General features: G+C 43.7%; 1 protein-coding gene and 2 pseudogenes across 2 annotated transcripts; 1 reads left to right on the top strand and 2 right to left on the bottom strand.

The window, feature by feature from the left end:
• The first annotated feature begins 71,370 nt into the window (after positions 1-71,370).
• On the top strand, positions 71,371-263,816 carry ME3 (malic enzyme 3). Of its 2 annotated transcripts, XM_055320721.1 has the most exons (15): positions 71,371-71,545; positions 71,865-72,062; positions 157,990-158,123; positions 161,068-161,217; positions 197,687-197,762; positions 204,290-204,451; positions 212,866-212,969; positions 238,020-238,129; positions 255,108-255,205; positions 255,461-255,574; positions 257,156-257,261; positions 257,866-258,008; positions 258,556-258,729; positions 262,144-262,242; positions 263,579-263,816. In XM_055320721.1, the coding sequence occupies exons 2-15, from the start codon at positions 71,880-71,882 to the stop codon at positions 263,738-263,740; spliced, it is 1,815 nt and encodes a 604-aa protein (XP_055176696.1). In that variant the 5' UTR covers positions 71,371-71,545; positions 71,865-71,879; the 3' UTR covers positions 263,741-263,816. The 2 variants fall into 2 exon arrangements, with proteins under 2 accessions (XP_055176696.1, XP_055176697.1); XM_055320722.1 differs by lacking the exons at positions 71,371-71,545; positions 71,865-72,062 and adding an exon at positions 141,904-141,922.
• LOC129506567 (60S acidic ribosomal protein P1-like) lies at positions 125,568-130,751 on the bottom strand (annotated as a pseudogene).
• A 7,271-nt stretch (positions 263,817-271,087) lies between the features above and the next one.
• LOC129506796 (protein tyrosine phosphatase type IVA 1-like) lies at positions 271,088-271,611 on the bottom strand (annotated as a pseudogene).
• Positions 271,612-288,358: the final 16,747 nt, after the last annotated feature.

The following is a 288,358-nucleotide window of genomic DNA, read 5'->3' as shown; positions in this document are numbered from 1 at the left end:
TTAAGATTCTACTACCTTCTAAGTGCTTGTTGGAGTCTAGGATTAGAAACTCACAATCTATTGGAATAGAAAAGCATGTGAGTAAACATTTACACAAGTGTTTTGGAAGGCTATGCTCCGAAGAAATATGGAGTGAAGAGTGGTCAGTTCAAGTGGTGGGGTGGAGTGGTCATGTAGGCTTCTTACAGGTAGTGATGCAGCAGGGCACAGTAACAAGGAGGAATGCTGGGAGAGAGGGCAATGGAGAGTTGACAAGGCCAGATTTTAACAGGTTTTGTATGTCAGCCCTGGGGTCTGAAAATTGCACCATTTAATTGATTTACACTTCCCACCCCCACCCCCACCCCCACCTTTGCTCTCCTCTAATTATTTCGTTGTTTTGAAAGTTCCAGCCTGAGGTAAAGAACTTGTGGAAGAGATCTGTTGACGTTTTAGGAGAAAAATGGAGGGATATCTGAAGAAAGATAGAAAAGTATTTGGAGGAACAGCCTCTCTTCCACCAAGGAGTATGGACCTTAGACAATGGGGAGCCAGTGAAGGATTATAATGCTAATTTATCATACTGTAGCTCTGAAGTCAACTAGAGCCTCCTTGACGCACAAGATCCAACTAAACCGGCCTCACAGCTCCAATTTCACAGCCTGGGGAAGCTCTATGTCTCCCCCCAGTACTTGTTTCCTAAGGACTTATTCTCTCACGGCTCATTCGTCTGTAGATTTTGTCTTCCTTCAGCGTGGCCTTTGGGTTGCACCAAGGATGACCCCAACCAGACTTGAAAGTCAACATCCAAAAGAATTCACTTACATAAAAGCACAAATGAGCATTGTAGATTTTACCAAAGATTTCTTAGAGGCATCAGAAGATTTTTTAGCAGTCACATGAAGCTCACTTTTAGACATTTCTATTTCTCTTCCAACTGGTCTTTCATGCAGTACCCAGTGCAAAGCACCTTTCCTCATTTCCTGGATTATCTGTTGGAACGTCAAATTCTTCTATTACTGAAAAATTCATCCATTTCCTAGACCCAGGAACACATCTAGACTGGGGCCAAAGGATTAAGATCCACTTCAATCCTCAAGCATTTATAAAAGCTTTTCCAACTCCTTCTCCCACAACTCTGAGGCCAAAATACAACGTTCTTCATAACATGAATCCTAATGTATAATTTCATGGATCCTGCCTGATATGGGAAGAGGGGAAATCCTGAGAACAATTCAGTTCAGGCAGAATCAGAGCCTATGCTTTGGAAGTAGGTAGGTATCTTTGAATCCCTCACCTCATGAATCTGGAGATGGTATATGAATGAACTTTTTTGAAATATCCATCAGTGGTAAGACTAGAAGCCCTGGAAAAGGTGATGAGAGGTCTCTCTGGGTTGTGGGGACTTTGGGTACAGATTCTATGTCTAAGTGACCTCAAAGATCTCAGAAGAGGATTTTGCATTTTACTGGTTTATTTTGACTAGTTTACAAAGTGGTCTGATGAGGTACCTTTGTTGTATCCCCAAGTCCATGGGTAAGACTGAGTGAGGGAAATGGCTTTGCTCTTTCTCTTCATTAGAAAGCAGAATCTATTAGAGAATCTTCCCTGCTCTTCTTTTGTTCTTTCTCCTTGTCAGGCTTTCTGTAGACATTCTCTATGTGGTACAAGGCACAGTTACCTTCTCTGATTAGCTAAGATCCTTTTTATACCCTAGTTATCTGGTATGTCTTTTCTTTCAAATACAGTACGGTGTGAGGTGGTTGAAGGGAAAAGAAGAGGGGAGGCTCTCTTGTGCCTCTGTGAGTCCTGAATGACATAGGTCTTGCTCTAGCTTCAGATCAGATGTGCTGGATCCATGGGAGTCAGAGGCAATTACACCAGCTCACCAGAGTTTTGCTGCCCTCAGGAAGAATCCTTGGTACTGAGAACAGGAGCACAGCTTAAAGAGCTGATGGCTGGTCAGAATCTCACTGGCAGGAATTTTGTATTTAAACTTGGCCTGCAACCAGCTGTATTCCCATTTCTTACCTGCCCCAGATCTCTCAGACAAGAGAATGGGAGTGGAGGGTGGGAATTACATTGCAAATGACACTGTGAGCTTCTAGAAAATTATCCAAAATTATTGTACAGAAGAAGGAAATGGATGGGTTTAAAGATATAAGAAGAAACCCGAAGACTTCACTCTGAGGTAAATTGGTCTCATACACAGCAAAAAAGCCACGAGCAGCTAGACCTGTCCCAAATTCTTATTTCATTTCCACATTCCGTGAAAAACATTACAGCTGTACAGCCTTGTTTCACTTTTCTGTTTCCAAGCCAGAAAACTGATATGACAGGTCAAGTTGTCAGTAAGGGTGAAGGCCAGGGCTGGCCACTCATCACCGGCCCATGGCCCATGGGAGCTGTAGCCAGTGGGACTCTGACAACCCAACCACACAGTGGCAATAGCAGTGGCAGTGGACATGTAGTTCCAGCAGTAAATTTCTTTCCCTAGTGCATAGCAGCATGAGGAGCTGGAGGCTGTCAGTAGAATCTGAAGCCCAGACAATTCTGTTTTCACTCTGTCCACTTACTGCATCACTTACATCTCCTGGCCTTGATCACTGTACAATTTGTGTTCATGTGGAATTTTGCTTGTGCTATATCTGAAAGGTAGCAACCTATATATTTATAACAGGTTAACAAATCTGCAAAATAACTTTCTTTTAACTGTACATGATTTCCATTTTGAGCTGTTATTCTGTCTGGTGGTAGAAAGTTAATCTCAGTCTCTTTGAGCATGTCTGTCCATTTCCTCCCTAGAGATGCTTCTAAGTGGTAGGTGAAGGTACAAAGTGCATTGGATCTGTGAGGTTATGTGCCTGTGCTGGCATCTGCTAAGATGTCCAACAGCCTTTTGGGTCTTCAATCATCTATCCACATGGATTGCTTTTGAATTAGTCTTCACTCAGACCTGAAAGCCTCTTTGGGGTTTGTGGCAGTCTTGGCCTCTCAGGAATGATTCTGTAGCACCACACAGGGACACAGGGAATTCTCAGATTCTCTAAAGCTCTATCTGCCTACACAAAGGCAATTATTTCTTCTTGAACAACTTTCCAGCTTCCCAAACACAAGTTTTCTTTACACCTCAAGCCTACAAACATCCTATTGGTCTGCTTTGGGCAGAACACCCAACAGAAAGTGACATACAGCATAAAGTCACATATTATCTGGCAAGAAGTCTAGAAGTCAGGGGTAATAACAACACTGACTTTCAGTCTTTCATAACATTTCAACAACATATGAATGTCATCAAGGACCCATGTACTTCTGACATCTCCCTGTGCCATTCTTAGCATGTGGACATTTATCCTGAGGCTTGTTCCACATGGTTGGAGACGGCTGTCACTGTCTCAGACATCTCCTCATACAGCCATTTCAAAGGCAGGAAAAAAGCCTCCCATATCTTTATTTATTTTTAATTTTTTTTCATATCTTTATTTTTTACACTGAAGAATGTGAAAGACAAAACAGACTGTCAAAAAAGAAGATGATTTTATTCAAGTTATTGCATGAAATAGGAAGAGTGTTCATGAATGAGAAAGTTCTCCAAGAAAAGGAAGGGGGCCTGGGATTTTAATAGATGCAGATCAATAAAGGAGTCGTCCACAGTCTTATAAGGTCATGGAGAAGGATGGAGATGGATCTTACTGCAGTATATGGAAAAGCTTTGCTGTGGATGTTTCTTGGGATGCAAGAATGAAGGGATCTCAGAGAACAAAAGGGTGGGAAAATTTCTTAACCATCTCTGTTTTCTGAGAGCACAGGGCGGAGGTGGAGTTCAACATTGTCCGTCTGCCCTTTTGTTCAAAATGAATGAATATTGCTTGTCACTGAACAACTCAAAGGTGATTCAGAAACCTCTGAGTGGAGTAAAGCAGGATCTAAGAAGTAATATTTCTAGGACTTTTAGTTGCCTCCATTCCTGCAAAGTCAGTTGAACCATCTGCAAAGAGATGGTAGCAAAGGTTGGTTATTTTACAGTCCTGGAAATCAGGCATCTTAAAAGAAGGATGCTTAAAGTTAAAAGGGAAAATATAAATTAAGTTTGTATTAAAGTAAAGAACCAAGAGTTGAACACTGAGAGTAATCAATTCAGTGGATTCCAACAATCCAGGGGAAGTGAATGATCTGATTATGCAGGATCACTCACTGAGTGTCTCACAACTCTTGAGCTAGGATGTTGATGCTCTTGGTGATGTCCACAGTCTAGGTTAGCTCTCATATAAAGGCATGAGTGACCCAAGCATTTTGTCAGACTTCCTTAGTGGTCCAAACTTGTCTAGGGAAAATTCTGGCACACCTAAGATCTGTTGCAATGGTGAGTCCTTTGAGACTTAAATGCACATTGTTGCAAGATCTGTATCAGCTTGTAGGGCTTTTTTTTTTTTTTTTTTCCAGATCTTGGGAAGAATAGCCAGCTGCAAGGCAACCTAGAGTCCCAGTAGAGATATGGACAGTCAATTTATGGTTCTCAGTAGTGCCATTAGGCAGGCGGGATATAGATTGGATATTGAAGGAATCTGGAATAATAAAAAAATTTGGGAAGTACTGACAATTTGGGTAAGGTAACAGGATCCAGTCCAATTTGCAGGTAAGTATCAAAACTGGTGTTTCCATAGGGAGGAAAGAAGTCAATTAATCTTTCCTACCCATACAAGACTGAGGTTGCATATCAGTCACCTACAATTTACAAAGAGGCATAAAATACTGAAAGACAATAAAAATCTCATAAATAAACTCATCAAATGTAGCCAGCTCTGACCACAGTTAAACCCCTTTTCAGGAGCCTTCTGATACTTTCAGTATTCATTGCACATCTCTTATAGCACAACTTCTCACACTGGCAAAACAGAACACACTCATTAATAGTCCAAATATATATAACCTCTCCATAGCATATACAAATAAGAAGCTAAAGTATATAAATTAAATTATACTTAGTAATACTGTTTCAGTATTCCATCTTTTTAGAAATGATCTTGGTATCTAATGAATATGTATTAATTAACTCAATTTAGTATCAGTCCACAGTTATTGCAATACCTAAAGATATTGGAAATTATCTTCAAGCTGATGTCCACAAAACATAATTACTGCTGAAATCAAATTTGTTGGAATAATGATTTGATTTGGTCGAACAAAAATTTACATTTTTTGTAATATGTATTTTGTAGAAGCAATGCTAGGTTGTTCTATCAGTAAATCTGGGTAAGTTTAGGGAGGAAATATTCAAGTAGACTAAAAGTGTTTTAGTCAAATCTAACTAAGAGAAAACAGACCTGTTAAACTGAAATTACTGAACTACTTTTTTTGCCAAAGATTTACCTACATCCTGAGAACTTGAATTTTATTTTATTTTTAAAAGATTTTATTTATTTGACAAAGAGAGAGAGAGGGAGAGAGAAAGCACTAGCAGGAAGAGGGGCACAGGGAGAGGGAGAAGCAGACTCCCCACTAAGCAGGGAACCCCATATGCAAAGCTGGATCACAGGACCCTGGGATCATGACCTGAGTCGAAGGCAGATTTATAACCAACTGAGCCACCCAGAGGTCCCATGAGAACTTGAATTTTAAAAAATTTCTGAGTGTCTATAAAAATGCCTCTTTTTTTCCACATTGACACTAATTCAGACGAGATCGGGTGCATTCAGGGTTGTGTGGCCATAGACTCGCATTGACAGTATTTCAATCTCCATTCCCTTTATTTCTGGGAATTTTAGGAATATTCAATGTATATATGAGCTTTTTTTTTTTTTTTAAGCCAACAAGAAAACAATGAGCTTCTTTAAGAGACTGTATAGTTTAATTTGGGAATACCACCCAGAGATAGGAAAATATCACAGTCCCGTAATGAGAGGGTTTCTGAGGCCTTTTTGAATGACAGACATATATACATACAGACATAGACAGAGATGCACACAACTCCAATTCTAAAATTTCAGCCATGCGTTAAACTTGGTCCTCCTCTTTGTTCTCAGTCTTTCCTAGATTGCATTTTGGAATCCTCCTCTTTCCTCGAAGCTGGTTCTAAACAAACCTCTCTTTGAAGCCTTGCATCCACCCACAGTGGTGTCATTTCTTCTACAACCCTTGTTCCTTTCTGGTCGGTTGACCTGGTCTATGCAGAATTACAGTTACTTGTATAGATTCCTCATCTTCTCCTTAAATCCAGATTTAGTGAGGGCAGAGATTAGATTATTATCTAATGTATGTGTTTTTATTATCTAGTATTATCTAGTATCTGTTATTATTATCTAGTATGGTGTTTCAGGCACCATAGTAGATCACTTGAACAGTGAGTAGCAAAAGTGCAAGGAGCTGCCAGTTTGGAAGGTGATATGCCTTAGTCATTCTCTGTAGGATTGACAGTGGTTTGTTGCATAAATTAATAAACGAATGAATAACTTCAGGCTTACATTTACCCTGACACTAAAAGAGAGGTGACTTTTTTTCTTTTTTTGGAGGACTTTTTACAAACCCTGAGCCCTTAAGCACTTTGTACAAATTTAATTTGTACAACGTCCAGACTCTTTGCTGGGTGCTTTATATACCTATTTCTAACCTTTACAGCAATCTCATAAGGTAGATCATATTGTCACCATTTTACAAAGGAAACAACTAATAAGTTTATCCCATTTGCCCTAAATTATGATGCTTGTAGATGCCAGTATATGGATTTGAACCCATGTCTGTCTGCCTCCAAAGCCCAGAGCCACACACTGAGTATGGTTGAACTGCCTTGGAGAAAGCTTAGGTCATATATTCCAGAGAACAAATCATAGGTAAGTCATAGGTGAGTGTTGACATAGGGAGTCTGTGCCCCTCAGGCACTTAACAACAGGTTAGACCACACAGGTGACCTAAGGGCCCCTCCAGGCTTCAGTTAGATGAGTCCAGGTGGGAGCTAAGACCAGCAAGTGGTGACATGCTATTGCAGGTGGTTCCCAGGGGGCAGAGGGCTGCTCTCACCTGGAACCACGTTCAGCCAGGCAGTCAGGAGCCCCCAGCTGCCAGGGAACAATAAGAGCCATTCATGCCAGAAGCACACTCCTCCCACTGAGGCCATAAGTCACATTCCTTGTTTTAAAATCAGTGCCCAGAGGTGGGCCTTTTGTGGAAGAGATGCTGTGTATGCAAATGAGAACCAATCCCAAATGAATTTTAGCCCTTCAGCTTTGCAGCAAGTGGCTGCAGTCAGTCTGATGGTAATGTTGGGATGGAGGAGGATAAGCGTTGCTGTCTTTGCTTGAGGGATGACACAGCTGCCTTGGCTTCTATAGGGAATGAGGGCCAATAGTAAAAGCAGGGAGTTTTTAGGACACGTTTACTCTATTGAGGCTTTGCAGATGTGATCACATTTATTTATCACAGTCACCCTGTGAGGTGAGCACTATTATTATCTTCCTCAAATTACCAATTAGGAAACAGGCACAGAGCGAGCTAAGCCCCTTGTCCCATATCACAAGTAAATAGCAGCAGCAGGGTTAGAAACCAGACTGAATCCAAAGACTGTGCTCTTAACCACTACATTATATGGCATCTCCAGGCAAAAATAACCCAGATCATTATAATAATGGCCACCCCTGAAGCATAACTTCTTGTGTCCACACCACTTTGCAACTGGTCAGTGCTGCCTCGTCATCAAGAGGTGGAGTCTATGGCTCTACTGTCTTGTGTTTGTTGTTGTTTTGAATCAGGAATAATCCTGTGACTTGCTTGGACTAATAGAATATGGTTGAAGAGACATTGTGGGAGTTCCAGAGCCTAGACCTCAGGAAGCTTTGCCTCTTTGCCCACTCTTACCTTCTTAGAATTCTGAGACTGCCACGTTAGGAGGAAGGCCAGGCTATCCTCTTGGAGATGAGAGGTCATGTGGAGCAGAACCAAGGCCCTCCAGCCCACAGCCAGCACTGACTGCCAGTTGAGGAAGGCCGTCATGGATGTTCCAGCTTCAGCTGAGCTCCCTGTGCCTGCAACTGTACCTGGGAGCCCTGGCAAAAGCAGCATCAGAACCTCCAGGCAATCCACAGAATCAGAAAAAAATCCAATTGTTTTAAGTCACTAAGTTTTGAGGTAATTTGTCATGTAAGCAATAGGTAACTGAAATAGGAAGATATTTTTTCTTAAGATTTTTATTTATTTATTCACGAGAGACACAGAGAAAGGCAGAGACATAAGCAGAAGGAGAAGCAGCCTCCCTGCAAGAAGCCTGTTGTGGGACTTGATCCCAGGACCCCAGGATCACGCTATAAGCTGAAGGCAGACACTCAACCACTGAACCACCCAGGTGTCCCTGAAATAGGTAAATTTTAAATTCATTATCTATCTTGGACTGCCTGGGTTTTTGTTTTGTTTTGTTTTGTTTTGTTTTTTTAAAACAATCTAAGGCTGCATAATGGAGAATCACAGGAAAGTTGAGTTGGAGAGACCATAAGACAGCATCTAATTAAACCCTTTTATTTTATAGAGGAAGAAACTGAGACCCACAAAGAAGTGACTTGTCCCAAGCCACAGTTTCTTACTGAGTCAGGGCTAGCCTCTCCAGATTCCCATGTCTAGAGCTCCTTGCTATACGATACTGCCTAACTACTCATGCAGTAAGAGGATGAAAAAGTTATTTCCAACTAATTTCAAGGATGAACACTAAAAGCCATTTGTCATTCATATTCTTAAATTTTCATGATATCCATGCAAATATACTGATATGCCAAGGACTCATAAAATGTCAGGAAGCAATTACTGGAAGAAAGGCAGTGAACTGTCATAATTGGGTATACATTGTCTCTCATGGGATCTGCACATTTATGTGTGTGCCAGCTCCTGGGTAGATCAGATGTTCTCATATTGGTTGTGCACTGGAATCATCTGAGGAGTTTTAAAGAATATCTGAGGTATGGCTCAGGAATTAAGAGTTTTAAAACCAGTTCAGGGTGAGTCTAATGAGCAGCTGGGGCTGAGAGCCTCTGCCCTGGACGGTGAGTTCCCAGGGGGCAAGATTTTCTCTTTCATATCCCCAGGAGTACCATACTGCAGAGCAGTTGATGATTGAAACCAAGGGCACAATGCTGAAAGTACTTAGAGCAGCTATGCACAGTGGAAAGCACGTGGGCCTTGACATCAGGAATATCTGTCTCTGTCTCTCAATGTTGCTGCTTAGTAGTTGTGTAATCCTGTGTGCAATAGTCTTTCTGAGCCACCTGTAAAGTGGATATAAAGATGATCCTGACTTCCCAGGGGTATTAAGAAGCTCAACTGGTTATTTAGCTTTGAAAAAGTTCCTTGATAACAGTAAAGATGTTGTCAAAAATTGTTATTTCCACTCAAAATAGAAACAGAGAAGCTTTTGAGGCACCTTGGTGGCCCAGTTGGTTAAGCAGTCGACTCTTAATCTCAGTTCAGGTCTTCATCTCAGGGTCGTGAGTTCAGTCCCTGTGTTGGGCTCCACAACAGGTGTGGGGCCTACTTTTTAAAAAAATTTTAAAAAGAAATAGAGAAGCTTAAAAAAAGAAAAAGCAATGAAAGGCGACTATAAGGATTTAAGTTATAGAGAGTTATAAAAAAAATTACAATTCCTCCATAAGCATGTTTAAGCATTTTGTTTTTTCTCCTTCCAGATTTTTTCCTTATTGTCTGTATGTGTGCCCACACAAAACGCAATAAAAAAGCATACATAGAATTGTATTATGTTCATTTTCCATGTTAATAACTATGGCTTTTCATAAACATGAGTTGTAACTGTAGTGATGTTTTTCTAACCGAGTGATTTGGTTGGTAACATTTGAAGGAGGTAAGATCACCAGGATGAAATGGGAATGAGAGCAAAGCCAATGTAAATTTGCAAAAAGTTACATTTCGAGTGCCTAATGTTTGCTAAAAATTATTTGCAAGTTTCCATGGAAGCTTATTTCCTCCTCTGAAAAGATTGATGCTTCCCACAAAAGCTTGGAGATCGACACAGATGAGTTGAGGGTCCATCTGTCCTTACCAGAGAGATTTCCCTCTCTAAAGTGGCTTTGGTCGCAGCTCTAAAATCCTTTTGCCCAGCAGTGTTTATTTGCACATGGTTTCAAAGGTAGTAAGGAAGGGGGCGGAAGGAAAACCAGAAAGTTTATTCAAGTTGACCATTTATTTGGGGAAAGCAAGTTTCATACCCAAGTCAACCTAGAGTTGATCCCAAAGTCAACAGTTAAAAGAGCCAGAGCAAACACGCAGACCAAATCTACAAGGGTGCTATCGTCTGGCACAGAATTTAGCTTTGGGAAGGACATGAAGAATCCTTTCTGACTCAAGCCTTTCCTTTTATTGGACTTAATTTCTCGCAACACCAGAGCCTCCACGTGTCTGTTGCCTGGAGGCCTTACCCATAAGGAGACTGTGTTTACAGATTCCAGGAGAGGAAGAGCAACTGACAATCTGAAGCAAGAGGCCCCTTTTAAGGGCATTCCCAGCATGCGCGTGCTGAGTGAGTGTGGCTCCAACAAAATAAGGCCTATGCCAGAGTACTCTCTTGTTCTGCTCGACATCACTACTCAGAACAACCTTGGAATTCTTTGCAAATTTTCTTTAGAGGCCTACAAGAAAAATCCAACTCATTTTTAACAGCACCCCTCTGAAATATATAGATAGATGGATATTGCCATGAGGACCTGTTTAGAATAAAAAAACTAGGCTTGGAGTTGGAGAAACCTGTGAATTCCAATGTATCTACTTGGGCCAAGTCACACACTCTCCAAATTTCTTAATTTTCTTATCTGTAGAGGATCATGGTTCTTACTTATTTCCATCATTTACCATGTAGGAAATTACCTTGATGCCAGGGTAGCCTCCAAGGTCACTACTAGGCAAGCTGGTACTTCCTACCAGGGGCCATGGAACAGAATCACTCACTAACCAAATTAAGACACTCAAATCACATGCATTAAAAAATCAATTTAAAACACACAGAAGCAAGGGGAAAGATTAGCACTCTGAGACAGGGTATGAATAGGGTGGAAGGACCACACTATACAGATCCTGGGGTAGGCTGTGTTCATCTGTCCTGTCTCTCTCTCTCTCTGCCATATCTGCCTTCACCATTGATGGTTTGGTTACAGGACCAGAGCTGAAGTGCAGGCGAAGGGCCTGCAGTTGGACAGGGCCTCAGCTGAGAACACACACTTGGTCTATTTGCAGAGATGCAGGGACAAGTACACCAGGCCACTAGCTGTAGCTTGCCAATTCACCTACTGAATAGCTATGAGTTGTGGCCAGGAGCTAGCAGAGGACACATGGAGTGAAAATGGGTGTCATTAATGTGTGGCTGAATTAAGGCCTCATGGATATTGTTTGCCTGTGTATATTTTGTGTACCAGGAACATTTAGTGTCTGAGGTCGCATGCATACTTTTATATCACTGATATTTATTTATATGCACTGATAGAGCATAGGTGTTTCATGAATATTTAGTGCCTCATGAATATGAGATATCTCTTGGCCCTTTCGATCTATGTGAACAACCACATGCCATAGTTTCTACATATTTTATGAATTTTATTTATCTGATTTCTGTTTTGCAGAACTGGATATTTTCAAACAAAACAACAAATACACATGATAGTATTCTATTGGAAAGCTCGTGATAAAGCACTTTGTAGACTGTAAAGTCCTATACAATTTTAAGGGATTATTATTATCCCTGTTATCACGATTATGACCATTTAAAAAAATTAAAACTATCTTCCAAGGGTAAAGAGGAGGCAGTTTAGCTTAGGGACCAAGAGCTGTCAACTCTGCCAATAACCGGCTTTGCTAATCTTTGTTAGGGTTTGGTGTATCACCTCCCTAAGGCTGTTTCCTCATCTGTATAAGGGAGATAACAATAGCTACTTCATGACACTATCATGAAGATCAAATGAGATAATGTATGGAAAACACTTGGGAAATTGCTTGGCCCATAAGAATGGTGATACCTAACCTTTATCAAATGCTGACTCTGTGCCTAGCACTCTCTGATTATACAGATTATGTAAGTATGATTATTGTGCCCATTTTACAGATGAGGATTTTAAGACAGAACCAGAATTCAAGCCCAGACAATCTTACTACGAGCCCATGTTAACCATTTTGCAGCATTAATGCTTACACAATAAGTATTCAATACATTTTGCATTAACATATTGATTAGATCGTCCACAACAGCAGATATTCAATATCACATGCTAAGTATATGCCACTGGTATTGATATTCTGAATTGACCCTCTCAACTACAATTCCACCTTTTATTTAGGTAGAGAGGTTGGAAAACTATACATGACATTTTTCCAGAATCCTTTGCAGCTTGGGTTACAGATGTAAATTCTGCTTTGCAATTAGATACATTTGTGAATAACACGGAAGGCAGAAATGATGAAAGCCATCCTCCTGCTGCTAAGGCTGCTGGCAAATAAGGTGTAGGGGGGCAGACTTTCAGGTGGTGATGTGATTTCTTTGAAAAGCCACAAAATTGGGATCCCTGGGTGGCGCAGCGGTTTAGCGCCTGCCTTTGGCCCGGGGCGCGATCCTGGAGACCCGGGATCGAATCCCACGTCGGGCTCCCGGTGCATGGAGCCTGCTTCTCCCTCTGCCTGTGTCTCTGCCTCTCTGTCTCTCTCTGTGACTATCATAAAAAAATAAAAAAAATTAAAAAAAAAAGAAAAGCCACAAAATTCTTTAAGGAAGACAATATGGATTCCACTTTATAGCAGAGAAAACTTAAATTCGGACCCCAAGTGATTATCCAAGATTGCACATTTTGTGACCAGCACACCTAAGATGTAATTCTAGGTCTAATGGACACCTGACTGCGCATTCTTTCCACTGAACCATGCTGTTAAGAATTTCCTGGGTTCCAATGGATAAAGAAGATGTGGTTTATGTATACAATGGAATATTACTCAGCCATTAGAAACAACAAATACCCACCATTTGCTTCAACGTGGATGGAACTGGAGGGTATTATGCTGAGTGAAGTAAGTCAATCGGAGAAGGACAAACAGTGTATGTTCTCACTTATTTGGGGAATATGAATAATAGTGAAGGGGAATATAAGGGAAGGGAGAATAAATGTGTGGGAGATATCAGAAAGGGACACAGAACATAAAGACTTCTAACTCTGGGAAATGAACTAGGGGTGGTGGAAGGGGAGGAGGGCGGGGGGTGGGGGTGAATGGGTGACGGGCACGGAGGGGGACACTTGACGGGATGAGCACTGGGTGTTATTCTGTATGTTGGTAAATTGAACACCAATAAAAATTAATTTATAAAAAAAAAAAAAAAAAAAAAAGAATTTCCTGGGTTCCCATATGTCCTTACATTCACTCATTCCTCAAAATTCAATTGCATAACTACCATGTATTCAGTGTTATTCTAAGGACAGGGCCCATTCAGGGCTTTGATCCATGAGGGCAAATGAATGAGAAAACATAAACGTTACAAAGCAGTACATCAAGTCCTATGATGGAGGCTGGCATAGGATACGGAAGGGACATTGAAGAGGAGCATCAAATAACTCAACTTGGGCGTCAGAGAAGGCTTCCAGGAGAAAGGGGTTTGTGGTGGCATGAAATAGCCTTCTTTGCAGGTTCCCTCATGGATCACTGACATAGCAGTGGGAGTTCTGGAGCAATGTTCCAGGCAAGAACACTTACAGAAATGCTCATGTGACTCAGGGAGACCTCTAGCCACCTTGATGGGAAACAAAGCTGACCCTCCCTGAAGGCCCCACATTTGTTCTCCAAGGCTGACTGGCTGTCAAGCTCCAGCAGGCCATAGCTTTGTTTTATTTAGTTGTTTGCTCTTTGGAATGAATGTGTTTCTCATTAATTGTGGTTTTCAAAAAATTAAATTAAATCTTTTGATTTAGCCTAAAGATAGATCTAGTTTTCATTAAGCTTACCCAGCTGTCCCAACAAGATTTGAGAGTTTAATTCTCAGGTGGAACTTTGAGTAGGTTGGATGACAAAAAATATCAGTTTTAAAGGGCAATTTTTTTGAGCCCTTCTCAACCTCAATTTCCTCGTCAGAAAAATGAGTTACCAATAATTCCTACTTGGGAGTGTGGCTATTTAGGTGGGGACAAAACAATATAACATGAATCCTTCTGCCCCTGGTGTACTTACCCTTGACAATGTTCCATACTTGTTCCCTGCTTGACTCTGCAAGGCTTGGGCTGCAGCCTGTATTCCGCTTCTATAATCAGCTGGCTTCCCTCTGGGTGTGATCAAGGGGACATACTGATAGAAGATTGTCGAGTAGGAGGGATGGAGAGGCAGGGGTATTTCTCCTCCCTCCCTCTTTGGATGAATCTCTAGAGCAGCTGCTTCTCCTCCTTGGCACCAGCCTCCTGCCTGCACATCCACCATAGCCTGGTTTCAGTGAGTGAATTCAGCACCCTGGCCCCAGCAATACCCCTCCTCCCATTAGCCAAGGATTCCAGCAGTTTCCTGCTGAGGAGAACCTCTGGGGTGCCTCATCCCCCCCCCCCCCACCGTTTGATTTCTTCCATCTTCCAGCTTCTCCATAGACATTATCTAGTATTTAGATTCTCTCTGTTTTGAATACTTGGAGAAGATCTATATTCTGGTTGGACCCTGACTACTGTGGTGAGTGAAACGCACTTGCCCAACGGGATCTATTTTCTTAGTGAATGACTAAGCAAGGTATCAGGGGAAAGGAGGGGAGTAGAGCCTCCCACAGAGGAGACTGGTTATAGACATTGGGGTTTCTTAGCCCAATGTCTAGAATATGTGCTCAATAAGTGTGACTATGACAGGAGAATTGTCCCCTTTGTGTTTATGGAGAGTATAATGGGAAACGTGCCTTTCACTGGAGTAGAAGGGTAGAGAAATCGAATGCTTTCCGCTGACAGTTGGCAGGCAGCTGCCTCCAGCACCCAGCCTCTCAGCGCCCAGGCTATAACCACTGGGTGGCCTGGGGGAGCTAGTCCCTCTGCACACAGAGCCCCCCTAATGAAGAGACTTTTCCAAGCCTGCAATCTGGGGTGAGAGCTCCTCCTCCTCCCCCGAAGAACAGAGGAAGAGTGTCTCAAGAATTCTTGTCACAGCTACTCAACCAAGAGCTCGTTGTCACGTTCCTGCTGACGGCCTTGCAGCCCCACCAATCTGCTGCCTGTGTCGCGTGGCCAGCTTTCATTCCCAGCAACACCCACGTCCGGGGCATCTCGAATGGGTCCCACCCAGAGGCAGAAGGGGTTCAACGCGGTCTGTGCTACTGAGATGAGCTCCTGGCACAAGGGAGCGGGGACAAGAGGGGAGGTTCGTGCATCTTGGTCTTCACGTGTCCGGACCGCGCCCCGTACATCGGGAATAAGGGGAGCGAAGGAAGCCCCGTGACGCAGGCTCCCAAAGAAGCCTCGGTCTCGGCTCCCGCAAGACCCCGGCGGCGGGAGCCCTGCCCGAGCCAGGCACGCGGCGCCCTGCGCCCCCAGGACCCGGCTCCGAGAGGCTAAGGGGTCCGCGCCGCCGAGGCCTCTGAGGGCGCAGGGCTGGGGTGCCAGGCCTCAGCTCAGTTTCACAGTCCGCTGACGGCAGCCCCTCCTTGCCCGTGGTTTCGCTCCTTGGGGCTTCAGCTACCGAGGCCACCGAGCCCCCGAGGCCCGGCGGGCGGCGGGTCAGGGGGTCCAGGACCTCAGCTCGCACCGCAGGAGGCTGAGCAGCATCACAAGGTATTTGGGGGGGGGGAGCACATTCACCTAACCTTAATCGCCCTATGTTATTAGTAGGTGTTGTTAATCTCCTACTGGGCCCACTTTGTACATTGGTGGCAAAAGCTTAAGAATATTCAGTGCAGCGCCGCCACACATTCTGCAGAGCAGGAGGGAGGATGCCTCTGAGCCCGGTGCAGTCTGCTGCAGACTATCCTCGAGGTCCCTGCTGCCGCTCCGAAGCTACACACCAGCCGTTACCAAGGGGACTAGAGGCCATCTGCAAAGGGCAGCGACACCGACACCGTGGACGGAAGGTTCACTCGGGTACAGCTCCCGTCACCCCGAGATTGAGTGACATAAAAAGCCAGGACAGCTGTGAGTGCCTTAATGTCTGGCATGAGAGCCAGACTTGTTTTTGAGACCACCTACTACTACAGTCAATGACCATAAACCAAAAGAAACCTAAAGAAATAAAAGCAACAGCTGAACACCTATTTGATGAGCATTGCTTCTGACCTTATATTTCTATGATCTGAACATTCCGGATCTCACGGAGGCAATCACATTGCATGTGTATCCAAGACTCCAGGGCACCAAGCCTTTACCTACTTGGGTGTAAGAAGACCAGTCTTTGGGATCCCTGGGTGGCTCAGCGGTTTGGTGCCTGCCTTTGGCCCAGGGCGCGATCCTGGAGTCCGGGGATCGAGTCCCACCTCGGGCTCCCTGCATGGAGCCTGCTTCTCCCTCTGCCTGTGTCTCTGCCTCTCTCTCTCTCTCTCTCTCTCTCTCTCTCTCCCCCCATGTCTATCATAAATAAATAAATCTTAAAAAAAAAAGTCTTAAAAAAAGAAAAAAAAAAGAAGACCAGAAACTTCTCTGAAATATGTCTGCGAAGCTCCAGGGAAGTTTACCTGTGTCCGAGGATCCGTGCTGCTGGTTGCTTGCCAAACATGGCAGTTGCTGCCCAAGGCTGGGTGCTGCCATGAAAGAAGAGGAAGCTTCTCATTCATCACCTTCAGCCAGGGGTTCTACAGCGTCAGCCACATGCAATTGGTGGTGAGTTTAGTAAAAGTTCATACACATATTCCCCTTCCAGCTGTGCACTGTGATGGGGTAGCCAAGGTCAAGTATCAGCTAATAAGGAAGATCCGGAAAAAAATGCTTCCCCTCTAACCCTGGGTGTGTTGGAACCCCTCTTTCTCTGATGGATGATTCAGTTCAGGAGAATCCCTAGCTCCTCTTGGCAATTCTGGCTCTGAGCTGACAGTTCACATGCATTACATTCAAGCGTCACTGGCAAATAGAATTCAAGTCCCCCGTTCCTCTTTTAGTAAACTCTCCAGCCCTCTTACAAATCAGTGGATAAAGACGGATATATGTGAAAAAGAGCAGTGTCACTTTTTTTTTTTTCTTTTGCGAGGTTTCCACTCTTCACCCTCAGCTCTCAAAGACCCCATCAGGCTGGCCAGGCCCCTGCCCACCAGGCCTTCTGTTCATGCCCAGGATTTGCAGCCACAAGGCCTTTTCCAGTGCTTTTCCTGCTTCCTGGTGCCCTACCTCATCCTGCTGTTGGTAGATGTCACCAATTCTCTCAAGTCCCAGCTTCGAGTTTTGCCTCAGAAATGTTTTTTCAGGCTCATCCTAACATTACTGGTCACTTTGTGGCTTGAATCCTCCACACCTGTGTGTGTGTGTGTGTGTGTGTGTGTGTGTGTGTGTGTGTTTTGATGTTGTTTTTATGTTTGCATTTCGCATAATATCTGGTGCAGGGCTGTGCATGCGGGTGCTTGCTTAAATGAATGTGTCCAAATATGCATGACACAAACTCCTAAAATGTTTAGTGTGGATGTATACCCCATTCAGCCTTTTGTTTATTTATAGCCATACTCCCCAAGCACTTTTTGCCAGGCCCTGCAGATACAAAGTGAACTAAATGTAGCCCTTCTATCAAGAAGTTTGCAGCCAGGAGTGGTTTAGACCCCCTCCTAGTCTTTGAATCTTTTTATATATTGCCACAAATTTATTTCTCTGTGCCCAAATAAGTGGTAAATAATTATCTAACTTTGTAAGCAAATAGCAAAATTATGAAGAAGAACCATCATCAATGGAAACAAATCCTTAGTGAGTAGTATAATATTTATCTAATTTTAGAGCACTTGCTACATTCTGGACCATTTGTAAACAGCATCTTACTAACTCCTCAATGCAGATCTTCAGGAGCACTCTTATTTCTGGTTTAATGAGGGAAAAAATGTAGCAAGTAACTTGCCTAAGGTCCCACCAAATGTGATGCCAGGTTTGTGTAATAAGTGAGGCTGTGTCCTTAACTGCTGCTCTGTATCACTGCCCCGTCCCTGACAGCCCTTCTGCATCTTGGGTTGCATAAATGCTGAAGCACGAGCAGTTGCCAGATAATGAAACAAGCAGCGATGAGTCACAGAGGGCAGGCAGCAGACCTGAAGTGATTGATGAATTTGTTATCAGTAGTGGGGTCAGAGATTACAAAACAGGACTATAATCTATTGCACAGAACTCCGAGCTCTCCGTGAGCCATGCAAAAAGCCAAGGCACATCACGTCACTGTTCTCTGATGTAGTTTGGTGTCTTAACCTGCCTTCCCACCCATTTGCCCTGGAGCCTTGTCTCCTTCAGGGATGGTTCTTTAGAGGCAGTCCGGAGAATTCAGATTTTATTTTTTTTTATTTTATTTTTATTTTATTTTTTTTTTTTTATGATAGTCACACAGAGAGGGAGAGAGAGAGGCAGAGACACAGGCAGAGGGAGAAGCAGGCTCCATGCACCGGGAGCCCGACGTGGGATTCAATCCTGGGTCTCCAGGATCGCGCCCTGGGCCAAAGGCAGGCGCCAAACCGCTGCGCCACCCAGGGATCCCTGGAGAATTCAGATTTTAAAACCTTGTCCCCAGGCTTCCTCTGCCTGACTCATTGTGTGGTCTCTCACCAGTGAGTCATCAATCTGTGACTCAGTTTTCACATCCTACGCCGGGCTCAGAGCTTGGCTGTTGGGATCCTGGGGACGGATTTATATGGAGGTAACATAAGGTTAGTGATGTACTAGTGAACCAGGGATCCTAGGCTTTGTTTATCTCCTTTGGCTTGTGGGAGCAGCTGTTAATCTGTCAGAGGTGCTCATGGGTTGGCCAAGACTAGAAACTCAGGTGGCCTCGCCAGTGAAGTCAGCCTCCATTTCTGATGATGCTGTGTGTCAGAGGAAAGGGTTCACGTAACCTTCTCTCTGGACCCTCATCCAAATCAAAGACAGGGAAAGATCAGAGAGAGGGGAGCAGCAGGGGTTTAGAGAAGAGATTCCTTTAGAAAAAAACTGTTCCTGATCTCACCCTTCAGGGGAGGGGTAGAGGTGCTTCAGGAGAACATTGAAAGCTACTCTTTGCAGTAGGGAGATGCAAAGAATCGTGCCTGAGTCATGCTTGGTAACTGGCACTTGGCTTCTGCCCCCATAAGGTAGAGGATGAGGGAGGGGTGACTTGCTCTCTAGGTGCAGGGTAGGTTTGGACACACTCCCAGAGTTCTTCAGAGTAAGGAATGCAGTAGTTTCCTGTGCATGAGATGTGGGCCACACCAGAGAGAGAACAGCCATATGGTTTGGGTCATCTAAGATTTTGTGTGAAGGTGCCCACTAGAGGAGTGAAAGGATTTTGGCAGGAAGACAAGATGTGCTACTCCTCATTGACTCAGGCAGCATCAGGAATGGAGTCACATCTGTCAGATTCAAGGGAAGTGTGGGACAGAGATCCCAGAAGGGGACCTTGGAAGAACCCGTGGCACAACCCCATGAGAAGAGTCCTGCTCTGGCCCACCAGGGATGCTTTCTGTGGCCAAAGGCCAAGCTCAAATCCGAGCTGCCTCATCCCTTACTCTTCTCCTGCCCATGGCTTTGATTTGAAATATCAGAGAGTAAGAGTGGGATGGGGAAGAACCAGGGCAGGAGGAGTCAACTATAAAGTTGCATTTCTATTATGCCATGAGTCATGCTAGTTCAACATAGTAGCTACAGAAACCAGAAAGGTATTGCCTATTTTTTTTGTCTGTTTATTTTCTTAATTACTGATATATGCCTTCACCCTTCCCTTAGAGCCTGACCACATCCCTTCTTTTCCATTCCTTCTCTCTGTATCTCATAATATTCTATATAGGCTTCTATGGTAGTATGCCACCTTGCATCCTAACCGTTTACCAGCATTCACCATATTAAGAGTTCCTTGTGGGGAAATAACTATATCTTGTTCATGATAATATTCTCCATAACCAGCATGGTGATGGGGTATGGTTGGTATGCAGCCAACTGCTATTAAATGAATGATGTAATGTATGCATGTTGATAGGAAAGACATATCAAAAGGGAGGTATACTTCTCTAGATCTTTTGGACCTTCTCATGTCTTACCAGCTGGGTTCCGCCCATTGTTTTTCCATGTAGCTCCAGTCATGTTCCCTGAAGACCTGGGTAGCTCTTTGTCCTTGTGGATTGTTGAGGGAAATACCAGTTATACCCATGAGACACGTACCCCTGAGGAGGGATGGAGACATTGAAGAGAACAAACTCTCCATCAGGATAAATAAAAAATGGGAGCTGAGCCATGCCTGCCTGGTTTCAATAGAACCCACTATTGTGCAGGGAACAGTGGAGAAATTGTTCATCCACATCTCATTGCTCATGGAAATATTCCGACTGCAGAGTCAGTGTCAGCTTTGATTTCCTGCCCTTGGGAGGAGGTTTGGTCAAAAGGCACAAAGTGGGCCTCTGCAGAGTCAGAGGGTCTGTGAGGTTGGGCAAGAGGAGACCCTCACACTCCATCTTTGTTCTGTGGTGGAACTTCTAGTGCTGGGGTGGTCAACCCAGCCCAGCCCAGCGCTAGCCTTAGGCTCTTCTGAGAACTCCATCCCCTCTTGCAACCACAACAAGATCACAGGCAGAAGAGGTCAGAGCAGGCCTCAGGGTCAGTGCTTCAGTCCTTGCTTGCTTCCTTCAAAGGAGCAAAAGCATTGGGAATCCAAGAGGCTGAGGGCTGGGGAACAGAGAGGGGGAATTCACCTACCCGTTCTGGGTCCCCTTAAGAAGACACCAATCAAAATAACCTGGAAAAGGCACTGAGAGAGAAAAGCATAGCCAGTTGCTGCCTCAAAGCTAATTTTAAGAATGTCCTTTTCTCTTGAAATTTCATCACCATGACTCATCTCACTGCAGGCCAAGATTCTGAAGCTCTGAGTCAGACTGGGCCCTGGGAGCTGAGGCTCAATGGGAGTTTTACCTAAATAAAGCCTGCAAGCCGGGCCTGCTGTGAGAGATGTGTTTGGAATTTGCTACTTCAGCAATGCACACGCCCTTCCACCTCTGCCGTACAGTTGCCCACTTTTTCTGGGGCCGCTGGCACGAAGTCTTCTCTACAACACGAGATCCCCCTTCCTTTTGCTTGACCTTTCAGTTAGTATGTTTCCATATCTTCCCTGCTAATTTAGTTCTTTTTCCACAATACAGTCAGCACTGCCGTAGGTGTTTTTTGGATACCTGCGGCTGAAACAGGTGTGATGATAAAGACCAAATTCCAGAAAGGATGCAGGGTCCCTTTCTCTAAATGCCAATCAAAGGGAATGGCATTTATAAACTTGCATCCTAAAAAGTCAGAGCTGGAAGGGGCCTTGGCTCATGTCATTTACCCTCCCTGTCATTTTATAGGAAAGTAATCCATACCTCATAGGTGTCAATCAATTCGGCCAACATAACACAGCCAGGTAAGAAAGGAATCTAGACAAGAAGCCAGGGTCTGCTCACATCTAATCTCTTGACTAAACGTCCCCTGCTTTTATTTATTCTATGTCCAGATTGATCACTGGATTCTACAAAACCTACATCTGGATATGGGGGGAGAAGAGGGCCTATAGGAATGAGAGAGGAGGCAATGTTCAATGCAGACTGCCCACTCCTTGGAATCCCTGGAACTCCAGGCCCCGTGACCTGAGAAGATGGCTGCTTAACCATGGTGGCAGGTTATGGCTGCTCCTGTCATCATGGAGGCTTAGAGATGGGCCCTGGAAGGGAAGGTTGGGTTAGTAGCAAGTGGTTTGAAAACAGAGACCCAATTTTTACTCAGGAATGGTGGCAGTGGAAGGTTAACCAAAGCCACCAAGACAGAAACCCTGGTATCTCAGCTGTCCTTGGGGCACATTGTGGGATGTGAGTGAATGAGAGAATGAGGGGATGCATGGCCAGGTATAGGAAGAATGGCTTTGGCATCAGACTGTTGAAGTTACAATTTTGGAGGATTGCAACAGAGGCCCACCCACATAAGCTCAGGTAGAAAGGATTGCTGTGAAGATTCAGTGTTGGTGCAGCCAGGTATCCTCAGATCCAAAATCAGGGCTCTGTCATGAAACCCTTCAGTTCCATGGAAGATGGTTCTAGGCTCCATTCTCTTTGGCTCTGTGTCCCTACCCCTGATCTCTCCCTCCTTCTCTTTCTCTCTGATTTCACACTCACTTTCTCTTAACATCTCTGCTTCTCTCTGTGCATCTACTGTCTTCCTCTCTCTACTGCCTGCAATTCTCCTCACTTTACTTCACACTTGACCCAGAATGGCTGCCCCTCTGTTAAGTGCAACTCACCAAACTTCAGCTCAGTTTCCAGAACTAAGTGGCTGTGATTTGTCCAGATTCTAATATCATAAAGGAGGAGCCAGATGGCTCACACAAGTCCTAGGCTGCTGGCCACCCCATGGATTAGCTGCCCCTGTGTCAGATTTCTCAGCTGTGTCCAATCAGCTATGGCCATAGGGGCAGGGTCTCCACAGACACTCAGCAGGGAGTGAGTATCCTATGGAAGACTCTTGACATGGAGAGTATCTAACTATATTCCAGCTTTGCCACTTTCATGACTTGTGACTTTGGGCAAGTTTCCTTACTTCTCTGAACCTCAGTTTCCTTATCTGTAAAATGAGGGAAATAATACTGACTTCACAAGGTTGTAGAGAAGATCGGATAAGTATAATATGTCATAAGCCCATGCCATCCATATGGGGAATACTCAATAAATAGTTGCTATTATCGACTAGTATTGCTTTAAGAGAATTGGAGTCTTGGGCAAACATGGCACACTCTGGATTGCAGCCTTTTGAACTTCTCCTTCTTTTGTCTTTCCCCATTTGGAATTTTTTTTCTTTCCCCTCTTGATGTTTCTTAATTTTTCCTTTGTTGTCAGTGCTGTAACCCAACGCTTGAGGATTTCACAACAGGATGCGTTGAAGCCAATGTTTTCCATTTGGATATGACTTACATGCTCTGCCTTGCTGTTGTCAGTAACACTGAAGGGGTGGAGGGTGTGGTTTACTGTACTGAATAATGCTGTGATCTGTTTTTTTTTGAAAACTGCTCCAACAAAGGAAGGAAGTTGTCTGAGATGGCACTGCTGGCTTTTATAACATAAATATGAGGGTCTGTGTGGTTGTTTGGCAAAAATCCCAAAGTTTCCCTCAAGAAGCTCAGGCCAAGTTAAGAGCTACAGAATGCAGAGATATATTTAATAAAAAAAGCAAAACTTACTCCAGCTGCCAGAAATTGTTATAAATAAATATTTTGCCAAACATACACAGCCTTCTCTCTCTCCCTATCAGGGCCCTAATTATACACATTTCAAAGTCCTTGCTTGGAAAACTGCATGGATAAGCTGTGTACATTGAGAATGTCAGGGTGTGAGCACTGGTTTGGGGGGAGGTAGGTTACTAGGGCCTTGGGAAATTAGGGACAGAGTTACAAATAGGAGAAAGAGTTGACAGAGACAAAGCCCTAACAGCCAAGGCGAAGGCAGGCCTGTTCCAGGTTAAAGCAAGAAGATATGATGCAAAAGCAGAAAGAGAATCTATGGTAAAATTCTAGGTGATTGCAAAAGTTTCAGTAAAAACTTCCAGGGCCTGGGCTGACTTCATGGGCATGTGACCTGTGTAGCTGTACAGGTTCCCACACTCACAAGGGTCCCATGCTTGCTTTAACATTCTGTTGTTGATGTACTGAGATTCTTAAACATTTTTTGAACAAAAGACCCTACATGTTAATTTCCCACTGGGACTCGAAAATTATGTTGCTGGTCCTGGCCTAGGAAAATTGAATCAAAGACTCATTTCCAGAAATACAGCTGATAGGGAGAACAAGGGAAGGATGAAGGAGGGACCCTTCCTGGTTTTGGAGACAAGGCCTAGGGGCAGCCATCAAGTGATTTTAGAACCTAGTAGAACGAGGCAGAGGTCAGTGATCCAGCTTGAACAGGGAAGGTCCTGGTAGCAACTGAATCTCTAGTAGGGTTGTACCTTGAAGTGTGCCTCAGGGTGATAGGACACACAGAGCTCTGGTCTTAAGCAAGAAACCTTATGGCATCAGGTGTCAATCTTTATCCAATCACAGCAGAGCCTCATGGCCACAGCCAATCAACAGGGAGGGAGAGAAATACAGGCAAAGTACAGGTACAGGGCAGTTCTTCATAGACAGACATAGATACAGATGCCAACTTTGCTCCTTACAGGTGTTGTGCCTTCAGGCAATGCTTCTTACTTATCTGAGACTTAGTTTCTTCATCTGTAAAGTGAGGGAAACAATACCCATTCACAAAATTGATCAGAAGATTAGATGAGATGCAGTATATACAATTCCTGTCATGTTGTGTGGTACATGCAAACAATTAACGGTTCCTGTTATATCCTACGATTGATTTGGGAGAACCAGATTTTTTTTTAAGGTTTTATTTATTTATTCAAGAAATACACAGAGAGACAGAGAGGCAGAGACACAGGCAGAGGGAGAAGCAGGCTCCATGCAGGGAGCCCGATGTGGGACTTGATCCCCAGTCTCCAGGATCACACCCTGGGCCCAAGGCAGCGCTAAACCGCTGAGCCACGCAGGCTGCCCAGGAGAACCAGATTTAAGAAAAGTAAGTTCTAATACCACTGACATAATCTTGGGCAAACCGTTTTACCTGTCAGTTTCCTCATAAGTAAAGAGAAATAAAAACAAAACAAAACAAAACAAAAAACCAACCCATGCCTAAGTGCCTTGCACATAGTAGGTGCTTATTAAATATATACTGTTAAGTGAATGAAGGTCTGTGTCCCACCTCACTGTGATAAGGAATATGAGAGCTATTTTCAAAGGTAAAAAAAGGCCTTGTTAACTATATATTTTTTTCTTCTTTTTCTTTTTTTTCTTTTTTTTTTTTTTTACTTCAGAGAATCAGATTTATTACTCTTGGGGAGAAGAGATCAAATCTATTTAGGATCACCTCACTCTGAAAATAAAATAACTTTCTGAGTGCTTGCCTAGTTGGGGATTTGGGTCAAACTCTTGCTACTGGCATCAGCACATAGCTAACTAATCCAAATGTAACCAAACTGAGCTGGGAGTCTTTGCATTGCTTTTTTCTCCTAAGTTTTTCTTTCCAGAATAAAAGGGAAATGCTATTATCACATGGCTTACCACAAATCAAAAAGTATAATTAATGACAAGACATTCAATCTGCATGAGCCTACATCAAATGGATTTAGAGCATGTCATTTCTTTTCATCATAGCTCATGAAGCATGAAGAGTACTTAAAGAGGAAAAAAAAATGTTTCATTCATTAGCCTCAAAGATGCCAAAAGGGGAAATGACTTATGTACAAATGACATAAAGCACATATTTTTCTTGCTCTGAGTTTATATATCCCATATAGGATAAAAGGAAACCCAATGTTACCACCATAACAAGCACCTTGTATGAGAAGAGTTCTGGGCTTTAAGGATAAAATAACAATCTGCACAATGAGAGGTCAAAGGTGAGCCTCACCAAACTGGAGTGACCTTGAGATTGAATGGATTCTTAAGGTCTTACATACATTCTGCCTTGAATGACGGAATCGGGATATGGTTAACAATTGCTAGAAGACCAAGCTGGCTAAATATCTACCAAAAATCTGTGCTCCTCCTTCCATTGTCTAATGTTGTGGGTTCTCAACCAAGTGGTAAATTTCCTAGGCTTTTAGCATTAAGTGTAACTGTATAGATAAATTCTCAACAACGGAATGTTAGTAGAAGTGATATGCTCATGTCTTCTTTGGAGAAATATGAATACAAATCCTCGGCCTGTGATTATTTGGATTTTTGTCTTTGTCTTTCTTTCTTTTTCTTTTTTAAGATTTTATTTATTTATTCATGAGAGACACAGAGAGGGAGGCAGAGATATAGACAGAGGGAGAACAGGCTCCATGCAGAGAGTCCGATGTGGGACTCGATCCCAGGACTCCAGGATCATGCCCTGGACTGAAGGCGGATGATCAACCACTGAGCGACCCAGGCTTTTTGTCTTTTTCTTATTGAGTTGTACTATATGTCTTTATATATTCTGGTTACTAGCCCTCTAGCACACGTATGATTTGCAAATATTTTCTCCCATTTTGTAGATTTCGCACTTTCTTGATAGTATCCTATGAAGCACAAAGTTTTTAACTGATGAAGCCCAGTTTTTCCTTTTGCTGCCTGTGCTTTTGATATAATAGCTAAGAAACCATTGCTTCATCCAAGGTCATGTACATTTTCTTCTAAGATTTTTATAGCTTTAACTTTTGCGTTTTGAAATTTGAACCATTTGAGTTCTTTTTTATATATGATATAAGGCAGGAGTTTATTTTACCTGTGGCTATGCAGCTGTACCGTTTGTTGGAAAGATTATTATTTTCCTTATTGAATATTTGGGCACCTTTATCAAAGTCAATTGATCAGGGTTTATTCCTGGACTTTCAACTCTATTCTGTTGATCTCTATGTCTACCTGCTGCCAGTACCATGCTGTCTTGATTGCTATAGCTTTGTTGTAAGTTCTGAAATCAGGAAGTATGAGTTCTTTAACTTTGTTCTTTTTCAAGACTGCTTCACCTTTTTTGGATCCTTGCATTTCTATTTGAATATTAAGATCAGCTTGTTAATATCTGTCAAAAAAAAAGGCAGCTAGCATTTTATTAGTATTGTGTTGACTGTGTAGATCAATTTGGAAAGTATTGCCATTTTATCAATATTAAGCCTTCACTTACATAAACATGGGATGTCTTTCGATTTACTTAGATATTCTTTAAATTCTTTCAACAATATTTGATAGTTTTTAGTGTGTATTTCTTGCACTTTTTAAATTAAGTTTATTCCTCAGTATTTTATTCTTTTTGATGCTATCATAAATGGAATTGTTTTTACAATTTAACTTTCAGATCATTCACTGCTAGTATATAGAAATAAAATTGGTCTTGTTTGTTGATCTTATAACCTGCAACCTTACAGTACTTGTTTATTGATTCTAATGTGTTTTTTTGTAGATTCCTTAGAATGCTCTCTACATAAGGTCATTTAATCTGTGAATGAAGATACTTTTACTTTTTCCTCTCAAATTTGGATGCCTTTCGTTTTGCTTGCTTAATTCTCATGGCTAGAACCTCTAGTACAATATTAAATAAATGTGAACATCCTTACCTTGTTCCTATTCTTAGAGAGAAAGATTTCAGTCTTTTACTATTATGTATGATGGCAGCTGTGGGTTTTTCATAGATTTCTTTCTTTCTTTCTTTCTTTCTTTCTTTCTTTCTTTTTTTTATTCATTTATGATAGTCACACACAGAGAGAGAGAGGCAGAGACACAGGCAGAGGGAGAAGCAGGCTCCATGCATCGGGAGCCCGAAGTGGGACTTGATCCCGGGTCTCCAGGATCGCACCCTGGGCCAAAGGCAGGCGCCAAACCGCTGCGCCACCCAGGGATCCCCCATAGATAACTTTCATCAGTTTGGGGAAGTTCCCTTCTATTTTCAGTTTGTTGAATATTTTTTCATCAAATGGCATTGGGTTTTGTCAAATGCTCTTTCTGCATCTGTACAATGACTGTGAGGTTTTGATCTTTATTAATGGTATATTACATTGTTTAATTTTTATATGTTGAACCAAACTGTCATTCTTGGGATAAATTCCAATTGGTCGTGGTTTATGATCCTCTTTATACATTGTTGGATTCATTTTGCTAGTATTTTGTGAGGATTCTTGCAACTATATTCACAAGAGATATTGTGAATGGTAAATGTCTTCTTGTGACATCTTGGTTTTGATTTCAAGGCAATATTGGTGTTATAAAATGAGTCAAGAGGTGTTTCCTCTTCTATTTTTTGGGAAAGCTTGTGAAACATTTGTGTGAATTCTTCTTTAAAGTTTGCCACTAATGAATCAATCCTGTTTTGGGCTTTTCTTTGAGGGAAGATTTTAATTACTAATTCAATCTCTTTATTTGATATGGACCTGCTCAGATTTTTTGTGTCATTTTTATTCAGTTTTGGAAATTGATTGCATTCTAAGAATGTATTCATTTCATCTAGGTTGCCTAATTTGTTAGTGTACAATTGTTCATAGTGATTCCTTATACTCCTTTGTATTTCTGTAAGGTTGGTAGTGATATCCTCTTTCATTCTTGATTTTAGTAATTTAGATCTTTCTCTGTTTTCTTAGTCAGTCTAGCCAAAGTCTTGTCAATTTTGTTAATCGTTTTAAAGAAACAACTTCTGGTTTGGCTGGTTTTCTCTGTTGATTTCTATTCTCTAATTTTTTCCAATCTGACCTTTATTATTTCCTTCCTCTACTTGTTTTAGGTTTAACTTACTCTTCTTTTTCTAGGTCCTTAAGGTGGAAGTTTAGACTACTGATGTGAGGTCCTTTCTTCCTTTTATCATGTATGTATTCACAGCCTTCACAAGTTCTAGCAGCAGCTTTATGGGGGTGTAGGATTACCTGCATTTACAACATGGAACTTGAAAATTAAAGAGGCTAAATGACTTATTTAAGGTTATATAGCCAGTCAGTGGCAAAGTTGGAATTAAAATTTCAATCCTCTAGGTGAGAAATGAGGGATTAAACTCAAAGCCACCGTACTTTCTTCTCTGCCACATTGTTTCTAGAAGCATTAAAATATTCCCAGAGAAGTCTAGCCCACATTTTGTGTCACAATGTCTTATGTGATTCTGTAATCATTGTAACCATTGTTCATGCGTGTGTTTTGACAGCTTATGTAATCTGTGTGTGTGTGTGTTTTGGAAGCTCAAGAAAAACACATTTTTTGAGGTCAGAAAGCATTTTATGAACTTCTGTATCTGTAGCACGCAGAATGATAAATAGTTTAATGTTTGTATAGTGTAAGAGACTCTACTTGATGCCTTTTCTCATCTATTGTGTTATTTTAATTTCAGCAAAATCCTGTAGGTGGGCGACACTCCTGGACCCAGAAGTTCAGACATGCTAATATGTGGCCACATCACAGAAGAAATAATAGATGGATTATAGGCATAAAACTAGGTGCCTGATTCCACATTTTGTGCTCTTTCTGTTCCATATATGGTGCTATGATAACATAAAGCAGGTGAAATGGAGTGCTTTAAAAATAATGTTTTGTTCATTCATCCATTAACTTATTTCAAAAATATTTATTGAGCCTATGTTATGGTTCAGGCATTGTACAAAATACTTATGAGAAGTGGTGAGCATGGGGTGCCTGGGTGGCTCTGCGGTTGAGTGTCTGCTTTCAGCTCAGGGCATGATCCTGGGGTCCTGGGATCAAGTCATCAGGCTCCCTGCATGGAGCCTACTTCTCCCTCTGCCTGTGTCTCTGCCTCTCTCTGTGTGTCTCTCATGAATAATGTTTCATCTGTCACATTTCCTTGATTATTTCACTTGGTCATTCCTTTATGTAGTCAAAATTGACCAAGTGCCTATAAAAATAGTGGGTGCTAACAATACAAAGTTGAACAAAAGCTACTTCTTTCCTTCCAAAGCACAGAAGCTGGTTCTTAGAGGATGAATGGTAGGAATTTCATACACATGGGAATTCTAGGCAGAGTGAAAATTATGTACAGAGTTCTTCTCTCTTCATGGTTCTATTCTAATATGTCTGGGATGACTTTGGATACTTTGGGACAACAAGCAGAGCCCAGGAAAGCCTCTTTACTATGAAAATTATAGGAAATTCCTCCTGTCACATGACCTTTCAGTGAAAGAGCCCTTCTGTTTGGGATTCATTTCCACCTTCGAGGACACTGGTAGATGCTACCTGAAATCAGTGTCGGCAGATCCAAGTTCTGTGGGGCCTAGTGATATAAATGGGGAAGGGAGGAGAGTGGATCTTTATGAAGATGACTACAAAACTACAAATTTGAAAGTAGATGCTGAGGCTTGGAAGAGACCCATGCAAGTGAGAGGCCCTGAAGCTTGTCTCTCATTAGATTCCTGGCAAATCTACCTCTGACCAGAGCTTCATCCATGGGCAGGAGGGAAACATTTGGGTTCTTTAGGCATGTCTGGGCCATGAAGTCACTAGGACTTGTTTTGCAGCATGTTTAATAGTATGTAGCTCACCCAGGTATCTTCATGACATATCCTTGAGTATCAATTTTATTTAACCCTATGGGGCACCAAAATTTTTGGAACCTTAAATCCATATAATTAATCAAGAAGAGTGTGTTTGTTGAGTATGACAGAAACCTTGGGATGCTAGTCTTTTCTCTGAGATGGCTGTTAGTCCTCAGAGGAACAAACATCATCATTCCTTTCGGGGGCTGTGAGGGCTATGAACTAGGAGCCTTGTGAGAGCCACCAGGGCAGTCCCTGAGGCATAGTAGGAAGCTGCTGTGCTCTGAGGTGTCAGGCATGTTCTTTCATGTATCCCCATGTTAATCAACTTGAGTTTTGGATTAAAGGCAGTGAATCATATTGAGGATGGACTGTGCTGTTGGTGCTTGCAGGAGTTTAAATGGCCAACTTGAAATCCAACACTGTTGAATTTGGAGGGCAAAAAAAAAAAAAAAATTACATGTAAGAAGAATGTTTCTCGGGCAGCCTGGGTGGCTCAGTGGTTTAGCACTGCCTTCAGGCCAGGGCATGATCCTGGAGACCCGAGATCAAGTCCTGCGTTGGGCTCCCTGCATAGAGCCTGCTTCTCTCTCTGCCTATGTCTCTGCCTCTGTGTGTGTGTGTGTGTGTCTCATGAATAAATAAGTAAAATCTTTAAAAAACAAAACAAAACAAAAAAAACAAAAGGATGTTTTTCTCTCCAACCAAACAAAATAGAATTAATTCTTATTAAGAAGGGGAGACCTACAGTGACTGGCAGGGAAGGAATGTCTGGGGGAAATAGTGATTTGCTCATTTACTTAGTATCCTCATTTCTATTTGACTTCTTCCTTGTCTAGGAGTTTTGTTTGGCATTGTATGTGCTTAGTCATTTTGTCATACATCAGTCAGACACCACAGATCCAAGTAAGGACAGGAGCTGAGGCTCCACAGAAACCTAAGAAACAGGTCTTGCCTTATAAGGAGTGGCCAGTGAAGAATCTGACCCCAAGAGGTGCTTCATAAACATCTATTGAAATGGATAGAAATGAATTAAATTAAATGTGTTCATAGTTTATGAGAAAGTAGAGAGTAAAAAAAGTAATTATCCTACAATGTAGCAACTTTTCCCCCCTTAGAAATGTAGGGTTATATAGACATCTAGATATATTTAGAGAGGTTGCTATGAAATCCAGGCTTAAATTCTGGCTCTGTCAATTAGCACCAGTGTGACCTTGAGCAAACTGCTTAATATCTATGTGCCAGTTCCCTAGCTGTCCAAGAAATAAAGGCTACTACTTACCTCAAATTGTTGTAAAATTACAAAATACAGGTAAATCACTTAGTAAGATGCCTGAGCCCAATAACACTTTGAGTTGCAAAGGATTTACAAGGGCTTTAAGGAGCACAGTGAAATGGAAGAGAAGAAGGTTTTGCATTTGGATGGTTGGGAACCATGAGGGTGGATATGAGGTTTTATGAGAGGACTGATGGGAGGATGTATGGATGGATCAGTGGGTGGATGGATGGATGGATGGATGGATGGATGGATTGGTGATAGGGTAACTGTTGTGTAGAAGAGGGTTATCCCAGGATCTTTTGTTCTATCTGGCCTCAGCAGAAGCTGTTCTCTTGTCCTAGTAGCTCTCATGTCCTTCATAAGATGGGCAGGTTGTGACAAAGTGTTGATGTGAGAGTCTCTCTTTCTTTACATTTCTGCAACAACCTGCAATGCATGATTCTGGCACAGTGAGTTATCAACACACCAGGGCTTTGGAGTTTAAGGAGGGAGAACAAGGGAGGGAAATAGGATAATCAAGGAAAGCATTAACAGTGGTGGAAATATTCAGGTGCTGTGGCACAGTGAACACCATCAAAGAGGTTGAGGCAGTAGGACAAGTTTGGACTTATTCCTAAGTTCCAGTGAGATCTAGGGACTCCATCAAATATTGATGGCATCTTGAGGAAGAGTTGAGATCCTGCAGGTGGGGCTGTGAGCTTGCAAAACTTGGGTACTAATGAGAGAATTCATTCTCTCAGATTGGTGGGACTTGAAGACATTTGGGTTATATAAAGTTTTAAGTATTCACAATACCATTTCTTCCTTTAGAGGTTCTGCTGTGAATTTTAATCATCTTGTTCACCTCTTTCAGTGATAATTCATAAGGAAGAAAAATGAAATGTAGGTGTTAGAAGGACAAACTTTACCTCTTCCAATCTGGGTCTGGTGGTTGGGGTCTGCAAATTAATTGACAACAGGAAGATTAAGAGAAGAAAAGACAAAGTTTATTTACATGAGGATAATGGCAGCTGTATTTCTCTGCCATATTTTATAGTTTTCAGGACATCATATTGTATAGTTTCCATTAAATTCCAATAAATTTCAATTCATTCCCAAGTTTTTGTATCTTTTGATACTATTATAAATTATAAAATGTTTCTTTCAATTTTATCTTCCAATTGGTTGTTGCTAGTAAATAGAAATTTATTGATTTTTGTATATTGACTCTATGACCTTGCTAAATTCACTTCTTACTTCTCGTAGGTTTTTGTAGATCTCTTACTTTTTGTTTTTTTTTTCTTTTATTTTAGAACTAAATGCACTTTGCTGTATAGTTCACTTAGAAATCCTTAAATACACAACTTAAGATGGCATATATTGAGTTTTGAAAGACAATTCTACCCCCATCACTTAAGAACTAATGAAAACCAATGCATTACCAGCTAGTTTGAGTTCTGATGTGTTCACATTTCTCTTCTAGAGTTTGCCCAAGCTTTGGCTGCATCCCCTCTGTTGTGGGGGGAGCACCTGTACTCATTGCCAGTCTGAGATGTTGCTTCACCCCCCAGTACTCTGCACCATGATGGTTGCTAGCTGGATTTTCACCTCTAGTTTGGGAATTGGCTTCTCCCACACCCTCTCTCAGCTTCTGGAGCTAACCAGGTTATACTCTCTGGTCCAACCACTTTTCAGCACCATGCTTCATCCTCCATTAGAGATGGAAAGGAAGAGTGTCATGGTGAGAATGATTTCAGTGGCTGGGAATGGAGATAAACAAAGGATCTGGGCTTGGCAGAAACAGATTCCTGGGACTTACTGTGCAAACTATTAAACTTTCAGGCTATAGAAGTCTAGTGACATAGTTTCCAACTTGGATCTTTGACATGAATCATGTAGGTGGGATAAGGATGAAAGTCTAAAAGCTGTTACATAGAAAATCACAATAGAAGGTGATCACAATAGTAAAGCAGTCATTTTTATTTGATCCCACAGCTTTTCAATTCTCTTCATTGCTTAGTAATAGGAAAATAAAGTAATCTAAATGCTATATAGATGTATTCACAACATTGTTTATTTTAAGATATGAAAGCATGTCAGGACTTTCATGAATTTTAATTGTTGTTCACCTGCATAAAAAAGCTGATCTTTACGCCTTGCATGGTTTTTGATCCTTCACTATTTACTTTCCTTTCTACAGCATCTGTTGTTGTTGTTATTGTTGTGTATTCATGAGAGACACACAGAGAGAGGCAGAGACATAGGCAGAGGGAGAACCAGGCTCCCTGTGGGGAGCCTGATGTAGGACTCGATCCCAGGACCCCAGGATCATGACCTGAGCCAAAGGCAGACACTCAACCACTGAGCCATCCAAGTGCCCCAGCATCTATTATTCTCTGTCGTAATTCCCCATCTACTGCACCTTATGTCTGGTATGGTCATTAGTTATCCCTGTATCCAGCACAGAGCCAGACACAATAGAAGGGGATGATTCCTTAGCATTTTCTATGTAAATAGTCATGTTGCCTGTGAATAAAGACAGTCTTACTTTGTTCTTTCCAATCTTTATGCATTGTATTTATTTTTCTTGCCCTGTGGCAGTGGCTGAAACCTTCTGAATAGTGCAGAATAGAAGTGGTAAGAACAGACATCCTTATTTTGTCTTTCATTGTAGGGAAAAAGCATTCACGTTTCACCATTAAGGACATGTTAGGTGTAGGGTTTTTTTCATGGGTGCCTCTTATCAGATTGAGATATTTCGTTTTCTTCCTATTTTGCTAAGGATTTTAGAAATAAATGGGAATTTTTTTCAGCTGTTTTTTGCATATATATCAGGGCCCATGGTTTTCCTCCTTTATATTTCTACTATAGATAATTATATTGACTGATATTTGAATATTGAACTATCCTTACACTTCTGCAGTAAGTCTTATTTGGCTGTAATATATTATTTTTATATAATATATATTATATATTGCTGCATTTTATTTGGAAATATTTTGTTAGAAATTTTTTATTGATGATCATAAGGAGTACTGCTTTTTAGATTTTTTAATGTAATTTTTTGATATCAGAGCTGATATTAATATTAGGAAAAAATAAATAACTAATTTTAACATAGCCTTTAACCATTTCATGGTGCTATATTAGAACAGTTTAGTTGCAAGTAACACAAAATAAGTGGAGCTAGCTTAGGCAGCTGGCACTGATCCCAAGATCAGACATGAGACACCTATCCCAGCCTCTAGAAGGAATTGGAACCACAAACTAGCAAGCCCTCCACCTCCCTATGTCACTCTCCTTATTCATCAGTTTCATTCTTCTCTCCCTCTTTTTTTTATTGTAAAGATTTTATTTATTTACTCGTGAGAGACACAGAGAGAGGAAGAAGCAGACTCCATGGAGTCCCGATGCGGGACTCAATCTCGGGTCTCCAGGATCAGGCCCCTGGGCTGAAGGCGGCACTAAACCGCTGAGCCACCCGGACTGCTCAGTTACACTCTTCTCACTTTGGGGACTTTCTCTCTTTGCTACTCTGATTCACATGGCATTTCCTAAGTTTATTACTAATATGCAAATAATTAAATATACGAGCAATGCTGAGAAAGGTTCAGAAACTTTTCTCAGGCGTCACTAGTCAAATACATGCACAATTATAAAGTAATGAACTAGTCTTAGTCTGAGAAAAAGGAAAAGTGAATTTTATCAGTTGATCAAAGCAGAGGTTTCATTAGTAATGATTATACCTAATACTCACTGAGTGCTTATTATATGCTAGACCCTTGGTAAGCCCTTTATTTGCTTTATCTTATAAGATCTTAGGGCAGCCCGGGAGGCTCAGCGGTTTAGCGCCACCTTCAGCCCAGGACGTGATCCTGGAAACCCGGGATCACGTCCCATGTCGGGCTCCCTACGTGGAGCCTGCTTCTCCCTCTGCCTGTGTCTCTGCCTCTCTCTCTTTCTCTGTGTCTCTCATGAATAAATAAATAAAATCTTAAAAAAAAAAAATCAAACCCACCCATGGTTAAAAACTCATATTATCTCCATTTCACAGATGATGAAATTGAGGCTTAATGAGGTGAGATAACTTTATATACTCCTCTCTGAATTGTAAACTTCAGACTCAGTACTGTTGCATTTAAATGCAATGTGAGCCTCTGGGTAGAGCCAAATTTTTTTACACAAAAAGGAAGAAAGCAGAATGTTAAAACTATTAACCTTCATATTGTGTCTGAGGTTGTATCTACTATCTATGGCAATATAAAGACAATTGCCAGCAATATCCTTCAGAAAGACTTTTGTTTAACAGTGCTGCTACATAGTCAAAATTATAAGATCAAAATCTTTTTATATTACAGAGAAGAAGCTTTTGTATACTCAATAGCCAACTGAGCACTGCTGTAGCAGAAGCATATCAGAAAGAAAAAGGAACAGAACTTTGGTACTAAGGAAGAATTTTAAATTAGAAAAAATAGCCATAACAACATAGCAATGATTGTACTTTGTTAAGTATTTACTGAGTACTAGATGCTCTGCTAGATGCTTTGCCTTTACTTGTTTACTTGCCAGTCACACAACCCCAAAAGTAGGTGTTATTAACCCCATTTTGGAGACAGAAAAACTGAAATGCAGAGAGGTTCAGGAAGTCTCTCAAGAATCACAGCAAGTAAGCATCAGAGCTAGGAGTCTAGCTTGCATGGCAGCAAAAGTTATATGAACATAGATTGGCTCTTTGCCTTTGGATTTATGTGGCCCATTCATTACATTATTTGAGAAAAAGAACCTTTACACCAATTTTCAGGATTGCTTGCTGCCCTTTAGAATAAGACAATATTGTGAATCCAGGAATTCTGAGATGTTCTGATTCTGGCTATCAACCTAGAAATTACTGCATTTCCTTGACCACAGAAAACACTGGCTTCTACAGTACAGAGGCCAGGACTCATAATCATTTCCAGTTCCCCAAAAGTGCTGAAGACTAGAATGTAAATAGTCCAGCATGAAACAGAGCAAGGCAAATACATCCTCAGGCACATACAGGCTGAAAGGTTTGCTCACTACACAGAACTCTATGGCAAACACAGCAAAGCAAACATGGTACTGGGACAAGAAAAGGGGCACAGGCCTGGGGAAGGTCAGCTGATCATGTCCAGACAGGAACATCTGGTTCCCTGAGAGGTGGAGGGAAGGACCTGAGAAGCTCTGCTTTGCCTCCTTCAAACACTTGCTGCCCTGACTTTGGCCTAACCTACAATCTGAACAACAAAAGCCATTTGGAAAGGCCTTTGTTTGGCCATATCACAATTTGGCATCTGACATGAAAACATCTTGAATATTGACATTCATCCCAGATGGATTAAAAAAAAAAAAAAGGACAGATATCAAATCAAGGTGCTCCCAACTGCTGAAGTTCATAGGCTTGCTCTAGACTAATGAAAACTCACACTAATGAAACCGGGGCAAATGGAAATTTGGGGACCTTTTCCAGGGGAACTCTGTGGTACCTCCTTAGGTAAAGACTGCCTCCAGTATGGACTCTATGAGTTAGGAGAAGGAAATCCTTCCCCACCATTCACCAACACACTATTCCCATGATCTTCACACCAATCCAAACAAATAAATCTTTTAATATGCTTCTTCAGTGATTATTGATTGATTGGCACTAAAATCTTGAGCATAGCCAGTTGATTACTAAGAGATAGAACCCTCAATCATTATGGTTTTCCATTCACCAAAATAGAAAATGACATCACCCATGGATTGGTCAAATACATTTGTTGCAAGTCTGGAAAATACCCTTCAGGTGAAGGGCGAGTCCTACAGGAGGCTAACTCCATAGGTTATGAAGAGACAAGATGAAGATCAATCCACAAAGCACTTTCTTGATTCTGTCTGTTTGCCTGCCTTGGGAAGTAATGAGTTTTTCAGGAAGGGGAGCATCATATTGTAGAAGTAGCCAAGCATATGATGGGGTTTTAGGTACCCTGCCAGGCCAGAAAAACTGAGATTCAGTGTCTCTAAATTGTTCTGAAACATTTCTTGAGCTTTCTCTATATTCTAGGCACAGTGCTGGATGCTGGTAGCATAAAGACAAAGACAGTCTCATCAGAAGCACTCAGGATAGCTGGGGACAGAGACATATAGACAGACTATCTCCATCAGGCATGTAGGTGCTAGGTCAGAGTTCTGTTCAGGGCACTATGTGCGTACAATGCAGGGAACCACTTAGCCTAGGCTTGGGTGCAGGCAAGGGGAGAGGCTGAAAAGCATTTCCTGGGAATGATGTCTGAGCTGAGTCTTAAAGAGTGAGTTACAAGAGGACCAAATAGAGACAGAGAGGTGAGGGCACCATAGTGCAGTCTTGCCAGATCCTGAACTGGGAGCTGGGAAAAATGTGGAAATGAAGCCAGAAAGGCAGAGGTCTGGTAACAGAGAAGTGTGTGTGAAAGAGATGCCCTGTTCACCTGTCCACAGAGCACAGAAGTAAGGCTTCAAGAAGTTAGATCGAATGCCTGTGATTTGAAGCCAGCCAGTCCTAAATTCAAGTGTCAGTTCTGTGATCACTCATCAGGTGAACATCTAGCAAGTTGTTTGACTTCTGGGTCCCGGTTTCTTCATCTGTAAGCTGGAAATAATGACAATACCCACCTATTAGCGTTGTTGCGAGGATTGAATGAGGCAGTATGTGTAAAGTCCTTCATGTGGTCTCAGCACAATGTAAGCACTCGGTAATGATAGAAAGTAACTTTTAAAAAATATATTAATTTGCTCAGAATCTCACAGAAAAAGGCAGAGTGTGAGTCTGAAGCCATCTGCAGTGAACACCCAGGAAGACAGTGAGAGTGACCTGCCCTGAGTGCCAGCAAGAAGGGGGAAGAAGCTCAGTAGAGAATTTGAAACTGTAATAAAACTGAGCAAACGTTGGTCTGCTTTCTATTATTGTCAAGCATAGAAAATTCCAAACATTGTTAGTGTTAAAATACTCTTCTCCCTCCCAAATGTTTTGTCGGTTTAAGAATTTCTAAACAATTGCTGCGTGATTACTGTTGAGTCTAATGATATATAGGAAAGCCTCAGTGGCCTCTAACATACACTGTAAACTTGACAGCTTCCCCCGGAACACATTCAGTGGAGCATAATTTTCAAATGATCACTCCAGCTGCTTTGTTGCCCCCTTTTACATTTTAGACAGATAAACATTCCAAGTAATCACACAGGGTGACAGAATTGAAGTGACTCAAATTCTCTTTCTTCATTTTGCAAGAACTGGGCTATCATTCATATACTCTGAATACATTGTTTCAACAGGGGAATATGTACTTCCCTAAGATTAGAAACCTCACGTGCATCCAGAGTATGCTCACATGACTGAACTATTAGGAAACTATAAGGAGTTCTTGGAATTAATTTCCATGTAGATAAAATGTTTATTAAAGAATAAGGAATAAAAATGGGCTAATCTAAAGCCAGTTACTATTAATTTTTCATATAGAGGAGGATGTTGAAAAGTTATCTGCTCCATGTTTCCAATATGCTAGGGTACCCACACTTGCTGGTCTGTCAGGTGCTGCCCCACATCTCTCCTAATGCCTGCAGGGCTCCGACTGTTCCTATGTCTCTTCTTCTCCATGCTGGAACCCCAAAACTCCTATTAGCAGAGTCAGTTACTCAGCTGAAACTGTGTCCGTCTGAACTCTTCCTGAAGTGCAAACTCATCACTCAAGATGACAACATAGCAGGGATGGTGCCCTCTAAAGTAGAGAGTGCTAGATGAAGCATTAAAATAGAGGATGAGGTGCAGCCCTGGTGGCTCAGTGGTTTAGTGCCGCCTTCAGCTCAGGGCTTGATACTGGAGACCCAGGATCGAGTCCCACCTCAGGCTCCCTGCATGGGGCCTGCTTCTCCCTCTGCCTGTGTCTCTGCCTCTCTCTTATTCTCTCTGTGTGTTTCTCTCATGAATAAATAAATAAAAATAAAATCATTTTTAAAAAAAGAAGAAAAAACAAAATAGAGGATGAGGGGATCCCTGGGTAGCTCAGCAGTTTGGTGCTTGCCTTTGGCCCAGGGCATGATCGTGGGGTCCCGGGATCAAGTCCCACATTGGGCTCCCTGCATGGAGCCTGCTTCTCCCTCTGCCTGTGTCTCTGTCTCTCTGTGTCTCTCATGAATAAATAAATAAAATCTTTAAAAATAAATAAATAAAATAAAGGATGAGAAGAGAGGAGAGAGGTGGGGTTCAGAGTGGGGGCTCCAGTCACCAGGGTGACAGTGGAGAAGAAGACCCAAGTGAGAAGAGAGCCCAGAAAAGAGAGGTGGCTTACAGGGTGGGGTCAGGAGGCAGCATCAGTGCTGAAGTTTTTCGAAGTGGAAAACACTTCACAGTCTTGCCCAAGGCAGAGGAGTATAAATTTGCTCTTTGTGTTCTGTTGGTTTGGAGGAATTCCAAAAAAATCCCCAAAGCCTTGGAACTAATTACAGCAGATGATGGGCACTCTTGTAAATACATGAGGAAAAGACAGGAACAGCTTTCTTTTCAAAAGAGAATTTGAGTGAAGTAGCCAAAAACCTGACAGGGACAAGATTGTGGTATCTAGGCACAGAGACCCTATGAGCCCTTCTTGTGGGAAGCCTGTGTATGTGCCGAGTCTTCCAAGTAGCTGGATTTTAGGAAGACTTTTATTAATGAAAGATCACTGTGGAGTTTACAAAAGCGATCTACAGAATGACAATGTACTCTTGAGATGGCCAGTGCCACCAGCTCTTTTCACTGTCTTGAGACATTCATCCTGTATTTGTTGGGCATTTACTTTGTCTCAGCACTTTGCTTGACCCTGGAGATGCAATTGTGAATGAGAAAAACACAATCTCTATCCTTACTGGGATTAGAGTCTACCAGTGGTGACAGTAATTAGTAATACAATAAGTAAGCAAATTATTACCCATACAGTAACAAATTCAATGATTTCAAGTGGGCAAAGTGCTGTGAAGGTGAAGTATAGGGAGGGGGCTATGGAAGTAATGCGCTGGAGGAATTCAACCATGGCAGTTCTTAGTAGGAAATCAAGAGTCATATGAGGCTAGGAATTACATGGTGGCATCATATACTCACATCTGAGATCCCTGACATTTGCTAAGGGTAGCTATAGGAAGTTCTTTGGCACATAGACTGAGATATATTAGGAATGACTTATATACTCACATAACTTTATCTTGGGAAAATCAACATGTCCTGACAGAAAATACCCTTCCAGATTGCACACACAATGACAATTAACAGACAACGTCAGCAATGTGTATGGTGGAAGAGCCCACTATGGCCTAAGAACTTTCAGTGAGGACGAAGTAAAATTGGTGCCAGCCTGGGGGCCCTAGGACAGGCCAAATGCACTGATAGTGAAGAAAGACACAATGAAGAAAAAGACTTACAAAAGGGATGTCTTTCCAGGAGGAAGGGAAGCATGAAGCAACAATTTAACATTTGAAAAATGGACACAACAAACTCAAATAATTAAACGATATGCTAGAGGATAGAGATGGGCAAGAGTTTGTACCAGAGTCCAAGAAGTCTCATTTAAATGCAAACAGAGGGATCCCTGGGTGGTGCAGCGGTTTAGCGCCTGCCTTTGGCCCAGGGTGCGATCCTTGAGACCCGGGATCGAATCCCACGTCGGGCTCCCGGTGCATGGAGCCTGCTTCTCCATCTGCCTGTGTCTCTGCCCCTCTCTATCTCTCTCTCTGTCTCTCTGTGACTATCATAAATAAATAAAAATTAAAAAAAAATTTTAAATGCAAACAGAGGTACCTGAACAAAATTGGCCAGGATTTTGGCAACAGAAACAGGGAATAAATCTACAGGGAGCCTATGGTTTCCCTAATCTGTGGCAAATCACAAATAGTGAAGGTACTTTACAAAGGTGTTCTCTTACTATTCTCACTTAGACTCCTCATCTAAATAAAAGTAAGAGATATTCAACTGTACATTTGGAAGGGGGTATAGGAAATTTATTAAATTTAATGGAATATTGCCCCTAGATGGAAGATGGACCTTACTCAGAGAAGAGAATAGTTGTTTTGTTAGAGGGGCCAGTTAGTTAAGTTCTAACAGGATGCCTGGAGGCCAGCAAAGAGGAAGTCATGGCCAGCTATTGGGGAAGTCAGAGGACTGCCCTGGAAGCACTCCACAAGAAGTGGGATCAAATCAGGTAGGCCCAAGATGCAGATGCCATGACAGGAAACCCCAGAACAAATAAGGAAGAAAAAGCACAAAACCCTGCTTCGAAGAAATCTCCATCCCACATAATGAATATTCCATCCCCTAGTTAACAACTGTCAATGAAATATGGAAACCCAGGGACGCCTGGGTGGCTCAGTGGTTGAGCGGCTGCCTTTGGCTCAGGGTGTGATCTCAGGGTCCTGGGATAGAGTCCCCCATCAGAAACACCAGAATCCATTGTACTGACCATTTCTTCTTACTGCTTTTCATGGTCTGGAATGATTTTATTTACTTCTACTTTTAATTGTAGAAGTCTCCCTACTCTAGTGTATCTAGTTTATGAGGACCAGAACTTTGCTTGTTTAGTTCACAGATACAGTCCAGCTTCTCACAGTCCTTGGAGCAGAGTAGGCACTGAAATAAGTGTTCAAAGAATGAGTGGATGATATTATATCAAGACTAGGACATAAAGAATGAGCCAGATTTGGCCAAGAAATGAAGGAAGTACATTCCAGATAAGTGATACACAGGGGAGACCAGGACACACTGCTCCAAGTGGAGGAAACTCATATTGAATAAACCCCACATAGCAATTCTAAGGTTGAACAGAAAACGAATAAAACATGACAGATGTTCCATTCTTCCAGAACATAAATTGAGCCTCACAGAAAACTGAAGAAAAATCAGGAGTTTTACTTTTGACATCAAGAATTTGAGATCACCTATTCTCCATCCAGGTGGTATTAAAGTAGGCAGGTGGATATATAAGTCTGAAGTTCAGGAGAAAGATAGAGGCTGGATTTGAGATGATAGTGTTAAAAACAAAATTCAACTGAGTAAATTTGAAGATGTAATTGGCTTTCTTAAAAGACTCATCAAAGGGCAGCATCCCATCTAGCAAGGAGAGAGGTGCTCTGCAGAGCTGTACAAAACAGAAGGTTTTTGTAGGAAGGAGGATGGGGCAAGAAAGTTATAAGCAAAAGAAAAGAAAGCATTGTTCAGGCTAGATCACCTTCCATTAGGGGGAAGGGCAGGGAGTCTTACCAGGCAGATTACCTCATCTTCCTTTGGCGCAAGGAGAGGGCCGCTGTGACAGATTACCTCACTGGTGCTTATCAGAAAATTCCTTATTAATAGGTTAACACTGTCATTTCTAGGGGAGGTTGAAATTTCCATTAGGTTAACTATTAAGCCCTGATTCAGTGACTTGGCCTGATCCAAGTAACACCATTTTGGACCTTTTAATAACACATATTTTATTTAGGTAAACTGTAAAGTGTGAAGACAGCAGCAGTGGAAGATAGGGCTGAAAAGGCAGGTTGGAGATAACATGCTAAAGGATTTTGAAAAGAAAGATCCATTCTACGCCTTCATGAGGATGAGGATGAAGATGATAACTAACTTATCTGCTGGACCAGGGAAAATATGAGTGTTAGCACTTAGTGTTGGGAATAAGTGCTGGGCCTGTGGGCCTTCAGCGATGGCATGCTCACACAAGAGACCTCCTGGATGCCTATGTATTCCCAACTCCCCTCCACTGAGCCCCCTGAAGGGTAAAGGAAAGGGGCAAGAGGTAAAAATGATGCAGTGACCAGACAGACTCTTTCCACAGTCTATTTTCTGCTTGGAAGGAACCGAGTGTGGAATTAGTCATGTAAAAACACATAATAGGTGATCTTAACGGGAGTATTGTGACATTGTGATATATTGAGAAATATGTATTTGGTCTTCTTCCTTGGTTCCCTGTATAAAGCTCCTAAAATGGTTGAAAAGTGTTGGGGGTGAGAAGAGCATCTTTTGTCATTTATTGTTAAGCCCCTTTCAACCTTACCTGAATTTATGCTAATGAATGACTCTAGAGGATGGGGGCTGGTTGCCAGAGAAACTTTCAGCTCTAATCCTTCATCTCCTCTCCTGGCCTCACCAAAGGCCAATAATTTAATCAACCCTGTCTAGGTAATGGAACTTCCATAAAAACTCTGAAAGAAGAGGTTTGGAGATTGTGGGAGGGCTGCCCACCCAGAGAGAGAATGAAAGCTCTGTAACCCTTTCCACATTCTTTGCCCTATGCATCTCTTTCATTTGGCAGTTCCTAAATTATCTTTTATAATAAACTGGTGATAGTAAGTAAATAGTTTCTCTGAATTCTGTGAGGTCATTCTAGGAAATAATTGAAGCTGAGGAAGGTGTCATGGGAACCCCCAATTTATAGCCAGTTGGTCAGAAGTATGGTAGGCCCAGACTCATGATTGGCATGTAGAGTGGGAAACAGTTCCATGAGACTGAGTCCTTAATCTGTGGGATCTGTACTAACTTCTGGTAAGTAGTGTCAAAATAAATGGAATCATTGGACACTTAGTGTTCGTGTCCATAGAGTTGGAGAATTGGTTGCTGACATGGGAATAACCCACACATTTGGTGTCAGAAATGTGTGTGAGTAGAGAAATAGTTTTCCCTTTACATACATAAACCTGTTCTTTTGACTAGGTGTGAGTAGCTGCCCTGCTGCCATTTTGTGTATTTCCTACTATAACCAGACACCAAGAAGTATGAATAAATCAAGCACTGGCATTTAAGGATTCATTTGCTTTAGCCATGGTTCAGAGACTGTTGTGGGCAGCCAGGTCACCAAAAATCCTCTGCAGTAGTAGCCACACCTATATAAGCAGCAGCAATAAAGGATCCTGCTGCCTTAGAGGAGCTTGCTAACATGGCTCTATTTTAAGCCCTTCTGCATGCCAAAGCCTTGCTGAAAGCTTTATATACAGTATCCCATTTAAATCTGTAGGGATGGAGAGGTTTTCCCTTCTTTTCCTTTTAGGTTCTTTGGCTGATCTAATAATTGAGTTAATATAAGACAGATTAACAGGAGAAAAACAAGCAGAAATGTATAATATGTATGCCTCCTTGTATACATGGGAGAGACCCAGGAACCTGAAGTAATGTCTGAAATGTACAAATCCATCACCTTAAACACCATCTTCAGCCAAAATAAGGGTTAGGGGTGGGGAGTGAGTTAGGGGAAGTTAACAGGAAAGGCGGGGTGAACAACAGTAGGATTGTTAGGCAGATTGAAGTTCTTGCCTTCTCTACCAAACAGGTTTCTAGAGATCTGATCATCCTTCTCTTTAGGTAACACCTTTACAAATGGGGATTTCCCTTATATATATAAATGTCTCTTACAAAAGGATGGGTAACTTAGTTTTCAGAGCTTCACCTGTTTGTTTCTCAAAACAACCAGTATAAAATCATATGTCAAAGAGGCTAATTTTGGCCTAGCAAAATCTACTTTCCTTCAAATCTATAACAAACATTTTCTGGTGGCCCAGACAATAGATACATGTCAAATTATTGTTAGGACTCCATGATAGAAGCCAATGGGTACATTTTAAATGGAGGACTGAAAATTTTAACTTTTTGAAGACAAAATATTCCCATTTTAAAAACTTCTGTTTAAATTCAGTTGGCAAAATCTAATCCTCCTGCTGATTTGCAGCCTGATCCATAGCCTTAGAATTTGTTTAAATGGTCCCAAACACTATGGAACAAAGAAATAGGCATTTGAAAGCTTCAGTGAAATAATTAGTTGCAACCCCAAAGAAGCACAAATGTTATTTCATGATTCTTGGCCAGCTTCCTCTTCGTGTGTGGGGTAGGGAAGGACAGCATGTTTTCCTTTTTTCAATTACTTAGGAGTGATAATGAGTCTTTCTTTGACTCAATCTGTCATACCACTGAAAAACTGGTTCCTATTTTGGTTAACATTTGGGAGAAGTGGGTAAGCGGTATTTCTGCCAAAGAACTTTCTCCTCTCTGTCTTGCATATGACAGCATTATGTTAAGGAAAGAAGAGTCCCATTGCTTTGCCAGTTTAAGTTTCATGACAAGACAAGGGCATCTCAGTTGCAGGCTTTTGATATTCTAGAAAAATGTAGGAGTTTTAAGCTAGCCTCCATGAACCCCTAAAGTGGCAAGTGATATGTATTTGTCAGGTGCATGCATTTTTTTCTAGGATGGGACCATATCTTTCATCTGAGTCTCAGAGATGTTCTTGAGCTTACCAAATATTAAGATCAGTGCTGTATGACATTTCAGAGGCATAACTGACTAAATACATGGAATAATAGAGACTCTTTATAGCTGGATGTATCATAGTAATTTTATGTAAATGCAGTGTTGCAATGGAGTATGAAAGAGTTACATGGTTCACATTCATGATCCCCATGTTTTCCTCTCTCTGAGGTCCTCTAGGTCCAGCCCTTTGTTATCAGTATTCTATCTATGCCCTTGATATTGTATAAGAATGGTGTCTTCTGTTGCTGAGATATGGTGTAGAGGTGGAATTTTGATTTCTTCTAGTAGAGAGCATGGTATTGCTCCAACACACTCTCTCACCTGTGAGTTCCCCTGGAATATCAGAAGACATTTATTAACTAGTTGATTAGGCTAAATAATGTGTGTGTGCATGAAAGCATATCTGTGTATACACAATAGCTAATGTGGAAAATATGACTGCTCTTTAACATTTAATGTGTAACCCATGTAAGTTTCAACAGCCGAGTGACTCCATCTTTGTGTGGTTTCATGTTGAAAGAAATTTGGCCCTGCTTCCCAAATAATGGAGCAGAAGTTTAATTTTTTATCAGTTTCTCAGCAAATAATGCAAAATAAAAAATATATATATCTTCTTTTCCTGTTTCTTTTTTTTTAAGATTTTATTTATTTATTCATGAGAGACAGAGAGAGAGAGAAAGGCAGAGGGAGAGAAGCAGGCTCCATGCAGAGAGCCCGATGCGGGACTCGATCCCGGGTCTCCAGGATCAGGCCCCGGGCTAAAGGCGGTGCTAAACCGCTGAGCCACCGGGGCGCCCCGATATCTTCTTTTCCTATCTCATGTTCTCTTATCATTTCTTGTGCATGGGATCTGCTCTAAGTATTTCTTCTCCTCCACTGCATGCTCTCCAAAATCTCCCCAATTCAGTACATTTAAATTTGAACATCATTTCTCCCTTCACCGTCTTAATTCAGTGTTCTGTAGATCAGCTTAATCTCTTTGGTTTCTTTCTTTTGCCTGTTTCTCATAACCCTAATTCTTCCCTCTTGCTCCCTCCCCCAAAAAGCTGGTCCAGCAAGCAAGGTCTTTTCTAGAGGACAGCAGAAGGAAGGAGGGAAGATGAATTGCAGCTGCAACTTCAATCATTTATCTCTGACACCCATGTGAAAAAAAACCCACCACACTCATTTGAGACCAAAACATAACTTCAATTTGGGATCTCATCTATCTTAATTAACTTGTCTAATTAAACTGTTCACACCTGATTAATTTGATAAGAGAAACTGTTTATAGACATTAGTCCATACATAGCTGCTCTGTATCCTCAGTGATTTCATTCTGCATATGTAACACAGGCACACGCACGCGCACACCGCCCCCCCCCCATCGCCCTTTTCTTGTTTAGCTTTTCATTTAATTGAGCCAATCTTTCACTCTAAGGGCACTGGTCCAGGAAGGAAGAGCTTTAAGCTCCAAGCAAATGGAAAACTAATTTGCATAAAAGCGGCTTTGCACCAGTGAAAGTCTGGCACATTCTAAATGCTGTAAGGACTTAGCCTCTCATTGCTTTAACCATTAAAATCTGCAAAATAAACCTCCAGGGAAAACATCATGATGGGACTTGTAGAGTAAGACACACCGGTAACTGTAAGTATAAGGAGTCTTCCATCTTTGTTCTCATGGCAAAGGAGCCCTATATACCGCCTGATGTGAGGCTGTGCCCACACATGGATTTCAGAATGTGCCAGGCCTGAATCCCAGAAGCCAGTAATCCCAGGAATGATTGCTGCCGAAACCTGCCCGGGTTTCAAAAGCAAGAATAGCACTGGCGCATCAAACCTGAAAATATCCGTCAGAAAACTTCCATGAGTAGTAAAAACAACATGAACTCAAGAAGTCAACAAGTGGCCTTGGGGTGGCTGTGTTACAAATTTCCCATTAGGGGCAGCCGGGGTGGCTCAGCGGTTTAGTGCCACCTTCAGCCCAGAGCCTGATCCTGGAGACTGAGTCCCATGTCAGGCTCCCTGCATGGAGCCTGCTTCTCCCTCTGCCTGTGTCTCTGCCTCTCTCTCTCTCTCTCTCTCTCTCTCTCTCTCTCTCTCTGTATCTCTCATGAATAAATAAATAAAAATCTTAAAAAAAAAAAACAAATTTCCCAGTAGGAGCAAGAAGTTTCACCTGAAACAACACTTGTCACCCATCATAAAGAAATCCATAATCAATCAGTCAACTTGACATTGAACACCCACACAAAGAGCCTGGAGTTATGAAGGAAGCATCAGACTGGAGTTGGGAGACAGCTCCTTTCCTGGCTCTGTCACCAATTACTTGTGTTATTTGGGCCTTGAGAAGGCCTTCCAGGTCTAATATTCTCTGATATGAGCACCTTCATAATTCATGATTTGAAATCAATGTACATGTGAAACCACATAAGACGGTGAACAATAAAGACACTTTGGCTCTGGGCCTTGGGCTTATCATTTGTAAAATGAGTGGGGACAGAGCAGGGAAAGTAAACTTATCTCCTAAGAGGTAGTCCTGCTTAAATGCGTGTGCCTGTTTTTACAAAGTAAACACTGACAGAAGCTCTGTAAAGAAATGTAAACAAAAGAAAGCAAAACAAAAACCACCTCTGCCCACATAAGAGTTCCCATCTAGTTAATGTGAAAATATATCTTGTTAGCTAGATGGAAATTCTCCGTGTGTGTGTGTGTGTGTGTGTGTGTGTGTGGTGTGGTGTGGTGTGGTGTGTGTGTGTGTGTGTGTAAAACAATACCAAACAATTTATGAACAAGAATTTGAACATCTATGTCAATATTAGCAAGTATTTGTTGGGAACAGGCTGTTAGAAGTAATAGCAGTGTATTATCAGAAAGTGCTAATTGTGTCACATAGAAAGTAGTATGAAAGACGGTAATCCTGCATTCTTTGCCTGGCTCCCAGCTCCACTGTTCATTCAGCCCTGACTTTTACAGGTGAATCCCATACCCCTTGAACCCTTGCTTGCATGTAGCTCCAAGCAACACCATCAGTAGCCCTGGTTTGGAGAAATGTTAAGATGCCATGGCAGGGGCTCTAAGTCTCAGTAATGTGTCACTCCTGCTACTTGTCTTGAAGTTACCTTGGTCTTCTTGCCTGGACCCTCATCCATTCATTCATCAGAGAAGCTAAGCACTTTATTAGGCACTTTGGGTGCAAAAGAAAGTCTCAGCTTAAACACCACTCTCAGGAAAGCCAGACTAGCCAATCCCTCAGTGCAGGTACCCACAACCCCTATATCCCTCCAGAAGTCTGTCCAAGTTGTCACATATATCAGGAATTTGTTCTTTTTTGTTGCTGGGTAGTATTGCATGTATGAGAGTCCCAGGAAGTGTTAACTGTTCATTCTGAAAGACATTCAGGTTGTTTTCAGTTTTTTTATTATGAATAAAGCTGCTATGAACATTTGTGCACAGGCTTTTGTGTCAGTTTAAGTTTCTATTTCTCTAGGATTAAATGCCCGAGTATGATCACTAGGTTGTATGGCGAGTGCATGTTTACTTTTGTGAAAAAGTATCAAACTGTTTTCCCCAGACGCTGTACCATTTTACATTCCTACCACCAATGTATGAGAGATCCTGTTTCTCTGCATCCTTTCCAGCATTTGGTAGTATCACCACTTTTTATTTTAGCTGTCCTCATAGGTTTGTAGTAATATCTCCTAGTGGTTTAATTTGCATTTCATCAATGGCTAATGATGTTGAAAAATCTCTTCATGTGCTTCTTTTGCTATGTGTATCTCCTCTGTAATGAAATACCTGTTTATGTCTTTTCCCACTGTATAATTGGATTGTTTTTCTACTGTTGAGTTTTGAGTTTTTTGTATCTTGCAAATGTAAGACCTCTGTTAAGTTAGTGTTTTGCAAATATTCTTTTCCAGTTTTTAGCTTATCTTTTTTTTAAAAGATTTTATTTATTTATTCATGAAAGATACACACACACACACAGAGGCAGAGACACAGGCAGAGGGAGAAGCAGGCTCCATGAGGGAACCTGATATGGGACTCGATCCCGGGACTCCAGGTTCACGCCCTGAGCCAAAGGCAGGCGCTCAACTACTGAGCCACCCAGGCGTCCCTTTAGCTTATCTTTTTATCTTCTATTGAGAAGTTCTTTCACAGAATGAGTTTTTAATTTTGATGAAGTCTGATTTAGTAGCATTTTCCTTCATGGATTATGCTTTTGGTGTCATGTCTTATAACTTGTCACCTAATTCAAGATCTTGAATATGTTCTTCTAAATTTTTTTCTTAAAGTTTTACGGTTTTATATTTTACATTTAAATCCATGATCCAGGGGTGTCTGGTTGGCTCAGTTGGTTAAGCATCTGCATTCTGCCTCAGGGCTCCCTGCTCAGCAGGGAGTCTGCTTCTCCCTCTGCCTGCTATTTCTCCTGCCTGTACACACACTCTCTCTCTGTCAAATAAATAAAATCTTTAAAAAAAAAAATCCATGATCTACTTTTGAATGGTTATGTACGATGTAAATTTTAGTCGTTTCTTTTTTCGCTTCCTTCTGTCTTTTGCCTAGGGATAACAAGTTGTTTCTAAACAGTTAATGGAAAAGACTAGTCTTCCTCCAATGAGTTGTTTTGCACCAGTAGCAGATGTCTTCTTTAAATTGACTTTCACGAAAGCTGCCCGTGTCCTCATGGAGGTGACAATGTCCAGAGGGAAACAGCACCTTAAGAGAATCACAGCACCTTAAGAGAAAAGCTGGAATGGGTGCACACAGGATTCTGGGGAAGTAAGGAGCTGTGCCTGAGTGCCTGGCTTCCTCTCCATCTCTCTGCATCCACACTCTTCTGTAGCTGAGTGCCTGGGGCCTTGCCATCTGCAAGGTCTTATAGGTCTTATAGACCTTCCTAGATAAGAATAGTGAGGTCTAATCAGCTGCATTGGAACAATAGCCCCTGAACTATTCTCTAGGCGTTTCATCCTAGATCTCTGCTTGTTCCCTGAGCAAGTTGACTTGACTCATTCTAGGTCTACTTCAGTGTTGGCCATCATATATCACCTGAGATGCTGTATTCCCAAGTATGAAACCTACTGTATCTCCCTAGTCTTGTTTGAGGTTGCCCACCCAGACCAAGGATATCAGTATAGAGTAAAGCAGATTGCTGTGCATTCTCTGTGAATGAATCCTGCAGTGATGACCAGTCAGGTACACTCTGACTCCAGGTTAAGGAGATGGTGGACAGAGAGAAGAAAGAGGCATTTCTTGCTAGACTGACAACCTCCTCTGAGTTCATTGGCCCACAATGTGTAAAAAATAAGTTAATATCTATAATAACAGCAATAACAATAACTCACTGTGTGGCCCAAACTTTCTGGAGTATTGATGCCTGTGGTGAAAGAGATTTAGCTACAGAATTGCTCCACTCCATCCCTTTAGAGGATTTATTTGGCACTTACCACATTTAGTTATCTCCACTTAACAATTTATGGCCTAAACTGTGAATCAAAATTTTTGAAGAAAACTCATCCTTGCAAAAACAACTAGAAGGGATCCTAGCATGGGGGAATTTTCTCCCATGGCCACAGTGACTGCTAAACTTTAGGGTTATTTTTTTACTTGCTGGAAATGGGATTAATCAATTAAAGGCTGGAAACACTGGACTTTTTCATCACTTAAATGCCCAGGATGCTGATCAACCAGAGTCATCCTATTTCTGTAGAAGATTTGGTATGTAGTCAAATCTTAAAAGGAAAAATTCTAAACATGACCTGTTAGTAGTGAAAAACTTTCCTTTTTTATAAGATCTATTCATTCACGAAGTTCTCCTGCCTTAGGGTATGTGCTTAACCAAAGAGATAATCCTTTTTTCAGTAATGCTAACAGCTATAACACATAAACTCCAAATATTAGTAGCTTAATGAAATAGAAATATGCATCCTGCTCATTTAAAGTTCAAATGGATTTTCTTACTTAGCAGTGGGTTCTATTCCAAATAATAATTAAGGAACCCATGCTCCTTTCACCTTAAGGCTCCTTCATTCTCAATATGTGAGTTCTAAGATCATTGACTTGAGAGAAGGAGCACAGAGGATGGCCATTAGGTGATTTTAGGGGCCAAGCCTGCAAGTTGCTCAGATCATTTCTGTTCATATTTCATTGCCTAGAACCTGGTCTTATGGCCATACTAACTTCAAGGGTGCCTGGGAAATGTAATAAAACTGTGTCCAGGAGGAAGAAGAAACAGGTTTGGTGAACCTGCCATAGCATCTGCCATAGTCCCTAAAGTCACTGCACATCAGTGATCTAGAGCCAAGTAATTTGCAATAATTTGGAGATTTTCCAGGGCATATGGTCCCATACAGGCTAGCTTGCTGAATGTGATGATGATGATAGCAGTTAGGGTTGTTGATGCATCAAAGTTCCTGACAAGCCAGTTAGCTCACCACCAAAACTTGTTCAGTTGTCTTGATTATTTATTTTTTTAAAAGATTTTTCATTTATTTATTCATGAGAGACATAGAGAGGGAGAGAGAGAGAGAGAGAGGCAGAGACATAGGCAGAGGGAGAAGCAGACTCTCTGTGGGGCACCTGATGTGGGACTCAATTCCGGGACCCTGAGCCAAAAGCAAACTCTCAACCACTGAGTCGTCCAGGCATCCCTTTCTTGATTCTTTAAATCTGTGTATGAGTGGGTATGTAAATCAGTGAAATCCTTCCTTTGCCACTGAAATAAATTAACGTTAAAAAGTCGCTAGCATGATGCTCAGATCTTTACCCAGAATCAATACACTGCCCATGAATTAAGCAAGTCTTTGCATGGAGAAGCAATATCATGTAGTGGCTGTAAATGCAGACTGGAATTATGCCTGGGTTCAAAATCTGTTTTAGGCTAGCTGTACTAATCGATTCCTTAGTTACAAGTAACAGAGACAAATGAGCTATTTTATGTTGATAAGGGGAATTTGTCATAAGGATATAGGGGTATCTTCTGGAAATCAAGAGTAAGACTATAGCTAGAGCTCAAGAAGGGATGAAAGAAGGCTATCATGACTCTGTTTCTCATCTCTGCCTCACCCTTTGCAGCAGCTTTATCCTCATTTTCTCTGCTATCAATGCTTCTTTCACCATATTATTGCAATCTGCCTTCCCAAGGCTGTCTAGTCTATGTGTTCCATCCACAAGCAGGGACTTGAAGTCTCTGAATTCCAGTTTCAAAATTCTAGGAAAAATAATCTGATTGGTTCAGCCTAGATCACGTGTTTATGGGTGATCCCAATTAAAAATGACAAAGGAGGCAAGGTTCTGGCAAAAATAGCTTCCAGAGGCCAGGTCCTGATGTAGGCTCTGTTTCTTGGGGGTGTAAAAGAGGGAGAGAGAAAGAGGTTCTGTTCACAAATGTCTTATTTCTGAGACTCAGATTCCTCATCTGTAAAATGGAGATAATACCAGCCAACTCAAAGGGTTATTCTGAGGATTAAATGAGACACTATATACAAAGTCTTGAGTAGTACCTTGGATAACAAAGGTATTCAATAAATAATGAATGGATTGATGGATGCAAAGTAACAATATATCATTCCTTTCATCAGAGGCTGCAAGTATAAGGGACAAATTCCATCAAGTAGGTAAAAGTCTGATATAAAGGCCGGGTTTCAGTTTTATGCAACTACATTTTTCACACTGCAATTCTGAAAACCTGAAGTTGTTATGCATAAACAATGAAAATAAGAAGGATCTTGAACCCTAATGTAGGTATGCAGGCTTGCCAAATTCTACATCTGAGCTTTGAAAGAATTTATGGAAGAGCAAATAAGCCTATTACAATAGGAAATTGTTATTGCTAACTCATATGATTTAATGTGCAATGGGTTGAGCAGATGGAGGTTTTATAAAAACAATTCATTCCCTGGCTTCCAAACTGTCATTGAGCCTGCCCAGAGGCAGCTCTTACCAACATGTTTATTATTCCTACCTTCCACGCCAGCAAAACAGAGTGAGAGGCAAAACGCCTCCAAACCCTATGCTGAATCCTATTTGGCTAACGTGGTACAGGGCATAACATAGGTGTCAATCCCACTGCTGCTGTCACACACGGGTCTTCACCGTATTCCTCCCATAGGTCAGAGAAATGCTCCCATGCTTATCCTCTTCTCGCCCCACAGGCCCCACTGCTGCAGACCTTCCCAGGCTTGCCCCCCCACAGAACAAATAAACCTCAGACTCAGCTTGGCATTCTGACCCTTTAAGACCTCATCCCAGAATGTTTTCTAATGTTATTTCTCATTATTCTTCAGTCAATTCTAATGGCCTCCTTTCTGTCTTCTAAACACTCTTCAGTGTTCGCACTTGATTGCTCTGCTCATGCTTTTATCTCTAACTGGAATATTCTATCTCCTTCTCTGTTTACTGAGGTCTTGCCCCTATCAACTCAAACCTCAACCTCTCCACAAAGCTTTCTATAATCTCGTTAGGTAGCAATTGCTCTCCTCTCCTGTCCAGACACTCATTACCTACTATGGCATGTTAGTTGTTTGCATCAGTTAACAATAGCAATAAATAATTTATCTTTTAAAAATGTATAATCAATTCTAAGTAAGTCTGGTAAACTCTGGGAGCTGAGAGGAGGATCCTTGACACACACAAAAAAGCATCTCTAAGGAAAACTTTATTTGTAACCTTGAAACAAATTGTAATTTATTTCAAGAAAATTTAACTCTTGTGGGATAGAGAGCTTATGAGATGGGGAAATAAAATGCATAGTCCGGGTTTCATTTTAGTTAAGGAAAGGGGAGTGACAGTAGAGAAGCTAATGCATAGAAACAGTCTACTTTTGGTTGGGATTGTATTTTTATATCAGTAAAGAAATATGGGTTTAATATGACTCTATTATCAGCAAAAAACAGTGTAACTCCAAATAACAGAAGAAAGGGAAATTTTTAAATCTTGATCAAAAGAGCAAAAAAAAAAAAAAGAAAACAAAGAATGGACAGTAGAATGTGATAAATAATACTTGTAAAATATGTTGAAAGGAATAAAATGAAGCATATCAATAATAATAATAATAATAAGTGTAATAAATTAAATTATCCCATCGAATGACAAAGGGTCACAAATTGGGAGAAAAGTAAAAATAAAGAAAACAAAAATGCCCCCAAAATTATTTTCAAAATAGTTAACTAATAATGGCATAGGAGCTAACCAGTCAGAACAAATGTTGGTTAGAAACAACTGACACTGGCGTGTCAGTGAATACCAGCTCCCTGTTAGCCCTGTCAGAGACACCTCAAAAAGTATAAAAGACAGAAACACCTACTGATTAACAGGAGATCTTTGTATACTAGTCAGTGATGAGGATGTAAACTGCTATAACTGAGAAAAGGAATTGGCCAATATCTGTTAAAATTTTAAATGTGGACATATTTTAAATTGACACCTCTACTTCTAGGACTTTTGTCTTTCATCAATAAAAGCATGAGAACACGGTGGTTTGGTTTATAGTAGAAACAATGAAAACTCTCTTACTCACTCATTGATGGTAGAATGGAGAAATAAATTACATCCAACTTTACTCGAGAATACTGTGCAACTATGAGAGGAAAGAGATAGGTCTATATGTATCGTCTGGAGAATTTCATATGGTATATTGCTAAGCAAGTCAGAGAGCAATATTGATGATATGATCCTGTTGGCAGGAATGACCTTCATGGGCTACAAACTCAGATGTGCAAAATATATATAATAATTGTCTTTATTTTTCTATTGGTGAACTTAAGTTCTATCTTGAGTCCCCATTCTGCCTCATGATGTAAACTGAGTCCCAGCCAATGTGAGATTTCTATCTCCCTCTCTTCTCTCTTTCCCTGGGAATAAAGGTCATCATCTGTCACTGTGTCCTTCCCTCTAGATGATCAGGTCCCTTGGGTCTGCCAGCAACTGGTGTCACCCAGTTGATCACAGATCACAGCACAAGGGAAAACATTCTGCTGCTCACTGAGGAACGCTGAGGGCCATAAAGACTCTGTGTACGTGCCATAGTCCTTTTCACACTGATTTTCCTTTGAGATATTTACTCATTCAAAAGCAATGAAGTGTGATAAAGGGTAAACAGAAAACAAGCAGAAAGCAGCAGCTGAGCAGACCCTGGGCAGTCTTACAGAGAGAGGATGCAAAAAGAGTCTAAGGTTATCAGATGCTAGGGACTGCACGATTGTATTCCCCAAAACCCACAGGTTGAAACTAATCTCCAATGTGATGATATTTGGAGTTGGGGCTTTGGGGATGTAATCAGTTCAGATGGGAAGAGCCCTCATGATGGGATTAATACCCTAATAGGAAGAGACTGAGAGGGTGTGTTCCTTTTCCTCCCTTCCATGAAGGGATACAACAAGAAGATGGCTATCTGTAAATGGAGAAAATGGCCTTCACCAAGAACCCAACCATGCCAGCTTCAAGCCTCCAGAGCTGTAAGAAGCAAATGTTTGTTATTTAAACCCACCCAGTCTATGGGATATTTGTTATAGCAGCCTGAACAAAAACACCAAGGCATGCAGGATTTGAGGGGCCGAGAACCTTGAGGGAAGGAGAGCGCAGAGAGTGAGTCCGAGATGCATTTATTTGCAAGGTTCTAAGCAGCCTCAAACAAAAGCAGCTAATAGGAGGCTGAGAAGCCTAGTTGAGCTTGCCCTACTGTCTTATGCGAGAAGAGACAATAATGGATATTCCAGGTCCTCAACTGGAACCCCAAAGGGCTATCCTCTAGACACAGGGATGAACCAGAACTAGCAAAGGTCTTTTTGAAAAGGATGAAACTAGGAATTCGTTGTCATTGTGACCCTCTTCAAAGACCCTCAACCCAAAAAGTTTGTATCTTTCTGCTACAGCCAAAATTCACCTTGAAAATGTTCTTCCAAGTCTGTTGTTTAGACTCCTTAGACAAGTATTCTTTTGGTTCTCTCTTCATTTCCTGTAAAATAACTTGTGGATAACCAGTGACTTGGAACAAAGGAAGGCACCAGTTTTAAAGAGGAAAAAAATAATTGCACAAAAATATAAATTCATATGTATTAGATGGAGACAATAAAACCTACTGTGTAGGGATCCCTGGGTGGCACAGCGGTTTGGCGCCTGCCTTTGGCCCAGGGCGCGGTCTGGAGACTCCGGATCGAATCCCACGTCGGGCTCCCGGTGTATGGAGCCTGCTTCTCCCTCTGCCTGTGTCTCTGCCTCTCTCTCTCTCTGTGTGTGTGTGACTATCATAAAATAAATAAAAATTAAAAAAAAATAAAATAAAACCTACTGTGTAAAGCTTTTTGTGGGATAGAAATAATGACAGTGTGCTGTCTAAATCAGTGTCTAGCACATAGTAGGACTGCAATAAATTATAACTCTTATCATTCATTCTTTAAAAATGGTCTCATTGAGACTGAAGAGAAGAAATGTTTATTGCAAGCTCAGCTAAGTATGTGTTTGGAAAGGCAGGACACTATAGTTGACTCTCACAGTTTACCTTTAATAGCTACTATCTGACATTTTGGACAGTTGTCTATGATCAGTGTTTTTCTGGAAGCAGACCTTTGAGGTTACAGCAGTGTTGAGTACAGCTGTGGTTTGGTGAAAGAATCAGAGAGGATTAAAATAAAGCCTCCTCATTCTCAGTTCTGCTTCCCCAGAACCTCAGGGGCTTTAGAAAGTCAAATGAGGGGCACCTCAGTGGCTTAGTCAGTTAAGCATCTGTCTTAGGTGCAAGTCATGATCTCAGTCAGGGTCCTGAGATTGAGCCTGGTGTCAGGCTCCCTGCTCAGCAGGGAGTCTGCTTCTTCCTATCTCTCTGCCCACCCCCCTTTGCTTGTTCTCTCTCTCAGATAAATAAATAAAATTTTAAAAAAGAAAAGGAACTAAGGCTGAAGGTTCAAAAGTTATTTTCAGCATTAAATAAAGCCTTGCAGAAACCAAAAGTTTGTCACACCAGCTAAAATAAAAGGTCAACTTTCTTCAGGCCGAAATACACCAACTCTGTGTTAACACTGCTTAGCTTGTGCTCATCAGTAACTTTGATGGCTTGTTGATGACGTTGGAACTTCTAGGATGCAATCAGTGGGTGACATGTTTTTATAGACACACATTTGGAACATGTCTGGAGCAAGCATGGCATTGGACACAAGTATAATAGCACAACAGCTGATGTTAGGCCACTAACTGTTGACTTAACTTTTCCCTCATTATTATGATTAGTACCACAACCATGACGATGACTCATGTGATTATGCAATTCATCATACTAAGTAAAAATGACATTATTGATAGTTACACAATAACTGCCCAAGCAAAACCACTAATTGAATGGCTACACTTTTTCTTAATAAATTCTGTTTACCTGGGAGTTGCACCTTTGAAGACATGGAATTCATAGAAGAGAGAATAATAGGTCTCGGGGATCAAGATTTGGGAAACGACCTGCTTGAAGCATAAACCAAGACCTTGAATGGTGGTAGTTCCAAGAGGAAAGATGTGCTAAGCAAAGCTGAAAGGGTGGGGTAACTACTACAGAAGTAAAGAGGAGCAAGGTGAGAGCACTTGCAGGAAAACGTAGAGCAGCATGCTTAGTTACTGAGTGGAGGAAGCCAGCATCAATGCATTCCTGGTCTTCCTGTCTCAGAGAAGAAAGTCCATGAAATATATTTTCAATATACCCTTTCCTGATGAATGAAATTGCAGACATCTTGAAAGATAACTATGAGATTGTTAAGGTCAAGGCAAGTAAAGGAGTATATTTCTTATTCTGCACTTGATACTTATTTCTAAGGCACCTTTTACCTTGGGCTGTTAATAACAGAACCCATAAAGCTATAATAAAATCAGTAAAAAGGTAATAGAAATAATATATAATGTGTTGATATGTCATTTATTAGTAGACATATTACATACACCCTCCTACACACACACTTAATTAAAACTTGTTGATTAAAACTCTGTCATCAACACTAATGTTTATATTTACTCTAAGAAATACACAGAATGTAATCCCTATGCAATTCCATAAATTTGGGTCAAATACATTCAATGGTAATATTTGGTTTCAGTCTTTCTTCCTAAGCGTTTAAAATATCCCAAGAACAAAGTAGCTGTTTTAATCTTATAAAAAAGATCACTGTTGTCCACAGTTTTTAAGTATAGAACATACACTGTGTTCCATTGTGGCAACCAAAGAGTTTAGGGTTGAGAGTCATTATGGGCTCATCTTTTCTGCTTTACCAATTTTGGTATTTGGGTGGTTTTGCTTGTTGGGACTCACCATGTACTGTCCCTATGAGTCAGAGAGGGTTATGAGCAAATCTACTTTGGGATCCCCAAGGAATCAAGACTGTCTGGAAAAAGCTATGTGGTATAGGATCCCAGGCACTGCCAGGACATCCAGGGCAGAGACACCCAGAGGTTTTTATGTGTCTGCATGACATTTCACTAATAACAATAGTGAGTCAAGAGGATCCACGCCTGGCACAGATTATTGAATCAGATTCAAATATGAGTCATATTTGCTTAATGCAAATCTATGTTTCCTATACTCAGTAATCCTTAATGTATCATGATGTAGTCTTAATATAATTAAGCCCAAACACCTCAAAATTTGATAATAGCATTCATTCACTTTCTTCCTAATGATTAATAAATTGACCCAAGTCCTCTGGGTAACACCTCTACCTCTACACAATGGGAGTCAGACACGTAGTTATAGAACTAGGGCTTTCTAGTTTTTTTATTTTTTTATTTTTTTTTGGCTAAAGTTCTTCATCACAGTGATGGTATCTGCTCCATGAGCTACAACCTAAATGCTGGTGCCGCCAGCAAATCACTTCATCTCTGAACTTCATGCATCACTCATGTCTCTTGTCAGTTCTTCTTATTAAATTCTCCCTCTAACCCCTTTTTCATTATAACCCTAACCATCATTTAAGGTAAAGAAAAGGAGAATAGTTTACTTAGAACAAAAATCAGAGAACAGTAGTAACTAGACAACTGATTTTTCCAGTTAACTCAGAATTAAATGGGTTTTGTTTTTTTTGTTTTGTTTTGTTTTCACACCTTGTTGAAAGTGAATTAATCCAATTTTTTTGTTGTTTTTGCCTTGAAATTATGGAAAGTTTTTAAGCGGAACATGAATTCTCACTTTGCAGGCTTGTAACTATAGGGATAGAAGGGAAAGGCTATTGGGCAAAGTGAGGCTGACTCTAGCCTTACCATGCAATTTTTTAATTTTACTGACTTTGATATTATTTCGTTTTGCTGGTGTTTCTCTAAAAACTCCAATCCTGCAAAATATAACTAAGAGCTTCTGAATGTTGACTTCTTTAACTGACCAAATACAAGATCAGTGGCCTCTGCTGGCTCAGAGCTCAGTTCCATCCCAAAGTTCCTGTTAATGCAGTCTCAGAATGCCAACTTACCAAATGTGTGGATGACGCAAAACTCTAAGCAAGAGCTAACACATTGGAAAGAAAAGTCAACACTATGAAGATGGTGACAAGCAGAAATATCTGAACATGAACAAACATGAACAAAATTACAATTAAAAAGCATGAACGAACAAAGGTCTGAAATTTTCTGTAATCTCAAAAAAATCAATTGTTCAAGTAGATAGTTGTCTCTTCAGCAGTTCATTTGACTTTGGGACTTCCATTAATAAAAACTCAATCTATCCTGTAGGTGACAGAACTCTTGCACATTTCAAGTGATCTGAGGCTCCATTATTGGAATTTTGATAGATTGGGATTACTAATGGTCCCACTGGACTTTCCTTATCAGTCCATATCTGGAGCTGGGGGTAAGGGAGATGGTTGAGAAATCTGCTATTCAGAGAACTGCTTGTTTTCACCCTCCCTGCTTTAGTGATTGACATTTAATACAATTTTGTAGTTTAGATTTCCAATGGTTATTTATCCCAAACAGCTAGTCCTTTCTTCATATGATGGTCCCTGAAAATATATAATATCATGCTTTACCTCAAAATTGTACTTTTCTTCTTAGAAAAAAATCCAACTCTTATGTTAGAAAAGCATAAACTATTAACTATTATCAGTATAATTAATTTATTGAATGTACTTAACCCAGGACAATACAGCAGAAATGCCTATTTTATCCCTTTCCATCATGGCCTTTGGTTATGCTTGGTCCAATCTCCCCTTCATGACTCCAGAAAATTATCAGGCAGATCTCAAAACTTCAGAGTTACTTGAGGTGTTATAAGTTTAGTGAGGTACAATTTAAAATTTTAATCCTGCATTCATTTCAAAGATTCTTCTCTAAGCTAGGCCTGTTTCACATGCAATGGGATCTCTCTTGGGGAGAGAAGGGTGTGTTTACTCTGTTGCTTCCCTCCTCTTCCTCTTTATCCTATATGGTCCCTTGGAAGTTCCTTTCTTTGTCTACTAACAACAAAAGAGCCCTGGGCTCCAGTCTTCTGCCCTTAAGGGTGAAAGTAACCCTAGAAGCCATGCCTGATGGCTCCTTCCTTCCTTTATAGAATGTGGGGTACCATTTATTGTCTCAGCTTGGGGATATAGCTGAAATCCTGAGATAATAAGAAAAATCCCATTCAATATAGTACATAGGTCAGTAAACAAGATTTAAGAAATGCAAACGTATTGTTCTAATTTGATAGCGTCTCTACTGATTCTAATCTATTATCAATCACTTCTTATTCTGTCCAGGATTTTCATCTTGGCTTGGTAAGAGCCAATAACTTAGAGTTCATTAACTCTATGCTAGCTCCAGTGCTCTCAAGATCATTTATCTAGTCTCTCACTTTTTTTTTTTAAGATTTTTATTTATTTACTTGAGAGAGTGTGTATAGGTATATAGGAGCAGGAGTGGGGGAGGGGTAGAAGGAGAGGGAGAAGCAGACTCCCTGCTGAGCAGGGAGCCCAACTCAATTCAGGGCTTACACCAGGACCCTGGAATCATGACCTGAGCCAAAGGCAGACGCCTGATTCAGCCACCCAAATGCTCCTCTCACTTTTTTCTTATAAAGGAAAAAATGTCTTTCTGCAGCATAAGGCTTGATGAAAGCTGAAAAATAGGGGGAAAAATAAGGCAGCTGAGTGTGATCATTCTTTTTTAATCACAAGGAATGGTTTTCTTCCTCAAAGGAGAGGATTTCCATCATTTCATTAGAAACTCCACTGCTGTGTGGATGCTAAGTGTCTTCCTGCTTAGAAAGTTCTTTCCAGGGAGCAAAGTTTCTGTTCTTGGCACCATCACTGATTTGTTATAAAACCTGGATGAGGGGATCCCTGGGTGGCGCAGCGGTTTGGCGCCTGCCTTTGGCCCAGGGCGCAATCCTGGAGACCTGGGATCAAATCCCACGTCGGGCTCCCGGTGCATGGAGCCTGCTTCTCCCTCTGCCTGTGTCTCTGCCTCTCTCTCTCTCTGTGTGTGTGACTATCATGAATAAATAAATAAAATCTTAAAAAAAAAACCTGGATGATCTCTAAGGTCCTTTCCAACATTAGAATTATGTAATTTTGTATACTCTGTAATTGCTGGAAGTTTTAGAAAGTCCCCAACTCAACTTCAATATTTCTCCTGGTTTATAAAGAAACTCTATTTCTCTCTTCATTTCTGTCACACTCATCTTGTTAAAACAAAGGTTTTTAAAGATAGGTGTCAGGGCATCTCAATATTGAGTAAGAGCTGAGGTTTGGATACTGTTCTGTAGAGTTACACAGCTTCTATTGGAGGTCTTCTGGTGCTCTAGGTACAGATGTCTTCAATGTGACAGGGTGCTTAGGCATTTAAGTCCCTGTCTGGGCACATCTCTGATTCATATAAGGCCTTGGAGACTCATGAAGAGAAACTTGAGCCTCTTTATAATTGACTGATATATTTATCTATTGAATCTAGTAGGCCAGCCGAAGGTTGAATTTAGACAGGGAAAATACCTCTCCTTCAGAGAAACCATATTGGACAGAGAATGTTGGAAGGGTAGGCAAAACTAAAAGCTGTGACAGGAGGAAGTAGAGATTCAGAGTGTGGCATAAGGTTGTCCTGGAATCCACCGTGGCCCCATCTTTTCCCCCAGGAATATTTGTGTGCTCTGAGAAGCGGAGATCTGTAATAAATGATTCCCTAGAGGCCCATGCCAGTCTGCCAGGTGAATCTGAAAGAATCATGTTGGGAGGAATCCTAGACCTCATCTCTACCTTCCTGTGCCACCACCGAGAGAACTAAACTCTTTGAGAGTCTGGCAAGAGAGAAAAAGTGGGGAACCACAGAAATTCAGAGACAGGAAGAAATAGCAAAGATGTTCAGGCTTCCCTGCCTAAGAAGGCAGTGACCCTGAGGACTTCAGAAGCTGCGGTGGCCAGTGCCGCTAAGTGGGAATCTGAGCAGTTTTACCAGTGCTGGGGACTGGAACAGGGGCCACAGGCCCAGGGAACAGAGGGAGGCAGAAGAGTCGTGAGTGTAGTTCAGATGACAAAACCTGCCTCTCAGGATGCCTGGGTGGCTCAGCGGTTGAGTGTCTGTCTGCCTTTGGCTCAGGGGATGATCCTAGGGTCCTGGGATCAAGGTCCACATCAGGATCCCCATGGGGAGCCTGCTTCTCCCTCTGCCTGTGTCTCTGCCTCTCTCTGTGTCTCTCATGAATAAAATCTAAAAACAAAACATCTGCCTCCCTTCTGGGCAGACTCCTAGATACAAAGTTTGTGTGAGCTTAGATCCTGGCATTTGACAGGTGGAAGGAAATAGATTTTGCCAACTAAAGACCAGTGGTGCAAGTGAACTTCCCTGCAACACCAGACGGGTGGGGTCTGGGGGACAGTCACATGGCTCCCATTTTAATAGTACCTGACAGTATCTAAAAGGTTTACACTTGTGTGTCCATATGTATGTGTGTGTTCGTTCTATGATAATTAAAATATAGCTAAAACTGACTGAATGTTCAGTTTCTATGGTTATCTGCCTTAGAGCTATGCCAATATTCAATACTGAACCTTTGAAAACTGAACCTTTGAAAATTCAGTTAAATGCAATTTAACCAATGTCTATTCAGTAATTATTATATGCCTAGGATTGTTCTGTGGGAATACAGAGGAAGTATTGAAAGAGTAATAGTTAATATTTATTAACTGGTACCAGATGTACCAGATACATCATGAGGTACCAGATACCATGTACCAGATACCTCATCCTCACAACCGCCTTATGAATTAAGTACTGTTATTATCATCCTAATTTTATAGAGATGAAAACTGAGATTCAGGAAGATCAAGCAAATCCCCCAGGATCACACAGCTAATTACTGGCAGAACAGGAATCCAAACCTGGATGTATCTGACTGCAAAGAGAAAGCTCCCAGCTACTTTACAAAGAACTTGAAATTTATATTGGCAAAACTCTGAGATGAAGACCCCAAATGGTGACCTTGGTTTATATCCCTTATTTTATTGTGCAAAGTAAGGTTTTAATAACATGTTAGTGGAGCTCAATCTGAAAACCTGCCTTGAACATCAGGATCAAGCCTGTAAAAAAAATAAAAAGGTGTGTAGCTAATTCTGATGCCTAAAGAGCAAAAAGGCATCTTTCCAGTCCCTATCACCTGAATGCTGCTTGATCAGTCTCCACCTTTATTTATCCTTTGTAAGCCAGTCTTATAGATTTGAAACCAAGCCTCAAATTCAAGCTAAGGAGAATTAAATGCACCTGCTCTGAGAAGCACAAATTCCTGAAAAATAGCAGCCTCCATGAAACAATTGGTGGGACCTGGGATGAGAAACACTGGCCTTTTGGTCAGAATCCACATTCAGTTTCACAGCCCAGTGAATGCTTGCTCTGTGGGCTGCCTGATGACACAGATAAGTCCAGTGCAGTAATAAACTATGCAAGCTGAAGCACTAATGGTGAATCCACAGAGGAAACAAATTACTTCTCTTTGGGGCAAGGCTCAGTGAATCAGTCAGGGTGTATCTGAGGCTGAATTTGAGCTAAGGGGAGGGGTCGAGTGGTTAAATTTCATGAGAAGGGAAAACAAAAACCACTAGAAGTGATAAGGAGCTGAATAGAACCCAAGTTCACTGGTCATGGCCTGTCAATCTCACCAGTTACACTTCATAGAAAATGTACTTTAATCTGAAAACAAAAAATAACCCAAACTCTAGTGCAGTCCTCAAGATTCCTCCAGAAAACTAATGAATTTGGTCCCATAGAAGAATAATACTGTCAAGAGAGAAGAATACCACCCCCCCCCCCCGCCCCTTATGGAAGTGGGTTGGGACTGTTGCAAAGTCAATGAGGAAGCGGCAGGACATGCTCATTATAGTCTAACAAGCTTGGAGCCGAAGAAGCGCAGGAGCCGGAGAAGCAGGGGTCAGCGGGTGCAGGGGATGCTGAATGGGCCAGATGGGTGAATCACACCCCAACAAAGAGCCCTTCCCTTACCCTGCTGGGCCACTGCCCTGACCTCCAAACAAACACCCAGAGCACAAATTTGTTCCCCCTTATCAGCTGCTTAGCTCAGCAGCTGCTGCCACGAATTTCTGTTTCCGCATCTTGCCTTTTTCGAACAGTTGCCTTTTTGTCTAACTTTTGTGCAAGGAGGGAGGAGGCCCAAGGGCTGGGAGCAGAATGGAGGAATGGTGTGGTGGCTGTCAGAGGACGGCGTGCTTGAATAGAGTGTTTCAAGAGGAACGGAAAATAGATTTTTTTTAAACAACCTCTGGGAAATCCGGAGGCCTAGAGAATATATATGAAGTGCTGGTTATTCATTCTTTACCCGGTCATTCTGGTCAAGGGCATTTTCTTCTGGGGCTTTCTGTTGTAGGGCAGAAGCGCTACAGGCATGTATGAAATGGATTAGATTGTGCCTAAAACAGCCATGAAAATAAGAGCTGGCCCATAGGCCAGGCCAGAAAGGGGAGCGAACCTGTGAAGGACTCATGCAGAAGGAAATACGAATCAGGCAGGGAGTCTGATGAGAAAGAAATGCAATATTCTCTACCCTTCTATCTGGAAGCAATTACATGTGATACCACAACAATTTGAGTAGAAGCCTGAACGGGTTCATAAACAAGGTTTTCAAAGTGATTTTGTGATAACAACATGCAGGGTAAGCAGTCTGGTGGCCACCTCTATTAGAAATGTGGTTACTTCAAAGATACCTTTCCTCATTAAAATTAGGTATTAAACATTATGGTGATGCAACAGAAGAATAGGGAAACAGCATGCAGTGAAATAGAAAAATAGGAAACATGTTTTCTTCTGTTACTCAGCAAAATTACTGTTTCATTTCCCCTTGTAGCATTTTCAGAACATCAGAGAACTGTTTATTCACATTTGATCGGAGGGTGGCAGGGTGGTGGAGAGAGGGAAAAGAAGAGAGGGAGAATCGGTTACCCTGGAAATAATTCCAAAGGAGGGATCGGAGGCTCCAGGGGCCCCTTTTCACTCCTCCATGTCCATTTCTAACCCATGCCCTCTATGCCACTTTGCCCTCCCCTATTCAGGTGAATCAAATTCAGTCCAGTGGGCATTTATTGCAAACAACCCTGTTCTGGGTGTGGTGTAAGATACAAGGCTGATGAGTTAACAATGATAACTGGGGATCAGATGAGCACGGTGCATTTAGAGCTCACCCATACCAGGCCTCCCTAAGTACTTCCCGAACATAAGCCCTTAGTGTCCTGGTGAGCGCCACAGCCTCTGGAGCCTGGGCTAAATCCTGGTCCACATCAGTGAGTTATCTGACTTCTCCAGGTTTCATTTCATCAGCTGTGAAATGGAGATGATAATTGTACTAGTATCAGGCAGGGTCCAGTCAGGAGGACCAGACTCCAGTAAGTGTAGCTCAACAGAAAGAATTTAACAGAAAGAACTGACTTCACAGGTGCTAGAGGTTGAATGAGAAGGAATGGAGATTTGAGGCAACCACAGAGTGTAACCCACCTCTAAGGCTGGAGGAACAAAGCTAAGAGGCCAGGACCACCAAGAAGCTGGATCCATGGAGGAAAAGACTCGCTAGTTTATGGGGGCCTGTGAGGCTTGTTCCTGTGAGGATCAGCCGCTGATGCTGGGTGGTTGAGGAGGGGTGGGGAATACTGAAAGGGCAAAAAAAGGCAAGTACAGGGAAAGGAGGAAATCCCCCTCTCTGGCCTCCTAGCTCCCTTGAGTGCCCCCTATTGGCAGAAATTAACAGGAAACCTGCCAAAGAGGAACTGGTTTGCAGAGTCTGTCCAAGCACCAGCCGTAAACCAGAATATTAAAGGGTAGATCTGGAACTGAGAGAAATAAGTAACAAACTCAGCATTTCATAAAAATATGATGACAAAAAATATGATGACATTATATGAGTTTATATTTATAAACCACAGAAGAATGCCTGGCATGTGGGAAGTGCATTTATAATATGCTTTTAAAAAACAAATAAATAGGGGATCCCTGGGTGACTCAGCGGTTTGGCACCGGCCTTTGGCCCAGGGCATGATCCTGGAGTCCCGGGATCGAGTCCTGGGATTGAGTCCCAGGATCGAGTCCTGTGTCGGGCTCCCTGTATGGAGCCTGCTTCTCCCTCTGCCTGTGTCTCTGCCCAGCACCCCCTCTGTGTCTATCATGAATAAATAAATAAAATCTTTAAAAATAATAGTAAATAAATAAAAAACAAATAAATATATTAATCCACCAAAAATCAATGTAGGAAGTAATATTAGAATCACTCTTTTATTCACGAAGATGATGGAGCTGTAGGGAGAGGTCACATAAAATGCCCAAGGTGATACAAGCTCGTCAGTGGTGAAGGTCAAGACTGTCTGAATCCAAAGCTGTTGTTTTTCCTTCTGTGAGCCCCTGTGAGGCCCAGAGAAGACAGGCATATAAGTAAATTATTTCACAGAGAGACAGACTATAAAAGTGCAATAGGACAGACAGACGCAAATAACAGAGTTTGGGGAATACGCAGGAGATGGGGCAAGCTGCTGCAGCCTGGGTAATCTGGGTAATCTGACTGACCTGCTGGAGGATGTGGTGTTTGAGTAGAGCTGGGGAGGAAGATTTAGCTGGCAAGTGCTAGAAGCAGAGGAAACTACTTGAGCGAAGTCCCAAAGTGCAGGGCGTGTGTGCAAAGTCTGAGCACAAGGACATAAATGTTCCTCACCACTCTCCTTTGGCATAAACAGTAGAGTTGAAGTATCTCCAAATATTACTAGCAGCAATGTGAATTAAAGAGTGCTTCTAGGGCAATCAGGAATGTGAAATGTGTAGAATATTACGCATTTATGAAGCAATAGGATTAGCCAAAAATTAATGAATTTTTAATGTCCCTCCATTTTTTAAAACCCATATGTGGAGACATTAAAATCTGTTTACAAAAGACAAATGATCTCATTTCAAGATAGCTGACTGAACTAAAACTCTAACTTGAAGCTATTATGATGCCCTTTTAACAATGTACCAAGTTCGATTTCAATCATGTCCACTCCTTGGAAGGTTATGCACAAATTTGATTCGCATCAATTTTATTTAATTCAACAATCCGAGTGCATTCTCGGTGCCAGGCACTGTGTCAGGTATTGGACATGCAAAGAGTTGCAAATGGTGGTTCCAGTCTTCAAGGAACTCAGTCTAGCAGGGGAACGGATAGCTATGCACATCTCTGTAATCAAAATGGAAAAGTAAAGGTACTAAGTGCACTGGGAATATGGAAACTGGCCAGGAAGGATGGGAATGGGATTCCTTTCCAGCCACCCCAGGAAGCAGCATCACATCCATGACAGAAGTCAGTAAATGGGCTGTAGAGGGAGAGGGGCCAAGACAAATTATGGAGATTCATTAGTTCTCTCTAGTGCTGGACCAGATCACAAGGCTGGCCAGCTAAGGAAGTCAGAGTTGTAGGAGTTTGGAAGAAGTTCTGGAAAGTTCCTATGGCTCTGAACCTGGTGTCCATAATCCCGTGTTCAGCTGTAAAAGTAAAGATGTTTTCATGAAACCAGAGATGGAAACCATGCATGCCAATTATAGGAGCTAACAGTTTCTGAGTATCCACTCCACGCCAAACACTTTAATATAAAATGAGTACTATATCTAGACTTGGGGTTTTTGGTCCCCAGGAAACCATTTTTCCCTTCTTCCTTATAGTTAGAGATGTGCCTTTCCCACTACAGACAATTTTCCAAGCTTCCCTGTAGCTTACTGTGACCGCGACTTAGTTTTCGTCAATAGAATGTGAGTAGGGCAGCCCTGATGGCTCAGCCGTATAGCGCCGCCTTCGGCTCAGGGTGTGAGACCCAGGATCGAGTCCGAGTCCCATGTGGGGCTCCCTGCGTGGAGCCTCCTTCGATCAGGAGACCCAGGATCGAGTCCGAGTCCCATGTGGGGCTCCCTGCGTGGAGCCTGCTTCTCCCTCTGCCTGTGTCTCTGCCTCTCTCTCTCTGAATTTCTCATGAATAAATAAATAAAATCTTTAAAAAAAAAAAAAAGAATGTGAGTAGAATGTGAGCAACTTCCACATCATTTCCCTAGAGGGCCCTTCACTTCCTCTCCCCCCACCCCTTGTCACTGCCTGGGAAGCCCATGTACCGTCAGTGCTCCTGGGCAGAGTAGGACAACACCTGGAGAAAGACCCTGGGCCCCCAGACAGTTCTGTAGAGCAGAGCCCGCATCCCCTCTTGCTACGACCTCCTGCTGCTAGCACCTCTCCTTTCCTGTGACCAAAGATCAAACACACAAGAAAAACAATATTGCTAGAATGATGTCTGAGTTAAGAAAAGAGAGGCCACAGGTGGGGACATGTGAGAGACGCCCATATGTAACTGCACACACTTTAGTGAATAGATGATATAAAAATAATATTGGCTTGTTTGGAAACCTTTGTTGTTTCTGTCCTGGCTTCCAGGATAGTTTCAAATAACTGAGGTTTACCTATTAAATGTCCTCAGGTGAGAGAAAGGTCATTGTGTCAAGCAAGGGCGGACTCTTTCAACAAACCGGTTTTGATGATTCAGTCCGTGTCAGGAACCAAAGACAGACAAACAGTCACACAATCTCCCCCCTCGAGATGTTTATTGACTGGTAGGAAGATATGCAGATATAAAAAAACAGTTTTGAAACATTAACATCAGTTAAAAAAACATTAACATCAGTTAATGTTCTTTATCACAAGCAACCAAAAATCTGACTCAAATGTTTTTTTTTTTTAATCATTTTTCGGCTTATGTAAATGTCCAGTTCAAGAGTTTATGGTGTTTGGTGTTGCCTCTGCTGAGAAGAGAGGATCCTCTCCTGCAGGAATAATCTCCTTCTGGGATGCCTGGGTGGCTCAGTGGTTGAGCATCTGCCTTTGGCTCAGGGCGTGATCCCAGAGTCCTGGGATTGAGTCCCACATCCGGCTCCCTGTGTAGAGCCTGCTTCTCCCTTTGTCTATGTCTCTGCCCCACCCCCCCTGCGTCTCTGTCTCTTTCTCATGGATAAACAGCAAAACCTTTTCTAAGAAAGGAATAATCTCCTCATTCAATCTCCTTTCCAGTCCAATCTTTTTTTTTTTTTTTAAATTTTATTTATGACAGGCACACAGTGAGAGAGAGAGAGAGGCAGAGGGAGAAGCAGGCTCCATGCACCGGGAGCCCGATGTGGGATTCGATCCCGGGTCTCCAGGATCGCGCCCTGGGCCAAAGGCAGGCGCCAAACCGCTGCGCCACCCAGGGATCCCTCCAGTCCAATCTTTATGAAAGTATCTGTCTCTTTCCTTCATTTACCTATTTATTGTGCGATTATATATCACATCCTGAGCTGGGCAGTAAAGATACAGGGGTTTACAGGCAAAGAGCCTTTCCACATGAAGCTTACATTCTAGGTGGAGATGGATAATAAACAATTAGAGAAACGAGCTAATTACTGACTGTGGCAAGTTCTGTGAAGGGAAAAATCCTTCACTATGTGGTCCTTCGTGGAGGCTGACATTGCATGAAGTAAGTGGAAGGCAGGCCTTAAGTGGCTAATTTTGTGGACATGAGAGAAAATGAACACTGTAAGTAGAAGTGATAGCGAGTACAAAGGCCCTGAGGTGGAAGGAATTGGATGGGGCAGAAGCACAAGGCAGGAGCAAAGTGTGGCTACCGCGCAGTGAGAGATGAGAGAGTGGGAATAGGATGAGCCAGAAGAAGTTGGCAGGAGCCAGGCTGTGGGATAACCCATAGGCATCAAAAAGACTTTGGATTTTATTCTACACACGACGAAATGTTTGCTTTAAAAGAAATCTACCATGTGGATCAAATGTAAAGTCAGGTTCAGGTCTAGACGGACCCCAAGGTCCCTGTCTGTCCACAGCAATCTGTGAGCTGCTCCACCGGGTACCCCGGAGCGCGGTGAGCCCTGCACCAGTGACGTCCCATAGAACTACCTGCCAAGATGCAGATGCCCCATACCTGTGCTATCCAATCCCACAGCTGCTATGTGCCAGTGGCTCTTGGGCACATGAAACGAGGCCAGTGCGACTGAGGAACTGGATTTTTTATTTTGTTCCATTTAAATCAATTCATTTAAATGCACAGAGCCACACGCGGCCAATGGCTACGGAGCTGCACAGGGCAGAGCAACACCGAGCCCCGGATGTCCGAGCACCTCTACTTTGACCCCAAAGCCGGGGCCTTCCCGTCCGGGTGAGTAGAGCCAGTGCTACCCCGCGTGCGTGCGCTCGGCTTGTCACGATGGGGCCGCTCGGGGGCTCCGAGCCTCACTCGGGCGGCGGCGAGGCGCGCGCGCACGGGTCCGGGGCGCTCCGCACGCGTCCCCGGGGCAAGTCCCGCGCTGCGGACCGGGGCGCGGGGACCCCTCTTTCCAGAAGGCTCCCGCGGGCGCCGGTGCGGGGCAGCCATTGGCGGAGGGGAACTCCGCACCGCGGCGGCTCGGGGCGCAGCACAGGTGGGCTGGGGGAGGATCCGGGCGAGCCACCGGGCGAGGTGGGAGGTGCGGGGGCGGGGGCGGGGCGGGGGCGGGGGGGTGGCGCGGGCGGTCGCCGCCGCGGATCGGCTTCCTGGGCCCGCTTTCGCTTTGCCGGGGCTTGGCCAGGCCTGCGCGCCGCCAGCCAGCCGGGAGCCGCGCAGGTGCCGCCGCGGACGGGCGGGGGGCGGGGCGGGGGCCTCGCGCCCTCAGGACCCCCGTCCTCTCCCTGAAGACGCGCCCCGGCTCGGGCTCGGTGCCCTGCGGCGCGCCCCTGACCTTGGTCTCTCCCCGGTGCCAGGTCTGCGCAAGGACCATGGGCGCCGCGCTGGGCAGGGGCGCGCGGCCGGGGCTCCTGCGGGGCCAGGCCTGCGGCGCCGTCCCCCGCTGGACGCCCTCGGCGCCGGGCCGCGGCTGCCACTCCAGGGCCGGCCCGGCCCGCCCCGTGCCCCTGAAGAAGCGCGGGTACGATGTCACCAGGAACCCGCATCTCAACAAGGTAACGGGCCCGGGCCCGCGGCGGGGCGGGGGGGGGGGGCGCCCCGCCCCCTGGGCCGGGCGGGATCCTCCCAGGCGCCCTAACAGCGGTTTTCCGTTTTTGCCTGGCAGAGGCTTGGTGTAAGCCGGTTTGGCTTTTTTTTTTTTTCCTCCCCCCACCCCTGTTCTGCGTGGAAAGAGGTGCCTGGTGATGCAGGAGCCTTCTTTCTCCCACGGGGGCAGTGATGCCGGGGTTCAGGCCCTCGTGGCCAGCCCGCCGCGCGGTCAGGGCTCCCCGTGAAGCTCACTAAGTCGGGGTAGTTCATGTGACCTCTGTCAAGTCCATGCTTTCTTATCTGTAAATGAGAGACAGGTGTATCCAGCGTGTTGTGAGATTTAAAGAGAAAATGGGGGCTCCCTGGGTGGCGCAGCGGTTTGGCGCCTGCCTTTGGCCCAGGGCGCGATCCTGGAGACCCGGGATCGAATCCCACATCGGGCTCCCGGTGCATGGGGCCTGCTTCTCCCTCTGCCTGTGTCTCTGCCTCTCTCTCTCTCTCTCTCTCTCTCTCTCTCTCTCTCTCTCTCTCTCTGTGACTATCATAAATAAATAAAAATTTAAAAAAAAATAAAGAGAAAATGGAGGCGCAGTCCTTAGCACAGTACCTGACACCCGGGAGGACGGATGTCAGCTAAGGTCATACTTTTAGTATTCCCAAGAAAAGATTATTTTGAGAGGGGGAGGAAAGGCTGGCGTTAGATGACTTTTGGACCTGGATGGGGGCATCAGAGATCCTAATTCTCTTTTTACAGATGAGAATACAAAACAAAGGGAACTCGCTCAAGGTCACCAGCTAGTTAGCTCTGGCCCTGCCGCTGGAATCCAGATCCCGGTGCTTAAGAGCACACACGTTCGAGCCCGGGAGTAGAGTTTAGTATTACTGGTGTTAAAACCCTGGAAGCAAGGGACCTGGATTTAAGGCCTGTCTCCCAACATCTCCTCAGATTAACTTAGGCATCTCATTTAATGCCTCCTTTCAGGTAGATATTCAGGTTCAACTCTCTCCCGCCTAAAATGGAATTTATGACAGAACTACTATTCCTACCTTAGTTGGTTATTGTGACGATCAACTGAATGACTGAGTTTGGAACAGTATTTTAAACTATACAGAGTGCTTGATAATTACTTGGCAATTACTACAAAATAAAAAATTTTTTTTCAAAATAAAAATTTTTATTGATCCCTTTGACTCAGGGTTGTGAAATTCAAGTGAGGAAATACATGTGGAGGACGTGTTTTTTACAAATAGGAACGATTATACAGATGCTAAGTATTTGGATTATTTGCTACAGAATTAATAGAAGAAACTAAGAAAAAAAATCTTTCAACCTCTGCCTATCACACTACTTACTCCTTGCTCCCTCAAAAGAGACTCTAAGTCCTTTGTATATTACTACTTTGGGAAATTTAAGGTGTTTTATGAATTTTAATTGCTTTGGTAGCAAATGTTAGAAAACTCAAACTGGCTTAGGCAAACAAAACCTTTCTTTAACTAAATATCTAGAGGAAGGGTTGCAGGCAAGGCTTGACCCAGCAGTCCAGATGGCACGTCCAAGGATGCCAAGGATTCTCTCTGGCTGTCTGTTCTGCTTTTGAAATGTTAGCTTCGTCCTCAGGCTCCAGCCCGTGGAGTCTTTCATCTCAATGCTGGCATAATCTCCTATTTCCTTTTCTCACACCACAACTGTGCAAGAATAGAAAGACACTTGCTTTGGGTAGAGAAGGATACTTTCCCTGAAGCCTCAGAAAGAGATTCCTTCCATCTCATCAACTCTGATTGAATTCTCTTCCTATTCTCAAACCAATTATAACTTAAGCCAGCCAGGGCTCACCCCTGGAATTCAAGATAAAGTTTAAAGTAGGGCCACTCCAAATGGTTTAGAGTAAGGGGATGTGGCTTCTCCCCAGCAAATCTATACACTGTCATCAGACAAAGAAGGAACCGGCACTGGAAAGCAGAACAATAAATTCCCAGTACAGACTCCAGTCTTTTTGACAATATTTGCCTTAGCAGTACTGGCATATTATCAATCAGCACCTACTGCTTTGTAAATAGCTAAAAATAAATAAACAAACAAACAAACAAACAAATAAATAAATAAAAAGTGCTTGAATGTCTTCTTTTTTAGTCCTAGGTTTATGGCTCCCTAAAAATACTCTTCCCTTGTGCCCGATATGCTTTTTTACACCTAAATAATATCAATAGGCTGTTGTCCATAAATCTAGGTAACCTGACCCTTTCATAATGTTCAAAGTTTTTTGCTTATCCCTGAAGTCAGTTGATGCTGGTGTGGGGTGAGGAGGGCATCTGGGGTGATGCAGAGAGGGAGCCTGCTGACATTCTCCTCCCCTTGGGGAGGGCAGGAGGAGGAGCAGTGGGGAGAGCAGCAGTGCAGGAAGGCTGCCAACAACCTTCACTTCCCTCTGGAGTGTCCCTCTCTTCCTGTCCCGCTGACCCCCAGCACTCTGAGAGTCTCCAGGGAGGGCTTGAAGCTTGGCACTTTCCATTGGCCAGATGGGGAGACTTGCTGAGTTAAACAGAACAACTGGGGTTATCACTGAGAAAATAAGAGAAAGGCAACTTGGAAGGGAACTGCACTTAGTGTGCAGATCTGTGGGTGGGCTTTTTTCTGCTAGACTGTGAGCTTCTCCAGGGCAAGAGCTGAGTTTCTTGCATTGGTGGTTGGCATAGGATAGTTCCTGAAGGATCTAGCAAGGCCATGAATGTGAAAATTAACATTACATTCTTGGAATGTGTTTACTAGATTCTTTTTAATTTTAATTTTTAACTTTATTTTTTTTTAACTGGCATATAGTTGACGTACAGTATATTAGTTTCAGGTGTGGTTGCTGCCAGAGGCGTGGGAGGTAGGAAAGTGGGTGAAATAGGTGAGGGAAATAAAGAAGTGCAAACTTCCAGTTATGAAATAAATAAGACACGGGGAGGTAAAGTATAGCATAGGGAATGTGTTCACTAGACTTGTATTCCACTTTGAGTATTCTTTCATGATGTTTTTGAAAATTTTTAATTTAAATTCAATTTATTTAACATATACTGTATTATTAGTCAGAGGTAGAATTTAGTGATTCATTAATTGTATATAACACCCAGTGCTCATTACATCATGTGCCCTCCTTAATGCCCATTACCCAGTAACCCCTCCCCCAACCCCTCCCTTCCTGCAACCCTCAGTTTGTTCCCTAGAGTTAAGAGTCTCCTATGGTTTGCATCCCTCTCTGTTTTCATCTTATTTTATTTTTTCCCTTCCCCTGTGTTCATCTATTTTGTTTCTTAAATTCCAAATGAGTGAAATCATATGGTATTTGTCTCTGACTTATTTCACTTCATAATACTCTCTAGTTCCATCCATGTCATTGCAAATGGCAAGATTTCATTCTTTTTGATGGATGAGTAATATTCCATTATAGTGTGTGTATGTGCACACACACGCACCTCTTCTTTATCCATTCATCTGTCAATGGACATCTGGGCATCCCACTTTAGATAGGTCAGGAGAGGTGTTTAAGGAGCTAGAAGGCAGAGTGTTAAAAGGTGGAATTCTCCTGGAGTAGAGGAGCTGCTGAACAAGCCAAGCATCACTGCTGTTCTATAATGACTGGGTCTGGTTCTGACTCTGTCATAATCTTGCCATGTGATCTGTGATGAGCACAGCAGCCCCTCTGTCCATGTCACACCACTGCTGTGAGGATCTTAGGAGATGCCTGTGAAATCATTTTGAAAACTGCATCATGTGGACACTTCCCGGAGTTGGGGCTGGAGCGGCCCTTAGAGAAGATTATAGGTCACAAATTGTGGGACATGAGGTTAGCTTAAAGGGTCTAATCAGTTTTTTAATTTAAAAAATGGGTTAGGATAGAATTTAAAAACTGCAAAAGTAGTATGTCACCATGTGAAATACCAATTTTCACTGTGGATTTGTGTAAAAAGAAAAAGCTTTTGAAAATCATTGTTCTCATTCAACACCTCAGTTTCAGATGAAGGGACAGGCTGAGAAAGTCAAGTAACCCCACAGAGACTGTCAATGCTTGCAGAATTGGGCAGAAGCAGCCTGCCTCCTGATCTTCAGGCCAGCAAACAGCCTCCTGATCTTCAGGCCAGCAAACAGCGACGATGTTTCCCATTTACATCTGCTGTGGCTGACGTAGAACATCCTCATAATAATGACGAGATTGGGATGAGAGGATTCTGAGTTCCCTGCAGGAGTCTGTATTTTCTAAGTGATGAGAATGCACCAGCACATCAATTTCTGTTTCCTTTTTCTCTAACGTTATACCTTTCTTCTCAGATTTACATAGGACCTTTTCTATTATCCATGTTGACTGTGGCAACAGAGCAGATCTTTGATTACATATTATAAGGTACCAGCCATATTTTACTGACATTACGTAGGCAACTTCAACCCCATTTTTGGGGGGGCTATCTTCATAGGCAGGTATCATCCCCATTCTATTCAGGTAGCAAGTGGGCCTTCAAAACATTTCTGGCCTCAACTTACCTATAGCCTTTTTTGGGAAAGGCTGTCCTATTCCCAGCTTCCAAAACAAGGTTTGAGTCCCCCCCCACACCCTAATTTGTCTTATCGCTCTGTTTGTTTCCTTTTGGCCCTGAGCACCCTGTTCTGAGGGCTGGTTGCTGTATCTTCCACACTAGACTCTGAGCACCTGCAGACAGACTCTGTTTCGACATCTGATATTCCTTCTGTCTGACTTGAGATGTTCAATGAATATTTGCTTTTTAAATGACCTCAATCGAGTCATGACCTCTTTGCTCTCAATTTTATCAAACTTAGTGCCACTCCTTTACAGTTAGCCTGATGCTCTCATTGTCTAGAGAAATGCCCAGCAATGGCCTGTTTGGAGGAAATATACCTCCCCAGACTTAAGGGCATTTTACTGAAGAAGTAAAAGGATTATCTTTTCAAAATACAGCAACGTCCTCCTTTGACCCACATGCCAACAATCATCTTTGCCATAAACTTCCACCACCGTTCCACCACCTGCTTTTCTGCAATTTTTTCTCTTGAGCTTGGTAGTCAGGGAAAGAATGAATGAGAAGCGTGCTTAGTGATTGTGCATGATTATGCATCAGTGCTTTTCATGCAGTGGGGCCTCAGAGCTGCAGGGCCCTGTGAATGACCACCTTCCTGTGTGGACTTAGGGCATGTAAGTTACTGAGCGCACAAAGGTCCAGTGGCCAGTGCTGCCACATTGGCCGCACACCTGAGGTGGCACAGGTTTCAGTTCCATCTCTTCTGTAATTCAATGGTTAGTCATTAGATTGTCACACAGCGGGGATTTGCTTTTGGTTAAAGTATATGTTTTTATTTGGTGCCGGCTTTGAACTTGATCCTGCCTCCTTTGCATGAGGGGAGACTATCCCATGCTTGGCTCATCCATCAAGCAGGAGATGGTGGCTGAGTGGTACAGAGATTTAGAAGTTTGTTGGGGATGCTACTTTCTGCCCCCAAAGCAGACAGCATAATATGTCTTCGTGAGACCTCTGCTTCAGACAGGATGTTGAATTAGGCCCCCCGACTGACAGAGAAGCAGTGGGTTACTAAGTCAATACTATTTCCATAAGCAGCGGTTCACTCTCTGCTGAAGCCTCTTGTACAATGACTTAGGGCATTGAAGCTCAAATATTGTTGCAATATTTTAAGAACAAACAAACAGAGGCAGGTTAAAATTAAATCCTACCTTGTTGAATACTATTCTGGTTTCATGAGATGGATAGCACTTGGTGTTAGGGCTACGTGCTTGGAATGGCTAATAACTTGTATTAGTTTAGGCAGCTGTAATGAAGCAAACCAATGCAGAGGCTTAAACAAGATGAAGCGTGTTTCTTTCTTATCAACAGTTCTGGGTAGACAATTGCAGGTCGATGTGTGGCTTTATTTTATTGCTTTCCATCCTCAGTATGCATCTTACATTTCATGGCCCAAGATGACTGCTCTAGCTTCTCTCTCTTTTTTTTTTTTTTTTTTGACTGCTCTAGCTTCTGCCATCAATTCCTCACAGAAGCCAGAGGGAAGGGTAAATGCCTTGTAAGAGCACAGTTTGAACATTGCAGATATTATTTCCACTCATGGTCAACTGGCCAGCACTTGGTCACAGGCTACAGCTAGCTGCAAGAGAACCTGGGCAATGTAATCTCTAGCCAGTGATCCATATGTGCAGCTAAAATTTCTTTACCATTAAGGAAAGAGATAGTGGATATTGGGGAAACTTCCACAAAATGCTTATCTGAAACTTTAACCTTTTTACTGTCAATTTTACCCCAAACTGTAAGACCCATCCATTTCTGTACATCCATGCTACCACCAGCCCTGTTCACTCCATCATCTATCTCATGTGTAGATTTTGCAGGAGCCTCATTGGTCTACCCCCCTTCCAGTTGTCTTCCTTCTGATTCTCCTAACCACATCGTGGGAGGCTAAAACCTTGCACACATCCTCAGCCACTCTGTTCCTTCAGATCCCATACCCAGTCCACCAAATAGTTCTGTCACTATTTTTGGACTAGGTCTGGCATCCAGCCTCTGCTCACCATGGGTCCCACCCAGACCTAAGCCACCAACAGTCCTTGGCTGGATACCTGCTGCTGCCTCCTAGCTGCTGTCCTTGCATCCACCTGAGCTCCTTTTGTTTATTCTGCATACAACAGCCAGTGTGATTCTTTTTTAAACTCTTTGATCATCTCACTCTTCTGCTCACACCCCGCAAAGTCAAAGTCCTTAGAATGCCTTGCCTGGTTTGACCTTCTCCAACCTCGTCTTTGCTACACCTCAGCCTCACTTGCTGCCCTCACCTGGCCTCCTCCCTGTTCCTTACACATTTGAAACATGCGCCTACCTCAAGTCTTCACACTGGCTGTTTCCCCTTCCCTGAGCACAGGTACCTCAATAGCCACATGGTTAACTCCCTCACCTTCTTCAAGGCTTCACCCTTTCTCATCGAGACCCACCAGATGCATTTATGAATGTCTTTCAATTTTCTTGGTCCTCCTTTGTGTGGTATAATTTCCCCCCAGAGTATGTGATTCTTCCTAATGTACTATCTAATTACCTTACTAAATGTATCTCCTGTTTATTGTTTGTGTTTCCCCACTGTAAAGTAGGCTTCATTTGGGCTGGCGTTTTTGTCTTATTTGTTCATTGACGTATCCAAGGTATGCAGAACAGTGCCTGGCCCATGTTTGGTGCTCAGTAAACAGTTATGGAATGAGCGAGTCATTCAGAGACATGTCTGCTAGGCTCCTTCCTCTCATTCCTTTACCTCCCTTTTCACCAAAGCCCCCCATCTTTCATCCTGATGCCTCTCCTCCCCTCAGGGCCCCCCTCAGTAGTGTTGATATGCCCACGATCACCTCTACCTGGATTGTAGATTACTAGGGCCAAGTAAATAACATTCAGACCAACTTTTGGAAGTTGACCCATCTCTGCCACAGGGGTGGCATTCTTATTCTGTGGAAACCCAGTAAAACAGTCTTCTTTCAAGGTTTTCCTGCATGTCATTAGTTATCTTCTAGAGGCAATATGTTGAGTTTCATGTAATAAAATGTTAACACAGGAATGCTGCCACCTGTTCTAAAAATGATTGTAAACAGTAATATCTAGATCATGGAAATAGTGACACTGGAGGGCACATCCCATACAGAAATACATGTTGTCTGGCTCAGACTTGGGCCAGCTGGCGTCTAAGGCAGTCTCACTCTGAGCTGTCAATATGGAGTGTCTGTGGATCCTTTTTTGGGCTCATCCCCATTTCCAGTTTCTCTTGATCCTCTTGGACCTTTGTAGGCTCTGGGGTTCTGGCTTTATTTTACTTTGCGTTTTTGTCATTTCCACCAAAGGTTTCTTTTACCATCCACTCTCTTCTTTCCGAATGCCAGTTCTGTAGTGAGAAGGGAGAAAAAGGCCTTTCATTCGTATGGCCATCACAAAGGGATCAGTAATGTGCTGTACCTTTGTTTGCAAAGACATGGACTTATAGTCCACTTCCAAACCTTCACTTTGATGTGTACAAAGTACATTGGGAAATCCTTTGGGGTGGTGTCTGACTACCTCTCTGATGCAGAGCACAAAAGATGCTCTATGACGGTGTGATGAAAATCTGAGGAATATCCTACTGTTGGGGTGCTGAGGTCAGCGGTTAAAAGCACGCATTCATTCTGTACCCAAATGGTTGCCTGGCAGCCTGATTACAGCACAGTTCTGACCAAAAGGACACAGTAAATACCCAGTCATTTGAGGAGAGAGATTTTTTTGATGGAAAGATCCTCAGCTTTGAGGAACTTGAATAAGAGAAAATCAAAGCTCCATTTGCTTTTAAAGGTTTTATTGAAAGCTAGAGGGACTATAGAATTGAATTGAATGATTAGCAACTTGAGAATATTTTTTTTTTTTAAGCATTTTGTCTGGATTCCGCACTGTTGTTGGGTAGTAGATCTACATGAAGCCCGTGGCACAATTGGTCCTGAAACATACTCCCCCAAGGTGTGGAACTCTGGAGGGGGCAGGCTCAGCTAGTTCCTTTGTTTTGTTTTGCCCTTTCAGAAAACAGAAGGAGGGAGTCACCCTTGAGTTACTGAGGTGTTCCATGACTTTCCCAACAGGAGAAAGGAAGCCAAGTGCCTTCGTGTCTAAAGTGGAACTTGGTCTCCACTCACAGTAGACTGTCTCTGTTCCCTCTTTCTCTGGTTTCTGAAGGGGGTGTTGAGTTTTCCAAGGCAGATACCTACGATACCAAATCTCCTTCCCTAGTGGAATGCCTTGTGGGGGGAATTCAAGTAATATGAGCTAGCACTTTTTTTTTTAAGACATACAATGTGCCCAGAATTGTTTCAAGCAATTTCTATGCATTAACTCATTTCATATCATACCACAGCGTTCTGAATTACACTGCTATATTACAGATGAGGAAACTGAGGCACAAGGAGGTTAGTTAGGTTAGCTAACTTGCCCAAGGTAATGCAGGTTACAGTGGCAGAGCTGGATCTTGAACCCAGGCCATCTGGTCATAGGTCCACATCTTCCCCTACTATGACGCACAGACACTTCCAGGCTGCAAGTGCCCTCTCACTTGACACTGGTGCATGGAATCTGATGCTCCTGTTGTGGGCTTTTGATGGACTGCTATCACTTCCATTGGCTCTGTTAGGTCAGACCCAGAGAGTTGGAGAGAACTTTAAGGATCACTAGATGCCTTCTCTTCACCCTTTAAATGTGTGCAATTCTCTCAAGACTCATTTGTTCATCAAATTTATTCGATTGACATTTGCTCATGATTTATTATTTTTTAGGCAGTGGAAACCCAGTGGTCAATACAACACTTCTTTTGCCTTCAAGGAGCCTATGGTGTCAGAGGGGTGCTGGTGGAACCAGTTAGTAAGCAGGTGGATCCATTCAGTAGGTCAGTGTAATGAGAGGCACATAGGGACTAGTGCTCCCCAGGGCCGCCTCTGTCATACTGCTTTCCTTAAAATGCCACATAGAAGTGGCTCATTCATTCTTTACACCCCTTTGGCACTTAGCTTATGTAGTCACGGCTCTTTTCCACATTTGGTCTCAGTATACATTTATAGTATTCATGAGTGTCTCCATCTTGATGTCATCTTCAGAGCCAGGACCACGTTTGAGGCATTGCATGGCCGGCTGCTACGATGGCTTCTTCGTAGTGTACCCTCTGGAGCACTTGGTTCCATGTATCACTTTCACCTTTCCTCTTGGACAGATCAGAAACCACTATGGTGAAGACTGATAATATATAACTCCATCTCTTCTAAAAAGATGGTGACAATAGAAATTATATTCTGATTCTCCTTGGGAGTTGGAAGATTTTGAAAGCTATGAGAAATCTTTTATTCTGGTCATAAAATTCTCAGGAATCCATTGCTTTAAGAGAGTCTTCTATGATTCTCTGTCAGATGCACTTCATCTAAAGAACAGCACCTTTGTGGTGAGATTATTTATTCTTGTCCTTGAGACTGCTTTTATGACATTAGGTTTAGGCCTGCTGTAACTAACAACAGCTTAAAGGGTTTTGGAGGTTGAAGGAAAGTAGTCAGTTCAAATCAATTGTGTGTGGCCTCCTAGGGGCATGGCTTGTGACCAGGTTGTACACAGCAGAGCACACCGGCTATGATCTAGGGATTCGGAGTCAGAAAAACCCAAGGTTCCAGTGCCAGCTCTGTCACTCACTAGATTTGGGACCTTGGAAGGCTACTTAATTTCTTGAAGCCTCAGTTTTTCATCGGGGAATAGACATGATAATAAAATATACCTACTTCAGAAGGTGCTCTGATGATGAAATGAAATAATGTATGTCAAGCACATTGTAAGTACTTGATTAATTCTCAGTCAGTCCATGTCTCTGAAGCCTCTGCTCCATTCCTAACACAAGGTATCACACTGGAGGGTGTGGACCTGCCCTTTTAGAGCATCCAGTCCCAAGGAGAAGGGATGATCGAGAGATCCAAACCATTTTCCATTGGCATGGATGCATCCAGTTTTGGCAGAGGTTTGATAAGAGGGGAATGAGTCAGGGAGGAGGCACGTTGGGTGGAGACTTTATGATAATTTCCCTTTACTTGATGGAACTTAGGCTGGACGATCTAGATGTTTGTTCAAAAGAAACTTGAATAAAAATGTCTGTAGCAGCAGAAAACTCAAGGGTCCATTTTAAGAGCTGGTACTTACGGAAGTTGAAACTAGAGTCAAAGGGAGTGGCCACCGTCATCCCATGCAGGAATCTCAAGATTTTGTCCCAACATTTTGGCACATTCTAACCAAGGATTCAAAAACTGACTTTCAAAAACAAATCCAAATTTAGCTGATCTGTTTATCTGCCAGTCTGTGTATCATGTCTCTGTCTATCAGTATAGCACTCCCAGTCTCATGAGATTATGGTACCAAGACAGCAAGACAAGAGAATGTTGGCTAGGGGAGTTGAATATAAAAGTTAAAATGTTCCTTCAAATCTGGCTAAATTGGGCATGGTGCAGTTCACCGAGCTGGCAGCCAGACTGGGCAGGCAATGTCAGAGAGTCCTATAGTCCACATACACTCTGCTGTGGGTGATTAAGAAATACTTGCATAAAAAATATTTTAAATGAGCATCCTCCTTCTGTTAGACTCAGGATGAGCATTTCTCAAAAGATTATTAATAGGTCATCTTGTCCAGCCTTCCCTCTTTGAGCAGATAAGATCCTAACACGTTACCATAATTTTACAGGTAAGTCTTCAGAGGCCCAGATGCCCTGCCCACAAAGTGATTGGGAGGGTGACTCTGGCCCTTGTTGGATGGTGTCCATCCCTTAGGCTTGCTGCCTTTGAAAGGTAGCACTTTGCCTGCCCTCCTAAAATAGTGCCTAAATCAGCCTCTTCAACTTACGTGGTGTGCCTTCGAGTCTCTCCATGGAAAGGAGATGCTTTAATATTAAACATTGTCATATGTTGCAAATCTAACCATCTGTTTACACAGCTCCTGCTGTCATTCCTCTGGTGTCCATTTCTGAAGGCTAGACTTGCTCTTGACTCCCACCTTCATTTCAGATTTTGTGTTTTTCACTGCAGGAACATGATTGTGAAGACAAAGCATTTGACAGAAAGCTTACCCTCACATTGTGCTCTCCCTTCTTATCTCTTTTATTTTTGGTCTTTGCCACCCTGTGATTATTTGTTTTGACTAGTAAAATCTCTTCAGGCCTCAGGACAGTGAATAGCAATGTTGTTGCCACCTGATAAGGCAGGCACAGATATAGATGGTGTGGAAAAAAACCTATTAACAGCCATTTTTAGAAACAGGCTTTGAAATCCGCCCATCAGAGCTGAAAGATTTCCACTGTTGCCACACTCCAGAAGCTGGCAGCAGCTTCTCCTCCCATATCAGGAGCCTCGGGAGCTGCCTGGCTATGCCTGTGGGAGATGATGGCATGGGTGCAGGCTGGGCTGCCTGCCAGGGGGCGATGGGAGGGAGGGCCTGCCGAGCAGAGGGACAGTCTTGCCTCCAGGAACCAGCCTGGCCTGGAGGGCTTAAGCATCCTCAGCTGTTCCTTTGCTGACCTTCTAACAAACAGTCCACTGGACACTGAGTCAGCTGCCTCCTCTGGGACTCATAATTGTTAGAATATCAATATTAGAAATAAGAACAATAAACACTTACATAATGCCTACTCTGCCAGGAACTCCTTTAGATGCTTTGCATATATTATTGCCAAGCAGGGAAGAAATTGTGAAGAAGGTAAACTTTTCGTGTAGCTCTCTAATGAGAAAGATCACAAGGAAACAAAAGTATACAGGTGGTTATTAGTGGTAGAGATGAAATGAACAGGGTACAGTATGAGGAAACAACAGAGGGTTGACTTAAGTGAAGGGATAATATTTGAGAAGGTATCCAAGAGAGAGGAGGCAGTCGGAGGGGAAACCAGGGTAAGAGTGTTTTGGCAGAGGGCACAGCACTTGCAGAGTCTAGAGTCCGCAAGCAGCTTGGCCTGGCAGGTTCTGAGCGCTGACAACATGCACTCCAGTGGGAGTGTGATGAGTAAGAGCAGAGATCGGGGGGAGGTTGCCTAAAATCAGGGTGAAGAGGCCTTGGGGGCCAGAGCATGCAGGGCCATGAAGTCTGTGTGCCAAGTTTCGTTCCCTGTACAGCAGGACACTCTTCAATGGTTCTAAGCAAGGAAGTGATATGATTGGATTTATGTTAATGAAAGCTTTCTCTGTGGAGAACAGGTTGGAGGGCCAGAGTAGAAGCAGGAAGACCAGTCGGGGCTATCGAAGCAATGGGAGCTGGGAAGGATGGGGCTGGCACATGGGGGGTGGCAGGGCACAGGAGAGAAGTGGCTGGATTGGAAATTGAGTTTGTAGGTGCAATGGATGGGACATGACCCTGTCTGTGTTCTTCTCCGTCAGCTTCTCCAGGACTCGATCCTGCCCTTTTCCCTGGCTTGCCACCTACCCTCCATGTAGCTACTACCACTGTTTACTGCATTACCTCCTATCCTTCCTCAGCATGCCTCGTGGTAATAAGGAAATAGAAGGTTGATATTTTACCTTTGGAGCTTATGAGGTGCTTCCTGGTGGGTCATCTCTTTGTATTCCCACAAAAACCTTCTAAGGCAGGCATTTGTTTTATAGCGGGGAGACCAGGGCACAGAGAACCCAAGTGAGTTGCCCATGGCCTCTTAGACAATGAAGGGCAGCAATGAAGGGATCAGTCTAGATCCTTTGAGACTGTTCACCGGTTTATTAAAAACAAACAAACAAACAAACAAACAACACCTATTGAGCACCTTTTGTGTTCCAGGTACTGTGTTGGGTTTGAAAAATAATGAGCTGACTCAGTCGTGATCCTTGCACTCAAGGAACTGAGAGTTCAGAGGAAGAAACAGACTTGTAGACTCATAAATGTAATGCAGTATAGTAGGTTTTATTAAAATATGTTATTAGTAATGTCCAAGTAATTTTTACCTTGGTAGGGAGAAAGAAGGGTGAAGTTTCTTAAAATGGATGACTTTTCATCCTTATATTAGATTACATAAATAATGTGTTACATGAAGTAAAAAGGGAAATCTGCTCTGACCTCTCTCCTGAGGTAACTACTTAATTTTTCCTGGTGTCTCAGTGCGAATATCTAAAAGATATTCTAATCTAAAAGCATATCTAAAAGATAATGCCTATAAATAGGGATGCCTGGTGGACATAGTGAGGGAACAGTGTCCCAAGAAAATATGGCAAAATGGCAGCGTGGCATGTGAAGAAGTGCAGGTGATTCTGAAAGACAGAGTGTGTGGGGTGTTGAGGCTGGAGAGCAAGGCAGAGGTCAGCCATGGATGGAGGTCTGAGGCTGCTCCTTGCCTGTCTGAAGAGTTTGACCTTAGTTCTGAAGGGAAGGGGACACTGGAATGTGACACTGTGGGATTCGAGCCGTAGGCAGATCACTGGTGACATGGAGGGCACAAGAGCAGAGTTAGGGAGACTAGTTAAGAAGGAATTCATTCCCAGATGGGAGAATAGGAGAGTCTGATAGGGTGATGGTGAGGTGGCCACAGATGTGAGATATGCCAAGGAAGCAGAAGACTGGATCCGTTCCAGAATTCCTTGAGTTCCATAATAGCAGTAGGAGTCCAAGATTTATTGTTGGTATCCCAGAAAAACAAATGGAAACTTAATATTTATCCATCATGAATTTACATAGCTTAATCAGAATATTATAGTCCTTTGTCTTTGCCTAGAATTAAACAGAGTAAAATTATTAATACTAGTTATCTTATACCAGGATCAGAAATTCTGCTTGGCTTAAACGTTGTATGTCTTAAGAGTTGGAAAATTATTCTAAGTACGAGATTTCTCAAAACATGAAATTCTTTAAGGAGTACTTTGGCACCGGGGAAAACGTGAGGAATTACTGACTTGAGCTTGCTTTATTTTAAGTGTTGTGTTCTGAATATTGGTGTGACTGACCTTTATCTAACTAACCGTCCTTGCTCTGATTCTGTTCTCACAAAGCAATATTTTGGTTATAATCTTATCTCCCAAAGTGGAGAGAAGATACTGACTTGCTGAGAACATTGTCACCTTAGCTGGCATTTTTATCATTACAGTTAATCCCATGCAGTAACTGGCATCGCTGTCCTCCCCCCACAACAAAGACTAGGCGAGACTCTATTTTAATACCTACAGAAGTTTTTAATAGGCATTTAATACCTACAGGAGGGCCTTCTTTTTTCTTCCATGTTTTCCTTCAGTCCCCTGGAAAAACAACAACTCCTTACATTGAAAGTGGAAAGAATATTCATAGTTTGGAAAGTGTATTTTCTAGATGAGAATTTCCTTCCTCTGTTTTGTTTTTGTTTTTGTTTGTTTTTGAGAAGACTTAGGTGGAATAGAAATAAGGATTTGAGGTCATGCAATATGAACCTTTCATAAGTTTGGCCCTCCCTGGGGAAAATGTTGTCACATTTTCCATTGGAATGAATTTTAGCTTGTCTTTCCCTTTGCTGAGTCCTGGTTTGTCTTTATGGACCATGATTCCTGGAGAAGGAAAATAGAAAGTCAGAAGTTTATAGGAATGATTTTTTGTTTTTTTGGTCTAATTCCACCCTGTATCAGTCACTTGTCTAGGTAGAAAGCTATTTAAAGATTTTTAAGGAGGTGAAGTGTTAGAAGAATCAGCAGCACGGATACCACAGCGAACCAACTCTTGTTTTTCCTACATTCTTTGGTGTCATCTGGGCAAAGCCATCTGTCACATGCTATGACTGTAAGCTCGAAACTAATGAACATCATAGAAAGCCCAATGATGAAAACAGGCTTTCCAGAATGAAAATTCCTGGGAGGCTAATGGTCTGACAGTTCTCGCAAAATTGTAAAAGATCTTTGGTTTTACACCATGGGTTCCCCAGACTTTGATCTTGAGCAACTCACTGGGTAGTATCACTGCAGTGGCTGTCTTTAATTCACTTCCTCTTCAAAGGGGTGAATTTTTATAATGGGGCCTAACACTGTAAACATTTCATAATATTGTAGCTTCAAAGAAGGAAGGCTGTAAACACATTTGCATCCACTTAGCTGATGGTTTATAGATCTGAGGGACTCTTGGTTCTCTGCGTTCCACAGGGGAAGCATTCATCTCATTGGTTTTGCCTCTGAAGTGGAGTTCCCATCAACCCACTCAGAGAGGAAGTGCTACATTAGCATCTTTGGTAGAACAATGCCTTCTGATGTACTTTTCTTGGGTGTTTGTGTTATAATTCTATTTCTGCCTTAAACCGTTTTGTTAATTTTACTGTTGCTTTCTTGTTTTCCATACAAAGTAAGACTTTTCTCTTTCTTTCCTTGGTGTCAGGACATGGTATTCAGCTCATTAGAGTTGCCTAAGGGTTACTAAAAATTATACTTAATTTAGATACATATTTGTTCATTCTCTTGAGATGTACTAACATGCCTTTCATTAACCTCGGTGAAACAGAGATCAGGTTATGTGTGCCTGATTGACTCCCCGAATGTTGAGCATGATGGTGTTAGCCTCTGGGAGTCAGAAATCCTCTCTTCTCGGTTTCTTCCCTTCAGAACTAAGTGCTCAAGTGGGGAGGCCCTTATTTTGGAGGTGAGATCCTAGGGCTGAGGTGAAAGGGAGGGATGTATCCCCAAGTATCAGCAGGAGAGACATCAAACCAGGAAGGAGAGAAAAGAACCCCAGTGAGGAGGTTGGCCAGTGGTGGAGGCCAAGGAGAATTGAGTCGTGGGTCTTGTTGAAGACCATAATTGAAGGAAGAATATGACAGACAGGAAGAGAAGTGAAGAGAGAAAAATGAGGATCGAGGTCCCCGATAGATGAGGTGGGATAGTTCAAGGTTGGAATGAGTGACTGCTGGCTGCCTCTGAAGCATTACCATTTTGGTGAGTCTGGAAACCTCTGAAGAGATGAGGCAGCTTCTTAAGAAAGCCAGATGGGACTGGATGGCTGCAGAGGGCCCAGTGAGTGGGTGCAGGAAGCCTGAGGTCCCAGGAGGTGTCCTTTGAGCACATGGTAGTCACAGGCTAACACTGTTGCCCCAGTACTGGGCTCACAGCCACTTACCCCTGCATACCATGGCAGTTGCCCTGCACAGCTGCAGCTTGAAGGATGTCAGCCCTCCCCACCCCCCAAGGTTCAAGAAATAAGACCCAGAGGCCCTCTAGTTTTGGGAAATCCCATACTCTGCTCTCTTTGGTTTCCATACCATGGTTGCCTTTAGTACCAGAAGCTAATATGCTCTGTGGAGCTCTGCCAAGCCTGAATTCCCCAGTTGCAGGAGCCAGTGTACCAGAGCTGTCCTTGCAAGAGTCTTGTCTAAGCACCAGAAGGCTGTCCCTCAGTTTTGTTTTTGTTGTCTCTTCTTCCATTAGCAAGGACCTCTCAAATTGTTATCATTTCACTGTACCCCCTTCTTACTAGTAAGGGAATGGTAGAAACTAGGGCAGAAAGCTATAGGGGGCTGTGCTTTGACCTTGAGGCCAAAGGTCAGTTCTGGCCTCACATCCACTCTCTCTGCCCAGTGGTAGATGTTCAGATCACACACCCAGAGGTGGGGTCTGACTCCATCAGGTCCACTTACCTGCTTCTCCACCTCCACTAACCCACCTGCCTCCTGTCACCCACCAGCACCCAGTGTGATCAAAGGACTATATTGCCACTCTCTGCCTATCGTGGAGACTTTGAATCACATGACTCTTAGAGCAAAGCTGTGTTTATAGCTTAATTTGAAAGAATGTTCACATTTCTTTCACCTTGGGGTTCATGCTTTAATGTGGAACTTCGTTCTCGTGCTCTTGAGTGTTTTAGGCAGTAGAAAATAGAGGGGATTTCTGTGCAAGACATCATTGAGATCAGCATGACAGAGTTTACAAGTTCTTTTTTTCCTTTGAGGAAAGATCAGCTTTGAGTCCAGACACAATGGAAAGCTCAAGTCTAGGATTCTAGGATTTGAACACCACACAAGGGTGTCCTGTGTGTCCTTCTTATGGAAGTCACCATTTACATCCAGGATACGGGAGCTTAGATGTATGCTTGTGTCCCAGCAGGGTTTGATTATGGCAACATGTGGAGAAGATGTTTATCCTTGGGACAAATATTTGGGTGGGAGGTTTGTGTTTCAAGACACTGAGCGATGATTGTAAATTAAACCATTTTGCTGTGATTTAATCATTTCTTACTCATTCTCTTGTAGGCTCTTGTGGAAGGAGATTATGTACTTGGGGAAGACTCAGGTCATGCCTTCCCATTGAGTAGATCTTCTAGAGGAAAAGGCATTGTTCCCTCCCCAGCTCCTTTTTAGACTTAAATGAGAATAGAAATCTCATTATTAAAAAAACAAATACAAGAATAACAAACGTTTGTGGGAAAGCACTGACTCCTGAGACAGGAAACCTCAGGCCGAAACAGCAAGGTGAATGCTGGTTAGGGGGAGAAGTGCCTCAAGCTGTGAACCCCAAAGTACCTGAGCAGCTGTGGGGCCTGGGGACATGATCCACACCCAGCTCCAGCTTCTGTTTCTGGAGGTCAGGAACTGATTGCTTCCAAGGCTCCTTCCAAGCTGACATTCTGTAGAGATAGGAAAGGGCACCATGAGGGTGACTTCCTCAGGAGCTTTCCAGCCAGCTGGGGAGGCAGAGCCATTCACATCTCCGTGAGGAGGTAAGCAGCGGAGAGAGCAATAGGAGGAACTCAGGCTTTAGAGTTTGCAGAGGGACATAGGCTTGTATCCTGCCCTCGCCTTGTGTGATCTTAGATAGGCTACTTGATCTCTCTCTCCCCAAATTTCCTTTCTGCAAGCCAAAGCTAACAATTCCAACCTTCTAAGATCATTTTCAGCATTAAAAAAGAGGTAACATAAATCTAAAGTGCAAGCTTGCTTACCCAGCATCTGATGCATGGTAGGTACCCAGTGTATGCTAGTTAGCTCCTTTACCCTTTTACTAATGTTGACATCATATTACATGTAAGAGTTCGAGAAATTTGAAAAATAATGTATCATCCACCCACACCCTGCACTCCACAGGAGCTTCCACCTTCTTTCCAACAGGAGCTTTTCATTTTAACAAAGTGGATACTGCCTATTACCTTCAGTGCATGCTGTGGGTTGTGATTTTTTTCCCTGCATTTGTTTATAAAAATCAGTAGTAAATGCTGATTTCTCTTAACCTTGGAAGCTGTAATTGCCGTGTTCCCTGAAAGGTCTGATTGCAGAAACGAGTGCAGCTGTGGTGTTCTCCATCTGCACTGCCCAGCTGTGCTGTGTGTGTGTGTGTGTGTGTGTGTGTGTGTGTGTCCAGCCCCACACACGCTTCTGGTACTTGCATCATTCGGAAGGAGGTTTCCAGTACCACAGCCTCACAGGCAGGACTGAATCACCTCAGACCTTGGGCTTGAGATTAGTCTGGAAGTGAAAAGCCATTTGGGCTGACCACTGAGGGGAAGTAAGAGGATGTGAGGGGTCTAGCAAGTAATCCCTGGGGAGGCAGAGCCAGGCCTACGGGGGACGACTCTGTGGGAACAAGAAGCCAGGTGCGATTCATGCCAAAGTGTGTCAGTGAAAGCAGAACCTGCTGTGTGTGTGTGTGCACCCACACACACACATAGTTCAGGATCTCATCTTTTCTCACCTCTGTGTGTCTGTGGCTTCCTTCATTGCCTCATCTCCAGTTTCTCCTGCCTTCAGTCCAGATTCTACTTTGGCTTCCACCAGATGAGATTTTTGAAACATGGACACTCCCCTTCTTAAAACTTCCTGTGGCTTCTCCTGCTCCCCAATACTGCAGAGTTCCAACTCCGAGGCACAGTGTCCAAGGAGGGGCCTCACAGTCTCCCCTCCTCACCTCCCCTCCTCAGTGTGCGCCCTGTGCCTGCCCACACCAGCCTCGCTGATGTTCTCACATGCACACCAGGCCACCAGGCTGTCTGTCCTTCAGGTCTTGGTGCCTGCCGGTCCCTTGCCCCTCTTTGTTCTGACAGCCCCAGTGTTACGTCCTCTGGAAATCCTGCCTGCCCACTCCAGACCAAACACAGGCTTTACCCTGAGTGGCTGTGTGGCAGTTACCACACTCCTGTGATGATTTAGTTACTCTCTTACCCACGGGGATGGGGGTCCCCCCAGATAGTGACTGTTCCATTGGTGTTAGTGGCCCCAGGAGCCTGCCTTGGTGCATCACACACGTAGCTGATACTTTTCCAGTATTTGTTAGCTGATGAGCTCATGAGTCTATGTGCTAAATGTGTATGTGGAGACATTAGCTGTGGGGGAGACCCAGTCAGTGTTGGTCTTGAAACCCTTTGGGGATTCTGGATACAGACCTCTCTAATGCTTTGCTTATCTCAGATTGCATTTTATACTTCTTTTATTCCTTGTGAAGATGCAAGAATAGTGGTGGGCAAATGGCAAATTCTTGCCACACACATCGTTAGCTTCTCATTTCCTTCATGGATCCACTCCCATGGCCTCATGGCATCTGAAAACCTAAATGTTAGACCTCATGCTGCTGCTTGCCAGCTGCTCTGTAACTATAAGCAAGGCACTTAAGATGAAACAGTCACTACATTTTTAGGGGACACTGCAGCATGCCTTTCTCTTTCAAACCCCACAACACCCTTTGAGGCAGTTTTTTATTAAGTCATTTTGGGGTTTTTTTTTTGGATCAAGAGAGTGAGAATTGGAAAAGTTAAGTCACTTGCCAAAGACTACATACAAAGCAAACAAAAGTACATGCTGTTCTGATTCCCAAAGTTGTGCATGTTCTGCACGACTGCTTTATCCCTCTCCAAATCTCAGTTTCCCCATCTGTTGCCACACTGGCTGTTGGGGGAGTGAGGAAGGATTGGTGGCTGTGCATGTGCTCTGCAGGTGGCACATGTCTGCTGGTGTGGGGGGTGTTGTCACCGTGGCCTCTCGTCCACACAGTGGTCCTCCTGAACCAGTGCTGGCTGCGGTGCTCAAGCACTGCTCAGCCACCACTCTCCAATCCAGACCATGATCTTGATCCCTCCTCTTTCTGAGTGTTTACTAAAAGAGATAAATACCATAATACCAGAATCAGGCCCATTTTATAGGTGAGAAAAACTGAGGCACAGAGAGTATAATAGGTGTCACTAAGGCCTCACAGGGAATTAAACCTAGAAAATCTGAGGCCAGACCTCCCAACACATAACCACGCCACAGAACGGCCTCCTGTTCTCTCATCCTTCAGAAGCATCAGGCTTCTGCAAGGGCCCATTGAGGCTTCCCCTCTGTGACCCTAATGGCTGGTAAATGGTCTCTGCCCCCTCTGCCTGACATGGTGGGAACTTTAGCCCTGAGCCTTCCTGAGACATGGGGACTTGGTTAAACAAAGGTGCCCCAGAAGAGCCTGGAAGGGAAGTAAGCAAGTCAAAAGATTAGAGTTCCAGGGCACCTGAGTGGCTCAGTGGTTGAGCGTCTGCCTTCGGATCAGGGCGTGATCCCAGGGTCCTGGGATCGAGCCCCACATCGGGCTCCCTGCATGGAGCCTGCTTCTCCCTCTGCCTGTGTCTCTGCCTCTCTCTCTTTGTTTCTCATGAGTAAATAAATAGCATTTTTAAAAGAAAAAAAGAAGATCAGAGTTCCAATCCTGCCTCTGCTCTTTAACTAGCTTGCACTGCTCCCTTGACTTCTGTAAGTCTGTTTCTTTATCTATGAAATGAGGTTAACATCACTGAGTTGTTCTAGGAAATGGCATAGGTTCTCTGAAATTTATAAAGCTCTTGTCTTAGCTTGGGCTGCCCTAACAAAACACCATAGACTTAGTGGCTTAACCAACAAACATTTTATTTTTTGTAGTCCTGGAGGCCAAAAGTCTGAGATCAGGAGCATGGCCAGGCTCTGGTGAGGGCTATCTTCCTGGCTTGCAGATAGTAGCCTGCTCACTGTGTGCTCACACCGCCTTTCCTATGCGCATGCACCTGTGAAGAGGAGAGCTCTGTGGAGTCTCTTCCTCCCAGCATGAGAGCCCCACCCTCACCACTTTATCTTAACCTCTTTACCTGCCAAAGGCCCACCCCCAGTGGCACTAGGGACTAGGTTTCAACATATGGATTCGAGGAGGGGAGCACAAATATTCAGCAACCCTCAACCCTCAATGTTTATCATTGTGATGTTAATAAGGAGAAGGAAAGGGACCCTACAACTGAGTCACCAAGACCTTCTAGTTTGGGGAACATACTGAGGGCACCTGCAAAGCTTTCATGCCTCAAGTCCATGGCAGTTCCTACATTTTTAATAGTGCCTGGTGACATCCACAATGGGGCAAAGATAGTCTCACCCTTGAGGAACTGCCATGGAGAGGTCTGTCTCCATTAATTCGCATTGTTCCTTAGCATTGGTTAGAGTTTCAGTTTGTCCCTGGGGAACCAGCCAAGGCTAGTGTTCAAAGGGACCTGCCAAAAAGTTACCCAGAAAGACAACAAGGGACGCACACACTGCTATCTTTGACTTTTTTTTTAAACCGAGAAAACAAACACGCAAAACGCACAACCATTTTCCCAGCCCGTAGGTGCGACTCTCTCTTACCTGAGCCTTCGTGCATAGTAAACAGCCTCAGGTATGGAACTAAAATGCTGCCAGCACCCTTTGTTGCTTGGACAATTTTCTTTAGGATACACAGGTCATCTATTTCAAGCCAAAAGCTACAGCTTTCCTGAGACAGGTGAGCAGTGGATCCGATTGTGAGCGAGAACACTGAGAAGCCTGGTGTTTAAGGTGCCCTTCCGGAGGTCACACCACCTGCCGGTTAGCCCCACGCTACCAGCTGACCAGATGTCCCCAGCAGAATGCAGGTGCAGAACCTCGTGGCTGCTCAGGCTGCTGGGGGCTTAAGAGTAAGCTCAGCAGGGGTGAACGTGGCTCACACACACACAGAGGCTGTGGTCCCCACACCCCCTGGTTCTTTGGGGAGAAGGATTTTTTTTGGGGGGGGATATAAATCAGGGCCTCCACCTCTGCCTGACCAGGTAGAGATGTCCCTGAACACTTGTCTCAAGTCTCCCACCTTCTTCCTCTCTCTTCCTCCTCCTTTCCTTTCTCATGCCCCAAATGGCTGTGTGTTGGAATGGAAGAAGAGAGGTATATTTTGGGTAGGAATTGGGGACTGAATTAATGGAACATATCAGGGTCAATGGAGAATAAGTGCAAGAAGGAAATTCTGGCTCCTTGTCCTTGCTCCCATCTGGACTCCAAAGGCAGCGTGGTAGCAGAGTGGGCACAGTGCTATGAGCTGGTGGCCCTGCGCTCATGTCAGCTCACCTGCTAAAGGTGGGCCAGTCATTTAACTGCTCTGAGTCCCGAGGGTCTCCATCTAGATGGTGAGATGTAACCTTACAGCATCACCATGATGACCCAGTGAGATAGCAAATGTAAAATGTCTTAGGAAAGGCATAGAGTACTATTTATGTTAACACTTGCATTAACTGTAACATTAACTACCTGTCATAGCACTTTCTGTGTGCCAAGTACTGAACTAAGTACTATATATTAACTTTTTAAAAATATATTTTGTATCTCCTAATAACTTTCGGAAGTAGGTGCTATTACTATGCCCATTTTACAGAATTTGTAACTGAGGTACAGAATCAAGAAACTTGCTCAGGATCACAGAGCAAGTGAGTGGCGAAGCTGGGATTCAAATCAGAGCATACTAGCTCCAAACTCTGTGCTCTTAACCTTCTGTAAACATTAGCTCCAGTCTTGCAAGGAGAAAGATGCGTGGGTCCCGATAGAGTAGATGTTGTCTGCACTGTTCCATGGCTTCCCCTCGTCCAGGGGCTTCAGTCCCCTCTACTGGGAGCCACCATCCTCTGTGCGGCCCACCTTGCCTGCCACCTCTCTGGGTCTGCTCCATCTCCAAGATTCTAAAACTGTCTCAGATGAATCCACCTTCCCACCTATTCCACCAGATACTCAGGGCAGGTGCCTCTAGGCTGTTGAATTCTTCTATGCCTTCTCCTCACCCTCATACAACTCCTGTCCTGAAGTCCTATTGATTCTTCCTTCCCAGAGTGTCTCTCACTTTTGGATTCCTGGTGCCAAGTCTCACTGCATGCTGCCTTTCTGTCACAGCATCCTTTTAACTGCTTGCTGCTCTCCTCTGGCTTCAGTTGACCACACGTCTTGCCTCAAGACAGCTTCCAAGGGCTTTGCTCTGCCCTGTACTGACTTGTTTGGAAAGACTCAGCTACTGCTGCCTGACAACTAGAACCCAACCTGCTTCGCCTGTTGCTTAAGATCTCCTATGTTGAGACCTCTCCAAACTGGCTCTCCCCATTACTTCCCTTCACACATACTGCTGTCCAGGAAAACTCTTCCTTCTTCCTGAAAGTGCCTTGATTTTCCTGTCTCTTTGCCTTTGCTCCAGCCATTCCACCACTGGAAAGGACCTCCCCCGACCACAACCGCCCCACCTTCATTTGTGCCAAAGAAACCCTAATGCCCATAGCAGATACGTCTTTTTTAAAATTAATTAATTAATTAATTAATTTGAGAGAGAGAGTGAGAGAGAGAGAGCAGGGGAGGGCCAGAGGAGCAGAGGGAGAGAATCTAAACCCGACACCCCACTGAGCATGGAGTATGATGCAGGGCTCAATTTCATGACCCTGAGATCATAACCTCAGCCAAAATCAAAAGTTGGTTGCTTAACCAACTGAGCCACCCAGGGTGCCCCCATGCAGATACTTGTTTATGAACATTTTCATGATGTTCTTGACCTCCTCAGAGTCCTTCTCGCACTGTTCTGTTGCCCTCTGGCCTGGGGAGAACAAACATTTGGATTTCAGATCAACCTGGATTTATATCCCAGGTATCTGGACAGACACATTCTTCTCCCTCACTTCCACCTCTCCCATAGCAGTGGAGTCCCAATGTCCTGTCTGGTTCCCTTTTACTTCTCTTATTCTGTTTCTCCTCTCTACCCTTATTTTCTAGTTACTTAATGTAGACGGTAGAACATAACATTTAACAAGAAGGGCTCTAGAACCAGCATAACATGAGTTTGAATTCTGACTTTGCCTCCCTTAACTATGTGACTCTGGACAAATCATCTAAGTGTGTTTTGTTCAGGCTCATAATCTATAAAATGGGGCTAGCAGGAGTACCCCTCATGTCATCGTTAATGGAAACGAAGTGGGCTAATGCCATAAAGCTTTCGGCACTGTATCTGGTTCACAGTAAGTAACCAAATGTCCATCTGTCCTTGGTCACATCTCTCCTGTGTGTCAACAAGTTGACTGGAAACCATAAAGCCACTTTATACTTTGCAAAGAGGAGTTGCTGTAGCCAAAGATTAAGAAACCAAACCCCCAGCCAGGCCACACAGTGCTCAGTGGTGACTCAGTGGTCACTACTGGAATGCATATTGGAGACCCACAGCATTTTTCTGTGGGAACCCTCAACATCCTGACTCCACGTCCCTGGGTGCTGTGGCTCGTGTGGTGCTGGGGAGGAGTGTGACTAAGAGAGCCATTTGGCTGTGGTGACTGACTCATGAATGAGGGGGTTGAGCAGTGGGGATTCGGAAAGCCCACACCCCTCTGTGTGTTTCCTGTCAATACAAGCCCTGTGCCATGGCCTGGGGCTCCCATGGAGGGGTAGGTGTAAGTACACCACACCACGGGTCTCCCTGAAGGAAACCACCTGCCTGGACCACCACTCACACCTCCTATGGCCACCCAAGGCCCTGGGAGGGCAGTTCTGTCCATGGTCTCCTCAACAACCCTCTTCCCAGTGGGTTAGCAGGTTGTCACAGAGAATCGAAGCCTACAGGGCTGGGAAGAGCCTTGGGAATGGGGCACAGGGCAGCTCCCTATTTTGCAATTATGAAGACTGATGTCCCACAGGAAGCAGGATAGTTAGCAGTGCAGTCAGGATTGGAACCTGAGAACTGGTCCCCAAGCCTGTGCTCTTTCTGGGAAACCCTGTTCAAGTGGAAGAATGAATCCACGTGGCGGTGGAGCGAATGAATGAATACACTTGTGAAGTGTAGGCAGAATCACGTCCTGGTGAGCAAGCCCCAGGTACACAGCTTAGCAGAGCCCGAGCTACCTGGCTCTACCCAGCTGTCTGCTTTTGCTTCTTCGCTCCTCTGTTTACAGCTCTGTCCCCAGCAAGCTGTGAGGTCCCGGTGAAGCAGCCCTGCCAGAAAGAGGCTCTACTCAGGCTGCACAATCTGCCCCCAGCCTCTCTCGAACACACTTCCGTTCGTTACCCCCTCCATATTACCATGACCTTGGCATCAGGCCCACTGTGGGGCTGTGGACAAAGTACTTAGCCTCCAGGAGCCTCCGTTCCTTCTTCTGCAATCTTCTGCGCTAAATTAAATGAATGTTTGTAGCCAGTCCTGAGAACAGTGTCTGGCATAGAGTAGGCATATACTGTGCAGTGCCTATTATTTATTGTTAACTATTAGTTTTAAGACCTTCTCTCAGATTGTTTTTATTATGCCACTGGTTCCAGATGCCTCAGGATCGCCTGAGGAGCCCTGTAGAGGACACAGCCTGATTTAGTAGGTCTGGAATGGGGTTGGGAATGTTCTTTCACTTTCGTCAAAGATATTCTGATGTGTGTTTGGATTTGGGAACACAGAGCCCCCACCTTGCCCGTTATTTTCCTATCACGAGGGTTGCTCTAGATCTTTCACATTTCTTCATTCTCTACAAAGTAAAAGCAGTTTTGTGGGTGGGCTGGCCTTAGCTTTGGAAAATTCTGACTGAGGCCTCTAATTTGTATCCAACTTAATGAGCTATGTCCCACCAAGACTCAGACGTGCAGAGAGGGGGGGCTCCATCCTCTCAGGAGGCAGGAGAGCACAGGGGTTGAAAACACCAGGCTTCAGGATTGGAAATCCCTGTGTTCAAATCCAAGGTGTGTCATTTACTGGCTGTGTGACCTTCAGCAAGTTTCCTTATCTCCCCAGGCAAGCTGCAGGACCCCCATATTCTAAGTGTTTATTGCACATTTTGTTCTCCTTGTGATCCAGTACATAGCACCTGCTCCCATGCCCCCTGTTCTGTAGTCTCTTGGCACCCCTACACAGTGATCTGGGCTTGTGGGTGACCTTGCCAGTGCATCATCTCCAGTGTCTTTTCCATTCACACCCTTCCTGCCAGCCTTGCCTGCCCCTTCCCAGGGTCTACACAGACCCAGACCTGTTGCCCCCAGGGGCTCCTGGTGAACTATCCCTTCCTTGCAGCACCCCCACGGCCTCCCGACTACCGACAGACCCAGACAGCACTGTACAGGCACAAACCTCAGCCTGAAAAGCCCTTCGAAAATCCTGCCACAGTCCTCTAACAGCTCACTCACGCTTATTAACATGATTATTCAGGAAGTACCTAGTTTTTGGAGGAGAAATGCTGGAGGTTGGTATTCTGAGAAGATGCCAAAGAGTGTGCTTTGTCCAAGCCGAAGGCCTCATTTGATCAAATCTGTTTCATCCTGTTGATTTTTCTTGGCATTTTGATGTGTTTGAGGTAAACACCATGGGAGGTTTGGTTTTTTACCTAAAATTATAATGTTGCTTTTGGGCTCGGAAGCTTAAGTTGCTGCTTAATCTCAGTAGCAAAGAAAAGGCCAGAAACACATGCCTAGTGGTCTGTTTCATGGAACCCCAGAAGCAGTGCAATCCACAGCATGATGAGGGACATAGGAGAGTCACTGGGGACAAAATCCACTGAGGTGTCCAGCTCAGGCAGCTGGAATGGGAGGCCAAAGCCTCCAGAGTCCATCGGCGTTTATAAAACTCTTCGAGCAAGTGTTTTCAGTCAGGGTCTCATGATCAGAAATCCATACTTCTGCTTACCCTTTTTCCTTTATTAATACAAGCGGTAAGTCTAGGTGGCTCAGGTCTTTTGTTTATATGTTAGCACGCCCTCGAGCTCTCTTCGTTGGAAGAACTTTGTTGGGAAACCCTGTACAGAAAACACATAAAAGCAGTACAAGGTTCCTCAGGGGATTTAGATCTTTACTGTAAGTCATTGTTTGCAGAACCCCTGAAGCTTCCTGGGTTCTGGGGCTCAGAGACAAGCACCCGTGTAGGCGTGATTCAGACACAGTTCCCTGCTCCATGTGTTTCATACAGCTTCATTGTTGTAGTGCAGGTTTAGCATTAAACTTCAACAGTTTAAATTTGGCTGTTCACATCCAACTTCGATTGCAGTTCCTTGCCCATCAAAGCTGACTAGGGAGGAGCCTGGCAGTAGTGGGTAGGTGGTAAGCACAGCAAGCAGGGTGATTTCTGCAAGCTGCCTTATTAGGTAAGAATGATTGCTTTGCTTAAAACCTCAGACACCCTGGGCCAGTATCAGGTGGGCCATGTTTGACTTCTGGAAGCATCATCAGAAACCCAGGGCTCAGCAGATACCCAGGATGGTCAGAACTGACTTTAGGATTGGAAGACAGTGTAGACTAGCCAACATTGTTTCTATCAGAGAGGGAAGCCAAAGCTTTAAGTGATTGATCTTCATACAGTGCCTACAGCTCCCTGTGATGAAGGAACTTGTAGCCAGTCTCAGTGTACCAGTTCCTGGTAAATAATAGGAAATCTGATGTGGAAAAAGAGCATCTCGTCTAAAGCTTGGCATTTGGTCAACCTTCTTTCTTCAGCTTAAGAGAGTGTTCCCAAGTTTTTAAAAACTGTTTTCTAAAGCTAAGGGCTTCTTTAAGAAAACAAATGATTACGAGCATGGCATCTTTCTCCAGTGTGTTTTGAAGCTCCATAGATAGAGCCGTACCTCTGGGAATAGTCCAGCTGCTCTAAGTGTTGTAACAAAGGAATACAAGTCCAGGGACGTGAACCCGAAATGCTAGACATTCTCATGACCCCTGTGAGAAAGATAGTAGGGCTCCAGTTTCCAAGCCTGGGTTTTCTTTCCCCAAAAGACAAATCATCACTCAGGCCCATTGAATTCTCTGTATAACCAGTCAGCTTTTGTAGGAGCAAGGGGCGTGCATGTGGCTCACGGGCTTCTGTCTATGAGGACTGTTGGGTGTGTCAGTGGAGAACATCAGGGAAGAAAAGTGGACTGGCTCCATGCTCGGGCTAATCAGATGACAGCCATAGTCACCTTCCTTGTTTGAGTTTTTCCATCCCATATTTGCCAATGGGAAATACTAGATTTGGAGGCTTCTCTAAATCTAGTGAAGTTTTTCCTTTGTAGGAAGGACTATAGACTTTTCTATAGGTAACACTGTGAGCCTGGAGGCACAGAAGCCCATAATTTAGTCAAGGCCCATGTAGTGGAGGGGTTGGAACACCGGTCTACATAAATCCAAAGTCTGTATTCCCACCTTCTGTCTTGTTTACCTAACCCATTACCTAAAAAGGACCTGGGATCCTAGACAGGCAACCAGAACAAAAGCATTATGAAAGTTTCAGGGAGGACTAATGTCTGAATCAAATTGTAGGCCCTACTCTCAAATCATTTACAAGATCAAGGGCAGACATGCTACAGGATGTTGGTTCTCAACCTTGACTACACTGAATTATTTGAATTTCAAATAGTACTAATGACTATTTGGTCCCACCTCCAGAGATTTTGATACAATTTGTCTGGGATATGACCTGGGCACCAGAATTTTTAAATTTTAAATTTTAATTTTACATTTTAAAAGTTCCCCAGACGATTCAGATTTGCAGCCAAAATTGAGAACCACTGCTTAGGAAAGAACAGAAATGGTATCTTAGAATGTAAGGCTGGAGCTGTTTAAATATCTACTGCACCAAAGATAGGATCCAGAAGGGTTTCTAGCGGTCCCAGGAGGGCTGGGGAGGAGGTTGGACACAGGGACAGGGGCAGGCAACAGAGCTTGGCCAAGGCTGGAAACCAAACTATCATACTAACTACCTATGGTAATCATCGTGGGAGCCAAAAGGTTGACTCTTATGTACAAGCTTGTAATTATTTTGTGTACTTAAACCTTGACTCTCCAAATGGATTGCAAGCCCCCTCAGAGTTTGAGATGCTAATACCCAAAGGACGTCTATCATCTTTGCCATTATCCCCAAACTCTGTTATCTGGAGGACAGGACCGATGATTATTCTTCTTAATCTCCTGGGCTTGCAAAGCCCAAGGCCTAGCACATGATGCCTGGACGTGGGGAGGATGGGGCTTCTTCAGCTAGGGACATGGCCATCCCTGGAAAGGGTAATATCTTCATGTTAATTTACTCCAGAAACCATTCTGGTTTTGTGTCTGAAATGGGGAATGTGTTTGTGTAAGCTGTAACTGAAGCTACTACCCTTTTCTGGCAAGTCCATGGGTGTCTTGCCAGAAGGTCAGACTCCCTACTTTCCCTTTGGTGCAGGTACACAGGCTTCTAGAGCACAGGAAATCTGCTGGGGAGGATAGCCTTGGCAGAGAAGATGTAAGGAGATTCATGGGGTCCTGCAGGCTGTGATTTAGAGGTTGAGTGAGGAGAAAGAGGCAGACTCCACAAGTCAGCAAAAAAGCTGCCAAGAATGTGCTTGCCAAATGGCTGTGTGCATGATCCTCGGAGCCTTGGTCATTTCACTGTGTGTCTGATTGAAAATTATATTTGTGGTCTCGGGCAAGGCAAGAATAAAAGAAATAACATACTTAATATTTGTATGCTTCTGGGCTGAGAAAATGTTAGTTTGGAAAAGCTGTTCTTCCAAAGTTGAAAATCACAAAGGACAAGCAAATTCGGTTAGAATTTTGTCAGAAGTCCAGCAACAGTCCTCGTAGCCATGATACAGAAGGGGATAGAAGAAGGAAATTGAAATTTGTTGAGCAAGTACTCGATTTACAAGTTGTTTTATAAAGAGTAAATCATTTGATACTTGCCACACTCTGTTACCCATGAAGATATTTTCAAAATACAAATACGAGACTATAACCTATCTGCTTGAAGCCCTTCAGTGGCTTTCCAGGACTTTTTGGAAGAGAAAACCAATCCTTGACATGGCCTACAGGGTCTATGCTATCCATGGTCTGTCTGCTCCAACCACAGCAGTTCTCAGGTGAGCCCTGCTCCTTCCCACTGCAAGGCACTTCTAGGCATGCCTCTCTCTCCCACAACTCACAACCAAAGCCTCTTGTCACCCTTCGGCTGGTTGGTTCTAACTCTTCCTACAGATCCCAAGGGAAGTGTATCGGCGAGGGTCTAGGCAGAAGACTGAAATCACACTTATCTGAACTGAGGGGCTATCCTCTAACAAGCCATTGAATAAGTGCAAAATTATTAACTAGATAAATAAAAAGAATGAAAAGAAGACTCTAAGGTGGGGCTGGGAGACTATGGCCCATTGGCTAAATCCATCTCATGTCAGACTTTGGTGCACTAAGAATGATTTTTCCATTTGTAAAAAGTTGTATGGGAGTTGTAAAAAGAAGAAGAGAATACAACAGAGATAGCATGTGGCCCACAGAGTTTGAAGTATTTGCTGACCGTTTACAGAGAAAGTATGACCACCTCTGCTCTAAGTCATCAAGGAGGTATAACAACTGGCAGATGCAGCTATCATCCCTGGGTCTGTAGCAGCAGAAGTGGGAATTATTACAACTCAGAAACTTAAAGAGGGGGCCCAGAGGCCTCTGACCCAGACCTCTGAGGAGGGGCCACCAACCGGCTGGTGCTGCTTTGTCAGCAGTGGGGTGTGGTGGAGCTGGTGTCTCAAGAAGTGGAAGACTTCTGCTTTGTCCACCGAGCCACTGCCCTGGAAGGACCATGGCTGCAGAGTGAAGAAGCTTTGCAAGTACAGGTGCCACTTGCAGGTACGGGAAGCCCACAGAAGCGCCTCAGAATGTGGACAGGAAGGAGCAGTTTCCTTGTCTCCCTTCCAGGTTTTCAGTCCACCTCCCTAGCACCCTCTCAGCAGAGCCCTGCGTGAAGACAGTTTGCAAGACGAAATGTGGGGTGCAGAATCCCACCCCCCAGATGACAACACGAGACCATAGGGGGATAGGTTGGGAGCATAATCACTCAATACTTGGTGCGGGAAGCCTTCCCTGAACTTCACGATGTGCTCAGCACCCTCTGTCGTATCTTTATTTCACTCTGTATCTTTTGTCCACAGCTCTTCCTATAGTTATGATTGATAACAGCAAGCACTTACACAGTACTCACTGTGTGCCAGCACCGTTCTACTTTCCAAGATTAAATCTTCACAACCACCAGAGGTGGATACTCCGTCATCCCCATTTTACAGATATTGAAACTGAGGCATACAGAAATGAAAGAACTTACTTGAGGTTCTACTCTGCTGGCAGGTAGAAGAACCAGCCTTTGAACTTCAGATGGTTTTCCAACTACCCTATGGTGCCCCTTAGTTCCAGTTTTATGTTTGTGAATTTTGATTCAGTGTGTGTCTCCCTCCTAGACTAGCTTCATGAGGGCAGACATCAGATCTCTTTCTGCTGACCGTTTAGTTCCGTGTGCCTTCCACAAGGTCTGGCACACAGAAGGCTCTCAATAAATATTTGTTGAATGGATGAATAAGTGGATGAGGACTGGGAGTCACAGAAAATTTAAGCCAATGTTAACGGTCAGAGCTGAGATTCCAACACAGATCTATTTGCCTCTGGAGCCCATATTCTTCCCAGCCATGAGCTGGCACATGAGTCCTTGCCAGCCAGTGATGCATGACGTTCCTGAGGATGCCCTTGAGGCACTGTAAATTCACCACTGTTCTCTGTATTTTGGACAAATGATAGTGTTCCTTGCGGTCTTTGGGTTATCCAGAATGTGTGACCAGCTATAATTCTGCATTCCCTAATCATGCTGCATGAGAGAAATCACTGTACTCTGTAAATACAGTCACCAAACCCAGGTAGCTGGGCCTTCCAGAAAAGCTTTCTCAGACACACACTGTGTTAACTAACTCTAGTTATGTCTGATGAAGTGTTTAGCAATGGGGGCGGGGATTCTTATACTTTTTATTCCACATGCTGTTCACATATTTGGACTCTGTGTTCAATGAGCATCCTAAAGAAAATATTTTATTTAAAATATTGAAAAATAGTGTTCTTTTAGCAAATTGGAACAAAATTAAATGGTGCTCATGACTTCAAGACCACTTTCTTGCCCATTAGCATTTCCTCTGCTGGTTCCCAGGAGTCTGCCTCTCTGGTCTCACCTTCTCTCTACTGAGACAGCTCAAATACTTGCTAGGCTCTGCATGCTGCATTTTATCTTTTCTTGGAATCTTTTGCAATATCATTCTACTTAGAGCAAAGCCAACATCCCCACAACAGTATATAAGGCACTCTGTGTTCTGGCCCTCAGAGCAGCCCATTTGCCGTGCCTTTTTTCATCGATCTGGTGCCAGAGTAGAAGCTCAGAGGAACTGGAGAGAAAAACCAGAGAAAGGCAGAAGAGTGGTAGGTTTTACCAACCTTCGTTCATTGATAACCTTTCAACTAATAAAATGTAATCAGTAAAATAGGGCCAGTTTCTACATGGGCTATTTTAAAACCAAGGAAATTGATCTTAGTTTCCCATACTGGTTGTCTCAGATATTCCTATGAACAATAGCAGCTCCAGAAACTCTGTATTAGGTGTGACCTAAGGGCAATCATCTCATTGGATGAGGCATCCACCATAGAGGAGTGGTCTCAAAGCCATATTTGTATGGTAAGCATGTTGTTTTTAGTTGATTCCGTCTTTATTCGGTTGGCGAGACCTGTCAGAGAATTCACAGGTTTCAAAGTCACTGCTAGTGAAAGCAGGTACTGGATCTCTTCTGGTTAAATCAAGCTTGATCTAGATTAAGTAAAATAGAGAATCAAAGGCTATAGGGGTGTGGGATAGATCCAGTCAGTGGAATTCAGGCAGGCCTTGGGGAATACTGAAACCAGGGCCTGGGAGGCCCTCAGAATGTTCCAGCTTTTCTCTTCTCTTATTGCCAATAAGCCAATTTCTTCTACTTCTCAGTTTCTCGTTGTGGGAAATGTGGCTGCTCCACAGCTCCCAAGTTTACATTAAATTGCCAGTTTCAAAGAGATACTAAGTCAGCCATCTCTTGGTCCCAATACTAAATTATGAGAGAAAGAATGGATTGGTCTAGCCTGAATCGGGTGGCACTCCCTGAGTCACTGGCTGGAGGGAAGAGGTCGCACTGCACATCATGGCTGCTGGAGGGCATGTGGGGTAGTGGTGGTGATGTTGAGCTGGGCAAACACTTCAAAGGTCTCTACTATTTTAAGGAAAAGGCATTTATAATCACCATACGGAAACATGTGGATACCAGAGTGTTGATAACTGTGTGCTATTGAACTGGAAGTACCCTGGGAAATTCTCTATTGATTGAGCTGTGGATGAAGCTGTTATATCTAGAGCAGTGCCTTGGTTATTTGACTCTTGACTGTCTGGTAGCTTCAAACACAGTATGAAACAAAATAATAAAAATAGTAGTAGTTAATAGTAATAATAATAGCAGCAAAGACTTACATTGTACCTTAATAAACCAGACCGTGTTCTAAGCACTTTGCTCTTTGTTCATCCATCTAAATTAATCCTTACAACAATGGCATCAGGTAGATACCTGATTATTATTTTCATTTTAGAGATGTGGTCACTGAGGCACAGAGGGGTGAAGTCATTTACTCAAGCTCACAGTGTCATCAAGAGGTGGAGCCAGGATTCAAATCTAACAGCCTAGCTCCAGAGTCCATGCTTCCAGGGGGAATGGTTGGGAATGGCTGAAAGGCTCCAGAGACAGAAATACCATGTTGACTCAATTCACCAAATAACCAAGAGAGGGACTCTTGTTGGCTGATGATGGCAGCTAGAGCCGGGAACAAGAGCAGCTGCATTGAAAATTGAAGACGCAAACAACCATCAAAAAAATATGGGGATACCTGGGTGGCTTGGTGGTTGAGCATATGCCTTTGGCTTGGGTTGTGATCCCAGGGTCCTGGGATCAAGTCCGGAATTGGGCTCCCTAAGGGGAGCCTGCTTCTCCCTCTACCTGTGTCTCTCTCATGAATAAATAAATAAAATCTTTAAAAATATATGGATGGAAGGAGAAAGAGACCAGGCAAAAGACCTGCTGTGAAGGCAACATGAAGTTGGCAAACCATGGAACAGAACTGGCAGAAAGAAGAGAAATACCATCTCAGTGTCTTTCAAATTTTGGTCCATAGACCTCAGAGCTCTCGATAAAAATGCAGTTGCCTAGCCCCGACTCTGGACTGAATCAGACACCTGTCAGATCTCCCAGAAAGCCACATGGTTTAGCAGACACTGTTAGGCACTCTCATTTCATGATTGCCCTGAGTGCACAAGCAGACAGCCTTGTGCACCCCCATGACCCTGTAGGCATCACTGGGTATGGCAGTGTCTTCCTTTAATCTAGCTACCATGGCAGGGAAGTGTGTAGTACGTTTTTTTAATGACTTCAATTGATAGGATGATCCCAAATGAGAACCCTAACTGCTAAGCTTTGATTCTAGCTCTCTCACAAACTAGCTGAGTGACCAGTGACAGACACTTAATGGCTCTGCAGCTTAAGATTTCTTTTGTTAAGGTTATATATAGGTTAGACTGGATCAACCAGTGGTCTCTGGAATATGTCCTTCCACACATGTCCTTCTGTGTGTCCTTCAGCCTGTCCCATCCTCCTCTGGCTATGGCAAAACATTAATCAGTCATATACTTCTGGGTCGCCTGGGTGGCTCACTGGTTGAGCATCTGCCTTTGGCTCGAGGTGTGATCCTGGGATCCTCAGATTGAGTCCCTCATCGGAGTCCCTGCGGGGAGCCTGCTTCTCCCTCTGCCTATGTCTCTGCCTCTCTCTCTGTGTCTCATGAATAAATAAATAAAATCTAAAAAAAAAAATCATATACTCCTCACTATGCTCACTTCCCAGCATTAATCACAGTGCCCCAGGTGCCCAAATTGCTTTAAGTTGGCCTTCCAGTTTAAACTTGTTATCTCTAGAATAGATGATCACAAAGTTCCTGTAAACTCTGAAAATTCATAGCTCTCGGAAAGGAGAAACAAGTAATTTCATTTTTTGCCTTAAAGGTTTCATTTTAATTTATATAAAAATTCATTCAACAAATGTTTTCATATTTTGGTTCTTTTTCTTAAAAGATTTTATTTATTTGACAGAGAGAGAGAGAATGAGCCGGAGAGTAGAGGGAGAGGGAGAAGCAGGCTCCCTGCCGACTAGGGAGCCTGATGAAGGACTTGATCCCAGGACCCTGGGATCATGACCTAGGCCAAAGGCAGACACTCAACCAACTAAGACACCCAGATGCCGCTGTTTTCATATTTTGATCTTCTTAATTTTCTCCCTCTCTCCCATTATTCCAGTCTGGATTATAATTATGATTTGAATGTTTGTACTGAAAACCCTGTAAATCTTCATTATTCAATTATGCTAAGAGGTTGGATTAACTTGACTTTAAACTTATGTTTTAGGTCAGCTTAAATTTGAATACAGCTTTATTTATAAAGACAAGTTTAAACTTTGAGGATTTGCTATTTTAAAAATAAAAAAAGGAGGGTCGCCTGGGTGGCTCAGTTGGTGAAGTATCTGGGTAAGCCTCTGCTTCGGCTCATGTCATGATCTGGGGGTCCTGGGATCCAGCCGCATGTCAGCCTCCCTGCTCAGTGGGGAGTCTGCATCTTCTTTTCCCTCTACCCCACAGCTGTGCTCACACGCGCTCTCTCTAATAAATAAATCTTTTAAAAGAGGGGAAAAAAAAACCCTGAATTTTAAGGTATTTTAGGAAAAACATATAAATAAAACCTTTCTGAAGTGTTGAAACCAGGCCTGGCCTGTTAATTACTTAAGAGAAATTCTTAGACCAGTTGTAAATAATTCAAAGTTTTGCATTTTTGTTTAAGAATTCTAAGGATGATGCTTACAAATTAGCAAGTCTAAGGAGAAAAAAAATACAGTACAGTTGACCTTTATTTTTCTTAAGTTCCACGAATTCTGTGCCAGTAAAAACATTGTTTTTTTTCTTCCATTGGCACTGGGTTGAAATTGTTGAAAATAGTGATTTTGCCCCTTTTATTAACCTCAAAGAACATTGTGTCGGGATGGGAAATGAATATTTTAAGCAGGCAAACAATCTTCCCAAAGCAATTATGGAGAAATTTGGAACTGGCATGAGTAGGTGGGTTTTGATATTCTGATCTGGACTTAAAACAGAAACATTTTGGTTCTGGACACTTCTTTGTGAGGTCTGGAAGAGTTCCCTTGACATCCAACTATGTCCTGGATCCAAACCCAGACCTTATTTCCAAGGAGGCCTAGTCAGGGGCTTAGGCTGTGTTTCATTATTTAACCAATCACAAGGCCTGAGAAACCTCACACTCTGATGGGAAAATGTACTAAGACAAGTGGCCCTGGGTCAGATGGAGCCCATTATGTAAAACCTCAGGAAATTGGCCTAAGGCCCTGGAGGGCAGAAAGATTGGCTGAATTAGTAAAATGTCTGAATTATAAAATATTTGACCAGAAAAAGATGTATTATGTGAAGGTACACAAGTAGCTGAAACTAACTCCTCAATCTGTGTTACCTGGTAGAGATGCCTAGAAGGTGACCCTTTCCTTTGTATTCAGTAAAATCAATATGCAAATAAATCATGTGATCAACTTCCTTAAACATTTGTTCACTTACATGTGATTGACACTCCCACTGCAACTGTATGGCATGATGGCAGGAGGAGTGCATTTATAATCCAACAATCAGAGTTCAGATACTAGCTCTGAAACCTCTTGCATAAAGCTTGATGTATTAGAAAAGAGAAGACATATATCCTAATATCCTAGAAAGGAGAAGACCCTGTAAGGAGACAATATGATGAGACCTAACAGTGGTCACTGATGCCATAAACTGATACTTAAACTCTCAGATACTTAAACAACTTAGATGAGTGGTCTCATCCATAATGGAACCATGGCCTCTGCCTCACAAAGAAAATCCAGTGGCCTATGAGGCCCTACCTGCTTGTCCTCTCCACAGACCGGTCTCATTTCCTCTTTGTCTTCTTGCTCATGCTACCTGGTTACCGATCTCCTTGCTTCTCTATTCTGGCTTTATGGGCTTTGCTGTGCTTTGTCCTCAGCCTGAAACCTGGCTCCTCCAGATAACTGCGTGGCAACCTCCCTTCTCTCCTTTAAGTCCACCTTCTCAGAGGCCAACTTTGACCAATCTTTTTAATACCATGACCTGCTCTACCTGCCATGTCTCACTCCAGATCTTCCATATCACATTTGACTTTTTTTTTCTTAGCACTCATTGCTAATAAAAGTTTTTGTTAACTTAGTATGTTTATTGCTTATTGTTTCTCTCCCAACTGAAATATCCTTTAAAAGGAGTAGAAACTTTTGTATCAGTTTTTTGTTGTTGTTGATGTTGCACCTAGAAGTGACTGGCACAGAAAAAGGGCACTCAATTTCTTTTTTTTAATGAATAAATGAAAGCTAAGCATCCAAGCAACCAGAAGACCCCATGCAACACAACACTTGTGATTTATTCTGAAGACAGCCCTAGAGTCCCTTAGAGCATAGTGGCCCTTAGTTTTAGATATCATTCCAACAAATAGGCTCTCTGTTTTCCCAGTTTATGACTTTTTAGAAAGGGAAGATTCTAAAAGGTGGCAACGTGACAGCAGCTAGCAATATTCACTGATACCTTGACAACAAGAGAGGAGATGGAAAGCTTAAAAAAAAGCTGGAAAAATTAGATCACATGTCTGAGACCATTTTATGAGGGTAAATAGCCCCAGACGACTTCACTCACATGAAATGTTATACATTTATTGCATTTGGTATGATGATTGTGGTCATAAAGATAAGGTTGAATCATGTTCATCAAACACTACTTAAGAAGATAAGAATATATATCATAAGCTGTAGTTCAGCAGGAACTGTTTATTGCACACCTAGTAGGTGGTGGGCACTGTGCTTAGTGCTAGAGCTTTAAAGGAATGATACGTGTTTGTAGCCTGGAGTGTGAAACAATGTACACAATTTTAATTTTCTTCAGAAATATTGAAGTTTTAGCATTTAAAAAGGCATAATTAGTTAGACTGGAAAATTTACTTACATGGAAGAGCTCCTTCCCTGGAAATGTTGCTATGAATTACTGCAAATCCCAAAGTTGGAAGAGTATTAGTGAGCCAATTAGGCTTACACCAAACCCCTAATTAATGTATGGTATTTGATCCAAATTCTTACTTCTCTCCACTTTTCAAAGGTGCCGTGTTGACAAGTAAGGTCAAATTTGGCAGCCAAAAGAAAGCTGACATTGGTTGGTACCATATTTCCAACACTGAAATTAACCCTCTAGCATGCAGTTTCAATATTATTCTGTGATTTTTCATATGAATAGTTTTTTTTCACCAACAAAATTGCAGATTCCTTAACATTAGAAACAAGGGTATAAATGTGACCAGCTCGGTGTTGTATATGTTCAAATTTAGATCTAGGTAGTGTTTATTCTTTGTCTCCTGTATGTGAGCTCTGTGCAAGGCATTTTTCACGCTCTCTCACTCAATCCTTATATTGTCTCTTAAAGAATCTTATGTTGTAGATATGCTTATCACAATTTCTGGAATTGAGGAAACTGAGGCTATTTATGACTCTACCTCTTGGAAATGGATTTGAATTCAGGTGCTAGACTTCAGGTTAGGACCAGCGGTGTTGAATAATGGGCTTTGGTCACACCCAAACATAGTCTTTGACTGAAGTTTAATGACATCTCAGAATATTTTTTAGATCTTGGATTATTTATTTTCTTTTTGTCATTTGGACCCTACCTTGTAGATCAAGTTTCACATCTGTGCTGCAGTTTAGCACCCAAAAAAGAAATTTTATATATGATAGAGACAAAGTGTATTTTTCTTTATCCTTTGGTTATTTTTCCTTTCCTACTCACATAGCTTGTGGTTAAATTATTTTCCTTAGACTTTCATACTAAAATAATTTGCCTTTGGGTAGAGGCCAAGCGCAGACCATTTTCAATTCGCTACAAGATTGTTTTTCTAAGCAGTTTAAATGAAAGAATTCCATGTCTCACAATGGGCATTTGTAAGTTGGTTATTTTGGGTAATTGGTGCGAGAATGTAGTCTCCTTTCAAAACCTTGCATCTTCTCACTACACCTACCTTAGGAAACAACCCAATAGCTACACAGAAAACAAGAGCAGTGACCCAAAAGCCCACACCAATTACTGTTTCCAGATTCACAAAAGTTGTCTCCTTTGTGTTGAGTTTGAAATTTTAATGAGGCTATTTAATTTTCCACTTTTTATGTAGCTTTGCATAAAAATTCCTTCTTACCTTAGAGGGAACTAAGATTTGGAGAGAAGAATCCTCGGATGAATTAAAATAATCATATGGCTTACATTTATCAAGCACTTACCTCGTACCAGGAATAATGCTAAGTGCTTTATCTCCATTATTATAGCTAAGACCTGCAGCCAGCCCCCTATGGTAGATCATTTTCTTCATATAATGTAGATGAACCACCATTCAAAGAAAGAATTTGTCCAGGGTCACTCGGCTGTAACAAATGCCAGATCCAGGACTCAAAACCAAATCAGACTGGCTCCAGAACCCTTGTACTTCATCTTTAAAAGAACAAAAACAAAAAAAACTTATTTTGAAATATTTTTTATATATAAAAAATTTACAAAGATAGTATAGAGAGTTCATGGATACCCTTCATCCAGTTTTCCCCAGGTTAGCATCATACATATCTGGGGTAATTTATTAAAACTAAGAAACTGGGATCCCTGGGTGGCGCAGCGGTTTGGCGCCTGCCTTTGGCCCAGGGCGCGATCCTGGAGACCCGGGATCGAATCTCACGTCGGGCTCCTGGTGCATGGAGCCTGCTTCTCCCTCTGCCTGTGTCTCTGCCTCTCTGTCTCTCTCTGTGTGATTATCATGAATAAATAAATAAAATCTTAAAAAAAACCTAAGAAACTGATGTTGATACATTGCTATTAACTAAACTCCAGTATTTGGATTTCATCAGTTTTTCCATTAAAGCCTCTTTTCTATTCCAGGATGCAATCCAAGGGAACCATGTTGCGTTTGGTTGCCATGTCTTCCTAATCTGTCTGCTCTGGATAGTTTCTCAGTCTTTGCTTTTACGACCTTGGCAGTCCTGAGAAATACTACCCAGGTATCCTGTAGAATTACCCCCCCCCCAACTGGGTTTGTTTAATATTTTCTCATGCTTAGACTGAGGTTATGAGTTTTTTGAAAGCATATCAGAGAGATAGGATCCTTGTGCTTAAACACTTCCTGATACTGGTCTCTTTCAGCCATGCCTATGTTATAGATAAGGATCATGTTTCTGTTTGCCCGTTTTACCTGAGAATGAACTACTGCTAGCGTGGTTTGGAAAAACACAAAAGGCAGAGGTTCATTTAAGTCTGTAACATAATTAGAAATCCCATGATGACTTACTTATTTCCATATTGACAGTTGACAGCTCAATAATTAATGTCAGCACAGAGAAATTCCTAATGAATTCCTAATGTTCAGGTGAAGAGAAGTTCCAATATTTTCATGTTGGAAATTCTTCCAAGAGAAGTATGCCTAAATATGGTAAAAGTTTTATTTAAAAAAAAGTTCTTTAGTGCTACTTAAAATAATAAAACTTTAAAAAAATAACATAAATGCCTGACAACAGAGGAATATTTACATAAATTGTAGCACATCCCCATAATGGTATGACATATAACATTTTATATGCATATATTATATATGTTTTAAAATGATGTTTATAAAAGGTAAATATTAGTATAGATAATATTTAGTGCAAAAGCAAGATACAACATTATATTCGTCACCGTCCCGGCTAACAATGTGTGCATTGCCCAAAAATGACTGCAGGAAAATATACCAAAATGTCAACAATAGTTGTTGGGTGGTAGGATTATGAGTAAATTTTACTTCCTTCTACTTTTCCATACATGCATGCAATTCGGATGTTTACATTTTGCTTTGTTTTAAAAAACAATATTTTCAAGGAAAGAGTCCTTGAGAACAAGACACGTGAATTAGACCTCATTCTGTAGCTAATCCCCAAGCCACAGCACGCCCAAGATTGGAATGCTAACATTCTCTGAGTGTGGGGGGTTGGGAAGAGGAAGGAGATGGTCGGCCACTACCCACCTCACACCACTGTCAGCACTCCCCTACACACACTCCCATACCTTGACAGACCTCCAAAGGCAGAGTGCAACCCTGTAGCCACTTGACTCCAGACTGAGGCTGAGGTGAACACTTAGTAGCTCTGTGATCTTGAATCAGGAGATAAAGGAGTGGTCAAGGAAGTCCCACAGCCTGGATTTGATCCTTGGACAGATGATTTTACTCTCTGCGCATCTCTCTGTTCCATCTCCTATAAAATGGGAATAATAGCAGGATCTACCTTATGAGATTTGGGAGAGGACAAAATGAGTTATACCTATAAAGTGCTTAGAACTGCGTCCCATGGGGTGCCTGGCTGGCTCAGTCAGTAGAGCATGCGACTCTTGATCTCGGGGTTGTGAGTTAAGCCCCATGTTGAGTGTAGAGATTACTCTAAAATTTTTTTTTAATTAAAAAAAAAAAAAGGACAGTGCATGGCACATAGCAGGTACCCAATGAATGGTCTTTAATATAATGGATTGTGATCGAACCATTAGTTTTTATTCACCAGGAATCTGAGAATGCTCTGCTAAATGATTTCTTGGGCAACCTCCAACTCTAAAACACTGTGATTCCAATTGTCCAGAGGCTATAAGCTTCTGAAACTATGACTGAAAAATATGTGTAGTGTCTAAATGTGGCCAGAAGCTCAACAGTCTATGAATTCCAGCTTGGGTTTCTGAAAGTCAGAAAAACATGTCCCAAAAGGACCTCCAGCTGAAGGCCATAGCTCTTGATTTTTCAAGCTGGATCACATAAAAAGAAGAATGTGGCTCTGCCAGAGTGGATGTATTCTTCTGGTCAAAAATCCTAAAAGTTCTCTTGGGTCACATGTGACATGATTTAATATTTCAGACTTTATATGAAGAAGTAGCTCATTAATTTATCTGAAGTGGCAAGCGCTATAGAACTCAACACTGAACATTTAATATTTGATACAATATTAAGAATAATACCAGTATAATAATACCAGTATAATACCAGTAGCTTGAACTGTTCCTAGGTTAGGGGATACAGAGAAGCTATTGAAAAGCTTAATTTCCAGAGAACTTAATTCAGGGAAGTGTTTGGCAAGTGAAGAGAATGTTTGGGTTTGAGGACTTAGCTTTGAGAGACTGCAAAATAAATTCTTAGGCACCTCGTTGGTAACCATTGCCAAGAAGCTGTGAAGACAAAAAATTGAGGTCCAAGGTAAGAGCAGCACTCTGGAGATTGGGAGACCCACGTTCCCCCAGGAAGGTTGTTCTTGTTCTTGCTTTGGGGAGCCCTTCATGTCCAGCCTGGCACACTGAGTGCCCCGACAGAAAGGAAAACAGATCTTCAGACTGCTCATATGGAGCAAAAGGGGGCTTGGACTCACAGCAAGGATGTAATCCAGCCTGCGTTTATTTTTTTTTAAAGATTTGTTTATTTATTTATGATAGAGAGAGAGAGAGAGAGAGAGAGAGAGAGGCAGAGACACAGGCAGAGGGAGAAGCAGGCTCCATGCCGGGAGCCTGACGGGACTGGATCCCGGGTCTCCAGGATAGCGCCCTGAGCCAAAGGCAGGTGCCAAACCGCTGAGCCACCCAGGAATCCCCCAGCCTGCGTATTTTGGATCTAAATTAATCCCTAATCAGGCCAGTTCAAGAAAGGATGTTTTAACCTAGTTGAGATGAGTTCGCAACTTCTTCATGAGTAGTAGAAATAACATTTTCAAAGCACTTTGCAGCTGCTAGTGCTATATGTCTTTGGAGCCAGGCAGACCTGGCTTTGAATCCCAGATCCACAATTTGATGAGCTGTAGGGCTGGGACAAATTACGTATGCCCTCTGTTCCCCAGGTCCTTCTCAGAGGTGCTGAGAAGTTTATATGAGATTCTGTCTCAAAATCTCAAGCACAGAACTAGGCACAGAGTGAACAGCCAATGGCCACTATTGTCTTTGCTCCTCATGATGGCCTTTTAGGTGATGGTTGTTGTGGCTTCTGTTTTACAGATGAGAAAACTGAGGTTAGGAGAAGCTGAGTACTTGTCTAAGATCAAATGTGTAGAAGCAGAGGAAGAGCCAACATTCACGACCATGTCTTCAGACTTAATTTCCAGATCTTCCCATTGCATGACAAGGCAGTGCCTTCCTTTATTTGAATGCAGCACCAGCCAGATACTCATTTCTATCAGTCAAACAAGTGTTTTTTTGAGAAGCTACTTCTCTGTGTATTTGGGAAACCAGCTTTTGCCCCCAGAGACTCTGGCAAAGTGGTCTAAGGCTCGAAGTTATGCTGTCTTGGATTTTCTGATCCAGAACCCAAGCAGTTAACAACCAGTGAGAACAGGTCAGCAGGGTGAGTCCCTGTAGGTACTACAGGTGCTGGAAGGGTAGGTGGAGGCAAGGGTGGAGCTGGGAGTGGGGGGTGAAGAGTCTGAAGCCCAAGTTCAGGACAGTGTCATCTGGCTTGGGGTGATATCTGGACTTTGAGGCTGTCCAGACCCAGAGCCACATCCACCTTAGAATGAATTGTCAAAGGTCTTCCAGTGTGCGCTGGCCTTTCTGTCCAATGGTTGGTTCAGTTCTGGTATATAAAGTGCTTATCCCTTACTGTCAGCTAGTCACTCTCTGGGTTTTGAGTTGCAGCGAGTCCCCATCATGTCTTCCCAAAGTCAAAAGCAGACACTCAGCTCAGTCGTTACTCATGCCTATAAACACAGACTTGCACATTCCAGCCAGTCTGCTTTGGGGTAGCAGACAAGCCCCACTGCCCCCCAGGACACACACAATCTGAGAGAGAGCCACAAGATATCCAATTCAAGCATTCCCACTGCTCCCGCCTCCCCCACCCCCCACCATCCACCCTGGAAGGAGACGCTGCTGCCTCCCAGTTCACCACTTCTCCAGCCACAGAAATGAGGCCACGTAGAAAGTGGAGCCACCAAGTCCAGGGGCTGAGTCCTTCAGACTGGGCCTCCCAGGGGTCTTGGAATGGAAAGAAGAATGTCTTTCTGAGTTTGCTACACCTTCCACTTTTGTGCATGGCATTCCTTGCCTGGCGTACACTCTGATTTCGACATTTGCTAGTCCAGTTTAAATGCTTCTTTTGCAGGCCTCTGGGTAAACCAGTCAGTTAAGCCTCCATCTGTTGGTTTCAGCTCAGATCTTGATATCAGGGTGATGATCTCAGGGTCGTGAGATTGAGCTCTGCGTCCAGCCCCATGTCAGCCTCCATGGTCAGCATGGAGTCTGCTTAAGATTCTTTCTCCTCTGCCCCTTCCCTTTTCTCTCTCTCTCAAATAAATTAATTAATTTTAATAAATATTATATTTTATATATAAATCTTATAAGATAGACATGTTAATATATATATATACACATATATTTTAATATTATTCAATATCAGGAATAATGTTTCCTTACCTTGAGCCTATTTAATATTTAGGTATTTAGTTTCTGCTTATTGATCTTTTTTTATTATGAAATATTTCAGACATAGGAAGAGTATAAATATAAAGAATATGTAGCAGCCATTACATGAAGCATTGTAAATACATTTGAGGTCCTCTCTATTCCCCTCCTAGATCACAGCTCCCTCCCTTTCACCATCCCTAAGGCAATACCATGATAAATTTGGTATTTAATGATTCACATGCATGTTTTATTTTTTGAAGATTTTATTTATTTATTCATGAGAGACACACACACACAGAGAGAGAGAGGCAGAGACAAAGGCAGAGGGAGAAGCAGGTTCCATGCAGGGATCCCGATGTGGGACTTGATCCCGGGACTCCAGGATCTTGCCCTGGGCCCAAGGCAGATGCTCAAAAGCTGAGCCACCCAGGGATCCCCCTCCCATGCATGTTTTAATATGTATGGGTATATTCTTAAATTATGGTCTTTTTGCATATCTTCAAACATCTTAGCAATTATGTCAAATGTAGGTATCATTCTTCAACTTCCTCATTTCTAAGATGGGTTTGGTGATAATATCTACCTTTTAAGGGTTCATTGTGAGGATGAAATCAGTTAATACATGCAAAGCACATAAAATTCTACCTGACAATTAAGAAGTGTTAAATGTTAACTGTTATCATTATATTTTCTACTTATTGTGTTTAAGACTTACCCATGTAATACAGTTTCATACCATTTATTTTAATCACCATGCATAATATTCCATTATATCAGCAAACTGAAATGTACTTTTCCAGGCCTCTGTTGAGGACTGTTTAGTTCCCAATTTTTGCTATGAGCAACAGTTTTGCAGTCAAGATTCTGGGATATGTCTCCTTGTATAGGGCAAGTTTTCCTGGCTTCATGTAAATGAAGAATATGAAATTGCTGGCATATAACTTTAATATATTTTAACTCACTTTTGACTAATATAATTATACTGGGCTGTGTGTGTGTGTGTGTGTGTGTATGCACAAATCTTAAACATTCCTAGCAGATTATAAGCTCTTAGAAGACAGCCAATGTCATTTAATCATTCTTTGATCCATGCACCCAGTATAGGGAGCATACAGGTCTAGGTGACAGGATATAAAGATCAAATTGCATGGACTTCCTCTCAGGGGTCTCTGTGCCTGGAAGGACACACTCAGGACACAGGTAGTCAGATTGGTGGTCAGTTTAGAGGGGAGAATTTTCAGTGAAAATTCACCATTGGCCAGGCATCATATGTAACACACTCAATCATACCTCTCATTAATGGTGCCACTTGCATATTAGGTGGTCAGAACTACTCATTAATCTTGCAGAGTCCAGTTTCCTCTGATGAGAAAGCATTGTTTTGTTGTGTTTAGAAGCAGATCAGAATTCAAGTCCTAACATCAGCACATATGAACTCGATGAACTTGCAGAAAGGATTTAATTCCTTTGAGTCCCTGCTTCCTAGTCTATAAATGGTGCTAATAATAGTAATAGCAGCCTTGCTTTATTTGGAGCATGGAGAAGTTTTGTTTTGTTCCCTAATTTTTTTTTTTCCAACCAACAGATGTGGCTCTAATTAACAGGAAAAATGATAACTTCTTGTATGTCTCTTGATTCCCCTCTGGACATTAGGGCAGGCTTCCAGGCCCAGGAGCTCTGCTGGTAGCTGCACACTTGAACCTCTAGAGGGAGCTTTCAGGGTGTGTGAGGCCACTGCTTTGCCTCTGGGCAAAACTGCATTTAAACCATACCTGAGAATATGTCTATAGTGAGTAGATTCTTGGAGGAAAATACCGGGATCATTTTCCAAAATAGATCCAGACTGTGCCCAGCCTGCTTCCATCACATGCATACTTAATTTTCTGGAATTAGGTTTCCTTTCAGAGTGGTCTCCAGCTCCCCACAGTGGCCCCTCCTAGGAATTTCCTAAATTAAGCAAGCGTGTGTGAACTCCAAGAGACACACAGGCTTTATCTTTTGGCTGCCTCATTGTCCTTTTTCTAGAAGCAGGCATAGCGTTTCACAAATAATGAGCTGCCGCTAAACTTAATCTGCTAGATTTATCACAGAATGTATGGAGCTTTTCCTGTCTCTAAGAAATACCTCCTGTTATTTTTATTTTTTATTTTCTTAATTTGTAACCTTATATTTAAGGGAATGTACTACTTCTGCTTAAATTAACCAACTCTAGAGTAAAATGTATTTCTTTTCTCCCCAAGTAATAGCCTGATGCCGAGCACTTGGAAAATAACACAACAGTGGTACATTTGGGTTATGTGTCAGGGCAGGATCTTCTTGTGAACGTGCCTGAAAGGATGATTTTGGAATTCCAGTCTTTCTGAAGGAGAGAAGGCAGAGGAGCACTCTCCTCAAATACCTGAAGGGCCATCAAGCAGAATGGGGAGTAGACGTATTCTGTGTCTCCAGAAGGCAGACCAAGGACATACAAGTAGAGTACGAGGTCAACTTTTGCTCAATATAAAGAAAACTTTCTAAAAAACACTGACTGCTCCATCTCGGGAAGTGCTTGATTGGAAGTTGAAAAAACATCTATCAGTGATTTTGCAGAAGGGAGTAGGGAGGACCCTTGATCTCTTCTGATGCTGAGATTCTGTGACTCTCTTATGGGAAGGACATACTTTCCTAGTTTGCTTTTTGGTGATGGTATTAACTTGACTCTTTGGGATGTTTTTCCCCTGAAGTGAAAAAAATGTGTTTCTTTTTATTTTTAATTTAAATTCAATTTTCCAACATATGGTATAACACTCAGTGCTCATCCCATCAAGTGCCCTACTTAGTGCCTGTCACCCAGTCACCCCATCCCCCCCACCTCGCCTTCTGCAACCCTTTGTTTCCCAGAGTTAAGAGCCCCTCATAGTTTGTCTTCTTCTCTTATTTTCCCCCACTTGTCTTCCCTCCTTTCCTTTATAGTCCCTTTCACTATTTCTTATATTCCACATATGAGTAAAAACATGATGATTGTCTTTCTCCAATTGACTTATTTCACTCTGCAGAATACCCTCCAGTTCCATCCACATTGAAGCAATTGATGGATATTCATCCTTTCTGGGCTGAGTAATATTCTATTGTGTATATATACCACATTTTCTTTTGAATGGATAAAAAGCTGTGTTTCTTAAGTCACTAGTGTTATACAGTCATTGGTGTTGTATATATGAGTGTCACTGGTATTATGGAATCCAAGAGGACAGAATGGCAGTGTGTGAGATAGGAAAGGGACCGAGGAAGGGGTGAGGGAAGACCTCACAGACTTGAGGTCAATGAAGGATGAGAGGAATTGGGGAAGGCTGGGGTTCTCCAAGGCAAAGTTATAAGAAGATAAGAGATCTTGGTTTGTTCAAGGTATGAGGTGTTTTCTGGAATAGCTTGACTTAGTGCCATCCCGGTAAGGGTAGAAGTAAAGGTTGATAAGTAGGTGTGATATTCAAAATATTTAACGACCTATATGGTTTGGATCTAAACCAATCAAAACAGTGGCCAGCTATCTCGCAGTGCTGCTGGAATACCCAATAAATATCAATCCAGTCATTAAGTCTGCAAAGTAACTTTTTACCAGACTATCCCAAATGAGGATGGCCCAATCACATTTGCAATTTAGAAAGATCACTCTGAGAGGATAAAGGATTGCTAAAATCCTTAATGGCTGTGAGTGTAAGCTGAATAGAATGTACTCAGCAAGCTTCAAGAAGCAATACTACATTAAGCCATAAAACCAGCAATGAAAAATAAGCCTATCCCTCAGCCCAGAACAACAACGATAACAACCAAAGCCACGATGTGCCAAAATGAAAATCAAGCTGTTGGTTTACAAGAAATGTAACTCTATCTCCTTCTGTTGTTCTCGGTACCAGACTGGTTTTCAGGCAAAGCCTGGTTTGGCATTGATTCCTGATGAATTTGCTGAAAACCGCAACCTCACATGTTTACACTTCTTTCTCCTGGTGACACATGGATTAGAAAAAGAAATAGGGGTGATTAAGACAGGAAGGGTAAGCATCAGATAATCCAAAGCCAGACAAATGACCTCCAAATCAAAACCAGTCAACCAACCAAAGTCTCCACATCACTCCATTGAAATTCCTCCACTTTTCCAGACAGGGAGAGTCATCAGCATTGTGAACTATTGGTAAGTTCCCAATGGGTACTGGTGTGTTTTTTCTCTCATCCCCATGTAAGAACGTGAGGCCAAGCAGCATCTGGTGAGCATCGGTCACTGAAGTTGTCAGAGGTATTCTGAGGTACTGTAAAGCTCATTGGACACAGGAGGAAACTTTTGTAATGGAATATGAGAGCACTGATGGGGGACCTGAAAACAGCATCACCAAAGGCCGGCCACCAATTGATTCTTTAGGGTCAAGTCCAGGGTTCCATTTGAGTGACACTTGGGTGTGTAGCTATTAGTGGCCAGAGACACCCCTTTCTCTTTGCTGAACACGAGGAGAAACTTAGTTAAGGCATATCCCTGAGAGATTTTCCCAAACTCTAGCTCAATATGGTGTGTCAAAGACTCAGGAGGGAAGCGATGTACTTGGAGCCAAGTATGTAATCATGGGCAGGGAAACTCCTGAGCCTCAGTCTCCTCATCCATAAAATCAGTCCTCACTTTACTTATGGGATTCCTGTGATGAGTTCATAAGATAAGATACAGCAATGGATAAATTGTTCATTGTTAGTTAAGTGTCATATGATATTGCTATTATAGCTCTTCTCAGATGAGCTCAGATAGCTGTGGGGGTGAGGGGTGGGGAGGTGGAATCTTCTCTCGGCAATGTGCAGTGGACTCCCAGATCCTTCTCTGGGAGGGACACCCATAAGCTCTGGAAGCTTTTAGAAAGTTGGCATGGAGAAATAGTCCATTGTTTCTGGGCCAATAGGTTGGGGCGTGGAGGCAAACTTAGGGAGGAGAAAATCATTGAAAGAGTCCTGGAGGAAGAGACTTGAAGTGAAAAACTTTGAGCTTTGGAGTCAGACTGTCTGGGTTTGAAGCCTAACCAGCTCCGCCCTCCCTGGCTATATGACTCAGGGACACTGCTTGTCCATTCCATCTGTAAAAGCAGGCATTATTTTTATAAATCTCTTTTTAAAGGGTTGTTACAAAGATTTTAAATAATGTAGTTGAGGGGCACCTGGGTAGCAGTCGGTTGAGTGTCCAATTCTTGATTTTAGCTCATGTCATGATCTCAGGGTCATGAGATCGAGCTCCACACTGGACTCTGTGCTCAGGGGGAGTCTCCTTGAGATTCTCTCTCTCTCCTTCTGCCTCTGCCCCTCCCTTTTACCTCCCCCCCCCACACACACACAGAGTCTCTCTCTCTCTCTCAAATAAATAAATGAATCTTAAAAAAATGATGTAGTCAAAATAGAGCCTAAAATCATAAATATAAATGAATAATGGTTATTATTATGTATCACTGATTTCAGGGTACAGCTGGCCCTTGAACAAACAAACTGGTAGTTAGGGACACCAACCCCCAAGCAGTTGAAAATCCATGTTTAATCTTTCATTTCCTAGAGCTTAACTACCAATGGCCTACTGTTGACTGGAAGCCTTACCAATAATATGAACAGTTGATTAATGCATATTTTGTATGTTATATGTATTACATATATGCTATATTATTATAATACACTAGAGAAAAGAAAAGGTTATGAAGCAATCATAGGAAAACACATTTACAGTACTGTATTGTATTTATTTTTTAAAAATCCACATAGAAGTGGACTCACTCAGTTCATACCTGTGTTGTTCAAGGGTCAACCATAATTCAACAAAAAATACTTACTTGTTCATGAAATTCTACATGGTATCACTTACATGTGGAATCTTAAAAAAAAAAAAAAGGTGAACCCACAGAAACAAAGTAGAGTGGTGGTTGCCTAGGGGTGGGGAAGATAGAAATTAGTAAAAGAAGACAAACTTTCAGTTACAAGGATCTGATCTAATGTATAACATGGTGACTGTAGTTGATGACACTGTGTTCTATAACTGAAATTTGCTAAGAGAGCAGAACTCAAGTGTTCACACACACACACGCATACACACAAAGGAGAAATATGTGAAGTGATGGTTACATTAATTAATTTGGTGAAGAGAATCCTTCCACAGTGTGTACATATATGGAATCATCGTGCTGTATACTTTAAATATAGTATAGTTTTATTTGTCAATTAGACTCCAGTAAAGCTAAAAATAAATACTTGTTCATAGAGGAAATGCAAGGTCCTGGACTGAAAGGGACTCTTAACTCCCTGATGAATCATAGATGAGGAAGCTGAGGCTGAGAGAGGCTGGCCCAAGGTCACATAGGCACTGGTGACAGAGTCGAGTCATCAACCCTAGTCTTCAGAAGCCAGAGTGGTTTCCTGTCCATCATGCATCTGAGATGGAAGCACCTGCTTACAGGTGTCAGATGCCATGACTCAGAAGCACATCCAGCCTTCTGAGGGCCTGTGGACCAGCAGGTGCAGGTGCTTTGAGGGGTCACAGAGGGCAGTGCAGACTGGAAACCAGGTTGGCACAGCCGGGCTTGGGGCCCTGGGCATCAGAAGCAAAGGAGAAGTTGAAAGTCACATCTCCAAGTCTCTCTTTGAAGAGAGGGAGCCACTATGGGGCTTTAGATGACAGAGTAACATAGACTCGTGTTTTAGAAAACACTCCAGGACTGCTGTGAAGACACCATCTGACCTGGTTTGTCCAAGACGACATCAGTACAGTGGATGAAGTTTAGGAAGTGCTTTCTTGTGTGTGCGTGTGTAGTTGGGGTGGTCAGGGGTATCCCACAGAGCTCTCCAATTCCTTAGTGCAGATTCTCATTCCTCTATCTGATCCTTAACAACAGCCCTAGGAGGGAGGCAAAGCAGTTACTACCAGCCCTGTCCTACAGACAAGTAAAACCGAAGGGCAGAAGTAAAGCACCTTGTCTGGGCTTAACTCACCATTAAGCTGGACTCTCATTCAAGCATTTTACACCATACTGGATTGTGTATGCTATAACCATGTCAGTGGTAAAAGTCTTTTGCTCCAAAGTAAATTAAAATACATTGAGGGCAAGAGACATAGTAGATGCTTAGTAAATATTTGTTTATTTTTCCTACTGCAAACTACAAAGTTTAATCACAAATTTTGATAACAGATTTTGACAAATGTAGTTTTCCATAGCAAACATCTATAGTGTCAAGGGTATGAGATAACAGTATTTATAAATATTAAAACAAACTTTTTAATATCATAGGAAGTTTCTTTGAGGAAGAGATTTAGAAACTCAGATGCAGAATGGGAGAAAATGTTCACAACTCATATACCTAGTATCCAGAATATATATAAATAACTTTAAAATGAGCAGAGTTACTTGAATAGACATTTCTTCAGAGAAGATAGACAAATGGCCAATGGCACAGGAAAAGATACTCCACATCACTAATCATCAGAGAAACGCATATCAAAATCACAGTGAGATGCCACTTCACATCCACCAAGATGGTAATACTAAAAAAAAAAAAAAAAAACAAGAAAAAAAAACACTGGGAAATAACAAGTGTTTCGGTTAAGATATGGAGAAACTGGAACCTTTGTACATTGGTGTTGAGAATGTAAAATGAAAAACAGACACGCCAACAAATGCACGTGTAAGAGTATCCCTAGCAGCACTCCTCATAGCAGTGAAAGGTGAAAGGGCACAGATGTCCATCAGTAGATGAAGGGTTAAACAAATACTAGTGTGTATTTACAATGAGTATAAGTCAGTCATTCCAGGGAATGAAGCACTGGTCCATGCTACAAGATGGATGAACCTCAGAAATGCACTATAGTGAAAGAAGGCCGACCCAAAAGGTCACTGATTGTACAATTCCATTTAGATTAAATATCTAGAATAAATATATCAAAATAGTGAGATCTATAGAAACAGAAAATAGCCGAGTGGTTGCTTAGGTCTGGGGGATGGAGGAAAAGGAATATGGAGAGTATCTGCTTAATGGTGAGGACATTTCTTTTTGAAGTGCTAAAAATGTTTAAAACTACATAACAGTGTTGGTTGCACAACTTGTGAATGTACTGAATACATTTTTAATGGTTAATTTAATTTTAAAAATATATAAAATACCGGGGCACCTGGGTGGCTCAGTTGGTTACATGTCTGACTCTTGATTTCGGGGATGTGGGTTCAAGCCCCACCTTGGGCTCTATGCTGGGCATGAAGCTTACTTTATGTGTATACACATACACATTCAAATTATGGTAATAGGTGTATTAATATTCAATAGTAACTTTATTAATGATTAAAATGTCATTTCTGATGTGCTGGTTTTTCTTTATCTTTTTGTTTTAAGAGTTCGGCTTTTCACTGAACAGGTTACAGAATAGGTTTAGTCAGAAAGACCAAAGCCCATGTCATCATCAGACATCATCAGTCTTCTTTGCTTCCACCTCCTTCTCCCCTGCTGGGGCAGCCATGGTGCAGGTGGTGGGAGCTGCTCCTGATACAGGACCGGCTGCTTGGGCAGGTCCACCAGCCCCCACATTGCAGATGGGGCTCTCGATGATGACATTGGCCAGGGTCTTTGCAAACAAGCCTGGCCCAAAAGATCCAACATTTATACCCGCTGCAGTGCTCTTATGCTCTGTGACCGTCACGTCATCGTGGAGCAGGTTAAGGGCAGAGTAGATGCAGGCAAGTCCCGAGAAGGAGGCTGCGGGGAGCAAGTGCTGAGCAGATACTGCTGGGCGCAGTGCTAGTCACAGGTTGAAGTGAGGGCCTCACTGCCGCATGGCCTTAGCTTCCTCTAACATAATGGATTTTCTACTCAAGGGTTAACTGTCTCCCAGATGACTTACAGAAATTGTGCCACAGTTTCCAAATCTATAAAATGGGAAAAATAATTGCACCTGCCTCATTTAATTGTTGAGAGGATTAAATGAGTTAGGAGATGTAAATCTATACCTATGTACATCTACTTACATCCACGTAAGTCAATTTACATTATGTGGTTTTGATATATTTGTATATGTTTATATTGATATCATATACAAATTCCCTACTTTTATTGAGTTCTCCATTGTTTCTCAACAACACAAGAAGTTAAAATGTGCAGAGAACATTGGTTTTTTGAGGGGAAACTTCTTTGCTCTTTTTCTTCTAGGAGACTGTGCCTTTGCAGCAAGGCAGACTCTCTTGCTCCAAGGTATTTCCCAGGTAGACATTACATCCTCATGTTGGAAGGTCCACCAATTGCTGTGTCCACCCATACTTCACAGAGTTGAATGGGTAGACAAGGAGCCACAATAAGCCTGTGCTCAATAGGTGTCCAGTGGGCCTCCCCCTCTCCAGCAACAAGATGTGTGGTTTCCATTGTCTCTACTTCCCCTCACAGTCTTTCGGCCAGAAATAGTCTATGGTCCCAGTCCAGCTACCAAGGAGGCTAGATTTGTGAAGGTACATGGCCTGTTTGATCAGCTACTAACTGTTTCTACTACACTGGTTTGGAAGAATCTAAGAACTCTGGGCAGCAGTTCACTGCTGGTTCTGACCTGGTCTTGTAAACATGTTCCTGGATACGGAATTCCAGATTCTGGTTCCAGTTGCCAGTACTAGAACCCCTGCGGTTGCATTCCTGCCTTGGTACCCTACCTCGGGTCTTATGAATGCAAGTCCGTATCACTGAAAGGCAATTCATACTCTGGATCCCTGCTACCTGCTGGTTATCTAATGTACTTATACATTTATGTGTATTGTCTAATGTTGAATTCCCAGCATTACACAGACCATCTATCACAGAGCCTCTACCTTATGCTGGACCTGTCACCCAAACTTTTTCAGCTGCCTGTTGCCAGAACCTTTCTTCTGTTGCCTGTTGCACCTTGCTGTGGCTGTTCTTCACAACCCAATCCACTCTGGTTTGGCCCACCTCATCATCATCCTAGACCTGGTTCTGACAGGGGAAATGGAAAGCATAACAAGAAAAGGAGAGAAAGTACAGAAAAGGAAAGCAGAAGAGAGAGGCAAGGTGACATAACAAATGAACATTACATGTAGAATGTGGTTGAAGTCTACACTCTGCCACTTACTGTGCAATGTGACCTTAGCCAAGTCCAGAACCTTCCTAAAACCTATTCCCTCAGTTACAACAGGAGAGAGGTAGACCAGATGATCGTTAAGGTCCCCTCTGACTGATATTTTATGATTCTGTGTGTAGATAAGAAAGCTCCTGAAAGTCTCTTGGACTCTCCTGAGAGTGATGAAGGTGGCCAGAGCTTACACACTGACCGGACGTGTCACGGGCTGAATTTGGAGTGAGAACTACTTTGGAGTATCCAGTCCTTCTGGTTAAACATTTTCTTGGACTTTACTGAGTAAAAATCAAAACCTGTACTTTCACAGATGGAGAAGGGGGAGAGTTGGCTTTAAATATATTTCATCTGACTATGATGAAAGTATTAAAATTGCACAAGTAGGAAATTTATAGGGCACTTTACATTCTGCTCATTTTTGCACTAGTCAGAAAAGCTGAAATTCAGTATGTTCTCAAATTAGCTGAAGAAACCCCTTGTCAAAGACCCCTCAATCCATCTGGTTACCATTATTAAGGCATTATGGGGTGTGTGTGCTTTCCATAGGAAAAAAAATGAATAATCCCTTCAAATATGTAATTTCATAGGTTTTGAAATATGAAGGCAACCATTAAGGGAGCTATCAAAGCAGTCTGAGGTACAGTACAAGTTGTCAGGGGAAAAATATAAGAGAATTTTCAATAACTGAAGGTTCAACTGATTTTAATGCCAAGGCCTAGGATTGTAACAACACTTCTTGGAATTCCTAGAGATTGTTGTTCATTGCGTAGAGGATTCTGAACCAAGAAGATAAATTCTGAATCACCTGGACTGTATTAAAGTGACTGGGGACTTGAAGGGCTCGGCAGGAGGGGGGTCTCCCCCATATGAACCTCATAGCATAGCTGCCCTCCCAAAGCACAGCACAGCTGAGAGCTGCTGTTCTTCTAGCTCTGGCATTTTGTTCCAAGAGCACTGTGCCCTGAGCCAGCATCGCCTCTTAGACATCAACCCAAACAAGACAACATTTTTCCCTTAAGCAAGACATAGTAGAAAGAGTGAGAGCCTGGATTCAGACAGATCTTGAGCCAGACCCAGGCTCTGAGCCTCCCACTCATAAGCTTTGTAACCCTGGGCCAGCACAATGCCTCATTCATAGAAGATACTCAGAAAACCCCTCCTGACCTAAACTGTTTTTTCATCCACCAAATGAAGATGGTAATATCTATAACATAAGCAGGTTTGATGATTATATGGGTAAAAGTTCTCAAATCAGTGCCTGATACACTGTAACCCCTATATATGTATTTATTGTAAAAAGAGCATTCTGAAAATTTCTAAGATATGATAAAACACTTCTAAAATATTATATCTAATATTTTCATTTTCCTTATTTTTATTTTATTCACTATTTTTTAAAAAATATATTTCCATACGTATTATAAGAGCCTATCAAAGTCTTCAACATCCCCCACAGATCTCCCTTCTACCATTCAGTGCTGTATAGCTTACCAAGTGCTTCAGTGAAAGAACTGATCTGACTCTGATCTCAGGCCTGCTCTGCAGAGATCTCACCTGTCTTGTCCTGCCTGGTCCCCCAAGGAGACCTGGCATTTGGCTGGAGAAACTTGATGCTGACTCAGCTCTCAGACACATCAAGCCCTAACAGGACATAGTTGTTATCATCATTCCCTGCTACCGTCAAGGGCTACCTTGCAAAATATAGGAAGTGATTTCACTGTTGCCATCCTTGATCTGGGGCTGGGATTGTTTACTCACTGGAGGAAAAACAATGACTTTGAGACTTGCCATTTGGTTGGGAATCTAAATGTCTCTTTAATCTACTTATATTTTGTGGAGTTGGCAAATGCACGAGGGCAGAGAGGAAAGTGGGGAAGTCCTTAAAGAATGCAACACTGCCATTAGCTGTAATGAAATTGTCAAAAAATTTAAACTCAGTGCTGGTAAAAATGCAAAAGGATGGCTACTTATATGCTGATTTGGCAATATTCCTAAAGAGTCTTAAAGTTGCTTGACTTCTTTAGAATGTAAGTTTCTTTTTTTTTTTTTAAGATTTAATTTATTTATTCATGAGAGACACACAGAGAGAGAGGCAGAGACTCAGGCAGAGGGAGAAGCAGGCTCCCTGCAAGGAGCCCGATGTGGTACTTGAGCCAAAGGCAGATGCTCAACTGCTGAGCCACTCAGTCTTCCCTAGAATGTAAGTTTCATGAAGACGAGGATATTTTGTCAGTTTTAATTTTTTTAATTATTGCTTACTACTGTACTACCAATTTAAAATGTTGTCCAGCACCTAGCAGATACTCATTAAATATTTGTTGAATGAATGAATAAGAGTTATCAGTCTCTAAAGGCCTATAGTAGTTTAGTCTAAAAAGCAGTCAGAAAAAAATCAAATCAAATAAATAAGAAAAAAAACCAGAAATGCGAATGAATTATGTGCTTATCACAGCATAATTTATAATCATGAAAACTGAGAAACAATGATACAAAATAGGAATTATTAGATAATCAGTTGGAGTGTTTTTCAGATTTTTAAAAATGCTTTAAGTTGAAGTTTTAGTATATTTAGTAAAATTATATAAAATTATATAATTTTAAGTGAGAAACGGATTTGGAAATTTTTTATATAGTATGATCTCAACCTTGTTTAAACAAGTTTTTTTCTTAAGCGTAGAAAAGATATTAGAAGAGGGGCACCTGGGTGGCTCAGTGGTTGAGCGTCTGCCTTTGGCTCAGAGCATGATCTCAGTCCTGGGATCGAGTCCCACATCATGGTCCCCGCATGGAGCCTGCTTCTCCCTCTGCCTGTGTCTCTGCCTCTCTCTGTGTCTCTCATGAATAAATAAATACAATCTTAAAAAAAAAAAGAAAAGATATTAGAAGAAAACAGACTAAACAATTCAGTGTTTATCTCTGAGTGATGAGATTAGGTGTAATTTTTATTTAATTTTTCTTAACTTTTTAGTGTATAATAAGCACATATTACCTTTGGATTTAGGGAAAAGATACATGATAAATACCCATTGAACTCAGAGTCAGATGGAGATCAGGCTTGTGGCCCCGCTCAGCCAACTCGCTGGTTCATGTTCCAGAGACTTTGTGTAACTAATGTATGTAAAACTTGTCTGCATGTCTCACAAAATATTAAGCATAAGACCAAAGTAGGTGATGATAATTGTTACTGTTTTGACTCCTGTGGTAGCAAAGTTACTGTTTTGACTCCTGTGGACCTTCTGAGAAAGCGGTCCAGCGCATCCTAAGATCCTTTTGTGATGGGTGGTAAAATTCCCAACTGATTGGGAATGACATTGTCAGTTCCCAGAGGAGGTACCTGCTAACTTTCGCCGTGCGAGTAGAAAGCTTGAGGAATTGCTGGTCCGCTGCATTAATTTACCAGGGTGACGGGGCACTGCAGCATAGGTATGCAGAAGTGAGTTATCTTCCCGGCAGTGAGCCTGGTCCACAGACATCACCTCCATGTCACTTCTTTGTTATCTTTTCATACATGGTCACACTGAATCCTCCTCATAACCCTGTGCAAAGGGGTCTGTGTCAGCTTTTAGATGAGGAAGCAGAGGCTAATGGACCGGTAAATAAATCGCCTGAAGTCACATACTTAGTGACCAGTGGAGCCAGGATTCAAACCAGCTGTCCTTGACTCCAAAGTTCTGGGCTCTTCCACCTCAACTGGCCCTCTTTCTAGAAGAGTGACCAGGCAGTTTGTTCTGCAGGTCTCGCTGAATTTGAGGACTTCTATGGATGTTCCAGATGGCATCATTCTAACCCTTTTTGTGGTTTCTAGCCAGAAACAAAAAAAACTCAACATCTCAAAATCTGGATAGGAATTGGGTGAAAATGCTCCTTTGTTGCTTGTTTCAGTAACAATCCTTAGATAAGTTGCTTATCTCAGATGCAGAGATGCTAGCTACATCCAGCAATTGTCTATGAAAACCATGGCTTCCCATTGGTTACAATGAGATGCCCTATATTTCTCCACTTAAGGCCAGAGGCCTCACACTTCTTCTCCTTGGATTTAGGGAAGTCACCACAGCTAGGGAAGTGTTCCTTGACCTCTCTGATAGCCTTTGCCTCTTAAAGGTGGATTCTGTTTTTTTTTTTTTTATTTTTTATAAATTAATTTTTATTGGTGTTCAATTTGCCAACATACAGAATAACACCCAGTGCTCATCCCGTCAAGTGTACCCCTCAGTGCCCGTCACCCATTCACCCCCACCCCTCGCCCTCCTCCCCCTCCACCACCCCTAGTTCATTTCCCAGAGTTAGAAGTCTTTATGTTCTGTCTCCCTTTCTGATATTTCTCACACATTTCTTCTCCCTTCCCTTATATTCCCTTTCACTATTATTCATATTCCCCAAATGAATGAGAACATACACTGTTTGTCCTTCTCCGGTTACTGTGGCCAAGTTCAAAAAGGGTGTTGCCTGAGTTCTCCTCTGGGATTTTGATGGAATCTTGTCTCACATTTAGATCTTTCATCTATTTTGAGTTTATCTTTGTGTATGGTGCAAGAGAGTGGTCCAGTTTCATTCTTCTGCATGTGGATGTCCAATTTTCCCAGCACCATTTATTGAAGAGACTGTCTTTCTTCCAGTGGATCGTCTTTCCTCCTTTATCATATATTAGTTGACCATAAAGTTCAGGGTCCACTTCTGGGTTCTCTATTCTGTTCCATTGATCTATGTGTCTGTTTTTGTGCCAGTACCACACTGTCTTGATGAACACAGCTTTGTAGTACAACCTGAAATCTGGCATTGTGATGCCCCCAGATATGGTTTTCTTTTTTTAAAATTCCCCTGGCTGTTTGGGGTCTTTTCTGATTCCACACAAATCTTAAAATAATTTGTTCTAAGTCTCTGAAGAAAGTCCATGGTATTTTGATAGGGATTTCATTATACGTGTAAATTGCCCTGGGTAACATTGACATTTTCACAATATTAATTCTGCCAATCCATGAGCATGGAATATTTTTCCATCTCTTTGTGTCTTCCTCAATTTCTTTCAGAAGTGTTCTATAGTTTTTAGGGTATATTTTGAGAACCATTTGAATGGTAAATGGTTCTCCAACCTTTTATTTTCAGGTTGTAGGTGTCCTTCTGTCTAAAATGAGTCTCTTGTAGACAGCAAATAGATGGGTCCTGCTTTTTTATCCAGTCTGAAACCCTGCGCCTTTTGATGGGGTCATTAAGCCCATTCACGTTCAGAGTTACTATTGACAGATATGAGTTTAGTGTCATCATGATATCTATTTAGTCCTTGTTTTTGTGGATTGTTCCACTGAACTTCTTCTTAAAGGGGAGTTTTAAGAGTCCCCCTTAAAATTTCTTGCAGAGCTGGTTTGGAGGTCACATATTCTTTCAGTTCCTGCCTGTCTTGGAAGCTCTTTATCTCTCCTTCCATTTTGAATGAGAGCCTTGCTGGATAAAGTATTCTTGGTTGCATGTTCTTCTCATTTAGGACCCTGAATATATCCTGCCAGCCCTTTCTGGCCTGCCACGTCTCTGTGGAGAGGTCTGCTGTTACCCTAATATTCCTCCCCATGAAAGTCAGGGACTTCTTGTCTCTTGCTGCTTTAAGGATCTTCTCTTTATCTTTGGAATTTGCAAGCTTCACTATTAAATGTCGAGGTGTTGAACGGTTTTTATTGATTTTAGGGGGGGATCTCTCTATTTCCTGGATCTGAATGCCTGTTTCCCTTCCCAGATTGGGAAAGTTTTCAGCTAGGATTTGTTCAAATACATATTCTGGCCCTCTGTCCCTTTCGGCGCCCTCGGGAACCCCAGTTAAACGTAGGTTTTTCTTCCTTAGACTGTCATTTATTTGCCTTAATCTGTCTTCATGGTCCCTTAATTGATTGTCTCTTTTTTCCTCAGTTTCCCTCTTTGCCATTAACTTGTCTTCTATGTCACTCACTCGTTCTTCCACCTCGTTAACCCTCGTCGTTAGGACTTCTAGTTTGGATTGCATCTCATTCAATTGATTTTTAATTTCTGCCTGATTGGATCTAAATTCTGCAGTCATGAAGTCTCGTGAGTCCTTAATGCTTTTTTCTAGAGCCACCAGTAGCTGTATAATGGTGCTTCTGAATTGGCTTTCTGACATTGAAGTGTAATCCAGATTTTGTAACTCTGTGGGAGCGAGGGCTGTTTCTGATTCTTTCTTTTGAGGTGAGGTTTTCCTTCTAGTCATTTTGCTCAGTGCAGAGTGACCAAAAACAAGTTGTATTGGAACACGGGGGAGTATCACTGGTCCGTCCCCTGGTCTTCTGGGGGAGGGGCCTGCTGTGCTGATTTTCAGGTGTTAGCACTTGGGGGAGCTGCTCTGCCCCTGCCTGCTGCAGGGCTCAGCGGGGGTTGTTTACCCCGTGGGGCCCCAGGAGGAACAGCAGCAGTTTCTATGGCAACTCTGGAAGCCTGGATTCAGCCTCCGCAGGAACTATGGGCTCGGGGCTCTCGGTTCTCCGGTTCTCCGTCTGCAGGGCCTGGAGGCTCCGGGGCGGGGCCGCTGATCTGCTCAGCTCGGGGCAGGAGCGTCCTCGCTGTCCTGGGCCCTCCCGGCCTCTGCCTGTCCCGGGGGAGGCCGGATCCTGGGCTGTGTCCCGGCGCCCTGTGCTCCGGGGCCTGCGCTGGTGGATTCGCGCTCCCGCCCCGCAGCCCCCTCCGCGGAGCCGCCGCCCGAGCCCCTCCGAGCTGCTCCGGCCCCGCCGTGCGCGCTGCAGCCCTTAGGGAGCTCGGAGCACTCTCCCGGGGCGCAGGTGTCTGTTAGTGTCCCCGGGAGCCCGAGGGCATCCCCGCCCTCCTGGGTCCTGCTCCAACTCCCTGCGAGCCCCTTTCCCCGCCGGGAAGGTTGGTGCAGCTCCTGCTCCTCCGGGACGGGGCTCTCCTGTCCTGGGGACACTCGCCCCGGCCTCAGCCCGGCTCCTCGCGGGCCCCTCCCCCTCGGAGGCCTTTTGTTCCTTTATTTCTTTTTCCCCGTCTTCCTACCTTGATAGAAGCGCGAACTCTTCTCACTGTAGCATTCCAGCTGGTCTCTCTTTACATCTCAGGCCGAATTCGTAAATTTTCAGGATGGTTTGAAGGTTATCTAGGTAATTTGGTGGGGACAGGTGATTTGGGGACCCTGCTCTTCCGCCATCTTGCCCCTCCCCCCGGATTCTGTTTATATTGTTCTTCCAAGTGGTATTTTTTTCAACAAAACTCAATAGTTATTGTGGTATATATGGAACATTCTCCCTCCCAATGCCTATGAAACTGGCTCTAAGCATGTGCTGAGAGTTAGGTTATTGTCAGTTTGGTGAACCAACTGGGGGACTCTAGAAAAAAGAACCAGTCCACTGCTGGTAACAACCCAGTGGCATTCTTGTTACAGTGATTGAATTCTTTGGACTTACCTGCCTATCTGTGGTCATGGTGCTGTGAATACAATAGCAAAACAGGCCAGTGGAGAAGCTGGACTGGCCGGAGAAATAAAAGGAAGGAGCATGGCCCCAGTTCCCAGTCCTTGCTTATTCTGATTTCAGGTAGACTTGGACTGTAGATGAGATTTTGTCCACAGGTGTATTACTTTGCTGGGGCGTCTTAACAGAATACCAGACTGTGTGGCTTAAACAACAGAAATTAATTTTCTTACAGTCTGAAGGTTAGAAGTCCAAGATCAAGGTGTTAGCAGTTTGGGGTTCTTCCAAGGCCTCTTTCCTTGGGTTGTACCTGGCTGTGTTCTCCCTGTGTCTTCACATGGTCTTCCCTCTGTCTGTATTGTCTGTGTCCTAATCTCTTCTTCTTTAAAGACACCAGTCATAATGGATTAGGATCCACTGGAACAATCCAATTTTAGCTTAATTACCTCTTTTAAAAAGCCCCAGCTCCAGATACAATCGTGCTCTACAGAACTAAGGGTTAGGACTGCAGCACATGCATTTTGGGGGGTGGGGAGGGGATACAATTCACCCCATAACAGGATCTCTGTAGAGAATCAGAATAGAACAACTGATCAGTCACTTGCCACATTCTAAACCATGAAGGCTGATATCAGTAACTCCTCCAATGCTGGGATGGCTAATCAGACCCAGGAAAGGAAGAGTGTCAAGCAGACTGTAAAGACTCCAGCACAGATACTTAAGCAGTGCTGAAAAATAAAAATGGTGACTGGCCTCAGTTTCCCTGGCTTGAAACATCCAAGGCCTGCACGTTTTCTACCTTTCCCAAATAACTCAGTACACAAGAAGGCATCATATCATGCTTTCTCTCCCTCTGAAATGTACCTTGAAACTATCCCTTTTCTTCCACTCTGTCCTCTGCCCTGCGCTGGTGTAGAGCATCTTCCTCCTTCCCCAGGGCAGTGGGGCGGGGCCTGTCACAGCCTTATAGCCTCCAGGCTCCGCCAAACGGCTGCCAGAGGGCTCTTCAATGTGAAGACTGTATCAGTACCTGAGTGCTCAGTGCTTGTGCTTGAGGGCCTTCCCCGTTGCCTACGGGATAATTAGCATTCCTTAGCATGGCACATGAAGACAGTGCTTTCAAACCTGTTAGGAGCTCCCTGCGGCCTCCAGAGAACTATAATTAGCAAAGCTTGCAGGCTCAGGCCTGCGTTTCAATCTGATCAGACCTGACCCTGGATCCAGCTGCCTGACATACCACTGCCCTTCAGCCCTTCCCCCCATACTGGATCACCCCAGTATGATCCAGCTCCCCAGATGTCTTCTCCTTCCTCCCTAATAAAGCCTGCCCGCCTTTTCCTCTCCTGCCTCTAGGCTTGAAGGCATGTCCAAAGTTAACGTCTAATTTAAATGTGACTTTTCTGTGAAGCTTTTCCCACTGCTCACCCCAGCCCTCAAGAAGAATCATTCTCTCCCTCCTCTCTGCCTCCAGAGTGCTTGACACATTCCTCTGTGTGCTTAACGTCTTGAACGGTTTCCTTTTCTTTGTATCCATCACTGGGATGTGAGCTTCTTAACCAAATGGACTTTCTCTAATTCATCTCTTTATCCCACTGCCCCACACAGCCCCAGGCACAGAACGTGCTTACTAGACAGGCTCTAGGTGAGTAAAGAGGTAAAGTCACAGGAGTCTCTCCGTAACAGTGTTGATGTGTCCTGTGAGGTTGCCAGCCCATGGTATCCTCTTCAAACTTGAATGATGAGCTCTTCTTCGATAGCGTTCGTGACCATTCTGCCTGCAGCAGCAATGCAATCCTGTGTGGGCCGAGCCCCTCGCAGTTTGGGACAGGCCACAGAAGTGCTGTAGTCCCTCATGCTGTCACTATGATGGGACAGCACACTCGTAAGAACAGGGCATGTGGAGGGCAGGGGGCAGCGGCTTAGCTGCTGGAGCTCTGGCCCAAGCAGAACACACCGTGGCTATTTGACAGGTGAATTCCCTTACTCATGCCATTCATCCTGTGGCCTTCCAGAAGTAAGATGCAGAAAAATATTCTCACAGTATGGTCAGAAGCAGGAGGTGCAGGTGCTTGCCCACCATGGAAAACAGCAAACCCGGAAGGGACCTAAGGGAAATAAAACAATCTAGCCCAGTATCTTTCCAGATACTTCGCTTTGCCACAGAACCTTCTTTCAAACAAAATCTTGAGTAAGGAAGCCCAGTGAATATCATAAAAGTTGGGTTAAGCTGTAGTAGAGGAAGCAGGACACACCCCCATTCCCACGACACTCCCTTCTTGGCACCCCTATGGAAACCCTGAAGACCCAGCAGAGTCCCTAAAGTCCAGATTGGCATCTCTTCATCTAGTTGTTCAATCCTGAAGACCTATATTTGTTCATTCATTCAAGTATATTCATTCATTCATTCATTCATTCTCCCTCTCCCCCTACCCCCAAACATTTGTGCTAAGGTACAAATAAGAACGACACAGTACTTGCCATAAGGAAACCTATGAGTCTAAATGGGGAGTCACACTTTATTTTTATTTTTTTTTATTTTTTTTTGGGGGGGGGAGTCACACTTTAAACAAACATTTGCAGTAAATCTGACAGATATTTTTAAAGCTCCAGGGCCGTGCAGGTGACGGTGAGGTCAGCACCGAGAAAGGAGAGAGCATTTGAGTCTCCAGTCAGTGTCCGAAATAAAGTGGCTGGAATTCCCAAGCCAGTGAGATTTATTCCCTACCACTTGCTGTTAAAGGAATAAAAGAGAGAGCTTTCCTATTAGGAGGCTGTGTGCCTTCCCAGGTCCCCCCCCCCTCAGGTGGCCTCCCCCTCGGGCAGCCTCCTCCACCTCAGGCGGCCTCCACCCCCCACCCCTAGGGTGGCCTCCCCAGATTTGAGGATGCCCAGTGCACAGAGCAGGTTCTGGTTGATGAGGGAGGGCAGAAGAGGAAATCTCTCTCCAGCGCCTCAGGATGCACAGCTGCTACCTCACAGAGAGCAGGGTCAGTGCCTTGGCCTGATTCTTTTGTCCTAGGGCACGAGGGAGTTAAGGAAGCCTTTGTGCCCAGAGATCTTTCATCACATGGTCACTCCTGAGTAAACCTGAGGGAAACCGGGACTTTCTTCCACCAGAAATGGCTTGAGCCCATTAGTAAAGGGCCCTCCCCCACCCTTCATATTCTAATGGACCAATGAGCTGAGGAGAGGGCTGTAGCAGCATTCCCAGGCCCCTCTGAGGCTGCCATTTTCACCCTCAACACCCAAGGCCTGGCACCAGGCCTAACCCCACTGGTTGATGCCTTTGCCCTTTCTGTTCTAGGAAGCCAAAGGTTTTTGGAAGTTGAGCTATGTGACTTGATGTGGTCGTTTCCTCGAGGCTCCTTTGACTTTGGAGCCTGGAGAGAACATGAATGACCCCTTGCAGGGGTCTCGTCAGTGCCCCATCTGTGTCTGGGAGGGCCTGACCTGGTACCCGGTTACAGTGAGAGCCCCAGAATACCTCTAAAAGAAGGAACTGGCATGTACTCACAAACAGCATGTGTTACATCCCTTGGGGAGAAGTTAATAAAGTGAGGGAACTAACTTAATGTGTATGAGGGGTGTGCATTCTGAACCGGGCACGGAGCTTGGTGCCTGGCGCCCTGGATTATGACACTGGTAATTACTGTGATATTATTTATGTCACGTCTCTCCCTCTGATCTGCAGGCTTCAGGAAAGCAAGGATGATGCCTATGTTGTGCACTGCCATAGCTCAGCTACTGGCACAATGCCTGGCATGTAGTAAGGCACACAGTAAATATGTTGAATGAATACACAAATGATTTTATGTGACCTTCTGATGACCTTGTAGAATTGATATTATGACCCCACTTACAGATTAATAAATTGAGGTTCTGAGAAGTTAAGTAACTTGCTTATGGCTACATGGCCATGCAACAGTATTAACCCATGACTTAACAAGTGGAGCTCTTGCTTATACTTGAACCCAAAAGCATTCTTTTTTTTTTTTTGATAGTTAAAAAGAAAAAAAAAAGGAACCCTTTTTTTCCAATTCTCTAGACCTTCTTTTTAGATGAGCAACAGGTTACTTTCTCATAATTACAATTTTATGTCCTGCCAGGCCTCTGGTAGTTAAAGAGGATGCTTGCTAACACAAATGCTAAAGAATGGCCTTTTCCACTGTCTTTCTTTTGGGGTGTGATTCTGACTTTCAGAATGGAAAACATTTTGGGAAATGGAGGGAAGTGTGAATGAGAGTAGCTATGAAGGGCTTTATTCCAGGGCTAAGACTTGAGTCAGACTTGGGATGAATAGGATTTATCAGAGGGTTGAGGCTGTTTGCATCTATCAGACTTTATGTCTGTACATTCTTACCCCTGACCCAGCCTTCCATTCCTGGCTCCATTCACTTCCACTTGGGTTACAGGAAAAACAACCTTCCCTAATATCTTCAGTCTCTTCCAGAATATTCTCTCCAGCTCCGTCTATTAACATCTATAACTCTCACCTTGAGTTGACTTCTTGTTAACCCCTCTCACACTTCTTTTCACACTCCCGAGCACTCCAAGTCAGGACACAGGTAAGCATCATTTCATTTCCTCTTATTTTAGAACTGCCTTCTCTCATCCTCCTATTTAAACAGACAAGTAGGGTACCTGGGTGGCTCAACCGGTTAAGCATTTGCCTTTGGCTCAGGTCATGATCTCAGGGTCCTTGGATAGAACCCCACATCAGGCTCTCAGCTCAGCAGAGAGTCTGCTTCTCCTTCTCCCTCTACCCTCCCCCCTCCTTATGCTCACACTCCTGCTTGCTCTCTTAAATAAATAAATAAATAAATAAATAAACAAACAAATAAATAAATAATAAAATAATAAAATCTTTAAAGGAAATAACTTTCACAGCAACCAAGTCTGCTTCCCTGCTCCTTCTCTAAGAGTTGTGCCATTTAGAGATACTGACCTTTCCTCTGTTTGGTTGCTGTCACTTCCACTTTCATTCCTTGAGGGCTTTGGCACCAGGTTATAGACGTTCTCTACCCCAGTCCTGCCATCATCTTGGATTACTTGAGCATCAGTATGGCTGGCTCCTCCAACACCCTGCCTCTCCAACTGAGAAATGTTTCCTCTCCATTCCCCCACAGCTGCTCCCAGAGTCACACCCTGGACCTTGGCATTGAGCGAAATTCCTCTATGTGAATCACAGAAATCCTAGAATCCTAGAAATCAATGATTATAATGACACACTCAAACCAGAGACACTGCCTGGTTGGCCAACCCACTGAGCTCCCCACAGTCTCCTGTCTCCATAGTGATCCGCCTTGCTCACCCACCTACCTGTCCTGGTCATTGTTCCTGGCCACCAGCCTGATCCAGTCCAACCTGGAAGCCACTAGTCCCACTCCTCCTGGCAGTACCCCATATTTTATATGCCTCTATCTTTCACTGTACTCTTGAGAGAAATCACAACCCTGGATAAACTGAGCACTCACTTTCTCTGTGCCTGTGGCAGGCAGTCAAGCTGCACCCGAGGAAAAGGTGCAACAGAAGAAAGTGATCACCAGCATCAACAGAGATCTTTGTAGGGCTCAGAAATCTCATGTTTCTCTGATCACCTTATACTCAAACTCTTCATAACCTCTCTTTTAAAACTTTTCCTCTGACATCACCAGCCCTCCCTCCCAGCAGATGCTTTCTGCATGGTGCATGGAAGTACACAGCACCTCCATGTGTCCATGCTTCCTTCTGTACTGTTAACAGCAGCTGAGGGGACCTCCCCTCACCTCTCCACCTGGGCTCTGGTTCCCATTCTCTCCCTTCTTGAGGAATTCCCCCCATCAGCATTTCAACATGCTCCAGCCTCTCTACCTGAAACCACTCCCCTTTAGTAGCTAAACTCTTGAGAGTTGTGTGTGTTTGCTCTTTGTTTCCCCACCCCCTGCTCTCTCTTCCAATGCTTCGGTCTTCCTGGGGCCAACCTTCACTGGCTTATAGGGGACCTCCTCTTTGCTGAATCCAGTGGATGGTTTTCAGTCCTCATGTTACTCAACCTTTCAGAGAAATTCAGCAGTGTTGACCGTCCTTTCCTGAAATGCTCTTCCTTGGCCAACTTGTGACAACCCAACTTGCGGTTCCCCTTCTGCCTCTCAGCCTCCTCCAGTGCCATATCTTCCTTTATCCAGCCTTTAAATGCTGAAGTTCCTCCAGGCTCACACCTAGGCTCTTCCCCCGTTCTCAAGTCTCTCTATGGAGTCTCAGTTACCACCTGTTTGCTAACAGTTTCACAGTTTCAGATTCATTCTCTAGTCCTGTCTCTATGACCCAGACTTACAGATGGACTTAACAATCCAACTGCCTACATGACATCTTCAGGTGGCTGTCTCACAGGCTGTCATACACAGTGTGTGTCAAGTACAATTTGAGATGTGCTCCTCTACTTCCACCCCCTGCCCCAAATATCCTGGGCTCCTTTGTTTGGTGTCCCACCTCAGGGATGCCACCACAGTCATCCATCCAGTTATGTTTGCAGTGATTGTTGCCCTCTCCCTCCCACTCAACCCCTAATCTCCTTGGTCACTAGCTCCTGTGCATCTTATCTCCTCCATACAGCTCTTATCCTTCCAGTTCTCACCATCTGCATCCACCATTCTAGTCCAAGCTGCTGTCACCTTTCACCTGTCCTATTGCAGGAATTTCCCAAGTTATTAGCACATTCTTAGTCCCTCCAAAAATTTTCCTCACTGTAGCCAAAGCAATCATGAGCAAAACAAACAAAAACACATGAAGTTAATGATACCTCTTATATTTCAAATCTTTTTGTGCTTTCCCAGTGCCCTGAGGCTGAAAACCCAAGTCCTTGGCAAAGTCACCCACAGGCTGCACCATCTTGGTCCTGCCTGGGCTCCTTTCCCTTTCTAAGCTTCTGAACATGCTGCTTCTTCTCCACTTAGAGTGTTTTTCTGATCAGCTCTGCCTTGACACTTGGCCTATTTAACTCTTCATTCATCTTTCATATCTCATCTCGAATGTTGCTTCCTTAGGGAAGGCTTTCCTAATCATCTTCCCCCCATCTACATCAGGGCTCCCAGCTCCTCCCATGCTTTAATAGTGTCCTCTGCATCTGCTCTGTGGTATTTCTTATCATAAAAGGATTCCTTGTATAATCATTTATTTAGTAAGTGTCTTCCCTGCTGACATGTGAACTTCTCTTTTTCACAGTTGTATCCTCAGCCTAGCACACTGCCTTACACAGAGTAAGTACTCAACAAATTTTTGTCAAATGAAGGTCATTGCTTTGTTTTGTAACTTTGTTTGAATGACAAATAACTTAGTCTTTTATCCTCTGTGTTGATTTCTCCTACTGGAACATGAGATTTAGGCTTTTTCATCTCTCTTTAAACCTGTATCTAGAATTGTGTGTGTCACACAGTATGTGCAAGTTGAATGAATGAATGAATGATGAGTAGATTGAATAAGAAGAATGGGACAGATGGTAGACATCTCAACAGAGACAGCAATGAGCAAAGAATTCTAAGGTCCTTATCTTAATGCCTTGGGTTATCTGTTTTGCATTAACTTTCAGCCATAAAACTACTTCAGAGATTTGTTCCGTATAAAAAGCCAGCCTCTGATCCTGGTTTCTTACCAAGGCTTAATTGTCTCAAAAGCTCGGATACTTAACTTGAAGCTTCTGTTCCCTTTTCTTTTCTTTTTTTTAATGGGAAAATAACAGAGAAATCCTTTTGTTTCAGACTCAGTAGAAACAACTTGGCTTCTGTCTTCTCCATAGGCAGGGCAGCTGAAGTTCTTTCTCTGTTATAAGCCTACCCAGTGCCAGGACTCTCAAGATTTTCCACTAGGGTCAGAGAGAGATCTTGCTACAACAGTGTATAATGATTAGTGCTATTGTTGTGCTTTTTCACTATGCAGTCTTCATATTTTAAGGCAGTAACATTATTAGAGAATTATATTAAAAAGCAGTATTTTTCCTTCTCGTCATTGCTGCCCATTTAAAAAGATGTATCTTTACTAATAAGTCAGCATCCACCCAGCCCCCTTCTTTAAGAAATTGTCCTAAATGAATCTCTATTGAGGTAACTCCCAAGGACAAGACACTCCCCTTTACTCTTGAATCTATGTGTTGTGGATTAGAATTTGTGCAAAACATTTATCTCTGGTGTAGTTTCTCATAATCTCAGAGGTACAAGGGAAAAGCCCTGGCTCTGCTATAATCAACATTTACAGGTAGAGGCCTAGGGCTTGAAATTTTAAACCAGCAAGCCAGGTACTCCTGATGTACAGTGAACTTTGAGATTCAGAGCACTTAATTATAAGTTTAAGTCAATGACCTTTCATCCTTCAGTGCACTTTAGTGATTGGCAGAGAGGCATAGAAGGCTGCTCATAGCAGAGAACCCAACATGTGCATATACAGAGGCCTTTGCCTGGAATGATAAGAGAGTTTGCTGTATTGAAAGCCACCACGTAGAGGTTGGTGGAGATGAAGCCAGAAACGATGCATAATTCATGAAAAACCTTACAGACTTTGATAAAGATGTTTTGGTTAGGAAGTGAAATTGTCTGATTTGGTTTTTGGAAAACATCTGGTAGAAGTTCTAAAAGGTGCATTCCAGAAGCAGGACAATGAGAGCTTGAGTGAGAGTAGCTGACACCAGTGTTCAGCTGTTGAATAGCCATTAATGTATTAGAGACCAGGGATGACAATGAAGAGAACAAGAGGATGAGAATGAGCAAGTTGGGCAAGAGAAGAAGAATGAGAACTATTCAAGAGATAAAACTATCTGGACGCTTGGCCTAATTAACTCTTCATTCATTAATTCTGCTACATTCATTGTATGTAGCAATGACTACATACATGGGTTGAGTTGTGAGGAGCACAGGATGCCTCTAAAGTTTCTTCTAGGCTCATGGGTGGTTCCCTTGTTGAGGAGAGAATGCAGGATGGAGGTCTGGCAAGGAAGATGAGGTTGGTTTGGGGCATGTGGTGTTTGACAGGTTTATGAGACATGTAGGTGGGGATTCCCACAGAGCAGATGGATGAATGCATCTGGAATTTAAATGATTCTGGGGATGGGATGCAGAGCATTGCCCTTGCTTGCCATCCACTGATTGCCCAAAGTGCTGTATTTACAATAGCTGGCATTTAGTTAGTGAGTCCTTACTAGGTGTCAGACACATTGCTGCACATGACACATGTCATGGAATAGGTACTGTTACCATCCTTGCTTCACAGAGGAGCCTGAAACTTGAAGCCAGGTAAGGTACCTAGGCCATGCACCTCGTAAGGGTCAGAGCCGGGATTCAGATTGGCAGTTTGAGTCCCTCACTGGTAAGCACCCTCCTGTGCCACAGTGTTTCTCAGATGTTTAAGCCACACCTGCACCTAAAAGTACACTTTCCATCACAAGTGTACCCACAAATGTGCTTTGCACATGGGTGCACACTCACACAGGCAGCTAAGTGAATAGTGAGCAAAATAGTACCTACCCTTCCTAAACGTGATGCAGCCTGATATTTTCAACTCAAGTCTTTGTCATTTTTTTTCTTTTTTCTTTTTTTTTTCTTTTTTTTGGCATGGAGCCCAATGCAGGGGTTGAACTCACGACCCTGAAATTATGACCTAAGCTGAGATAAAGAGCCAGACAACCAACTGAGCCACCCAGGTGCCCCATCATCTTTTAAAATGGTGGTTTCTCCCTACTAAATTGATTTCACAGCCAGAGTTTGATTGTGTTTGACAAACCTTGCTCTGTTTTGCTCTCCTGGGGAGCATATTTAATTTCTGTTCCCAGTCCTTGTCATTCCCCCAACCTTTGTGGGGAGAACACTAGGTGTTGCTCATGTGTCCCCCATTTCTCTCTCTTGAGAAGGTATTAAAGGTAAAAGGCAGGAGTGTAGTGGAATGAGGCCAGCCGGGAAACACTCACTTCAGTAGATGGATCAAACCTTTTCTTTGATGTGGCTGACAAAGGTTATTGCAGAATGCAGTGTAAAGCTGTGTGAGCAGAAGAGAGATCGCTAATATGAACCTCAGTGGCCCATAGGCCTGAGTTTCTAGTCCAGCTCTACAGCTTATCAACTGTATCATGTTGGGTGGATGTGTTACTTCATAGGGTATTGTGGAAGCAGAAACTTGAAATAGGGAGTTGGCTTGTTCCACACCTACTATGAACCTGCCCCTTGGTAGGCACTGAGGAAATCATATTAATAGCTTTATTAATTTATGTTTTAATGTATAGACTAACTTACAGTCTGAACATTCATCTGTGAAAGCAGACAAAAATTTCCAGACTATTCAGTAATGACCCAGTCAATAAACCAATCATGTAATTAGTCAGCAAGCTATTAGTAGGTCATTCAAAGTAGACTTTAAATACTGGTTTTACTTAGCATAGGATGTAGATCTTAGAAGAGGCCAGTAGCTTGATGGCACTAAATATGGCCTTGGGCACAGAGTTGTTTATTTTGAGACATCTGGAGGAGAGGTCACCCTGCGGGTCCTTCAGAGTAGATAGTGTCACTCTAGAACAGCCATGACCCATTTACAGGACTTCCAGTGCCCTCTCCAGAAACATCAGTGGGAAAGAGCTATTTGATTAATACGTGTAATCCCCTGAACATACAGATCCCAGAGCTAATAATGTTTATGAAATGAGAACTTTTTTAGAAGACTTTCAGGTTCATTAAGTGCAAAAAATTAGATTCTATCTCACGGGGGAATAAAGCATCAATTCAATGTTGATTATAGAAATGAAGCTCCAGTAGAAAAGAAAAACTCACATGGCTTGAGGTTCTACATTTCCTTTCCCTTTCTTTTAATATAAATCTAATTTTAAAATGGAAATACAGGATAGCATTCCTGGTACTTGAACTTTTAACTTATAGTCTAGTCCCTTTTGACTTTCTCTCATTAATTTTAGATTTGCATCAGGTCCTCATTAGCAGTTAAAATGTATCAGGTGCTTACTCTTAAATTCCAGGATTTACTCTGGAATGTAGGTGCCCTAACTGTAAGGACAAAGGAAGATGAATGCAGTGGATTGAGGATAGAGGTTAGAGAGGGAAGAATGAACAGGAGGAGAAAATTCTAAGGACACTCGAGGTTGCTGTGCCTCTCAGGAACATGACGTTCATGCAGCTTTGTGTCCTTTGCCACACTCAGCATCTAGTAAGGACTCTATCACAGCTCTGTTGACTGAGTGCCTCCATTATCTGGGCATGCCATTCAGGGGGGTTCAGGCAGTTCTCACGGCAATTTGTGAAACTTGTATTACTAATCTTCATTCCATAAATGAGGAAACTAAAGATTAGAGAGGTTAAGAAAGCTGTCCAGGATCACACAGCTGGTGGGGGCACAGCCACAGTTTGAATCCAGGGCCAGTGACTTCAAAGCCAGATCACCCTCCTCTTTGTGGCCTCTCATGGGCAGATCTGTGCCTGAAGTCCAATGAAAATACCACTAGTGCTATTTTGCTGAGCATCCTAGCCTGCCAGGCACTCAACTAGTCTCCATAATTACAGATTATTTCCAAAATACAAAGGGTTTGTATTCATTCACTAGTTTGAATGAAAAGATCACTAGACTGAAATTCCATGGAAGCAGAGGCCATATGTATTTGGCCTCTCACTTTATATCGGGTGCCTCATATGTGGCTAGTCTTCAAAACATACTTGTCAAATGAAAGGTTATTTAAAAAAATTAATGAGGGCACCTGGGTGGCTCAGCGGTTGAGCGTCTGCCTTTGGCTCAGGTCATGATCCCAGGGTCCTAGGATCGAGTCCCACATCAGGCTCCCCACAGGGAGCCTGCTTCTTCTTCTGCCTATGTCTCTGCCTCTCTCTCTGTGTCACTCATGAATAAATAAGCAAAATCTTTTTAAAAAATTAATGAACCCACCATTTGAAATGGAATTCCGAGTTCAAGTTCCATTTCTGCAATTTGCTAGGGTCTTGATTTTAGGCTAATCATTTCATTCTCTTAGCCTTGGTGTTACCATCTACAGAATGGGCATAACCCTTTCATAGCCTGCCTTACAGGGCAATGTGGTTCCCAAACTGTACTGTACCTTGGAGCAATCCACGGACCTTTAAAAACTCTTCATCCGGATGTCCATGTCCAGAATTCTGACTTGATGGTGGGGGGGGGGAGGGGATGTGATCTGGGCATTTAAAAGCTCTCTAGGTGGTTCTAATGGGTAGCAAAGTTTGGAACCACTGTCATGGGGATATTCTTTTCCTTTCAGGGGATTGTCAAACATAGCAAAGGCAATAAAACTGTGCTATAAAATCTAAAGAGGCAGTTAAATAGAAATAGTTGTTATAAACTGTTAACAGTGCAGAATGACTCTGCGCCTAGAACTTCTGCTTCCTGATGTCATGACAGAGAAAGAGGTTGGTCATTCTGATGAAACTGAGTGCCACATCAGTCATCTGTCCCCAGGACAAAATAACCGCCATCCTGGTTCACCTGACCAGCTGGCAGAGTTGAAGCAGTGGAGGAGGATTTGGTTGGCCTCAGGGCTGGAACAGGTTAACAGTGACCTCCTGGACAATTGCCCTGTCAGATGAACTTGTCCTTGGGCAGTCTCACGTGCAGTTTGGGCACCCCTGCCCACTCACCCGCTTGCACTGGGCATACGTGGACAAAGCTTATTCAGAGACTCTCCCAAATGTGTCTGTTTGATTCTTTATGGTCATAGTTCACTTTTTGACCCAGTCCTCCCAAGCTTGGCCTGTGTCACTGGAGGAAGGAAACGGTCCTCCCTTGTCCTCAGCAGCTCCCGTCAGTCACCTTCCTCTACTGCTACCCTTTGGAGGGTCAGCTGAGTAAGAGGTCCATCAGGGTGCCAAGAACAATATTATTTAAATTTTAAATAATAGTCTCTTGGGAAGAAAGGGTCATGAGGCATTCAAACTGCCAGAGGGAATTTTGCCAAGAGAATGATTCATAAGCTTTCCAACTATCTACCTCTCTCCCCTTGTTTGGTTGGGACAAAAATCCTAAAGTCACCAAGTATTTCAGGAGCCGATTCTTCCATTTCTCTTGCATGTTGGTCCTGATCCAACAATTGTGATAAACTAGTCTTCCAATGGCAAAATAATTGAAATAGCCATTATTGTCACATGCTTTTTGAGTAGTGCACGTTAGCCATCTGCCCTCAGCGTGTCGTTGACCCAGCTGAGCCACAATTTCCTCTTCTATAAATGGAGATAATTACACCTGCCCTGTCTAGGACCAAATAACCTGAACCCTTGGAGACCATTTCAGAAATAATAAAGCAATAAAAATATGCAAGTCGTGCTAGGCAAAGGGGACACACAGATCATATAGTCATAATCCCTGTCCACAAGGAACTTACTGTCTTGAAGGAAAAAGAGATGAGAAAGTAAATAAATGCCATCAAGGACATTGCTAAATTGCTTATAATCTTGAATACAAAGGGGTTTGAAACTGAAATAGTCACAGCCTTTTTTTTTTTTTTTTTGGCCTTTCTGTCACTTTTTTGAATTTAGGAGCTCTAAACATCCACGTTCTCATTTGGCTCACACAACCACCTGGTGAAGGCAGCAGATTCAGAGAGGTGAAGTAACCTCCCCAGGATCACACAGCCCGAAAGTAGAGGAACTGAGTTTAGATCCTTTGCCTATAGCTTCCTTCTCATTCACCCATACTGATAGTGTGAGTGCAGCACTTCCACGTCCTGGTCCTTTCTTTACCCATGGGAGGAAAATGGAATTGTATTTCCCACCAGAACAAGAACTCCTCTCTATATCATAGATGGGAAGGTCACAGGCAGCCTATGTGCATTTGCAGCTCACAGCACCAAAGCCTACTCTTTGAGCCCGAAACTGGGTTAGGGTTAGTTCTGGGCATGAATGAGCAGTGTATCATTTCATGTAAATTCAGTTTCAGGAATTTACAGTATGTTCCTGGATCTGTAATTTTGCACCTGATCACAGAAATATGTTTAGGAGGAAGGCCATTCTCAGGTCTGTGTCTGCTAAGACTTCCCAATGCGTGCATTTCTCAGACCCCCAAATATCCATCCCAGGAGTGTGCTCAGGGCCCCTCATAAACCTAGGGGGTTCAGCGAAAGAACAGCAGTCTCAGTAACCCCACATCCTACCTCCGGGAGTCCATGTCACCCTAACTCATAAAAACCCAAATGGATAGAGCCATGAAGTACTATGCAGAAGGAGGAGGAAATGCCTTCTGGTTCTCTAGCAGCTCACCAGCTTTCACTGTACAGTTTGGGAGCTGGTGGCACACAGCCCTGCCCACCTGTAGCTCCTCTCTGCTGCCGCAGCTGCTGGATAAAAAAGTGGGTTATGACAGAAGCAGTCTGCTCCAAGCATGATGTAATGATGGTGGAACAGAGCACCTTTACTGTTACACATATGTCTGCTATCCTCCCTTCCATAATCCTGGTTAGGGGAATCATGGCTGTGCGTGTGTCACAGGCCACGTATGTGCTCTCAGAGGTACAAGCACACCTGTTTGCAGATGGGCTGACAGGCGCAGAGCTGATACAGAGGATCACTCGGCAGTAGCTGAACTCTTAAGGTAACTGACTCTACTTGAAGAAGCAGAATAATTTTATCCCTATTCAAATAAAAGCCAACTCGATCCACACCCAGTTTAATCTGTTAACTCTCAGGAGCAGTTGCTTGGCTCAGAGGAGAAAAGATTGTGATGTCTGGAAACAGATGGATCTGGGTTCTGTTCCCAGTTCTTCCATCAACTTGCTGTGTGACTTTGGGCAAATACTTAATACTTATCCCTCCAGCCTCAGTTTCTTGGTCCACACATGAGGATAATAATCATAAGACTCTTCACCCAGGGTTGCTGTGAGGATTAGAGATGCTAAGTATAAGGTGCCTCTCTCAGTGCCTGACCCAGCCCAGTGGGTGCTCAGTAAAGGAAATGGTTGCTGTTGTTATTAACAATGATATTATTGTGCTACAGCCCTGTGTGAGCTGCTTTGAAGTGTCTGCTTCTAACCAACCCAAGTTTATGACCGAGTAGCTAATGCTTAAGAAATCAAACAAAAAAATGCATTTCACATACTAAACTGTATGACACTGATACTGAGGGAAGGAGAGAGCTGTGTGAAATGGGGTGTCCAGGACAGCCTCCTGGAGAGGGGCCCCTGACTGTGGATTGGGAGACAGAGGAGGAAAGCCATCAGGGCATAGTGGGCAAGGTACTGATGTGAGTTAGCATGTGGGAGCCAGAAAGGGCATGGCAGGACATGGGCAGGAGCCTTGCAGAGCCATGGGCGGGCAGTTGCATTGGATGCAGTGACATCACTTCAGTCCCTACTCCCGCAGACTCCTCTGCCAGACTAGCTCCTGACCACCTCTCAGGGTTTCCATCCAGCATCTGCCAGTGAGCTCTCCTGTGCCACCCTGCCTCATGAACAAAATAGTAATGGTTATAAGGAGAACCTAACACTCATCTAGCATTTCCTGTGCTCCAGGGTCTACACTGAGCATTTCACAGGCATTGCTTCATTGAATCTCATAACACATGAAAGAGATCAGAGAAGTGCCTTGCCCAAGGCAGAGGCCCAGAATCTCTGTCATCTGTTAATCCACAGGACCCCTCTGATAGACTCACAAGGGCAGTGACCAGCACCTAATTCCTTTGGGACTCCCCAGTGTCTAGCGTGGTTGTCGTGGCACAAAGTAGGAACTCATAAATGCTTGTGGAATGAGTGAGAAGAGACTGTCAAGTGTACAGCAAGGTTCTGGATCCAGAGCCACTAGGCAAATCACCAAGTGGACAGGGAGGCCTCCCCTCAGAAAAGCTAAATCCTGAGGAACCAGGCACTGAGCAGCTTGGATCTCTGAACGGCAGGAAGCTGGGTCTGGGGCACAGCCCGATGGGGCTTGCTGCCTCTCAGCCCTGCCATTTGATGGTGGAGTCTATTCAAAAATCTTTTCTCTGATGTCAGAAAGTTTTGTCCTGGGAAATTGGGTGATGCTGAGCCCATGGGAAAAGTTCAGTAGCTGTGCCAGAGATGATCATTCAGAGAAGATGATAAAGTAGGTAAAGTAGGGGTGACAGTTAAAAGATTCACATGGGTATACCCTAGGCACTGACCAATCAAAAAAGTCCTGGGCCTTCAGTTCTAGAATAGGGTCTGGAGGCCACCCACTCTGCCAGACTTTAACCCCTTAGTCATCGGATCTTGGGGAGGTCCAGAAGTTCCCTGAGAGAAGCCAGAGCCTTGGGAGGTATACTTGGCTGAGGGAGTAGGTCAGAGCAGTGGCTCTTTAACAACTGAAACATTTCAAGAGTAACAACTGTAGGTCCCTATTGGTATGTGTGGCATACCACAAGGTTGACCTATGACTAAAAGAGTTGGCCACTTTCCAAAATCCACTTGTTCTATTTTGAGAGCTTTGTTAAAACTAGATAATAGAATGCATGACTTCTATTTAACCAGGCACACGGAAACTATAATTTCTCAGTGTGATAAGAATGAATAAGGGCTCCACTGTCAACTCCTCCGTGTCGTACAAGCACGTCTTCTGCCTTAGGGTTCCTGGTACACCTTATGAGAATTATGTGACTTCTTGACATACAGACGAAGAGTCTTGAATATCAATTGACAAAGTTTGTTTCTTTTGTAGAGAAATACAAATTCTAATACTTCTCTTCTACATGCTAGTGAGTTGTCTTGTGCCAATCCTATTTTGGAGGCTATGGTACAGCTAAAGTGCCTGCATTTCTGCTCTATGAACTTGTAAATTTGATGTTGCCTTAATATTAGCTTTAGGATGAAAAGAAGCTTCTAGAAGTATTTTTTTTTAATCCCTGAAATTACCAGTTGCTAAACAGCCACGACTTTTTCCTCAAATACAAAAGAAGTTGGTGGCAGTCAGCCAAGAGAAACACTAGCCTTGTAGAGAGAAGCAGGCTGTTATTAAAAGCCACAGTGGTCATTAACAAAGATGATGTCATAATTCAGTGCCTGGGCCTCTCTGGGATCCCCAGGGCCAAGAGCAGACGATCACAGTCTTTACCAAGTCAGTGAACAGTTGCCTGCCTAATGGTGTTTGGTGAAAGTGCTCCGTCTCCAGGGCTGGTGGTTTCCTGCAAAATGATCAGGGACCTCAGTTGTACCAGCTTGCAGAGCTGGTGGCCAGCGCAGGGGATTTATGAACTGGTGACTTGGGGCTTTGATGAAGTAAAAGTTTGGGATTTTATGTGTGAAGAGTACTTAGAGAATTCTCTGTGAGTCATACTTTCAAACAGAGTGGAGCCTATCTTAGGATAGATCTTTCTTACAGTTCCAGCACTTCTTCTGAGAGGAAGTACAACTCTTCAGGATTTTCATGAATTTGAGGTGTCATTATTGCTTTTTAAAAACACTAGAGGAGTCCAGTAATTATAGTTTCAGAGAATTCAATTTCAAAACATAAATCAATTTCAAAACAAAGAAAAAATTGGGACTAAGGAGTCTAGCTTTTATTCACTTCTTTTCTTTATTTTTCTTTCTTTCCACTCCTCCCTTACCACCCCCACCCCAACTCACATTTTCTGAGGTCCTTGTCACCAAGGTCCTGACAGGGAAATACTGTAGTGGCAAGAATGCTGCCTGTGATCAACTCTTGGTTCTGTCACATGCCTCTAGTCAAGGAAATGATCACAAGAAAATGATCACACCAAATGGACTTACTGATTATAAGATGCATCCTGGTTAAGAGCAATAAAATATGGGGAATAGCTATGCAACTTCCAGAGCATGACATAACCTCTCTTGCTTATTAGCTTTCTCATCTACAAAGTAGAGGTTGTAAAACTTCCTCACAGTGTGGTTATAAGGAGACAGTAAGATTGGATATTTGTTAGAGTCTCTTCTTTGGAGCTGATAATAGCAACAGCCCTAAGGTATAGATAATCAACATATGGTCTCCCTGTCATTACTGAACCCTCTCTAGAAGAGCTTGTAGTAATTATAGTAGATGAGGTCTTCTTCAGCTGGCAGAGCAATGCGGGCAGCTCTGGTGCTCCCTACCTTCTCAAGCTTACCCTCCCCAGGAGGTCTGGGGGAAGCTAGACTGCCCTCCACACAGTCTAGGTCTCAATCATCATGCACCCAGTGTTCTGCACTTTTAGGAGGGACTAGCATTCATTACCTGGGGCTCATTAGGAATAGAAGGCTTAACCAAAGTTGTCGCAGGTATCATCAGCTTTGGATACAAAGAAGGTCGTATTAACAATATTAATTATTAATTAAGAGCTGTTCCAGTCCCCCATGGGGATTCTGGTCACTCCCTTGTAGATGTCCTACACGCATGACAGCCACTCAAGCGCTCATTACTGTCGTCACTGCTAGGACCCTTCATGAGAAAGCCATTGGGCAGAGGAAGCCAGGAGCTTGTAGGTCCTGCTGCCTGAGTTCTACATAGAAAAGATCTCTTTTGGGAGATCTTTTGCCACCCATGGGTAGCACCTTATCATGTTGGGATAAAGGTAGAATGTCCCTGGTCCCCATGCCTCACAGTGTCCCTTAGAGAACAGTCCCTGAACTCCTGCCAGCAGTCTCTACAGGGCTTAATGGGGCCAGGGAGCAGATAGATCCCATACCGTCCCACTCATTCTCCATCTCCCTGCCAATACTCAAACCAGAAAAGGCTTGTTTGTGAAAGACTTTGGTTAAGAGAATGAAAAGACAAGCCACATACTCAGAGAAATATTTACAAAATGCATGTCAGATACTAGACTTATATCCAAAACATGCAAAGAATTCTTTTAAGAAAGTTTTATGGACTTATAATTCACCCATTTAAAGTGTACGACTCAGTGGTTTGAGGGTATAATACATTATTCATGTTTTAAAGTTGTGGGAAAGTATAACAGAATTTGCCTTCTTAACCATTTTTAAGTGTACAATTAAGTGGCATTAAGTGTAATCACAGTGTTGTGCAACCATCACTATCATCATCCCAATATGTTCATCATCCCAAACAGAAACTGTATCCATTAAGCAATAACTCAGTGCCCCTCAGCCCTTAGAGATCGCTAATCTCCTTTCTAGGGGTGCTTGGCTGGCTCTGTTGGTGGTGCTTGCAACTCACAATCTCAGGGTTGTGAGTTCAAGCCCCACGTTGAGTAGAGCGATTACTTAAAAAATATAAGAATAAAAATTTCTAATCTACTTTCTGTCTGTTTTAGGTATTTGCCTGTTTTAGGTATTTCATGTAAGTGGAATCATGTATTTGTCCTTTCATATCTGGTTTATTTCACTTAGCATGATGTTTTCAGGGTCCATCCACATAGTAGCATGTATCAGAACTTCATTCCCTTTTATGTTTGAATAAATCTTCACTGTACACATACGCATCTTGTTTACTTCTATGTTGGGTTGATTCCACCTTGTAGCTATTGTGAATAGTGCTGCATTGGATGTTGACGTACAATTGTCTGTTCAAGTCCTTGCTTTCAATTCCTTCAGAATTATACCCAGGTGTGGAATTGCTGGGGTCATATTGGTAATTCTAGGTTTGGTTTTTTGAGGGACTGATAAACTGTTTTTCCATAGAGGCTGCAATGTGTACAATGTGTACAAAGCGTACAAAGGTTTTAATTTTTCCACTTCCTCACCAACACTTGTTATTTACTGTTGTTTTTATTCCAGCCATCCTAGTGGGTGTAAAATGGTATCTCATTGTAGTTTTGATTTGCATTTTCCTGATGATTAATGATGCTGACATTTTTTTTTCATGTACTGTTGGCCATTTATAAATCTTCTTTGGAGAAATGTATATTCAAGTTATTTATTTGCCCATTTTTAAGTTGGGTTGCTTTCTGTTGATTGTTCTGTTGTAGAAATTATTTATAGATCATAGGTATTAGACGCCTTATGTTATTTCCAAATATTTCTCCCATTCTGTAGGTTGTCTGCTCACTTTCTTAATAGTGTCCTTTTTGCACAAAAATGTTTGAATGAAGTCTATTTACCTAATTTTCCCTTTGTTATTAGTGCTTATACATCTAAGAACTCATGGCTAACTCCAAGGTCATGAAGATTTACCTCTATGTTTTCTTCCAAGAGTTTTATTATTTTAGCGCTTATATTTTAGGTTATTGATCCATTTTAACGCTCGTATTGGGTGTGAGGAGTCCAAGTTAATATTCTTTTGCAGGTGGAAATGCAGTTGTCCCAGCACCATCTCTTTAAGAGATTGTTCTTTCCCCAATTGAATGGACTTGGTGTCCATTTCTGAACTCTTGATTCTATTTTGTCACTCTGTTTATCTGTCCTATGACAGTACCATACTGTTTTATTTTATTGTGAAAATACCATACTGTTTTGATTACTGTAGCTTGTGCTACATTTCAAAATCTTTTTTTAAAAAAGATTTTTAATCTTTGGTTGTTCAGGGCCCCTTGCTATTACATATGAATTTGAGGATTGGCTTTCCTATTTCTGCAGAAGAGGCCATTTGAATTTTGATAAGGATTGCCTTGAGACTGTAGATCAAAGACTTCTTAAAACTCAACAATAAGAAAAACAAAAAATGGGCAAAAAATCTGAACAGATACCTCACTAAAAGATATACAGATGGAAAATAAGCATACGAAAAAATGTTCAACGTCAACATGTCAAAAGGGAATTGCAAATTAAAACAATGATAATATGCCACTACATATCTATTCCAGTGACCAAAATTTTAAAAACTGACACTACCAAATGCTAGAGACAGTGTGGAGCAGTAGAAACTCATTCGCTGCTGGTGGGAATGCAAAATAGTGCAACCATTTTAGAAAACACTTTGGCAGTTTCTTTAAAAGGCTAAACATAGTCCTACCATATGATCTAGCAATTGCACTCCTACATATTTACTCAACTGATTTGAAAACTTATGTCCACACAAAAACCTGTACATGAATATTTACAGCAACTTTATTTATATTCACCAAGAACTAGAAGCGATGAATAGATAATCAGAGAAACAAACTACAGTACAGCCAGACAGTGTAATGTCATCCCATGATGAAAAGTTATAGGGACACGTGGGTGGCTCTGTCGGTTAAGCACTAACCTAAGCCTTTGGCTCAGGTCACTATCCAATCCCTGAGTTCTGGGCACCAGGCCTGGCTCCCTGCTCAGTGGGGTATCTGCTTCTCATTCTCCCTCTGCTCTTCCCATCACCCTGCTTATGTTCTCTCTCTCAAATAGATAAAATCTTTTTTTAAAAATGAGTTATAAAGCCACAGAAATGGATAGATGAACCTTATGTGCTTATGGCTAAGTGAAAGAAGCTAGTCTGAAAAGGCTACATACTCTGTGATTCTAATTGACATTCTGGAAAAGGCAAACCTGTACAGACAGTAAAAAAAAAAAAAAGTAGTTGCCAGAGGTCCAGGGGAGGAAGGAAGAAGAGGTAAAGCACATGGGGTATTTAGAACAGTGAGACTATTTTGTATGATACTGTAGTTATGGATTTGTGATATTATGCATTTGTCGAAACTCTTAGAACTTAACAAAGAATGGGTCTTAATGTATTCAGATTTTTTCAAATCATCTAATAGGTTGCTGAATCCCAGGAAGGAATAAAGATTGTGACACAAGACTGTAACTGTGTATTATAAGCATATGATTCAATCTCAGTGAAGGAAGTGGAAGGAAAAGTGTTGACCTAAGTAACTCTAGAAATAAGTGGAGTTTGTAAAACTGAAGGCAAAAGGAATAGCTCATAAGCACTATACTCTGTGTATTGTTGTTTCCCATTGTGGCGTAAGTTAACATTTCTGATACTGCTATGTGTATATACTGGAATCAAGTAAGTATACAGATGGCAGATGGCGGGAGCTAAATCTCTCATGGGTGGAGTGAGAACTTACAAATTAGCAAAGTGATGAGGCTAGAATGATCCATGTGGTAATAATGGATTAGAGACATTAGTATGAAGTTGTGTTTAGCTTAATATAGATTCATTTCCTTTCTCTTTCAGCTGAGAGGAATTAGAAACAATAAAACCCCAGTAGGAAGTATCACATGTATTAAGAGCCCAGATCCTGGTTCTAGTGTCATGCTTCAAAGAAGGAATCAGGCCTCATTGGAAAAAAAAAAAAAAGATTGATTCTAGGATTGGGGCAGGCACTATACAAGATGAGCCTGGAGAATCCTGTGCCAGAAAGTAAGAAGTAGATGAAAGAGAGAAAAAAAAGAAAAGGGAAGGGCAGGGAAGGGAAGGGGAGGGAAGAAAGGAGGGAAGGGTAAAGAAAGAAGGGAGGGGAGGAGGGAAGAAGGAATTAAGGGAATATGTCAAAGGGACATGGCAGCCAACTGAAAGAGTTCCCAGTGGCCAAATCTGGAACAACTTGAGTAACAAAATAAATAAAGCAGTATTAGATTATAATCCAAATCTAAAATAAATACCAATAAGTCCATTCTAATATAAAGAAGTGATTGAATAAAAATATAGGAGGGAGAAAAGATAAATCTCCCATGCAGAAGAATTCCAAAGAAGAAGTCACTTTACGATGGAAAACCCTGACAAGCACTACCCAGCCAGGTGATCAGGGTTATCTCAACAGTGATAAATCGTGTTGAGAGTATCTTGATCTGATGTGATCAAAATGGCACTTCAGCCTATAGTCTTCCTTCTAAAAACCCATAACCCCTACAGAGCCATGATTAAAATATGAGACAAATGCCAGTAGAAGGGTACTGTATAAAATACGTGACTGATACTCCTTAGAATTGTCATGATCATCAAAAATAAGGAAAGTCTGAGAAACTATCAGACAGAGGAGCCCAAGGAGACATGGTAACTAAATGTAATGTGGGGTCGTGCAGAAACAACAACAAAAAGGGCCTTAGGTAAAAACTAAGGAAGTCTGAATAAATCATGACATTTACTTAATAATCACGTGTCACTTTAAATTTGTTAGCTCTCACAAATGTGCTGAACCAATATAAGATATTAATAAGAGGGTAAATTACGTGAGGGGATATATGGGAGCTCTCTGTACTATCTTCTCATTTTTTCTATTAATTAAAAACTGTTCTAAAAAATAAAATATATTTTAAAAAACAAAAACTAACACCAAAACCCTGACAATGTAGACATTTTTCCCATTTTTTCCAGGAAGAAGCTGAAGCTCAGGAGAGTCAAAGTAACTGGCACATGATTGCATAGCTGTTATGGCAGAGGTGGGATTTGAATACAGAGCCCACTGTTGAATCAGTGACTTTTGCCCATCTGCTGATGGAACCTCTCTGTTTCTTAGTTTCACTCATATCCCTTCATGTGTGTGTGTTTCTTTCTTGTTCTCTCAGGGGATGGCCTTTACACTTGAAGAAAGGCTGCAGCTTGGAATCCATGGCCTGATCCCTCCCTGCTTCCTGAGCCAGGACGTCCAGCTTCTCCGGATCATGAGATACTATGAGCGGCAGCAGAGTGACCTGGACAAGTCAGTGCCTAAAGTCACCTCTCTCTACCCAAGTCCCGGTCTGAGCTGTTCCCTGTGGCACACAGGTTTTCTGGTACTCTCCAGAAGGAAAGGCTGAGATCCCTGAGAGATCCCAGCCCCAGCCACGCCTTCCAAACGGTGGTGGTCTCCCTGAGGGACAGGGCTTGTTATGACAGAGGCCTTCCCACTCAGAACTGGGAAGGGAGATGAACTTCTAACAGGTGGAATTTGGTTGGGCCCCTGGGAAGTGGTGGTATCCCAGTCAGCCCAGGAAGCTCTGATAGGGCTTCAGCAGACTGTGGTGGGGTTCATGGAAGGCATTTCACTCAGCGGGAAGAAGGGGAGCAGGCATGACAAATGTGTCAAGAAAGTGGTACATGGCCCATGTCCCTGGAATAAGGGGAATGTTGGGGAGCAGAGCAGGAAATGCACAGTGATGCCTTGAAAAGGACCTAGGATGTCCTATGTTAGAGGTTTATGGGAACCGTTAATAACCCACCTGCCCCTCTGGGTTCTTCCAGTGAGGATAATACATGAAGAACCAACTGAGGGATCACAGGGTCAGCTTTGTCAGTTTTACTAAAGAAGGTAATGACCTCCTGGGTCACATGGCTATGAATTGGTACAGCCAGGATTCGAACAGAGATAATTGGCTCCAGAGTCTGCTTGTACCTGCTTTGCTGTGCCATAAGCTAAGAGGCATTGGAGCTTGGTGGCTACAAGACCAGACTCTAGTATTAGACTTAGTTCAAATCCTCATTCTACCACTTCATAGCAAAAATCACACAGCATCTCTAGGTCAGTCCTCATTTGCACCATAAGTATACCAGTGGTATCTAATTCATGTGCTTATGATGAGTTACAGTTAAATGCATTCGTATTATAACGTGCTCAGAACACTTATCTAGGAACTGTAACTTATAACAGCAGGCACTGTACGAAAGCTTGTAAAATAAAAATGGAACCTTGCTATGGGCCCCAGCAGAAATTTAGGGGGAGAATATAGGCTCCCTACATATCCATAGAGCTTAATGGCCAAGACTTGGGGTCATTGACGGTGTGGCTGTCCCCCTAGCGGCAGAGCTCAGCAGCACGTCTGGGTGATCCTGCACCCACCTTCCCGTGTGCTTCCCCCACAGTAGCCATTGCTTCCAAATGTGGTGGATAAGGAAACATCTGCTTACCCCCCGCTCCCTCTATTCCTGAAGGGCTGAACTCTATGGATATCACTCCCATTAACTCTAAGGCCATATGCAGCCCTGGTCAAATACTCTCTCCCTCTTGTTTTTTCTGCTCATACTAGGTCTAGCTATGTCACCCTGAAGAGCAAACCAGAAAAGTACACAATGAATTCAACCAACAACATGACACATGCTCTAACTTTGAGCAACCTGAACTTCCCTCTTTTGTTAAATTTGCAAAGAATTAAAGTCTAATGTGAAATCCTCTTTCCTAAAAATCAGAAGTCCCAAATCCTTACCCCTCTGTGTTTTGTTTTGCTTTTTTTTTTTCCAGCTAGATAGACCCTACTAATATGCCGAGGAAGACATGGCAGGGCCAGGGCAGCAGGGGACATGCCTAATCCTAGGAACCCCAGAGAGCTTACTCCTGAGGCTCTGCTGACTACTCTGACCCACTTATTCCCAGAATTCCTTATTCCAGCAGGTACTCAGGGAAATGCTAAGGAAGCTCCCCAGCTTCTTTTGGATAAGAGTAATGGTATACTGGTAAATGTTTACTAACTGGTTCTGGGGAACTGAGAGAGCCCTAATTTGAAGCATTTGCCAGTTTCCATGATGTGAACACTCCCAACCATGACCAATTTTAAGTTACCAACTAGACGTCACTGAATGTAGAATTGAGAAGAGACATGTATAAATGGCTACTGAGTAAGGAAAGCTCACGTTAGTAATGAGCTGAGATGCTGGCTATTCTAAGCAGAAATCCTCGCTTCCTTCTAAAACACTATTTTTCGTTCTGAACTACTGCCTTTGGGGAGGAAGAAGAGGCCCCAAGAAGTCTGACTTCCCCACTGTCACAAAGCTAGTAAACAGCAGAGCTGGGATTCGAACCCAGGACCCTGATACCACACCCAGGGATCATTCCCCTATTGGAATACCTCTTCCACCCTATTCCATGCCAGGGCTCAAGTGCCTCCAGGCTGTCCTAAACTGTTGTCCAGAAAGGGCATGATTATCGGTAGTCACCTATACCCCATCATGAATTTCAGCCCCTGGGTTTTTTTCTCTCAGAACTGTGAGGGGTTTTTTTGCTTTATCAGGACTGTGAATGAAAGGGTCTTTTTCTGGCTTAGTGATTTTAGGCTTCAGGGAATAGGTGAGAAAGAGAGTTTTTTTAGAGTATGCCCCCTGAGATCAAGCAGTACTCAGCCACTTATGAGCTTTGTTTCCAGTCCTGTGTGGTGGGAAAGTCCAATTCATATACCACTGGTGTGTTTGGGGTTTTCCTTGACGCTTCTCCACCCTAGCATGTTATTATTCTGTTGTCATTCATCAATGTCCACACAGTAATAGCACAACTAACCATCTTGCACCATGGTTGAGATTCTAGAGTCAGATTGCTTAGGTTCAAATCCTTACTCTGCCTTGAGACCTCAGGTGAGTTATTTCATTTCTCTGTGCCTTTGTCTCTCCTTATCTTAAAATAGTCAGCATTTTAATACCTACTTCACAAGTCTTTGGGAGTTTTAAATGAGTTAATGTAAAATATTTAGAATAGTGCCTATACCATAAATAAGTAAGCACATAATATTCTCCTTATTTCATAGAAAACAAGACCCATCCTTAGGGGAGATGGGGATTTGCCCATGAACGTGCCATTGTAACCAGCCACATGGGAGCCCTGGGTCTTTGCATCAAGGGCCCTCTGTGCTGCCACCTATGGTGCTCATGTGACCAGCTTGGTTCTTGTCTCCCTTTCCAAGGTACATCATTCTCATGACGCTGCAAGACCGGAATGAGAAGCTCTTCTACCGAGTGCTGACGTCAGATGTGGAGAAATTCATGCCCATCGTATACACTCCCACTGTGGGGCTGGCCTGTCAGCAGTATGGCCTGACCTTCCGCAGGCCCCGGTGAGCTGTCCTGGGGCATGGGCTCAGGGAGGGGCTGTCTCATAAAGGGGAATCAATTCTGTCTTCTGGCCTTGCTTAATGGGACTCTGGAGGCTCTTCCTGACTGAGCCAAAGGCTCGACAAGACATTTGATTTTAAGCACTTGCTCAGGAAATTACCCCATACACAGAGAAATGAGCCTAGAGAGTATCTAGCCAGGGATAGTGGAGCTCCTCCACCTCCGGATGATGAATGCCCAATATGTTGTTCAAAGTTGGCCTGAGAGGTATTTCAGATTGTTTTTCTCTCATTATCCACCTACCACCCACCCCCACCCCCGCTTTTCTGGTCATCTCTACAGTGCCGACAGCTCTCTTGCCAATTCAGGCCAATGAATAATGGAGTGTTGGATACCAAACACTGAATTCTTTTGCTGACTCAAAGAACCAGTATTCATTCCTTCATTTGGGCTTGACTCAGATTCCACTTAAAATGTCATTTTATTAGGCAAAAATCTGGCATTATGGTTTCTTTCAGAGCCAAAGAATTTGGGGCAATTTTCTAAAAAGATTGCTTTTTTTTTTCCATGATGTTCAGAACATATATATATTTAAAATATATAGAAAAGGAAAATGGGGGAGTATTTTTTTAAAATTCCTCAGTGTAAGGTGCCTGGTAATTATCAATACATATTTCTAGTGCTGACGATAAAAAAAGTTGCCTGAGTTTACTGTATATAATGGAATCACTGTTTTGGTCTGTGTTAGAATATGTAAAGGTATAATGTACTGTGCAGAGATGCATAATTTGTGTTTACATAAAATTTATAAATCTGTTTATAAATCATTTGGTATATGAGGAACGTGTAACCATAGATCTAGAACTTCTTTTGTTAATTTGGAAACACAGTCTTCTGGTTCTGAAGCCAGCACTTGGGGTGACCTGGCAGGCCAAGCACAGGGCCTGACACTGGTTCTCTTCCTTTTCTCATCCTGCCATCACTCTTGGCCAAGGGCAATGTGTCAGATCGCATCTCCTGGGGGATGTGCAGCCGTGGAAGCCCACATGTCCTCATCACTCAGAATAGCCATGCTCCTGCAGTCCTACGGGGAGTGCTGCACCGAGGCCCCAGAGCATTCTGGTCTTCAATCTACCTCTTTCAATAGGAAAGAGACTCCTTTTCTCTTATTCTCATTCTAAAACCAGTCTGGGCAGAAACCTTGGAAGCTGACAATACATTTCTAAAGGATGCAGGACTCAATTTACTTCCCAGTTCCTACTCAGAAAGGATCTTCCAGGCCCTCCTTCCTGCACAGTGCAGGTCAGCTCACTTCCCTCCTCCAAGGCCAACAGCAAATTCCAAGGCTTAAAGATACAAGCCCAGCACTTTGACAAAAGTAAGTGTGTCACCTCCCAGCTTCCTACTCAGAAATCCCATGCCCTAGCTACAGTGGTCTATTCCCCATGCCCAAAGATGTCTGGCATTCTGGCTCTCCATCCCTTCACATGTGGTCCTCTCTGCCTCCAAAATCTGCATAATCTCCTCTCCTCATTCTCTGTCCATTGGAATTGAGGCTAGCCTTCAAAGTCACCCAAGACTAGGCTTCTCTGCCTTCCCTCATCCACATGGGCTGTACAGCTCACTCAGCAGCCCCCCTCAATTCATCACACATACTTCTAATCCATAGTTACACTTTTTGGGCTTCATGGTTTTAATTATTTGCATATCAGCCTCCTCTACCAGAACACACATTTCTTGAGGAGGCTGGATACATGTCAGATCCATTTGTGTGAACTAGACCAGTGCTTGGAAAGCACTTGACACTCTAATGGGAAAGTAGCACTGTATATGGACTAGAAAGAGCTAGGTCTTTGCAGTCATCCCTGAGTTTTAGTTTCCTTGATGTTGGGTGCATTCCTTATCCTCTCTCAGCCATTTCCACATCTATGAAATGAAGGTAATAATACTACCTACCTCACATAGTCATTGTGAGGGGAAAATGTGAGGTGGGGAGGTAAGGGACCTGGCATAAATGTGTCAATTTGCCTTCCGTGACTGTTACAGGAAGAAGAAAGAATTGCTAAATGTTGAGTAATGTTATACATACACGCTTTTAAATTTTTACAAAGAAAATTGAATTATTGAACATTTAATGAACTCACATGTTTAGTAACTACAGACACAATTTGGCTCTTCCAGAACCCACTTGTTCCTCAAGTCCTTTAGCCATAGACTTGCAGCTGAGATCCTGTGAAATGCAAGGCCATCCCACTTCCAGGCTGTATGGGGGCCCTTCTCCACAGACTCCATGGGCTAGATTGTAGATTCCATTGTATTACTGTATTATTCCACCAGTAATAGGGTCAGGATCCTGCATATACAGAAGGCTAGTGAAGGTAAAATTTGCCTCCAGAACCCACTCCAGAATCCAGAGAACACACAAAACTGTACTTGAGTTAATGGACATTTATGGAACAGCTACTAGACAACAGCTGGGCATCATGTTACATACTGTGAAATTACCCCCAAAGAACAAAATATGGTTCTTGACCTCAAGGAAATCCCTAGCACAGTGAGGGGACAGGCAATAATTATGTAAGTTAAATATGATAAAAGTTTTTAAAAGTAAGAGATTTAATAGAGGCAAAGAAGTACAGGAGTTTTTGGGAGAGACAAATTTATTTTACCTGGGGGCAGTAGGAATGCTTCACAGAAGAGATGACATTTGAGCTAGTCCTGGAAGACTGATTAGGTATTCCATGGGTAAAGAAGGAAGAATGGCCATTCCAGAAAAGGGCATGATTTTATAGGCTTCATAGACACCTGTGTAGCCAGCTCACTTGGGTATCTCCCCATCTCCTGTGCCTGGCAAGGAACATAAGGGAAGGGGAGGTAGGCTTTACATCCATTGGCTTATAATGGATCCTCCCATGTCCTGTAAGGTTAGCAGCATCTCTATTTCACAGATGGAGAAGCTAAGGTGGCCAGAGGAAAGAAACTTGTCCAAGATCAGAGTTGAGCAACTGATGAAGTTTGAATTCTGACCTTGAGAATCAGGAAAAGCCACAACAAAGACGTGACATTTGAGCTGAGCCATAAAAGACAAAAGCAAAGAATCAACACAAAAGTATTTGCTTACAGTGATCCAGACACACCCACCTCCCCCTTGCTAGAATATAAGGCCTCAGACCTCATGTGGATGAAACAGGAGAATATAGAGATAGAAGAATTGGCCAGGGGCTCTGCCCAAAAAGAGGAAACTGCTTGGAGTCCTTCCCACCAGCCGAGGGGGTTGGAGTCATGGGGAGCCATGTCCTTTGGGTCCAGGCCCCATTGGCAGTTCTCCAGTGGGTCAGCAGTGGAGAAGGATGTGGTGGCTGAGTGGAAGACTCACATGGGTGGAAACAGGGCCCTGCCAAGGAGTAGAGCCCAGAGAACCAGGTCAGCCCTGAGTGGGTACAGTTGGGGTGCTATAGAAGCTGGACACATAGTGTGGAAAATAAGCATGCCATCATTCCAGCAGGAGACCTGCAGTTGACCTGGAGCAGGAGAAAAGGGTGATAATCAGGATGCTTAAGTGTTTACTAAAGGCCAAGTACTATCCTAAAATCTTTATATATATTAACTCATTTAATTATCACAATTCCCTAAAAGGTAGGTACTACTCTCATCACATCTACACGTGGGAAAACAGAGACACAGAGAAATAGCTTGCCCAAAATCACTCAGCTCATAACCAGCAAAGCCAGCACTCAAACCCACACAGTCTGAACCAGAGTGTGGAAAGGTTCCACTGCACACACTGCCTGCTGCAGTTTGGGACTTTGGTGGACATTTGGGGCTGGGTGTGCTTGCAGCTCCAAGAATGCTTGATTCCCCACGGCTCTTAACATGGGGATTGCTAGGTATCATTTCCCAAGCCTCTCCTGGGAGAGAATAATCCAGCCAGGTTCTGGGCCTGAGGCTGTGCGGGGCCGAGGCAGACATGGGCAAACTGAACTGGGTTCTTAGATCCTTCCCTCACACTCTTGGTACGGACTTCCCGCATATGTTTTGCACAAACCCTTCTTCAGATGATTACCCAATTAAACTATTTGACATGTGTCATTCTGAGCTGTTGCTCCAGATTTCCATTTGGCTGCGTTCCAGGTGTCGATTCCACACCTGCCTTGCTCCTGAAGGTAGTGAGAGTTTGGTCTCCACCCTAGCCCTGAGCTTCGTCTGAGGCCTGGCTTGGAATGGTTTTATGGATTAGCATCTGAAGGCAGGACAGCCCCAAGGCCAAGAGGGAGAGAGCCAGCTCCTTCTCAGTTTCTGAAATGATAAACATTCCTGCTGGGTTCCCAGGAACAATGAAGTCTTCTGTGAAAGGGCCTGCTCCCCCCTCCGAACCTAATTAGGTCCAGCTGATGCTAAAATTGAACTTCCAACATGCTTGTGACTCTACATCACCTCACGACCTTGACGGAGATGCTAGACTATTCAGGGGCACCTGAGTATCTCTGGGCAGAAGGTTCTGGGCTCCGTGGAGCCTCCCCTGCCTCTTCCTGCCTCTCCCTTGGCACACCCTCTGCATGTGCCTCCATGGGCCATAGAGCCTGCATAGCCTGGCTTGAAGGAATGGCCTTGAATGTTATTAACATATGACTCTGAAGAGATGCAAGCCCAGGGGGAGGCCAGACAGGAGTCCAAAATGCAGCTCAGCAAAGGAGGGGCTGCGAGGGGAAAGCCATTATGGTGTAGACTGTTGTCCAGTGTGAGCAAATACCCTCCATGCACCGCCATCTTGACTAACCTTGTCTTCACCTTCATCTTCTTGGGCTCTGGGAGGATGCACATCCCTGTAACCCTAACATTTCCCAACCTCTATGTGGGGTCCCACCCATGTGCATGGTAAAGGCTGTGTTGCAGGTAGTGGAAGGAGCACAGACTCTGAAGCCAGGCAGACTTGGCCTTGCATCCCAGCTCCTGATGACTTCTGACGATCTGGCACCGCCTCAGTCTCCTTGTGTGTAAAATGGGAGTGATGCCCCTTCGTGTAGCTGCTTGTGAGGATTCAGTGAGATTCCACCTGCCCGAGCCACCCTCAGGCTCTGTCATCTGACTCTGAGTCACCCTCCCCAACAGTCTCAACTGTGAACTGGCTGAGGGCAGCTCTGTCCTCTGAAGGGCTGTCTTGCTCTGCTGTTGGACACAGTCCTGAAATGATCTGTACTTGTGCGTAACGAGCACACCTGTTAGCAGGTGCAGGTGAAGACCTAGAGGCTGCGGCGAGCAGGAGAGGGGAGGGGAGGGAGTGGGCCTTGGCTTCACTGGGCGGAGGTTCTGTGGAATACACCTGAAGTCAGGTTTGGATTTGGACAAGGTCAGTAGCCCTGGGCGTTGAGCCAGGCTGTTGTCCTCCTTATCTGCAAACAGGTGGGGTTCTGCACCCAGGCCAGTAGCATGTTTACAGGACAGTAACGGCTACCATTTATTGCATGCTGACGATGCTCATGGTGGGCCCAAGGTTAGGTACTTCAGGTGCTTTATCCCTGAGCCCTACACAACCCCAAAAGGGGCTCGTTACTTCACTCATGTAAAAACTAAGGCTAACTTGTCTAAAACACCACAGCTGACCCAGAGCCAGTTTTCTGTGTTTCTCCTGCAATCACAGCTACTTGTGGCCCTGGCAAACATGGTACCTCAGAGATAAAAAATATTTGCATGCTTGCCTTCATGTAAGTTCCCTTGCATGACTGGCCTGCACACACAACAGACACACGCACACACACACTATATACCACGGTGGGCAGAGCACCGGGGCTGGAGTGCAGAGGGGATGGGTCAGTTCTCCCATTAACCATGTGGCCTTGGAGCCCAGCTACTCCCCCTCTCCAAGCCTGGATCACAGGGACTGTCCATCTTGTGGGGATCAGATGAGCTAAATGTGTGTGAATGTGCTTTATCCATTGTCCAGTTCCTCACAAGCTTCCAGGGACATTACCTTTTTCACTGCTTCTTCTTCACCCCAGCTCCCAAAAAGGGGTGATCAAGGCTCATACTCACCTCCTTGGGCTTCCTACTTCTCCCTCACTATGTCACACTGTTGTCTCATTTTGTTTTTGAATCCCTGTATGCTTGTTTTTACATTGGAACCTTTTTATCTTCAGCCATCTCTACCACTTCCATCACCTCCACCACACACACACACACACATACACAAGGGCCCCAGGGCACATGCTCTGCTTCCCAGATGCCAGCTGAAGCCATTTCCAGCCATACACTGGACCAGTGGACACCGACATCTTGACTTAAAGCCACTCCGGAAAACAAAGACAGCCTTACCTCAGCAAATGTCAGAAGACCCTTGATACCCAGGGACAGCCTCTGAGCCTGTCATAATCCGGACCCCACCCCAGCTGGCAGTTGATCAGGAGCAGACACATACACCCCCAGCACAACTGGAAGGCAGGCAGAAAGCAAGGATTAGCACCATCAGACTGGTTGCCTCCTCCCCATCCTTAGGGCACCAAATCCTGATTCCTTTGGCCGAGCTCACTTGACATCGAGTTACACCAGGTTTCTCTGCCAAGCTGTTTCAGCTGTGCTGCTGGAAAAGCTCCCTGGAGCAGAGCAAGCACAAGGTCTGCAGCTGGGTCTGCTTAGCTTCACATCCTGCAGCCTTGGTGAGGAGGAGTCGAGAGACGTGGTTTGGAGCCCTCACCCCCCACTTCCCGATGACCCTGTAGGCAAGTCACTTAGCTCCTTAGTCTCGAGTCAGAGTGTAGGGCTGGACTATATGGCTTCTGTGATCTCTTCCAGCTCTAACCACTTATGATCTAATAACCCAAACTCTATAACCAAGTGAGGAAGGAGATATTTAAATGAGCCACAGTCACATTATATAGCTGAGCCAGTTTCCCCGCTGGTAAAATTAAGAGGGTCAAGTTAGAGCCATAGTTCTCAGTGATAACTGTGCATTAAAAGCATGTGGGAGCTTTAAGTCAGAATCCCTGAGGCAGGTCCCAGGCAGCTTTCCTTTTCAAAAGTTTGCCTGGGATTCTCATGGGCAGCCAGGGCCACAAACCACTGAGCTGGGTGACCTCTACAGTTCTTCCAGCTTGGATCTTCTGTGACTTTTGGGGAGTCAACCAGCAGTCCCTATTTTCCAGGCCACCCTAGCCTGGCAGTATATTGAAGATTAAGGTCATGATAATATAATGGAACCTCCATCTCCAACTCAGCCTTCAGCCAGCCTAACTGTTGAACCTGCTGCCAGATTCCCTCATGTCTCATTCACGGGATCGGTGGAGGGGGAGGCAGGGAGGAGTCTCCTGTGTGCTTCCTTCCTCCTCCCCCTGTTTCCTCCTGAAGCCTCCATCACTGCACAGCAGTCTTCCCTCTCCCAAACTGCACACTTCTCCGATATCAGTGGTTGATTAGACAGGAAAATGCATCAGACCAAAGATGATCAAGCATTTGACTGAGCATGTGACCAGCACATCATGGCCTGGCTCAAAAGATGGGCTGGCCCAGTTGGAGTCCTTTTAGAGAATGTGAACAAGAAATGGGAAAAGGTACGTAGGGAGAATTTTGTGGTTAGGAAGAGAAATGAAGGCGAAAAAGATGCTATGGTGTAGACTTCAGAGTTGGGTTGTGGTAAACCAAAAGCAAATGCCAGCCATGAGGGAACAGAAGAGAAGGAAGTAAAGGAACATCTGTGGAGAGAGGAAAACAGGGCATATGGGAGAGAGAGGAAGAAGTAGGCAGAGCCAGTGCTGGTCTCTAGCTTTCCACTCCAGCTCCTGTTCACAAATTTACCATAAATTTTTCCCCGATGGTAACTTAAGCAAACCTCCACCTTAGATCAGGAGAGCCAGACCAAACAGACTCTGTGGAATTGGATCCAATTAGTGCCCTGAAGCCCTTGTTAATTGGGTGGGTGGAGTGAACCACTTAAGGGAGGGCATCACAGATTTAACATGCTTTAGAGTCACCCGAGGAGGCTCGAGGAGGCTCGGTAAAACACAGATTCAGGGGGACCCTGAGGCTGTGGGGGGCAGGGACCACACTTTGAAAACCACTGGATGAAAAGCTGGCAAAAAAAAAAGTTGCTCATTGAAACCTGGTTGGAGACCATGTGAGGGAAGCAGAAGGAGTGGGTACTTCCAGGCTCTGCTGTGTGTTAGTCACGAAACCCAGGAGTCCTGAGATATAGGCTTTGGCCCCAGTTTTTGTAGTGTGACTGTCAGTACACTCTTCCCCCTTCTGGACCTCAGTGTGCTCACCTATAAAACAAGAGAATTTTATTAGGTGATCTCAGAGACTCCTTTCAGGTCCAGCCCTTATAGTCTGTAAATTGTGAGCAGATGACAACACTGTAGCTCTGCATCTGCCCCTAAGGTTTCTGGCATTGAAGGGAGGAAGATGTAAAAGTAGATGAAAACACATACTTTACATTTTCTGACAAGAAAAGACTTGCAGGCTTATCTGCAGAAGTGTCATTTTGCTGAGAGTTCTGACTCACACATGGGCACCTTCCCAGGCAGACCAGCTGGGCAGCCCATGGTCTCTGTCGCAGGTTGTTCCTCACTTGGGAATTGATGCTGGAAAAGATCTAAGGATGGTGGCACAAGGGATCCTCCCAGAGCACGAGGCTGTTTGGCTCTTATTTGACACGAGGGTCACGTGGAGCAGGTTAGATTGTGTCTGGATCCCACTTCACTGAAACACTCGAGCGGAGAGATACAGAGAAGGATCATTTATTCTTGTGTCTGAATCACACTGCTTTCAATCCCTGAAGATATGGGCTTTTTCTTTTTGTAGAGGAAGTTTGGAGATTGACATACAGAAAAATGAGTTTGTTCTTAACAGTCTGGGACCCGCCTGGGACTTTAGCATCCCAAAGGAGCATCTGCTGTCTGGGGAGGACAGAGGAACCCCCACCCCACACCAGCCATCCAGGAGTTTGGGTGTAAGATCTACGAGCGAAGGTGGGAAAGGTTGAGCTGCCCCCTCACAGATGCAGAGAGTGTATTTTTCTGCTCAAGCTGGAAGCAAATGAGCTTTATTAACTAGAACAGGATGTTCTGGGTTTGACTTCCTTTACCCAAAGGCAGATTTCCCTGGCAATTTAAACAAACTGATTTTTGTTTCTTTTTTATGTGACTCTGTCCCTTTCCTCCTTTGTCCCTGGCAATCCCAGCCGTGGTGATCAAAAGGATAGGGGTGGGAGAACTTCCTTGCTGAGAAGGAAATACGTACATGCAGGCGGCAGTTGAGTAGCCCTTTCCTCAAATAACCTTGATCTCTCATTAACCTGTAAATTGCACGGCAGCTTGTGTTTGCTCACGCCAAGTTAATCCAAAAGGAGTGGCTTCTTAAGAGATGCTGTGAACAGTGCAAATATTTTGAAAGGTCCTGAACTAGAGGAAGAATAAAGGATCATTGTTGTAGAATTTCTTGAAGAAAGGTGAATTTCTGCTTTGCCAGAAAAGAACTCCACCACTAGTTGGCAAATCCCTAAAAATCCACTATTATAGTCAGGTCCTTGGATTGGTTCATTGCACCCCCAGGAGTCCCCTCAGATTTTCCATGGGCCCTGCAGGGGTAACATTGAAAACTTCATCCATGAACTGGTTTCTTAAAGACCAATCTTAAACCAGAATTTCCTAAAACCATAGAGATTGCAGTGGCTCAGTGGGTTAAGTATCTCTTGGTTTCTGCTCAGGTCATGATCTCAGGGTCCTGGAATCAAGCCCTACGTCAGGCTCTGTGCTCAGTGGGGAGTCTGCTTAAGGATTCCTCTCACCCTCTCACTCTGCCTCTGCCTCTACCCTTACTCTCTAGCACATTCACTCTCTCTCTCACAAATTAATTTAAAAAAAAAGAAAGTAAAACCTAGAGATTGGGAGTTAGGAAGGATAGGTTTTGTGTGAGTGGGAGAGGGTTGGGAAGGAATAGGTCAAGAAGATTCCATCTGGGATGCTGCAGAAGGAAACAAGGCTCCAGCAGGGTGCCCCAGTGTGGCCTCAACATTGTCCAGAGGTTACTGGAGGGCAACAAGTGAAAAAGCCAAAAGAACAAAAATCAGTGTGAGTGGTGGAAGACGGACTTCTCCACCTTCACAGCACTATGAGCTTGTCTTCTGGACCACAAGCTTCAGGAGGGAAATTAACTGTGTTTGGTTTTTCTTTGTGTCTCCCATGACACTGAACACAGTACCTTCAGGCACCTTCCGGAGAGAATACTTAAAGACTGTCTTCTGATTAGGTTCAACAAACATTGATTAAACACCATCTTCGTGGTTGACCACCGTCAAGTACATGCAGGATCCGAATGGAATAAGATAGTCTATTCAAGGTCTCTGACTCTGAGGAATTTACAGGCCAACTGAGAAAAAGAGCATCTCTGAAGAAATATTAGCCAATTAGTAAAGTGTGGTGTGCATTGCCTACTTTACTTTGAAAGTGTGCAGGTAATTCATTGTGGTAAAAACTTCCTGATCTAAACCTTGAAAAAAGGATTTTGATTCCCATCAGGAGGTAGTCCAGCACAGTCCCTGACATACAGAGATTTAGTGGATGAGTTCCTAGCAGGAAGAACTGCATAAGCATGACATGTGGCTGGAACAAGCCAGAAATGAGACTCTTGGTGCTGGGAATACAGAAGACACTTTGGTTGCCCCATCCTCTCCTTAACAAAAACCCTGGTTGTCTTTTGTTTTGGTTTGGTTTTCAGTTATCTTTCTTTCCCCCAAATGGTCATATGCTTTGAAGAAGTCTTGGTCTTTCCCAGCACCAAGCAGTGGGTCCTGACTAATCCCCACCAATCACAGTAGAGTCAGTGACAGTTCTGGCCCAAAGACATGTGAGGGTATTCTGCTGAGGACTTCTAGTAAAATTTTTCTTGTCACAAGAGAGCTCCTTCTTCCCGGGACATTTTCATGTCTGTGTGGGATGCATGGAACTGTAATGATCATCGTACAGTCACAAAAAAAAACAGCCCAGAGACCAGGCCAACAAAATGCCCCAAATGGTCATGTGGGGAAACTGTGTCCTTGGTGACACTGTTGAGCCACTAAATAAACAAATCCTGGAGTTGCCTTCCCCTGGACTTCTTGTTATGTGAAATGAATTTCCTTTTTCCAGTCAGTTGAGTCAGTTTTGTGTTGCTTGCAGCTGAAAGCAATGCCCCTTCCTGAGGGGATGCTTGAGTCACCTCTGTCCCATAGCAGCAGCTCAGGTTGGTTTAGTCAGCACTTCCGATGCACCAGGCACTCTTCTTGGTGGTTTACCCATTGAGGGCCCACAGTATCTCTCTGTGGTAAGTAATACTATTGGGCCCATTTTCATGAAAAGGGACACTGAGGCACCACATATGAAAGTAACCAAAAAAGGTTACCCATCTAGTACACGGGAGAGCCACCCAGGCTCCAGAGCATACACCTTCACTGCTGCCTGCACACCTTCACAAGCCTCTTCGCTCTGTGGACTGAGCATGTCCAGGATGGAGGGCTCACCACAGAGCAGAGGGTGTGAGGAATTCACTCCACTGATGCTGATGGGGTGGGGAAGGGAGGGCTGACATGAGGTGGAGTGCGGGCTCTCCATCTCATTAGTTGGAGATCACAGCATCCTGTTGAGTGGGGAAGTGTCACAAAAGGATTTCTCAAGAAGGGTAATTCTTGAGGACTAAAGAGGAAAGGCCACAGGGGACCATTGTATTTACTGAAATGCTAGGAGAGAAGAGCCAGAGACGGTCCTAGACATGGAGATGAAGGTGAAAATCAAGGGCACTGAGGAAGAGGACCCTGCAGCACTCAGACCCTGGTGTGATGTGGAGGTGAAGGGAGAAGGACTGGCAGACCCGAAAGTGGCGTGGCATGGTGACAGTCATGGAAAGTTGAGATGGGCTCCAGACATGCAACCTTGAGCTGGATCACCACCACCACCACTACCACTGCCTTTCATTGAGTGGCCAGGATGATGATGATCATGGTACTATTATTATCTCTGACTCTCACAACAACCTTGAGAGATCAGAAAGCATGATCATGATTGTCCCCATGTCACAGAGGAGACATTCAGAGGTGATAGGGGCCTTGCCTAGAGCCATTGGGCTAGTGAGTGACAGAGTTCAAACCCAAGTCTGTCCTGTTCCAATGCCTCCCCCTCCTTTCTCATTGGAACTCTCTCTAGTCCTGCATCGTCAAAACTCAGCATTTCTTTTTTTTTTTTAACTCAGCATTTCTGAATCACATGTTCACAAATATGTGCACCCCCTCACCCAAACAACATGGGCAAAGCAAGCACATTCCTTAGATTGAATGGTGTTGGCAGCAGGTATCTGCAGGAGTCCACATGCATCAGCTTGGCTGGAGTCCCCTGGGGAAAGATGAGGTAAAGTGAGGCTGGGAACAGGGGTGCCATGTCAGGGTACCTTGTTAGAGCATATCAGGAAGAGAGCCAGGGCTTGTACCTTGGCAGTCCCTGCATACCTTTTAGGCATGTAGCAAGGACATACCAATCACCTCATGGCTCCTGCCACCATAAAACTCCCTTGAGCTGGTGTCAGGATATTAGATGGCCTCCAATTTTAGAAGCACCCTGCACAACCAACGCAGACATTACCCCTGTGGCCCATTCCCCAAAACTCTGAGATAGCACTCTACTCTGGGTTCCAAGATCAGCTGAGGCATTGGCCTCCTCAGAGGATTTTGAAAAGAATCCTCAGGTGGAGCCCTGTCTGTGAGGAGATGAAATTGATTAGCTCTGAAGACACCGTGGGCTCCATCTGCATGTCTGTAGGTTCACCTCCCTTTGCAGCACATGGTGACAGGATCCTGCAGCTGTAAATCAACCAGTTCAAAAGCCAAGAGGGGACATGATAGCCTGCCCACCAGGGGTACAAGTCCATAGAAATAGAAGGACTGGAACTCCGGTCTCCCACCTCTTTACTCCTTTCCACTGTGTAGAGAGATAGATGTCTCCCAATCATTTGAATCAAGCTTAATTCACAATTATTACTTACATGTATAAAGTAGTTTGAAGTTTTAGAATGAATACAAATATAGTCCTGTCAGCCGCTCTGTGAAACAGACCACATAGCCCCTTTCACTTGAGGAAATGGAGGATTCCTGAGGTTGACTCCCCTAGGCTGTACAAATAGTAAGAGGTAAAACTGAACTGTTTCTGTTTGCCATCCAGGACTCTTCCCAATACTGGACTATAAGCTTGTGATGGGCAGGAGCCATATTTATTTAGCTCACCATTGGACACCCAGCACTACCCAACACAGGCCCTGGCATATGGGCCTTGTTGGATAGAAGGAAAGTGTATTGAAGGATTAATAGTTAGAATAGGAGCCTTGATAGAAAAAAACTTGGAGTCTCATTTTCCTGACAACTTCTTTTAAAAAAAAAAAAAAAAGATCTTATTTATTCATGAGAGGCACAGAGAGAGGCAGGCTCCCCTATAGGGATCTTGAATACCCAGTCCCAGGATCACAACCCGAGCCAAAGGCAAATGCTCAACCACTGAGCCACCTAGGTGCCCCTTTCCTGTTGACTTCTAATAGAATCCTAGATGAGGGGCGCCTGGGTAGCTCAGTCAGTTAAGGATCCAACCCTTGGTTTTGGCTTAGGTCATGATCTCAGGGTGGTGGGATCGAACCCTGTGTCATCGGGCTCCATGCTCAGCTCAGAGTCTGCTTGTCTCCCTCTCCCTCTGCCCCCTGCCCCCCGTCAAGCACGCATACGTGCTCTCTCTCTTAAACAAATCTTTAAAAAAAATAAAGAATCCTAGATGAGTGAGATTCTGTTATTAGTAACTTCTTTATGACTTTTGTTTAAAATGCATAGCGTCTTAAATTTTTGTTAACATTAATGTAAAAGATTATTTGATTCCTTTAAGAATCTTCAGCAGGTAGACCGTCCAGGACGTGGAACAGAGTAGCGCTCAGTAAGTGCCAGGATAAGTGTTTCTGGAATTTACTAGGATGTAAAAGATAAGCTGGGGAGATGAAAGCAATTGCAGAGTTTCTATGTTACTGAGATAATTAAAGAATTGAATTTATCCCACCTTTGCAAAATAACTTTATCCACAAATCCAGGTTTATCAGTTGGGAAGAAATCAATAGCTAGAGTGGAATGCAATTATGACCTGCATTTCCAGAACCTTGTTCCAGAGGATTAATAACCGTGTCCAGTCCTCATTACGAACGAGATGCAGTAGGTTGTGCTTGCTGGCCAGGGCAGGGCGGGCCCTGCAGGAGCCAGTCAGTGCTTCTCGCCTACAGCCAGGTAGGGGGTAGGGATGTTGGTGTCGGGTTGTCATGGTAACTTTTTTACTGACTGGAAGAATAGATGAAGCCAGAGTGAACTTCTTTGATCAAATAGGGATAGGAGTGGGAGTCACCAGTGGTGAGGAACAGAGAGACTTCTCTCTTTCTAGACAAAGGCAGTGCAGGAAATTTGAATTTGAGTAATAGTAGAACACACTCAGATAAGGTGCTAGCTAGAATAATTAAGATAAATATACAGTTAAATTATCCGATTATCAGACTGGGAGGTAAAACCTCTACGGAGGCCAGTGGTTTTAGACTTCCATAAAAGTCCATTTGTTACAAATCACAGCCTCCAATGTTCTTTTCCAAGACTGATTCACTGTGTCAGGAGTGGGGCCCAAGATCTCCATCCTAAAACTGCCCACAGCTCGTTGTTCCCCCAGGAGGTATTATGTATTATGAACTACACGGGCATCACATGAGCCATGTTTTTATAAACTCTGCTCTGGGTAAACACAGCATCAGAGATCAAGCTGGAGCCGACTCAGCTCTTCTCACCTGATGGGAAAACTTAGGAAAAATCACTACCCCTTTCCACTTAGTCCTAGTTAAAAAAAAAAAAAAAAAAAAAAAAAAAAAAAAAAAACCAATAATAAACCACTTTAGTTAATACAGTGTACTTTCAATCTTACATTCTGCCAAATGCTTCATTAATTGACCGAAACCAGCAGTTTTTGCTTTGCCTGATGCCCTCAGCCCACGTCCCCCAGCCTTTAAAATCCAGCCACCATGTCTTCTTCCCCTACCACCTCCTTCATCTCCGTCCTCCTTCCCTCACGGCAGAAGATTTTGCCCCTCCCTCTATCTGCACAGGGGCCTCTGCTAATACTTTGTTAATGAACTTACTACATTATGATCCAGTGGTTATTTACAGATCTGCTTTATCAGTCAGGAAGCCTATCAGACCAGGTGTCTTATTCATCTTTTTATCTTTGTCCTTTCCTTTCTAGTCACTCCTGGCATGGCAGTTCCCATATACTAGAATCAGTGAATGAGTATGAGCCCCATAAAGGCAGGAATGTTTGTCTATTCTGTCAACTGAAATAAATATCCCAAGTGCCTAGAACAGCACTTGTTGCATAGAAGGCTCTAATAAGTAATTGTTGAAATTGATCATGAATGAGTGCTTTACCTCATACAAGCCAATAGGGAAGAAAGACTGGAGCTACAGTGTTTTTCAGTGTAACAGTAAAAATTATCCACAGTGGCACCAATATTATCACAGCCTCTTGAACAGATTAAGATCTCCATTTGATATTTCTGTCATCTGATAGTTTGGGGTTAGCTGTACAGACCCAAGGTATTCCAATAGAGAAAAAGCAGTAAGACTGCAATAGTATAGCTCATATCTACATCAATCAGATAAAGTCAACTTTTCTTAGCCTTACTTATTACTTTTTTTAAAAAAGATTTTATCTATTTATTCATGAGAGATGCAGAGAGAGAGGCAGAGACATAAGCAGAGGGAGAAGTAGGCTCCCTGTGGGGAACCTGATGTGGGACTCCATCCCAGGACCCGGGGATCACAACCTGAGCCAAAGGTAGATGCTCAACCCCTGAGCCACCCAGGTGCCCCTACTTATTACATTCTTCTACTAATAGTAAGCCTGGAAAGTGAAGGATTTTCCGGGATAGTTTACGTGGATTAATAGGAAAAATAGCTTCCATCGAGCACTGACTAAATGGGCCAGGCATTGCATTGTTTTCCATATATGATTTCTTTTAATTGTCACATACAACTTTATTAAAAATGTTTCATTATCCCTATTTTACAGATGAGGAAACTGAGGCTCAAATGTACTCATTTGTCAAGGTCATTGACAAATGACTTGAGATGGAAGTCTATGTCTCTCTGAGCCTCTGCTCTTGAGCTTCACAATAACACCAATGTTTTGAATTGAGTGAATCCAGGTGGGACTTACTTCTAACCAGAGAAGCACACATCTTTCCCCAGGCATTTCAGAGTAAATACTTTTTGTCCTTGAACATTCCTAATCTTGAGTTTTTTGAGACTTCTTCTTTTAAAGACATTTGTAGTTGGGAGGCTACCCTCTGTCAGAATGACAAGTTAAGTCAAATTCTCCCTGCCCCCCACTACTGCTGATGAGTGGCCCTTCCAGGCATTTGATTCCAGGCACTTAACTGTCTCTTACATGTGCTTCCAGGGATCAGGGTCCCTGAGGTTTGTACATACGTTTTCCCAGTGAACTTTTGTCCTCTTTGAAAACTGCATTCTGTTCTCCTTTATTAAATTCCAGCTTTCATGACTAATATGCGCTGATAGCTCCAGAAATGTTTATATAATAAATTAAAGTGGGCAGAGTCTTCCGCTTACAAATTGCTTCAAGATAGGATGCAGATGCCTACCCATAGAATTGTCTCATAAATGCGAGCATAAAATGGATTCGAGCTTTTACAATTTCAGCTTGTCCTTGGCCTAGGGGCCTGTTATTTCAGTGAGTCTTGATAGAGTTCTGCACTCCTAGCCCAGAGGCCACAGAAATTTATGACTCAGTGGGAAAAACTTTGTGTGACTACTCAAATCTGCTTTGGAAAAACAAACAGGATGTTTTTTGCCTTCCTATCTTGCACATACCTGAAAACAAGCAACACACTGGCAGGGCCTCTGAGTCACAATTTCAGAGCCTCTGGTTTGAGGATTATTTGCTTGGATAAATCAGAAGTTCATGTTAGAAGAGAGCCACCTTCCAAAAAACTTATTGCCCAGAGACCCAGATTAACTAGAGTTCTATTAGACGGCAGGAAGGTGTTTGTTTGTTTTGCAAAGTGGAGGCCTGTGTGGGTCTGTGCCATGTTCACAACCATAAAAGAAAATGAAGAGTGTTAAGTGTGACTTCTCAGGAAAAAGGGGGCCTGAAGCCTCTCTGATTATTATTTTTGGAGGAGTAAATATTTCGGTAGAAAAAGAAACTCCTTTGTACCAACTCTGTCTGGGTTTTCTTGGCACATTTTAATATTTTCAAGTAACAGCTGAAACCACATTAACCTTCCCTGTTCTAATTGGAAGCATCTGTGAATTGTAAAATTAGAAATTTTTGATTCTGCACTGATTTGCTATTTGGACAGGGTGTCCGTTTCAGCTGAAATTTCCATCTATGGGACCTTTTTTTTCCTCTCCTGATTATAAACTCCAGTCAGCCAATGATGTGATGGAGACACAAGGCACTCTTCATCAGCTTTTCCATGTATGCGTGCTTTTTAAATGAAAACCACACTTTCTTCTTTGGCTATTTATATACCTTATCAGGATCCTTTTGATTCAAAGGGAACAGATGGAGAAATTCCCCAACCCTTGGAATACAACTCGAACAATTTTCTCCTGCCAAGAAGCATTCATAACCAATGACACCAGAGCAGTATCTGAGATTTGCAAATTCTGGAAAGAAAAAAATAGAAAAATAATTTAAAGTTACTCCAATTTTTCTCTTTGCTAATAGATGTCTATATCCTAAAGGGCTTCATGTTTTACAAATATCTCCTAAAACTTCAATAAGAGACCTGAAGGTACAATGCCTTCTCACCTGCTTGCCTGTACTACTTAGGCTAATTCCTGTCTCCATGATCTTACCTCATTTCATCCAGCCTCAGTATTCTCCAGTATAAATGGGAACCATACCTGCCTCCCAGATCTGTAGCTATGAGTAAATGGTGTAGTATTTGTAAAATGTTCCCAATGGGAGTGTGAGTCCATTCAGTCTGCTCTCACAAAATACCACAGACTGGGTGGCTGATAAACAATAGAGACTTATCTCTCACCGTTCTGGAGGCTAAAAGCCTGAGATCAGGGCACTGGAATGATTGGGTGAGCCCCCTCCACCCCTCCATGGCAGATATCCTTATCCCCACTAGCAGAAGTGGCTAGGGGGTGCTCCACGACATTTTGTAAGACAGTAATCCCATTTCTGGTGCTTTGTGTTGTTAGTAAAGTTAAAATTTATGACAACACAGGGAAAGGATTCAAAACAAGGGCAACAGAAAGATGAGCTCGGCTTTTCATAGTAGACACCCCATAAATGTCTGCAGGAGTGAATTTAATAGACTGGACCTGCAGATCACTGTGTTTTTGAAAGTGAAAAGGAAAACAAATAATAGTTGTGCCAGGACAGAGGCAAACCAGAACATATAGCCACCCTGTCTGTGAACCATCATACAAAATTCAGTGTCTTTTGGAGGAGAACTGACACTCATTTCTCTGGTAAACATTTATTAAGTTCCAACTTGAGATTTAATTGAGAGACTACTTTGCGAGTAACATTTTCTTTAATGTTCACACAAACCTAGTGAGACAGATTTAATTGTTAAATTAATGATTAATTAGAGCTCCATTTAAATAATAAGCAACTAATGCTGAGATTAAGTAATTTGCCAAAGTTGCCCAGCAAGTAAGAGTTGGTTAGAGCTGGGATTTGAACTGGGGTCTGTCTGGCTACAAATCCATGGCCTTGCTACTATTCCATAGATTGATTTCCTCCTCCTACTCCTCCTCCTCCTCCTCCTCCTCCTCTTCCTTCTACTTTTTTCTTCATCTTCTTGCTTATGCTACAAATACTTATGAAAGCTTCATCTTGGTTTTATTTTGTGTTTTTATTACTTCATTTCTCCTTTTGTACCTATTTGTTCTGAACTGCAGTGTTGGTGTCACTGATTCTTTGGCTTTCCTCATGTCTTGATGTCCTTGCAGATAACAACCTAGAAAGTGCGATCTTGCTTGATTCTCTTGTGGAATACTAGATTTTTAGAGGCCATCTTATCTACCTTCTACATTTTTCAGAGGGGGAAACAGACTCAGAGAAGTCTAGTAACTTTCTCAAATTCACATAGCTAGATAATCATAGTAGAAATACTAGCACCCTTGTCCTGACCGCTCCATTCCCACATTCAGGGAAGGAGAGAAAGGAAGAGACTATCTTTTTGGAAATCCCTTTCAGAAGGAGATACAGTGTCCATAGGGCTGTATTAGGGGATCCATGGAAATCAATGAAAAATGGTGTATTTGCTCCCTGCCCTTCTGGGGCTTCAAGTCTGCTTGGGGAAAATCATCTCACAGCAGCAAGTGGGGGTGGGGGGGGTGGGGAGGGTGAAATGGGGCAGCAGAACCCAAGGGCCCTAGACTGGGGGTTTCAGGCCCAGCTCTGCAGCTGTCCCTCTCAGCCTTCCTGGGCCTGCTTGTTCTGTGGTTCTCCTCATCTCCCCACAATGTCTCTGGTATACCCCAATGTGCTGCTTGGGTCTTTTTGGGGTTTTTGTTTGTTTGTTTGTTTGTTTTTTGTTTTGGCTGGTCTGCCTCCATCAGAAAACCCTACTGAGTCAGAGATAAATTCTCATTCATTCTTAGTTCCCATGTGCCCGGTACAATACTTGGCACAAAGCAGAATGCCTGGAGCCTGTGCAGGGAGCAAGACAGTGTTAACCTCAAGCAGAAGGGATCCAGGAAGCCCGGCCCATTCCGAGGTTCCCCTGAAGGAGTCACAGGGACAGATGTTTCAGCCCTCACCTTTGTGCCTCACTCCAAGGACAGGAACACTCCCCATCACTTGTTATCTGGGAAGGTCAGGAATAAAGGGGGCCTCCACAAGGGTGGGAGGGAGCATAGGCTCCTCCCTTTGTAACATCCCACCTAGAGGGAGATAAAAATGCAAACAGGATGGGCTGTTCAAGATACAGGAAATTAGCAGTGGTTGATCAGTGGGTTAAAATAATCAGATGTTCCTCAAGATAAAAAAATAAAACCAAAGAAGGATTGTAAGTGGCCTACACGACCTCATCCCTTACTTTAGCCACGCTCCCAGAGGAAACTTGACAGAAGCAGGGTCGAATATGATTTTTAGGTTCCTCTGAGACAGGGCTGGCTTCTTCACCTTGGCCTCAGGCTGGGCCTCACCAGCTGCTGGGCTGCAGAGGCCCTTGGGACTTCTCAGCCCTACCTCTCCCGCTGTGCTGTTGACTCCATGAGACTGCTACTGGACCCAACACCTAGCTTCTCGCTGTATTTCAGAGTATAACTTCCCGCGCCCACCCCCCGCCCCCCCCCCATAACACGTCCATCATGGCAAAAACGTGTGGAATAGTGGTTTTGTGGCAATAAGGAGCCTTTGTTCCGGAGATGAACGTATCCATCCCTCCTCCTGAGCCTGGCCTTGGTGGTTTGCCTACTGTCACTAGCCTTTTTTAATTAAGTCTTCCTTTTGTGTTGGACTCGGTGCCAAGAAGCCTAAATGAATGTTGTCTATTTGAGTGGACTTTCCTAGGGTTTTTTTTCCCCCAGTTCTATTTCAGGAAACTTCTGAGGGTCACTCCTCTGCAGGCAGAGATAAGGGTTAAGAATCTTTTTCTCAAGAAATAACATTCGCCTAAGTGAACGTTATCTTTGTTTTTCTTTCTCTTTCGTGTAACTGAGTTCTAAAATTCAAGAGGATTTTTCTGGCTCCTGATGGAAATTGGAGATAGTGATGTGATTGACAGGCCTTTGTCGGGTGGAGGAAGCTTCACCTGCCCTTGCCCTTGCAACATTCCAACAGAGTAGAGTTTTCAGAGATGTACGGGAAAGGAATCGTGGTTGCCACTGCTCATGGCTACTGCACAGAAGGTGGAGAGTTGGTGCATTCACTTCTTGAGGCTGCTGTACAAACAGCACACACTGGGGCCTTAAAACAACAGGAATTTCTTGTCTCACAGTTCTGGAGGCCAGAAGTGTGAAACCAAGGTGTCAACAGATTTGTGGTCTCTGTGAAATCAGTAGGGGAGAATCCTTCCTTGCCTCTCCTAGCTCCTGTTTTTTGCCAGCAATCCTTGGCTTGCCTCACTTATAGATGCATCAGTGCTGTCTCCCCTCGGCCACCACCACAGGTCATTGTCTCCCTGTGTGTCCTCACCTCCTGTTATAAGGACACTAGTCATACTGGATCAGGGTCCCCCTGTGACCTCAACTTAATGATGCCTGCCAACGCCCTATTTCTAAATAAGGTCACAAGTACCATGGCCTAGGATTTCAATATATCTTTCAGGGGAAACCCAAGTCAACCTGTAACAAAGGACTTGGAGTTTTTCTCACCCAGAAAATACCTGGCTATGTTCCCATCCTTTAGCATGAGCAATCATAATCAATATCAACTGCCACTGACAGAGCCCTTCTCACAGACCAAGCACTATGCAGCATAACTGTTACATTCTATTTCATTTAATCCTCAGAAGCACTTTCAGGCAGGTATTACTAGATGCCCCATTTATAACTGAGAAAATAAAGGCCCTGATATGTCTCATTTCAGCACCCACATTCTGAGCCACTCAGTAGACACAACGCCTATCTTGTTTTTTGAGGTAACTGTTGGGTGCTTGGTGCTGTGCTAGGCCCCATCTGCACGTTCATCCCAAAATTCCATGCAGGAGGGGGCCGCCCCACTTCTCTGGCTGCTTTCTCTCAGCCTGGTCAGTGGATCCTGCTGTCCCAACATCAGCTAAGGGAGAATCTGGGTTCTGTTTCTAGAAACTGAAGAAGGAAAGTCTAGCTTTGTGAAAACCAGAAATCAGGGGACAGTGAACAATTGTTCGCAAACAATTCTCAGCCCCTTAAACAGCAATCTCCCAAGTGCACATACAATATGATTTTAAGTATAGATATTTTATTTACTCACAACTTTTCAAGAATATGTGGTATGTTCTATAAAGCAGGGCATGTGTTCATTTAAGCCCTGGATTCCAGAGGTTGGCAGCTGGCCATATTCACTATAGGTATTTTATCTCCCCTCAAGTTCCAAAATTGTTTCCCTGAACTAAACAGGAAAAACTTGGGGAAGTAATCAACAGCCAAAGTTATTTTTGCTTTTTTCCTGTTCCACTTACTGGCTATTAACAGTGAGAGAGTCCCAGGAGTGCCTCTGTCCCAGAAGGCTGTCTCTGCAGCAGCAGGAGCAGCGACAGACGCTCTGTTCCAATTACTCAGAGGAGTCATTAGTCTTGATGAATGTTCAGGTTACATTAGCTCACAGCAGGATGTTCAGTGCCTTGGAATCCCCCAGGATGGCCTATAACTCACTCAAAAGCTGGAAATGCCTCTCTGTCTCAACCTGGAGCTTCCTGGAACTTCCCACCTTCCTGCCTGCCTTTGTGCCTCGGAGCAGGGTGATACCATCACTCCAGCTGTCAAAGGCAGCACTTCCCAGGGCATCACTCATTTCGGGGGTTTCAGGCTCCTTCTTATGGCAAGAAAATTGAAACAAACACAGCTGTGGACACAGACAGCCCCTTGGCACCTAAGTTACTGCCCCACTCATCCATTAAGGGCTACCAGGAAACTGGAGAGATTGGAGAAAATGGCATTCTCTTGGAGAGCTTCACATCAGCCTCCTCTCAGACTCACCCTGTTGAACAAGGTCAAACACCAAGATTCGCATGTCTGTAGGGCTTTCCAATGTGCAGAGCTTTTGTGAACTTGCCTTGTTTCACCCTCAGTCACTCCATTATGGAGAAGTCATTGCTCCCATGTTATTGAAGAGGAAACTAAGGCACAGAGAGTTGAAGTGACTTGCCCCAAATCACACACGAAAGGAGCCACATTTCTGAGATCCAAGAGACCCGTGCTTTGATCTCACCTCCACCTTCACATCTGTACTTCTTAATCTCTTCTATGGAACGGTGGGGATACCCAGCTCATAGTCTTGTGTGAGAATTAAGATATGGACATAAAGGGCCTAACAGGGCTCCTGGAACAGAGATACTCAAAAAAAAAAAAAAAAAACAGTGGACAGACGGATGGATGGATGGATGGATAGATGGTTGGATAGATGGTTGGATGGATAGCTGGACAGACAAGTTAATGAGTGAACAAATGGTGAATGAGTAAATGAATGAATGAATGAATATTGCCCATTTGTGCCCTGATTTTCCTTTCAGTTGGCCCTTGATAGCAATCTCATTGAATATTCGCACTTACAGGAAACATGGAAAATGTTTAGCTCTGACTGTGTATCACCACAATGTTTTGCCCTCACTCAGTGACCCCCATAATGAAAGATTTTCCACCAAACTTTATGACTGTCTCCCTGTTTCACCAAAAGCACATAAAACAGTCAGTCATGGCTCCTCACAAACATGCACATTGACTTGGAATCATTCTAGTCAAAATACAAATTCAGGGCAGCCCGGGTGGCTCAGCGGTTTAGCGTCTGCCTTCGTCCCGGGACATGATCCTGGGGACCTGGGATCAAGTCCCATGTCGGGGTCCCTGGGTGGAGCCTGCTTCTCCCTCTGCCTGTCTCTCTGCCTGTCTCTCTGCCTCTCTCTCTCTCTCTCTCTATCAATTGCTCTTTCTGTCTCTCATGAATAAATAAATAAAATAAAATCTTTAATAAATAAATAAAATAAAATACAAATTCATAATTAGCCACTAACATCTACTGAGCATTTATTATGAGCCAGGTACTGCACTGGCATTTTGGCAAAATCTGAACCCAGACAGTCTGACTCCTGAGTCTAGACTCTTAACCTCTACACTAGCCCAGCAACACTAAGAGCTGTCACTTGTTCAGTGCCAGCAGATACTATAATAAACTTTTTTTAAAAGATTTTATTTATCCATGAGATACACAGAGAGAGGCGGAGACATAGGCAGAGGGAGAAGCTGGCTCCCTGCAGGGAGCCTGATGTGACTTGATCCTAGGACCCCAGGATCACGACCTGAGCCAAACGCAGATCCTCAACCACTGAGCTACCCAGGGTGCCCCAATAAACTCTTTTCATTAGTCCTTATAGCAAAGGTATGAAGCAGCCGGTGTCATGTTCTCATGAGGAACTGAAGCTTGAGGAAGGGAAGTAACTTGTCCATAAGCACAGCGCTAGTGAGTAGCAGAGACTGGCATTGAACCCCGGTGCTATAGTTGTAAAGCACATACCTTTAACCCCTGGTCTGTGCCACCTTCCATCTGCCATTTCCCCAAAACCTCACTTGAGTCACTTGCAGCCCCATCGTTTTCAGTGCTTTGGCTTTTTAGAAGTGGTTTTTTTTTTTTTAAGATTTTATTTATTTATTCATAGAGACACACACAGAGAGAGAGGCAGAGACACAGGCAGAGGGAGAAGCAGGCTCCATGCAGAGAGCCTGACGTGGGCCTCGATCCAGGGTCTCCAGGATCACACCCTGGGCTGCTTGCGGCGCCAAACCGCTGTGCCACTGGGGCTGCCCGGCTTTTTAGAAGTTAGTTGAAAATCCCCATTCTAGCCTCAGGGACTCCTGTCGGTCTGAGGTCTCAGGGTGAGACTAAGCAGGTGTCGGAAGGAGCACCTCCCATGGCACTTATGTACTCTCTCTGAAGTCACTAAGAAGGAATGTCGAGGAGTGACTGCCTGCAATTATGACTTGATGAGAACCTCAGGGAAACAGAGATAACAACCAATTCCATCACAAAGTACTGCTGGGCAAGATAGTGGCCCCGGAGTGGAAGGTGGCTAAAGCTGCAAACAGGTTGCTGAGGGCATTGAAGAGTTTTCTTCCCTGGGGGTGTCTTCTTTCTGAGCTGGTCTAGATGCAGTTCTGCCTGGAAATGGGTGGATGGGCCAGAGACCCCCCCTTGTAGGGTCCTGCTGGAACCTGCAACCCATTTGTTTTATCATCAGAATTCCTCACTCTGCACATTTTACTTCCTCACCACATACACCAAAGAAAAATGTTCCATTAGTGGGTCCAGTAAGCATCTGTTTGTTACACCCCATAACTCTAGCTGTGTGTGGGAACAGAAAGTCTGAGTCAATGGAGAGAGCCTTGGACTCAGGACCTGGATTCAACCAGGTTCTACTGCTTATGAGCTATCTGACCTTGAACAAGTCACTCCACCTCTCTGAATGTCAATGTCCTCTTTTATAAAATGAGGTCTTGGACTAGATATTTCAAAATCCCGACCCAGTCAATCTATTTGCGATCATTTGTAGCTACAATTTAGATAATAGATGGAAAAGCGCTTTGAGAAGTGATTTAAACCTCTTAATTCATTTCAGAAGGTGTTTTTTTGCACCATGATCTCTGCCAAGCATAAAATTATATATGCAAAAAAATGAGAGTAAAAGGGTCTTTTGAAATTTTAGTAGCTCGCATTTAAATGTAAAAGCCTTCATTTTAAGTGTCTCTCCTCCCTCTCCTTATCTTCAACAAAGAGGGACTGTTTTAAATGTATCAGGATTTCTGTAATCAAACTTTTCCTGTATTTAGATTTAATTACACAAGAGCTTTGCTAAGATCTAGAATAGTGCAAGGATCGTACCCTTTAATATGTGAGTTTTTTGTTAAGTATCACTACTAAGCCTCTATCTTATCAGGGGAATGTTGAGAACCAGAATTGTTTGGGTGAGGGACATTTCCAGAACAGGGTCAAGTTAAGAGTTCCAAGGGGCCAGGAATGCGTCACTGGGATTAATTAACATGGGTAAATGACTTCCCCAAGGTCACTCAGTGAGTCATTAGTGAGCCTGGGGCTGGAACTCAGTTCTTCCAGCTTGAAAGAATTGGCATCCTGTTGGTATTATTGTTCCATGTGACTAGCTCTACACAACCTTGGAGGGAAATCACTTATGGACATTAGAATTGCAGCTGTGGGAAAGTAAAAACTGGCAGAAATACACCCCTGACAGGGCCTCAGAGTAATGGCTGGTTTGGGAGGTGGAGAAGGTGGTTCTTTAAAAGTTTCAGACTTAGAGACTCCCCTGGACCAATTTACCTTTCTACTGCCACCAAGGCAAATATCCCTATCTTTTTTTTTTTTTTAAAGATTTTATCTTTAAAGAGAGGCAGAGACACAGGCAGAGGGAAAAGCAGGCTCTCTGCAGGGAGCTTGATGCAGGACTCGATCCCAGGACCCTGGGGATCACGACCTGAGCAGAAGGCAGACACTTAACCACTGAGACACCAAGCTGCCCTGGCAAATACCCTTATTTAAACTTCAGGAAGCCTGTGTGTGGCTGCTTTTCTCATCCAGGGCAGTACTTGAAGTTCATTATTACCGACAGAGTGCAATTCTCCAAACTCAAATTTCCTAAAGGTGATTCTTAAAAACAAATTCCAAGAAGCTAATCGGTGCTTTGTTTTTGTCTTGATCAATACAACAGAGCGCCCCTTGGTCATTTCAGAATGGGACAGCAAATGCCTGGAACTGTTCTCAAACCTTATAAATAAGGTAATTCAAACACCGGGTTGCCCTCCATTAGTGTGATGGAAAGAGCCCTGCATCCCCCAAGACTTAGGCTCTGGGATTTTCTTCTTCCCAGGCCTGTCCACCTGCCTTCGTATGTGCATTTCCCTGGTCTAAGTCACAAGACAAAGTCTAACTCAGCCCAGCGCCACCCAGTCTAGATGACCCCTTGAGCATTTACAACGTCACACTTCACTCCAACTTTATTCAACACCTTTCATCCTCATCCCTCAACCTTCAGCCATCATCAAGTTCACGTGCTCACTTCTGCATTTATTAAAAAAAGTAGATATTGAGGGGTGCCTGGGTGGCTCAGTCAGTTAAGCATCTGGCTTTGGCTTAGGTCATGATCCCAGGGTTCCAGATCAAGCTCTGCATCAGGCTCCCTGTTCATCAGGGAGTCTGCTTCTCCCTCTCCCTCTGTCCCTCCCCACTGCTCTCACTCTCTCTCTCTGTCAAATAAGCAAAATCTTAAAAAAAAAAAAAAAAGAGGAAGGAGGTAGAATTGAAGAACTTGTCATTGGGTTATATTAAAGGAGAGAGGGTTGATTCCAAGGTTTTGGTCTTGTTAAACTAGATGTATGGACTAAATAGGAATGTGGAGTGGGGGATAACAGTCACTGAGAGAAGGAGGAAGGGAAGAGAATCAAGTTTGTCGTGGGTCTCTGAGTCATGGTGGTGGATTAGGATCACAGACTTGGTTTAGGACCTGTTGTGTCTGACATGCCTTTGAGACATGCAAAGGGAAATGTCAGGTAGGCAGTTAAATATAAAGGTTGAGAAAAATGGCTCTAAAAGCAGGGGTGGTGCCTCCCAGAAGACATTTACCAACGTCTGGAGATATTTTTGGTTGTCGCAAAAATAGGGTGCTATTGGTATAGTCGGTAGAGAACACATATACTGCCAAATGTCCTGCAAGGCACAGGACCTCACTTCTCACAGCAAAAAAATCAACCCAAATGTCAGCACCAAAGGTAAGAAACTCTGGTCTGCTGATATTTGAGAGTTACCCAAAGCCTGGGACCCTGATGAGATAACAGAGGGAAAGGAAAGTGGAATGGTACAAGTTTTTGAGGAACTCTAACACCTAACAACAGGACGACCCTGCGTAAAAGACAAAGAACTTCAAGCAGCCAGAAGAGGAAAACTCAGGAGCAGAGTCACAGAGGCTGAAGGTTGGGGCGGAAGTATGTAGAAGTGGCACAGGCTACTGACAAGCCAAACTCAGTGAAGACTAAAAATCCCTATTGTATTTGGGACGTGGAAGTCATTGTTAGCCTTCGCAAGTGCAGCTTCGGCAGCCTGACCCTGAGAGAAGGCGTCCTGCAGGGGGAGTCAAAACTGGAGGTATCTAGTGTAGACACAGTATCTAAGAAGTTTGGCTATGGAAGGGAGGAGAGAGAAGGAACAGTATTGTCAAGGAATGTGGAAGCCAAGAATAGTTGGGGGTTCTGTGGTGGGTTTTGTTGGTTTATTTTGTTTAATTTTTTTTATTATGGAACATGTCTAGCATGCATGGAGTAAGTAGAATGTTATAAAGGACCTCTGTGTACAACCCTCTCTCTCCCGATGGGCAGCAACTGAAATCTCTGTTCAGTGTTTGCAGCTGCCAGCCGCTGCTTCTTTATCAGGCCCTCATCTGTGCACAGGTGATGGTCAGCAGGTCAATAATGTGGGCTTTTATACACAGACCTGAGAGTTCATTCTTTCTGCAGCTTCTTCCCTTCCAGAATGCCCCCTTTCACTTCCTGGCTGTTCTTTCAGCCCCAGCTCCCTTCTCTGGCACCTCAAGCTAGTAAGGCTTTGGCTCCCTGCTGCTCTAAGTTACTTGCAGGTTAGACTCCCCTCAGACAAAGAGCTGCAAATTCATAAATCCCCAGAGGTATAATTCCTGCTTTCAAAGGTAAATTCCCCTTCAGTTTCTGCCTGCTTTTGGCCAACCTCCATTAAAACATATGTGTGTTTTATATACTCTAAATGTTGTGACAGTAATGTAATTGTTTTTTAAAAAAATAACAGTTCAGAGTTGAGGTAAGATGGCAGAGGAATAGGGGCTCCTGGTTTCATCTGGTCCCTGGAAATCAGCTGGATAGTTATCGAATCATTCTGAGCACCTGCAAAATCAGCCTGGTGATAGGAGAAAAGAATTGCTAAAAGCAACCACGTTCTGCAAGGCAGGAGGTGCGGAGCCCTGAATCTGAGGGGATGCATGGGGGAAACCGCCCGCTGGGGAGGGAGCCCCCTAAGCCTGGTGTGGGGAAAGTGATAGAGCAGCGGAGCGCAAAATAGGAACTTTGAGAGGTTTGAGAGGTCTGCACAGGGAAGGGACGTCCTTGCCTGAAAAGCACTCAGGAGGCAAAGCAGGGCATGGTCTCGGGTGGTCTGGGGACCCCCGGGGTCACAGAAGGCACTGCGGTGCTGCCCTAAACCGTGAACCCAGGCCCGGTGTGGCCAGGGCTCCTGAGTGGGCCCAGCGGGAGGCAGAACCAGGAACCAGGGCAAGACCCCGCCGCCCCGCAGGGAGGAGTGGCACAGTCGCAGGCCACCCGGGCCTGTACAGTTTGGAGAGTGGGAAACGGGCCGCGTGTCCAGGATAAAATGCTCAGCCACGGGCTGGGTGAGCGCAGCGCAGACGGCAAGCCGGAGCCCCGAGGGACTCACTGTTTTCCATGAGCGCTCAGAAGAGAGCTCCGGGCTGGAGAGCTGGGCACAGCCATCTTCATCCCCCACCCGCCGGGGTACCACCAGCACCCGGGGCCCCCACCCACCCCCCACCCACCCCCGCAAGGCCGGTGCACGCTCCCCGAACCGCACCTGGACCAGCGCAGAGGTTACACATCACTCAGAACTGTAGAACTCCAGCTCTTGGAGAAAGAAGTACATAGCATTCGTAGTTTTTCTTATTCTTCAGTCCTTCAGTTTCCTATTTTATTATCCTTTTCAGTTATTTTCTTGTTATATCAATTCTTAAGTCTTTTTTCATTTTCATTTTTTCACTTATGGTTTACATATATATATATTTAATTTTTGGCTCCCTTTCATTCTGTTCAGCTTCATTTTTGTATATATGTAAGTTTTTCTTTCTTACCTATTTTGGGATATAGTATCCTCTGACAACCCAAAATATACCTAGAATCTAATTTATTGTCTGTTCAACTTCTTGTCTGATATTATTCTCATTTTTCCCTTTTTCTGTTTGGTTTCTGTTCTCTTCTGATTAGAGTAGTATATATTTTTCTGATATAGTTATTATTCTTTAGTCCTTCAGTTTTCTATTTTATTATCCTTTTCAACTGTTATCAATTTTTTTTGTCTTTTTAAATTTTCATTTTTTCACTTACAGTTTGTAGTTTTCATTTTTTGTTTCCTTTCATTGTATTCAACTGCATTTTTTTTACATATATAAGGTTCTGTTTCTTGTCTATTCTGAGGTCTGGTTTCTTCTAACAGACCAAAATACACTCAGACTCCAGTTTATTGTTCTCTTCTGTTCTACTTCTTATTTGATTTTGTTCTCATTTTTTTTCTTTTCTTTTTGGTTTCTGTTCTGATCTGTGTAGTGTATATTTTTCTGGTGTTGTTATATTTGTATTTTCCTTCTTTTTCATCTATTCTTTTCTGGACATAATGAGAAGACAGAAGAACTCACCCCAAAAAAGAGAACAAGAGGCAGTACTCACAGCCAGGGATCTAATAAATATGGATGTAAGTAAGATTAAGAACAAGAATTCAAAACATTGATTATAAAGATACTAGGTGGCCTTGAAAAAAGCATAAAAGACACTAGCAAATCTCTTACTGGAGAAATAAAAGAACTATAATCAGGTCAAAATTAAAAAGGCTATTTCTGAGATGCAATAAAAAATGGAGCCTCTAAGTGCTGAGATAAATAAGGCAAAAGAGAGCGATATAGAAGATAAAATGATGGAAAATAAGTTAAGAAAAAGATAACTTACTGGATCATGAGGGGAGGAATCAAGAGATCAGCAATACCATAAAGTGAAACAATATGAGAATAATTGGGGTCCCAGAGGAAGAGGAAAAAGAAAGAGAGAGTGGCAGAAGGATTATTTGAACAAATTATAGCTGGGAACTTCCCTAGTCTGGGAAAGGAAACAGGTATTCAAGTTCAGGAGACATAGAAGCCCCCTCAAAATCCATAAAAATAGGTCAGCACCTTGAAGCTTGCAAGTTTCAGAGATAAAGAGAAAATCCTGAAAGCAGCTTGGGACAAGAGGTCCTTAACCTTAAAGTATAGAAACATAAGGCTGGAAGCAGACCTGTCCACAGAGACTTGGCAGGCCAGAAAGGACAGGCATGATATATTCAAGGTACTAAATGGGAAATATATGCATCCAAGAATACTATATATCCAGCAAGGATATAATTCAAAATAGAAGGAGAGATAGCTTCCAGGACAAACAGAAACTAAGAGAATTTGTGATCACTAGACCAGCCCTGCTGCTTTATAAGAAATATTATATAATAATATTTAAGAAATACAATCTTTAAGAATATATAGAACTATAATAAGAAGAAATATTAAATATTAAAGGGGATCTGCTAAGTGAAAAGAGAGCCCAAAAGTAACAAAGACCAGTTAGAAACAGAAACAGTGAATTTACAGGTAATACAATGGCACTAAACTCTTATCTTTCAGTAATTACTCTAAAATATAAATGGGCTAAGTGCTCCGATCAAAAGACACAGATTGGATAAAAAAACAAGATCCATTGATATGCTGTCTACAAGAGACTCATTTTAGACCCAAAGACATCTCCAGATTTATAGTGAGGGCTTGGAGAACCATTTTATTGCTAATTGACATCAAAAGAAAGCTGAGGTAGCAATCCTTATATCAGACAAACTAAATTTTAAACCAAAGACTATAAGAAGAGATGAAGAGGAACACTATATCAGGGTCTACCCAACAAGATCTAACAATTGTAGATATTTCTGCCCCTAACTTGGGAGCACGCAATTATGTAAACCAATTAATAACAAAATTAAGGAAACACATCGATAATAATACAATAATAGTAGAGGACTTTAACACCCTACTCACAGCAATAGAGAAATAATCTAAGCAGCAGATCAACAAGAAAACAAGGGTTTGGGGGCAACCCCGGTAGCGCAGCGGTTTGGCGCCGCCTGCAGACTGGGGTGTGATCCTGGAGACTCAGGATAGAGTCCCACATCGGGCTCCCTGCAGGGAGCCTGCTTCTCCCTCTGCCTGTGTCTCTGCCTCTCTCATTCTGTGTCTATGAATAAATAAATAAAATCTTTAAAAAAAAAAAAGAAAACAAGGGCTTTGAATGACACACTGCACCAGATGGACTTCACAGATATATTCAGAACGTTTCATTGTAAAGCAACAGAATACACATTCTTCTTGAGTGCACAGGAACATTCTCCAGAATAGATGACATACTGGGTCATAAATCAGGTCTTAACTGGTACCAAAAGATTAGGATTATTCCCTGCATATTCACAGACCACAATGCTTTAAAACTTGAATTCAATCACAAAAGAAAATTTGGAAGGAGTACATGGAGGTTAGAGAGCATCCTACTAATGAATGAGTCAACCAGGCAATTAAAGGAGAATTTTAAATATTCATGGGAGCAAATGAAAATGAAAATACAACAGTTCAGAACCTTTGGGATGGAACAAACGCAGTCCTAAGAAGGAAATGTATAGCAATACAAGCCTTCCTCAAAAACCAAGAAAAGTCTCAAATACACACCTAAAGGAGCTAGAGAAAGAAGAGCAAATGGAGCCTAAATCCATCAGGAGAATAAGAATAATAAATATTAGAGCAGAAATCAATGAAATAGAAACCAGAAGAACAGAACAGATCAATGAAACCAGGAACTGGTTCTTTCAAAGAATTAATAAGATCAGTAAACCCCTAACCAGACTTAAAGAAAAGAGAAAGGACCCAAATAAATAAAATCATAAATGAAAGAAGAGAGATCACAACCAACACTGAAGAAATACAGACAATTATAAGAACATATTGTGAACAAAACTCTTTGACCTCAGCTATAGCAACCCCTTGCTAGATACATCTCCAAAGGCAAGGGAAACAAAAGACAAAATGAAGTATTGGGACTTCATCAATATAAAAAAGCTTTTGCCCAGCAAAAACAGTCAACAAAACCAAAAGACAACCGACAGAATGGGAGAAGATATTTGCAAATGTTTTATCAGATAAAAAGCTAGTATCCAAGAGCTATAAAGAACTTATCAAACCCAACACCCAAAAAACAAGAAAGTCCAGTCAAAAAATGGGCAGAAGGGCAGCCCCGTAGCTCAGCGGTTTAGTGCCGCCTTCAGTCCAGGCCGTGATCCTGGAGACCCAGGTTCCAGGATCATGTCAGGTTCCCTGCATGGAGCCTGTTTCTGTCTCTGCCTCTCTCAATCTCTCTCTCTCTCTCTCTCTCTCTCTCTCTCTCTCTCTCTCTCTCTCTCTGTGTCTCTCTGTCTCTCATGAATAAATGAATAAAATCTTTTAAAAAAAAGAAATGGGCGGAAGACATGAACAAACATTTCTCTGAAGAAGGCATGCAAATGACTAATAGACACATGAAAAACTGTTCCACATCACTTGTCAACAGGGAAATATAAATCAAAACCACAGTGAGATGCCACCTCACACAGGTCAGAATAGCTAAAATTAGCAACTCAGGACACAGGACAAATAGAAAGGGGAACCCTCTTACACTGTTGGGAATGCAAACTGGTGCAGCCACTCTGGAAAACGGTATGGAGGTTCCTCAAGATTAAACTCAACAGCAAAGAAACAAACAATCCAATCATGAAATGGACAAAAGACATGAAGAGGAATCTCACAGAGGAAGACATAGACATGGCCAACATGCACATGAGAAAATGCTCTGCATCACTTGCCATCAGGGTAATACAAATCAAAACGACAATGAGATACCACCTCACACCAGTGAGAATGGGGAAAATTAACAAGGCAGGAAAAACAAATGTTGGAGAGGATGCGGAGAAAGGGGAACCCTCTTACACTGTTGGTGGGAATGTGAACTGGTGCAGCCACTCTGGAAAACTGTGTGGAGGTTCCTCAAAGAGTTAAAAATAGATCTGCCCTACGACCCAGCAATGGCACTGCTGGGGATTTACCCCAAAGATACAGATGCAGTGAAACGCCAGGACACCTGCACCGCGATGTTTATAGTAGCAATGTCCACAATAGCCAAACTGTGGAAGGAGCCTCGGTGTCCATCGAAAGATGAATGGATAAAGAAGCTGTGGTCTATGTATACAATGGAATATTACTCAGCCATTAGAAATGACAAATACCCATCATTTGCTTCGACGTGGATAGAACTGGAGGGTATTATGCTGAGTGAAATAAGATAATCGGAGAAGGGCAAACATTATATGGTCTCATTCATTTGGGGAATATAAAAAATAGTGAAAGGGAATAAAGGGGAAAGGAGAGAAAATGAGTGGGAAATATCAGAGGGAGACAGAACATGAGAGACTCCTAACTCTGGGAAATGAACAAGGGGTTGTGGAAAGGGAGGTGGGCGGGGGGTGGGGGTGACTGGGTGATGGGCACTGAGGGGGGCACTTGATGGGATGAGCACTGGGTGTTATTCTATATGTTGGCAAATTGAACTCCAATAAAAAAAAAGATGTGATGTATCTATACAATGGAATATTACTCAGCCATCAAAAAAAGAATGAAATCTTACCATTTGCAATAACATGGATGGAACTAGAGGGTATTATGCTAAGCAAAATAAACCAATCAGAGAAAGACAATTATCATATGATTTCACTCATGTGTGGAATTTAAGAAACAAAACAGAGGGTGCCTGTTTGAATTCTAGGAAAGAAACTGAGGGTTGCCAGAGGGGAAGTGGGTGGAAGGATGGGGTAACTGGGTGGTGAGCATTAAGGAGGGCACTTGATGTAATGAGCATTGGGTGTTAAATGCATCTGAACTCTACCTCTGAAACTATTAATATGTTGTATGTTAATTAATAGAATTTAAATTAAAAAATTTTTAAATAACAATTTTGGGTGCCTGTGTGATCAGTGAGTTAAGCATCTCACTTTGGCTCATGTAGTGTTCTCAGAGAGCCTCACATCCAGCTGCCCTCAGCAGGGAGTCTGCTTGCTCCTCTTCCTCTGCCCCTTCCTTGGCTTGTGCGCTCTCTCTCTCAAATGAATAATTTTTTAAAAAAATTTTTAAGTAACAGTTTTACAATTGTTATCAGCAGAACATTTACTCTGTCCAAGAGACTGTCAGTAACAAAAGCCAGAAGTCTTTTTTTTTTTTTTTATGAGAGACAGAGACATAGGCAGAGGGAGAAGCAAGCTCCATGCAGGGAGTCTGACATGGGACTCGATCCCGGGACTCCAGGATCACACTCTGAGCCTAAGGCAGACGCTCAACTGCTGAGCCACCCAGGTATTCTGCAAAAGCCAGAAGTCTTTAAGATGATAGAGACTTGGAGATATTTTGTGGCTTATGGGAAGCTAATGGAAAATCTAGAGGAGAGCAAGAAGAGTAAAATTAAGACTTTATAATATTCATTGGAACAGAAGAAATGAAGGAATTGTCTGCAGACACAGAGGTTTGCAGGTTTGGCGGTGGGAAGCTGACAGAGATACCATTCCATGGCTTCATGTGATGTCAGAGGCAAGGGGAGTTGGGGGAAGGTGAGGCAGATGGAGGTTTGAGAACAGGGCAGTTGAAAATATCTTTGCAAAGAGTGGAAAGAGTGAATTTTGACCAGAGAAACACTGAAAGAATAAAGACTGTTGGTTGTTTAGAGTCCACGTGGGTTGACAGTGGAGAATTTATAGTAGAGCCAGTCTGTCTGCCCTGTGGTAAGGCTCTCTCCACCTGCCCTTAGCTGCCTGGGTGAAGCAGACAGGGAAGAGAGTAGGAGTATACAGGGTTGGGAGTTTTAGAAGACTTGCTGAGACCAAATTGCAGGGCCAAGGGTTTTGACCGTGTTGGCTAGGGCATGATTTAAATAGTGGATCCAAAATCCGAGCATCTCACGAAGCCATGAAAAGTACTGTTTGGAAGTCTGAGTAAGCCAGGGCATTTGGGGGTGAGGGTGGGGGAACTGTTCTCCCACACCTCCCCAGCCTACTCACATTGGCAAAACAGAATGAGTGCTTCTTTAGCAAAAGGAGCTTTTCTGGGTGCATTGGAGAAAAAAAGGGAAAGAAGGAAGTGGCACAAACTACCCCAGGTATACATATTCTCACAACCCTGGTCCCAGGGCAGAAGACTCAGGTCCACATACAAAGGCCCAAACATAAATAAAAGTTCTAAATCAAGGTAATAAACTGTTAAATAAAATATGTTCCACCTTCCTGCTTTTACAGATACATTTTCATGCTGGTCTGGAAGGCCAAGTTTGAATTTAGAAGTCATGTACTCCAATGCTGCAGAGAAAAGTGGTTCATGGCTGTCAGCCCTCCCCTCTTCCTATCCCTGGCTCCATCCCCCCATTGCCCTGGGGACTCACGTACCTGTGTCTGGACACCACAACGCACATGTCCAAGCTCCAGTCACAGCCCCAGGCCTAGGGGTCTGCCCACCATAGTGTGGTCTGTACTCAGAAGGGTTGACCTGTAGAAGAGGCCAAAATGGTTTCCTCAGAGTCACTCAGAGAATTCTGGGGTACTGGATGCCTGGTCTAGAAGGAAGAAGGGAGAGTGGAGGCACTGGTGAGCACAGGTTCCAGGTGGGCACATCCCTCGGCCCCATGAATCCCTTGCCTTATGGTGAGGAGAAGTTGGAAGAAAGAAATAGCCCTCTAAACTGTTAAGGGCAGGGCCTTGCCTTGCCTTGCCCAGGTCTGTGGGAAAAATGAAATGGCGCAGTGATACACAGTATTGTGGTCTTTGCTCTGTTCCTAGTCTGACTGCCTGGTTTCCCTGTGTGTCCGTGTTTTGTTTCTCCTAGTGGGCTGTTCATCACCATTCATGACAAAGGCCATCTTGCAACAATGCTGAACTCTTGGCCAGAAGACGATATTAAGGTATGATCATGTTTTCTTTGTTACTGCTCAGGTGAAGCCTTTCAGCCTGGACCAGAGTCCTCCCCAACTAGAAAATGAGCCATTGCACCTCTGAAGGCAAGACACTGCACAGCTTTCCCGGGCCCAGAGCACGGACTGGTTAGAGCCAAGCATGAATGCACCACAGAGCGGAGGTTGACATTGACCCACACCCATGTGAAATTGCCCTTATCATTATCATTATTAATAGTAGTAGTAGTCTGGAGACACGTTCAGCGTGTACTGAGTACCTACTAACTATACACTGCCAGTTTCCATGGGGGAGACGGGGAAATCAGAGTTTTTTCTCAAGTAGCTGATTTTTATGTGAAAAATAAGACAGAGACACAAAAGACTAAGAGGGAACTTGGTCAGGGGTAATGAAGCACACATTGCTGAAGGTATTCAAAACGGCAGAGATTATTTTCAACCTGAGGGGAAATCTAGGAAGACTTCATGGGAGAGGTGACATTGGAGCAGGGCCTTGAATTAAGGAGTAGCGTTTGGCCAGATAGGCTTTGGAAAGAGTAGGACATATAGTGGGGACAGTCTGCAGTAAGAGGAAAAGCTTAGAATGAACAGTACTTTCCCCCCAGCGTGTACATAGTCAGAGGTTGGGGGTGGGTGATAGTTGTATGCAGAGTGAAGAAATAAACCTGCCATTTCTTCCGGGAGTATCAGTTTTACTCAAATAATCTATGAAGAAAACATTTTTATATAATAAACAGGATATAATATGCAATGTAAAGTTTGTATTAGTTTTGAAATATTAAACATGCAGCTTTGTAGAAACTTGTTAGCCTCTGGCTACATGCCCAGGTCTCCTCCTGCCACAGGGACTTCTGTGGATGAGTATGAGGGGCTTTCATGACTAAGATCCTTGTCGCTTCTGCAAATGAGTGAAGCGAAAATGCAAAACATCTGCTAGCTGCTTCGCGAGGGCATTTCTAGCACATGAGCTGGGGAAGGCTTGGAGCTCACTGGGCCCAATATAAATACTGGGATACCATCCTGCCTGACTAGAAGACTAAGGCGCTCCACTACTGCTTCCTCCCCTGGCCTTCCCTCCCTGCTCCTGCCAGTTCTGCATTTCCCTGCAGCAGAGCCACCTCCTCCCCAGCTGCTGAGTTAAGGTGGCAGTTTTCCAAGGCATGGGTATCTTTAGACCCTGATGTTGATGGGGAGACGTGGTTCAGAGGAGCTTCTGAATCAAGTCACAGGATAAAGGATGACTTTCCGTGGTTTCCCAGCCAGAAAGCTGAATGTTGAACTGCAGTGTCGGAGAGGAAGGCAGGGAGAGAAGTAAGGCCAGAGCTCAGGGCTAGGGGGACCATGAAGTTTCATGGGCCCCTCTTGTGCAAGGAGGAAGGGGCGGGCCAGGCTGCCCAGAGCTGTCCAGCATAAATCACAAAGAGGAGTGAGAACTGCTTTTCTGACTCTTTCCCACAGTGGCCACTGCCTTGAGCCTGAGGAAGACTCAGCTGAGAACAGCCCTCTTCCTCACAGCTTTCCCAAGCCCCTAAATCTCTGCCTCATCCCAGGCCCAACAGCTTCGGGGGGAGGTGCTGAGAGGGAGCTAGGCAGTGAGGCCTGGGGAGTAGCCTCTGCTGCTGAGCACCAGCCATGTGGGCATCCCTGCCAAGACCAGGTGCTAGTGCCAGGTGCCTGCCCATGATGCACAGACCCAACACATGGTAAACCCACTCCGTCCTCGGTGTCAGAAGGTGGGTGTCCTAGGGAACACTCTCTGAGGTGAACATTAGCTTGTTAGGGAGTGCTCTTGGGATCAACACCTCTAGGAGGGAAGGAAGCAGGAGAAAGCCAAGAGAGAGGTTGGGCTGAGTGAAGTCTCAAAGAAGACTCACCTGAGCCCATGAGGTGCCTCTGGAGCTGGGGTGGTCCCGCACAGTCAACCCGAGTTGGGCTGGGGAGCCCGGCCTTTATTCCCCTGCACTCATCAATCATCGCTTGTGGGCTGCTGCCTTTGGAACAGGGTGTGACTTTGGGCAAGGTATCTCTCCTCAGTCAAGAAAGTTCTCAAAATGGGCCAACACCAGAGGGCCCAGCTGAAGGAATCACTCCTTGGGTCCCAAAAAGGAAATGTGGGTAGCACGTCCCCATATCCACCTCACACGGCATCTGCCAAGTGCTTTACATAGATAGCCGCAGCAACTTCTAATGACCTGTAAGTGGTAGGGATTATTATTGCCCCCATTTTATAGACAAGGAAGCTGGGTGTCTGCTTGTGAAGGGTGGAAGGAACCAAGCTTTGAAACTGCAGCCTGTGTGTTATGTATGTTGTGGAGAGAGAGAAGAGGAGGAAAAAAGGAAGAATGAGGGCTGTGGGCAGCCCATGACATAGCTACAAGTCCAAGGAAACTGGGGCTAGAGCAAGCAAGGAGTCATGACCTTCGGGTCAGTCTGCAATCAGCCCCACTGGGTCCACCTAGGCTAAGGGACATGAGCAATAAATCAGAAAAGGCTGTAGGTTCAAGCTTGGTAAACAGAGAAAGAATGTGGCCCACCCTCACTCTTAGTCATCTGAAATACAGAAGAGGTATGAGTTGCAGATTCCATTCAAACAAGGAAACAGTGATCCTGTAATTCAGTGATAGTTATTGCTGGACTCTAAAACCCCCCAGTGCTTCTCAAGTTTGTCCTCAGATTTTGACCCCTACTGACTAGTGGCCCTTGGCATCCAGCTCCATTGATGTCATGAAAAATAGGATCCCCAGCATCTTCTGCCTGAACTTGTTCATTCACACCAGGTTTGAATCAGTCCTGTGGAGATCCTTTGCTGTCTGTGTTGGATCTATTTTGTTGCCCACCATTTATCCAGTTTGTATCACATTTTGCAATCACCAAGCTAAGTAACTGAAGAATCAAAGAGGACAAGACTCATTACTTTCCCTAAAAAGCTTAGGGCAAGTAAGAACTCCCATGAAAGATGGAGTTCTCATCTAACTATAATACGAGGGAGAATGGGATAGGTGTTTGGAAGAGAAAAATGCCATGGGAACTCAGAGGAGATAGAGTGACAGCTTCTGGAAGGGGAGTGTCATGGAGGAAGGTGGCTTTGTACTGTTCCTGCTTAGAGATGACAGTAGAAGCCACAGTTTTTGCATGGCTGACCTTCTTAGCCATTGGCCACCGTGGTCTCCGCTTGGTTCCATTTCATTCACTCATTTAACAGATGCTTACTGCATGGCCTTTCTGTGTAATGCTGAACTAGAGAGAATATGAAACAATTAAAAATCCAATATGACATCTTTGTGCCAAATAATGACCATCATAATAATCATAAGAGCAGCAACCATTTATTGATCAATCCCTAAGGCACCTGGTTAAAATGAGACTGATATTATTTCATTTCATCTTTACAACAATCTCCTGAGTTAGATATGATTATCCCCCATTTTATGGAGAACTAAAACTCAGAAAAATTATCTGTTTACCTAAGATTACATATGGTGCATTATCAAGGAACCTGATTATCAGACTCCAGAACCCGTGCCATTAACCTTTAGGTTGTTTGGTGAGATAAAACGAGCATTTTTTAAAATGTTAAATAAGAACCCAAATGTTTAAGTAGCACTTTATGCAGGGCTTGGCAAGCAGTAGGTACTTACTTAGCCTATGTTTGTGGGAGGCAGGCAAGCAGACAGGAAGGGTGAGTAGGCTAGCTGTGTGGTCGCCACAAGTGCTAGGAGAAATCGCATCAGATTGTAATGGGCAGAGTTTGCCTGCTGGAGACAGAGAAGGACCTTCTAGGAAACAGGAATATAGGGGCTGAGAGAGAGATTATAGGTGAGTTCAGAGTGTGCCTGGGAGGAGTGAGGAGGTTAGTTTGGCTGGAGTAGGCACTTGTGTGCAGACAAGAAGCAGGAGATAAGTCAGAACGTATATTGGATTCAGACCATTAAAGAGTTAAATGTTTTGGACTCTATTCTATGGACAGTTCGAGGTCACTCAAGCAAGGTCTTTGAGCCTGGGAATGGCATAATGAAAATAGGCTTCTGACACAGTGACTGTGACACTGGTTGGCAGGAGAGACTAGAAGGAAGAAAGATGAGTCTGGTTGTGAAGCTGCTGTAATAACTGGACCACTACCACCGTGTGATGGAGAGTAGAGGGCAGACAGAAGAGAGACATTCCCTCAAAGGAGACATTCGCTCTACTCCATGCAGTAGAGTCCCCGGGCATGGTTCAGGCTGGAGGGGCAGCACTGCAGAGCCCCATCACCATCTGGAAAGGCCCCAGAATTGTAGGGATAACAACCTGGAGTAGTAACCGACTTCCTCTGGTTAACTCACTGCCCCTTGAAGGAGAGAAATTCTGAGAGAATGGGAATCAGAATAAGGAAGCTTTGATCAGGAGAGATGGTAGAGAAATGCCCTGAGTCTAGGCACCCAGAGCAGCATGAAGCCACAGGCTCCTGCAGGGAGAGCTGCCAGAGGGAAGTCAGAGGTGGACTGTGGGGAGGGCCCCACAGAGGCAGGGAAGAACTTGACTGAGAGCATAGGTGCTTTAACCCAGCTGAAATGGTGGTAGAAGGAGCCCAGAGCCAGGAACCACAAGCCTGATTAGAATCCTGACCTGCTACGTGCACAAGCAAGGTGACTTTGGTAAGTCATCTAATCTTTCTAAGATACCTGATGTGGAAACATCCAGTCCAGTGCATGGCATCTGGCTGATACTTAACAAATGTATATAAAACGTGAATGAAGGTCTTAGAGCTTCTGTTTGCTCACCTGTGAGATGGGAATAACAATCTCAGACTCACCTACCTGCCAAGGCCGCGGGAAGAATCAGGTGGCATGCGGGTTGAGAACACTCTCCATAGAGGCAGCAGATCAATCTGAGGGGGAATATCATGATCCTCCTGGGTCTCTTGCACCTCCCCCATCCCCCAAGTCACCTTTCCAGCAGCAGAGGAGTGTTTTTAAAAATTTCTATACCTATTTCTACCAAAGGTCAGTAGCGGCCTTTGTGTGCTCTTGCCCTTAGAGAGCTAGAGAATACAAATGATAAGATGTCATGGACCTTTGGGTACTGAATCCTAAACTTTTCCTTCCAGGGCAAGAATGGGTCTTCATCCTTTATCCCCAGAGCTTACTATTGCACCTGCATGGGCTGAACTGAGCCCTGTGATGCCCAGGAGCACCAGGATGTCCATAGCTCAGAGCTGGTCCTAAGCCCTGGTCAAAAGCAGGCTTCAATGGAGGGATGGATGGCCCTACTAACTTAACTCACTCGAGATGGAGGGAGGCAGTGATGGTGAGCAGGTTGGGGTGACCTATAAACAACTTCACTGTCACTGGAGGGGATCTCTGTCCCCTGACTTTCAAGACCCTTCACTGACTCCTGCTGCACTTTCTGTTCCCTCCTTTCATGTGACCTGCACCTCCTTGTTCACCACACAGAATCCACAGCCTCCCCGCCTCTATCCTACATCCAAATGTCCTTCTGCATCAAGCGCCTTCCTCCCCAGCTCTACCCCCTATGGACAGTTTTCTCCTGCCTGAGGTGTGGACACCCTTACAAAGGGTGACCCTACAGGAAGTAAACTCTCCCTTCTCTCCATCTCTGCTGCCCTCAGGCTGTTCTGTGGCACTCACTTTCCTCCCAGAGTTGTTAATTATAAATATACATGTTTCATCTCTCTCTCTCTCTCTCTCTCTTTTTTTTTTTTTTTTTTTTTGCCCTTTAGTTTTATGGCCTGAATCCATACATACTTGTTACTACAAATGAGCAAACTGATGCTCCTCCTCCCAGGATCTGGCAGGGTGTCTGCAAAGTAGGTGCTTCATAAATATGTAGTAAGGAAATGAATAAATGAACATCTATCAGAATCATAGTAATTTCTATCACCATCAGCTTCATCAGCATCTATTAATTAACAGTGAGTAAGCCTCGAACTAGCACATAGTATATGACTACAGTGATTATTTTCCAAAGCACAAAGGTAACCCCAGTACAGCTGAGAGCCCTCCTGGGTTCATGTGAAGTAGCAACACCAGCAGTCACAGAAGCCCTGCCCTTTGCAGTTCGGACTCATTATACCCCAAGAGCAGTTCTGAGAGCACTTCCACCGGCCTCTAAACCCGGGGCTTGTGGCAGCAGCATGAACACTTGTTCTGCATTGTCCCCTTTCATTACATCCTTCCATCCCCACGCCCAGATCTTGAGCTGAGAATATCTGCTTAGTTTCTTCTAGGGAGAGTGACCAGCTGTGGTTTCCCTCCAGCTGTTTCTGCTGCCCCTCCTCCCAAACCTCAGAACACAGGGCAAGATGTCAGCTCAGCTCAGTGGGGCTTCTCACCAGCCTGCCAGGATGGGGACAGAGAGAAGGACTGTCACCTGCAATTGAATAAATCCCTTGGCCTTTCCCCAAATTAGCAGTTTCGTTCCCCAGCAGAGAAGGTGGGCATCCAGTTGTCAGTGCTGATGTGGGATGGTGGCTAACATGAGCACTTTGTCACAAGAAGCGCTTCCCCGATTGTTTCCAGGCCGTGGTGGTAACCGATGGGGAGCGCATCCTGGGCCTGGGAGACCTGGGCTGCTACGGCATGGGCATCCCCGTGGGCAAGCTGGCCCTGTACACGGCATGTGGAGGGGTCAGCCCGCAGCAATGCCTCCCCGTCCTGCTGGATGTCGGCACCAACAACGAGGTAATGCACTGCCTGGGCCCGGGTCCCTGGGGCCAGAAGGTGACTGCTGGAGTGGGGTGGGGGGCACCTTCAAGGGGCAGTTATAACTATACAGCATTGAGCCATTGCTTTCCTGGGTCTCCTTCTCCAGGGCTCTTCCCCTGCACGGCTATGACAGGGAGATCTTTCTCCTCCTTGACTGCCTAACCCGGTCCCTTCCCCCAGCCACTGGGTCTCTGTGCTCCCCTTTCTCCTCAATGCTCTCTGCACCCTCCATGACCCCAGCTTGGGCCTTGTTTGCTTCCGCATGCCATGACTGCCCTCTGAAACTTCTCTCCAATTCATCAGTGAAGAAGGTCCCTTGATGCCAGCAGGAGTGACTGCCAGGTGGTATTTTTTCAGCATTGTAGAGGCAGGCTGCCACAATGAAAGAATTAAAACCCAAAGCACCAAGAGCCAGAGGCTGAAATATCTGAATCAGGCAGATGCATGTCCTATAAGCCCAGGGACAGAACGAGCCCCAAACTGTTGGTGAGATCCACCAGCAGATTCCAGATGGCTTGGGATTTAAGGAGCTCAAACCACAGGCAAGAGTGTGACTGCTCTGGGTACCACCCGGGGACACCAGGGTTTCTGTCTATAGGTTCTGCTCTGGGTCCCTGTGAGAGGGAAGACAAAAAACTACCCAAGGATTCTTTCTTCATGACATGCATCTCTGAGTTTAAAGTTGGTGCAAATTCATCTTTTAAAAGTTGGGGGGAAAATTGAGAATCAGCGAAGTGTTAAAAATAAAATATCAGTCACACAACCAGTACTAATTAGGCTTTACATTTTGATATATTTCCTTCCAGCCTTTTTCCCCTAAATCATTTATAAAAGCAAAATTGGGCTTATGATGAATATATAGTTTTATATCCTGCTTTTTAAAACTTAACTATATATGGTGAGTTTTCTCTCAGGTCATTAGCCGTTATTGCACAATGTCACTTTACTAGCTGCCTAGTGTGTCACAGTTTACAGAGGAAACCTCCCACAGCTGGACACTCATGTTGTTTCTAGTATTTTTGCAAATATAAGTTTTACCCTGAGCCCATTTTTGCAGATAAGTCTTTGTGTCCATGTGTGATTATCTACTTAAGGTGATTTCCTACAAACAGAAATGTTAAGGCAAAGGGAATGGTCATTTTTTAGATTCTTGATTCATATTGCCGAAAAAGTTATCTTATTCGCATTCTGCAGTGATTTTTAAAATACTTGCCATGAGTCTTTGCCTGGCCTTCCTCTTCCCTGGACATGATACATTCCCATTTCTAAACGAGAAAACGGGGCTCCTAGCGAGGAATGGTGCTTATTCAGGCTTCAGCCACAGATGCAATCGAATGAGAAGACAGCCAGGCAGACCTGGCTTAAGAGCTGGGAAATCATGGGTGTGGGATAAGGCAAGACCAGGGAAGTGGAAGAAGTACTAGCCTGGGAAGCGGGGACCCTGGTCCCAGCACCGCGGGCAGCCAGCTGAGTCCCTGTGCCTATTCAGACTAGATCCCCCTCTAGTTCAACGAGGAACTGGAACAGAAGGTTTTTGAGTGTTGTGCCTCTGAAGCTCTTCTGCATATGCCTCCCATCCAGCCTAGGAGACAGGACGCAGGATGGTAGCACAAGTCCTATAGTTGCTCAACAAGACCAGTCTTCAAGGTCTGCTCCACGCTGTGGTTCTCTTTCCTAGCCCAAATGCCTAGCTTTTGCAGAAATTGTCCTTTAGTCTCAACATGCGTGGAATCATGCAGCCTTGGATGAGTGTAGAGTGTAGTGAACTTTGTTTGGTTGTCCTTTCCACCCAATTCCTCCTGCTATGTTCCAACTGGATTTAATTGAGACTTTTACTCACTGTCTCCTAAAAGCTGGCTCTGACCAAGACTGAGTCTGATCATAACGGCACTATATCCCCTGAAAGGGTGCTGGTTGCCTCTAGGAGATGCGTAAGATCCTGTGTCATTGAAGGTCCGACGCCCTGCAATGATATGCTGAAATTTAGAGTTGTCCCCAACTTGTAATAATCCCCCCAGAAGAGATAGTGAGAAACCCTGAGTAAACCATGGTCAAGCACTTTTCACAGACCACCGTGCTGAAGCTTGACAGCACAGAGAAATTAATTTGCCCCAAATGATCTGCTAGGAGTGGCGGGGAGGGATCCTAACCTGTGTCTGCCCTCCTCTGCCCACACCACATCTGCCTGCTTGGGTTGCCCACTGCTTTAGAAGCCAAGGTCATTGCTTGATTTTTAGAATGTTTCTTACTAAAGTAACCTTAACACATTATTCAAAATCTTAAAAGGAAAGAGAAATGGCATGTATCCCACAGTGCTACATCCATGTTCCTTTCCAATATTCATCTATGCAAAAACATAGACGGAGTAATAATGTGCCTGTAATTTTGTTCTCATTTTTTCAATGAATGTTATTTTATGAACATTTTCTCCCTACTTACTTAGCAAAAGTTTATTGAATGTTTAGTATGTGTCAGGCTCTCTGCTAGGCATGAGGGAGATAAATGAGAGCCAGGGCATGGGTGGAATATTCTAGTTGTCAGTGCTTCAACCCTGTCACCTAATTGATCATTTTAATGGCTAATGTGTTCCTTCTCCTCCGAGTGTCTGCTTCTCCACTTAGAGCTTTAGGCCTCTGAATCACTTCTCCCTGCTGGGCGTGGGAGGGAGAGAGCTTCCGCTGGATCTGCCCTCTCTTGGCAGGAGGGACCAGAGTATTCCCCAACTGAGAGGAGGATACACCTGGTGAGAGCAGGTGCACACCATGGGGGGGAGAGAGAGCGGTTCCCACCCAGGGCGGTAAGACCAGCGCCAGTACTGCCATGTGCCAGGCACAGCTCGAGGATTTCACTCTCATGTCATTCTCACCCCAGCTGTGTAGATGTTGCTGTCCCCTGGATTGTAGACGAACCTAAGACCGACACGTGTGAACTGCTCACCTCAGGTCCCATAGGCTAAGGGTCAGAGTCAGGGTTTGAACCTGGTCTCTCTGGCTTCAGACCTGCCTTGTCCACCATGGCGCACTGCTTCAAGGGGTGTAGATTTGCGGTGTAGACTGGGTAATGCAGAATGGGAAAGGAGCTTTTTCATGCAGTCAGGGTCCCACGGACACTCAGGCCCAGGCCCAGGGGTTGTTGATGCTATATGCATGGTCCTCTCGCCCCAGAGGAAGGCAAACTCCCACCAGACCCTCTTCACAAAATTCAAGGCACAAAAATCCAAAGTTACAAAGTGGCCAGCATTGGGAAGACGGTGGTTTTGCCCTTTCCAAATGCATTTACTATGTGATCTTCCACACTACGGTTCTTTAAAAAATAGTAATAATAATAAGTAAATTCATAAGATTCCCTCCTCCCCAGAAGTCTTGAGGGCACATCTCTCCCCTAGAGCAAGTCAGAGCAATAGGAGAGAGAGGCTTAACCTTGCAACTTCCATCTACATGTCAGTGCAGGGAGGATGCTGTTTGAGGAGCTGTAGTATCAGGATAACCAGACTGTCTGCATGTGTGTCTCTGTGAAAACTCCTGAGGCAACAGGAGCTTTAATAAGTCAAGGAAAACACCCTTCAACATTTCCTGTTAAAGGAAAACATCTGCTGTTGACAGCCCTCAAACTCTGAGTCACTTTTACCTGCCGACCCCAAGGAGGTTTGGAAGAATGAATATGTCGGGCAGCGATCCCATGAAGAGGGACATCCCATGATTAAGTTCCAAAGGGACAAAGCCAGGGGACCCCTTCCACCTCCTGCAGAGAGGCCCACCTGCTGGGGGCCTCATCATGGTGTGTGGGGATTGGTTTGTTTCTCTCGTTTCATCCACATGCAGCCAGAGACAGCATCACTGACTATCCCTGTTAGAAGGGACCTGAACTATAGTTGACCCTTGAACAACCTGGGAGTGAGCAGTGCTGACCGCCACACAGTTGAAAATCCATGCACAACTTTTCAGTCTCCAAACACTTAACTACTAATAGCCTACAATTGACTGGAAGCCTTGCCAATCACATAGAGTCGATTAACACATATTGTGTATGTGTATCATACACTGTATCCTTCCAATAAAATAAGCTAGAGGAAAGAAAGTGCTATTAAGGAAATCACAAGAGAAGATACATGTACAACACTGTACTGTATTTATCGAAAAAAATCCACATGTAAGTGGACCACTACCGTTCAAACCTGTTATTCAAGGGTCAAATGTACAGCTCATTCAGATCTCTCGTTTCACCCAGGAAAGGGGGTGCAGGGCAGAAATGGCTTCTTCCCCAGGTTTCATTCCAAGCCCAGTGCGCATGCCGCTCCACATTACAGGTCCTGTAGGGCAACCCCAGGGCTTAGCTTTCAAATGGCCTCTGAGCCTTAGAAATCTTCTCCTGGCAGAAGTCTTGAGTCTCAGTGGCTTTTAATGGGGGGGATAACTTCTTGGGGAGACATGGGAACAGACTATCCACAGGGCTGCAGACAGCACCTTGGTGGTGCTCCTGGACTCCTAGGGAAGTGTGAGGTCACCAGCAGATCTGAGTGCTGAAGGGCTACTCCCACCTGGCAAGAGCATCATGACTGCAACTGCTGAACAACCAGCAGTCACCGTGTGGTGCTGTCAGACACACTCGTTCTCCATGTGCACCTGACCTGCAAGGGTGCCCTTCCTAGGATCTTTGTAGCTCACCCCTGGGCTTAACTGAGCACCCAGGGATATGTGTGGTAGGCATGCCTACCACCCTGGGAGGGGAAAGTGTGCTGTGTCCACAGCAGGAACCCCCATGACCCAGACCCCCAGCTGTTCCCTGAAGAACCTTTTAGTGTGTCCGTTGCTACACAAGATAAATATTTTTCTGAAGCAGGAGGTTTGTCTCTTCCAGCTTAAATCTGGGACTCAGCGAAGAGGAGGAAACCATGTTGTTTTCCCTGACATTGTGTCTCCAAAAAAAAAAAAAAAAAAAGTCACAGACCTAAGTGACAGAGCCTAAATTCAAACCCAGGCCTGCCCATTTGCAAGGCCCCAACCCCCTTCTGGTTCTAAAGCCAGTCCCAGACTGAGGCCCACCCAGCCAGAGCTGGGCAGTGCTCTCGCCTCTGCAGGACGCTGCCTGCCAGCCTCCAGGGCTCCTCCCACCTCTCCTGACACGGTGACCAGATTTAGCAAAGCAAAATACAGGATGCCAGTTTAATTTAAATTTCAGATAAATAACTAATTGTATTTTTGCATATGTTCCATGCAAAACTTGGGACATATTTAGGTTTAAAAAAATGTATTGCCTATCTGAAATTCAAATTTAACCAGGCATTCTATATTTTATCTGGCAATACTACCTACTAAAAACTAGACATTTATGTAAGGGAGTCAAGAATAGAGGAAGGCTGCAAGGAGAGTCCAGGCCAGGTAACCGTCCCACAACTTGCTGGCAGCCATTCTTACAGGCTCGTCCCTCAGCAGGACAGAGGGCAGAACGTGGACTTCTAGCTACATGTTGTGCCAAGACAGCCATGAGTGCTCTACCCTGTGCTGTTTAGGAGAAGCCATTTACCCTCCTGCCGGAGGAGGTCCAATTGGCCGGGGATGGGGACTCCAGCTGCCATTCTGTCTGTCACTGCCTCCCCCACCCCAGCCTCATCTGGAGGATCACAGATACCCCCCACCTTCCCGGCCACTACCCAAATCCTCCAGAGGACTAAGCAGAGCATGAGGGGCCACCCCCAGGTCACCTGGCCCCCACAATATGGAATACTGGGGGGAAGGGGCAGTGTCATGAGATCCAGTCAAAGCCAGGCTCAGTTTGAGCTTAGCCTCTTCCTGGCTGCGTAAGCTTGGGCAACGTCCATAAACCTTTGAACTCCACCTTCCCCATCTATAAAATGGGGATGAGAATATGTAAGATAGAGGGATCAAATTACTTTTGATTCAGGAGTGAATTATTTGAAAGTTTTTTTTTAAGATTTTATTTATTTATTCATGAGAGACACAGAGAGAGAGGCAGAGACACAGGCAGAGGGAGAAGCAGGCTCCTTTTGGGGAGCCTGATGTGGGACTCGATCCCAGGACTCCGGGATCACAACCCGAGCTCAACCGCTGAGCCACCCAGGTTGCCCCTATTTGAAAGTTCTATACAAATAGAAGAAGCTCTTTTTTAGTGCCAGCTCTGTTAGAGAAACTTTCTTTCCAATTTCTGGGTGTGTACTTAGTTATGAAATAATTCGGGCATAAAATGTTTTAATATAATAGCAAAACATAAGAATGTTTTAAAGCTTTCATAGCCACCCTTCTATCTCAGTTGTACCTCTTTATGGTTGACCCAGGTATACTGAGAAATTTTTGGAAAACCCTAAAATTCTGCAGTATTACTGGAGAATTGGATTTGCCCCAGAGACCGCAGATGCAGCACTGAGAAATTCACTTTTTGCTTCCTGGGGTACCAGTGATTCAAATCTGTCACTTGGCAGCATTACAAGTGACAACTCACTGTGAACCTCGTAAGTCCCTATACAAACTAAAAACATGAATGTTTTCTGCAGGTGCCAGGAGTTCCACTGTTTCTATCATTTCTGTGTGTGCCTTCTGGGCTGTATGTGTGTGTTTCTGAGAGTTGAAATCACATCTGTGCAATTCTGAATCTGCCCTTTTTTCACTTTAAATAGTCTCATGCACATTGGTCCAGGTGGCTGCATAGTCTTAAAAACCACCTATATTAATAACCGCCTAGCTTTCCATCAAGTCATCACATTTATTTTATGCTTTGCCCTTGGCTGGATGTCTGCTGCCTCTAAGTGGCTTTCAGAGGGTCACTTTGGAGGTGGCACGAGAAGAGTGGGCACTGATGTGCCCACCGCCATCCTTCAGTCTCGCAAACACATACACCTGCCAGAGCAGCATCCTAACCTATCTCAGGGAGGTATGATCCAGGGGTGAAGGGAGTGAGAAACTAAGGGCAGGGCCCACCTTTTTGCTGCCAGTAAGCCCACCTCAGATTATGTGGACTCCGCACTGGGGGGTGAGAGTTTAGAAGGATGATGCTGCCTATCCTTTGCTATCCCCTACACCTTTGCACAACCACCTCTGTAGCACCGTCAAGACAGTATGGATTGACAGCGGTGTCTTCAACAAAAAACTAAGACAGTTCTGGTTAATGTGCAAAGAGCCGCCCAGGTGGTATGGCTGTGTGTGAAGACCGTGGTGAGCGCTGGAGCCAGGCAGCTGGGGTGTGACTCCTGACCCTTCCACCTACTGGCCCAAGGTCCAGGGGGCTCATTTTACCTCTCTGTGTCCCGCTGCCTCATTTGTCAAATGGAGGAAATAACAAGACCTGCCTCTGTGTCTGGTCAGGCCCTCTAGAAGACAGAGGTGTGAAAGTTTTATCAGGGGACACCCATGGAGAATGAAGGGGGGAGGAGGAGGAGGAGGTGGCGGGTGGGTGGGGCCCTCAGACTCCTGTGCAGGTGTGACACCTGTGAAAGGAGAGGAGGCCGGAGGGAGACCTCAGTAAGAAGAGCCCAGGCCGCAGTGCGGTCCTGGGAGAGCCTCAGGCGGGTTGACGGCAGGCCTCAGCGAAGGTTCCCTGCGGAAGGGCGCCCGGCCCCACCGTGGCAGCCAGGGCCAGGAGCAGCCCAGGGACAGCAAGGCAGCTGAGGCTGTCCTCCCACCTCCCCGCCCTCAGCAGGTTCTCTTACGAGAGTCCCAAGCCACACACCTCCATGGCTGTCCCACCTCTGAGGGGAGACATTCTGGTCCTTAGAACAGTCCTTAGTATGCGGCACACAGGATGCGCCACGCGGGTTAAAGCTGCTGCCACTACTTCATAGCGTGTATTAAAATTCACAAAGCTCTTGTACATATATTATTTCATTTAATCATCCCAAGCACCCCGTGCAGCTGACATTTCATCCCCATTTGACAAATGAGAAGACAAGTCCCAGGGGTCCTGTGATTTGCCCGAGGTCACACGGCTGGTCAGGGATGGGGGTCAGACTCGAACGGAAGCCCCTCAAGGTGGGGCTGTGGGGTCCTTACCTCTGCATCCTGCAGCTCACATAGAGATGAGGATAACCCAGATGCTTACGAGCATAACCATAACCATAACCACATAACCCAGAGCTCAGAGTTTTGGTGACACAGACACAAAGATAGATAACTCCTGGAGACCCTCACGCATGGAATTCCTTCCTATTTCCTAAATAGGCCAGGTACTTCCTCCTTCTGCTTCTGGCCCCGAGGCCTTCCTTGTGCTGACTTCTCTACCCGAAGGCCCAGCCCACCTGTCAAAATCTGCCCATCTTTTTTTTGTTGTTCTTGAGAGACAGTGTGGCCTGGGCTCTTCTTACTGAGGTCTCCCTCTGGCCTCCTCTCTCTGGTCCTTCCTGCTAACCCAGGACTGTTGAGCAACGATGCTGTCTGTTCCAGGAGCTGCTCAGAGACCCTCTGTACATTGGGCTGAAACACCAGCGCGTGCGTGGGAAGGAGTACGATGACCTACTGGACGAGTTCATGCAGGCTGTGACAGACAAGTAAGTGGGTCAGCCTGTTCCTTTTGAAAGAGGACTCTTAAGACATGGTATGACTCAAGTCAGCACTGGTTTCAACAAGAGGCAGGAGATGCATGCTTTTCCGCATGGTCTGAAAATTGTAGCTTGACCCCATCCATGTATTTGGAAGACACAAAGCCAATGGGTTTGTTCCATGGGAGAATCTTTGGGAGCAGGGAGGACAGAGAAGAGGGTTGATGACAGAAGGCCTGTGACTGGGAGACAGTTAAGTGTCTGAGGTCCCAGGAAGAAAACCTCCTTGGCTGAGCTGTTTTGAGCTCTCCGCATCAATGGGGATGTTGTGAGTGGTGACTTTGGAAGGCAGCTTGTCATGTCAGCTGTCATTTTCCACCTGTATCTGAGGACTGAGCAGCACTAATGAGCCACAAGAGCAGGCCATACAGGCTGTGGGCCTGCAAGATTTATGAGGTGCCATCTGTGTGCTGGGGTGTGTGATATGGGCAGCTTCTGCCCTCCTCACTGCCCCATCTGTCTGCCATCACAGCCACCCGCACACCCTGCTGTGTCTGGCGTGGTACTGGGACAGAGTTCTGGAAACAGCCTCCACCCACATGTAGTGTGATGGGCAAGTTAGTCAAGACAGAGTTTCAACAGCTCAGCAGACTCCTCCAGACCCAGCAGGTCCACTAGTCACTTGAAAACCTCCAGCCTTTCTTGCTATCCCGAGAGTGCCCAGGTCCTGGCAGGGCTGGCCTGGGTATCCTTGGCAAAGTCCTCCCTTGCCTGGGCGCAGCCATTCTGACCAAAGCAGTGGGCTGGAGGAGCGCTGCTCTGGCCTCCATGGCTTTGGGGGTGCAGGAAAACTGGACTTGACTCTTGACCCCACCGCCTCTACCTCTGTGATGTCATGGAGCAGGTTGCTGAGCTTCTAAGTCCCCTCATCTGATTTCCCTATCCAGCAATGAGAAGCAAGCTTTTAATCATCATCGTGGGGGTTTTTTTGTTTGTTTGTTTTTGTTTTATTTTTTAAGATGAAAGAAAATCATATTGTACTTACACAGGATGGGAAGGATCCTATAGAAAAGAAATTCGTAAGGGAGTATGGGGGAGGGGGAGCTAAAGTTCCAGAGTAAATGAGAGGGCTTAGCCTTAGATATGAACACAGAGGCTGGGCCGCAGGGACAGGGAGAGGGCCAAGCACTGGGGACAGGTGCAGGCAGGTGGGCACATGAGGTGGGAGGGGCAGGAGGCCTTCTGAGTGAGGACAGTGCTGGAGGTTTAGGGCTGGAGGAGGTAAGACCTGCAATGTCCAAATGACGGTGCTAGAGGATGGTTGCTGGACAGCCCCGTGGGCACCCCCGCAGATCACTGGTCATGAATTTAACCTATTTCTGTGTTTTTCTCAACCCAGTGTCAACTGTCAGAATGCAGGACAGGAAGAGGCAGAGATTAGAATTTAACCCGGGCTGGGATTCTGAGAGGCAAGAGAGAAAAAGAGAAAAGAACTGCGAGTATCTTCAAGGGGATGGTTATGATGATGTGTCCTGGGATCTATGCTGAGTAAGAAGGGACATGAGGACATTGTGGGGAATTAGAGGTCAGTGACATGCAGATCGGGATGGTAAGTCCTAATGAAGCTTAAGAATTATTGAGTTGGGTAAAGAGAAAATGAGCTGGACAGAGAAGAGGTGGTAATCAGAAAGTTAGGTGTCCACAGCTGAGATCATAGAGGAGGTGCTGCTACTGAGAAATAACCACCAAGGCAGCTGAGGGTCAGCTGCATTAACAGAGCCATGGCGTCTAGAACAAGAGAGGCGAATGGCCCAGCTCATTCTCCCCACTTTCAGACCATCCTGAGCACCACATTCGGTTACAGACAGGATACTTTAAGGGTCGTAAATTGCCTGACATGCCTTTGGAGAGTAGTAGCCATGACAGTGAAGAGAGTCAAAAGCTTAGCCTGGTGGTGACAGGAGTTGGGACTGCTCTGTCTGTATCGGTGTGCAGTACACCTCCAGATATCTGAAAGCTGTTCTTCCAGAAGGGGACTTGCCCTCTTTCCACATAGCCACATGAAGAAGAACCAATTGGTAGAATGGCAAAGGAAGCCGTTTTCAGCTCAAAATAAATCAGAGTTGTCTCACAACACTCCACACTCTCTGTAGGAATGAGTTCTCTGTCACAGAAATAGTTCAAGTGTAGGTTGTCAATGGTTCTATGACAGGAGGAAATTTAAGCATCAGAGACTCTTTAAGATCCCTTCCCACCCTGAGATTCCATTCAGACCACGCAAGATCCCCGCGTGGCTGGCAGGATAGGTATTACTGTACTCATTTTTGTGGAAGAGGACACTGGGCCCCTGAGAGGCTAAGGACCCTGGCCCAGGTCTCCAGCATGTGGCAGGACGCAGGTGGAACGTGGGTGCTCTGGCTCCAAGGACAGACTGCTTTCCACAGCGCTGAGTTATCTGCGGAGGAAGAGGAGGGGATGCAATGGGTTTGGAGAGCCTGCTTTCTGCTTCGTGGGTCCAGGGCCTACCACTTATCTAATGAGTCAGAAGTTATTGCACGAATCCCCAAAGAGAAGTCTTGCTATTTGTGTGAGGAGGTTAGATAAACGAGGTTGTGAGAGATGCTTCCATTTATCATCAGAATCAGCTCCCAGTGCCACACTCAGGCAGGCTGTCGGGGGACTGGGGAGGGCACACATCAGCCAAGAGGAATGTGTCCTCCAGTGGAAATGATGATAGGTTGACAGTTGCTTGTTTTGACTCTCTAACAAGCTAAAGCAGATGTTTCTGTGGATACTGTAGGTGGGAAATGAGGCACTCTGGGGAATATATAGCCTCAAGATGGAATGCCCCAATGGAGGGGTGAGTCAGCAGCCCCAAAGCCAAACACAGTGTATTTTAAGAAAGAACCTTGGGAAACCTTGACTCCTGCCTTGAACTGCCTTGTCTTTTTTCCAAACATCCTGCTACTGAGCAGCTCCACCTCCTTGCCCCTGTCTCCCAACGGGCATATATCTTAAGGTGGTTTTGCCCAAAAAAAGAGTCACCATGGCTCTGTTACTGTCCTGGAGCTTGGCCACTGGGGACCCCACAGGGCAGAAGGAATTACCACATACGTGTGTGTGCGTGCTGCTCAGAGCTGAGACCGAGGCTACTGCCCACATGGCCAACATGGTCATTCCGTCCTTCCTGCTCTTTCTCTGCCATGTAGACCCAGGCACAGTGCCTGACTCACAAGTCTTCCCTGCCATTTCCACTTCCTTTTTTTTTTTTTTTATTTTGGTTCCTTACAGTAGAATGGATGGGAATGGTTTGTTTTCCTCTTGCACCTGGAGCCCTACCCTGTCGGATGCTTGGACAGAGTTTGAGGTCAGCAGCAGCAGCATCAGTCTTTTGATGGACTCGGGAAGGGAACCTTGCCCTTTCCCTGGAGCTCCCCACCCCAAAATAGAGGCTCCTAAGGTGCTGAGAGGAGTGAAAAGGAAGAAGGCAAATGATAGTTAAAAAAAAAAAAAATAACAAACCTGACTTTTTAAAAATCGGCTGCTTTTTAGCTCCAGGAAAATGTTCTCTTTGAGTCTCTCCACCTTTATATGTCTAGTTCTCTCTCTCAGTCTCTCTCTCTCTGTCCTCTGTCACACACACACGCGTATGTACACACACAAGCACGCACCACCCTACACTAAATACCTGAGGCTCACACCATAGTGGGACTGGCACAATAAAATTTCCACCACATTCCACTAGTGAAAGCAAATCGTAGATCCCTACCAGATTCCAAGGGAGGAGCTGACACAGGATCAAAATACCAGGAGGCATAGTTTACTGGGCACCACTGTCCCACTGCATAACCCAACATCCTTTTGGGGGACAACATTTCTTAATACCAAAATGAGAAGCAGAAACTTGCCCAAGGATAATAAATTACTAAGTTGTTCCAAGATCAACCTACCGATACTGAATTGTTAAGAGGCTACACATCCAGCACCCGTTCCCCCACCACCACCCCATTCTTTGCTCTCGGAGCCAGAAGGAATCCTTTGAAGGCTTCATCTGCCACCACCAGCTCCCTTGCTCCCTCAACTCCCATCACACTGGCCTTCTTGCTTTTCCTTCCACATGTCATTTTGTGAGAGCCAGATGCAGAGCCTTCATGCTTATTTCCCCAGGCTCAAATGTCCCTCCACTCTCATGACTGTGTCCTCCTCATCATTCAGGCTTAAAGACGGGTCCACACCCAGGCAGCAGGGTCGTACAAGGCAGGGTGTTGGTGCTGAGAGTCCTGCAGGAAACTAGGAACTTTCAGTGGCTACTACAGCCTCAGAGAAGATGAAACGGGTTCTATTCCACAAGCCAGGGAAACAATAAGGGGTTTCGCGGGGGAAAGAATGTCTCTTGGAAGAAACCAAAACGCTAAGTCTTCACCACATGTGGGTTTAGAGTCTGCATTTGTAATATACACGTGGTTAAGAAATGATTGTAAAATATTGTCCCCTGCCAGTGATATGGCTGGAGAACCTTCCTGGCAGAAGGCAAAGTCAAACTTCTCTGTAAGGACACTCCCACAAGCCAAGCTGTGTGGAATTCCTCGAGGGGAAAAACAATTCTCCAGTGAAAATAAATTTGTGATTCACAGTAATCCACATGGAAACAATCCACACTGAGGAAAAACCAGAAGAAGAATTAGAACCACAGAAGAAGGAATATTCTCAGAAAGATTATAAGGCAGCTCTGCTTAGATATATTAAAGAGATTTTTCACAAGAATAACAAGGAAAGTACACAAGATTGTGGGAAAAAATAGCAGGCAAATTTGAAAAAGAACCCCCCACTGAAAAAAAAAAAAAAAAAAAGAACTAACCAGCCTTCTGAAAATGAAAAACAGACTTCTGGAAATCCAGGAGAGTATTAGGGCAGGTCACCGTCAAAAAACCTTTGTCTTCAAAAAGTACTGCCTGTGGGCATTTCAGAGACTTTCCATTCCTATGCCTGATTATCCAGAAAGGAAATGGGATACCAAGGCGTTTTATCAGAAAAGTTTTTGTTGTTGTTGTTGTTGTTGTTGTTTTTAAGATTTATTTATTTGAGAGAATGGGGAGGGAGGAGGCAGAGGGAAAGAACCCTCAGACTCTCTGCTGAGCAGGGAGCCTGACACTGGGCTCGATCTCATGAACCTGAGATCAGGACCCTGAGATTAGGACCTGAACTGAAATCAAGAGTCAGACACTTAACCGACTGAGCCACCCAGGCACTCCTCAGGAAAGATTTTTCTGAACTGCTACTGATGACATGAGCATTTCTCAAGGGAAAGAAAGGATGGATAAGACTGGAGCTCCCAATCATTCCTTGACAGAGGAGATATAGTAATTCCAAACAATCCCATAGCATAGTCCATTACTCTCATTTTCTCTTTGTCTCTTTTTCTCTGTGTCTTATTCATTCTCTCTGTCTCTCTCTCTCTCTGTCTCTCCTCTCTCTCTCTCTCTCTCTCTCACACACACACACACACACACACACATGAGTTTCTTCTTATTCAATCATATTTATTTTATTAGGCTTAACCAGATTGTTTTTTAATAAAGTTGGATAACTAGGGGGGAAAAAAAACTCTGAAAAACAAAAGACTTTGTCAAGATAAGGTCTATAAAGAAAAAAGTATCTGGGTATGTATACACCAAGTTCTTAAGAGTGCCTATAGTTAAAAGATGAGGTTACCAGGGATTTTTGCCTTCTAAGTCATTCATTTCTATAATGTTTGGTTGTTTGTGCACAAGCATCTCTTTTGTGATTAGAAAAAATAATGAATTTTTATAATGAGTTAAGCAGCAATTCTTCCCCAGAAATAGTTCCTTGTGTTAAAAACAAAAACAGTCCACAAAAGAGAGAGAGAGAAAGAAAGAGAAGAAAGAAAGAAAGAGGGAGAGAGAGAGAGAGAAAGAAAGAAAGAAGAGAAAGAAAGGAAAGAAAGAAAGAAAGAAAGAAAGAAAGAAAGAAAGAAAGAAGAGAAAGAAAGAAAGAAAGAAAGAAAGAAAGAAAGAAAAAGAAAGAAGAAAGAAAGAAAGAAAGAAAGAAAGAAAGAAAGAAAGAAAGACCCCACCCTTCTCCCTGTGGTGAATTCAGTGCTGAGCTAACCTAGGCTCCTATAGATAACAAAGCAATTCACATACATTGAGTCATTTAATACAATGGTCCTATTAAGTAGATAATTATTGTCTTGTCCCATTAAAATAGAAGTTGCAGGGAGGGATCTTTGACTCTTCTCTTCACTGCTACATCTCAAGCACCCAGAACAGTGCTGAACGTGCTGTGGACTTTCAATAAACACTTGTTGAATGAATGCACAATTTACAGATGAGGAAACTGAGGCACAGAAAGGTTAGGGAGCTTGTCCAAGGTCATGCCTCTGGTTAATGGTGGAGCCAAGCTGTGAACCGAGGTGGTCTAACTCCAGAACCCACCCTCTAATTTGGCTACTCTCTCTGTTACTTTACATGAAAGACAGTCCAACAGACTCCAGCCTTCTTGATACAGTAGTCAAGGAAGAGAAATGGGAGGTCTTTTGGAAGCTATCCTACCTAGCATACTCTCTCCAGCTTGTTCTGGGGCAGGGTTAGTGCCCTACCCATCCTCACCATAAGGGGGGCTCTGGAGGAATCAGCCATCAACTCCCATTTTCAAACTCCTTAGCTATTGGCAGTTAGGGAAGCACCCTCTTTGTTTTCTACTTTTTACTTTTGAGATATAATTGACACATAACATTATATAAATTTGCAGCATACGACCTGTTGATTTGATACATATATTACAATATGATGATCACCACAGGGTTAGCGAACACCTCTATCACATCACGTAATTATCATTTCTTTTTTGTGATGGGAAAATTCTCCAGCATCTGGGTCAGTTAGCTGGCTCTTCTTGATTCTCCTTTATTTTCTTTTTTTTTTTAAGATTTTATTTATTCACTTGAGAGAGAGAGAGAGAGAGAGCACAAGCAGGGGGAGCGGCAAAGGGAGACAGAGGGAGAAGCAGGCTCCCTGCTGAACCGGATGGCAGCCTCCTAACAGACTGAGCCACCCGGATGCCCCTTGGTTCCTCCTTTAATCACCAAATGGCCAGTGGTCCCATTGCCCCATAATTCACCAGAGATGGGCGCCCCCTCCAGGTCCTTTTGCAAACTACAAGCCCACCTGGCTCACTCAACCCTCAAGGGAAAAGAGGAGGCTCTTCAATGCTAAGCTTCTCCTGGTGGTATAAACAAATGGTATAAACAAAGGAAAACCTCTAAGCTTATGGCATCCAGACTACAAAAAAACTTTTAAGATTTTATTTTAATTTTAAGAGATTGTAAAGAGCATGAGTATTTGCTCCAAGCCCTGGTTATAATGTTTCAAGGGAGTGTTCCCATTCTGAGTCCCTCTCAGCAGAGACCATCACTACTTGGTATTTTCATGTATACTGAATTTTAGGAATGCCTCCTGTGGTTCAGTCTATGTCTTACTTCATTTTCCCACTTCACCATCCCTGGACTGTAAGCTCACAATCTTAGAATACCAGAGCAAGAAACAACGTGTTCGCTTGACCCAATTCTGTCACTTTATAGGCAGGGAAACTAAGACCCAGGAAGAAAATTATTTCCCCAGGGTCAGATAATGATTAAGGCAGTGGGAAATTAAGGGGAACCTATCCAGTTGTTTTCTCTGTTTTCACATAATTCATGACATTTCTCCCAAGCTTCCATTCAGCCTGTATTCATCATGTGCTTTCTCTGGGCCTCAGAGTGTGGCCAATACAAAGAGCAGACCTTCCTGAAGAAATCATTCTTCCCGACATTGTAAAATGGACACAGAAAATAATCAGAAAATCATTCAAGGTAGCCTTTGTTTATTTTTTTATTCATGTAGTTATCCATTTATTCATTCATTCAGAGGACAGATATTTATTGGACATAGTGGTAAGCCAGAAAGAGACTTTGCTCTCAAGGAGTTTATAATCGACTAGGGGAAAAAGAAGAAATATGCTCACTAATGAGTTTGTGTAGATTGAGCATGTACCTGGTGAATGGCCCTGCCCGCAGTGTTGGGCACGATGGCAGGGGCTGGTCAAAGGGCTTAGGACATCTGGTTAGATTTAAAAGTCATGGACTTCTTCCCAGAAAAGAACTAGCAACTCACCTTTACAGAGCACCTACTCTGTGCTGGGGGCTTTACATTTAATTATCACAGTGCCCTTAGAGATAAAGAAACCCAGGCTCAGAAAGGTTAAATAACTTGTCCCAAAACACCCAGCTAGAAATGAGAAGTTTGGACTCAGCCCAGACCCATGCGACTCGCAGACCTGAGGCTGTTGGCTACAGACCCTCTGCTGTCTGCTCGCCCCTCCTGGCTGGGAGGGGCCTCCTGCTATGTTGACCTGACCCTCAGGAGTCACGGGAATGGCCTGTACTAGGTGCTGCTGTGACCTCTAGAAGAGGAGCATGTGGCTCCAAGGTAGGCTCCTGCAGAGGCACTATTATCTGCCTTCAGCCATTCGTGTATCATTTGTTCACAACACTTACCGGCCAGGCAGGCATAGGGCACTGGGCCTCCAGCAGTGTGTGTTTGGTCTTCTCACCCGGGGATCTGAGGCTGATCTGTCCAGAGCTGGTGGCAGAAAGAGGGGCTCAGGTCAGCTTGAGCTAATTCTTCAGCTTTTGTGTCACAGGATGGCCAATAAGACCGCTCCCTGCCCTCAAGGACACTGCCTCATGCTGCTTTGATCCAATCTGTCCCCTAACGTGGCAGTTTCCTTTTCCCCTGCTCTCCCCAACTGTGGCTCACGTCTGTCCGGAAAGCCCACAAACACAGACCTTATTGCCCTCCACCGTCAGACTATCATACGTCAAGGTAAAATTTAGCCAGGTGTCTGGGAGAGGAGCAGTTGAAACTCTGAGGAGGGAGGAGATGTGATGATAGGGCAGCCTGCATGGTACAAATAGGGCAGGAGTCCCCCTGAGGAGAGAGATCAGAACGGGCCAAACTAATCAGGGCAGGTTCACAGACACCAGGGGCTTTCTGGCCACTAAAATGTACGACCTGGGGCGAACGGGAGCTGGTGTAAATGCGGGCACCGCGGAGCCAGCCAGCAGGTTGGTGGCTGGGAAAAGTGCACAGGCCTTGTGAGCAGAAGGCTGAGGAGTGAGATGCTGTCCCCTAGAGGAGAAACTCAGGACTGACCTCTGACCTTTGAGAGGCCAAGAGATCAGCAGATTAGCCACCATCCTCTTCCCAGCGCTGGGATTTCTGGCGCTATTTGTGGGCTTGCCCAGGAACTCAGACGAACTGGGAAATTGAGGAGGAAATCCAGACTGTTCCTAAAGTGTTTTCCGTCTGGCCAGGGGTGGCCGTCAGAGCAGCGACTGAGGAGTGGCCACATTATTCTGGCACTTTGGCTTAGAAGTCGCTGCTTCCTGTGACTGTCTCGTTCCTCAATGGGCATTTCCCCCGTTAGGCCAGAACGCCAGCCACAGGAGCCCGCCAGTCTGGCCGCCGGAGCCAAGCCCCCCAGGGGCATCTCCCAGTTGGGCCTAGGCAGGGAAGGGCCCCCGAGGTCCACCCTCAGCCCCCGGCTGGAATCGCTGCCTCAGCCTCCGTGCTAGCTGGGGTTCCAGTGACCACAGCATCACTTCCAGTGACCGCTAGCCTCTCCCCATCCAGGTTTGAAATCTCTGCCTTACAGAGCACGGAGACGCGTGGCCTTCTGACTTCCATCTGTTGGCTCCACTCTTCTTGCCAAGGCCACAGAAAATAAGTCCACTTTATTCCTTGCCCACAGAATACTCCTTCATGTCTTTGAAGATGGTTGTTGCACCTCATTCTGCTTGCCTTTCTCTTTTTTCCAGGCTCAATATTCCCGCTTTCGCCGTGGTTTCCGTGGTTCCCGATTCCCTTGCCTAGTTGCCCCGCCATGCTTGTGATTCGCTTTCCAAGCCCTGCCCCAGCAGAGTGAGCCACTCTGCATGTGTGTGGCGAGCTGCGGCGTGAGGGCCGTATCCACCCCACCACTGCTGAGGGGTCCTGGAGGGAGGGACCATGTCTTCCTCACGCTCTAACTGGACTCTGGCTACCCCTCTCACAATTCCCTAGGATCTCCTCCATCACCTCTCCGGCACACTGGCTCCTTTACCTCATAGGGACACTCTCACCTCAAATCTGAATCAATCTTCAATCCTTTATCCCCCCATGGCTGTCACCCTTTCCCTATTTCACAGCTGAGCTTCTCGAAATTGATAATCCCTGACCTTTCCTCCCCTTCCATTTACCTTTTACCCCCTGGCAGTTTGGTGCCCCCACCACTACCACCTACTAAATGAAGAATAGAAAAGGTCACGAATGATCATCTGAACACTGACTCCCATAGACACTTCAGGATCCCCTTTTCACTTGACATCCCAGCAGCATCTGACATTCCTGACCGGAACCTATCACGTGGCCCCTCCTGTGGCAGCTGGCCTGCCAGCCCAGCTTCCACCTTGCTGGTTTCCCTGCTTACTTTCCTCTGCTGGACTCTCCTCCCCTCTGCTCCTCGGGCATATGTGTGTCCTGGGATTCTGTCCTTGACACTGCTTCCTACTCACTGCACACACTCTGCCTGAGACCTTCATCCAACCCCCTGACTTTGACGATTTGCCATGCCCTAGACTTCATGTTCCTGTCTGCTGAGCCTCATGTAGAGCCTCCTGCTTTGAGAACAGAATGCACTTGGACATCTTAACACCTGAGACTCAACTCATGTGCCCGGCCTGTCTTATCGAGTAGGTTTGCCAGTCTTTCCCTGTCCCCCACCTCAGTGAGCAGTGGACATCACTGTCCATCCTGGGCTCCTCCTCTTCCTTCATCTTCCACGTCTGGCCTCTGTTAATGCATTCCTGTCCTAATAACCATAGCCTCCATGCACTCAGGGTCTGTGGCATGCTGGGCTTTTTATAGACATTATCTCACTTAATTCTAATAACAGGATTGCAAAAGAAGTATCGCTGGCCCACTCGATCATCAGTGAAGACTGACATTGGGATTCAGTAACTTGCCTAAGGTCGCACATTCAGTATGATGGACCCATTGATCCTGAAGTTCTTTCCACTCCCTGACACTCTGTCCATCCTCCTTCTTGTCTAGCCCCTTCTCTCCCACCCTGTCCATACTGCCTTTACCAGGAAGATTTCATGGTCTCTCGCTGGAGCTGACATGCCTCCTTGTCTCCAGTCTGTCCTCCCAGCCGACCACCCCGTCATCCACTCTGATGCCACAAAGAACTCCCTAAAACATATGCTACTTCCTGGCTGCAGCCCATCGGTGGGGCCCCTCTGCCCTCCAAACCACCTAGGCTCTTTACCCAGGCATGGACTCAGGTTGGTCCCCCAACTACTCCCCTTTCTTCCCACCCCCACCCAAGCTCTAGCTCTGCTTATTTTCCTGCAGCTCCAGGAAGGCCCCCGACTCTCATTCCACATGCATGTGCTGTTCCTCCTGCCTGAGATGCCCTTCTTCCTTCCTCATCCTACCCGCAGTCTTCCCATGAGCCTCTATTCTTCCTTTAGGCCACTGGTGAGACCCCACTGCCATCCCCCCCTGCCCCCCGCCACCCAGCAGGGCTGTCTGCTCCCTCAGAGGCCTCCTACATACATAGCACATACCTTTATTAATACTCCAGCCACAGTATGTTGCAACTGCTCTTATATTTTCTTGTGTCCCCATCAGACTGAGATTCTTGTATTTGCCTTTGTAATCTCGCAGGTAAGGCAGTCCTTGTTCACAGTGGGCACTTAGACATGTTTGCTGAATTGAATTTTTGTGTCATACCTGGGATAGTTCCTGGCACAAAGAGGATAACCTGCTGGATACATTTCTTTAATAATTAAAACTGAGGGTACCTGGGTGGCTCAGTCGGCTAAGTGTCCGACTCTTGATTTCAGCTCAGGTCATGATCTCAAGGTTGTGAGATCAACCTCCACACTGGGCATGTAGCCTGCTTAAGATACTCTCTCTCCCTCTGCCCCCACCCTGCACACACTAGTGCACACGCACATGCGTTCTCTCGCTCTCTCTAGAAAAAAAGCTAATTGAAATGTAAATGTCAATAAGTAATTGTAATGCAAGGTGATATATACCATGATGAAGATATATCCAGAGTATGATGGCAGTCCAGAGAAGAAAAGAGTTAGTACTACCCTGAGGGTAGAGAAAGCAATGGGACAGGGAAGCCTTTCTAGAAGAGGTGACATTCTTGACATTCAAGCTGGACCTTGCAGTTTGAATAGGAATTGGCCTGGGTGAAAGAGGGGCCTTCTAGGCACTTGAGCAAAAACAGAGGCATGTAAGGGCCCACAGTAACTGGGAAACAGCAGGATGTGACTAGCATATGGGAAGACATGGGCAGGGTTTGGGGATTAAGGTTGAGGCCAGAGTACCAGCCAAGGAGTTTGGACATAATACTAAAGGCAGTGGGAGCCCTGTATGGATCTTTAGAAAATAAGTGGCCTGTGCAGATTTGTGTCTAGAAAGACAAGGAAGAGGGATTGGGGGAAGGGGAATAAACCTGGAGGAGGTGAGATCAATTGTTGCAGGATCCCGGCCAGAAGAGGCAGTTGCAGTGATCCCAGGGAGAGGTGGCCTTGCCCTGAATTCACGCAGCCCCACCTGGTACAAAGTTCTTTCTGCGGAGAGTTGTGTCTGTTGAAGTGTGCTCTGCTGTAGGTGGGGAAGGGGACACAGAAGGCTAAAGTATCTGGTCAACAAAGTTTAAAAAATGCTCCATTCAACAGGTTTCCTAATGCAGGACTTTTGAGAGCCTTCAGTATACATTGCATATGTTGCAAGTAACATTCAGATATTTAGCCACAGAAACTTTCTGGGAACATCTCAAGGGACTAGAGTTTAATGGAATATATAAAATTAAAAAAAAAAAGACCAAGAGATTTCATGATTATGTCAGCTCTGTTTCCTCTAGGAGGAAAAAATAAATCAAAGAAATATCTTTTCACCGGGTGACAACTGATGTTCTTTCTCACTGAGCACTCTGCTGTGAGAAGCTTGTGGGGGGCAGGGGGTTCACTGGGGGACCAGAGTGGCCTCCCATGGAAATATGAATGTTGCTTTTAGTCATTTGCTTTGGAGTCAGGCTGAGCAAATTCACCTGCTCCTCCCAGGTCCCTTGTGTTTGTTCAGGCCTGAAAGAGGTTAGACCCAGGTGTTTGAAAGAATGGCAGGTCCTGACCTATGGAACAGAGAAACCAGGTCTGCAGCGCCAGGAATGTTTTGCTGTCACCACGTCCCTCACGCAACATTCAGTCAGCTTGCTGGGGGATGAGCAGAGCATCTACCTTAGGCTCTCCTTATCCTGGGGCAGCTGCATCCCAGTTGGCAGGTACCCAGCTGTGTTAGTCCTGGCCTGGGTCTTGTCACATGGTCATACACAGCTTGCTAGGGCTCCCAGCCACAGGTCACCATTTGTAGGCTTCCTCATGCCTGAGGCCTGGGTGGGGGATTGGTGGGGGAGATTAAACAGCCACACATCAGCCAGTCTTGTGTCTTTAAGTGAGCCCTGACCTTGGAGCTGCCTTCACTGGCAGCTCCAAGGCCATTTCCCAGCTGTGTCCCTACAGTGGAAAAGTCTGGGCAGCTCTGGCTTGGGGAGGTGCCTCTTTCTCCATTGCAAGAATTCTCCACTGGAGAAGCCTCAGATAATACAGAGCCCCTGCCAGGGCTTCAGGTTGAAGAGTTCAAAAGGGCAGAAGGGGACAGATAAGCAGGAGCCTCCTCGGTGAGGGACAGCTTCTGGCAGGAAAGAAGGTCAGCAATATGCTGCCAGCACTAAAATCAGGAAACTGCCCAGATCCCCAAGTTGTGCGCCAGGGCAGGTCACCTTCTCGGGGGCCCCTCTGCTCCAACTGTGTGACCTGGAGGGTGCCTGCCTTGGCCTTGCCCACTCAGCTGGTCTGCTGTGTCTCTGCTCAAAACAGAATCTATAAATACTCATTCTTCTGATTTTCCTACCACATGTTGCTCTTACCGAGAATGGTCAGACCTCTCTACTTTAGACTTGTAGAAAAATCTGAGTGAAGCTCCTAGTGTATCTGCTCCAGCTGTACGTTAAGTAGCTCATGCTACAAGTCCACTGATCTCAGAGCAGGAAACTGAGACCCAGAGAGAAAGGAGACCCACCCAAGACCCAGAGTTTATGTGAGAGACCGAGAGAGAACATGCTTTGCCTGTCTCCTGGCCTAGTGTTTTCTTCTCACCACATGGCCCTGTCTTTCCCGATGGAGAGACAAATCCAACTTTGTTATCTGTTTAGTTATATCTCTTTACAAAATCATATTGCTATTTTTTAAAGATTTTATTTATTTATTCATCAGAAATGCAGAGAGAGAGGCAGAGACATAGGCAGAGGGAGAAGTAGGCTCCCTGCAGGGAGTCTGATGTGGGACTCGATCCCAGGACCCTGGGATCACACCCTGAGCCAAAGGCAGATAGATGCTTGACCACTGAGCCACTCAGCTGTCCCTACAAAATTATATTGCTATTAAGTTTAAACATAACATTGCTATTAATATAAGTTCTAGAGTCAGATACAGCCAGATTCAGATTCCAGCTCCACCACTTTCCAACTGCAGTGGAGTGAATAATCTCTGAGCAAATAAGTTCACATCTATAGTTCAGGATTCCTTCCCTGAAACAGTACGTACCTCATAAGGGTCATGTGAACATTAATTGAGATAATATATGTAAGTAGCTCAGCATGATGCCCAGTGAGTAATAGGCAGTCAATAAATTTTAGCTATTTTTAGTAAGAATAGCAGTAATAGTAGTATTTTAATGAATATGTAAGGCAATTATAATTAACATCGAAATTGGTGTTTTGGTGAAGCCTGTTACCTGTATTTGAAAGTACATGGATGAAATGAGAATATATTTTTTTCACGTAAGCCATTTAAATCTTCCCTTTGAAATTTTGTTTTTGTTCTTGAGGGACTTTTAATTAGCTTGACAAGTTGACAGGCAAACTCACTAAATTTCTACCAACTCTGTCATATACCCACCCCTTCATAAAACATTCATTGGACAACTAAACTGTCACCTCATCACAGGTGTTCAGTAGATGCTTTTGGATGGAGGAATGGACAGATGAATGGATGGACAGATGATGGATGGACAGATGATGGATGGGTGGATAATATCAAGAGCAACTGAAGTAGCCACCTTTGGTTCACACCAGCCAGCATTTGGTTTTATGAAAGGCCATGAGGGGCACCTGGGTGGCTCAGTGGTTGAGCATCTGCTTTGGCTCAGGTCATGATCCCAGGGTCCTGGGATTGAATCTCGCATCGGGCTCCCTGCAGGGAGCCTGACTCTCCCTCTGCCTATGTCTCTGTCTCTCTCTGTGTGTCTCTCATGAATAAATAAGTAAATTCTTTAAAAAAATAAAAAGAAAATCCATGAGGGACTGAGAGGCTGGAAGAAAATGGTAAAGGTCCCAAAGGTCTCCAGGAAGATAAAAGGTACAAGGTACAGTAATGAGGTACAGGAATGAGGGAGGCAGAAGACAGGCTGTCAAAGACCAACATGGATAGTATGACATTCTCGAGTAGGAGATATTCCTGGTGAGGAAAGGTCCAGGAAGCAGCCATGGGGATGGGTATCTGAGGTAGATAGGGGCTCTGGAGGTCCTTAAGTCCAAGGGGGTCTAGGAACCAAGTCCAGATTATTGGATGGACAATTCACATTGGAGAGTGCACATTTTGTGCAATTCTAAGGATTAAAATGCATTGAATTAATATTGAATTAATAAAGCTTTACTCTATCTCATCAAGTTGCTCCCCAGGGAGCTTCTCTTCTATAAAACAATGTGGGAGGGACCTAAGATGGTGGAGTAAGAGGACCCTAAACTCACCTCATTCTATGGAAACAACTAGATAACACATCAGTGTAAATAACCCAGAAAATAATCCAAAGTTTAACAGAACAAACTCCACAACTAAAGGTAGAGAAGACATCACGTTGAAGAAGGTGGGAAGGGTGAGGACTCAGTGGGGAGCTAATGGGACCAAGGACATCTACAGGCTAATAGGATGAAGGACATCTATGGGCGGGAAGTGAAAATGTGGAGGACAGGGAGAAACAGGTGACCACACCAAAGAGCCTGCAGAGGGACCACAGATCCCCAAAACATTTGGCTTTGTAAGTGAGAGGGGCCAAGTTTTATGAGTTCTTACATGCAGCAATACTTAGAGCCTAGATGTTTAAAACTATCAGAGGTCAGCTCCAGGAGAGTCCAAAGGATGATAGGAAGCTGAGTCCTTGAACTTTAAGAGACAGCATGACAAGCAGCCTGTGGAGATACAGCCTAGAAGCAGCAGTCTGAAAAAAATGCCTGGGGCAGACAGGAGGAAGTGATATTTGCACATCTCAGAGCAGCTCCTAGAGGGGCAGGGTTCCTGGAGGCACTTCTCTGGAACAAAGGAGCTGGCAGGAGCCATCTCCCTCCCTCAACCCCCAGAACAAACACAGGTGGCTACCTGTGGGAACCAGCACAGTGACAACATTCACTACCTAACTTGCTTACACCAAGCTCCCCTCTCCCCCACTTTGGCAGATCCAGCTCTCCCAGTCACACTTGCCTCAGTACTGGCACTGCAGGCCCTCTCCCCCAGAAGACTGGCACAAATCTTGCCAATACTACATCTCCCAACTTGGGCAAGTACAGGGGCCCTGTTCCTGTAGTGGTGGCTGCAGGCTCTGTGGAAGCCTGAGGCTCACATTATTAAAATTGTGCATGTTGTTAAAATTGCACAACCTACCCACACAGCCCTGGTCTCAACAGTGGCCCCACCTTTTTGAAACTGTATGCCTCATCAGGGCAGGAACTAAACCCTGCCCACAACAGACATAGAGAGCCTCTGCAGATGAATGGACTGAAGGAAAAAGGTAGCCAGGACACGCAGCAGGACATACATAACACACATAAGAGACAATCTTGAAGTGCCAGGTTCCAGTGAACAGGAGACAGTGCACTGTAGAACATTGAAGGACCTCTTCTTCATAAGGTCATTACTTTCAAGAACAATTTCCTGATACACAGAAACAGATACAGAGAGTTAAACAAAATGAGGAGACAGAGGAATATGTTGCAAATGAAAGAACAGGACAAAACCGCAGCAAGAGACCAAAGGAAAATGGATATAAATAATATGCCTGATAGAGGATTTAAAGCTATGGTCATACAGATACTCACTGGACTTGAGAAAAGAGTGGAGGACATCAGTTGAAACCCTTAACAAAGAGATAGGAACCATAAGAACCCATCAGAGATGAAGAGCACAATAAATGAAATTATTACGGAATAAATAGCAGGCTAGAGGAAGCAGAGGAACAAATTAGCAACCTGAAGGACAGAGTAATGGAAAGTACTCAAGTTGAAAAGGTAAGAGATGAGAATTCAAGATGAGAGTAGACTTCGAAAACTCAGCAACTCCATCAAGCATTAAAACATTCACATAGGGATTCCAGAAGAAGATAAAGAGATAAGGGGGCTGCCTCAGTCAGAAGAGCATGTGATTCTTGATCTCAGAGTCATGAGTTTGAGTCCCACAATGAGTATAGAGATTGCTAAAAAATAAACAAATAAAAGAGAGAGAAAGAGAAAGGGGGATAGAAAATTTATTTGAAGAAATAATAGCTGAAAACTCCCCTATCTGGGGAAGGAAAGCAATATGCAGATCCAGGAAGCACAGAGATTTCCCCACCAAAGTCAAGCCAAGGAGGTAGGTCTATACCAAGACATATAGTAATTAAGATAACAAAAGTAGTAATAAAGAAAAAAATTTTAAAGCAGGAAGAGAAGGGGCACCTGAGTGGCTCAGTAAGTTGAGTGGCTGACTTTTGGTTTTACCTTAGGTCATGATCTCAGGGTCCTGGGATTGAGCCCTTTGTCAGGCTCCGTCTCCCTCTTCCCCTTAGCTCTCTCTCTAAAATAAATACATAAATCTTTAAAAAAAGAAAGAAAGAAAGAAAGAAAGAAAGAAAGAAAGAAAGAAAGAAAGAAAGAAAAAAGAAAAGAAAAGAAAAAAGAAGAGAAAAGACAGTTACATACAACGGAAACCCCATAAGGCTATCAGGGAATTTTTAAGCAGAAACTCTCCAAACCAGGAGAGAGTGGCATGATATGTTCAAAGCATTGAGAAAGGAAAATCTGTAGCCAAGAATACTCTATTCAGCAAGGCTATCATTCAGAATAGAAAGAGAGACAAGAGTTTCTAAGACAAAGGTAAAGGAGCTCATGACAACTAAACCAGCCCTACAAGAAATGTTAAAAGGAATTCTGTGAGTGGAAAGGAAAGACCATAAATAAGAGTTAAAAAAAAAAAAGTGAAGCACAAAAGCAGTAAAAATATGTCTGTAAAAATCAGTTGAAGGACTCACAAAATAAAAGGCCATTAAGTATGACACCACATATCAGAAATGTGGTAGGGAAAGGAATAAAGAATTTGAGTAAAGGACTCAACTGTAAGCAACCATCAACCTAATATAGACTGCTATGTGCAGAAGATGTTATATACAAGCCAAATGGTAACCACAAATCAAAAAGCAGTAATAGATAAGCAAAGAGTAAAGAGAAAAGGATCCAAATATATTTCCTGGCTAAAGAAAGCCAGGAAACTATGAAAGAGAACAAGAGAAGAAAGGATTAGAGAAGAACTACAAAAACAACCACAAAACAAGTAATGCAATGGCAATAAATACATACTTATCAATAATTACTTTGACTGTAAATGGATTAAATGCTCCAAACAAAAGACATAGGGTGATAGAATGTATAACAAGATCCATCCATATGCTACCTACAAGAGATTCATTTTAGAATTAAATATATGTGCAGACTGAAAGTGAAGGTATGGAAAAACATTTATCATGCAAATGGAAAATCAGAGCAGCAGTACTTACATCTGATAAAATAGACTTTAATACTGAGAATGTAACAAGAGACAAAGAAGGGCACTATATAATAATAAAAGGGACAATTCAACAGGAAGATATAACAATTGTAAATATTTATGCACCCAACATGGAAGCACCCAAATGCATGAAACAGTTGATAACAAACATAAAGAAACTAACTGACAATAATACAATAATAGTAGGGGATTTTAACACCACATGTACATCAGTGAACAGATCATCGAAACAGAGAATCAACAAGGAAAGAGTGACTTTGAATGACACACTGGACCAGATTTAATTTAACATGCATCTTTTCTGACCACAATGCTACAAAACTAGATACCAGTTAAAGGAAAGATCTGAAAAGACTACAAACATGTGGAGGTTAAATAACATGCTACTAAGCAAGGAACCAGAAAATAAAAGAAGAAATTTAAAGGTACATGGAAAGAAATGAAAATGAAAAACAACACTACAAAATTTCTGGGATACAGCAAACTTCCCTCTAAGAAGGAATTCAGGTCTACCTCAAGAAGCAAGACAAATCTCAAATGATCTAACTTTACACCTAAAGGAGTTAGAGAAAGAAGAACAAATAAAACCCAAACCCAGCAGAAGGAAGAAAATAATAAAGATCAGAGAAGAAATAAATGATATGAAAACTAGAAAAACAGTAGAAAAGATCACTGAAACCAGGAGCTGATTCTTGAAAAGATCAACACAATTGGCAAACCCCTCATCAGACTCATAAAAGAGAAAGAGGACTCAAATAAAATCACAAATGAAAGAAGAATAACAACCAACACTACAGAAATACAAAGGATTGTAAAAGAGTATTATGAAAAATTATATGCCAACAAACTGGACAATCTAGAAGAAATGGATACATTCCTAGTAACGTGCAACAAACCAAAACTGAAGCAGGGAGAAATAGAAAAATTGACTGATTACCAGCCATGAAACGGAATCAATAATCAAAAAACTCCCAACAAACAAAATTCCAGGGCCAGGCAGCTTCACAGGTGAATTCTACCGAGCAATTAAAGTAGAGTTAATACCTATTCTTCTCAAAGTTTCCAAAAAATACAAGAGGAAGAAAAACTTCCAAATTCATTCTATGAAGCCAGCATTTTCCTGGTACCAAAACCAGATAAAAACACCACACAAAAAAAGGAGAACTACAAGCCAGTATTTCTCAAAGAAAAATCCTCAACAAGCTGAATCCAACCACACATTAAAAGAATCATTCACTAGAGTCGAGTGAGATTTATTCCTGGGATGCGAGGATGATTCAATATTTGCAAATCAATCAATATGATACATCATATCAATAAGAAAAAGGATAAAAACCACATGATTATTTCAATGGAAGCAGAAAAAGCATTTGACAAAATCCTCAACAAAGTAAGCTTAGAGGGAATATAACTCAACATGTTAAAGGCCAGATATGAAAAACCCATAGCTAACATCATACTCAGTGGAAAAACTGAGAGCTTTTCCCCTAAGGTCAGGAACAAGATAAGGATGTCCGCTCTCACCACTTTTATTCAGCATATTCCTAGCCACAGCAATCAGACAAGAAGAAATAAAAGACAACTAAATTGGTAAGGAAGAAGTAAAACTTTCACTATTGGCAGATGACAGGATACTATATATAGAAAACCCTAAAGACTCCCTCAAGAAAGTACCAGAACTAATAAATGAATTCAGTAAAGTCCTAGAATACAGAAACAATGTACAGAAATCTGTAGTGTTTCTATACACTACTAATGAAGCAGCAGAAAGAGAAATTAAGAAAAAAGTCCCATTTACAACTGCACCAAAAAGAAGAAAATACCTAGGAATAAACTTACCCAAAGAGGTGAAAGATCTGTGCTCTTCAAACTATAACACATTGATGAGAGAAATTGAAGACAACAGAAAGAAATGGAAAGACATTTCATGCTCATGGATTAGAAGAACAAATATTGTTAAAATGTATATATAATCCAAAGCAATCTACAGTTTTAGTGAAATCCCTATCAAAATATCAATAGCATTTTTTTTTATAGACCTAGAACAAGCAATACTAAAATTTGTGTGGAACCACAAAAGACCTAAATAACCAAAGCAGTCTTGAAAAAATAAAACAAAACAAAACAAAACAAGACAGGAGGTATTACAATTCCAAACTTCAGATTATATTATAAATCTGTAGTAATCAAAACAGCATGGTACTGGCAAAAAATAGATACATACATCAGTAGAACAGAATCAAAAGACCAGGAATAAACCCCAAATTATATGGTCAGTTAATCTTCAACAAAACAGGAAAGAATATCCAATGGGAAAAAGGTAGTCTCTTCAACAAACAGTACTGGGAAAACTGGACAGGTAGATGCAAAAGAGTGAAGCTGGACCACTTTTGTACACCATACACAAAAATAAACTGAAAATGGTTTAAGGACCTAAATGTGGGACCTGAAATCATAAAAATCCTTCAAGAGAATACAGGTAGTAATTTCTCTGACATCAGTCAAAACAACTTCTATTAGATCTATCTCCAGAGGCAAGGGAAACAAAAGCAAAAATAATTGAGACTACATCAAAATAAAAAGCTTCTGCACGGCAAAAGTAACAACTAACAAAACTAAAAGACAACCTGTGGGAGAATGGGAGATCTCTGCAAATAACTTATCTGATAAAGGGTTAGTATCCAAAATATATGAAAAATTTATACAACTTAACTCATAAATAAATAAATGTATGTATGTATGTATGTAAAAATGGGCAGAAGGCATGAACTGACATTTCTCCTCCAAAGACATCCAGATGGCCAACAGATGCATGAAAAGATGCTCAACATCACTCATCTTCAGGGAAATGCAAATCAAAACCACAATGAGGTATCACCTACACCTGTCAGATTCATTAAGATTAAAAATTCAAGAAACAACAAGTGTTGGCGAGGATGTGGAGAAGGAGCCTTAGTGCCCTGTTGTGAGAATGCAAATTGATGCAGCCACTGTGGAAGAGAGAATGGAGGATCCTCAAAAAATTAAAAATAGAACTACCTTATGATCCAGTGATCATACTTCTGGGTATTTAACCAAAGATTAGGAGAAAACACTAATTCAAAAGTGTGTATATATATATTTTTATATATTTTATATATTTTTATATATATTTATTTATATAATTTTTTTGCAGTGTTATTTACAGAAGCCAACTTATGGAAGCAGTCCAAGTGTCCATCAATAGATGAATGGATAAAGAAGAGGTGGTATATATACACAATGCAGTATTATTTAGACATAAAAAAGAAAGAAATATTGCCATTTGCAACAACGTGGATGGAGCTAAAGAGTATACTGCTAAGTGAAATGAGCCAGTCAGATGAAGACAAATAACATATGATTTCACTCATGTGGAATTTAAGAAACAAAACAAATGAACAAAAGGGGGGGGGGAAGGACAAACCAAAAAACGGACTCTTAACTATAGAGAACAAAATGATAGTTGCCAGAGGGGAGGTGGTGGGGGATGGGTGAAAGAGGTGAAGGGGATTAAGAGTGCAATTATCTTAGGAGCACTGAGTAATGCATAGAATCACTGAATCACTGTATCATACATCTGAATCTAATATACCACTACATGTTGATTACACTGGAATGAAAAATAAAATAAGTAAAAAATAAAACAAGTAAAGTAAAATAACATAAAAATTTACTCATAAAAAAACGAATTTAATATGAAAGACGAGTAGTGCACTGAACAAAGATATTTATTTATAATTCTTGCCTTATTTTTACCTCCGAGGAGTGTTGCTTAAAGGTCAAGTGTGTGTGTGTAAGAAAGACAGAGAGAAAGAACGTGCATCACTTGCTTTGCTGTCTGACCTTTTCAGCATTTTAGCTCCAGGCCAGTCGTGGAGCAACACTGGGAGTCTTGTGAGGATTATATTTAGCAAAATGTCACCAGCAACCAAAGACATTCTGTCCCCCCCACCCCAATCCAAATACTTGAAATTCACACCCTGGGAAAAAAAATCACAGTAAATTTTGGCTCAGCAAGAATAGCATTATATTTGCGCATAAGAGGTTTTCTTTTTCAGTTTTATTCACTGTATAAGGAAAAGGGGGCTGGATGGTGGTGGGTCCAGACATATAGCGAGCCCCCCTCCTCACCCCAAATGACACTTGCTCTGTGACTGTAAATAAGAATTGTGGTCAAGATGACACATGTGTTTAGCACTTCATGGTGCAAAAATCACCCCAGCTTTTCATCCTCACAAATACCCACCGAAGTTGGCCAGGCAGATATTACTGGCCCATTGACAGATGGAAAACTGAGGCAGAACTGAAGAGTGAAGTGACAGGTGTCAGACCCCTCAGAGCCAGGTCAGGTGCACAAGTCTGCTGACCCATGCCCAGCACTGTTAATAACGTACTGTCCATTTCTGCCCCTGTGTCATGAACCCACCCACCTCCAAGTCCTCCCACCACCAGCTACAACTCATTAAGGTTCTGGAAGGGCCATGACAGGAGCAAATATTTATCTGCCACTGGATTTTTTACTGTGCAGTATAATCCATGCACAAAATTATGAAGTCAAAAAAGATGTTTCTGGGCTAATTCAGTACTACTCACCCCTCATTGCCACCAGCCTCATGGGAAAGATGCCCCAATAACACAGGAAGCCCGCCAGGTGTGTGTCCCACCCACATTTTCTAGCAGGGTCATAAGTCTTTCTTTCCACAGCTGGTCCCACACTGGTCCTAGGCCTCTGGTTCACACCAGGCTGGGAGGGGCAGACGCCTTCTCCCCATCTCATGCCCCAACACTCCTGGCTGATCAGTAAGGGCACTTTTTGTCAGTGAACGTGAGCACTGATACTGTAAAAACAAATGGACCCACCTATGTATGTCTGTGTATTAGGCAATTTTTAATAATTTGTGTCATGCTTATTTCCAGTAAAAGGCACAATACAACAAAACTATCAAAATGAGCATCAAAAGCAAGAATGGAGTAAGGGGAAGGGTGTGTGCAGAAAGGCCGAGCTGAGGTTGCCTGCAGCACAGGAGCAGAAAACTGAGCTGATCTCAGCTTTCTCACAATGTCAACAGGAAAAATGGGTTACGATCACCGTCATTTTGTAGGAAATACAAACTTTTCCCTGACCTTGAAATCTAGGGGTCAGTTGTAGCCTGGATTTTGAATAAGGCACATCAAACAGCTTACTTCACCAAGCCAGGCAGTATTTCTCAGAGCTCTCTCGACTGTCAGAATCCAAACAGTCTGGGGTGGTCATCATTTCACAATGTATACATATATCACAATATCCCACTGCACATCTTAAATGTATGATTTTTATTTGTCAGTTATACCTCAGTGAAGCTGGAGGGGAAAAGGTACATTCCCAAGCCCTGCCTCAAACTCACTGAGTGAGACTCTCTGGCAGATGAGTCTGGGGCTCTGTATTTTGAACTCATGAACTGATACTTGGGTAGTAACTTGCAAATTGGTAAACACCCTTATCAAGGTGTTAGTAGATGACACCAGCTTTGTGTAGTGGCCTTTGCCAACCTTCCTTGCATCTTAGCAGGACACAATGCCTGAATCCAGAAGTGTCTCTACTGGAGGAGCTCCAGATCTCAGGACCCACCCTGGGAGATATTTGCAGGATGCAGAGGCTCTCTAGGCCCCAGTGGTTGGGGAGTCGGGGTCTTTGCATGCACTTGGGTGGGTAGTGAGCTTCCTGCTGGGATTTTAGATGGCCACAGGCCCCATTTCAGTCTTCCCATCACCCCTCCAGGTCTGCCATCCATTGCGCATGGTAGCCACCAGCCTACGTTAGAGACCGGGATATGTGCTTAACTGACCACCAAGCCCGCTGTTCCTACTCTTTCCCTTCCCAATCCCCAATCATAATGGGCCAGGCAGAGCCCAGGAATCCAGGAGCCAGCCAGGTGGCAAAACCCTTGGTGCATGAGCCGTACCACCCCTACTACGTCCTAGCCTGTGCCTCCCCACTCCCCGGGGCAGGCTGGGATCTGTCAGGGACTAGCCTTGGGGAGGAATCATGAGTTTTTTCCTTTCCCTCCCCACAGGTTTGGAATAAATTGCCTCATCCAATTTGAAGACTTTGCCAATGCCAATGCCTTCCGTCTGCTCAACAAATACCGCAACAAGTACTGCATGTTCAATGATGACATCCAAGGTAAGTTTCGCCCCACCTGACCAAGCCACTGAGGACTAATGCCTTCTCACAGGCTGTGCTGGGTGCCAGAATGGGGGCACCCCCTAGCTAGTCTGCTGCCAGGAGCTGTGGAAAAGAGCATTCATGTTGGATTCAACTCCCACTTGGCTGATTCGTAGCCCTCTGACTTGGGGGAAGTCCCTTAACTTTGCTTGGCCTCAGCTTCTTCACCTATAAAATGGACATCATTACTGCTTCCAAGGAAAGTAAGAATTACATGATTTAATATCTGAGAGAAATACTAACCAAAGCTATCATTTTCTAGCTGGTTGAACTTGGCCTAATCACTTGAACTTGAGCTGTAGTTGTATCATCTAGTCATTAAGGATGAGAAGAACTGCCTTGGAAGATTATTATGAAAATTTAAAGAGCTAATATATGGAAAGTACTAGCACATAGGACTCATCAGACTAAAGCATCAATCACCATAAAAATGGCCTTCACCAGCCACAGTGACTCATTCTTGGATTTTCCAAACACTAGGTGTAGCCTTGTCAGAGAATCAGGACGGTCTGTCCCTTCTCTTAACTTGGCTTGATTGTGTGCTATTCAGAATGATAACTATGAAAGACATTGACACCAGGGCCCCAGGGCACTCCAAAAGCCAATGGGAAGCACCTTCTAGGTCGGGGTCAACTGGATAATCTGTACTATGGACCAGAAGGCACCTCCTTCTTACTGTGGAAATGCCAGTATATGAAACTGGAGGTTGGAGGCAGGGGGGTCCCCTCACATATCATCTCTCCTGATCTCAGCATTCTCGGTAAGAGCATTGGGAGCTGTTCCTAGTATTTTATAAAACTCAGGAGAAACACGAGGACATATAGGTTACTGTTTAACAAATGAAGTTTGTCAAGCAAAATCTTTTAAAACCAAAGACACATGTCAGAACAAGAACAAGTTGGTGGGGGACAGGTGTTGGTCTTTGGGAGTAAAAGATTGGCCAAGCCTTCATTTTTGCAGATGAGAGCTGAAACGGTTGCATTTCATCAGATGAGTTAGGGTTAAACCTAGAGGATTCAAACCCAGGTAATAATAGCTAAGGTTTAGAGCTGAATATTTACTGTACACCCGGCACTGTCCTAAGGACTTGACACTTTTAAACATATGAGATTTTATCATCCCTGTCTTAGGAATGAAGAAACAGGCACAGAGAGAATAAGTAACTTACATAAAAAGTAAGTGTAGAGTTGAAATTTGGACTCTAAATTCTGAGTTCATAATCACTCACTATACCGTTCCTAGACCTTACGCTATTTCAAAACCAAAGGCCCCTTCCTTTCCTGTGGCCCCCATTAAGAGCTAAAGAAATGTGATAAATATTTTTTTAATTGGTCATAAATTGTCAAGAGGCAGGATTGCACAGTTAAGCATATTATTAGACAATTAAGATCAAAATATATGACTTCACTTGAAGAGTGAGTAGAAGAGAGAGGTGACCCAGTAAGGGAAAGCTGACACATGGCAACCCCCCAGCCCAGGGGATTGTGTCCCCCCAGATGTAGGGGCCTGGGACAGACACTGGCTGCCAGCCCAGCCTCACCCAGAGATGTGGGGCACTCTGCACAGTCAGGGCAACGTGGTCCAGGAGCACCAGCTGGCGGTGGGGAAGCATTCACTCCCTGCCCGCCGGCCGGTCACCTCACTGTTAGCCCCGTGGACGGTGGGGTGTGACTGCGGCCCTTGAGGAAACACCTGCTGGCTGGCCCCTGACCTATGCCCCTGTCATGGCCCTCACTCATGAGTCAGCAGCAGGACAGCCATCCCCCTGGGCCCACTGGGCTGCCAAGGCCAGAAGGTGGAAGTGGAAAACAAGTCCATGTGGGCATCACACCTGGTGCAGACTCCAGATGTGCACCCGCGCATGCACACGCACACACACACACGCACACACACGCAGTCATGTGTGTACATCCTCATAAACATGGGCACAGGGACACATCCGGGCCCTGCACCTATCTGCCTCCACTGCCCCCCGCTGCTGCCACAGAGCATGTCTAAGATCAAACCATGGCTCTCGGCTCCCTCTTCATGAGCAGGTTCACATTCTCCCTCAGAAGTGTAAGGCCTACTGGTGCCCCACCCCACCCCCACCCACTTCTCTGTCCTCTGACCTCCCTCCTTGTCAGTTCTCTGCACGTGAAAGTTCTGCTCCCCACTCCCTCCCCATCACCTTTGCCTCAGTAACTCCTACTCAGCCTTCAGGACTCAGCTAAGGATTTCCTGTCTCAGGGAGGGCCTCGCACCAGGCTTTGCTCCCCCAGTCTGATTTGGGTACCCACGGGGAGCTCCCACAGTGCTCCCCTGTTAGTTCTCTTACCACATCGTAACCCAGGTACCCCCACCGAGTTGTCTGTCTCCCCAGGAGACAATAAGCTTCCAGAAGCAGAAACTGTGTCATCTATTCTCATTCCCCAGTTCCCAGTAAAGTGCCTGGCACACGATAGATGCTTCATAAATATTGGGAGAATGAATTAATGAATAAATGAATGAATGAAGTCACATACACAAATTGACATTCTCATAAGCACACCCACCAATTCCTGTGGCCCTGGCTCCTGTGGACACTTGCCCCTGCAGCCCCTCTGTTGTCCAGGTCACCATGCACATCCTTACAGAGAAATGCCCCCACACTCAGATGCATATACATCTTTACACGTGTGTACCCTCATTCATACACACACGTAGCATTTTTTTAGCATTTTTAATTAAATCAACTCATTGTTAAATTCCATGGTTTTGTTTCCTCTTTATAGCCAGTTCCAGCAGAGTCTATTTCGCTCCCAGGCAAAGCCAGATGGAATAGTCTTCTGGACCCCACAGCAGATAGCAAAGGAATTTCCCATTCTTTTCTCAGACATTAAAGACTAAAGTCCTTAATCTAAAATGTATAACAGGATCAAGCAAATAGTACCAGAATGTCAGGATCTCTGTAAGTCTTTGATCAGGACAGCCTGACCTGTTACGTATGACCCTCTAACAATTGTAGAGAGGTGGGCATGGCGGCACACCACCTGGATCTTCCTTCAAGAAAAGACTTGTCCCAGGGCACCTGGGTGCCTCAGTAGGTTAAGCATCTGCCTTCATTCAGCTCAGGTCATGATCTCGAGTCCTGGGATCGAGCCCCGCATCAGGCTCCCTGCTCAGCAGAGAGTCTGCTTCTCCCACTCCCTCTGCCTGCTGCTCCCTTTGCTTGTGCTCTCACACACTCTCAGTCAAATAAATAAACAAAATCTGAAAGAAAGACAAGACTCGTCCCAACTGCTGGCGGGCTGTCAGCTGCATGAGGCAGAGTGGCTCAGCTACGGAGCACCCCCTGCCCCCCAAGGCCCTGTCCTGCCACAGATGCCCTCACCCAGTGATGAAGGAATATAAAAGCCCAGCCGTCTTGGCCCAATGTAGGACAACTTGGAGGGGACATTTTAACTCCAGAACTCCCCCTCAGGGTTGGCTGGGGCTTTAGGGACTCCATCACAGCCCCGCTTCTCCTCTGCATCCTGCTCCCGCCCCTCCTTCCATAGGTGCTGATCCCAAGGGCATTTCTTTTTTTTCTTTTTTTAATAAATTAATTTTTATTGGTGTTCAATTTACCAACCTACAGAATAACACCCAGTGCTCATCCCGTCAAGTGTCCCCCTCCGTGCCCGTCACCCATTCACCCCCACCCCCCGCCCTCCTCCCCCTCCACCACCCCTAGTTCGTTTCCCAGAGTTAGGAGTCTTTATGTTCTGTCTCCCTTTCTGATATTTCCCACACATTTCTTCTCCCTTCCCTTATATTCCCTTTCACTATTATTCATATTCCCCAAATGAATGAGAACATACACTGTCGTCCTCCGATTGACTTACTTCACTCAGCATAATACCCTCCAGTTCCATCCACGTTGAAGCAAATGGTGGGTATTTGTCATTTTAATGGCTGAGTAATATTCCATTGTATACATAGACCACATCTTCTTTATCCATTCATCTTTCGATGGACACCGAGATATGGTTTTCTTTTTTAAAATTCCCCTGGCTATTCGGGGTCTTTTCTGATTCCACACAAATCTTAAAATAATTTGTTCTAACTCTCTGAAGAAAGTCCATGGTATTTTGATAGGGATTGCATTAAACATGTAAATTGCCCTGGGTAACATTGACATTTTCACAATATTAATTCTGCCAATCCATGAGCATGGAATATTTTTCCATCTCTTTGTGTCTTCCTCAATTTCTTTCAGAAGTGTTCTATAGTTTTTAGGGTATAGATCCTTTACCTCTTTGGTTAGGTTTATTCCTAGGTATCTTATGCTTTTGGGTGCAATTGTAAATGGGATTGACTCCTTAATTTCTCTTTCTTCAGTCTCATTGTTAGTGTATAGGAATGCCATTGATTTCTGGGCATTGATTTTGTATCCTGCCACGCTACCAAATTGCTGTATGAGTTCTAGCAATCTTGGGGTGGAGACTTTTGGGTTTTCTACGTAGAGTATCATGTCATCGGCGAAGAGGGAGAGTTTGACTTCTTCTTTGCCAATTTGAATGCCTTTAATGTCTTTTTGTTGCCTGATTGCTGAGGCTAGGACTTCCAATACTATGTTGAATAGCAGTGGTGAGAGTGGACATCCCTGTCTTGTTCCTGATCTTAGGGGAAAGGCTCCCAGTGCTTCCCCATTGAGAATGATATTTGCTGTGGGCTTTTCGTAGATGGCTTTTAAGATGTCGAGGAAAGTTCCCTCTATCCCTACACTCTGAAGAGTTTTGATCAGTAATGGATGTTGTATTTTGTCAAATGCTGTCTCTGCATCTATTGAGAAGATCATATGGTTCTTGGTTTTTCTCTTGCTGACATGATCAATCACATTGATTGCTTTACAAGTGCTGAACCAGCCTTGCGTCCTGGGGATAAATCTCACTTGGTCATGGTGAATAGTCTTCTTAATGTACTATTGAATCCTATTGACTAGTATCTTGTTGAGAATTTTTGCATCTGTGTTTATCAGGGATAGTGGTCTGTAATTCTCCTTTTTGGTGGGGTCTTTGTCTGGTTTTGGAATTAAAGTGATGCTGGCCTCATAGAATGAATTTGGAAGTACTCCATTTCTTTCTATCTTTCCAAACAGCTTTAGTAGAATAGGTATGATTTCTTCTTTAAACGTTTGATAGAATTCCCCTGGGAAGCCATCTGGCCCTGGACTCTTGTGTCTTGGGAGGTTTTTGATGACTGCTTCAATTTCCTCCCTGGTTATTGGCTTGTTCAGGTTTTCTATTTCTTCCTGTTCCAGTTTTGGTAGTTTGTGGCTTTCCAGGAATGCGTCCATTTCTTCTAGATTGCCTAATTTATTGGCGTAGAGCTGTTCATAATATGTTTTTAAAATCGTTTGTATTTCCTTGGTGTTGGTAGTGATCTCTCCTTTCTCATTCATGATTTTATTAATTTGAGTCTTCTCTCTCTTCTTTTTAATAAGGTTGGCTAATGGTTTATCTATCTTATTAATTCTTTCAAAGAACCAACTCCTAACCAGGAGTTGATCTGTTCCACAGTTCTTCTGGTCTCAATTTCGTTGATTTCTGCTCGAATTTTAATTAACTCTCTTCTTCTGCTGGGCATCGGGTCGATTTGCTGCTTCTTCTCTAGCTCCTTTATGTGTAAGGTTAGCTTTTGTATTTGAGTTCTTTCCAGTTTTTGAATGGATGCTTGTTTTGCGATGTATTTCCCCATCAGGACTGCTTCTGGTGCATCCCAAAGATTTTGAACGGTTGTATCTTCATTCTCATTAGTTTCCATGAATCTTTTTAATTCTTCCTTAATTTCCTGGTTGACCCTTTCATCTTTTAGCAGGATGGTCCTTAACCTCCACGTGTTTGAGGTCCTTCCAAACTTCTTGTTGTGATTTAATTCTATTTTCAAGGCATTATGGTCTGAGAATACGCAGGGGACAATCCCAATCTTTTGGTATCAGTTCAGACCCGATTTGTGGTCTATTCTGGAGAAAGTTCCATGTGCACTTGAGAAGAATGTGTATTCAGTTGAGTTTGGATGTAAAGTTCTGTAGATATCTGTGAAATCTATCTGGTCCAGTATATCATTTAAAGCTCTCGTTTCTTTGGAGATATTGTGCTTAGAAGACCTATCGAGGGTAGAAAGAGCTAGACTGAAGTCACCAAGTATAAGTGTATTATTATCTAAGTAATTCTTCACTTTGGTTAATAATTCGTTTAAGTATTTGGGAGCTCCCACATTCGGGGCATATATATTGAGGATTGTTAAGTCCTCTTGCTGGATAGATCCTTTAAGTATGATATAGTGTCCCTCTTCGTCTCTCACTACAGTCTTCGGGGTAAATTTTAGTTTATCTGATATAAGGATGGCTACCCCTGCTTTCTTTTGAGAACCATTTGAATGGTAAATGGTTCTCCAACCTTTTATTTTCAGGTTGTAGGTGTCCTTCTGTCTAAAATGAGTCTCTTGTAGACAGCAAATAGATGGGTCCTGCTTTTTTATCCAGTCTGAAACCCTGGGCCTTTTGATGGGGTCATTAAGCCCGTTCACATTCAGAGTTACTATTGACAGATATGAGTTTAGTGTCATCATGATATCTATTCAGTCCTTGTTTTTGTGGATTGTTCCACTGAACTTCTTCTTAAAGGGGAATTTTAAGAGTCCCCCTTAAAATTTCTTGCAGAGCTGGTTTGGAGGTCACATATTCTTTCAGTTCCTGCCTGTCTTGGAAGCTCTTTATCTCTCCTTCCATTTTGAATGAGAGCCTTGCTGGATAAAGTATTCTTGGTTGCACGTTCTTCTCATTTAGGACCCTGAATATATCCTGCCAGCCCTTTCTGGCCTGCCAAGGGCATTTCTTGATAACATCCTGAACACTCCACATGTCTCAGAATCTGCTTCCCAGGGAGCCCAAGCTGTGCCAAATAATACCATTTTGCATGTACACAGAACTTTGGATGTGAAAGGTGTTTTTCATCCACATGATCTCACAACTTCTTCGAAATAGCCCCTACCCCTCCAGGGAGGCTGCACAGCTGTCCCTCGTCACTGGTAAGGAAGCTGAAGTTCAAGGGTTTTTGCTCCAGGCCATACAGCCAGACGGGCACAAGGTGGGACTAGAACCTGGTTGTTTCTGACTCAGAGCTCAGAGTTCTCCCTCCGTCTCTGTGACATCGGGCTGCCTGTTCCCTGTATGTGGGAGGCAGTGCAGCGAGTCTGCTTGCTAAGGATTAAATCCCAGATCCCACATGACTGGGGGTGTCACTGGGCTCCAGCAGCCTGCCGCTCCCATCTTCCCCATCCGTTCATTCAACTCCCCAGTTTATAGACCAAAGAGGAGGCCCAGAGAGGGGAAGGGACTTACCACCACTCCCTACACCTCCCCTCCCCCCCATCACCAGCTGGTTACTGATGGGTCCAGCTCCAGAAGCCTCTGATGTGTGTTCTCAGTGCTAAGTGGGCAATCAGGAGACAGGTGAGGAATTCTAGGATTCATGGGACAACATAGAAGGCGTTAAGCTCATGCTAGAATTGGCCCCTTTCACCTCCAAGTACAAAGTAAAGAGAAATGAAACCTAAAACTATATAGCCATGCTCAAAAATAGAAAAGGAACATCCACATGCAGAATTGAAGAGAGTTGGAGAAAGGAGGAGGAGGGAGAGAGGCAGGCAAAAGAGAAGGAGGCATGACAGTGGTAAACAGACACCAACAACAAGTCACAAGTGGTTGCTGGGGACAGACCCAGCCCACCCCAGGAGGACTTATCATCACAATCTGCCTGGAACCACACACATGGTAGGGACTGGAAAACGAGACAGGGGCCACGCTGCCTGCTCTGAATACCAGCCCAGCATCGCATCCTTGGTGGAACAAGGAAGATATGACAAAGGCTTCAGGGTCCCCCCAGACTGTGCTCCGTGAGGGCAGGGCCAGGCCTGGAGCTGAGCAGGAGCTCTGGCACACAACTGGAACTGTCTTGTGGCTAGGCTGCTGGAGCACTCACCTGGGACTCTGCAACCCCACAGGGCTGCCCACATGGTGGGGCCCCTGCAGCCCCAGTGCTGGAAGGGCCCAGTGCCCCCAGGGCTGCCAGCAGGCTCCTCTGCCCCCACCCCTGCTGACTCACGGGAGCCTCAGCCACCCCAGGCCGGTTCTCAGTGAGCAGGGCTGCTCGTGCACTTGCTACTGCTGTCAGGCTCTTCAGGAATTTGGAAGAGGCAGGGCCTCAGGTGTCTGTTTGTTTCAGCGGGAACCAGAGAAGCATCCCTGCCCTTAGGGGAGGAGAAAGAGACCTGGAAGGGGAACGGCAACAAGAGTGGTCATGCAGGAGGACAGGCCAGCTGCATCCTTTCCCGGGAGCCAGATCCAGGATGCTGCTGGCCTAGTGACCTTGGGCCTCCGGCCCCCACTGCTAGCTGCTCACACCGTGTGGCTAAGGACACGAAAGTCTAGCCGGCTTGTCTGTTCCAGAGCATCCTCCTGCCCCATCAGCCTGCCCTGGACCTGCACTGCTCCCAGGTCCCAGCACATCCCCGGAACCAGATGGCCTGTCAGGGTGCCATGTGCTATGTCAGGCCATCATCACCCTCTCGCGCTTTCAAGTTTTAACTTGTGAGTCAGAGTACGTAAGGCCTTGGATTGAGACAGGCCTTGGATTGAGACAAGCCAAGGTCTGAATCCCCATTTTTCTGCTTTGTGCTTTGGCCAAATGGCTTAAATCCTCACAGCCTTCTTTTCTTTATCCGCAAAATGGACATGAGAGTATCAACAGTCAGGAATGATAATCAGCCAGTGCCGACAGACGACCAGGATGCTTTGAAAAAGCCATCACCGACTCGGGTTGGCCTACACTGATTCACTGTGAGGTGTTTCCATCATTATCCCTGTTTGTGGCTCCAGGTTGTCATAGGGACAGGCAGGGACAGGCATGCAGTAGTACTCACTTCTGGTACCTAGTATGAGTACCTCTGGGGCATAGTAGGCTCCTGACACATACGTGTGAGAGGGAGGGAAGGAGGGCTGATACCCAAAGACAGAGAGGCTGGGTGGATGGGAGGAGAGAGGTCCGTGGGAGCACAGGAGTGGGCAAGCCTGAGGAGAAGGGAGGCAGGACCTCTGCCCACTTCCCACATACACCCTATTCTTCTAGCCCATTGACTTCCTCCTCATTCTATGAATTTTCTGCCAATTGTGATTTTGAATATGCTGGTCCCTCTGCCTAGAGTTCTCTGCTTCTCTTGACTAACATCTGTGTGTCCTTAAAGGCTCAAGCCTCACCTCCTCCAGGGTACCACGCCCTGGGCCAAGCTCATCCCACAGGGGTCTGGCTAACCCCACCCTTCCCCAGACCTAGGAGTCACCCCTTTTGCAGAATGCTCAGAGTTCCCCAGAGCTCAGATGTCATGATACCGAAGGGGCAGATGGGAAGGAATGGCTCTGAAGACTTTGACCAGCTGGTTTTTCCTGTTTACAAGACACCAGGAGCTATTTCCGGCTCTTAGGGGCTTCGGCCCCCTCCCCTGCACCACCACACACATGGAGCAGCATTCCTGGCCCTTCCAATCTCTCTCCCTCATCATGAAGCCTCCCTGGCCTCTTCAACCTTCTCTTCACAGCCTTTCTTTTTTTTTTTTTTTTTCTTTTTTTCCCATGAAGTCCTGTGTTCTCTGGCTATTCTTCACTTAACAGGGCTATCTCTAGCCCTGAGTTTCTTGTGGGTCTCTTGCATCTGCTCCCGGCTCCTGTGACTTCTCATTAGCCTGTTACATCAGGTAAAACCTCAAAGAAGCCAACAAGATGGTAATTATTCCCTCTGGTTCCTCCCAAATTGTGTCAGAGTGGGTCTAACCCATCTTCTGCATGGGCCAGGAAATGCCTTCTATAGAGTCTAGGGATTCCAGAAAATTCTCCCATGACACAGAAATAGGGCTGAAGTAGCCTAGAGGGCTTTGGCTGTATCCAATAAGGGGAACTTGAATTTTCTGAACATATGTGCTGTTAACTACCTACAAACAGACTGTTTTATTCACCCTTCTATACCCGAGGCCTGGTGTACTGAAGGCCCAGAACAGGCACCCAGTACAGACACTAATGGACAATGAATGATGGGGAAGGTAGGAGCGGGCCTGGCCTTGAAGTGTAGGACACACAGTCCCCACATGGCCCCAGGCCTCCAAGGCCACCATGAATGGACCCCGACCAAGCCTAACCCCGTGCCCTTGTCCCCGTGTGGGACAGCAGTTGTACCTCACCTGAAAACTGGCTAGTTCTTCCCTTTCCTCCAGTAATCTGTTGTTCAGCATGAAGGGTCCTTTAACTTTGTCAAACGTGACCATTAGAAACTACCTTTTCAGCTTGTCCTTTTGTGCTGTTTCCCGAATGTACAACCTCTAATACTCAGTTTACAGGAAATGTAATTATGGAAAGCTCCCTCTGAAAAGGAAAGCTTGTTTTTCTTTCATCGTGAATGGGAAACACCCAGTCACAGTTTGGACGGCCCATGGCATTCACGAGCACCAGCCAGGTTCAACAACCTCCCCGGAGCCCTGGGCTTCTCCAGGTGGCTACCTCCAGAAAGCTAAATAGTTTGCTTCCTCTCCACTTTTGAATCCCTAACACTTTACCCAAGAGCTACCCAAAATGAAAGTCAATGTTGAGATAACTTTATTTGCCAGGCTTTATAAGATAGGGCTGCTCCAGAACTACTGTTTTGTCTCTTGATGTTGGTCTGTAATCAGGGTAACTTGCCACTTCACAGGCTGGCCTCAGAGGAGGATCCCAGAGAGGAGAGCAGGAGTGTGGGGCTCCAGGAGCCAAGGGCAGAGAGAATTTCCCAAAGGGTGACCTTGCCAAGAGGTGGGGACAGTTGCTTGATTGGACTAGGTTTTAGGGAGGAAAAAGGAAAAAAGAGGTGACAAGTATATTCAGCTCTTTACAAATAAGAAATAGGGTGAGACTATACAGAGTCAAGACAAAGCCTTCCAAAGGTGGGAGCTTGAGGACCCATTTGTACGTTGATGGCGGTGATTCAGCAGAAGAGAAATAGAGGATACAAGAGAGAGAGGAGAGAGGAGAGAGAGAGAGAGAGAGAGAGAGAGAATTATGAAACAAATTCCTTGAGTGGGCAAAACAGACGGGATCTGGCACATACCTGGAGGTGGCTTTAGCAAGGAGCGGGGATGGCCCATTGGTGGTAACAGGAGGAAAGGCAAGTGTGAGGACTTGGAGGGTTTCTAGACTTGGAAGAGGATTTAGAAGTTCTCTCCTGATTGTTTGAACCTCACTTTCCACCTCTGAGAGGGGGGGAAAACGGGGGCTCCTAATACCTGCTTGGTAGAGTTGTTGTGAAGATTAAATGAGCAAATAGAGCTAAACACACACCTAGCACAGAGTCAAGGTCGGGAGGAGAGTGATCAATAGATGGCAGTTGCCCTTGTACCCTTTCATGGAAGTGTTACATTCTTTCCTATCAGATTTCCTATTGTTTTGTGTTCTCCACCCTTTCCAGAATCATTGACATCTCCTGCCTAAGGTCACTTCCTTCTACTTCCACTACCCCCACCCTTCAGTTCTCCCCCAAGGAAAGCCCATCATGCCCTTCCTGCTGCCATCAAGTCCCGAGTCAGGAGAGGGTGGCTGAGCCTCAGCGACCACAAAGGGCAGGAAGTAGCACCCTGGTGTTCCTGCTTTGCTTCCGACTGGGCGACAGTTCCCTCATCTGTTGTAAGTCATTCTCTCCAGTCCCCATCCAGCACTGAATTTCTGCAGCTAAGCCCAATTGTTGGGCTTGTAGGTTCTAACCACAGTTGAGCCTTGGCCTCTGAGAAGGAAAGGACCCATCAAGCCATGGGGGGGGGGGGGGGGAGTGTCTGTGGGATTCTCTGATGGAATATCTTTGGCGCCATCTGGCGGCGCATGTCTTGCACAGCTACTCTTTTCAGGAGGCAGAAGATGGCCTGAAATAGAGTCAGATGAATAGAAAACCCCCTCTCTATCCAGTGGAAGAAAACCAGTACTTCACCTAGAGAAGCCATCCAGTGCGGTACATCTCAGGCTTAAACGAGCATGCATATACATCATCTGAAGATCTTTTGAAATACAGACTCTGACCCAGTAGAACTAAAATGAAAGTGGCTCTTGGGAGCCAAAGAATAGGATGTGTGGAGTTTGCACAAACTTGTTTGCAGAAAGATGGAAATGGGGAGTAGCTGATGCAATAAGTGGACATATCATAGGCCAGGGTGTTTAGGAATTTGGAGGAGGGTCATACCGTGCAATTCTTACTACCTTCAAATAATTACTTAAATTGTTTTTTTATGCTTTCTTGGGTGTCAGCCTGGTATTCCTTTTGAACACAGTACAGTTCTGAGCCTGGCCATGATACAGCCTCTCTTTATTCAGGTTAAATCAAAAGTAGATCTGGGCAGAGAAGGAGAGGTTAAGGCTGCCTGGCTGGAGAAAACGGAGGATGTCTGGCAGAGGAGATCCTGTGGGCTGGGTCTTAAGGAATCAATAACGAACTGCAGAAGGTCCTATAGATGGTAAACAGCTGGGCAAAGCACAGGAGGGGAGAAAGACACAACATGTTCAGGAATGAGCAGTAATGCACCCATTGCATGGAGTACGTGGGGAGGCATGAAGCAAAAGGGGGTCGATGCTGACAATAGACTTTTCTATCCCTGAACTAACAAGAGGCATATCGTAAACACCTTCTTCATAGTTGTCATCACACTTGTAATCAGTTAATACTGGTTATACTTTCATTATAAAGTTATACTTGCAGTTAACACTTTCTTTACAAAGCAGGAAGGAACCTGTTTTGTTACCAATGGTATCCTTGGTAACTCAGAGTCCAATACCTAATTGATGCTTAAGACATAAAATGAAGGCAACGAATTCTAAATAATGACCTCTGACTACTGATTATGTAACAGCTATTCGTGCCCAAGCTTTGGTGAATAGGGAGTTCCCCAGAGGCAGGGACCATGTTTGAGTCCTCTTCCACAAGTGCCTAGCATGGTACACGGCCCTCCACACCTGCGCTGGGAGCTCCTTGGGGACCCTCAGGAGGATGTCAGGAAAGCCCCCAGTAGTCCTCAGCCCAGGCCGTGGGACCCTGTGGCACTTTCGCAGCCCTCCAGGCCACTCCTATGTGGAGGCTGGAGGGCCTGCACCCCTCCTTCTGTGTTCCCCCCATCAGGTCCTGCCTTCTGAGGTCCACAATGAGCATGTACTTATTAGCCTCCGGCTGTTTCATGTGCCCCCTGTCTTGGCCCAACACATGGCCTCTAAGCCAGGCACAAATCCAGCCCATGTTCTGGGAGAAGGCCCATCCCCGGAGCTACAAAATACAAACCCCTTAGATAACTGGAAAGAGTAAACAGAAAATTCATTCATATTCCCACTCTGTAAACCTTTAATATTCTGTTATTCCTTCCAGATTCTCAGTGCGTGTTTCATTACAACTAGAATCGTGATATGTAGACCTTTTAAGGTTCTCTTCCTTCCAGCTAACCCAGTAAAGCATTGTCTAATGGTTAGGAGCACAAGGCCTCGTGCCTGATTCCCCAGGATTCCCTGATACCCTTCAAATCCTCACTCTGTTATATAATCTTGGACAACTCATCAAACGACTCTGTACTTCATTTTCTCAGGCTGAGAAATGAGGGTGATAATAGGTAGGATTAAACAAATAAATGTCTTTATAGTTAGACACATAAAACACTTAGAGCAATATCTGACATTAGCTACTAACTTAGTAGCATTTTCTCTGGTGCCCCATCTTCATGATTATTTTAAACGGCTGCAGTACATAATGAGTGTCCACATTAGCTTCTACTTAACCGTCACTCCTTTGTTAGATGTTTAAGTTATTTCCAGTCATTCTGCATTATAAATAACACCATCATAAATATCCTAGGACATGCGTGGTGGATTTTTCCATACATAGATTCCCAGGAGTCAAAGTATGAGGTGAAAGGGCACAAACATGTTATGCCTTTGTTCTATATTGGGAAAGAGTTTTCCAAAAAAGTTTGTGGCATTTTAAAATACAATTTATGCTGCAACTTTTTACTTTTCACTCCTCCCTCACCAGCCTTGGATGACATCAGTTACTTTGATTTGTGCAACGTCAACAACCCATAAGTTGTTCCCCATGTAACTTCTTTTCTTTGACTATCATGGAGGCTTACCACTGCCCGTGTGATTACTTTACTGTGAACTCTCTATCAGGTAGGGTCTACACCAGTTGCTTTAGCAGAAAAGACTTAGTACAAAGTCCTGCTTATTATGTATTTAAAAAAATGAAAAGCCCTAAGGACCTGCTCCCAGCCCGGAGCCTATAGAGTAAAAAAGAAGACCAGGTGACAGCCAGCTAGTATTGGTATCTCTGAGGGGTGCACTACAAGGCTCGTTCCGCAAGTGATGGACAGAGTGCTTCTGGATTCAACTCAACAGAACAATCTGTTGCTGTAGAAGTGGAAAGCCAAGGCTGTGGAGTTTACTGATTTAGCAAGATGAAAATGCAGCATGCCTACTTAAATTTGAATTTCAGATAAGGAATGAATAATTTTTTAGAATATTTATACTAATATTGCATGGGACATACACTAAAAAAAGAAAACTTATTTGTTATTTATCAAAAATTCAAATTTACGTGTCCTACATTTTACCCGGCAATCTTACAAGGCAGGCATGTTGCTGGAAAAAGCGTTCCTTCCTCTTCTCCTAGCCTTTCCATCACCCTGTTTTCTTTCTTGTCGTCAGGCAGGACCTCAGTTGTCTGGGATTTTTTTGGTGGGATGAGCCAAACCTTTATTTCTGAAGGTGAATCCTCAGTGGTCCTACCTCTCCTTTGTTGTAATACTATTCATTCATATCTCCTATTGAGCATACAAGTACTGAGACACACCCCCAGAGGATCCCCTGGGCTTAGACCTAATCCCTCCTGTCCTCAGTTTTCCATCAGTATCAGGATGAATAACCACAGCCAGTAAAGTAATCCTGTCTTTCTTTGTCCCCTGGTTTCATGGCAAAAAGAGCACCGGATGGCCAAGGGGCAGTCTCAGATCTCAATTTGGTAGAACCATGTTGTGAACGCTAGTAGAAACATCTGAGTCATGGGAATCAACACCTCCAATCCAGAGAGCACAAAATTGAGGAGACAGGTAGCAAAGTTTCTACAAGTGAGTTATTAGGTGAAATGGTGAAAGGAACCACTTCCACTTCAACCCCTTGATTTCCAGACCCAAGTATTCTGGCTGCGGGAGAAAGAGCACAATGTATTGTCTGCTAAGTCAAATCCTATATTGCATCCTGTAAGATAGAACTTCACCAGCTTCATGAGGTGTTACCTCTACTGAATCTTAAGTAAGTCTTCAGGAGCCCATTCTGCCAATCTATTAGGCCAGCTGCTCCTAAGTGGAAGAGTACTTAGTAATACCACTGAATTCCAAGGGCATAAGCCTATTGCTTCACTTCTATTACTGTGAAATGAATTCCTTGATTAGAGCCTCATTGTCTGGAATATATTGGGATGGTGAACCGGCCATCCACAGATTCCAAACATCCACAGATTATGGCATTGGCAGATTATTATATACAGGGAAAGAAAATCTATATCCAGAATATTTATTTATTCCAGTGAAGATAAGTCTCTCCCTGTTTATAATGGAAAGAATCCAATGTAATCATCCTGCTGCCAGGTAAATGGTCCTCCCAGGGAATGGTGCCATACCAGGAGCTCCATATTAGTCTCTGCCATTGACACGTTAGTCATTTAGCAGTAGCAGTAGTAGGCCAGCCTTGATGAGAGGAGGTCCATGCTTAGCTTCCATCCTTGCCACCATGGCTCCTTTGTACATAAACTCATTTTGTAAACCCTGGATGGTGGGAGAAGGATGCTGACTAACATACACAGGACATGCCATTTTCTCCACCTGATTGAGGGAACCTATTTCATTATGCCCTTTGGTGAACGTTCATATGTGGCCCAAGTATGTTCACACTGTACATCTATCCCAAGAGGTCCATCCACACACCCCTTCCCCACACCTCTTCATCACCAATCTTACTATTTATTTTATTCTAAGTCCCTGACCATCAGCCAAACCATTAGTAACTGCCCATGAATCAATGTAGATCTAGCCATCTCTTGGTCCAAAATGGACAACCAATTTACAACTTTAAGTCACGTCCATTGGGAATATTTTCCTCACTATCACCTTTTCGGGCTACCTTTTATTGGGGCTGTGAAGCTGCAGCCATAAACTTCCCATTGATCCCAGTATATCATTAAGAATAATCTGTAAACCAAGCCCACGTTTCTTTCTCCTTGGTCATAAGGAATCCCTAGTGAGGCTGTAGGTGTGCACTGAGCGAGAAGAAATCATGCAGCAGCAGAAGATGTCAAACGAGTCTGAGCCACCTGCTCATGCAACTTACTTGTACCTTCCAGATGGCCTCAAGCCATTGATGATGGTATGCTACCGGGCACACCAACCTTATGACTTGGTGGGTAAGATAAGCAGCTCAGATCACATGGTCACCTAATGTCTCATGGCTAGTTTGTGGGCTCATTTTTAATTTGTTTTTTTTTATCCATTTATCCCTTAAACAAATTATTCTGTGAGGCTCATACTTCTTTTCGGCTTCTATTAAATTTGTACTTGTCATTTCATTTATGAATGATGGTAGTAGCAGCACCTGACTATCTGATCCTCATTCCCAGGGTCCAGTAACAATCCAGGAGCTGTTTCTCAAAAGAACAATTAGCTACAAAACAGGGCGTGCGCTCGCTCCAGAGCCAGCATGCCTACAGACTTGACTTCCGTAAGGCCAAGGAATGTCACTTGTTCTCCTGCACATTCTAGGCATGGGGAACTCTGCCAAGGGTCTTCTTTTAGAGATTGGAAGCCAGTGGCCAGGGACTGACCTCAGGGTACTCTGTTGCAGGCACAGCCTCCGTCGCTGTGGCAGGGATCCTGGCTGCTCTACGAATCACTAAGAACAAGCTCTCCAATCACGTGTTTGTATTCCAAGGTGCAGGTGAGGTAGGTGCCATCAGGAGAATGATGGGTGAAGCATGAAGAAAGAGAGGTGTTTAGGGGTTCAGAGAAGAGGAACCATCAAGGTATCTTATGACCACTGCAGCTGCCTGGACACCATTTGGGTGTCTCAAGGACTTTACTGGGCCTTAAGGAGTAGGGGGAAAGGTGCAGAGAAGAGAGGATCTTGGTAAAGCATCTGATAAATGCTGAGCAGCTATCTGCCTTGTATCTGAACGTCCACCATATGGTACCTCCCAGGCAGCCATGGGCATCGCACACCTCCTTGTCATGGCCCTGGAAAAAGAAGGCGTACCCAAGGCGGAGGCTACAAGGAAGATCTGGATGGTGGACTCCAAGGGACTCATTGTCAAGGTACTGTCAGTCTGGAGACCTAGAGGTTTCCTGACACCTACAGCTATTGGAACCGGACTATAAGAGGTCTCCAGGGGGCAACATGCTCAGACAAAATACAAAGCAACAGGAGGGTAATGTCCTAACCTCCAAAGCAGAAGCCTTAACTGCTCTATCCAAAAGCCTTGTACTAACCTCCAGCAACAGTAAATCATAATGTTCCAAAAGTAACCTGCCCTCTCTTCCACATCCTTGCATATTTTGCTCCTCTGTCTGAAATGCCCTTGTCTTGTGCCACACACCCACTCTCAACCCTCAACCCCATCTGTTTCCTCCTTGTCTTCTGTTACCTCCTCCAAGATGCTTTCCCTGAGCATCTAGGTCTCAGTTCATTTCCTACATTTATGCTCATGTAGCCATTCCCCTCAACACATCGCACTTGCCACACTATAGGGCAGTTGCCCTTGTAATTGTCTTTCTGCCCACTAGGCTATGTAGTCTTCATATCAATGAAGACTGGCGTGTAATGAGTGTGTAATTATGTTTGAAGTATGAGTGAAAGCATGAATGAGGTACAGTCTGGCTTCTGGCTGGAATATGGTGAAGGGCACAACTGGATGGCCTCCTTCCTTAGGATTTCACTGAAAGCTCCAAGCTTTAATGCCCCAAATTCCACTGACATAGAATGCCAGTGAGAGATTTTTTTTTTTTAAGATGACAGAGGTAGAAATGAAGGAAGTACATAGGAGTGTCAATCAAGAATAGAAGAGCCTCAGCAGAAACTGACCTTCTGTTGTCTCATACAGAGCCAGATCACCTCCAGTAGGGATTCCTCCCCCCACCGCAGGTCATTCTAGAACATAAGTCAGGCAAAGGTAAAAGCTGCCAGAGGCTACCCTCTTGCCACCTTTCAACATTATTTTGCTCATCCCATGAAGCTTACCCCTGCTCTAATCTCTCTCAAAGCTGATGTCTTCACTCTGCCTCTCATGAGGCCAGCTGACCCAAAGGAGTCATCAGAGACATCTGTACCATCTACCAGCGTGTCACCCACTGACTCCCATTTGAGGAAATGGAAAGAATCCTGGGCTTGTTGAGAACAGCCAGCCATTGCAAGCCTGTCCTGGGGCTTAGCTTATTACTATTCACAGGGAGGTCAGTGCCTCTTGTAAAATACATTCAAATTAGCTTCCTGACCCTGGGCAACTCAGGCCCCCATCCCTCAACTGGCCCTGAGTGCTGGCAGCCTTGGGGCCAAAGGTCTAATTCAGACTCAGGCATTTCATGAGAGCCTTTCTGTCCTGGCCCAGGAAGCCATGATCCTAGCAGCACAAAGGAAGGCTTCATAGATTCTCCATGTGTGGTTTGACTTAAATAAATCCCCACATACATCCCCACACTGTGACACAAACCCATTAAAATCCTCAGGTTCCACCTTGGGTTTTACCAGGAGATCTGATTCAAGAAGATGAGTTACAAGGCTTCTGATAGCTCAAACCAAAGCACGGGGCTTTCCAGGGAATGCTCTCAGAATCTCCAGATGCATCCATGTCCAGCCAAGCTGTTCTCACTGCCAAGCACCGTGTTTTCCTTTCCCTGCAGGGGAGGAGCCACCTAAACCATGAGAAGGAGATGTTTGCCCAGGACCATCCTGAAGTGAAGAGCCTGGAGGAGGTGGTGAGGCTGGTGAAGCCCACGGCCATCATAGGTAGGAGGAGGCAGGAGGCCCACTGTCCAGCCCAGCTAACCCTCTTGACTTTCAGGTGCAAACTAAGGCTCAGCCAGGAGGCATAAGTCATCAATGGAAACACAGCTCCCTCCCTGATTCCATGTCCACTTCAGTGCCACAATCTTTCACTGAGTGACTACTATATAAAAACCACAGAACTAAGGCACCAAACTGGGGCTTAGTGAGGAAGATTTATACAATGCAGTGGAAAAGCACAGGGCTGGTCTTTCTAACCGAGAGGAAGTGAGCACTGGTCTCCCAAACAGGGGACCCTGGCATCTCTTCCTGTACTGGGAGAGCCATGCACCCTAAAGGACAATGCCCAGGAATGCCTTCACGAATACATCTCAACTGAGCAGAGACCTGAAGTGGACCAGTGTTCCCTTAGGGATTAACAGGAGGTCTTACCCAGCTCATGCAAGAAGACCCTTTTCTCTTTGGCTCCCTCCATCCACCCATATGGTGGATGCTATCTCCAAAAGTCTTTCATGTTGCACCAAGTTCCCCACCACCACCACCACCACGAGAGGAATGGGGTGTTTATAAAGAGTAGGCATCCCTACTACCCCCCTTTTCCCTGTAGGTGTTGCTGCCATCGCAGGAGCCTTCACGGAGCAGATTCTGAGGGACATGGCCTCCTTCCACGAGCGCCCTATCATCTTTGCCCTGAGCAACCCCACCAGCAAGGCCGAGTGCACGGCTGAGAAGTGCTACCGGGTCACTGAGGTCAGCGGGGAGTCCTTCCTTCCCCAGGCTGAGAGGACATAGTAACCATAATTATGAGAAACCCTATGAGGGTGAAAAAAACATCCCCACATCACTGATGAGCAAACCAAGGTTCAGAAAGATGAAATAACTTGCCCAAGGTCACAGAGCTAATAAGGAGTGGAGCTTTGAAGCCCAAGCTCTTACCATCATGTTATACTATTCAGGGTTCCTCTAGTAACATAGAGCTTTGACCAGAACCTGAGGCATTTATAGACTCTAGGTCACCTGCATACGTGTCATGACCTGGATTGGCCCGCTCGGGAGGTGACAGGTTAAAATACCTTCACCTGTCAGTGATTTCTTGGCTGCCAGGTAACTCAGTGGAAGCTAAGCTTTCTGGTCAAGGAACAAGTGTGCTTTCAGCACCTGCAGTGTGCTCAGCCCAATGCTGAGCCATTTGGGAGAGAATGAAGAAGGGTTTGACCTTCGGGAGATAAAACTAGGCCACCATTACTGCCTGAAACCCATCTCCACGCTCCATCTCTGGTTTTCTTCCCAACTCCAGGGCCGAGGGATCTTTGCCAGTGGAAGTCCTTTTAAGAGCGTGACTCTAGAAGATGGCAGGACCTTCATTCCTGGGCAAGGAAACAATGCCTATGTGTTCCCTGGAGTGGCTCTGGGAGTCATTGCTGGCGGGATCCGGCACATCCCAGATGAGATCTTCCTCCTGACGGCAGAGGTATCGCTGCCCCTGCTCCCCTGCATGCACACTCCCAATAGGGCCAATATACCAGGTCCTACACTGGGCCCCAAAGATTCCTTCTACCACCCCTTTACCCACCTGCCCAAACCCTAGCAGTAGATCCTCAAAATGCTTGACCTCAAGCTTTGGTCAAGATCACCTCAATGCTTAAACTTCTCTCAGAACATACAATTTTTAAGGGAGAATAAGGACTAGCCAATGGGAGGAGGCATTGACAGGAGGCACTGGCAGTGAGGGGACATAGCTTATCTGCCCCTTGCTTCCCAGCAGTGCCCACATGATGCCTAGAACAGAGGAGATGCCACCAAAGCCATCTGAAACTAGGCTCATGGACCATGACAGGCCACAGATTCTTCCAGCCCCTGATTTTGACCACATTGCCAGGGTTAGCTGTTGTAGGATAAGCCCCACTAGGGCAGCTTTCTGTAAGAAAGGGATAGATTGCAAGCCAGGTTTCCCTATTCTGGCCTGGATCTGGAGCACAGATACAGGAGTACTCCCCATGTATCTTACTAGAAATACTCCCAAAATGATTCTTTACTGGACGTGATGAAAACAATGAAAGAATCCATTAAGAATGACAGCCTACATTCATAATAATGGCTATTACTACTAGCAGCTACAGTGGCTTACATTTACCACACGTTTACTAAATGCCAGGCACTTCACATTTATCTTCACTCTGAGGAAACCATAGAAATGTCTCTTTGGGGAGGCTAAACTAACCAAATCTATAAACAAATACTAGATATATTTATCCCCAATGAGCTCCAAAGGCTCTACTGTGATTTCTGACACATTTGCCTTTCCCCATGGTGAGAGCCCCGAACCAGCAAGCCATGGGAACAGCCTCCAGGCAGCCCTATCTAGCTCTACGTCTGGGAGTCCCATAAGGAACTGTCTCATGCTCTAGTTTCCTTCTTACTACTTCCTGGTCTTTGAGCACTGCCTCCACAAAGACATGCAAGTAGTGTCCCTGAAGGTTTTTCAGCCTCCCCCAAGCCATGAGCACACTAGCAATGGCTTTGTGCCATGGGCCTCTGTCCATCTTGTGTGAGTATTCTGTGTATTTCTTCTTACTGCTGTGTCAGTGGTGGTGGTGTACTGTGGCCGAGAGTGGAGATGTTTGAATGTCCCATTGGGTGGGAAGAGTCACTTCCTGCTTAGAGTTAACCTAAAAGCAAACTGCCCTATTGTGCAAAAACATGGTTGCTAGAGCCTTCCCCTGTAAGCCCAAGAGACATCTACATGCCCACCTCCTAGTGTTGTGGGGCAGGTCAGCTCCATCATTTCATGAACAGTGTCCATCAACTACACAGGAACCTCTCCTCAATCCACCTATTAATAATTGCTTGTGGCAAACAAGTGAAGATCTCTCCCTTCTAGCAGCTGACAGTCTGGTCTTTAAATTTCTGAAAGGAGTACTTTTAGGTTTAGACATTTAAGTTAAATCTGATTTTCCTATGGAAAAAAATAATAGGACTTTTAAGAGATTTATATATCTCCTTCCACCTTGACAACTCTGTAAAATAGATAGTGATTATTGCTATGTGACACACAAGGAAAGCGAGGCACAGAGAGTCTAAGCTACATGTCCGAGGTCACTGGGCTTATGAGCAGTGGCACCAGAATGGCCCCAGAGCTGCAGCAAAGCACCACCAGTGCCCAACATCTGAGAAGTGACCACCCCTACATGATATCTCTCTTCACTCTGCAGGATGACTCTTGCAGATGCAGATCAAGCCATGGACATCCTGTTTCCCTCTGATCCCATATTCTACACCTCCCCACACCCCAGGAAAATCCTTGAAAACCCAGAACAGTCTATCTCTCTCCTCATTTCAGACATTTGAATGGCTCCTTGGTGCTAACAGGATAAAGCCCAAACTCCTTCACGTGGTTTCCATACAAGGCATGTCATCACCAGGCCCTCCTTCCTTTCCTCTCCAGCCTTTAGCCTCCCCCTACCTCCACCTAGCCAATGTTCTTTTCACAGTCTAGAACCCATGCTCCCTCCTGCTGCCTCTCTCCAAGAAATCGGATGTGCTGTTGCCTCTCTCTTTTTGAGTACTTCATACTTTGTCCTTTGGGTCTTAGCTGGTGTCACCCACTTCCCCTGGAAAGCTTTCCTGTACATGGCAGACCGGGCCCTGCTTGCCTCTGTGCCTCTGTGCCCCCTCTGCTTACACTCACCTCTATGTTACAATCACTTGTACCTGTTTGTTAATTGTCCACTGACTCCAGACTATAGGAGGAAAAAGGCTTCTCTGCCATGGATCCTCAGCAACTAGCACAGAGCCTGGCATATGACAGAGCTCAGTTAATGTCTGAATGAATGAATGGAGAGGAGAGATAGGAGCACGAAAATGAGGTGGAAGAGGAGGAGACCCACTTCCCTAACGTCAGCCAAACTCTGAGGCAAGACCAACTCCTTTGGCTCATCCATTCTGTGACACAGTTCTGAGAGAGCACTGTGGCTTTTCCCAAATTTAAATTGACACAAGATTGGGTGGGAGTGGATTCAGAGCCAGCACATAACAGAGACTGTTCTGCAAAGCTGGCTGAGTGAGGCTGGATGATGAGGTGAGGCTTGAGGGGGAGAGCTGGGCCTCAGAGACCGCTCTGAACCAGGGAAGGAAGCTGTGGGAGGTGTTGTTCCCAGGATGATGTGCCTAGGGCGTTCATTCAGAGAAAGTGGTGTCACGCACTGCAGAAGCAGCGTTTCTGCTAGAAAGGGGAGCTCAAGATGGCCCAGGGGGGCACCCAGGATATTACCAAGAATGTGGGAGAGGAAGTGAGGGTCTCTAGGATCTCTGTGCAATAGGCTGGACCAGCCAAGGGGAGATCCTAGAGTCTGCTTTACAAGCCACAGGTTTATTCATGTTGCTCTTGGTGATTCTCCTTTAGAATTTAGGGTCTCGTGTAGTTTAAAGCCTCAGCCAATCTCACAGTACAGTCCTTGCTTAAAAGCCCAAGCATTGGAGCACCTGGGTGGCTCAGTCGGTTAAGGGTTTTACTCTTGATTTCAGCTCAGGTCATGATCTCAGGGTCATAAGATCAAGCTCCACATCGGGCTCTGCACTGGGCCTGGAGTCTGCTTAAGATTCTCTCTCTCTCTCTCTCTCTCTCTCTCTCTCTGCCCTCCCCCTAATCTCTAAAATAATAAATAAATAAATAAATAAATAAATAAATAAATAAATAAATAATCTTCGAAAAAATAATAAAAGCCCAAGCATTAAGCTCCTCTGGGCCAAGAGAGGGCAGAGATGACAGCGGGAACTGCAATAATTGGCCATCTGTGAGGGGCAAGGTGAGTCTCTGGGATAATGAGCTGGGCTTGTTCTGTGAAGGGAGAAACTCAGCTTATAACTCTCGGTTCTCTCTCCCCAGCAAATTGCCCAAGAGGTCTCTGAGCAGCATTTGTCCCAGGGGAGACTGTACCCACCACTCAGCACCATCCGAGATGTGTCTCTGAGAATCGCCATCAAAGTAAGGAGCATCCGACCCCCAGTCATACGGCTAGTGAGGCTCAACCCCTTCCTCTGTCTGGGTTTAGGAGAGCTAAGGGGATGGCAGCTGCGGAGACATCCTGAGCATCTCGGGCTGCACTGCATGAGCCTGGAGGCTGCAGCTCAAGCCCCACACCCAACACCCACTCGGGCCAGTTCTGGGAAAGCTCCTGATTTCCCACCAGGCAAAAAGGTCATCAAAGTCCATCATCTTGGGGCCCGGAATGTGGGTGGAATTTTTAAAAAATGAATAAGTGTCCATTTATACAGAAAGGTCAATTTTCATAGCATCATGAAAAGAACTCAGGCTGTCAGGTCCCAGGTCTGCCAGTCACTTCACTTTCCTGAGCCTCAGTTTCCTCCTTTCCCAAAGGGGCCACTAGACCCTTTCTCCTGGACTTCTGAAGATTAAAGAGGATAGTGAGAAAGCTCCACGCTTAGTATAGAGTAAATGCTCATTCCTCCTCCTTTTTCTCAGAATGGCTGGGCCACAGCATGATCAGGTTCATGGAATATTCCAAGGAAAAATGTTATCCTAGACACCTTGCAGAGATGATGGGTTTTCAGAGAATCAGAACACAATGCAATAAAGACTGGCCCAATGTTGATAACTGTTGAATATAGATAATGATTGCATTAGGGTTTATTATACTGTCATTTTTATTAGAATATGTTTTACCTTTTCTATAGGATTTAAAAATAATTTCAGAAAGTGTGCTGCACAACAGCATGTGTTCCCCATGAGCTGTCCCTTGTAGGGTCCAGAATCAGCCCTCAAGACCATAGGTCCAGCTCATAGTCCCAGCTCCACCATGTCCATTTCCCTCCTTTCGGGGATCTTGAGATTAATGCTCTCCTGAAACCAAATCTAATACCCACAGAATAATGTCCAGGCTATTCTCCCAACTCAAACCATTTAGGGGGGGAAAATATCAGGTACTGGACACCTGATGTTGTCTGTTACCTAATTTTATCCTCACTCTACTCCACAGAAAGGTCTCCTTACTCCCACTTTACAGTGAGGAAACTGAGGCTCAGCAGGGACAGTGTGACTGCTGAGGACTCACAGGCAGTTGGAAGCAGAGTCAGACTTCAGTCTGAGGCCTCTTGATCCTGGCCTAGTGTTTATTCCACTGCATCGCAGCTTCCTGCCTAGGCAGAAAGCTCAAACTCCTCCTATCCAGTGGCTTCTTGGACAACAGTTCATGGTTCCCCAGGGGTTATTCCCCTTCCACAGGCTCCCAAGCAACCTGTAGGCAACTTTTAGGCAGGTTCCTCCTGAGTTCCAGTTCCTCAGCCAATACGTTTTTCCCTAGGTCCTCGACTTCGCGTACAAACACAACCTGGCCTCCTACTACCCGGAGCCCAAGGACAAAGAGGCTTTTGTAAGATCCCTGGTCTACACTCCAGATTATGACTCCTTTACACTGGACAGCTATACTTGGCCCAAGGAAGCCATGAATGTTCAAACAGTCTGATGCAGTTTCAGACGCTGGTGTGAGGCTGGAACAAGCCCAGAGTAACACTGACAATATAAATTTATTCTAAAATGGCCATCTTTGTCACTGTGTTTTTCCTTTGAACTTTCTGGTGTGAGGGGAGATACCCAGGCACACAGTGAATGAGAGTCTTGTCCATGAAGGCCCTGAGAATTCACTTTTCTATAACCCTCTTCTGACTTCCTCCCCAAGAATTTCTTCATATAATTACCAACAATTAGCTAGACCTTGTGGGAAATCTAGAATCCTTCCTAGAACTCTGCCTTTACAGAGTTCAGAGTCTAGTGAAGGGAATGAGGTATGAACACAATTCGTTTTGCCACAAGGGAGAAAGTGGTTAAGTCCATAAAAGAAGTGCAGATAAAGGTCAAGGGTACTCAGAGAAGGGAGCAGGTACTCCCTATGAGAATATTAGAGAAGGCTTCAGGGGGAGAAAAGTGCACTGAGTCCCAAGGATAAAGGATAGGTAGGAGTCATGGGAAAATGAGGAAGATAAGGGCAGCCACTGGCCAGAGAACATGGCCCACTCATGAGTTCAATCCCTGTTGGAGGAATACACGCCCTTCAAGACTCAGATGGGTATGAAGGCTGAGTAGCTAAAGGCAACTCACTTGACAAAAATTGTCACTGAATTGTGGGTTACTGAATATTAGGATTCCTTTCTGGTTCTTATTAAAAGGAAAGCTAGAGAAACGTGGGTGTGGAGGGTCAGCGGGCCAAGGTGTGAGGAGGAAGAGAGGCAGTGAGGGGAAGAAAACCATGGAGTTCTAAGGAAGAACTTGATTTCATTTTTCTGACTCTGGAACTCTCTCTGGATCTCTCTCTCTCTCTCTCTCCCCCTCCGCCCCCACTTCACTCTGAAGGCATTGAGCAAACCAGGGCCGTATTCCTATAAAATAGCTTCGGTCTATCTTGGGGGTGTCTTAGACAAGTTCGACCATAGTTTTCACCTCCTTCATGTCTAGGAGAACCCACACCATGGGATGGGGAGGTGGGGACAAGCCTACAGCCCCTGCAATCAAAAACCCTGATAAATTTCTAGGACCTATTGGGAAGACAGCTTCCACCCTCTAATTTTATTGGCTAACACAGAAAACAGTAAATCATGCTAAGGGACCTACCACCACCCACCCTTGCTGCCAGCTCAGCTTCAAGATCCCCACTGTCCACAGTGAATTGGTCCTAAGTAGCCACCTAAAAGTGGCAGGTATTGGACTCCTAGAACAGTAATTAGCAGAGACATCAGTCACCCCTTGCCCAGGTCTTATTCTTCCAACATCTGTTTCCTTGGTGCTGGTGCCAAGGAAACATCATACCCTAAGAAAACATACCCTAAGAAAACATCAAAAACATCCCTGTTCTGTAATCCCTGAGCTCATGGAGAATGAGAAACTCTTCAGAAGAGGATTTGAAGTGAAGCTGGAATCTGAACACTGAAGAACCTTCACGCTACTTTTTCTGTGTCCTGTCCCACAACTTCTGTACCCCCACTGCAGGTCCTTTATACTCAGTGTAATAGAACAGGAAAATAGTAGAGAAAAGCAATGAAACAAAAACAGATCCTTTGGAAAGATCAACTAAATAAATGAACTGCAGCTATACTGATCAAGACATAAAAAAGATACAAATTACATTTCCTTTGTTTCAACTACACTGAACATCTTGCTGGCACTGCACACATGCACTTCCAGGCCTGTGCCCTTACACATGCTTGGTCTCCATCTGTAAAGTCCTTCCCTCCTATTACCTACTCTTTGTAAATTAAATTGCAGCTCACCACAGCTTTCTGCCTGGAAACATTATTCATTCTTGGAGTTCAAATGTAATTGGCTCCTGAAGTCTTCCTGGACAGAGTTAATAATTAAATTAGAACTCAACAACAGAAAAAAAATGGGAAATTTCTAACCATTTGGAAATGAAATAATTTTTAAATAACCCACATTTCAAAGAACGAATCATAGGGTAAATTACACACACACACACACACACACACACACACACACACATATAAATGTTGAGTTGAATAAAAAAATAAAAGTGAGTTGTAGCTAAAGCAGTGTTAAGAGGAAAATTTTATAGCTCTAAATAAATGCCTATATTAGGGGGGAAAAAAAGAAAAGTCTCAAAGCAATAACATAAACTCTCTAAAGAAAATCCAAAGCAAGTTAAAATTAGAGCAAAAATCAATAGACCAAGAATTTGAATTAGTAATTAAAAATTTTTCCACCAAGAAAAGCACAGGCCCAGACACCTTCTTTGGTGAATTTTATCAAATATTTAAAATAGAAATAATACCAATCCTTCACAATCTCTTTCAGAAAATAAAGGACAGAACACTTCCCAAATCATTCTAGGATACCTGTTATCACCCTGATATCAAGACCAGATAGAGGCGCATGAGGTTGCAGTGGGGAAGGTGTTGCTGGTGTATAGGAAAGCTATTGATTTGATTTGCTTATTGATTGTGGTCAATCGCTATGGAAGATTGCAGGGTTCTGCTTTGAAGGTGCCTCTTCTGAAGATGCTTCCACCATGGAGGGCAAGGCTCCATAGAGATGAAGAGAGGGCAGGGCATTCCAGCAAGAAACCCCATAGGTGAGGATGGTTAGGATAGAGGAAGATCCTGGGAGCAGCCCACCCCAAACCAGGGATTTGGAGTGTACCTGTCCTAGCCTGTTACTGTGGGAGAGATCTTTGGAGGACAGGCATGCTGCTTGTTTTACATCAATACCGTGAGGAATTCAACAAGGGCAATAAGTTCCTAAAACAGCTTACAAAACAAAATAATAATAATAAACATTAAATTCTAAGTTCAAAAAAAAAAGGTACAAGAAAACTACAAGCCAATATCCTTCACAAATATAGAGCAAAATTTTAAAATATTAGCAAACCAAAGCCATTAATATGAAAGAATTACACGTAATGAATGAAGGGGATTTATTCCAGGAATGCAAAGTTGTTTTAACATTTAAAAACTGATCATGAGGGTGCCTGGGTGACTCAGCGGTTGAGCGTCTGCCTTTGGCTCAGAGCGTGATCCCCAAGTCCTGGGATCGAATCCCACATCAGGCTCCCTGCATGGAGCCCGCTTCTCCCTCTGCCTATGTTTCTGCCTCTCTCTCTCTCTCTCTCTCACTGTGTATATCATGAATAAATAAAATCATTTTTAAATAAATAAATACAAATAAAAACTGGTCATCATAATGCATGATATTAGTAAAGGACAAAAACCACAAGATCAAATCAATGGATGTGATAAAAGTATTTGAAAAAAATCCAATATCCATTTATGATAAAACTTTCAACAAACCAAGAATAGAAGAGAATATTCTCAATCTGAGGAAGAATCAACAGCTAACATCATACTTCATGGTAAAAGAATACTTTCTCCCTAAGATCTGGAACAAGCCAAGGATGTTGTCACCACTCTGGTCAACATGGAGAGTCTAGCCAGTTCAATAAAGAAAGAAAAATAAATAAGGCATCCAAGTTGGAAATGAAGAGTAAAACTGCCTTTATTCACAGATGACATAATCCTGTGTGTAGAAAATGCCAAAGACTAGAATCCTTTTTCTCCTTCCCCTAACAAATCAATTTACAAAAGTCATAGGATGCAAGGTCAATATACAAAAATCACCTGCATTTTTATATACTAGCAATAAACAATCTAGAAATAAAATAATTCCATTCATATTAGTATCAAAAAGAAAAATACTTAGAAAATTAAAAAGTGCAAGTCTTATACACTGGAAATTACAAAACACTGCTGACAGAAATTAAAGAAGATCTGAAAAAAATTAAAGATCTAAACAAATGGAGAAATGTTCATATTCATGGATCTGAAAACTATTGTCAAGGCTGCAATTTTCTCCAAAGTATTTATAATTCAATTCTATATCAGAATCCCTCAGGCTTTTGTTTTTTGTAGAAATTGACAGGCTGATCCTAAAATTTATATGGAAATGGAAAGGACCTAAAATAGCCAAGATTTTTGAAAAAGAAAAACAAAGTACACTATCCAATTTCAAAATGTACTATAAAGCTGCAATGATCAAGACTGTGTGGTTATATAGATCAATGGAAAAGAAATGAGAATTCACAACTGCATCCTTACATTTATGGTAAACTGATTTTAAACAAAGCTACCAAAATACTTCAGTGGGGTAAGGATAGTCTTTTGAACAAATGATGCTGTGACTATTGAATATCCACATAAAAAAGAAAGAGAAAGAAAAGGAGACAAACTCAAAATAGACCACAGACCTAAATGCAAGCTGAAACTATAAAACTTCTAGAAGAAAAGATAGCAGAAAACTCTGATTGAGGAAAGTTCTTTAGATACAATTCAAAAACATGATTCATTAAAAAAATTGATAGATTATAATTCAGTTGTTTTAAATTTTTCCCTTGAAACTACCATTAAGGGAGAAAATAAGCAACAGACTGAGAGAAATACTTGCAAATAATACACCTTATAAGGGCATTGGGTCCAGAAGAAGTTTTACAGCTCAATGACAAAACAACCCAACTGAAAAAGTGGAAAAAATGTTTGAATTGACCTATTACTACTAAAGGTGAATGGCTAACAAGCACGTGAAAAGATGCTTGACATCACTGGTCATCTGAAAATTAAAACCACAGTGGGATACCACTTCACACCTACCAAAATGGCTACAATACAAAAGAGTGTTGGTGAAAACTGGAACCTCCTGTAACAGGACTTTGTCTCCTAAAGCCTATGAGATTAAGGGAGATTTCTGTCTTTTAAGTCTTCATTCTAACTCCCCACTAACTCCCCTAACTCCCTAAGTATGAGAATACGTAACCCCAGAATTCAGCATATGTCAGTTAGTCTAGTGGATGCTGTGGTTACACCATCTAGATCTCTCTGCACATCTGAAACACTCGTTTCCCCGGCTGCCAGAAGTATGCTGAAGATTCACAGCTGCATCCCTCTCTGGGAATTGCACTTGACTGAAGGAAGGTACTTCATCCAAGGGTATGCCCTCATCCCCAGGGACAGCCTGCATCCAAAGACTGGTTGATTCAAGTCCAAATGTTCAACACCTTCACCTCAATTGGGAACATCTCTAAAGAGCCATCCCAGCTTCAGAGTTCCCTGCAAAATTGGCTAAGGCCAGTCTTGCAACTGTATGTATCACCATTCAACAACTTCTGCCATTTCATGGTCCTGTGGCTCCCTCACAGGTGTTGAGACAACTCCCCAATAAATCTCCAATACAAATCTCAGATTTAGTGTATGTTTGTTTCCTGAGGAATTCAGCTTGCAACATGTGGAGGAAAATGGCCAAACTTCTCAAATTTTCCATCTGCTTTATCAGTCCCACATGACCACCAAGAGCCTGCCTGGATTTCTCTTCTCCTCAGTAGAGACTCTCTACCTGGACCAAGTCTGACTCCTAGTCCATGTCCAGAATCAGTGAATGCCTCTGATTGGGGGTGGGGAAATGGCCACTCACCTCAGGAGAGCTCCTCCCTCTCTGGAATTCCTACTCACTTCGTTCTTGTTGCTTTCACAGTTCTCACGTCTTCAAACATACTACTTCATACATTTTTCCGTATGTTTCTGGTTGTTACTGGGTGGGAGATGGATTGCCACACCCTACTATACCCTATCTGGAAGTGGCAGTCTCTATGGACACAGATTTTCAAAATTCCAAATGTATGGATATTATTAACTTTTCTCCTAACTTAACTGAATTGTAGTCAAAGAAGTTGTTTGTATTATTTAAATATTTTATATTTGCTGAAATTGTTATGGTCAAATGAAATAAAATATTTCATTCACTCAAAAATAATATGGATTCTCACTGTTGGATGCAATGCCCCTTATATGTTCATGGAATCAAGCTTGCTAATTGTTTTGTTCAAATCTATATCCTTACTGATTTGTCTACTTGATCTGTTTCTGAAAGAAGGATAGTAAAATTTCCCACCACTATCATAAATTTGTCAATGTTCCTTGTAGTTCTCTCCATATTTGCCTTTTACATTTTGGACCTATGCTCTTTGATGCATAAAGTTTAGAATTCTTATAACTCTCTGGTAAATTGAAACTTTTGAAACTTTAATGATTTTCTTTATCTCTAGTAATGCCTTTGCCTCTACTTTTACTAATATTAACACAGATCTACTATCCTGCCTCTTTCTCCCTCCTGCAATCCATCCTTTATTTAGATGGCTAAACACTTGTACTAGCTGGTGAATGGTGAACACTGAAATTATTTCTCCTGAAGAAATATATTCCCAGACAGTATGAATATATGGTTAAACTAATATTAATACATGTCATCATTTTATCAATTACATGATAAAAGTATCCGGTATCCAAATATGAAGTTACACAGTTCAAAAAAGCATATAAAATATTAGATGTCTAATCACTTCATTAGTAGAAACCCACTTCTTTTTTGATTGGGAAGACAAAAAAAATATGCTTCAAAGAAAAAGAAAAATAGCTAACAATTTCCAATAGTCATGGTGAAGAATTACAAGAGTTCAGAAATTTTGTAAGAAATGTTTTAGCTACAAAGCATCTCTGCCTTAAAATTTTTTGTTGTTGTTAAATAAAAGACCTATTCTATACATCCTGCACAAGACAAAGGCAACATTTTACTAGAGGTATTTCAGAGCCTCCTCCCACTCTATCTCAGCTCCTCCCCCTCTAAGCTGTACCCCAGAGTAAACATTAAAGTAACTCTAAGACTTTTTTGTCTGAAGAATTGTACACATGCGCTTCTGTACAATGTGTATTTTATGTGAACTTTCAACCACAGATTTGTGATTTTTCAAAATGGAGGCTTTCATAACAGCACAAAATGAGCTTTATAGAAAGACATTAAATAATCAATCCCCATAAGTCTTGGTAAGGATCCAATGAAATCAATTTTTGCTAAAGCCTGATGTATGCTGGTGCTCCTGTAGGGTGGTAAACATGAAGGAACAAATAACCACATAGGCCCTACTTGCAGTGTTTGAAAGGACTAAAGGAATAAACCACATATGCTTTACAGTGCTGTTCATAATTTCTAGGATTTTAATTATATATGATATAAAAATATACAAGTATTGTGCTGGATATTCTGGCACCTAACCTCTCAATTTCCTACATATTATTTCTGGCATGGGAATGGGAGTAAGCCAAACATAGAGGCCGCAATTGTCGGGCTTGTGGCTTTTTCATGATTCCTATGGAAGCTCCATTAGACTTGTCATTCATTAGGCCTACATGTCGGCTAATATGTACGACGAGGAAGTCCTGTCTCAAGTTGCATTTCCAAGGCAAGAGCATCAGGGAGCCCAGTTTTATTGAATGCAACAGTTGTTGCTACGACCACTGGGGTCTTCTAGCGCAGCCGCATTTTGGAAAGGTATTTCTGCAAACACAAAAGCTGCTTGCTGTTAAAGCTCCGCGCCGCTTCTGTCTTACGGCCTGCACCGCATCTTCGTTTTTCGTTCCACCTTCAGTTAGTGCAAAGGCCACGAGCGCTGGAGTTCTCCCGAGACCTGCCTGCAACGCAGGGAACAGCAAGACAACAACCGGGCTCTTGGCGGAATTCAACGCTTGCAAGACTTGGCCAGTCGTCGACGATCTGGTTAGAGGGCGATGAACCGTCACCAAAAGGCCAATCCAGGACCTGGATGCCCTCTTTCTCCGCAAGAGCAGTGTCGTAGGTTGCTTCACATACTCTTACTATTGTAGAAAGTCCGTATTTCTTAAGTTCCTCTATAAATCTGTTTAAGGGCGCACCGGTTGGACTGTGTGGAATAAGAAATCTCATGCTCCTGTATGGGACTTCCACAGGGGCTGGCCGGCTCATTGGAGCCATGTGACTTCAGTTGAAACACTCAATACGGTTACGGGCGGGGGGGGGGGGGGGGGGCTGAAGTATTTGAACACAGACACGATGTTAAGAAACTGAAGTGTCCTGCAAACATAGTCCCCTGGAAATTCTCAGCGCTTGGAAATAACCGAGGCCACGCGGCTCCTCGGGTGCTCGTGGATCTCTCCACCGCTCACTCGTCCTCGGAAGGGTCGTGCTGGGCCTGGCAGTAATCCCTGGGGCCCTTCAGAAGCTCCATAAGTGCGTGGCGGAGAACCCCACAGAAAGGAGCTTGCTCCCTCATGAAGGACTGCGGCCTAATCCGGCGACCCGGCGACCCCGGCGACCCCGGCAGCCTCGGCTGCGGCGCAGGGAGCTGCCCTGGTGCGGGACGGACACGCGGAGGACCGCGCTGCGCAGGCCCGGCAGGGACTGGAGGAAGAATCCCAGCCGCTCCCACCCGCTCCCACCCGCTCCCACCCGCTCCCACCCGCTCCCATCCACTCCCACCCATTCCCATTCACTCCCACCCGCTCCCACCCGCTCCCACCTGCTCCCACCCACTCCCACCCGCTCCCATCCACTCCCACCCATTCCCATTCACTCCCACCCGCTCCCACCCGCTCCCACCCGCTCCCACCCGCTCCCATACACTCCCATCCGCTCCCATCCGCTCCCACCCGCTCCCACCCATTCCCACCCATTCCCATACACTCCCATCCGCTCCCACCCGCTCCAACCTGCTCCCACCCGCTCCAACCTGCTCCCACCCGCTCCCATCCGCTCCCACCCGCTCCCACCCGCTCCCACCCGCTCCCACCTGCTCCCACCCACTCCCACCCGCTCCCATCCACTCCCACCCATTCCCATTCACTCCCACCCGCTCCCACCCGCTCCCACCCGCTCCCACCCGCTCCCATACACTCCCATCCGCTCCCATCCGCTCCCACCCGCTCCCACCCATTCCCACCCATTCCCATACACTCCCATCCGCTCCCACCCGCTCCCACCCGCTCCCACCCGCTCCCACCCGCTCCCACCCGCTCCCACCCGCTCCCACCCGCTCCCATCCGCTCCCACCCATTCCCATTCACTCCCACCCGCTCCCACCCGCTCCCACCCGCTCCCACCCGCTCCCACCCACTCCCACCCGCTCCCATCCACTCCCACCCATTCCCATTCACTCCCACCCGCTCCCACCCGCTCCCACCTGCTCCCACCCGCTCCCACCCGCTCCCATACACTCCCATCCACTCCCATCCGCTCCCACCCGCTCCCACCCATTCCCACCCATTCCCATACACTCCCATCCGCTCCCACCCGCTCCCACCTGCTCCCACCCGCTCCCACCCGCTCCCATCCACTCCCACCCATTCCCATTCACTCCCACCCACTCCCACCCGCTCCCACCCACTCCCACCCACTCCCATCCACTCCCACCCACTCCCATCCACTCCCATCCATTCCCATCCATTGACTCGGACTAGTAAATCTGTTTCCAGCGGTTTCGTGTTTTAGCTGTCTCTTGGGAACAACACATTCCTAGACTTTTTCCTTAATCCAGTCTGACAATATTGGTCTTTCTTTGTTTGTTTGTTTTAATATTGGTCTTTTAACTGAAGACTTTAGTTAATTTATATTATTGTATTATTTTACATTATGTTAATTATTGCTATATTTGCAGAGTTTGCTCTCATTTTGTGCTACTTGATATATTTCTTTATCTCCTTTTTATCCTTTCTTGATTTCTTTTGGATTAAGGTTTTTCTCCTCTAAATCTGTACTCTAAATCCTCTTCTTTGCTGGAATGTTGTAATTGTGGTTTAAACTGCTTCTGTATAGAAACTGTTCTAAATCCATATGGCTTTACATAAGTTTTTTTTTGTACCACAACCCTATGAATTAGATACTACTATTATTTCTATAGCTCTGATTTAAAAAAAAAAAATTTAACCTAACCATAGAAAAGTTATTTGCCCAAAGCTACAAGCTAGTAAATGTCAGTGCTAAGATTTGAATCCTGAAATTCTGGCTCTGGAGCCTACCTCTCTAATATATATTAGTGTCCTATCATACATCTTTTTATTCTTTTACTTCTTAAATAGCTTAGGAAGAGTCAAATATTGAAAATCCTTTCCCATGTCTTGAACGAACTCAAATCCTTTAAATATTAATTTTGTCAAGCATTCTTTTAACCCCACATAATACATTGTTTATAAAAATCAGTATTTGTTTAAATTTACCCAATATGTGACCAGTTTCTTTGCTCACTATTCCTCCTTGCATCTCTACCCTTTTTTTCTAAGATTATTCTTTTTTATCCAAGAGTATCTTCTGGAGGCTCCCTTAGTTCCTAGTATTATGATCAACTTTGATAAATATTTTATATACTCTTAAAATATGCACTCCTCACTACCAAAAAGTGCATTTTATTGTTGGTAGACTTTTGGTTTTTCTTTGCTTCTTTAATGACTTTTTTTCTAAAATTCTCTTATTTGGGTTCCATAACAGTTTTGCTGGGGTTGTGATTTTACAATGACATCTTTATTCTTAGCCCTTTGAAGACATTCCTCATCTTCAGGTTTCCTCTCAACTAGCTATAGAATTTTCTAAAATGTCTAGTTTTAGAGCATTACCATGAAACCAAAACCAGAGAGTACAAAAAAAAAATTAGGCCAATATCCCTGATAAACATAGATGTAAAAATCTTCAACAGAATATAAGCAAACCATATTCAACAAAGCGTTAGAGCCTCACTCACTTCGATCAAGTAGAATTTATTCAGGGGATGTAAGGATGGTTCAATACTTGGAAATCAATCAACATGATATACCACATTAACAAGATAAAGGATAAAAATCATATGGTCATCCAATACATGCAGAAAAAGCACTTGTCAAAATTCAACATCTGTTCGTGATAAAAACACACAACAAAGTGGATTTAGAGGGAACATATTCAACATAATGAAGGCCATAATTATGACAAACCCACAGCTAATATCACCCTCAATGCCAAAAAAAACTGAGAACTTTTCTTTTACGATAAGGAATAAGACAAGAATGTCCACTCTCACCACTTTTATTCAACATAGTACTGAAAGTATTAGCCACAGTAACAAGGCAAGAAAAAGAAATAAAAGGCATTCCAATTAGTAAGGAAGAAATTACAGTCACTTTTTGCAGATGACATAATACCGTACACAGAAAACCCTTAAGATTCCACAAAAATCTGTCAGAATAAGAGAATTCAGTGAAGTTTTAGGATACAAAATTAATACAGAAATCTGTTGTACTTCTACATACTATTAGCAAAATAACAGAAAGAAAATAAAACAATTCCATTTAAAATTACATCAAATAGAATAAAATACCTGGGAATAAACTTAACCGAAGAAGTAAAAGACCTGTACTCTGAAAACTGAAAGACGATGAGGAGAGAAATTGAAGATGGACACAAACAAATGGAAAGACATTCCATGCTCATGGATTGGAAGAACAAATATCATTAAAAGGTCCACACCACCCAAAGCAATCACATTCAATATAATCCATATCAAGATATCAACAGCATTTTTCATAAAACTAGAACAAATATTAAAATTTGTAGGAAACCACAGAAATCCCCAAGTAACCAGAGTGATTTTGAGAAAGAACAACAAAATTAGAGATATCAAAATTCCAGATTTCAAGACATACTACAAAGCCATAATAAAACTCTATGGTACTGGCACAAAAATAGATACCTCGATCAATGAAACAATACAGTCCAGAAATAGCCCATACATATACGGTCATGTCATCTATGATAAAAGAGGCAAGAACACACAATGGGGAAAAGACAATCTCTTCAATAAATGGTGCTGTGAAAACTGGACAGCTACATGCAAAGAATGAAACTATACCAGCTTTCTTACATCTCACACAAATATTAACTCAAAATAGATTAAATACCTAAATGTGAGACTTGAAAATTAAAATTCTTAGAAGGAAACACAAGTAGTAGTCTCTTTGGCATCAGCATTAGCAACATTTTTTTAGATGTCTCCTCAAGCAAGGGAAACAAAAGCAGAAATAAACTATTTTATTATTTTATTTTATTTTATTTAGTATACCAAAATAAAAAGCTTTAGTACAGTCATCAACAAAATAAAAAGACAATCTGCTGAATGGGAGAAGATATTTGCAAACCATATATCCTATAAATATCCAAAATACATAAAAAAAACTTATATAACTCAACACCAAAAAAAAAACACCAAATAACCCAATTTAAAAATGGGCAAAGGATCTAAAGAGTCATTTTTCCAAGGAAGACATACAGATTGCCAACAGACACTTGAAAACGTGTTCAAATTGCTAAGCATCGGAGAACTACGAATCGTAACCACAATGAGATATCACCTTATACCTGTCAGAATGGCTAGTATCGAAAAGATAATAAATAAGAAGTTTGGCAAGGATGTGGAGGAAAAGAAACTCTCGAGCATTGTTGGTGGGAATGTAATCTGGTACAACTACTGTGGAAAAAAGTATGAGGTTCCTCAAAAAATTAAAAATAGAAATATATGATCAAATAATTCTACTTTTGGATATTTACCCAAAGAAAAGGAAAACACTAATTCAAAAAAAATATATGCTTCCTATACTTATTGCAACATTATATACAATAGCCAAGATATGAAAGCAAACTAAATGTCCACTGATAGATGAATGGATAAAGAAGAATGGCATATATACCTAACGGAGTAATACTCAGCCATAAAAAGAATGATACCTTGCCATTTGTGATAACATGGATGGACCTAGAGTGTATCATGCTAAGTGACATAAGTCTGAGAAAGACAAATACCGTGTGATTTTACTTATGTGTGGAATCTAAAAAACAAATGAACAAAGGCTCTTAAATACAAAGAACAAACTGGTGGTTGCCAGAGGAGATGTGGGTGGAGGAATGGGTGAAATAGATAAACTTCCAGTTATATAATAAATAAACCATGAAGATGAAAGGTACAGCATAGAAAATATAGTCAATAATAATGTAATAACATTGTATGGTGACAGGTGGTAACCACACGTATCATTCTGAGCACTAAATAGCATATATGTTGAATCAATATGTTGTACATCTGAAACTAATATAACAATATATGTAATAATATAACAATGTATGCTAATTATATTTCATTTTTTTAAAGGCAGAAATAGACCGATAAATACAGAGAACATTCTAGTGGTTTCCAGAGTGTATGGGAGTTGTGGGATGGACAGAATGGGTGAAGGGGAGTGAGAGGTACAGGCTCCCACTCATTCCATTATCAAATGAGTAAGTCACAGGGATGGAAGTTTCAGCATAGGGAATACAGTCAAACAGCATTGTATGTTGGTAGCTAAATTTGTGGTGAGCCAATCAACATACAGAGATGTCAAACCACTATGTTGTATAGCTGAAATGTAACACTGTGTCAACCAAACTTCAGAAAAATAAAATAAAATGTCTAGGCTGTTTCCCGGCCTATGTGTGGCCTTTAACAATAAAGCTGTATTTCTTCCCTCTTTCTTCTTCCTTCCTTCCCTCTTCACTCTATTCTTCCTTTTGCCTTCCTTCATTTCTTCTGCAATAACTCTGTCCACTAGATGGAGGGGGGAGCAAAGTAGTTATCTGTGCAGGAGGCAGGGATGCAGAGGATACTGGAGTCTAGGGCTGAGTGAGTAGGACTTTCACGCAAGGGTGAGGGTGGTAGTAGCAGCCCGGTACAGACTATCAGAGCCCAAGCAGAGCAGAGAGGACATACGTACATAAAGGTTACATAAGTGTTTATCCAATAATACATTGAGGATAATGAGAATCAGTATTCTCACTGTCAGATAGGAGTTACAAATACGGAAAGGGAGAAAAGTAGAATTAACTCTAGGATTCTGGATTGAAATTGGTAGTATCTGTGTGAACTCTTATTTTTCGATATAGAGAAGATAGTTATGGAAATATAGACGTGTGTACAAGAGTAGAAGAGTAGCCTGGAACATCTTGTTATGACAGAAAGTAAGGAAATATTCAGAGAATGATAGGAATATGACAAAAGGATGGAGAACACAAACCAAGGGAGGCTAAAGAGACCTAACTAAATGTAATGTGGTATCGCAGATGGGACCTTGGAACAGAAAAAGGACATTAGGGGAAAACTGGTGTCGTCTGAGTAAAGTATGAAGTTTAGTTAATGGTGAAATTCCAATGTAGGTTTCTCAGTTATGACAAAGGTATCATAGAAATAAAAGATGTTAGCAATGGGAGAACTGGATGAGGAGCATACAAGGAACTCTCTAAAATCATTCTAAGATTTTAAAAAATTATTTACAACAAACAAAAACATAGAAGCCAGTTTGTAGGGCTCCTCTGGTCATGATTTTTATATTAACTCATTGAATCAAATAAAAATCTTTAAATCTATACTAATATAAATAACTATGGAGACACAAATACTTCGCCTTATAGTAAAATGCCAATTAATAAATGTAACAGCAGTGGTGGAATTGGCAAAATCTGTATTTAGCAATCATCATCACAATTATTTATTCAGCAAAGAAATATAATAGATGCTAAAACTAGTGGGTGAAAGTCGATGAGAAATATTTATTTGCATTCAGAAGTACCTACCACAGGGGCACCTGGGTGGCTCAGTGGTTGAGGGTCTGCCTTTGGCTCAGGTCACAATCCTGGGGTGCTGGGATCAAGTCCTGCATTGGGCTCCTCACAGGGAGCCTGCTTCTCTTTCTGCCTATGTCTCTGCCTCTCTCTACATGTATCTCATGAATAAATTTTTTTAAACGTACCTACCACAAAAATAATTTCATTAAAAAAGCGCTAAACCTTGCAGGCATCACTTAATCAAATGATCAATATTAATGTGACCAGTAATGGGACAAACTGAATTGTGTACCACCTGTTAGGATGATTACAAGGAACACAGATAGCATCCCACCTGTGATATTCCTGACCAAAAAAAATATGTTGCTGAAATTTTATGATGAGAAAAAAAATCAGACAAATCCAAATGGAAGGACTGAAATCTTTAAAGGTGTCAGCCATGAAAGTCATTAATTATTCTGTAGCTCTCTCCCCCTAGAATTTCAGGTTATAGCAGACTGGCATTGTCCACCAAGTTCCATTTTCTTCATATTTAGTACTAGCATTCCCTGAGTATTTCACTAGACATTGCCACCAAGTTAAAGACTTCAATTGCCAAGTTCCCTTGCAGCGTGGTGTGGCCATGTGATTAAATTCTAGCCAATGGAACATGGACAGAAATAATGGTGTCACTTCCAGGTTATACTCCTTTTAACAATGCACACTTGTTCCCCTGCTCTTTTTCTCTCTACTTGCTGGTTGGGAAATGGTGAGAAATGGAGCAGTTACCTTTACTCAGGGGTGGAAACCACAGGAGAACCTAGTAGAGCCACCCTATTATCTTAGACTACTTACCTCTAGACTGTTCCTTGAGAGGAGAATACACTTCTGTCTTAGTTAAGCCACTGTTATTTGATCTCTGTCAAAATACTATCCAAGGACCAAAGTACAACCTGATTTGGGGGAAAGGTGAAAGGAGGAAGAATAAAGACTCAAAACCACAGTAAAACACTTCTGGTGCTGGCCAAAATGGATTAAGTCCTCCATAGTATTTACCTCCAACTGATTCTAACTGAAGAGAACACAAAAAGCACCTACCTGAGGACAGTGAAAAGTAAACAATAGCAGAGGGATTGTAGAAGTCGAAACTTGAAGAATGACTAGCAAGTGATGAACTTGCCAGTGAATTTACTTCTCTTACTTTGACATAACGACCAACTTTTCTAGCCAGAGAACCAAGAGAAAGGCTCCTTGTGGGCTGGGGAGAATGAAGAGAATGCCCTCATTTCCTCTTTTGGCCTGCCCCGGCATGGCCCAAGGCCAGCAGCTGTCATAAAGCTGCACAGGGGTGGCTGCGGCAGCAACAGTGGTGGTGAGCACCTCGACCCTTTGACTTTCTGGCCAGAGAAACCAGGAAAAGGAACCAGTGTGTTCAGAAGGACAGTAATTTCTATTATTTCACTCTGTCTTGTCCCTTACTGCTTTGCCCCAAGGTCAGCCCATCATATGGACCCTTGAGTGAGCAAAGGGAGCCAAAACTCTGAGCAAAACCTTGGCTTTATGAAGCCCTGGGAATAGGGGACTTGAGAACAAGGGAGGAATTCCAGGGAGTGGAGAGCTGGAGAAGGAAATCCTCTAATTCTACACGTGAGTCACTGAAGTCTCAGGCTGACTCCTCAGTTGCACATATGAAAACACGGGCTTTGGGATTTGAGCTGAGGGCATCACTAGTATCTACAGAAAGTGAGGTGGAGGGAGGGGAGTTAAGATGGTGGAGGAGCAGGGGACCCTACGTTCGTCTGGTGCCCGGCATTCAGCTAGATATCATACCATTCTGAACACCTGTGAAATCAATCGGCGATCTGCGAAAAGGCTGCAATTCTACAAATAGAAAAGGAACCGGGCAGCCGGGGCGGCTCAGCTGTTTAGCACCGCCTTCAGCCCAGGGCCTGACCCTGGAGACCCGGGATCGAGTCCCGGGTGGGACTCCCTGCGTGGAGCCTGCTTCTCCCTCTGCCTGCGTCTCTGCCTCTCTCTCTATCTCTGTGTGTCTCATTAATAAATAAATAAAATCTAAAAAAAGAAAAGAAAAGCAACCACCTTTTGGAAGGTAGGAGGCGCCGAGACGTGGATCTGGGGCGCCCTAGCAGAGGCTGGGGCAGCAGGAGGGAGCCTGCTGACGGGGGTCATGAGCAGCGGAGTGAAAACCCAGCTCGTCGGTCCACTCCGGGGGCGCGGTCTGGGCCTGGAAGACGCCCACGTGCGACGGCGCGGGCTGGGGACCCCCAGCGCCGCAGCGGGAACGGGGTGCCCGCGCCCGGCAGCGTTCCCCGGCTGCAAGCCGAGAGCTGGGGAAGCCGCAACCGCTGCTGCCCGCGGGGCCACCGCTCCCCAAGCCGGGCCCGGCAAGAGGCGGGAGCCGGTGAGACGCCCCTGATCCCCGGGAAGGACTGCGCCGCTCTCCGCGATGAAATCTGGCAACTTGAAACTCAGTCGAGTGCCTGAGATTAAAAATGCGGGGTCACAGGGACGCCTGGGTGTCTGAGCGGGTTAGCCCGGGCCTTCGGCCCAGGGCGTGGTCCTGGGGTCCCGGGATCGAGTCCCGCGTCCGGCTCCCCGCATGGAGCCTGCTGCTCCCTCCTCCTGTGTCCCTGCCTCTCTCTGTGTGTCTCATGAATAAATAAAAATGAAAATAAAAAATGCTGGGTCACAGGCTGGGTGAACCAGGGAGGCAAAAGGGACTGGCTGCTTTTCTGTGAGGACCCCCTGAGTGGCGGGTGCAGACTTCCAGCTCCCGGGCGCCCCGGGGCGGAGACTCCGGGCGCGGAATCCAGGGCCGCCTCCCCCGCCGGTCGGCACCGCGGGCCCCGCTTCGGAAGACGGCGCGACAGCTCGCTCACACCCATCACACGGCGGCGGAACTTCAGCTCGTGGGGGAAACAGTACATAGCATTCCTGGAGGGTTTTGTTTTTAAATTATTCTTTAGTCTTACGGGGTTTTTTTCAGCTATGTTTTTTATTTTTTCAATTTTTTATTTTTATATATATGTTATATATGTAATTTTTGTTTCCTTTCATCGTATTTTATTTTACTTTTGTGTGTGTATATATATTATATATATATATAATATATTATATATATATATATATATATATTTGGGGGGATCTAGTTTCTTTTTTTTTCCTTTCTTTTTTTTATTATAAATTAATTTTTATTGGTGTTCAATTTACCAACATACAGAATAACACCCAGTGCTCATCCCGTCAAATGTCCCCCTCCGTGCCCGTCACCCATTCACCCCCACCCCCCGCCCTCCTCCCCTTCCACCACCCCTAGTTCGTTTCCCAGAGTTAGAAGCAGGCTCCCTGTGCAGAGCCTGATGCAGGACTCGATCCTAGGACCCTGGGATCAGGACCTGAGCCAAAGGTGATGCTCAACCACTGAGCCACCCAGGCGCCCCCAAGGGATCTAGTTTGTTTTAACGAACAGAGGGGTTTACCATAAGGTGAAGTGTTTGCATCTCTGATTTAAAGATTTTTATTTGATTCAATGAGTTAATATAAAAATCATGACCAGAGGAGCCCTTCCAACTGGTTTCTCTGTATTGCTATGTACAGGCCTTTTTCAAGAAACAAGAAAAGTCTCTAATAAACAATCTAACCTTACACCTAAAGGAGCTGGGAAAAGAACAACAAATAAAGCTAAATCCAGCAGAAGAAGAGAAATTAAAAAAAAAAAGTAGAATAGATCAATGAAGCTAGGAGCTGGTTCTTTGAAAGAATAAGATCGATAAACTTTAGCCAACTTATCAAAAACAAAAGAGAAAAGACACAAATAAAATCATGAATGAAAGAGGAGAGATCACAACCAACACAAAAGAAATACAATTATAAGAGAATATTAAGAGCAATCATATGCCAACAAATTAGACAATCTGGAAGAAATGGATGCATTCCTGGAAATATATAAACTACCTACACTGAAACAGGAAGAAATAGAAAACCTGAGCAGACCCATAATCAATAAAGAAATCAAATCAGTAATCAAAAATCTCCCAAAACAAGAGTCCACGGCTGGATGACCTCCCAGGAGAATTCTACCAAACATTTGAAAAATAATTGATACCTGCTCTTCTGAAACTGTTTCAAAAAATAGAAATGGAAGGAAAACTTCCAAACTCATTCTATGAAGCCAGATTAACTGTTCCCAAAACCAAAGACCCCACCAAAAATTACAGATCAATATCCCTGATGAACATGGATGCCAAAATTCTCACCAAGAACTAGCTAATAGGATCCAACAGTACATCAAAAGGATTATTCACCACGACAAAGCAGAGATTCATTCCTGGGCTGCAAGGGTGGTTCTATCTCTGCAAATCAATCATTGTGATACGTTCCATTAATAAAAGAAGGGACAAGAATCACATGATCCTCTCAATTGATGCAGAAAAAGCATTTGACAAAATACAGCATCCTTTCTTGATTAAAACTCTCCACAGTGTAGGGATAGAGGGAACATACCTCACTATCTTAAAAGCCATCTAACAAAAACCCAGAAGGAATACCATCCTCAATGGAAAAAAACAGAGCTTTTCCCCTAATGTCAAGAACATAACAAGGATGCTCATTGTCACCACTATGTTCAGCATAGTACTGGAAATCCTAGCCTTAGCAATCAGACCACAGAAATAAATAAAAGGCATCCAAATTGGCAAAGGAGAAGTCAAACTTTCACTCTTCACAGACAACATGATACTCTATGTAGAAAACCCAAAAGACTCCACCCAAAGATTGCTAGAACTAATACAAGAATTCAGCAAAATCACAGGATATAAAATCAATGCACAAAAGTCAGTTGCATTTCTATACACTAACAATGAAGCAGAAGAAAGAGAAAACAAGGAGTCAATCCCATTTACAATTGCACCCAAAACCATAAGATACCTAGGAATAAAGCTAACCAAAGAGGCAAAGGATCTGTACTCTGAAAACTATAGAACACTTATGAAAGAAATTGAGGAAGACAAAAAGAAGTGGAAAAACATTCCATGCCCATAGATTGGAAGAAAAAATATTGTTAAAATATCTATGCTACCCAAAGGAATCTATACATATTCAATGCAATCCTCATCAAAATACCGTCGGCATTTTTCACAGAGCTGGAACAAACAATCCTAAAATTTGTATAGAACCTGAAAAGCCCCCAAATAGCCAAAGGAATGTTGAAAAAGAAAACCAAAGCTGGTGACATCACAATTCCAGACTTCAAGATCTATTCCAAAGCTGTAATAATCATCAAGACAGTATGGTGCTGGCAGAAAAACAGACATAGAATGGAACAGAACAGAGAACCCAGAAATGGACCCTCAATTCTATGGTCAACTAATCTTTGGCAAAGCAGGAAAGAATATCCAATGGAGAAAAGACAGTCTCTGACAAATGGTGCTGGGAAAAATTGGACAGCCACACACAGATGAATGAAACTGGACCATTTTCTTATACGATATACAAAAATAAACTCAAAATGGATGAAAGACTTAAATGTGAAACAGGAATTCACCAAAATCCTAGAGGAGAACACAAGCAGCAACCTCTTTGACATCAGCCATAGCAATGTCTTGCTAGATACTTCTCCAAAGGCAAGGGAAACAAAAGCCACAATGAACTACAAGATAAAAAAGTTTTTGCACAGCAAAGAAAACAGTCAACAAAGCTAAAAGGTAACCTATGGAGTGGGAGGAGATATTTGCAAATGTCTTATAAGATGAAAGAGTAAATCTATAAAGAGTTTATCAAATTCAACACCCAAAAAAATCCAGTCAAGAAATGGGCAGAAGACATGAACAAACACTTCTCTGAAGAAGGTACACAAATAGCCAACAGACACATGAAAAAATGCTCAACATCACTTGGCATCAGGGAAATACAAATCAAAACTACAATGAGATGCCACCTCACACTGGTCAAAATAGCTAAAATTAACAACTCAGGAAGCAACAAGTGTTGGCAAGGATGCAGAAAAAGGGAAACCTGCTTATACTGTTGGGAATGCAAACTGGTGCCGCTACTCTGGAAAACAGTATGGAGCTTCCTCAAAAAGTTGAAAATAAAGCTACCCTACAACGCAGCAATTGTACTTTTAGGTATCCAAAGGATACAAACATAGTGAGTGGAAGGGGTACATGCACCCCAATGTTTATAGCAGCAATGTCTACAATAGCCAAAATATGGAAAGAGCCCAGAAGACTAGCGACAGATGAATGGATAAAGAAGATGTAGCATAGCTATACAATAGCGTATTACTCATCCATCAAAAAAGAATGAAATCTTGCTATTTGCAATGACATGGATGGAACTAGAGGATATTATGCTAAGTAAAATAAGCAGTCAGAGAAAGACAAATACCATTTGATCTCACTCATATGTGGAATTTAAGAAATAAAACAGATGAACATAGGGGAAGGGAAGGAAAAGCAAAATGAGATGAAAATTGAGAGGGCAGCAAACCATAAGAGACGTTGAACTCTAGGAAACAAACTTTGCTGGAGGGGAGATTTCCTGGAGGGGAGGGGAGTGGAGGGATGGGGAAACTAGGTGATGGGCACTAAGGAGGGCACTTGATGTAATGAGCCTGGGTGTTATATGCAACTGATGAATCCCTAAATTCTACCTCTGAAAGTAACAAAAAAAGAAAGAAGAAAGTGAGATAGAACTCAATCCTGAACATCAAGATTTTGCTTGCTTAGAGAAAAAAAATTCCAGAGGATTTTAAAAGGACCCAGAGTTTCACAAGATAATATTCAAAATGTCTAAGATACATTACAAAATTATTTAACACACAAAGAACCAAGAAAATGTAGTTTATTTTCAAGGTAAAAGAAAACAAATGCCAACCTGAGATCACCTCAATACTGGAATTCTCAGAAAAGACCTTGAAGCAGATATTATAACCATAATCCATGAGGTTAAATAAAATACTATGATCTGAATAAAAAGATAGATGTTCTCAAGAGAGAAATAGAAACTACCAAAAAAAGGGAAATTTTGGAACTGAAAAAATATGCAAAATTCACTGGATTCAACAACAGAACACAGCCAATAGAGGAAAGAATCCGTGAATTTGAAGATAAATTAACAGAAATTATCCTATCTGAAAAACCGGGGCGGGGGGGAGTGAACAATGAATAAAGCCTTCGAGACCTGTGGGAATATATCAAAAGGTTTACCATGCATTTCATTGCATTCCCTAAAGGAGAAGAGAGAAATGAAGAACAAATATGTGAATCATGCATAAAACCTTCCCAAATTTGGTAAAAGACAAAATTTAAAAATTCAAGAAATTCAGTAAACACCAAATAAGATATACCATAATCAGACTACTGAGAAAAAAAATCAAGTAATCTTGAAAGTAGCCAGACAAAGAAACATTACATATGGAGGGACAATGATTCAAAGGCTGAATTTTTAATCAGAAATCATGGAACCAGAAGCAATAGAATAAACTCCATTCAAAATTCTATTTCAAAAAAAAAAATTCTATTTCCCATTGAAATGCCCTTCGGGTATAATAGCAAAATAAAGACATGATTAATGAAGACTAAAGTATACACTGTTATAGGCTGAATTGTAACCCCTCAAAATTTGTATGTTGAAGTCCTAACACCCAGCACTTCAGAATGTGACTATTTTAGATATAGGGACTTTAAAGAAGTTAAGTTAAACTAAGTGAAAATGAGGGCAGTAGAGCACCCTAATCCAGCAGAACTCATAAGAGGAGAAAATTAGGACGTGGATACAAACCCAAGGCAAACAAAAGATAGAAAATAGTACACAGTAGAAATTAATCACATTGAGAAGGAAAAAATAGGGAAATTTTAATGGAACCAAAAAGCTGGTTCTTCGAAAGATCAATATATTTTTTTAAAGTTCTAGGCAGACTGACCAAGAAAAAAAGAAGACAAAAATTACTTATATTGAGAACCAAAGAGGGGATTTCACTACAGACGCCACAGACGTTAAAAGGATATGAGAACATTACGAACAACTGTATGCCCATAAATTCAACAATAGGTGAGAGTCCTTGATGCAACCTACCAAAACTGAACTCATCATTTAAGCCGTCCCAGCAAAGAAGACTCCAAGCCTGGATGGTTTCATTACTCAGTTCTACCAAGTATGTAAGAAAGAAAGAATACCAATTATATATAGTATCTTTCAGAAGATAGAAGAAAGGGGTACATTTCTCAACTCATTTTATGAGGTCATTACCCTGATATCAAAACTTGAAGACTACAAAAAACAAAAGAACATTACAAATTATGACTAGAACATTACCAAAAAATACATAATAAGCCTTTAACTTGTGAACTGTGGAATGTTCTTCCTTCTTCCCCTCCTATCCCTCCATAATCCTGCAAAACCAAAACCAACCAAACCCCCAAGAAAACCTTCAGATACAGCTATGTAGCCTAGATCCAAGGAAAGATGCCAGCAGCTGCAAGTGTCTTACTGCTTGCCTTCTGATGCAGGGCTTGATGTGTGGAGTGGAGCTTGAGCTGAATTTTAGATCCCAGTCACCCTGTGGTAGGCTGAATAACGGTCCCCCTAAACACCCATGTCCTAACCCCTGGAACATGTGCATGTCACTTTCTATGACAAATAGAATTCTGCAAATGTGATTAAGGATCTCGAGATGAGGAACTTATCCTGTAGTATCAGGTGAATCCTAAAGGTAACCACAACTGTGTTGATAAGAGAGAGGCAGGGGGAGGCTTGGAGATGCTACACTGCTAGCTTTGAGGATGGAAGAAGGACCAGTCAAGATGTGTAAAGAGCTCTAGAAGCTAGCAAAGGCAAGGAAAAGGATGCTCCTCTCAGAGCCTTCATAGGAACCAGTCCTGCTAACACTTTGACTTTCACCCAATGGGACTGATTGCACATTTCTGACCTCTAGAGCTATAGGAGAGTAAACTTGTATTGTTTTAAGCAACTGGGCTTGTGATCATCTGTTACAGCAGCAATAGAAAACCGGGAACTGAGCACCTCAGTACACAGCCCAATTCACACAGCTGTTCAGGCTGGGCTGTGTGTAGTCCACTTCCTCCTCTCCTACCCACAGACTAAGACTAAATTAAGACAGAGGCTGCAACTAGTTCACACTTCTTCCTTAAATTTCGAAGGCCTCCCCCAGCCTGCAGTCTAGGCATTAGGGCATATGTTTTCACTTGTTCTATCTCTAGCTCCTTTCTCTCTGACCATCAAATGCATTGGAAGAAGTAGTTCTGGGACTTTTGAAGAGGGGGTCGCAAATAGCTTTTCTTTTCTTGGGATACCTCATAAGAAAATGGTCGAGTTATGACAAGATAGAGCCTCAACATTCCTCAATCTCCTGGCTGAATGCCATTATAATATCATCTTAACCACTAATGAATTCCAGCAAACTACACACTTACTATGAGAAGACAGTGGAGGGAAGAATTATATTAAAAGTGTGCTTATCAGACTGAAAATGATCTATTTACATTAGTGAATTCTTAAATCAGTTTTGTTTAATCTAATCAGAATTTTTAATGAAATAAAATACAATTAGAATGCACTGCAGATAGATGGGTAAGCATAGCTCTATAAAACTCTGTCTCAATTATATGTGTGAGCATGGGTTCTGTGTGTGATGTGAAACATATTTCTTTTACTGAGTCTTAGAGGATTTGAGAAATACTGGAGTATATGCTTTCAAATAGCTTCCCAACTCTCATCTCACTGTTCTTGTGAAGAGTCAAAGAGAAAGACAAAAGTGGACATAGTTCTCTAAAAGTGAAAAGGCATTTTCATAAACAAAGTCCTCGCTTGACTCACTTTTGATAGCTTAAGCTTATAATGATACTGAAGGAAAGCTACCCAGAGCAGGAGTTCCCAACTTGTGTCCAGATGGTATAGAAAACCTCTGATTGCATGCAAAATGTTATAGATGAAAATGGATATATTTTTAGGAAAGGGTCCATAATTTTCATGAGATACCCAAAAGAGTCCACAAACTTGTGATATGTTAGTCTTGTCTGGCAGTGCCATAATTCTGGGAATGACATACCTTTGGTGATAATAATTCATACTGATTTAGGAAAGGCCA

This window comes from Nyctereutes procyonoides, unplaced genomic scaffold, assembly GCF_905146905.1.
Source record: "Nyctereutes procyonoides isolate TBG_1078 unplaced genomic scaffold, NYPRO_anot_genome, whole genome shotgun sequence".
NCBI classification, from domain to species: Eukaryota; Metazoa; Chordata; class Mammalia; order Carnivora; family Canidae; genus Nyctereutes; species Nyctereutes procyonoides.
Note: the sequence above shows the minus strand (reverse complement) of the source record. Positions and strands in the feature narration are given on the sequence as shown.

What these genes read in the sequence shown, in the direction of transcription:
- ME3 (XM_055320721.1), top strand. Translation starts at nt 71,880, where the DNA reads ATGGGCGCCGCGCTGGGCAGGGGCGCGCGGCCGGGGCTCCTGCGGGGC. An exon ending in CAGCAGAGTGACCTGGACAA is followed by an intron (nt 158,124 to 161,067) that starts GTCAGTGCCTAA and finishes TCCCTTTCCAAG; the next exon opens with GTACATCATTCTCATGACGC. An exon ending in GTTCAATGATGACATCCAAG is followed by an intron (nt 238,130 to 255,107) that starts GTAAGTTTCGCC and finishes ACTCTGTTGCAG; the next exon opens with GCACAGCCTCCGTCGCTGTG.